Here is a 252,539-nt window from a genome sequence, read left to right as displayed (position 1 = left end):
TGATATTCCCAGAAATTAGATCATTTGAAATGGGTTTTACCTTTAGAATTGGACTCATTTCCATTCACATTTAACTTTAGTTTTTAGCGGTAAACATTCCATAGATTTATTGTACCTTCTAGAATGATATTCCCAGAAATTAAATCAAGTAAAATGGGTTTCAGCCTTAGAAGAAGTCTCATTTCCATCCACATTTAACTTTAGTTTTCAGCGGGAGACATTACATAGATTTATTTTACCTTCTAGAATGATATTTCCAAAAATTAAATCAAGGAAAATGGGTTTTACCTTTATAAGTAGTCTCATTTCCATGTACATTTAACGTATGTTTTCAGCGATATATATTCCATAAGTTTATTTTTTCCTTCTAGAATCCCATTCCCAAGAATTTAATCAAGTGAAATGGGCTTTACCTTTAGAAAAAGTCTAATTTTCATCCACATTTAACCTACTTTTCAGCGATATATATTCCAAAGATTTATTTTACCTTCTAGAATTATATTCCCAAAAATTAAATCAAGGAAAATGGGTTTTACCTTTAGAAGTAGTCTCATTTCCATACACATTTAACTTTAGTTTTTAGCGGTAAACATTCCATAGATTTATTGTACCTTCTAGAATCATATTCCCAGAAATTAAATCAAGTAAAATGGATTTCAGCCTTAGAAGAAGTCTCATTTCCATCCACATTTAACTTTAGTTTTCAGCGGTAGACATTCCATAGATTTATTTTACCTTCTAGAATGATATTCCCAAAAATTAAATCAAGGAAAATGGGTTTTACCTTTATAAGTAGTCTCATTTCCATCTACATTTAACGTATGTTTTCAGCGATATATATTCCATAAGTTTATTTTTTCCTTCTAGAATCATATTCCCAAAAATTAAATCAAGTGAAATGGGCTTTACCTTTAGAAAAAGTCTAATTTTCATCCACATTTAACCTACTTTTCAGCGATTTATATTCCATGGATTTATTTTACCTTCTAGAATTATATTCCCAGAAATTAATTCAAGTAAAATGGATTTACCTTTAGAAGTATTCTCTCCAAATCTAAAAAAATTACTTTTTCAAATCCTACCACAATAAACAAAAATGAGGCAATTAATTAATATGCGTGTTTTTCAAAAATTAGCACCTAAACAACAATGTTTTCTCGTCTTTATGGTAAATGTGAGATATGTGCAGTCTTAAAATCGACTTTCAGTCTGAATGCGAGAAAAAGGCCTTACATATCGCCTCTTAACTCAAATTGTGTGTTTACTCATTCAGATGGAAATGGCCAATTTATCACAATCCACATTTACTGCTACAATTAGACAAACAAAGTTCAATGTTTGTTTGCTAAGAACTCTTATATTAAAACCCACCCAAAAAAATGTGTAAAAAAACAGAGCAAAAGACTAGCATTTTTTAGTAAATGTAAAGCTAAAGGTATGATTTTATAACTCTTTGGTCAATTTGACCAATACAATATTCAAATGAAATAGCGAAATTACTATAAAAATAGTTATGTAACTATAAAAAAGAATACAATGGTCACAACCTATCGATTGTGGTTGATTAACTATTTTTTAATTACCTGACCCATAAAGAATTCTTAATATATTATTTTATCATAGTAATTTATAATTAATTATTAATTAAATTCTAGTAACTATAATTATAATTATAGTTAAGTGAGTTTTGTCTAATACATTTTAAAAGTCTGGGTTGCACTTGAATGCCAGCTAGTTCAAAATATTTTTAAATACTTTTTCCAGAAAATGTTAAATTAAAGTTTTAACTTTAAAGAGTGTAACTTGGTGCTCTTGGTGCACGGATCGATATATCCAGTTGGGAATTATAGATAGAACATCGGAGAGAATTGGTACAGTTATATACTTTTATATGCAAGATTTTACGTAAGGGTAACTATTATTGATAGTTAAATACCCATCTACTTTTGCAAAGAAAACTATGTTAATAGTAGCTCAAGTGGTAAATAGTAAACAAGGCAAAATCAAATGTATGCACAAGTGATTTAGTATTTTAAGCTGTAACTAAGCTTTTAGTTAAACATGCGAAGGACTAAGCCGCACTTAATGTTTAAAGAACATTTTTGACAATTATTGTGTATATTTTCGCTCTGTGTACGAGCAGCGGTTGTTGGGGAAAAAACTTTATCACCAGAGCGGCAGATACGCGAAATCGCAGAGTCGGGGGAAGTGCGTACGAGCGTTTTCCCTGCCAGCGGCAGGCGCACCTCAAGAACGAGTCCTTCTCCTACCAAAACCCCCTCCCCCCACACACTGCCGCTTTTTGGGATCCCTACTCTATGACGCGACTGGGTAACAATCCAGCAATCCAGCAAACGAACAAACAAACAAATACATGGCATAACACGATAATAATAAAAATACAAACATTTGCCATTGCGTGTCCCTCAATGACGTAACCCCCCTGAAAACACACAGAAAGACAAAGACAAGGAGAGAGTTGGGCGGTGGGTGGTGGGTGGTGGGTGGTGGTCGCTGGGAGGCGGGCCAAAGGGGGCGGGGCAGGGAGGGGCACTGAAACCACATCGAAGTGGGTGGGCACCGGCGGTACTGAAAGAGCAAGTTCAGTTCGAGTTGCGTTGCCGGCTGGAAATTTACATTTTTCTATGTGCGTATAGTGCGGTGCGGTTGTGTAGCACGGGCATCATGTAAGGCGAAAACACGGCGAAGAAACACCACAGTCACTAAGAAATGAGAAATGACTCAAAAAAGAACATCACGTTGAGTTCGATTACAGCCCTGTATATGCTCATTTAGTTTATTTATTTTTTAAAAATAATAGAAGAAGGTGAGTGGTCCTTTCACATTTGATAGGGAATATAAAGAAACCCGATTTGTACTAGCCCAAGAAGCCTAGGGAGCGAAATCTACAAGAGCCACCCGTGATCACCAGCGCACAGTGGGAAAATTCATATTTTTTATAAACTCTAGATATAAAGATACACTTTAAAGCATTGACTACATACTATTAGGAGCATAATAGAATTTTAGCTCGTCCACCTCCATATCCACACAAAAAATTGTACTTGAAAATTGACAAATACGAATAGTTACATATCTGTAGGAATCACCCTTTTATCTCCAGCGCACAATAGGAAAACTAGTCTTTTTATAAGCCCTAGATATAAAGATACACTTAAAAACATTGATTACATACTACTAGGAGCATAATAGAATTTTAGTTCGTCTATCTCCATAGCCACACAAAAAATTCTATGGCTAAATTTGACAAGTACGGATAGTTTCGTAACTGTAAAAAAAGGTTGCTATGGTTACTATTTAATAGTAAAGCTACCATAACATATATTTGTCAATTTTATTTCAAAATATATTGTTGGTTTGGTTACCATTTAATAGTTAGGTTACTATTTAATAGTAAAGCTACCACAAAATATATTTGTCAATTTTATTTCAAAATACATTGTTGCTTGGGTAACTATTTAATAGTAAAGCTACCATAAAATATATGGCTCAATTTTATTTCAAAATATAGTTCAAAAATATTTTCTTACGATTATTGCAAAGCTTTGTTTTCCATTTCTCATTGAAATTAAAATCCCAATAGTACATATATTTATTGTAAGTCATCATTATAAATTCGAAATTAAAAACAGAGAATTACCATTTTAGCTTTCTCTCTTTAAAAACGATGGGGAGCGACTATATCGTTCTCAATTTTTCGTTATGTAATGTAAGATTCACGGATAATACCTCGTGGAAATGTTTTGTTTATAAATTATTATTCCTATAATTGTTAATTTTCGTAGCCTTAACAAAATATAAATTTTAAAAAAGATTTTTAGATTCGGGTATTTAAATTAAGATTCTATAATATTGGTGATAGCTAAGATAATACCTAGACCTAACTTATTTTGGCCCATACCTTGATAAGGCTTTACAAAATAAAGTATTCCGGCTTGGTAAACAGGTGTCAGACTTCCTGTTAAATGAAGTCCCTTGCCCGTGCCCGTCTTACACTAACGACACGCACTGTTTCCACACACACATCTCGATGGCAGCGTTGTGGTGCCAGTTGTTGCCATGCCCGTTAATTGCCCAGCCAGTGGCCGCTTCGGTTTTTATGGCCCTCCAGAGGACCGAGAGGTGTTAATTTCGGGAGCGAGACATCTGCGGATTCTCGCCGATCCTGAAGGCAGTTCATTAAAGACAACTCTTCGGATCGCCCGTGAATAGACATTGTGTGTTTATCCATTCAGATGGAAATGGCCAATTTATCAAAATCCAAGCAAGTCCAAATAATTTCCCGCTGCAATTAGACGAACTAAACTTTTATGAGTCAGACGGTTCTGTGTTTGTTTTTACTTCTGTTTGTTTGTTATGAAATTTCCCAACCCCACACACAATCGAATCCACGGCTCCCCACCGTCAAGTGGAAATGAAAATTGAAATGGAAATGGGAATATTTCTGCTCAGTTTATATGTCCAAGTTGAGTGCAGTGAAAGAAAACAAGCGGCAAACAAAACTCTTTGCCATCAATCAAATTTAGCTTCTATTTCTTGTTTTTTGTTGAGCACAGTTTTCCATTTCCATTTCCGTTTTTCCAGTCGACTCGATTGCGTCAGAGACAGTCGAGGGAACTTAATTTTAAAGTTCCTAGAAGTTGCTAATCCTCTAACTCACCCCTCACTACTGCCCCAAGATTCGGAGATATAAAAGAGAAGCGAACCGAAAAAAAGAAAGTGGAAGGACAAGAAGAAGACATTGCCGAGTTGTCGTAAGCGCTGACTAATCAGCGTCATTATCAAAAAAGCCACAAAAGCAGCACAAAATCCGTGATGAGGGGACTGCGGGGAAAGCGGGGAAAGCGGCAAGCAACATTTTGTGATTATCATTGCGAGGCGAAAGTGCTTTTTAATGTCGCCGAGCATTTTAAATAATTAGCTGATGCCGTGGCCGTGCTCCTTGCCAACCCCGCCTATCCCCTTAAAAACTCCATTTGTAATTAGCTCCTCTGCCTTGGCTCTCCTCCGGCAAACAAAAAAAAAAGGAGTAATCCTCCAGGAACAGCCCATCAAGGAGCACTAGGTGACAACCCCAAATGGGCAGACATCCAGCGGATACAGATACAGATGCAGATACAGATACAGATAGCCTGACTCGCTGATAGCCCACATGGCGTATGCGGAATGTGGCTCCTTTACGACGTTATTCCCTTGTTTTCCACATCCTGCGGTGGCCAAATTAATTTACGGGGTCTCTGGATCGGGGCAAAGCTAAGCATGAAATAAAAAGAGAGGTGCCCCAAAAAAAAAAACAGAAAAAAACATGAAATAATAATAAATACATTCATTAACATAAAACACGAAAAACCACTGGAGGGCAGGGGTGGAGCCTGGCAAAATCGAGGAGGGGTGTCGAGCAGGAATGCGTGACGGCAGACGGAAGCCAGGACTGGCTCGTTACCTGCCTGGAGATTATCATCAGCGGATTGTTATTGTTTCGGGGACTTCCATTGTGCTTCCTTTTCGGTTCCTTTTTTTTCCCTGGCTAGCATCGTTAGCGGGTCCACCCCACACCCATTGGAGCCCATTAATTTGCATAATTTTTCATGCCACGAGGGGTGTCGAGTGACGGTTTTCCCCACTCGAGAGTCTCATCGATGGCGGCAATGTTATCAAATTTTTTTTTTACTCGGACCTCAGGCCTAACTAGTGGGTGTTTGGGGTCCCCTCATCTGGCATAAGTGTGTGTGCGAAGGGTTAAAACACTTTTATGCCTCATCAACGCAGTTTTACGCTCAATGCACGCCGTCAACTTTTATTAATTGAGTTTTGTATGAAGTGACAAGAGGAAAAAAGCTTTAATGGGCTAAAAAAAACAAGGGTGGACACGGGGGTATTTGTGCGATCAACACAAAGGAGTCACACCAAACGGTGTACCCCCAAAATGATAAGGCAAATATAGGGGCTCTAGAGAAAAGTCAGTGGAATACAGACAAGCTTCTGTAAGAACAACCAATGAAACAGACTTTCAGTAGGTTTTTAAATCACAATATATATAACAAACAAGTATTGGCTTTCGCCACTTAACAATGCTTGACTGTGGCCAAACTTTGAGGAGCCTGGAAACCCCTTTGGGGAAACCAAGTCATTGAGTTGATTGAGTTGAGTGGGCTGCGGTGGCCATAAATCAATCGGAGCCACTAAATCATTAGCCATAAATGGCCGCAGCCCCACATCATCGAGAAGTTTCAATTGGGCGAGAATTTTGGAATATTTCTGAGAGTGATTTCATGTGGGCAGAGCATAAAACCCTAACACTTTCGCTGATTGGACCAGGCAATATACCAGTCCAGCCGCAGGGTCATGCTTCAAACATACACTCAAAAAAAAGTACTTCGAGCTTGAATCAAGCATTTTTACTTTCAAAACTTCGAAGATCCCGATCTCGAGAACAAAATACAGCTTTCATATAGGAATTTTCATGACAGAAAATAATCACTTTTAGTAAAGTTTTAGAACATTTCGATTTTTAATCAAGAACAAATTACTCTTAAAACTAGTTATATTTGTACCTTAAACAAGTATGAACGTTATTTGATTACAACATTAATTGATTACAGAAAATAATAACTTTATGTAAAGTTTTAGAACATTTCGATCTTTAATCAAGAATAAATTACTCTTCAAACTAGTTATATTTGTACCTTAAACAAGTGCGATTTATTGTTTCAAAAAGAATGAACGTTATTTAATTACAATTCGTGCTCAATTTAATAGCTTGGCAGTCCGAACGTTCTAAAAATATTAAGCATGAAATCGTTCCTGAATCAAGATAATAAAAACTTGATTTTAGCTTGTTGTTTTTTTTCAGAGTGTGTTCATATGTATGCGTGTACACTGTACATATAGAGTCCACTTCCTCCCACTCCTTGGGCGGAAGTGGACAGCCGTAAAATATGTGGCAGTAGCAGCCGCTGCTGCTGCAACAACAGCCGCAGAAACTTTAACCATAACAAACTCCCCGGCGAGGACGACGACTGCTTATCAATTGCCCATGAAAGTATGCTACGAAATTCGTGAGTGTGCGTGGGTGCGCTTGTGTGTGTGCGGAGATTCGCGATAGCGAGCTGAATTCATAAACAATATTCTACATGAATTGTTGCGCCCTTCGGCCCGCCCCCACCACTTTTCCTCCTGCCTGCCCGAATCGCCCTCTGAACAGCCTTTGCCTTTGTTTTGGACTTCCCAACTGGAGCTCGGGTAGCTTCTATGGCATGATTAACTTAAAAGCGAAACGAATCCCGGGGAACCGCCAGGGAAAGTCATTGAAATCGAACTGGCTTCCGCTTCTCGTGATATTCATATCTAGGAAACATTCCACTATAGGCTGGCTGACCACTTTTTTTGGCCAAAAATCCATTTTTCGAAAGTCGTTAATATTAAAATCTAATGAAGACAAAGTGTTGGGAAATCTTCGAACTTCAATGTTACGTAACAGAAATTTTAACAGAGTCACGATCTGTTAAAATATCGGCTGTTAAAACAGATGTTCGGTGTCACGGGCGCACGAAAGCTACTTTGTGAAAAAAAGAGTCGGTTTAAAATTATAAAAATAAGGCACCAAACTAAGTTTTTACCAAACAAGTTATGATGGCATCGAAAGATAGCGGTTTGTACTTTATGTTTGTGGTCGTCACAAGTTGGATTTGTTTGTGTTGTCCCTGTAATTGAGTGTTTTTTATAGTCGCTTTACGTGAACAAATTTACAATAAAAACTAACTTTAAATAGAGATATAAAGTGAGTTTCACCTAGTTTCACCTTAATATTTACACTGTGTTGTCGGTAGTTCAGTTCTTGTTCATATGAATGCTATCCGAAAGTGCACTTTTGCGCACTTTCGTCGCAATTTACCTTTTTAGGTCACAACCTCAGGTTAGACAACTCAGAATTGTTTTCGATTTAACATGTGAAAAATGGGCGGCGCCACACCTTTTTCCTATATATATGTTCATTACATCGATATAAATCCAAATCAAAAATATACACCTCTAAATTATGTTTTGTTTTTAGGGTAAGTATTTTCTTATATATTTTTATATTATTTTTTATGATACAACTAGAATTTCTCCTAAATGGGGCGTTGACACGCCTTTTTCTGTTAGTTTTCTAATTATAAGCCCAAATATAAGAACCGAAGTCAAATATTTGGTTTTGCTTGAAGCTATTAATTTTGGCCACAAAGAGTGTTCAGCCAGCCTATAGTGCATTCATTGGATTGCAAAACTAGCTGTTTCTTATGATCCATGTATTATAAACCATGAAATCTTACGCATTGAGTTATTAGTGGGTATTTAAAATGATTTTAATTCTAATGCGGTGCTAGAAAAATCTTAGAAAGTAAATAAACTTATTATTTATATACTTACATTTTATAAATTTTGTATATCAACTGGGAACTTTTACCACTGGATCCTAGAAATATATTATCATACATTGTTTATATAGGTACACATTTCAAATTTTCTTTTCTGTTCTGGTACAGTTTCAAAAGCAACTGATAAAATTTTTTGTTTTAAAACCATTAACCTATTAAATTGATATAGTTACATTTTTCAAATGGTGTTGGAACAGGTATAAAATGAAGAGATAAAATGTTTTATTTTGAAAACTTACATTAATCGATATTAAATCGATATATTTACATTTTTCAAATTCCAATTTGAAATGAATTCTTCATGTGTCTAACAGCCATGGAAGTGATCGGTGGTATATCCTTTTTATGGGTTTATGTAAAGATAGCCATCTTCCAAAATAAATACTCTCGACCTTGAGATCCCAAAATAATTTATCGTTTTATACCTAAGTAGTCTTACCTAGAGGGTATCGATCTGTTGCCCAGGAGGGAATTTCTATGCACTCACTAAGCTTCTTAACATATTAATTCCCTTTGAGGCACTCCTAGAAGGAATTTCAAATCAACTGACATTTTTGCGGCACCCCTATATGTTTGAGTTTTCTCTTAACGGAGATTTACTTTTTTGAGCTAGGCATCACCATGGCGACTTTTACAGACCGCAGCTTTTTTGGATCCGCATTTTTTTAGAGTCTTCCATGCTGGGGGCAACCTGGTCGCGGGCAACTTCCGCACAGACACCTCTCTGGTTCCCGGCTTCTCAGTTTCAGTTTCTCGGGGAGCAGCTCTTCCGCTTTCCCTGCTTTCCATTTCCCAGCCCCATCCCACTTTATGTAGCAGCACTAATGGCGCTTTATTATTGGCAAAGTTGCCTGGCCCCAGTTCCCAGGATGTGGATATAAATGGGGAAGGGGTCTAGAGAGGGACATAGAGGAATACCGGGCGGTTCCGGGGGATAGAGAGGGAAGGTAGTGCCGAGCAATGGATGCTTTTGGTTGAGCGGCAGCCAATTTATATGGAAATAGATGCGCGGCACATTTTCAATGCGGATTTTCCTATCCCTCGTTCCCTATTTTTCCCCCACTCTCCCCGGCCGAGCCTCAAAAACTCTCTAGGGAATGTGGGGGGGGGGCAAGGGAAGTGGAGACAAAAATCGATGCCCCTGGGAATGAGTATAAAAATGAGAATCTCAATCGTTGCGCCCGACACTGAGACTAAAGATTACTTTTGTCCCCCCTTCCCCAAATCGGAAATTTTACGGGGTTTCCTTTCTTTTCAATAGCGCCTATGACCCGCCCAGCGCCTTCGGTCCACGCCCACATCCATTGTTTGGACCGCATCATATTCGAGCAAATTACGTGGCAAAAGGTCGAACTGCCACGGGTCAAGCTCTTAAGCGATGAAACGGTCAAATGTTCCAAGCCTATTCAATGGCGCAAATTTCTAAAAATAGAAATAGAAATAGAAATAGAAAAGCGTCGAAAAGTGGCCAAAAACAAATGAAGTCTTTGGAAATGAAAAAAAAACGTTGTGAGATTGAGTCGAAGAAAGAAATGCTCTATCTGGTCTCAAAGCTAAACACAATTTATAAATTGTTATTATCCCAGCAATACAAAATGTAATAAGAAAATGATTTTAATTTTATAAATATATTGAAAGTTGAAATACATTTATGTTAGAATTATAAATTAAGGCGCTACGTTATAGTCGGTATATCTTTTGGATGCCTGTTTATATGGTAAGACTTCCCAAATTCTTTAAGATCCGTTTCCGAAAGCAAGGAAAAACAAATTACAGAGCGTACGTGCGTAGATTCCCCCTCCTTAGAGGCCATCCCTGCACCTAGTTGCCATCGGTAAACCCGCCAAATTGGTTTTTCTTCGACCAGCAAATCGCTAAGGCAGCACATTCTACACTTTCACTCACCTACTCCCATGGCCCGTTCTCCGCGCCCTTGGCTTTCTATTGATCAAATCAATTACACAATCATATGCCAAGCCAGCGGCACGCCTTGCCAACCGATATCGTATCCCATCGTCAACCCATCGGGGACTCCCGTTCCCCATTCCCCCCCTCGAGCGGCACTTGCCTCCTTTCCATTCTGACACTTGCCACACGACTTTCAATCAAATCAACCGCGCCAACAATTACCCACATACGGCCACGCCCACACCTATCGGTGGCGAAAATTCCGCCCCCAATGAACGCATTTAGCCAAAGCAAATGAAGGTTAAACCGGAAGAACCAGGGCTGCAGGATATGGAAACCAATAGTGGCTTAGGTCGGGTTCTAAACAGCATTTTTAAAGCTACTAAGGAGTAATACACGGATACTTCCGTAAACTGGTACAAGACTTAACACTTTAATATATTCGAAAATCATCTTTGTATTATAGTAGTATAAACTGGTATATTTATTAAGACACTTTGTTGAAACTTGACCGTTCTTATTCACTTCTTATTCGCAATTGCCCGGTTTAATATAGCGTCGGTTTTACATTCGATTACTTCAAGTTGGTTGCGATCAATATCGATACTTGATATCTTAGCAGAGTTGCCAGGTTGGCCACTTTACTACAGGAGATACTTTTAGATGCAAACGACTATTAAACAGCTAGCCGTTACTTTCAAATACTAGTTGCTATACATTTTGCACCAAAGAGTTATACTTACATATATTCATAGCAGAGTTACACTTAATTATACTTATAGCAAGTCACTTATCCTACTACAGTATATCTCCAAGTTCCACATGCATCATATATTTATTTTTATTTTGGACTTCAGAGTAAATATTATTCCACGGTAAAAATTTCTATATCAAGCAGGCCCTGAAAGAATTCACAAAAATAAATGCTATGTGCCTAAGACACAAGATATAAAACATCATACTCACCAAAATTAAAATAAAATTTGGGCAAGCCAGGGACTATTCCATCCCTGGACTCAACCCACAGCGAAGAATTTCGTTCACTCAATTTTTGTCAAATTTTGGCGTTGTTTTTGTGTTTTTAGTGGGGATGGAGATAAAAGTGTGGGTGGGTGGGGTGTTGTTGTGAAGTGCCGGGGGTACAGGGAATTCTGGCGTGGGTGCGAACATTTTAAATGAATTTTACGCTTGATTTTGGTTTCAATTTCGATTCCGTGAGCTGTCCCCGCTCGACTCAGGTGCATTTTCATTTTCATTTTCATTTTGGGGTGATGGTATGGGTGATATAGAGGAATGGAAAGCGGAGGACGAATTCAATGGGCCAACGAAAAGTTGCAGCAAATAAAAGTTGCAAGTGTTTGCCAGCAGGAACAGGAAGGAACAGAAAGTGTCCATGGAAGCTGGATGGCAAAGTCAGGTAGTCGGGAACTAAATCTGTGACAGGAGCAGTGGGGAGGGGGGAGTTGGAGAGTCGAAGGGACTCTCTCGGTTGGAGGCAAGTTTAAATTGAGTGACATTTTGCCGCAATTGACTGTGCCGAAAGTTTAGTGACTCCCCCGCGCTTTCCCATTTCTGCTCGATTGTTGGCCAAACTGGACTGGGACCATCCATCATGGCCGCAATTTGTAAGGAGGATTGGATGGCGCAGATAAGGTCGGCGGAGATGGAAGACGGAGGGCCCTGTTGCACGCCGAGGCTGCCACACGACCGAATGTTGCACATTATGTCGGATGGGAGAGCGATGTTTTGGCGGAGTGGGGGTGTTGCCCCGAAACCAGATATCAATTACAAGATCTCCTGCGCAAATTCGGAACCCATCTACCCCCCACTTGGCGTGTTTGCCGCACTCACCAAACTTCTATTGAAACAAGCAGAAAACCCCATTTGGATTCAGAAGTTGGTCAGGTAACTTTGGGCATCGCGATTAAAGTAAAATAATACAAAATGTGTTGCAACAAAATTAAACTTTTGATAAACTTCTCAGGGAATCGAGGGTTTTCTCTTCAAGTAGTATCAATCCAAAAGGTTCTTGGTAGTCACTTCGGTGTAGCACTGATGCCACATAATGGTGTTTGATATACTTCTTTTTGTACTTTGTACTACAGTTCGTTAACACTTCCTACTTTTTTGAGTCATGCCCTTTTTAAGTGTAAAGAAATTGATTTCCTGAATCTCATTCGGTTGGAACTGGATTAGAAGATATCCCCGAATCGGAAACTAAAAAAATTATTGCTAAGATTCCAAAAGTTCTTTAACCGAAAGACCAAGGATGTTATTATTCGTGTATTTAAGTATGTTTCCGTATACATTCAGCAAAATATTTTTAGGAACAAGCCAAGAAGTTTTTTTTTTTGGAATCCCCTAAAAAAATGTTAACAATAGCTTGCGTTATTTAAGCGGCTATGGTGTTCTGATTAGGAAATCCTAGTAGGCCTTCACTTTTACGGCGATGTATAGATATTTTCACGAAAAAGTAACAAGTAAAAGAAGCTTCCAAACCTACATACATTGTAAGGTATATACATATATGAACTCTAAGATCTTAGAAACTACAAGAAGTAGAGGTCTGAGATTTTGTAATTAACTTCCTTAGCTTCTGATTGGGGGCAAGTTTGTTATCTGAATGTGCCACGCCCACTCTAACGCCCACAAGCCGCCCAAAACTGTGGCGCCCAAAATTAGTTGAGTAACGGGTAACTGATAATCGAGTCACTCGACTATAGCGTTCTCTTTTGTATTACTATATGGTTAGGAAAGTCACTGTCTTTTGAAGCGACTTGTAGAAATATTATACATCCGTTGTATACAACCTGCTGCTGTAAACATTTCCATTGTATTAGCTGCCTAGTCTTTTGGTCAGGTCGTATGTGAGTATGAGTATGAAGGTCCGTCAGATATTTTCTAGAACTTACGATAGGCTACGGCATGTTCTTGGGGGACTTCCCAATTTTCCAGCCAGACCATACGCACTCTTGGCCTGCTCCACCGTCCCCCATCCGGATGCGTGTTTCCCACTCAGTTTGCGTCCATATGTCCGTATTTTGGTGTCCGTACTCGCGTTTTTGTCCGTAGCACGGCTTGCACTTTTGCTGCTCCATTTCCTTTGGTTTTTGGGTTTTTTCTCCCAGTCACCAGCAATTATTGATTGCTTTTTGTGGGGTTTTCTTGGGTCCAGTTCGGTTCGGTTCGGTTTGGTTCAGTACTGTTTGGTTTGGTTTAGTTGGGTTCGCATTGGTTTCGATTCGGTTTCCTTGGCTGTCCTTGACTTTTGCCTGGCTCGCACTTTGCGAACACTTTTTGGCAGCCTCATTGCCATCGACCCCCCGCTTTTCCGACTTCCCCGCCTTGTTATTGTTGGCTGACCAAGTTGTGTGAGAATTTGGAAATAGTTTGCTTTCTTTAGCTTTCTTTTTTATTATTTCTTTTTTTTTTGCACGTTTTGGCCGAGTGACTTCTCTTTGTGTATTTGTCCTGGGGACAAGGTGGAAGGTGGGGAATAGTCAGCTTTAAGGCAGTTTTTCGGCATTGTTTCGCCTGCAGTAAACATTTCATGTTGTTGTTGATTGTTTGAGGGTCGAATCCGACTTTAAACGGTGGGACGGGACGGCGGGACGGTTGCGGGGGCGTGTGCCTTTGTCTATTTTGGAAACTCTTGCAGAACTGTAAAAGAAATTCCCAGCCGAGTTCAACCAAACTACGAGTAAAACGCCAATCGCACAGTCTGTTGCCAAAGTCAGTGCTCCATGGGAGGCAAAACTAAGCATAAACAAGTACATCTTCTGGCTATAATTGCCCTCACAATAAACACCAGTTCTCAGCCCTTGCCCTTTTATGGCGAGACAAACTACTTTGATCATTTTCTTTATTACTCAAAGAGCTTTTTTATTATGTTTCTTTTTACGTTTCGCAAAATATAAATAGGGCATAGGCATAGGGTCCAATAAAAAACCTATCGAGTTTGTATACAAGTGAATAATAAAAAATCCATTAACCAAAAGTCTTTAGGTATCCAAAAAACAAATTGTATTAAAGTTTAGTTTTTACCTCAAGAACATTTTCAATAAGATTGAATCATACGAAGTTCTTGGAGTTTGTTTAAAAGTGAATAACAAAACAAGAAGGAATGCTATAGTCGAATGCCTCAACTATCATATACCCATTACTCAGCTAACCAACTTTAAAATAAATATAACTTCGATTAGAGGTTAAGAAACATTGATGCTTACCCTTTTAACTACTTTATATTTTTACAACTTACACTTTTGCTTTTTGCTAGAAAAAGGCAAAGGGTCATAACTTCTTAAATTATGGTCCGATTTTAACAACGGGGTATCGGTAGGTATTGCCAATAAAATAACAATTATTTTAAGGAAAAAGCTTCGAAAAAATGGGTTCTACAAACTTGTGTGATATGTGGGCTTTACAGCGGGCGTGGCACACTGCTGAAATAAACTTGTACTTAGCAAGAATCTCAAGAATCAGCATGGCTAATAACAACTTTCTAGATATTTTAAATTTCAAAAATCTCTATGACATAAAGGAAATAAAATGTATAATCAAATTGTATTAAAGTTGAGTTCTTACTTCAAGACAAATCTCTAGAATCAGCATGGGTAACCCCAGCCTTTCAGCTTTTTTTAATTTCCGAGATCTTTCTCTATGACAAACAGGTAATAAAAAGAAAGAAAAAAATTGTACAAGAGTGTAATTTTTACTGTAAGATAAATTTTAATTTGATTGAACAATAAGTTAAAGGTGAATATGGATAAGTTGTTGCGAAAATTAGAGAGGATATGGTATTTACCACGTGAAGATACTTCTCCCCAGCACTGTACATTTCAAACTTTGTGCGCTCTGACTTGCAACTTTTTCGTGTTTTGTGGCTCTCCTTTTTGGCTGTTTTGGTGTTTTTTATTCTCAAAGACATATGCCGCTGCTGCAGGACTCGTAGATAAATTTTTTCTTTGGTTTCGGTTTGCGCTCTTTTAGTTTTTTTTACTTTTGCTGCGCAAAGAAAGGTTCAGCTGTGTATGAGTGAGGCAACTTTATGAATACATATATTTATATATACCGACGTTCATTTATGTACGGTTCTGCCCTTTCGCATTTTGTATTAAAAATTTAGAAAAAAAGGAACTAGAAACGAAAAGTTTTTGCTAAAGTTGCCCCGGGTCACACGTGTGCTGTCGCTATTGCCCCTAAACCCCCCTCCCTGCCGCTGCCTTTATTATTATTTATTTCATTATATATTTGCCCATTTCGTGTGCGAGATTTAGCTTTCTCTTTTTTTCCTTGCTAATTATTAAGCTCATTTTGCAGGCTCTCTGTATGCACACGTGTGAGTGTGTGTGCGTGTGTATGTGCACTCAGAAAAAAAATCCAGTATTTTGTGCTAGAAGCAAGCATTTTCGGTGTAAAACTTCGCCAAGCATGGAAAATACAGAACCCGAGAACAAAATACTACTTTCGAGCACGAATTTTCAAGACCGAAAATACTAGATTTAAGAACCTTTCGGTCTTCTATAAAGTATGAATAATTCTTAAATCAAGTCATATTTGGGCTAAAAACAATAACGATTTAATAATTAAGTAAGAAAGTTAAGTACGAATAATTCTTAAATCAATATATAAATATTATGAAATTAAAATGTGTTTTTATTTTGTGCTAGTAAGAGAAATAAGTATTGGAAACTGAAACGAAATATATATAAATTGTATTAATATTTTAAGTTTACTTACGACTTGCCGCTCACGGGCATTAACACTGTCTAATTTATGCGCCTTATATGCCGAGTACTTTCAGAATAAACAGTTGGGAATTATTAGAGTTGGCAGACATTAAAATTACAGAAAGTGCTCAATATGTACGAATGTTCTTAAATGGTAAGCACGCAATTTTTCTTAATTCAAGGCTGCTTGTACTTGTATTTAGCACGGTGTTTTTCCCTGAGTGTGGGTGTGTGAGTGTGGGTGAGGGCCCCTAAAAGTATGCAGTGTAACCGGGAGACGGCTGTCCCATAAATCTGCCTGCGCATGTGTACAAATGTCCAAACAATTCGCACAAAACAAATTCATTTGGCGCCCAAATGGGCGGTGAGGCGATAGCGGGGGCGTGGCCATCCCACAGGCATCATTTGTATTGCATAATTACCCATTTGCACACACAGAGCAGGAATAATTAATATAATCGAGGGGAGCTCTTTCAACCCAAAGAAAACTCTTTAACTGCGAGTAAATGATTTTTAGGAAAAATCTGAAATTCTGAAGTTCTTTTATTGCAGCCCTGAATATGATGTCAATGCCGATGTTCTACACAGGTAAAAAACTGTCCTTCCTTAAGGATAAAGTTCTGTTTATAATGATCTTATTTTATATTATTTTCTCAAACATAAATACTACCTTGGGTATTTAAAAAGAAATGAAGCTACTTCGTCAAACATAAGTTTATATACCCCTTCTAGTCGTTTTTATGGATGCAATGTATATTCAGAGTCTTCCGATTTTTAGGAACCTAAAAAGAATTACAGATATATTAATATAATGTTCCATTTCAATTTACTTGCGTATAAGTTTTGCTAAGAACAAGAAAAAAGAAAGAAATTTTGCATTTTCGATCATTCTTATGGCAGCTATATGATATACAAATCCGATTTTTATCAAAAAGAATTCGTAGTTCTGAAACATTCTAAAAAATCGATGTACCAGAGCAGAATAGAATATATTCTAGATTAACGAAGCAATAATAATCATATTCCCCTGAGGTTAACTAATCCCGGTGTTCATAGGTAGAAAGCAATCCATCAAAAGTCTTGTTTTTACTACATGGGCAGAGAAGGCTCTTCCGCTGGATCTACCCTACTTTACCCCATTTGAAAACACAACTCGATAAACCTTTAAAGAAAAATATATTATCATTATTTTTCCATGTAAGTACATCAAATGGCTGCAGATGACGGGCAACAAGATCCGGACCTCGGAGCTGGTGGAGGAGCATCTGAAGAAGCGGCGGCGGCCGGATCGCAGCGATGACGACCGTAACTCTTACATTTAACGGCGTACCCTGCCAACTCGGTTCAAGTTTATGACGCGGTGGCGTCTTTGATTACAAACTGCCAAGACCATACCCGCAAGTAAGGTTAGGAACAGGATTATGATGCTCCAGTTACTCCAAGAGAAGCTTCCAACCGACTGGAGTGGTAGCCGGTGGACAATCGCCTCCGCTATGACGTTGTCCACATCCCATATATAAATCGCTCCGGAAACGAGGAACATAAGGAGGGAGACAATAACGTGGCGCTTATTGGCCCAAAAGAATCGAAAGATGTCGTTGTTCATGGTTAAATAGCTGTGGAAAAACACCTTGAGCAAGAGGAAAAGATTTTAACACGAGCGTTACCTTTCTTTGTAAGCTGATGAGGCAAAATTTTCTTCCAGATATGAACTGATTCAGTGGACTCCTAGAAACCAAGAGAATAATTTCTATATGGCACCAAAGCACATTGACGTTTAGTGCTGCGTTGCTGAGCACTGTTCTCTTCTATCGATAGATCGCATTTTCCAAAACTTTTAAGTCAAGAGAACTAGTTCATCTACAATTTGGAACTGTATTTTTAAAATACCAAAATACATGAAAAAAAAATAAATAGTTTTAATACGAATTAAATCTTGATGTTGCTAATTACGTAGATATTTCGTAATTGATCCGATTTTTGTCAAATTGAATTCGTAATTCTGAAATAAAAAAAATGATATATACCGGTGGCAAATAAAATAGTCTTAGGACGAACTTAATTGTGATGCTGCTATTCATTTGACCAATGCATAAAACAACAAATTACATGGCTATTTCGAAATTAGTTTGATTTGTATACCCTTGCAGAGGGTATAAAGATTTTTTTATGTATTTTGGTATTTTAAAAACACAGATCCAAATTGTAGGTGAACTAGTTATCTTGACTTAAAAGGTTTGGAAAATTCGATCTATCGATAGAAAAGAACAGTGCTCAACAACGCAGCACTAAATGTCAATGTGCTTTGGTGGCATATAGAAATTATTCACTTGGTTTCTAGGAGTTCACCGAATCGGTTTTTATCTGGAAGAAATTTTTTACTCTACTTTCCGAAGAACGAAGAAAGGTAACGCTCGTGTTAAAATCTTTTCCTCCTGCTCAAGGTGTTTTTCCACAGCTATTTAACCATGAACAACGACATCTTTCGATTCGTTTGGGCCAACAAGCGCCACATTATTGTCTCCCTCCTTATGTTCCTCGTTTCCGGAGCGATTTATATATGGGATGTGGACAACTTGATAGCGGAGGCGCTTGTCCACCGGCTACCACTCCAGTCGGTTGGAAGCTTCTCTTGGAGTAACTGGAGCATCATAATCCTGTTCCTAACCTTACTGGCGGCTATGGTGCTTGCCGTTTTCAATCAAAGACGCCACCGCGTCATAAACTTGAACCGCGTTGGCAGGGTACGCCGTTAAATGTAAGAGTTACGGTCGTCGTCGCTGCGATCCGCCCGCCGCCGCTTCTTCAGATGCTCCTCCACCAGCTCCGAGGTCCGGATCTTGTTGCTCGTCATCTGCAGCCATTTGATGTACTTACATGGAAAAATAATGATAATATATTTTTCTTTAAAGGTTTATCCAGTTGTGTTTTCAAATGGGGTAAAGTAGGGTAGATCCAGCGGAAGAGCCTTCTCTGCCCATGTAGCAAATATAAGACTTGATGGATTGCCCTCTACCTATGAACGCTAGGATCAGATAACCTCAGGGGAATATGATTATTATTGCTTCGTTAATCTAGATCATATTCTATTCTGCTCTGGTATGTACATCGATTTTTTAGAATGTTTCAGAATTACGAATTATTTTTGATAAAAATCGGACTACCATATCATATAGCTGCCATAGGAAGAATCTCAAGATTAATGTCAAAATAATAAAAAATCGTTATATTTCGTGATCAGCAAAACGTTTACGCTAGTAAATTGAAATATACCATCCTAATATTTTTGTGATTATTTTTTTAATTTTCTAAAAGTCGGTTAGCTCGGTTTCTATACCCTTGCAGGTCGTTTCCATAGGAGCATTGTATATACCATAAAAAGCTTTTCGATTTTTACTACCGTATATGTTTACCGAAAACGAAATATAACGGTCAGTGTATTTTTTTGACATTCATTTTTCGATCCTTCCCATGGCTGCTTTTTAATATAGTACCTACACTAAATTATTATTTAAAAATGTTATACACCGGAATTGGAGAGAATATGATCAAAACTAAGTTGTAATTATTTTTCCATTATTTATACGATCGTTCCTATGGCAGCTAAAGTACATATGTAGTTGTCCGATTCGGCTCGTTCCGACTTATATACTACCTGCAATAGAAATAGGACTTTTGGGAAGGTCTTATCGCGATAGCTTTAAGACTGAGAGACTAGTTCTTGTAGAAACGGGCAGACGGAGGCACAGACGGACATGGCTAGATCGACTGGTCTAGTGATGCTGATCAAGGTTAAATACTTTATGGGGTCCTTTACTGCATTTCAAACTTCTGACTGAAATCATTATACGCTCTGCAATAGGTCAAATCGATATTCTTGAAAAATATCAAAATGAAATGTTCGTACTATCAATAAGACAGTAATCATATCGGCTTTTTATTGATATAAAATTAGCAACAACTGACCCCCATTTTTTTCTGTGTATGATTCTTCTTTAACGAACGTAAATCGTAATAATTAAAATGTTTTCGAAATGTCCCTAAGTGTGCCGGATATATTGTATCATTCTTTTAAACACCGTTACAAAAGATTACAAAGTTTTAGGGGAAGTTTCTTTCTGAAACAGAATTGGGTTTTTGATTGCTGGGCAACAGTTACTCGAAAAGAGCGAGGTCGATGGCTGGAGAGAGTGGGTGGTTACAGGACTAGGGGTTGGTGGTTGGGTTTTGGGGATTGGGGGTTATTGGGCTAGGGGTTAGAGCAAGACGACAGCCTCAAGTTAATTGCTTAATAGTCGAGACATCAATAAATCAAAGAAAAATGCGCGTAAGCATAAAGCAAAAAGCGGCGTCGACAACAAAGAGAAATGGTTGTTGGGGGCGGTTGGGGCGAGGTGTTGCGGCTGCCTGCGCAAATGTAAACAGACTGATTGATGGCGGCAAGTGATTTATTTATGTTAATGCGAAGGATTCGAAGGGAGAGCGCCAGCGACAGGGCATCAAAGTAAACGAGTGCTGACAGGACTCCCGCAGGAGCATAAAAAGCCAGAAGAATCATCTCTATTTTACAGCACTTTTGGTTCTTTGTTTTATTTACTTCAGAAGGGGTTTAAATATAATAAAAAATGCATTAAAAAGATTAGAAAAATATATTAGAAAATAGTCATTACATTCACCTTAAATTGTATATAAGAGGTATGTACATGCCCGTCTGTGACACTAGATTTTATTTTCATTTCATCAGACATTTAGTGCACCTTACTTTATTTTATAATATAGAAAAATAAAAATGACTGAATTTTTTAAATTTTACCATAGATTAGCTTAATGTGTTTTACAAAATACAGTATAAAAACTAAACAGTTGGGATTAAGCATGTAGATTCTAGAGATTCCTGCGCAGAGGAAGTTTGTTTTAGCAAAGTGCCACGCCCACTCTAATGCCCATAACGTCTAGTCTGTATGGCACCCAGATTTTTAAAGATTTTCTTTCAGTGCAAACTGAAATTGATTTTATTGATTATTTATCAAAACCTATATAGATCCTGAAAATCATACAAATAGCATTTTTATTTTAAAAGGCATAGCAAATTAAGTTAAGCTGACTTCCCAAGGGATAATCAAAATGCCCTGGAATTGTATTTTATTTAAAACTGAGTAACGGGTATACGATTGTCGAGCACTCGACTATAGCGTTCTGAGTTGTTTTATTATTCTATTGCTAGGAGGTACACTAGTCACGCATGATCTATTTATACTTAATGAGTTAATAGAAAAGGATTTGGTGGAACACACTTATTACTTAAAGGCTTAACATGTTTTGCTCTTCAGCAGAATTTTGATAGAATATTATTAAGGTTTTGGCGGGAAAAAGGACAAGCTGGTAGCTCAGAGATGGGAGTGGGACCAGAGTGAAGCTTATCGTTCGTAGGGCACCCACCCAAATCCAAGATCCAGGCCCATTCCGTTCCCATTTCGCGGGCACTTTGGTATTTTCACCTGCGACATTTGTCGCTGTACGTGATTTCGAGCGACGATTAATCAACTGCGTGGGCGCCGGCGGGAAAAAGAGATGAACTCTGCCACTCCGGCGATTACAAAGGCACACGCACGATTCCTATGACGATGTTTCGCTAACTCAAAAAAAGTGGAAACGCCATGGTCGTGTGCCTCGACTATTAGATACCCGTTGCAATTAATTTCAAATTACTTACGCCTCCAGAAGTACATACTATATATATATGGTGCCAGGAGCAATCCCATTGAGGTGGGAAACCTTGGAAATGACGTCACTGACCATGTCAGACCGAACCTAAAAAACCTTTGGTATTTGGTATATTATAATGAATAAAATATATGCAGTAGAGCAGGAGAGAACCTATAGTCGAGTGCCTCGACTATCAACTTACATATTTAACGTATTTACTAATTCAGAATATAAATTTCGCTTTTGTTCTACGAGTAACGAGTATAAAAATTCCAAATTCTGCAATTTTAAAATAAATCTCTACCCCCGAAAAGAAGAATAATATGTTCAAAGACAACGAAGCTATAATTTTATTAATATTATTTTCTTATTCATTTTCCCATCGTTGTTATGGCAGCTGTATGTAGTCCTCCGATTAAAATAAAATTGTATTGAAAGTTCTGAAAACTTTTAAAAGAGCTTTACTGCAGAGTAGAAGAGATTAGGATCGAAAACAACGAGGCTAGAATTTTGTTTCTAATATTTGTCAGATAATTCCTATGGTATCCTTAAGATGTCCGATCCGGCTCGATCTATAACCTGTCTGCAATAGAAAGAAGTCTTTTGGGAAAGTCTCATCCCGACAGCTTTCAAATTGAGAGAGAACAGAGTACATTCAAAATATCAGTCTATATTCGCTTCACATGTACTACATTTTGCTGTTAAAACCATAACCGCTGTAGTTAAATAATAAACTGAATAGTTAACTAAATAACATTTTTAAAATCGGGCCATTCCACAGAAAACCTCTTTCGGACGACTTGCATATGAGGGCACACAATTAATGCAAATGAATACTTGAAATTGTTAATTTGGGAAGCTTGATCGAATGGCTAAGATATACGATGCCAAAATTCTGAGGGACAGCCAGGCGACAAGAAAGACATCAAATGAATTTTAATACGCGCCAGGGGAGCCGTCAATAATTAATTGGGCGAATGGCCAGAGGCGAGGCCGAAGTTTTCGGGTCTCTCGTCTTGTTATTTTATTGTCGGAGCTTCAATAATTGATTATTGCGAAATGGACTGCGGAAATGGGGCAAGTTCATTCAATAATAATACCGATTCGCCAGCGACAACTTTGTCGTGTTGGTGGCGCCTCTTCGACTGCCCCGAAAATCGGAGCAAAAAATGTAGGAAGAGGACCCATGGAATGGGCATGAATAAACATCAATAGGAATTTTATTGTGAAAATATTTGTCGCTGCCGGTGTGGTAGGTCAGCAACAACAAAAAAGGCTACACAAATTCTACACTGGAAAAAATAAAGTGCTCAGTATAAATATTAAGGTCTTTACAATTTTGTTATATAGTTTTTCGATTAACATTTTTGCTCGGTGCATAAAAATAAGTTATTCAAAAATTTTGATTCTTGATTGCTATATGAAAGAATATTTTCTATAAAAAAATGTTATTTCTGTAGATAGTGTTAGAGCTATCTACATTTTTAGAATATATATATATGTTTATTTTTCCCCCTGCTGCCAAAGGGATTAATGTTTTTGTGTTACACAATCAATTTAAAAAGCTGCTATCAGGTTCAAAACATCAATTAATCTCATCTGATAAATCATAATATTATAATTATATTATATTTCTAGGGTCGGTTTTTTTCAGTGTACGAATTCTAGCCTGGCAATGACCGCAAACAGACAGAAAAAGAGCGAAAAGGAAAGGAAATTATGGAGTAAACGAAAGTCATGGGAATTTATTGCTGTGCTGTGTGCAAACAAACGGAGAGAAATATCGTTCAAACGGTCCACTTTAATAGCTTACACAAGTAAATAATTCCCAAGGCATACATAGTTCAGCCTATGTACAATGTACATATGTGTGAATATTTACATAGACACAGTTTGTCAAGAAATTCATCGCAAAAGTGTTACTGTCATAGAAATTTAAGATTAAGTTGAAAGCTTGAGGTTAATAAATATGGATTTCTTAAAATTTATCTTGTTGAATTTTGTATATCTAAGTATTATAGTGACCATATGATGGATTACGTATGTACATATTTGATATAGTCGTCCAATTTTTTGATATTATGTATGAAATTCTGAAATCTTAGAAAAATGCTTACCTCCAAAAGTAGAAGAGAGTAAGATCATTTTTTGTAAATTATTTTCTCATTAAAACTACATATATGATACATTCGTCTGATTAAAAAACAACTTGTCTCAAAATTCTGAAATCTTAAACAAATGCTGTACCCCAGATTAGAACGAAGCTACAATTTTTTTCCAATTATTTTTTTCGATGCTTTCTTTTGGAGCTATAGGATATAATGGTACGATCCGGTCCGTTTCGACTTATATATGTATGTACATATGTATACTACCTGCAATAGAAAGATGCAAAGTTTTGGTGAACTTTTATCACGAAAGCTGTACAACTAAGAGACTAGTTTGCGTAGAGACTGAGAGATGGACAGAATAGCAAGAATATATGTACATATGTATAGTACAATCTTTTTATGGTCGGATATTTATATTTCATTGCATTGCAAACTTCTGATTGAAATTATAATACCCTCTGCAAGGGTATGATGTATCTAGGATTTATCGAAATTAAAGACAAACACATTTTTGGAAATTTTTCAAATCTAATAAATGCTATTGATTTGCTAAGCAATCCTTATCGACAGTATCTCAATCTCTTTGGATGAAATTCGGGTGGCATTCGTACGCACATATACAAATATATGTACATATTACAGCCGAAGAGATTTCTGTGTCACCCCGTAAATAGAAATCTTATTTTTTCAATCCAATTTTTTTTGGATTTGCCTTTTGCTTGACCTTTTTTGCGGCGACGCGTGAACGATGACGTCGACGTTCCACCGGCGGCAATAAAATTGATGTCACGTTTTTATGACGCCGTTGATGAGTCGTTATCTTTGATTTCAGCACGCAGGCTCGGTCGCCATTTCCGTTTCCTTTCCACACTCCGCCATTATCCTTCTCCACTTGCTTTGCGTCCGAGACCCAAGTTTACAAAGCCGCATCCCTCACACCCACACCCACACTAACACCCCACCCACGCACACACTCAAGCCCGAACAACAGGACACGAAAGACATCGACAATTGCGTCAGGTGGTCGCGGTCCTGTGGTCATCACTCTTCTGTTTCTCTGCTGGGTTTTGCTTTTTTATGCTTTTAATTTACGCTCAGTTCAATTTGGGCTTTTTGTTTTATCTCCCGCTCATAATTTATTGTTACTGTTCTTTCTCTTCGTTTCGTTTCGATTCGCTGGCATTTGCCAATTGAACGCAGGAAGCACTCATGTCGATTGCTTCGACTTAGCGAAATACCCTTTACCCACAGAAATGTATCGTTATACTCTACGAGTAAGCGAAATACCCTTTACCCACAGAAATGTCTCGTTATACTCTACGAGTAACGAGTATACTAGATCCGTCGGAAAGTATGTAACAGGTAGAAGGAAACGTTTATAACGCCATAGATCTCAGAAACTGTAAGAGCTAGAATGTATGAACTTAACATGCAGATTCTTGGGCTTCCTGCGCAGCGCAAGTTTGTTTCAGCAGGGTGCCACGATCACTCTAACGCCCACAAACGACTATAACTCTAAAACCGTCTAGTTCCAACATTTTTTAATATTTAAAAATTTAAATGACATATTTTCTTAATTAAATACTCATCTACATGCCTAAAATTATTAAAGTAGGACAAGTCATTAAAAAGTTATAACCAGATAATAATAAAAATTTTGCAATTAAATTAAAATTGCACTCCATATGCAAATCAGCTGTTTCACTAACACCAAGCCGCAAGGGGCGCTATAGACTAGGTGGCGCTAGATGTCGCTATAGGCTAGGGGTGTTAGTGAAAAAAACAGAGTTGCTGTAAGCAAATCTTTATCCCTCTCGCACTCCCTTAAGCTGAGTAACGGGTATCTAATAGTCGAGGCCATCGACTGTAGGATTTTCTCTTGTTTGTGCTTGAAATCCACTTGAAATTTTCAATCAGACAGTCAAAACTCTCAAAGAAAGCAAATTTTTAAGAAATATGTCCCCGTATCCTGGTTCCTGTGGTTCTTTGTTTCCGTTTTATTTTACACCTGTTCTTTTTAACGGCATCACTGCAATGGAATGGAGACTTGTGAAAGTTTTATCCTGATAGCTAGAAAACTAAGACTAGTTTGAATAAAAACGGACAGATGGACTCATCTGGTGATGCTGATCAAGAATATATTTACTAAATAGGATCGGAAACGCTTCCTTCTACCTGTTACATACTTTCCGACGAATCTTTTACTCTACGACAAACGGGTATAACAATTAGCTAATTCAATAAAAATTGCACACCACATGAAGCAAATCGGCTGTTTTCACTATCACGCCACCAAGCCTATAGACGCTAGGGGGCGCTATGGGCTAGATGGTATGATAGTGAAAACACCCGTTTTGCTGCAAGCTGAATAAAGGGTATCTAATAGTCGAAGCCATTAACTACAGCGGTTTCTCTTATTGGTACCAAGACCTTTAATATGTCGATTGGTTCAGGAGAAATTACAATCTCGCTTTGATGCTTGTATATCTCCATCTCCCTTCTGCTACAGATTAGATTAGATTTTTAGCCCAAGCTGAATATAAAATACGTTTCCGTCAGGATAGCAAAGAAATAGTTCGAATCTACAGATGAGTATACTAATAAATCAATGTAAAATTACTTGTGTACTCGCTTGTTCATATCCTGACTTGTTTATTTCATTTTTTTAAAATTATTTTTGGTTTTTGTACATTTTTTTTAATTGCTTGAAGCCCGTAAGGAAATTAAAATTGTGTTTTATTTTCTTCTTTAAGTTTTGTATGGCAATCTAATAAATAAATTGATCCAAAAAAATAAGTTGACAAACAACTTTAAAATATAAGTAGGGTGACTATTAAAACATTTTTTGCCTTATTTGCTAATATTTTTTACGCAACTGTATGTGTTTTTTCATCGATTTTATTAGTTTAAATGTAGATAGATTAACAACTTAGCAACGCAATTTGTGTATAATTTTATTAATTGTAATATCGAAGCCTACCAATATACCCAAAGAGTAGTTTTTGGTATTTTTTAGGTATTTCTTATACCTCTGTTCTGTTGTTATTTTATAAATAGTAACGTTAATATGTGACAAATGGTTGTGCTCAATGCCACATTTACATGTTAAGCTGTTAAATTAGAAAAAAAAATGTCTGGTGCGACGTGTCCCGACCGAAAAAGGTTAAAACCAAATTAAAAAGAACTGTAGGCAATTTCAGAGTCAATCCAAATCTATTTCGCAGTGACAATATCAGAGAACATTCTAAAAAACATCGCATTAAAATATTTCATCAGAATTCGCTGAAATCAAGGGTTGAATGAACTTCCGCATAAGTGTTGCGGCAAAACCCCCTTCTATTTTTCTCCCGAACGAAAACGACAGTATTTTCAATATATCTTTAAAATTTTAAATGCGACAAAATTAAGACTAATACACAATATACAGCTTCGGAACAATAAAAAATAAAGCATTTATTTCAATTTTAAAAGTGTACAAACGTCCCGAGCAACTTCCTGGAAGTGCCCATATTCACTAAATAAAGATTTTTCTCTCCTTGAAAATACCAAGAATCCAGGGCTGCCGTCAACCAATCTGCAACCCTGCAATGATTACAGCTAATCAAGTTGGCTTTTGCAAGTTGTCATGGCATTCGAAGGCACTTGGAAAATATTCCCATTAACGATGGACGAGAAAACGAATTACAGGCTGAGCAAAACCGACTTCTATATCCGTTCTGATCTGGAGTTCGTGGACAGTCTGCTTAAGGACTTTCGATTGGAGGCACTGGTTTACAGTGAGTTGAAAGCTGGAAGTAAAGGCAAATATTTTGTGAGTGATTTGCTTCAGATTTAATCAGGGGCAAGCTGGTGGAGAACCTTTCCAGCGAGAGTGTCGAGGATCTGGAGAAGACGCATTTAGAGCGGATCGACGAGATGAGGAGGAGGCCCCGCCAGCAGGCGCTGATGATCCTGGTTCCCTTGCTCCCTGGCTCCCAGCCAGAAGTCTGAGCCGGGGATTACTGCTGCTTACCTTGCGGTATGAAGGAGAGGGGCACTGAACAGTGCCTTCCAATCCGGCGGCACCTGCAGCTGCCGTTCGGGGTCTTCACAAGTTCAGCTTCAGATCGATGTCAACTATGGCATTTTCGCCTCGTATCCCTAACGCTTTTCGTTTCGTAGCTCGTCCAGAGACTCTACCACCCGAGCGGTGAGGGCCCCAATCCCTCGACCCAACCTTAAACCCCAGGGTTAAATTCTTAAACTCGTGGGACTGCCTGATGAAGACCTTCGATTATAGGTTATAGGTTATATCTTATTGTCAAAGGTCTTCCCCTGGCAGCTCCAGGAGTCAATGAATTCACTCCTAAATGTTTAACGGTGGGTCGAGGGATTGATTCCCTCAGCGCTCGGATGGTCTTAAGTCTCGGGATGAGCAACAAAACGGGAAGCGTTAGAGATATGAGGCAAAGATGCCATTGTTTGCATCGTTCTGAAGCTGAACTTGTGAAGACTCGGAACGACAGCAGCAGGTGCCGCCGGATTGGAAGGCACTCCAATCCTCGGCTTTGGTTGAGCCTGTTCAGTGCCCTTCTCCTTCACATCGGCCATCATGCACCCATCAAGATCCCATGGGTGACATCGAACTGGAGCTGGAGTTGTTAGGACCCGGAACGGCGGCGACTTTGTCAGCGGTCAGTTGAAGTAGAGCGTTGTAATGTTGGACACGATGCGGGATGTGATTGCGCAGGCGGAGTGTCAGCCCGAACGGGGATTCCCCGCCGACGCCCACAAGCGCATGCGCACCTCTTTAGATCTGGAAATGGAACACTGATACCTATACATCGTATCACACATCGAATATACATATACCGGAGTCCCGGAGAGTACGAAGACGGATCCCTTACCAGTCCGGCATCAGCCACAATACGGGTTTTCTCGTTGACTATATCTAGTATTACTCCAAAGCGAATTATTTATAAATAAAATTAAGAAATATTACTTTTCATTTGCGTCAATCTGTTGAGTTCCTAATGCGTTCGGAGATATATAATGTCTTTTAGGGAATGGGGATCGTTGGCATGTGTAGCAAGTTGGTCAAAACAGTCGGTAATCGTTATACTCTACGAGTAACGGGTATACTAGATTCGTCGGAAAGTATGTAACAGGTAATGTCTCGTTATACTCTACGTGTAACGGGTATACTAGATTCGTCGGAAAGTATGTAACAGTAGAAGGAAACGTTTCCGACCCAATAAATCTCAGAAACTATAAGAGCTAGAATGTTGGAACTTAACATGCTGATTCTTGGTCTTCCTCCGCAGCGCAAGTTTGTTTCAGCAGGGTGCCACGATCACTCTAACGCCCACAAACGACTATAACTCTAAAACCGTCTAGTTCCAACATTTTTTAATATTTAAAAATTTAAATGACATATTTTCTTAATTAAATACTCATCTACATGCCTAAAATTATTAAAGTAGGACAAGTCATTAAAAAGTTATAACCAGATAATAATAAAAATTTTGCAATTAAATTAAAATTGCACTCCATATGCAAATCAGCTGTTTCACTAACACCAAGCCGCAAGGGGCGCTATAGACTAGGTGGCGCTAGATGTCGCTATAGGCTAGGGGTGTTAGTGAAAAAAACAGAGTTGCTGTAAGCAAATCTTTATCCCTCTCGCACTCCCTTAAGCTGAGTAACGGGTATCTAATAGTCGAGGCCATCGACTGTAGGATTTTCTCTTGTTTGTGCTTGAAATCCACTTGAAATTTTCAATCAGACAGTCAAAACTCTCAAAGAAAGCAAATTTTTAAGAAATATGTCCCCGTATCCTGGTTCCTGTGGTTCTTTGTTTCCGTTTTATTTTACACCTGTTCTTTTTAACGGCATCACTGCAATGGAATGGAGACTTGTGAAAGTTTTATCCTGATAGCTAGAAAACTAAGACTAGTTTGAATAAAAACGGACAGATGGACTCATCTGGTGATGCTGATCAAGAATATATTTACTAAATAGGATCGGAAACGCTTCCTTCTACCTGTTACATACTTTCCGACGAATCTTTTACTCTACGACAAACGGGTATAACAATTAGCTAATTCAATAAAAATTGCACACCACATGAAGCAAATCGGCTGTTTTCACTATCACGCCACCAAGCCTATAGACGCTAGGGGGCGCTATGGGCTAGATGGTATGATAGTGAAAACACCCGTTTTGCTGCAAGCTGAATAAAGGGTATCTAATAGTCGAAGCCATTAACTACAGCGGTTTCTCTTATTGGTACCAAGACCTTTAATATGTCGATTGGTTCAGGAGAAATTACAATCTCGCTTTGATGCTTGTATATCTCCATCTCCCTTCTGCTACAGATTAGATTAGATTTTTAGCCCAAGCTGAATATAAAATACGTTTCCGTCAGGATAGCAAAGAAATAGTTCGAATCTACAGATGAGTATACTAATAAATCAATGTAAAATTACTTGTGTACTCGCTTGTTCATATCCTGACTTGTTTATTTCATTTTTTTAAAATTATTTTTGGTTTTTGTACATTTTTTTTAATTGCTTGAAGCCCGTAAGGAAATTAAAATTGTGTTTTATTTTCTTCTTTAAGTTTTGTATGGCAATCTAATAAATAGATTGACCAAAAAAAATAAGTTGACAAACAACTTTAAAATATAAGTAGGGTGACTATTAAAAACATTTTTTGCCTTATTTGCTAATATTTTTTACGCAATTTATTAGTTTAAATGTAGATAGATTAACAACTTAGCAACGCAATTTGTGTATAATTTTATTAATTGTAATATCGAAGCCTACCAATATACCCAAAGAGTAGTTTTTGGTATTTTTTAGGTATTTCATAGACCTCTGTTCTGTTGTTATTTTATAAATAGTAACGTTAATATGTGACAAATTGTTGTGCTCAATGCCACATTTACATGTTAAACTGTTAAATTATAAGAAAGAAAAATGTCCTGAACGACGTGTCCAGAATGAAAAAGGTTTAAAACAAAATTTAAAAAAATAACTGTTGGAAATTTCTGAGTCAATCCAAATTTAATTGTTCATTATTCTAATATTCAACAACATAAAAAATCGTATTAAAATATTCCGTCAGAATTCGATGAAATCAAGGGTTGAATGGACTTCCGCAAAACCCACTTCTATTTTTCTCCCGTGCAAAAACGACAGTCTTTTCAGGATATCTTAAAAATTAAAAATGCTTAGGAACAGTAAATGGCAAAGGGGATTTTTAAATTTTAATAGATTACGAACGTCTCAAGCGACTCCCTGGAATGGCCCATATTCACTATATAAAGATTTTTACGCATGTCTCCAGAAAATACCAAGAATCCAGGGTTGCCTTCAACCAATCTGCAACCCTGAAATGATTACAGCTAATCAAGTTGGCTTTTGCAAGTTGTCATGGCATTCGAAGGCACTTGGAAAATATTCCCATTAACGATGGACGAGAAAACGAGCTACAAGCTGTGCGAAGGCGACTTCTATATCCGTTCTGATCTGGAGTTCGTGGACAGTCTGCTTAAGGACCATCGATTGGAGGCCGAACCGCAGGCACGTGAAATTATCCTAGACCTGGTTTGCAGTGAGTTGAAAGCCGAAAGTAAAGGCCAATATTTTGTAAGTGATTTGCTTCAGATTTATCAAGGTGCAAGCTGGTGGAGATCCATTCCAGCGTGAGTGTCGAGGATTTGGAGATGGCGCATTTAGAGTGGACCGACGAGATGAGGAGAAGGCCCCGCCAGCAGGCGCTGAAGCTCCTGGTTCCCTTGCTCCCTGGCTCCCAGCCAGAAGTCTGAGCCGGGGATTACTGCTGCTTACCTTACGATATGAAGGAGAAGGACTGGAGTGCCTTCCAATCCGGCGGCACCTGCAGCTGCCGTTCGGGGTCTTCACAAGTTCAGCTTCAGATCGATGTCAACTATGGCATTTTCGCCTCGTATCCCTAACGCTTTTCGTTTCGTAGCTCGTCCAGAGACTCTACCACCCGAGCGGTGAGGGCCCCAATCCCTCGACCCAACCTTAAACCCCAGGGTTAAATTCTTAAACTCGTGGGACTGCCTGATGAAGACCTTCGATTATAGGTTATAGGTTATATCTTATTGTCAAAGGTCTTCCCCTGGCAGCTCCAGGAGTCAATGAATTCACTCCTAAATGTTTAACGGTGGGTCGAGGGATTGATTCCCTCAGCGCTCGGATGGTCTTAAGTCTCTGGATGAGCAACAAAACGGGAAGCGTTAGAGATATGAGGCAAAGATGCCATTGTTTGCATCGTTCTGAAGCTGAACTTGTGAAGACTCGGAACGACAGCAGCAGGTGCCGCCGGATTGGAAGGCACTCCAATCCTCGGCTTTGGTTGAGCCTGTTCAGTGCCCGTCTCCTTCACATCGGCCATCATGCACCCATCAAGATCCCATGGGTGACATCGAACTGGAGCTGGAGTTGTTAGGACCTGGAACGGCGGCAACTTTGTCAGCGGTCAGTTGAAGTAGAGCGTTGTAATGTTGGACACGATGCGGGATGTGATTGCGCAGGCGGAGTGTCAGCCCGAACGGGGATTCCCCGCCGACGCCCACAAACGCATGCGCACCTCTTTAGACCTGGAAATGGAACACTGATACCTATACATCGTATCACACATCGAATATACATATACAGGAGTCCCGGAGAGTACGTACCAGTCCTTACCAGTCCAGCATCAGACGCAATACTGTTTTTCTTGTTGACTATATCTACTATTATTCCAAAGCGAATTATTAAATTTGTAAACCAAATTAATAAATATTAAGAAAAACACGGAGTTTTCATTTGCGTCTTTTTAGAAAAGAACTCGGACATTATTACAACATACAAAACATTCACTGAGACCTCTTAGATCTTTTCGGAGGGTAGGCTGAAAAATCGGAGTGTCTGTTCCTAATGAGTTCGGAGATAAGTATATGCAATATTAATTTTCTTTTAAGGAATGGGGATCGTTGGCATGTGTAGCAAGTTGCTCAAAACAGTCGGTATAAAAATATCCGCAAACAAAAAATACCCGTTACTCGTAGAGTAAAACCGTATTCTAGATTCGTCGGAAAATAAGTAACAGGTATAAGGAGGCGTTTTCTAGAGATTCCTGCGCAGCTTGTTTTGTCAGGGTGCCACGGCCACAAGCCGCCCAAAAAAATGCGACCGAAATGTATAGCTCTTGTAAATACCATCAATTGACACTATGTGACGCTCACAGTTTTGATGCTAGAATAATAAATTAAACAGAAATGTATTGGTTTCATTAAAACCTATCGATTTTCCTAAAAAAAAAAGTTGCCCACGACCAACTTCCAATTTGAAAGCGGTCATCTAAACGTTATTAACTTTGATCAATTTTCAATTTAAAAGCTGAGTAACGGGTATCTGATAGTCGAAACACTCGACTATAGTGTTCTCGCTGGTTTGTTATTGAATTAGTAAATAGTTAATTAATCTTCTAGTGCAATGTGCAATGATAACTTTACAACTTTGTACCATGTTTATAATTCCCATCTGAGTCCAGAGTATTATGAATGTTTACGAGTACAAGCGATGGGTATGTCCCATTCTACCTCTTTTTATGGTTACATGCTTTTTTCATAGTACCCCTTAAAGTGACGTAACACAAGGGCAACTATCTAATGGGTCAAATTGCCAATTCGATGGGTTAAGCCCATTTTACTATTATATTGACCAATTTTACCAAAGAGTTTTTTGTCTGTATATAAATTGCTTGCCTGAATGAAACTCCCAGCCTTGACCAATTCGCCAACAGCTATGATTGCTGATGTGGTAAATATTCCACTTGCCAGTTTACAAATTGCCTACGGTTTTGAGAGAGGTAAATTTAATTGCTTGTTTATTTCTTATTCGGTTTCGGTTTCCTATGGCTGATCAGCTGATTCTGCAACAGCGACATTCTATATGAACAGCTACATTTGTGTGCAGACGCTATGAACGTGACGCATCGATATAACGATAACGCAACTAATAGCTAACTAACAGAGAAGACACGATAATTTATACTAAATTATATATACTTTTCAGTATACTTTTTATCATAACGCAAGAAATATAATATGTTCGATATTGTGAAAAACAGATAACAGGAATAGATATGAGGGATGATTAACTATTTTTTTTAGCAATTGCCTTCGCTTCAGTCTTCTTTTAATTGTTGGGTTGGCCAAGGAAGCCGCTGTGAGCAGATAGGCGTTTGTTGTACCGACTCCAATGCCGGTTAGTCTTTATTCTAATACAGGGAATGTGGAGGTCATTAGCTAGGGCGTCCTTCCTGATGTACCAAGGCGCATCTGCAATCATAAGCAGCGCTTGGTTTTGGACTTTTATGACGATCGAGTCTGAAGCCATGCCCCATAATTGGACGCAATACGTCTTTAAGGACACCACAATTGATTTGAAAAGCAAAACTTTGTTGCCAAGGCTGAGCTTGCTCGTTGGCTTAAGCAGCCAGTTGAGCTTACTAAGCTTAGCATGACATGTGAAAACATGTGACTTAAAAAGTGCGCCAAAAAGCTAATGGAATGTTAGGAGGGTGTCTCGGCTTTCGCTGCCAACATTTTGGTGGGACTGTACTGTCGGTATATTTCGGTATATATCAGGAAAAATACCAGATATGCCGACGGTATTTCGTATACGATCACACGCAAATGTTAGGAGGATGTCTCGGCTATCGCTGCCAACATTTTGGTGGGACCGTACCGTCACACTGTCGATAGGTTCGATATCAAATAGCGTCTCCTGATATCGAAAAGCGAAAATCAAAATTGCCCAAAATCGGAGTTTTCAAACAAAAACAACAACGGCACGTCAAACCACAGCCAAGCCAAGCAAGAAAAATTTGGAATAAAAACAAAATAAGGTCTTATGGACAAACTGAGCGCAGTGCGCATTGCCGTCCGCGAGGCGCCTTACCGCCAGTTTTTGGGGCGTCGGGAGCCGAGCGTCGTTGAATTTCCGCCATGGGGCGATGGAAAGGTACAATTATAAATTTTGGGACCCAAGCAACTAACTGTAACTGACCATGTATCTGCAATTTTCAGTCGCTAGTGGTGGAGCAGAATGAATTCCACTTCGACCACGCCTTCCCGTCGACCGTCGGCCAGGATGAGATGTACCTGGCTCTGATCCTGCCGCTGGTGGAGAAGGCGCTCCAGGGATTCCAGTGCACGGCACTGGCCTACGGGCAGACGGGAACGGGGAAAAGCTACTCCATGGGAATGGCGCCTCCGGACAAGGTGGGTTCCAGTTCCTTGCTCATAGCAGCCCTTGATTTTCCCAACAGATCAAATTTTTTTTGGGAGAATATTATAGTTATTGTATCCCAATAGCTATCCATCATTAGTTAAATGATCACTTAGTTTTAAGAGGATTTTAAAGCTAGAATATCCCGTGTCTAAGTAGAATAACTCAACCACTTCATAATACCATATGCTTTTAGTGTCAAAATATTTATATTAAAATAGGGTTTTTTTTTCAAATGGCATATATTTTGGCCTAATGATCATAATGGAATCCAACTTTCAATACATATATTCCCTTCAATCCTCGGCAGATCCAAAAGCCCGAGCATCTTGGTGTTCTGCCCCGCTGTCTGGCCGACATCTTAGAGCGTGTGAATGCCAAGCAGGAGAACGAAAAGGAGCCAATCCAGGTGTTCGCTTCCTTTATCGAGATTTACAACGAAAAAGCCTATGATCTCCTGGGCTCCTCACCACATACGCCCATGGTGACTGCGCGTTGCCACAGATGCACCTGCCTTCCCTTGAGCAGCCAAGAGGATCTGCAGGACCTGCTGCAACAGGGCACGGGGAATCGTCGCGTGCGCTCTACCAAGATGAATTCCAGCAGTTCCAGATCACACGCCATAGTAACCATACATGTGAAAAGTAAAACCAGCCATGCGAGACTAAATATAGTTGATCTGGCCGGATCGGAGGGTGTAAGGCGCACCGGGCACGAGGGCGTGGCCAAGCAGGAGGGAGTCAACATCAACCTGGGACTGCTCAGCATCAACAAGGTGGTGATGTCCATGGCGGCTGGCCGCACTGTGATTCCCTACCGCGACAGTGTCCTCACCACAGTTCTACAAGGTGAGTGGAAACGTTCATAGAGTGTTACGCTTCTGCATATTCATATTTCTTAATTTGGTCGTTTTTATACCACCGCAAAACTGTGGCGCCCACAGAACAATAATTTACGAAACCAATACATTGTAGTTACAATTTGTATTCTAGCAATTTTCACATAAATAAATGACAAAAGGTCATTGTATTCCGTGCCGACCGCTGATTTAAAGCATCTGTTTTGTTAAAACCTTTATTGATAGTATAATTATCCTGATTATAATTCCAATATAAGAATTATGTACTTAATCTCCTTATCCTTTCCAGATTCGCTCACCGCGCAATCGTATCTAACTTTCCTGGCCTGCATCAGTCCCCATCGATGCGATCTTAGCGAGACGTTGGCCACTTTGCGCTTTGGCACCAGCGCCAAGAAGCTCCGCCTGAATCCGATGCAAGTGGCTCGCCAAAAGGTGAGCTTCCATACCCATTGCTTCCTAGATATAGTTAAAGTCCACGCAGTCGAGGATCACCTCTCGCATACGCTGTTTAAAAGTCGCCTCGTTGCCCACGCCCAGGAATCCGGCGCCCTGCAGATCCGTGGTGGCTCCGGCCTCGATTCGCTCGCTGATCGCTTGGAGGTCGGGCACATCCTGGCCCTGCATTGTCACGATGGGCAGAACCATCATGGCGAGGAGCAGGCCCACAGGAGCTTTGGTGGCCACCTGATTATCGAAGGCAGGACGGGGAAGAAGTTGCTCAAACTGCTCGCCTAATCTGTTGCAAAAGTGTACAAGTTCGTAACACTACGGTCAAATATGTCAGATTTGGTTTCTCTTACCTGTTTAGGTGCAACCCCAACTCTTCGTAGTATTCCTCCAGCATATTTTTGAGGTACCGTTGTCGGAAGTCTCGCGAGGTGCATGTGAAGAGGAAATAGGCTAGATCGGTGACCGGGGAGGCATATCGCATCAGTTGCCAATCGATCAGGCGAACATCCTCTAGATCTCCCCCCTCTGCTCTTTTGTAAAGGATGTTATTGTTCCAGCAATCGCCATGGCAGATAACAGCGAAGGGTTCGCAATTGGATCCGCTGACCAAAGGGAGCAGCAGCTCAAAGTACGACCCTCTGGCAAAGTACGCCTCCAGGCGAATCCTGTAGGGATCATCCCCCGGTGAGACTAGTGAAGAAAGGGCACTTCCTTTGAGATTCTCAAAGTAGACACCCAACGCATGATCCTCACGTCGCTGCTGAAAGATGTCCACCAGCTGCTGGAGTTTATGCATTCTCTCAGGAAACTGACGCTTCCCGGCCAGAGAAATCGCATGTAATTTGGCATAGGTGCAGATAACCTGACGCACATGCTCGATGGGTAGGTCCAGGAAGCGATTGTGGAGATGGAACCCAGAACAAGATAGGTCCTCTAGCACGATGCATTCGTTCGGCTCATCCTGACGAGTTCCGAAACAAAGGGCGTGCTGCCGGAAACGATCCTCTGCGGGGATCTTCCACTTCTCCTGAATCATGTCAGCCAGTGGCAGGAACACCTCATATGCTGCCGTTTCTCGCAGGAAACATGGTCGTGCGAAGAATTGCTTGCGGCGCACGCGATTCTGGGGAGGAAGCTTCACCACCAGGCTGCGCTTCGAGTCGGAAGCCACCTGTAGCCGCCAAACCACGCCCAAATAGTTGTCACCCTTGGCACTTGCTCTGTTTAAACGTAGTTCTGGATTGGCTCCTAGCTCCGGCCATAGTTGGTTGACCAGTTGGCGGAGGAACTGGGTTACATGCTCGTTGGGGAGATCCTCTTCTGGCTTCGATGCTTCTCCCCCTTGTTCTTCACCATTCTCTTGTTCTTCCTCAATCCTGTCTATGCACTCCTTATTCTGGGTGTCCACACCTGGGTCCGGCAGTTTGACCTCGGAGCATTCCTGGTGATCGCCTGCTGAATCTGCACCAGCAGTTTGCTCCTTGTGATTATCCTGCTTCTCCAGATTTTCAAGATTATCTGTGAGCTGCTCCGGGTTCTCTGAGATTTGTGGATGCTGTTCTTCGCTTTTTAAAGACTCGTCACTCTCCAGAATTGCCTGGTCTTTCAGATTTATTGGCAAATGTTCCTCGGTCTGCGTAGTTTCTTCCAGTTCATCTTGTAATTGTCCTTCGGGCTCATATTCTTTTTCTAAAAGCTGATCCTTAAGCTCGGGAATATCTTCTTCGAGCTCTTCTATTTCTGTAAGATCTTCTTTTTCTAAAACTTGTTCATCCACAGTGTTCTCTTCCAGCTTTTCTTTTACTAAGTGCTCCGCTAGAATACATTCCGGTTGACATGCACCTCTCCTCAATTCATGTTCCGGATCCTCCTCCGAATCCTGATCTTTCTCATTCTTCGGACTATCCTTTATTTCTTCTACTTGCTCCTTTGCGATATCCTTATCGAGTCGGTCTTCATCCTCTTGCCGTTCAAGATCACAATCCAGAATATTTTCAATATATTCTTGCAGGTCCTTCTCTTGATCGGCTTCCTCTTCTATAAGTTGCTCCCGCTCTTGGTCTTCCGCGTCCTCCAGCTGCTTCTCGCTGGGCTGCTCCATTGCACACTACGACACCGCCCCGAGTGTGACCCGTTTATATAGACAACTCAATCCAACCGCAACGACCGCAAGTCGAATGATGCACTTACTCAAGTTTCAATCTTCTGTCTTACTCTGATTGCAGCAATCGCTGGCCACACGGACGCCTCACGTCTTCCGCAAAGTGCTGAGCAGCTCGACGGCCATCAAACGCCAAGCCGCCGATCAGAACAGCCTGTGTGTTCCCAACCCAAAATCCGAAATGGCCAAGCCGCTGGCCAACGTTCTCCAGCGAACTCGTTCCGAATTGGGCCTGACCCCCAAAGCCAAGAAAAGGTGAGTAACAGAAAAACAACCCTAGAATTCCCGAAAAATTTTGTTGATGCTATTCCTCGTAGGGCTCGCGAGCTATTGCAGCTGGAGGATACAACGCTGGAACCCTCATCTATTCACATCTCGGACAGCAGTCTCAGCCTGGTGGGTTTCCAGGCTGAAATCGAAAAGGACAGGCAACTGATGCCCCCACCTGGAGTGGGAAATGGACAACCCAGCAGCCTGCACTCCACCGCAGTGAGCATTGCCGAGGTTGATGAGCAGGAGGAGCCAGCTGAGATGCCGTCGATCTCTGCCTCAGTTCGCACCCAGCTCTTCAGGACAAATGTCAGTCCCATAAGTCTGCGGTCATCCAGCATACTAAAGGAACTCAGCGGGATCCAGCCAATGGAGGAGACTTTGATTACTGTTCCCAAGCAACCGTCTATTCTCCGACGCTCCATGCGTCTAGCCAACCAAAGACCGCAGAGCTACGGGGTCATTCCCAAAGTTATTAATTTGCGCAACGCGCAACAGTCAGCAAGCCAAGAACATTCCTCTTCCGTCTCGGTAAAAAAGGAGAAATTTAGCCAGCTCAAGGATCTCATTACACGGGTTGAAGCTCCCCCAAAAAGAAGTCGTTCGAGAAACAACACTTCTCCAGCCGATGAATGGATGGCCCATAATAAAAGTTTATTCCTTGACCTGCTCAACAGGGGCAGCGTGAAGGAGCTGCAGAAAATTCCCGGTATCGGCCCAAAGACAGCCTTTACTTTGGTTATGCATAGGTTAGTTGATATTGTATCTAATTGAATTTAGTCTTATCTGACTGTTGTTTCCTCAATTATTTAGATCTCGCCTGGGATGCTTCCTGAATCTAGATCAAGTAAAAGACCTGCCAATTTGGCCCGGAAAGAGCTGGAATAGGTTTAGCCAAGCCAACTGCTTGGAGATTTGATTAATACGTATATAAGATCAGTTTTACGTTCAATTATCTATAGGGTTTTTTCTTATGATTTACAAAATCCTTATTTATAAGTAGAACACATACCTTGACACTAACAATAAGGTTTTTGTGTGTAATATGTGTAATATTTCTTAATGTTTTTTGTTTGTTTTTGACTTTTTATCGATTCATGTAAGCTAGATTACTTCTCTAATAAGCTGTATGTAAACCAATGTCTTAAATTAGGTACATTATGTGAAAACTGTTTTATACGGTCATCATAAATAGCAAAACAAGTACGCTTTCCCTATTTGTGAGTATTGCACAGTCAACATATTATTTTATGGAAAAACTTGTTTCCAACTATGTTCGATTAACATTTGTCCTTATTAAAAAAAAATTTTATAGCAGTCGGTGGTTCTGAAGATAATCCAATTTTTAGGCCCATATTTGTAAAATTACCTGTGTACCTAAATAGCATACATTGGATTTAAACTAAGAAACGTGGCGTCGAAATTTTTTTTTTAAAAACGTTTAGATTCTTGAAAATGTTTATATTTATGAAAAGTCTGGGCAAATGTGACTTGCCACAAAGTTTCAAGCCAAGTCTCTGGGTAGTTCAAAGTCACCATCCAAGTTCAAATCAGTTTTAAAGCTTTAAAGGTAGACTAACACATATTTTGGGCTTATGATCCTTCAAAATGTCTTTGAAAATAGTGGTGTTGATAAATATAGTCTTATTAGGAAAAATCCAGTCGTTACCGCCGTTAAATATTGAAGAAAAGACAGAAAATATAAAATCCAAACTAAAGTCACATGAGACTTTAGGTGTTAAAAAATAATACAAAATATAGATTTTCATGTTTTTCGTCTTTGTACAACTGTAGATAAAAGACCAAGAAAATGAGGTGAGTTTCATAAAGGTCGGCCAATAACCTACCAGGATACGCATAGCGACATTTTAATGTTTATATTAAAGTAGTCTGTCAGTATAAATTTGTATGCAACGCATGCTTTTTGCCAAACCAATTCTGATTTTATTTTCATCACTATGCGTGTCCTGGTAAGTGGATCTTCATGAAACACACCTCATTTTGTTTGTCATTTTATCTACTGTCGGACAAAGAAGAAAAACACTAAATTTATTTTTTGTTTATTTTTTAACACCTAAAGTCTCAAGTGACATTAGTTCGTTTTTTTATGTATTCCGTCTTTTTTTCATTTTTTACGGCGGTAGCGACTTGATTTCTCCTAAATTGACTATATTTATCAACACCAGTATTTTCAAAGACGTTTTGAAGGATCTTAAGTGCTAAATATGTGTTGCTGTACCTTTAAAGCCCTAAAACTGCTTTTAGCTTGCATTATGACTTTGAACTACCCAGATACATGGCTTGGAACTTTCTGGCAAGTCACATTTGCCCTGACTTTTCATAAATATGAATCTTATCAAGAATCTAAACGCCTTTTTTAAAAAAAACTTTCGGCGCCATGTTTCCTAGTTTAAATTCAATGTGTCTTAGGCCTAGTATTCAACCTAACAAAAAGTCGTCCAAAACCAAAAACTTTATATAAAAAAACAACGTTTTTTGTATATAAAGTTTTTGGTTTTGGACGCATTTTTGTTAGGTTGAATACTAGGCCTTATTTAGGTACACAGTTCTTTTTACAAATATGGACCAAAAAGTTGGATTTTTTTCAGCACCGACTGCTATAAAATGATATTTTAATTAAGTTTAAATGTTAATCGACTGTGCAATACTCACAAATAGAGAAAGCGCACTTTTTGTGATATTTATATGATCATGGTTTCATAGAACACAATAAAATTAATTATTTACTTCCAACACTGTTCGAATCGTGTATGTATAAATTTTTGTTGGTATCTCCTAGGATACTTCGAAAGGTACCTAATCCTCGATAGTATAGTGGTTAGTATCCCCGCCTGTCACGCGGGAGACCGGGGTTCAATTCCCCGTCGGGGAGAATGCGAACATTTTTTTTCCTGCCCATTTTAGTTTTATTAAGACTTCTGTTCGCTTCAAACAAAATTTAACACAATGAGAGTAAAGAGCTTTAAAAGAAGAGAAAAATAAAGAAGATAGAATTATATAGATAGAATTATTTGTATACCCTTGCCGTTATAATTATTAAATTTAAAAATACAAAAAATGATATGATATGATAGAAATGATAATTATTAAATTTAAAAATACAAAAAATGATTTTCCCAATAGTATAATAGGATAATATGTCAAAAAAAACACCGATGCTATAATTTGTTTCATATTTTTTTCCCACCAATTTTCCGATCGTTCCTATGGCAGCTATATGATATAGTCGTCCGATTTTGATAAAATTAAATTCGAAATTCAGAACTTATTACCAGTCCAGTCCTTACCAGTCCAGCATCAGACGCAATACTGTTTTTCTTGTTGACTATATCTACTATTATTCCAAAGCGAATTATTAAATTTGTAAACCAAATTAATAAATATTAAGAAAAACACGGAGTTTTCATTTGCGTCTTTTTAGAAAAGAACTCGGACATTATTACAACATACAAAACATTCACTGAGACCTCTTAGATCTTTTCGGAGGGTAGGCTGAAAAATCGGAGTGTCTGTTCCTAATGAGTTCGGAGATAAGTATATGCAATATTAATTTTCTTTTAAGGAATGGGGATCGTTGGCATGTGTAGCAAGTTGCTCAAAACAGTCGGTATAAAAATATCCGCAAACAAAAAATACCCGTTACTCGTAGAGTAAAACCGTATTCTAGATTCGTCGGAAAATAAGTAACAGGTATAAGGAGGCGTTTTCTAGAGATTCCTGCGCAGCTTGTTTTGTCAGGGTGCCACGGCCACAAGCCGCCCAAAAAAATGCGACCGAAATGTATAGCTCTTGTAAATACCATCAATTGACACTATGTGACGCTCACAGTTTTGATGCTAGAATAATAAATTAAACAGAAATGTATTGGTTTCATTAAAACCTATCGATTTTCCTAAAAAAAAGTTGCCCACGACCAACTTCCAATTTGAAAGCGGTCAACTAAACGTTATTAACTTTGATCAATTTTCAATTTAAAAGCTGAGTAACGGGTATCTGATAGTCGAAACACTCGACTATAGTGTTCTCGCTGGTTTGTTATTGAATTAGTAAATAGTTAATTAATCTTCTAGTGCAATGTGCAATGATAACTTTACAACTTTGTACCATGTTTATAATTCCCATCTGAGTCCAGAGTATTATGAATGTTTACGAGTACAAGCGATGGGTATGTCCCATTCTACCTCTTTTTATGGTTACATGCCTTTTTCATAGTACCCCTTAAAGTGACGTAACACAAGGGCAACTATCTAATGGGTCAAATTGCCAATTCGATGGGTTAAGCCCATTTTACTATTATATTGACCAATTTTACCAAAGAGTTTTTTGTCTGTATATAAATTGCTTGCCTGAATGAAACTCCCAGCCTTGACCAATTCGCCAACAGCTTTGATTGCTGATGTGGTAAATATTCCACTTGCCAGTTTACAAATTGCCTACGGTTTTGAGAGAGGTAAATTTAATTGCTTGTTTATTTCTTATTCGGTTTCGGTTTCCTATGGCTGATCAGCTGATTCTGCAACAGCGACATTCTATATGAACAGCTACATTTGTGTGCAGACGCTATGAACGTGACGCATCGATATAACGATAACGCAACTAATAGCTAACTAACAGAGAAGACACGATAATTTATACTAAATTATATATACTTTTCAGTATACTTTTTATCATAACGCAAGAAATATAATATGTTCGATATTGTGAAAAACAGATAACAGGAATAGATATGAGGGATGATTAACTATTTTTTTTAGCAATTGCCTTCGCTTCAGTCTTCTTTTAATTGTTGGGTTGGCCAAGGAAGCCGCTATGTGTGTTGCTGTGAGCAGTGAGGCGTTGTTGTAATACAGGGAATGTGGAGGTCATTAGCTAGGGCGTCCTTCCTGATGTACCAAGGCGCATCTGCAATCATAAGCAGCGCCCGGTTTTGGACTTTTATGACGATCGAGTCTGACGCCATGCCCCATAATTGGACGCAATACGTCTTTAAGGACACCACAATTGATTTGAAAAGCAAAACTTTGTTGCCAAGGCTGAGCTTGCTCGTTGGCTTAAGCAGCCAGTTGAGCTTACTAGGCTTAGCATGACATGTGAAAACATGTGATTTAAAAAGTGCGCCAAAAAGCTAATGGAATGTTAGGAGGGTGACTCGGCTTTCGCTGCCAACATTTTGGTGGGACTGTACTGTCGGTATATTTCGGTATATATCAGGAAAAATACCAGATATGCCGACGGTATTTCGTATACGATCACACGCAAATGTTAGGAGGGTGTCTCGGCTATCGCTGCCAACATTTTGGTGGGACCGTACCGTCACACTGTCGATAGGTTCGATATCAAATAGCGTCTCCTGATATCGAAAAGCGAAAATCAAAATTGCCCAAAATCGGAGTTTTCAAACAAAAACAACAACGGCACGTCAAACCACAGCCAAGCCAAGCAAGAAAAATTTGGAATAAAAACAAAATAAGGTCTTATGGACAAACTGAGCGCAGTGCGCATTGCCGTCCGCGAGGCGCCTTACCGCCAGTTTTTGGGGCGTCGGGAGCCGAGCGTCGTTGAATTTCCGCCATGGGGCGATGGAAAGGTACAATTATAAATTTTGGGACCCAAGCAACTAACTGTAACTGACCATGTATCTGCAATTTTCAGTCGCTAGTGGTGGAGCAGAATGAATTCCACTTCGACCACGCCTTCCCGTCGACCGTCGGCCAGGATGAGATGTACCTGGCTCTGATCCTGCCGCTGGTGGAGAAGGCGCTCCAGGGATTCCAGTGCACGGCACTGGCCTACGGGCAGACGGGAACGGGGAAAAGCTACTCCATGGGAATGGCGCCTCCGGACAAGGTGGGTTCCAGTTCATTGCTCATAGCAGCCCTTGATTTTCCCAACAGATCAATTTTTTTTGGGGAGATTATTATAGTTAGTGTATCCCAATAGCTATCCATCATTAGTTGAATGATCACTTTAAACTTTTAGTTTCAAAACGATTTTAAAGCTAGAATATCCCGTGTCTAAGTAGAATAACTCAACCACTTCATTATACCATATGCTCAAAACATAGAACTATGCTTTTAGTGTCAAAATATTTATATTAAAATAGGGTTTTTCTTTCAAATGGCATATATTTTGGCCTAATGATCATAATGGAATCCAACTTTCAATACATATGTATATTCCCTCCAATCCTCTGCAGATCCAAAAGCCCGAGCATCTTGGTGTTTTGCCCCGCTGTCTGGCCGACATCTTAGAGCGTGTGAATGCCAAGCAGGAGAACGAAAAGGAGCCCATCCAGGTGTTCGCTTCCTTTATCGAAATTTACAACGAAAAAGCCTATGATCTCCTGGGCTCCTCACCACATACGCCTATGGTGACTGCGCGTTGCCACAGATGCACCTGCCTTCCCTTGAGCAGCCAAGAGGATCTGCAGGACCTGCTGCAACAGGGCACGGGGAATCGTCGCGTGCGCTCTACCAAGATGAATTCCAGCAGTTCCAGATCACACGCCATAGTAACCATACATGTGAAAAGTAAAACCAGCCATGCGAGACTAAATATAGTTGATCTGGCCGGATCGGAGGGTGTAAGGCGCACCGGGCACGAGGGCGTGGCCAAGCAGGAGGGAGTCAACATCAACCTGGGACTGCTCAGCATCAACAAGGTGGTGACACCTACCGCGACAGTGTCCTCACCACAGTTTTACAAGGTGAGTGGAAACGTTCATAGAGTGTTACGCTTCTGCATATTCATATTTCTTAATTTGGTCGTTTTTATACCACCGCAAAACTGTGGCGCCCACAGAACAATAATTTACGAAACCAATACATTGTAGTTACAATTTGTATTCTAGCAATTTTCACATAAATAAATGACAAAAGGTCATTGTATTCCGTGCCGACCGCTGATTTAAAGCATCTGTTTTGTTAAAACCTTTATTGATAGTATAATTATGTACTTAATCTCCTTATCCTTTCCAGATTCGCTCACCGCGCAATCGTATCTAACCTTCCTGGCCTGCATCAGTCCCCATCGATGCGATCTTAGCGAGACGTTGGCCACTTTGCGCTTTGGCACCAGCGCCAAGAAGCTCCGCCTGAATCCGATGCAAGTGGCTCGCCAAAAGGTGAGCTTCCATACCCATTGCTTCCTAGATATAGTTAAAGTCCACGCAGTCGAGGATCACCTCTCGCATACGCTGTTTAAAAGTCGCCTCGTTGCCCACGCCCAGGAATCTGGCGCCCTGCAGATCCGTGGTGGCTCCGGCCTCGATTCGCTCGCTGATCGCTTGGAGGTCGGGCACATCCTGGCCCTGCATTGTCACGATGGGCAGAACCATCATGGCGAGGAGCAAGCCCACAGGAGCTTTGGTGGCCACTTGGTCATCGAAGGCAGGACGGGGAAGAAGTTGCTCCAACTGCTCGCCTAATCTGTTGCAAAAGTGTAAAAGTTCGAAACACTACCATCAAATCTCTCAGATTTGGTTTCTCTTACCTGTTTAGGTGCAGCCCCAACTCCTCGTAGTAGTCCTCCACCATATTTTTGAGGTACCGTTGGCGAAAGTCTCGCGAGGTGCATGTGAAGAGGAAATAGGCTAGATCGGTGACCGGGGAGGCATATCGCATCAGTTGCCAATCGATCAGGCGAACATCCTCAAGATCTCCCCCCTCTGCTCTTTTGTAAAGGATGTTATTGTTCCAGCAATCGCCATGGCAGATAACAGCGAAGGGTTCGCAATTGGATCCGCTGATCAAAGGGAGCAGCAACTCAAAGTACGACCCTCTGGCAAAGTACGCCTCCAGGCGAATCCTGTAGGGATCATCCCCCGGTGAGACTAGTGAAGAAAGGGCACTTCCTTTGAGATTCTCAAAGTAGACACCCAACGCATGATCCTCACGTCGCTGCTCAAAGATGTCCACCAGCTGCTGGAGTTTATGCATTCTCTCAGGAAACTGACGCTTCCCGGCCAGAGAAATCGCATGTAATTTGGCATAGGTGCAGATAACCTGACGCACATGCTCGATGGGTAGGTCCAGGAAGCGATTGTGGAGATGGAACCCAGAACAAGATAGGTCCTCCAGCACGATGCATTCGTTCGGCTCATCCTGACGAGTTCCGAAGCAAAGGGCGTGCTGCCGGAAACGATCCTCTGCGGGGCCGAAATCGAAAAGGACAGGCAACTGATGCCCCCACCTGGTGTGGGAAATGGACAGCCCAGCAGCCTGCACTCCACCGCAGTGAGCATTGCCGAGGTTGATGAGCAGGAGGAGCCATCGATCTCTGATGCCGTCGATCTCTGAGATGCCGTCGATCTCTGCCACAGTTCGCACCCAGCTCTTCAGGACAAATGTCAGTCCCATAAGTCTGCGGTCATCCAGCATACTAAAGGAACTCAGCGGGATCCAGCCAATGGAGGAGACTTTGATTACTGTTCCCAAGCAACCGTCTATTCTCCGACGCTCCATGCGTCTAGCCAACCAAAGACCGCAGAGCTACGGGGTCATTCCCAAAGTTATTAATTTGCGCAACGCGCAACAGTCAGCAAGCCAAGAACATTCCTCTTCCGTCTCGGTAAAAAAGGAGAAATTTAGCCAGCTCAAGGATCTCATTACACGGGTTGAAGCTCCCCCAAAAAGAAGTCGTTCGAGAAACAACACTTCTCCAGCCGATGAATGGATGGCCCATAATAAAAGTTTATTCCTTGACCTGCTCAACAGGGGCAGCGTGAAGGAGCTGCAGAAAATTCCCGGTATCGGCCCAAAGACAGCCTTTACTTTGGTTATGCATAGGTTAGTTGATATTGTATCTAATTGAATTTAGTCTTATCTGACTGTTGTTTCCTCAATTATTTAGATCTCGCCTGGGATGCTTCCTGAATCTAGATCAAGTAAAAGACCTGCCAATTTGGCCCGGAAAGAGCTGGAATAGGTTTAGCCAAGCCAACTGCTTGGAGATTTGATTAATACGTATATAAGATCAGTTTTACGTTCAATTATCTATAGGGTTTTTTCTTATGATTTACAAAATCCTTATTTATAAGTAGAACACATACCTTGACACTAACAATAAGGTTTTTGTGTGTAATATGTGTAATATTTCTTAATGTTTTTTGTTTGTTTTTGACTTTTTATCGATTCATGTAAGCTAGATTACTTCTCTAATAAGCTGTATGTAAACCAATGTCTTAAATTAGGTACATTATGTGAAAACTGTTTTATACGGTCATCATAAATAGCAAAACAAGTACGCTTTCCCTATTTGTGAGTATTGCACAGTCAACATATTATTTTATGGAAAAACTTGTTTCCAACTATGTTCGATTAACATTTGTCCTTATTAAAAAAAAATTTTATAGCAGTCGGTGGTTCTGAAGATAATCCAATTTTTAGGCCCATATTTGTAAAATTACCTGTGTACCTAAATAGCATACATTGGATTTAAACTAAGAAACGTGGCGTCGAAAATTTTTTTTTAAAAACGTTTAGATTCTTGAAAATGTTTATATTTATGAAAAGTCTGGGCAAATGTGACTTGCCACAAAGTTTCAAGCCAAGTCTCTGGGTAGTTCAAAGTCACCATCCAAGTTCAAATCAGTTTTAAAGCTTTAAAGGTAGACTAACACATATTTTGGGCTTATGATCCTTCAAAATGTCTTTGAAAATAGTGGTGTTGATAAATATAGTCTTATTAGGAAAAATCCAGTCGTTACCGCCGTTAAATATTGAAGAAAAGACAGAAAATATAAAAACCAAACTAAAGTCACATGAGACTTTAGGTGTTAAAAAATAATACAAAATATAGATTTGTTAAAAATATAGATTTTGTTTTCGTCTTTGTACAACTGTAGATAAAAGACCAAGAAAATGAGGTGAGTTTCATAAAGGTCGGCCAATAACCTACCAGGATACGCATAGCGACATTTTAATGTTTATATTAAAGTAGTCTGTCAGTATAAATTTGTATGCAACGCATGCTTTTTGCCAAACCAATTCTGATTTTATTTTCATCACTATGCGTGTCCTGGTAAGTGGATCTTCATGAAACACACCTCATTTTGTTTGTCATTTTATCTACTGTCGGACAAAGAAGAAAAACACTAAATTTATTTTTTGTTTATTTTTTAACACCTAAAGTCTCAAGTGACATTAGTTCGTTTTTTTATGTATTCCGTCTTTTTTTCATTTTTTACGGCGGTAGCGACTTGATTTCTCCTAAATTGACTATATTTATCAACACCAGTATTTTCAAAGACGTTTTGAAGGATCTTAAGTGCTAAATATGTGTTGCTGTACCTTTAAAGCCCTAAAACTGCTTTTAGCTTGCATTATGACTTTGAACTACCCAGATACATGGCTTGGAACTTTCTGGCAAGTCACATTTGCCCTGACTTTTCATAAATATGAATCTTATCAAGAATCTAAACGCCTTTTTTAAAAAAAACTTTCGGCGCCATGTTTCCTAGTTTAAATTCAATGTGTCTTAGGCCTAGTATTCAACCTAACAAAAAGTCGTCCAAAACCAAAAACTTTATATAAAAAAACAACGTTTTTTGTATATAAAGTTTTTGGTTTTGGACGCATTTTTGTTAGGTTGAATACTAGGCCTTATTTAGGTACACAGTTCTTTTTACAAATATGGACCAAAAAGTTGGATTTTTTTCAGCACCGACTGCTATAAAATGATATTTTAATTAAGTTTAAATGTTAATCGACTGTGCAATACTCACAAATAGAGAAAGCGCACTTTTTGTGATATTTATATGATCATGGTTTCATAGAACACAATAAAATTAATTATTTACTTCCAACACTGTTCGAATCGTGTATGTATAAATTTTTGTTGGTATCTCCTAGGATACTTCGAAAGGTACCTAATCCTCGATAGTATAGTGGTTAGTATCCCCGCCTGTCACGCGGGAGACCGGGGTTCAATTCCCCGTCGGGGAGAATGCGAACATTTTTTTTCCTGCCCATTTTAGTTTTATTAAGACTTCTGTTCGCTTCAAACAAAATTTAACACAATGAGAGTAAAGAGCTTTAAAAGAAGAGAAAAATAAAGAAGATAGAATTATATAGATAGAATTATTTGTATACCCTTGCCGTTATAATTATTAAATTTAAAAATACAAAAAATGATATGATATGATAGAAATGATAATTATTAAATTTAAAAATACAAAAAATGATTTTCCCAATAGTATAATAGGATAATATGTCAAAAAAAACACCGATGCTATAATTTGTTTCATATTTTTTTCCCACCAATTTTCCGATCGTTCCTATGGCAGCTATATGATATAGTCGTCCGATTTTGATAAAATTAAATTCGAAATTCAGAACTTATTACCAGTCCAGTCCTTACCAGTCCAGCATCAGACGCAATACTGTTTTTCTTGTTGACTATATCTACTATTATTCCAAAGCGAATTATTAAATTTGTAAACCAAATTAATAAATATTAAGAAAAACACGGAGTTTTCATTTGCGTCTTTTTAGAAAAGAACTCGGACATTATTACAACATACAAAACATTCACTGAGACCTCTTAGATCTTTTCGGAGGGTAGGCTGAAAAATCGGAGTGTCTGTTCCTAATGAGTTCGGAGATAAGTATATGCAATATTAATTTTCTTTTAAGGAATGGGGATCGTTGGCATGTGTAGCAAGTTGCTCAAAACAGTCGGTATAAAAATATCCGCAAACAAAAAATACCCGTTACTCGTAGAGTAAAACCGTATTCTAGATTCGTCGGAAAATAAGTAACAGGTATAAGGAGGCGTTTTCTAGAGATTCCTGCGCAGCTTGTTTTGTCAGGGTGCCACGGCCACAAGCCGCCCAAAAAAATGCGACCGAAATGTATAGCTCTTGTAAATACCATCAATTGACACTATGTGACGCTCACAGTTTTGATGCTAGAATAATAAATTAAACAGAAATGTATTGGTTTCATTAAAACCTATCGATTTTCCTAAAAAAAAAGTTGCCCACGACCAACTTCCAATTTGAAAGCGGTCATCTAAACGTTATTAACTTTGATCAATTTTCAATTTAAAAGCTGAGTAACGGGTATCTGATAGTCGAAACACTCGACTATAGTGTTCTCGCTGGTTTGTTATTGAATTAGTAAATAGTTAATTAATCTTCTAGTGCAATGTGCAATGATAACTTTACAACTTTGTACCATGTTTATAATTCCCATCTGAGTCCAGAGTATTATGAATGTTTACGAGTACAAGCGATGGGTATGTCCCATTCTACCTCTTTTTATGGTTACATGCTTTTTTCATAGTACCCCTTAAAGTGACGTAACACAAGGGCAACTATCTAATGGGTCAAATTGCCAATTCGATGGGTTAAGCCCATTTTACTATTATATTGACCAATTTTACCAAAGAGTTTTTTGTCTGTATATAAATTGCTTGCCTGAATGAAACTCCCAGCCTTGACCAATTCGCCAACAGCTATGATTGCTGATGTGGTAAATATTCCACTTGCCAGTTTACAAATTGCCTACGGTTTTGAGAGAGGTAAATTTAATTGCTTGTTTATTTCTTATTCGGTTTCGGTTTCCTATGGCTGATCAGCTGATTCTGCAACAGCGACATTCTATATGAACAGCTACATTTGTGTGCAGACGCTATGAACGTGACGCATCGATATAACGATAACGCAACTAATAGCTAACTAACAGAGAAGACACGATAATTTATACTAAATTAATGTCCGTCAAATTAGCGTCGGCCTGTTAGCAACGAAAGTGGAACGGTGGAATTTGGAACATGGAGGCTCTTTTTATTTTTAAATTTTCACGCTTTTTGGGGACCAAATCGAAAAATCTAAAATGCTAGATTGTTAAGAAAGAAAAGATCTATCGATCTAGGTAGGTTTGGGACACATCCGAGGTCTATTAATGTTTCAAAAATGCATTTGAAAAATCGTGTCTCCACAATTTTGTTAACTGCTCCCCTCACATAGGTTGTGCCAATATGCACGATATGCCAAGCTATTGGGGCTTAATTCAAGCTCCTTTTCTGAAAGTTTCATTAAAATCAAACCCACAGTTTTCGAGAAAATAGCCTAACAGTGACGCAACCTCGGATTTTCCCCATACAAAAAAGGGGGGCAAAAATGAAATTACCTACGGCTCCACTCCTAGAGGTTGTGCCAACATGCACGGTATATGGGTAGATAGGGGATAATCTAAGGAGTGTTCTGTGAAAATTTTATCAAAATCAAACCCACAGATTTTGAGAAAATTGCTTTACAGTTGGGGGTGTTAAAAAGGTTAATAAAAGGCAGTTTAATCCAGAAACTGAACCATTGGATACTAAGACATGAACCACAATGTAACAGCTTAGCCATGACAATCATTCGACGCTAACTTTCTATAACTTTATACAACTCTCACAGAGGTTGTGCCAACTTGCACGGTATCGCATTCGGAGGGGCATCATTATAGCTAATTTCTGAGTTAATTACAGGCAATTCAAACCCACAGTTTTCGAGAAATTCAAGTATTTTCAATTATGGCTTTTGCCACGCGGTCACACTGTCCAGGCCAGCGAGAAATCGTATGCACACGTGACATCAACCATCAAAATATATATGCAAACTTTAATTAATTCATACAACTCTCACAGAGGTTGTGCCAACTTGCACGGTATCGCATTCGAAGGGGCATCATTTGAGCTAATTTCAGAATAAATTACAGGCAATTCAAACCCACAGTTTTCGAGAAATTCAAGTATTTTCACACTGTCCAGACCAGCGAGAAAGCAAATTCAGCCAAGACATTTACCACGAAAAGGTATTTATCGATATATCGCCAAGTGCCAAGCTACGACCTACAACACTTAATTGAGCCAATCGAATACTTTTGGCCGCCAAGTATTGAAAAATATATATTTTATGATTCAAATTTTCATTGTGATATGTATGCACCCCCTAATTGGTATTTATTTCCCTATTATTTTAATGTATAATTCATCGTTTGGTGGTCGACGGACATACTATTTTGAACCTGTTTCACCAAAAACACCAGCTAAGACTCATCTGTCCAAAGGATATATCGACCTTTTGAAAGTGGCTAGTTCAAGTGGCTTTTGGCAAACTTCAACCTGTCTTTGGGGTGTCTTTTACCAAGTAATGGCTCCTTTGGTGGACTTCTAGCATTCCAATTTTCATCGAAGAGACTTCTCAGAATTGTGCCATCCCTGATTCCCAAGCTCAGATTCGCTTTTATAGTCCTACAGGATGCAAAAGGATAAGTTTTGCTGAAGCGGACATTGCGTACGTCCTATATACTTGTTGTTTTCCGTGTCGCATAACGTTTTTGTGCCGGTGCAAAAATATGAAAGAAACGCAAAAACAGACCAAATCTAATGGGGTTCTTGCTTGTTTTGTATCTCTATGATGGGTTCTACAAAAAAAAGGTACTAGCGATCAACTAACGAAAAGGACTATGCTAAACAACCGTTATATAGTTTCGCTTCTGTCGCACTGCTATTTTAATGAACACAGCTGTACAAGTAATTGTTTTTATTTGTTATTTGTTATTATTTAGAAACAATATCTCCATCGGCGGCTTCCTTCGGTTGCTGACCGGCTTCCTCCTGCCGCGTTGCTCCGCCATTAGCACGGTGGTCGCCGCTGGAGTCGCCCTCGGCGCCGACGTCGTCCTGGTGACCAGGAGCGGATTGGCGATTGCGTCGTCGGCGCCGGCGTTGTGACTCCTCGCCATCGCCATTCCGATCCTCGTCACCAGGACGACGTCGGCGCCGACTGGCCGGCTCCCCTGCATCGGCGGAGCGCTCCTTCTCGGAATCCCCCAGATACAAATTGGTGATTGTCTGAAAAATAAATTTTTATTGTTAATATAATTAATAAGTAAAATCAAAAATAAACTTACGCATTTTATCATACAAATATGGCGTGCCATCTTTTCCGTTTCTTCCCGTTTTTCTTTCACCTTACGTCTCTGCACGAGCTTCTCATTCAAAGTAACGGGGATTTTATTCGGCAGTATGGCAACTCCACAATAGCTACTAGGGAATTTTTATATTTTTCTAAAATCAGTAAAATGTTAAATTCTACCAAACCACTGGCTCGATTTCAATGAATTATATATTAAAATAATCAGGAAATAAATACCAATTAGGGGGTGCATACATATAACAATGAAGATTTGATATTAAAAATATATATTTTTGAATACTTGGCGGCCAAAAGTATTCGATTGGCTCAATTAAGTGTTGTAGGTCGTAGCCTGGCACTTGGCGATATATCGATAAGTACCTTTTTGTGGTAAATGTCTTGGCTGAATTCGCTTCCTCGCTGGTCTTTGAATTGCCTGTAATTTATTTAGAAATTAGCTTTAATGATGCCCCTTCGAATGCGATACCGTGCAAGTTGGCACAACCTCTGTGAGAGCTGTATGAATTAATTAAAGTTTGCATATAAATTTTGATGGTTGATGTCACGGGTCATACGATTTATCGCAGGCCTTGACAGTGTGACCGCGTGGCAAAAGCCATAATTGAAAAGACTTGAATTTCTCGAAAACTGTGGGTTTGAATTGCCTGAAATTTATTTAGAAATTAGCTTTAATGATGCCCCTTCGAATGCGATACCGTGCAAGTTGGCACAACCTCTGTGAGAGCTGTATGAATTAATTAAAGTTTGCATATAAATTTTGATGGTTGATGTCACGGGTCATACGATTTATCGCAGGCCTTGACAGTGTGACCGCGTGGCAAAAGCCATAATTGAAAAGACTTGAATTTCTCGAAAACTGTGGGTTTGAATTGCCTGTAATTTATTCAGAAATTAGCTTTAATGATGCCCCTTCGAATGCGATACCGTGCAAGTTGGCACAACCTCTGTGAGAGCTGTATGAATTAATTAAAGTTTGCATATAAATTTTGATGGTTGATGTCACGGGTCATACGATTTATCGCAGGCCTTGACAGTGTGACCGCGTGGCAAAAGCCATAATTGAAAAGACTTGAATTTCTCGAAAACTGTGGGTTTGAATTGCCTGAAATTTATTTAGAAATTAGCTTTAATGATGCCCCTTCGAATGCGATACCGTGCAAGTTGGCACAACCTCTAAGAGAGCTGTATGAATTAATTAAAGTTTGCATATATATTTTGATGGTTGATGTCACGGGTCATACGATTTATCGCAGGCCTTGACAGTGTGACCGCGTGGCAAAAGCCATAATTGAAAAGACTTGAATTTCTCGAAAACTGTGGGTTTGAATTGCCTGTAATTTATTCAGAAACTAGCTATAATGATGCCCCTTCGAATGCGATACCGTGCAAGTTGGCACAACCTCTGTGAGAGCTGTATGAATTAATTAAAGTTTGCATATAAATTTTGATGGTTGATGTCACGGGTCATACGATTTATCGCAGGCCTTGACAGTGTGACCGCGTGGCAAAAGCCATAATTGAAAAGACTTGAATTTCTCGAAAACTGTGGGTTTGAATTGCCTGAAATTTATTTAGAAATTAGCTTTAATGATGCCCCTTTGAATGCGATACCGTGCAAGTTGGCACAACCTCTGTGAGAGCTGTATGAATTAATTAAAGTTTGCATATATATATTGATGGTTGATGTCACGGGTCATACGATTTATCGCAGGCCTTGACAGTGTGACCGCGTGGCAAAAGCCATAATTGAAAAGACTTGAATTTCTCGAAAACTGTGGGTTTGAATTGCCTGAAATTTATTTAGAAATTAGCTTTAATGATGCCCCTTCGAATGCGATACCGTGCAAGTTGGCACAACCTCTGTGAGAGCTGTATGAATTAATTAAAGTTTGCATATAAATTTTGATGGTTGATGTCACGGGTCATACGATTTATCGCAGGCCTTGACAGTGTGACCGCGTGGCAAAAGCCATAATTGAAAAGACTTGAATTTCTCGAAAACTGTGGTTTGAATTGCCTGTAATTTATTCAGAAATTAGCTTTAATGATGCCCCTTCGAATGCGATACCGTGCAAGTTGGCACAACCTCTGTGAGAGCTGTATGAATTAATTAAAGTTTGCATATAAATTTTGATGGTTGATGTCACGGGTCATACGATTTATCGCAGGCCTTGACAGTGTGACCGCGTGGCAAAAGCCATAATTGAAAAGACTTGAATTTCTCGAAAACTGTGGGTTTGAACTGCCTGAAATTTATTTAGAAATTAGCTTTAATGATGCCCCTTCGAATGCGATACCGTGCAAGTTGGCACAACCTCTAAGAGAGCTGTATGAATTAATTAAAGTTTGCATATATATTTTGATGGTTGATGTCACGGGTCATACGATTTATCGCAGGCCTTGACAGTGTGACCGCGTGGCAAAAGCCATAATTGAAAAGACTTGAATTTCTCGAAAACTGTGGGTTTGAATTGCCTGTAATTTATTCAGAAATTAGCTATAATGATGCCCCTTCGAATGCGATACCGTGCAAGTTGGCACAACCTCTGTGAGAGCTGTATAAAGTTATAGAAAGTTAGCGTCGAATGATTGTCATGGCTAAGCTGTTTACATTGTGGTTTATGTCTTAGTATCCAATGGTTCCGTTTCTGGATTAAACGGCCTTTTAATAACCTTTTTAACACCCCCAACTGTTAAGCAATTTTTTCAAAATCTGTGGGTTTGTTTTTGATAAAACTTTCACAGAACAGTCCCTAGATTATCCCCTATCTACCCATATACCGTGCATGTTGGCACAACCTCTAGGAGTGGAGCAGTAGGTAATTTCATTTTTGCCCCCCTTTTTTGTATGGGGAAAATCCGAGGTTGCGGTACTGTTAGGCTATTTTCTCGAAAACTGTGGGTTTGATTTTGATGAAACTTTCAGACAAGGAGCTTGAATTAACCCTTAATAGCTTGGTTTATCGTGCATATTGGCACAACCTCTGTGAGGGGAGCAGTTAACAAAATTGTGGGGACACGATTTTTCAAATGCATTTTTGAAATACTAATAGGCCTCGTATGTGTCCCAAACCTACCTAGCTCGATAGATCTTTTCTTTCTTAACAATCTAGCATTTTAAATTTTTCGATTTGGTCCCCAAATAGCGAGAAAATTTAAAAATAAAAAGGGCCCCATGTTCCATATTCCACCGTTCCCGTTTTCGTTGCTAACAGGCCGACGCTAATTTGACGCACATTTGAATTTCTCGAAAACTGTGGGTTTGAATTGCCTGTAATTTATTCTGAAATTAGCTCAAATGATGCCCCTTCGAATGCGATACCGTGCAAGTTGGCACAACCTCTGTGAGAGTTGTATGAATTAATTAAAGTTTGCATATATATTTTGATGGTTGATGTCAGGTGTGCATACGATTTCTCGCTGGCCTGGACAGTGTGACCGCGTGGCAAAAGCCATAATTGAAAATACTTGAATTTCTCGAAAACTGTGGGTTTGAATTGCCTGTAATTAACTCAGAAATTAGCTATAATGATGCCCCTCCGAATGCCATACCGTGCAAGTTGGCACAACCTCTGTGAGAGTTGTATAAAGTTATAGAAAGTTAGCGTCGAATGATTGTCATGGCTAAGCTGTTACATTGTGGTTCATGTCTTAGTATCCAATGGTTCAGTTTCTGGATTAAACTGCCTTTTATTAACCTTTTTAACACCCCCAACTGTAAAGCAATTTTCTCAAAATCTGTGGGTTTGATTTTGATAAAATTTTGGCACAACCTCTAGGAGTGGAGCCGTAGGTAATTTCATTTTTGCCCCCCTTTTTTGTATGGGGAAAATCCGAGGTTGCGTCACTGTTAGGCTATTTTCTCGAAAACTGTGGGTTTGATTTTAATGAAACTTTCAGAAAAGGAGCTTGAATTAAGCCCCAATAGCTTGGCTTATCGTGCATATTGGCACAACCTCTGTGAGGGGAGCAGTTAACAAAATTGTGGAGACACGATTTTTCAAATGCATTTTTGAAACATTAATAGACCTCGGATGTGTCCCAAACCTACCTAGATCGATAGATCTTTTCTTTCTTAACAATCTAGCATTTTAGATTTTTCGATTTGGTCCCCAAAAAGCGAGAAAATTTAAAAATAAAAAGAGCCTCCATGTTCCAAATTCCACCGTTCCACTTTCGTTGCTAACAGGCCGACGCTAATTTGACGGACATACTAAATTATATATACTTTTCAGTATACTTTTTATCATAACGCAAGAAATATAATATGTTCGATATTATGTCCGTCAAATTAGCGTCGGTGACTTAGCGGCGCTGGCGGAACGGTGGAATCTGGAACATGGGGCCCATTTTAATTTTTTGTTTTTCTCGGCTTTTTGGGGCCGAATCGAAAAATATTAAGTGCAAAATTGCTTAGAATAAAAATATCTATCGATCTAGATAGTTTGCAAACATATCCGACTTCTAGAAATTTATTAAAAATCTATTTAAAAAATCAGGTCCTCACAATTTTGTTTATTGCTCCCCTCACAGAGGTTGTACCAATATGCACGGTAAACCTGGTTATTGGGCGTTAATTCAAGTTTCTTGTTAAAAAGTATCATTGAGCTAAAGCCGTCAGTTTTCGAGAAAATAGCTTAACAGTGAAGGCACCTCGGATTTTCCCCATACAAAAAAGGGGGGCAAATAGTAAATTGCACAGGGCTCCACTCTCAGACGTTGTACCAACATGCACGGTATATTGGCAGATTGGGGATCGCCTAAAGCAAATTCAGTGCAAAAATTATAACGATAAAGCCGTCAGTTTTTGAGAAAATCGCTTTACAGTGGGGGAAGATAAATAATTAAAAGAAGTGGCGCCAGGTTAAAATTTGAACCAGTAAGTTCCAAGACATGAACCACTATGTAAGAAATGTATTCAGGACACTAACCATATGGCAAAAAATTATGTTTCGACGCTATCTCTATTTGTAATAATTTTGACTTTCACAGACGTTGTACCAACATGCACGGTACCTCGTTGGAAAGGAAATTCATTTTACTAATTAACAAATGCGGTTCGGCGAACGAAAAGAAGTCAGTTTTTGAGAAAAAAGCATAGTGCGTTGTGGGCATCTCATTTGTAACAAAATTGTTCACCCTGTTCTAAGCTTCCAAGACACTAACCATATGGGAAAAAAATAATGTTTCGACGCTATCTCTATTTTTAATTAATTTGACTTTCACAGACGTTGTACCAACATGCACGGTACCTCGTTGGAAAGGAAATTCATTTTGCTAACCAACAAATGCGGTTCGGCGAACGAAAAGCCGTCAGTTTTTGAGAAAAAAGCATAGTGCGTTGTGGGCATCTCATTTGTAACAAAATTGTTCACCCTGTTCTAAGCTTCCAAGACACTAACCATATGGGAAAAAAATAATGTTTCGACGCTATCTCTATTTTTAATTAATTTGACTTTCACAGACGTTGTACCAACATGCACGGTACCTCGTTGGAAAGGAAATTCATTTTACTAATTAACAAATGCGGTTCAGCGAACGAAAAGCCGTCAGTTTTTGAGAAAAAAGCATAGTGCGTTGTGGGCATCTCATTTGTTCCAAAATTGTAACTAAGAACACATGAACCTTATATCGATACCCTATATCGATACTTCGATAAAAACGAATGCACGAGGGCTGGAGAAGAAATAATTAATATATTTTACTGAAACTCTTAAAATGTGAATTTCTAATAAACTACGGACCCGATTTTAATAAATAATACATCAAATTGATCAGGTGAGCGAGTATAATCGAAGGAATGTCTTTATTTCGTTGAAAATATTATTAAACATAATTTCGTTTTTATGTATTATGGCGCCAAGATGTTGCCAGAGCGCAAGGGCAGCTCCTACAAATGCACGAGGGCTGGAGAAGAAATAATAAATATATTTTACTGAAACTCTTAAAATGTGAATTTCTAGTAAACAAGTAAAATACTATTTCAATAAATAATATATCAAATTGATCAGGCATGTCTTTAATTCGTTAAAAATATTCTTGAACACAAGACCGTTTTTATCGGACTTTTTTTTTATTTTATTAGTGTACTTTATAAAAAAAATAATTGTAATGAAAATCGGTGGGAAACAGGTAAGAAACTCAGAATTTGTACAAAATACACGAATTTGTCATACCCTACAAAGTATAATATTAAAAAAACTCGATATTTCCCTTAGTGTATTTAAAAAAAAAATAATTGTTATGAAAATCGGTGGGAAAATCAGGAGGCGGCCGTCGATAAGGCTGATGGCCAATAAATAAATATCAAGAAATAAAAACATCAAAAGTAAATGCGTCGAATTTTTATTTTTATACCCGTTACTCGTAGAGTAAAAGGGTATACTAGATTCGTCGAAAAGTATGTAACAGGCAGAAGGAAGCGTTTTCGGCCCCATAAATTATATATAATCTTGATCAGGATCACTAGCCAAGTCGATCTAGCCATGTCCGTCCGGATGAACGCTGAAATCTTGGAAACTATAAGAGCTAGGCTATTAGGATTTGGCATGCAGATTCCTGAGCTTCTTACGCAGCGCAAGATTGTTTCAGCAGCGTTTATTAAAATTAAGGAAAATATCGAGTTTTTTTAATTTTTTTTTTGTAGGGTATGACAAGTTCGTGTATTTTGTACAAATTCTGAGTTCCTTACACAATGCTGTTTCCCACCGATTTTCATTACAATTGTTGTTTTATAAAATACACTAAGGAAAATATCGAGTTTTTTTAATATTATATTTTGTAGGGTATGACAAATTCGTGTATTTTGTACAAATTCTGAGTTCCTTACCTGTTTCCCACCGATTTTCATTACAATTATTTTTTTTATAAAGTACACTAATAAAATAAAAAAAAAATCCGATAAAAACGGACTTGTGTTCAAGAATATTTTTAACGAATTAAAGACATGCCTGATCAATTTGATATATTATTTATTGAAATAGTAGTTTACTTGTTTACTAGAAATTCACATTTTAAGAGTTTCAGTAAAATATATTTATTATTTCTTCTCCAGCCCTCGTGCATTTGTAGGAGCTGCCCTTGCGCTCTGGCAACATCTTGGCGCCATAATACATAAAAACGAAATTATGTTTAATAATATTTTCAACGAAATAAAGACATTCCTTCGATTATACTCGCTCACCTGATCAATTTGATGTATTATTTATTAAAATCGGGTCCGTAGTTTATTAGAAATTCACATTTTAAGAGTTTCAGTAAAATATATTAATTATTTCTTCTCCAGCCCTCGTGCATTCGTTTTTATCGAAGTATCGATATAGGGTATCGATATAAGGTTCATGTGTTCTTAGTTACAATTTTGGAACAAATGAGATGCCCACAACGCACTATGCTTTTTTCTCAAAAACTGACGGCTTTTCGTTCGCCGAACCGCATTTGTTAGTTAGCAAAATGAATTTCCTTTCCAACGAGGTACCGTGCATGTTGGTACAACGTCTGTGAAAGTCAAAATTATTACAAATAGAGATAGCGTCGAAACATAATTTTTTGCCATATGGTTAGTGTCCTGAATACATTTCTTACATAGTGGTTCATGTCTTGGAACTTACTGGTTCAAATTTTAACCTGGCGCCACTTCTTTTAATTATTTATCTTCCCCCACTGTAAAGCGATTTTCTCAAAAACTGACGGCTTTATCGTTATGATTTTTGCACTGAATTTGCTTTAGGCGATCCCCAATCTGCCAATATACCGTGCATGTTGGTACAACGTCTGAGAGTGGAGCCCTGTGCAATTTACTATTTGCCCCCCTTTTTTGTATGGGGAAAATCCGAGGTGCCTTCACTGTTAAGCTATTTTCTCAAAAACTGACGGCTTTAGCTCAATGATACTTTTTGACAAGAAACTTGAATTAACGCCCAATAACCAGGTTTACCGTGCATATTGGTACAACCTCTGTGAGGGGAGCAATAAACAAAATTGTGAGGACCTGATTTTTTAAATAGATTTTTAATAAATTTCTAGAAGTCGGATATGTTTGCAAACTATCTAGATCGATAGATATTTTTATTCTAAACAACTTTGCATTTAATATTTTTCGATTCGGCCCCAAAAAGCCGAGAACAACAAAAAATAAAAATTGGCCCCATGTTCCAGATTCCACCGTTCCGCCAGCGCCGCTAAGTCACCGACGCTAATTTGACGGACATTTCGATATTGTGAAAAACAGATAACAGGAATAGATATGAGGGATGATTAACTATTTTTTTTTAGCAATTGCCTTCGCTTCAGTCTTCTTTTAATTGTTGGGTTGGCCAAGGAAGCCGCTATGTGTGTTGCTGTGAGCAGTGAGGCGTTTGTTGTACCGACTCCAATGCCGGTTAGTCTTTATTCTAATACAGGGAATGTGGAGGTCATTAGCTAGGGCGTCCTTCCTGATGTACCAAGGCGCATCTGCAATCATAAGCAGCGCCCGGTTTTGGACTTTTATGACGATCGATTCTGACGCCATGCCCCATAATTGGACGCAATACGTCTTTAAGAACACCACAATTGATTTGAACAGCAAAACTTTGTTGCCAAGGCTGAGCTTGCTCGTTGGCTTAAGCAGCCAGTTGAGCTTACTAGGCTTAGCATGACATGTGAAAACATGTGATTTAAAAAGTGCGCCAAAAAGCTAATGGAATGTTAGGAGGGTGACTCGGCTTTCGCTGCCAACATTTTGGTGGGACTGTACTGTCGGTATATTTCGGTATATATCAGGAAAAATACCAGATATGCCGACGGTATTTCGTATACGATCACACGCAAATGTTAGGAGGGTGTCTCGGCTATCGCTGCCAACATTTTGGTGGGACCGTACCGTCACACTGTCGATAGGTTCGATATCAAATAGCGTCTCCTGATATCGAAAAGCGAAAATCAAAATTGCCCAAAATCGGAGTTTTCAAACAAAAACAACAACGGCACGTCAAACCACAGCCAAGCCAAGCAAGAAAAATTTGGAATAAAAACAAAATAAGGTCTTATGGACAAACTGAGCGCAGTGCGCATTGCCGTCCGCGAGGCGCCTTACCGCCAGTTTTTGGGGCGTCGGGAGCCGAGCGTCGTTGAATTTCCGCCATGGGGCGATGGAAAGGTACAATTATAAATTTTGGGACCCAAGCAACTAACTGTAACTGACCATGTATCTGCAATTTTCAGTCGCTAGTGGTGGAGCAGAATGAATTCCACTTCGACCACGCCTTCCCGTCGACCGTCGGCCAGGATGAGATGTACCTGGCTCTGATCCTGCCGCTGGTGGAGAAGGCGCTCCAGGGATTCCAGTGCACGGCACTGGCCTACGGGCAGACGGGAACGGGGAAAAGCTACTCCATGGGAATGGCGCCTCCGGACAAGGTGGGTTCCAGTTCCTTGCTCATAGCAGCCCTTGATTTTCCCAACAGATCAATTTTTTTTGGGGAGATTATTATAGTTAGTGTATCCCAATAGCTATCCATCATTAGTTGAATGATCACTTTAAACTTTTAGTTTCAAAACGATTTTAAAGCTAGAATATCCCGTGTCTAAGTAGAATAACTCAACCACTTCATTATACCATATGCTCAAAACATAGAACTATGCTTTTAGTGTCAAAATATTTATATTAAAATAGGGTTTTTCTTTCAAATGGCATATATTTTGGCCTAATGATCATAATGGAATCCAACTTTCAATACATATGTATATTCCCTCCAATCTGGCTGTCTGGCCGACATCTTAGAGCGTGTGAATGCCAAGCAGGAGAACGAAAAAAAGCCCATCCAGGTGTTCGCTTCCTTTATCGAAATTTACAACGAAAAAGCCTATGATCTCCTGGGCTCCTCACCACATACGCCTATGGTGACTGCGCGTTGCCACAGATGCACCTGCCTTCCCTTGAGCAGCCAAGAGGATCTGCAGGACCTGCTGCAACAGGGCACGGGGAATCGCTCTACCAAGATGAATTCCAGCAGTTCCAGATCACTCGCCATAGTAACCATACATGTGAAAAGTAAAACCAGCCATGCGAGACTAAATATAGTTGATCTGGCCGGATCGGAGGGTGTAAGGCGCACCGGGCACGAGGGCGTGGCCAAGCAGGAGGGAGTCAACATCAACCTGGGACTGCTCAGCATCAACAAGGTGGTGATGTCCATGGCGGCTGGCCGCACTGTGATTCCCTACCGCGACAGTGTCCTCACCACAGTTCTACAAGGTGAGTGGAAACGTTCATAGAGTGTTACGCTTCTGCATATTCATATTTCTTAATTTGGTCGTTTTTATACCACCGCAAAACTGTGGCGCCCACAGAACAATAATTTACGAAACCAATACATTGTAGTTACAATTTGTATTCTAGCAATTTTCACATAAATAAATGACAAAAGGTCATTGTATTCCGTGCCGACCGCTGATTTAAAGCATCTGTTTTGTTAAAACCTTTATTGATAGTATAATTATCCTGATTATAATTCCAATATAAGAATTATGTACTTAATCTCCTTATCCTTTCCAGATTCGCTCACCGCGCAATCGTATCTAACTTTCCTGGCCTGCATCAGTCCCCATCGATGCGATCTTAGCGAGACGTTGGCCACTTTGCGCTTTGGCACCAGCGCCAAGAAGCTCCGCCTGAATCCGATGCAAGTGGCTCGCCAAAAGGTGAGCTTCCATACCCATTGCTTCCTAGATATAGTTAAAGTCCACGCAGTCGAGGATCACCTCTCGCATACGCTGTTTAAAAGTCGCCTCGTTGCCCACGCCCAGGAATCCGGCGCCCTGCAGATCCGTGGTGGCTCCGGCCTCGATTCGCTCGCTGATCGCTTGGAGGTCGGGCACATCCTGGCCCTGCATTGTCACGATGGGCAGAACCATCATGGCGAGGAGCAAGCCCACAGGAGCTTTGGTGGCCACTTGGTCATCGAAGGCAGGACGGGGAAGAAGTTGCTCCAACTGCTCGCCTAATCTGTTGCAAAAGTGTAAAAGTTCGAAACACTACCATCAAATCTCTCAGATTTGGTTTCTCTTACCTGTTTAGGTGCAGCCCCAACTCCTCGTAGTAGTCCTCCACCATATTTTTGAGGTACCGTTGGCGAAAGTCTCGCGAGGTGCATGTGAAGAGGAAATAGGCTAGATCGTTGACCGGGGAGGCATATCGCATCAGTTGCCAATCGATCAGGCGAACATCCTCAAGATCTCCCCCCTCTGCTCTTTTGTAAAGGATGTTATTGTTCCAGCAATCGCCATGGCAGATAACAGCGAAGGGTTCGCAATTGGATCCGCTGATCAAAGGGAGCAGCAACTCAAAGTACGACCCTCTGGCAAAGTACGCCTCCAGGCGAATCCTGTAGGGATCATCCCCCGGTGAGACTAGTGAAGAAAGGGCACTTCCTTTGAGATTCTCAAAGTAGACACCCAACGCATGATCCTCACGTCGCTGCTCAAAGATGTCCACCAGCTGCTGGAGTTTATGCATTCTCTCAGGAAACTGACGCTTCCCGGCCAGAGAAATCGCATGTAATTTGGCATAGGTGCAGATAACCTGACGCACATGCTCGATGGGTAGGTCCAGGAAGCGATTGTGGAGATGGAACCCAGAACAAGATAGGTCCTCCAGCACGATGCATTCGTTCGGCTCATCCTGACGAGTTCCGAAGCAAAGGGCGTGCTGCCGGAAACGATCCTCTGCGGGGCCGAAATCGAAAAGGACAGGCAACTGATGCCCCCACCTGGTGTGGGAAATGGACAGCCCAGCAGCCTGCACTCCACCGCAGTGAGCATTGCCGAGGTTGATGAGCAGGAGGAGCCAGCTGAGATGCCGTCGATCTCTGCCACAGTTCGCACCCAGCTCTTCAGGACAAATGTCAGTCCCATAAGTCTGCGGTCATCCAGCATACTAAAGGAACTCAGCGGGATCCAGCCAATGGAGGAGACTTTGATTACTGTTCCCAAGCAACCGTCTATTCTCCGACGCTCCATGCGTCTAGCCAACCAAAGACCGCAGAGCTACGGGGTCATTCCCAAAGTTATTAATTTGCGCAACGCGCAACAGTCAGCAAGCCAAGAACATTCCTCTTCCGTCTCGGTAAAAAAGGAGAAATTTAGCCAGCTCAAGGATCTCATTACACGGGTTGAAGCTCCCCCAAAAAGAAGTCGTTCGAGAAACAACACTTCTCCAGCCGATGAATGGATGGCCCATAATAAAAGTTTATTCCTTGACCTGCTCAACAGGGGCAGCGTGAAGGAGCTGCAGAAAATTCCCGGTATCGGCCCAAAGACAGCCTTTACTTTGGTTATGCATAGGTTAGTTGATATTTTATCTAATTGAATTTAGTCTTATCTGACTGTTGTTTCCTCAATTATTTAGATCTCGCCTGGGATGCTTCCTGAATCTAGATCAAGTAAAAGACCTGCCAATTTGGCCCGGAAAGAGCTGGAATAGGTTTAGCCAAGCCAACTGCTTGGGGATTTGATTAATACGTATATAAGATCAGTTTTACGTTCAATTATCTATAGGGTTTTTTCTTATGATTTACAAAATCCTTATTTATAAGTAGAACACATACCTTGACACTAACAATAAGGTTTTTGTGTGTAATATGTGTAATATTTCTTAATGTTTTTTGTTTGTTTTTGACTTTTTATCGATTCATGTAAGCTAGATTACTTCTCTAATAAGCTGTATGTAAACCAATGTCTTAAATTAGGTACATTATGTGAAAACTGTTTTATACGGTCATCATAAATAGCAAAACAAGTACGCTTTCCCTATTTGTGAGTATTGCACAGTCAACATATTATTTTATGGAAAAACTTGTTTCCAACTATGTTCGATTAACATTTGTCCTTATTAAAAAAAAATGTTATAGCAGTCGGTGGTTCTGAAGATAATCCAATTTTTAGGCCCATATTTGTAAAATTACCTGTGTACCTAAATAGCATACATTGGATTTAAACTAAGAAACGTGGCGTCGAAAATTTTTTTTTAAAAACGTTTAGATTCTTGAAAATGTTTATATTTATGAAAAGTCTGGGCAAATGTGACTTGCCACAAAGTTTCAAGCCAAGTCTCTGGGTAGTTCAAAGTCACCATCCAAGTTCAAATCAGTTTTAAAGCTTTAAAGGTAGACTAACACATATTTTGGGCTTATGATCCTTCAAAATGTCTTTGAAAATAGTGGTGTTGATAAATATAGTCTTATTAGGAAAAATCCAGTCGTTACCGCCGTTAAATATTGAAGAAAAGACAGAAAATATAAAAACCAAACTAAAGTCACATGAGACTTTAGGTGTTAAAAAATAATACAAAATATAGATTTGTTAAAAATATAGATTTTGTTTTCGTCTTTGTACAACTGTAGATAAAAGACCAAGAAAATGAGGTGAGTTTCATAAAGGTCGGCCAATAACCTACCAGGATACGCATAGCGACATTTTAATGTTTATATTAAAGTAGTCTGTCAGTATAAATTTGTATGCAACGCATGCTTTTTGCCAAACCAATTCTGATTTTATTTTCATCACTATGCGTGTCCTGGTAAGTGGATCTTCATGAAACACACCTCATTTTGTTTGTCATTTTATCTACTGTCGGACAAAGAAGAAAAACACTAAATTTATTTTTTGTTTATTTTTTAACACCTAAAGTCTCAAGTGACATTAGTTCGTTTTTTTATGTATTCCGTCTTTTTTTCATTTTTTACGGCGGTAGCGACTTGATTTCTCCTAAATTGACTATATTTATCAACACCAGTATTTTCAAAGACGTTTTGAAGGATCTTAAGTGCTAAATATGTGTTGCTGTACCTTTAAAGCCCTAAAACTGCTTTTAGCTTGCATTATGACTTTGAACTACCCAGATACATGGCTTGGAACTTTCTGGCAAGTCACATTTGCCCTGACTTTTCATAAATATGAATCTTATCAAGAATCTAAACGCCTTTTTTAAAAAAAACTTTCGGCGCCATGTTTCCTAGTTTAAATTCAATGTGTCTTAGGCCTAGTATTCAACCTAACAAAAAGTCGTCCAAAACCAAAAACTTTATATAAAAAAACAACGTTTTTTGTATATAAAGTTTTTGGTTTTGGACGCATTTTTGTTAGGTTGAATACTAGGCCTTATTTAGGTACACAGTTCTTTTTACAAATATGGACCAAAAAGTTGGATTTTTTTCAGCACCGACTGCTATAAAATGATATTTTAATTAAGTTTAAATGTTAATCGACTGTGCAATACTCACAAATAGAGAAAGCGCACTTTTTGTGATATTTATATGATCTTGGTTTCATAGAACACAATAAAATTAATTGTTTACTTCCAACACTGTTTGAATCGTGTATGTATAAATTTTTGTTGGTATCTCCTAGGATACTTCGAAAAATACCTAATCCTCGATAGTATAGTGGTTAGTATCCCCGCCTGTCACGCGGGAGACTGGGGTTCAATTCCCCGTCGGGGAGAATGCGAACATTTTTTTTTCTGCCCATTTTAGTTTTATTAAGACTTCTGTTCGCTTCAAACAAAATTTAACACAATGAGAGTAAAGAGCTTTAAAAGAAGAGAAAAATAAAGAAGATAGAATTAAAAGCAGAATCAGAATTAAATTAGTAATAGTGTATATAGTAGTAGTATAGTAATAGTAATAGTAATAGTAAATAATAACAATGAAGATCGGCAAACCGATGCTTGTATACCCTTGCAGTTATAATTATTAAATTTAAAAATACAAATAATGATATTCCCAATAGTATAAGATAATATGTCAAAAAAACACCGATGCTATAATTTGTTTCATATTATTTTCCCACAAATTTTCCGATCGTTCCTATGGCAGCTATATGATATAGTCGTCCGATTTTGATAAAATTAAATACGAAATTCAGAACTAATAAAAAAATGTTATTTCCAAGCGCAGGAGGTTATGTGTTAAAAAACACCGAAGCTATAATTTTGTTTCATATTATTTTCCCACCAATTTTCCAATTGTTCCTATGTCAGCTATATGATAAAGTCGTCTGATTTTGATAAAATTAAATTCGAAATTCAGAACTAATAAAAAAATGTTAGTTCCAAGGGTAGGAGGGTTTATGTTAAAAACACCAAAGATATAATTTGACTTTTGGGAAAGTTTCAGCCCAATAGCTTTGAAACTGAGAGACTAGTTTGCGTAGAAACGGACGGACAGACGGACATGGCTAGATCGACTCGTCTAGTGCTGCTATTCAAGAATAAATATACTTTATGGGGTCGGAAACGTCTCCTTCACTGCGTTGCAAACTTCTGACTGCAATCATAATACCCTCTGCAAGGGTATAAAGATTTCAAGTTTTTCAAAAAAACTGCGGAAGAGTTGACTGAAGTTTCCGGGATACTGAAGTGTCGCTGTCTTTTAAACAATTTAAACGCCCTTCAGGAATTTAGGAACAAAGTTATTTCTAATGATGGACGAGCTATTTATATCCATTACTCGTAGATTATAATAGATTCGTCAGAAAGTATGTAACAGGTTGAATGAAGCGTTTCTGACCCTACAATTATATATTTTCTATTACGTCCGTCTGTATAAACCCTGAGATCTCGGATACAATAAGACGCTAGGTGACCCTGTTGCGGGGTGTGCATTATTGTGAATAGTCGTTTGCTGCTTGCATATCTCCATCTCCCTCCCACTCCCCTTAGCTGAGTAAGGAGAACTTAAAAAACACATTTTTATTTTTTGTCACAATAAATAATGGAGGTAAAAAATAACGTACGGATTTTTAGATCGAATAATAGAATACTTGTTGTAGCTGTTCACCATAAGGTGTATAGGTCGAAGCTTTTTAGCTGGGAACTTCGCAAACTGGGAACGAAAAGGCCGTTATCTTCTCCCGACAATTAAGTGTGCTCTCGGGTTTATCACGATCTTGTCATCATTATCGAGTCATCCTGCTCTCATAATTGCCACCGAAGTCAAACGAGAACACGTTTATTCTTTTTTTTGGTTAGCTTTTATTTGGGTGCAGTACAAACTATGACAAAAATTGCCTAATAAATGGAGCTTACTTTTTGGGCCGCTCCAAGAGCCTAGACTATGAGTTGCGGATCAACTGGATTGTTTTGGTTAAGGACATGGGACAGGACACAACTCTGGACAGAATCCGACTCGGTGATCGGATATCGTATACAATTTTGGTACAGCTGCTCGGAAATCGGATTCGAATTCGCGATAAGTATGTGCATTGAATTAAGTGGTATTGCTTAAATAAATAACTCTGCTGCCTTGCAAACAAAAGGAATTCTCATTTTGGATCACAATAAATCAAAAATATACATACATATATAATTTGTATATATAGATTAAGGTAAGAGCGCAAAAACAACTAGCGATGCGAATGATTTGGGGCGGGCACTGGGGAGGACTAGATAACAAGAGCAGCACGGCCTGCAAACTACAACTAAGCGCAACTAACAGGGTACACACAGTCTGCCGGGATTAACAGTTTGACCACAGGAGTATTTCAAGTACAAAATATCATCATCTGCTGCAGGGCTCAGCGCGATTCCTTCGTGTCCAGCTCCACCAAAGGTGGCACTGGCTCAGGCTCCGTACTCTCGCTTCTGCTCCTACTTTGGCTTGGACTTTGATTGCTGCTTGGACTGGGACTGGGACTGGTGTTGGAACTTGCGTTTGGACTCTTCCTCGGCTCGTTACGCTCCTGCTTAAGGGGCGACGAGACGGCTGGAGTCAGGGGAGCCGGCAGCGTCGGCGTGGTGGACGGGGAGTTGGTTAGCATGGCGGGCATAACGGCCATTGCCCTTTCCTTGGTCTGCTCCGGTTTGGGAGACTGTGTCTGCGGGGGCCAGTGGGTGGACTTTAAGACGCTTTGGCTGCCGGAAGAGGAGGGACTTTCGGCGAGGACCACCAACGAGGATCCCGAGGTAGAGGCAATATTGTCATCTACAGCCTTGACAGCCTTATCCTTCTCCCGCTCCTTTTCTTTCTTTTCCTTCTCCTTTTCCATGTCGGCAATCTTCTTTAGGTAACCCTTGTCCTGGGTGGGACACTCAAGGTGGACGCAATGAAAGATCTAAAAGAAAAAGCAATAAGTACAAAAATCTCAAAGGCTACGGCCCACTGCTAACCTCATTTGCTGTATTCCTAGTGCCCACAATGCGGATAAAGACAACGGGTCGCGGAGCGAAGTGGAAGTTCTGCCAGGAGCGTGCCTTGTCATTGCGTCGATCCACCACCATCTGCCAGTCTTTGCGGTTCGTCGAGGTTTCGATGTAGAAGCTGTAGGTGCGGTCATCGCAGTCCCACAGCAACAGGCGCATGGAGCCAACGTGATAGGGCTGGCCAAGACGAACGACGATCTCACCGCTGCCCAATTGGTGGCACGTGTAACCCGAGTCCCAGTCATACCGCACATAGTCTCCATTGATCAGAGCATTCCGAGTGCGACTTACACCGTCCGTCACAATGGCGCTCATCTCGATGGTGGCCACGTTCGCCTTGGGCGCCACAAAATGGTCGATGAGTCGCGGTACCTTGGCCGTGTGCATAGCTTCCAGTCCCACCACATGGAATACCTATTCGTAGGAGATTAAATTCAAGATTAAGACGTTGTAATGTACGACGCATAACCCCAAGGAGGTGCTAACTTACCCGGTTGACTGTGTTCTGGGTTCCCACCAGGCGAATAAATCTCACGGGACGCGCTGCGAAGTACAGGTACTGCCAAGAGCGACAGTGGTAGTCGCTGTAGTCGACCACGCGCTCCCAATGCTGCTGGTCACCGGACACCTCGACGAAGTACGAGTACGCCCGACTGTCGCTGTCCCAGAGAAGCATGCGGATATGATTGATCATGCAGAGCGTGCCCAGTTCGACCACAATGCCCGCATCGTTGCTGTCCGTGATGCAGTGGCGCGTATAGCCGTGCTCCATGTCGTAGGTGGTCACATCGCCGTCCAGCAGGGCGGTGCGGCACTCGCCCTGAATGCAGCGCGACAGAAACTTGGCCGTGGCCACGTTCTCCTCCGGCCAGAGGGCTGCCCTGTAGGGCAGCGTCTTTGAGGTGCTCCGCTCGTCGATGGCGTCGAGGATCTTGTCGGGATCCAGGATGCCCGAGGGACGCACCACCTGCAGCAGATGCTCGAGGTTCATCAGCGGCAGGCGGACAAAGCTGACAACCGATCGGATGTCCACATTGGGATTGTAGCGGCTCCATTTCCACACTGCCAGAAAAATCTGCACCTCGGGGGCAAAGAAGCAGTCGCGTCGCAGCACCTCCTCCAGCGATTCCTGCATGGATAAGCATTAGTATTATATACAATCAATCAATACGACTTAAACCCACCTTGGACAGGGTCTTGAAGGAGTCGTGCTGCAGCAGCTCGGCGGCATTGCGGTCCATGAACATGAGGCACACCTGGGTGAGCTCCTCCAGGTTGTAGAGTCGCGCGGCGTCCAGGATCATGCAGACATTGCTGAGGGCCAAGTACTGGCGCAGATAGTTCGAGATGGCCATCTCCAGGTCCTGGAAGCCGTACTGATTGGCCATGCCTAGGACATCGATGACGGAGTCCTCGTCGAGGGTCGAGAGGACCAGGGTGCCCGAGTAGATGTAGCGCAGGAGGACCTTGAACGGATCGAGCGGCACCTCCAGCGGTATTTGGCGCTGTGTGGTCTCGGCCATTCCGCCGTAGAGCAGCGCCCGGAAGTACTCGCTGCGGGCGGCAAGGACGACACGGTGGGCTGGCAGGCGCTGCTCCTCGACGATGAACTCCACGTCCGCGTAGCGCTCGTTCATGCAGAGGCGGGCCATGTCCGCCGAGAAGCGGTCGCCCAGGTCGATTTCGTCGGTGAACTCCTGATCCTGGGCGCCACCGTTGTTCTTGCCGGAGGCGCTGGATGCCGCATTCTGCAGGCCGCCGGACAGACCGCCCCCGCACCCCTGCATCTTATGGTGTCCCTGGCTGCTCATCCTGGTGGTGATTGGCTGCTCTGCTTCCGTTTGTGATTGGATGGTGTGTTTCTTCTTTTTTGCCCGAGAACAGTTAACAATATACGTCTCGGCTGCTGCGTCAAACCATCGATGACACGGGCTATCGGTAATATCGATAGCGTCGATAAGACATCGAATTGTTATCGCAGACCTGCTCCGCCTGGCCAGCAGTAATCACACTAATCTAGAGATCGGTGTTTTCAAAAAAACATCGCTGTTAAACATTTTTTTGTTGCTCTTAAATAAATAAAAATAGTTAAATATTTAAAGAAAGACTTTTATGGGTCATGTTAAAACAAAAGCATTGTTCTGCAAAACAAATTAAAGTTCAAGAAATCATCATCTTCTGAGAGTTCAACTTAGGAGACTATCTTATCCAAGAAAAAATGTTCGGTTTTTGTTATCCACCACATCTGGCTTCAGCTTTGTATCCTTAACACTTTCCACACATCAGATCTTTCGCTCTTCCTCTTTAAAAGTGGAGATCCGCAGTTCTCGTTCGTTGTTCTTGAAATTAGCAAAAGGTATAAGTGGAAAAAATACCAATGGAGAACTTCCATGTTAAAAATTCACAGTGTCCTTAAAAAGCAGTTGACTATCAAAAAATATGTAGATACAGTTATTAACTTTAATCATAATCGCTTTGTTAATTTATGTTCTTTATGTAAGACTTTTTTTATAGTCTCTCCACACAGCCGCGTAAAATCGTTGTTGCAATTTTAAGCGGATTCTTCTTGTTCACTTAGAGAATCGCTGAAGCCAACAGCTGATCGGCATAAGCAAACCGTATCCGAGTTGCTCAGAAAAAAACAAAACTAATTACAAAATAAACGCGAGCATGTGGAATGTTTTCAGCGTTAAATGACTATTTCATTACTATATACTACAAATCAAGGATGACAATTCCATTCAGGCAAGTCAGTAAAAATGAAATAGGTACTATTAGAATATTATAACCTTTTTAAAGAAACAATTTGGTCCAATTAATGGAGGTGGAAGCTGCTTTAAATGGCTTATTCTGTAGATAAATAGTATATATTTTGGTGCAACAGTAGCCAGGTCTTGCCAGGGACATAAGCTGGAGGTTGATCATTTCCTTAAAAAAGGCATAACAATATTTCATTTCACGATGAGACCATTTGCTTGGTCCTGCATCAAGAATTGCGAAAAGCCGAGTACAAAAATCAGATAGACCTTGAAAAAGTACTGAGTAAAAACACTAAAATAGTTATTTGATTTCTGTGTGCCGAGTGACTTTTCCCGTCTCTTTCTAGCACGTATATTGCTTATGTCGCTGAAGCGGAATTTGGTTGCTGAAGTGGAAACCCCCTCTGTGTGAATGGGATTAGTGATGTGCCAAATACATCGATAGTCGCCAAGAAACATCGATGTTTTTAAAAATGTTTATAACATCGCTGCATCGATGTTTCCATCGATGATTATCCACCGCTACTCTAGACTTGAATTTCAGCCCGTTAGGTCGAACGAAACACAGAGCAAAAAAAAACACAAGAAGACACACACACACATCGCATCGATATTTTTCCGCTGAAAAGAAAAGCGAAAGGAAACAAGTGAAAAGCCAACCGAAAGCTGCGTTTCTTAGCCAATTACCTGTTAGCCACAATCATGAAGTTCCAATACAAGGAGGAGCACGCCTTCGAGAAGCGTCGCGCCGAGGGCGACAAGATCCGTCGCAAATATCCAGACCGTGTGCCCGTAAGTACTCGACCATATATATGTATATATATTAGCTATATGTATATGCGTGCATGTATGTGCGTGTATCTGTGTATGCGTTTGTTTTGCGTCGTTTTTTCTTCTTTTTTTTTTGTTTGTACCGAAGAAAATCAATACTGCGCATATTGGTTATTTCAATGATTGTTAGTATTATGGCAGGTGGGTGGGGAAAATTCGTGCGAAGGGGGGTTGCATAAAATGCATTTGCAGCTGGGAAAACATTTGCGAAAAACTCAAAGGAAATTCAAATGAAAATTGTCCCCCACACACACGCACATACACATGCAGAACACACAGATGTACAGAAGAAAAAACAAAAAGAGAACAAAGCAGCTATTTCACTTGCTCAGCTGTTGAGGTGTTGTTGTTTTTCAGTGCTCTCCTCTCTCTTCCTGTTTCTCCCTCTCCCCACCACCCTCACATTTACACAGAAAGAAAAAGTGTGTATAACTTGTTATTTAATAAGTTGTCAAAAAATCTGATAAATCCAGAATCCAGTTTGGTTTCTTGTGACTTTCATTAATCAATCGGCCACCCTTTTCTCTCTGTGCACAAACCAGTTGTTTTTGATTTTAATTTCGTTTGTTTGCTTGCAAAAACGAGCGAGTACTGCGCATAAAAAAAATAAAACCACTAATACTAGCGCTGCTCGTTTTGTTTTCGCAAACACACAAACTGCGACTGGAATTAGTCATAGATGCGCTGAGAAAAACAAAAAATAAAAACAAAACCGAGGGGAGTCTCTTCTTCTTTGTTGTTTTTCTGCTATTTCACCACCTTATCAGCAAACTCCTTTCACAAAAACAAAAAAATCAGCTGAAAACAAAAACCCTGAAGGTGCCCCAATCGCAACGAGAAGTGCATTATATTCGCGCTCTTGTTTTCGATTTTGATTTGAACTACATATGTATATACAAAGCTACATATAGGCGATATATGCATCCCAAATATTGCCCGTATCCGAGTGTTATTTTCGTTTGTTTTTGGCAAGTGCGCGGATGCCAAAACACAAATCACATAACAGCTGAGCAGGGGCAAGGCCAGCTGGTCCGGACCATATATATCCGAATTCTATATAGTGTACGTTCTATGTCAAACCAACACCTTGATTTCGGCCAATGACGCCAACGAATTTGGTGGGGGACTTAGATAGGTATTGCAGTAGATGTTTCAGAGGGGTGGATGAGCAGTTTGCTAATTTCGTATTCATTATGTTGAGCCCCGCTTCCTGTTCCAAAGTTTGCCAAACCAGTTTATCGATAATTTGGCCAAAGGCTAACGTATAACCCCCTTGGCTAGAACGGATCGTCTAGGCCAAAGCACTGGTGATCATTCTAATATAAGTGTATGGTATAGCTAACCTTTTTTAACTGGCTAGTATGTTTAATACAAAGTAGTTTGCCTTATTTTACCAACCAAAAACGAGTTAAGACCTAGAGACCTTGATTACAATACAAAACAGTACATCAAAACGAATGAAATCGAAGTCATATCATCTGACATTTCGTTCAATTCACTTATATTTGTAATACAAAGGATATTGCCCTTATTTTACCAGTCAAAAACTAGTTAAGTTCTAGAGACACAGATTAAAATACAAAACAAATGAAGTCTATAATCTGACAACTGGTTCAATTCACTAATATGTTTAATACAATGGATAATACAATATTTTATCAATCAAAAACTAGTTACGACCTAGGGACCTTGATCAGAATACAAAACAATTCATCAAAACTCACGAACACGAAGTCATATCTTTTCAAAATTCTTTCCAAAATTCCCAATTAATAATCCTAAATTAAATTGAATTTTAAATAATAAAAAAAGCTCTTACTAGAATTCCAATTGAGCACGAAATACACGTGTGTGTAATGGCATTTTCAAACTTACGAAATTACTAAATGCAGCACGAAATTACTCACTGCTTTTACGCAATTACTCATTCTATTGTATTGTTAATATTAATATAGGCAATTTTTTTTATTAATTATGATAGCTTTACAAAAAAGGTATACAACAAAATTCATTGGATATTTAACACATTTTCTAGTAATGCTCTCTGTTTCTTACATTAATTTGGTTCATGATAGATTATGAAATGTCTATAGTACACTTATTTCAAGTAGACAATCCAAATTACGTGGTTTCTGTATAATATTAACCACGATATAGTTTAAATTGAGCCTGCTTAAACTGGTTGTAACCATTATTGATTTCCAAGGTAGCACGTATTCGAGCACACATGACACTTTAGAAATGCAAAAGCTACGTTTTTTTGCGAATTATGTGAACATTTTTCGGCACGTAATCGGGTCTTTGAAGTGCGAACATAATTAAGTGGCTCACCTTTTTTTCCAAACTTATTTTACCACCAGGTGATTGTCGAGAAGGCTCCCAAGGCGCGCATCGGTGATTTGGACAAGAAGAAGTACCTGGTGCCTTCCGACCTGACCGTCGGTCAGTTCTACTTCCTCATTCGCAAGCGCATCCACCTGCGTCCCGAGGATGCCCTCTTCTTCTTCGTGAACAACGTCATTCCACCAACATCGGCAACCATGGGCTCCCTGTACCAGGTAGCTACTCTCCCTTACTATCGTATCCCCATGCCTTAATCTAATCCCATTCCCCCTTTTAAAGGAACACCACGAGGAGGACTACTTCCTGTACATTGCCTACTCCGATGAGAACGTCTACGGCATGGCCAGGGTCAACTAACTCTGCTACGGATTGCGGCGGAAAACTACCCCCTATACAGAAATCTATATATAAATAAAATATATTTTGTGTTTAGCATGCAAGCTTAAAATATGGACGCGAGTTAGCTAAACGAATTGAGGAAAACCGCAGGAAATGCCACACGAAAAAGAAAGAACTTGAAAATGATCTGAACCAGGGCAACAAAAAAAATCCACAAAAAACAGAAAGAAAACTACAAAAACAATTGTTATGTGAACATTATTTTATATATATACATTTTCTAAACGCGTTAGTATTTGAATTAAAATCTGCTTTGTCCTACCATTAACCCCCCCGAAAACAGATCTATTCACACCCTCTACGGCCCATCTAATTTCCATTGCTGTACTTGATCCGTGCGATTGCACTTGTACTTTATTTGTTCGCTTATTTCAATGATTTCACCCTTTTTTTTACAATGCAACAGAATGTTGTGCATATTTAGTGTGTATGGTTACGAATAGGACTCTCTCGGTTAAGTGTACGGTAATTAATCTATTATTAAATAAACAAAAACACAAAAATATACAAGTTTAGTGTTTATGGGGGTGGCTTTACTTTGAAATTGGATAGGAATAACTTTCAGTTAGCCATATTGTATATTATCATTAACATTAAACTGATTGCGAGGCATGAGACAGGAACAAGTGATTTCTCACTGTTTCTACTTTTGTTGAAAGAACAATGCATTCTTATCTCTATTAAAAAGGAAATGAGTTCATACCATGGGTTGATGGTTTTTCTTGTATTTTGTTTAAGTAGGGGACAATAGGAATGATACTTTTTGTTGTGTTATTAAAATTAATCTGCTAGACAAAGAACTAGTTATTTGGTAACAATGGCTTTTGTTAAAACATTTGTATATTACAGGTAATTAGATAAATCATTTGGTTAAACGCTATTTTAGGGTTTTATCGTAAATAAACTATATTTTATGAGTTTATGCAAAACCATATTTACGTAGATTGTTAATCAATTTGTAATTGAGGCACATTCATTTTTGTTCAATGTTTAATTAGTGACAGATAGCATTGTTTTATAAAACTTACGTGGTACTAGCAAGACATAAACAATAAACGGTTAGTGGGTGACGTATTTGCTTTGTTTCGCTAATTAATTGCTTATCTTATCGCAACAAAGGGAACTCGCTTAGCATTTAAAATTGGCGCCCAGTATCTTTTTGATGGGCAGCACTGGCACCAACGGAAGCCTGGTCACACTAACGATAGCTAACTATTTTAAAACCGCGATACAGTCCATCTCGCTCTTCCCGCCAAGAAGGGCACGTGCAGAAAAGAGAGGGAAGAAGTGGCAAAAATACTGAATACTTGGCGATTTCTGCGCATGGCGTTTTCGGCATTTCTTCGGGAGCCACAGAAGACCCCAATGTAATTTTCAATGAATTAAATGTGAAACATCGTGCCAAAGTGCAGACAGTCAAAGAAGCAGGTAAATCAAATACACCTGGTCGGCTGCTAGAAGGCCAAAAGCACAAAAAGCCGGATAAAAGCGGACTAGTTACAAAACAGCCCAAAGAGGTGCAAAAAGGAAAAAGAAACTACCAACTATTGCGAATTGTTTGTTATTGCTGTGCTAGTGTTGTTGTTGTTGTTGTGACTCGTGACGATGGAAATTAGTGAACTAGTAACGAAGTTTAAAAAAAAAAACAAAAACAGTGGCAGCTCGGCAAATGATATATGTGGGCTCAATTGATTTTTGTGCCCTGTCTGGTTTGTTGTTGTTAGGGGGTGGTTTTAAAAACCCCTCGCAAAGCCACCACCCCCCCGACCCCGGGTTTTTGAACTCTGGGCGGAAAAACAGCTGCAACGATTGCCACACGAAAAGCAAAAAAAAAAAACAAAGTCGGGGAGAAAACTAAACTTAACACTTATTGAATTATGGCGAAACTCGCTGACTAAAACAAAAACAAAAGAATGAGAATAAGTGAAGAAACAACAACAACAGTCTTGTTTTTGTCCACTCAGCTTGTTTTTGTTGTCTTTCTCGCCGTCCGCTTTGTGCTCTTCTTCGCTTCTGTTTTGTGCTCCTGCTTCTGGTGGTCTGCTTCTTCTTGCTCTCTCCTCCCGTTTTTTTACGCGCATGTGGATTCATTTTATTGGTGCTCAAGTATCGCATGATAATCTCACGCTACGTCCCTCGTAATTGTTGTTGTAATCGCTGTTGGTTCTGCTCGTGGAGCTTTGTTGTTGTGCTTTTCCGCCTCTCCCACACACACACTCAGTCAGTCAGTCACACACATTGGCACCGCCAGCTTGCCGAAAACTGAAGCCATTTTCCCAGCAAATCAAATTCAATTTAGAAAACTATCAACTAACCCGCAGAATGTGAGAAAAAAATTTAAGTCTAGGCAAGCCAAAGATTCAGTACCCTAACTTTTTGAAAACCCTCAAGAACTGTTCAAAGATCTTTCCTAAACAAAAACATCAAGGTATAGTTTCGATACTACCATAAGTCAAAAAATGGTGTACCCTTACTTTTAAAAAAAACCCTCGAGTGCTTTTCAAAGATCTTTCCTAAATACAAGACAACAACAAGATATAGTTTCGATATTACCAAAACTCAAAGATGTTCTTTCCTTACTTTGAAAAACCCTAAGAACTTTTCAAAGATCTTTCCTAATAAAATGTCAAGGTATAGTTTTGATATTACCATAAGTCAAAAAATGGTGTACCCTTACTTTAAAAAAAACCCTCGAGTGCTTTTCAAAGGTCTTTTCTAAATACAAGACTACAACAAGATATAAACTCAAAGATATTCTTCCCTTACTTTGAAAAACCCTAAGATCTTTTCAAAGATCTTTCCTAAAAAAATATCAAGGTATAGTTTCGATAATACCATAAGTCAAAAAATGGTGTACCCTTACTTTTAAATAAACCCTCGAGTGCTTTTCAAAGATCTTTCGTAAATATAAAACAACAACAAGATATTCTTTTGATATAACCAAAACTCAAAGATTTTCTTCCCTTACTTTGAAAAACCCTAAGAACTTTTCGAAGATCTTTTCTAAACAAGAACACCAACGAAATATAGTTTCTATATTACCAAAAGTCAAAAAATGGTGTACCCTTACTTTTCAAAAAACCCTCGAGTGCTTTTCAAAGATCTCTCCTAAATATAAAACAACAAGATATAGTTTCGATATTACCAAAACTCAAAGACTTTCTTCCCTTACTTTGAAAAACCCTAAGAACTTTTCGAAGATCTTTTCTAAACAAGAACACCAACGAAAAATAGTTTCTATATTACCAAAAGTCAAAAAATGTTGTATACAAAATTGGAAAAACCCTCAAGAATTTGTTTAAAGATCTTTTCTATCTATCTTTATTTATTATTTTAAATTTATTTATTTCACTATTTAACTACTGTTATTTTTATTTATTAAAGTTGAATACATTTTTGGTTCTTCTAGCTATATAATGTTTTGCTATCAATTCCGATTGATACCATTGTTAGAGTTTAAAAATCTTATTTTTTAATATCCCTTAAAGGATTTGAAGACAAAAATGGCTTAGCTCATACTCACTGTCATAATTTTTATCACTTATACGAATCGTGGCAATTCTGACACATGTGAATTTAAATGTGAGTCATGGAAAAAACCTACGTGTTATTATTTTTTTAAATTATAATAAAACATATTGTATACCTTTTAATTTTATTTCATTCAACTCAAATAAAAATAGATTGTCAACTGAGATTGCCCTGATAAGAGGATAAACTAGTGGAACCCAAAGATTAACCACTCTCAAAATTATCTTTAACCGTTGAGCTCGGGTTATAACCTAGTTTATTATCACATAGGCATGTATCCCCTTATCAGTGCCCAAGTACTTTTGAGACTCCCAGCTGTCGTCCAAATGATAGTACCCTTTGCCAGGGCATGACACAAACATACGAAATCAGGGCAAGCTCGTTGGAACAATTCGAAATTATAGTAGCATTCAGTAGAGTACACTTTGCACCCTCGCCAGTCGAAAGCTTATCAGTTTATCAGTGCCACTGGCGGGCATTTTTCGTTTCTCGGTCCTGACACTTTTCACGAACACTCTTTTTGCAGTGCGTGCTGCCGGGAAACGGTCTAAATTTAAAATTCCTTAAATTTACGGTCACCGATTCGAAACGAGATTCGACTAACCAATTGGACTTACTGTCTTTTTTTCCCATTTTTATTTATGCAAAAAAAAAAACGAAACACAGCCGCTTGCCAACCGCTTAAATGTCACAACACTCGAAAAAGGAGAGCAGCAGTGGCCATGCGATCCAGAGCAATCGACAACACAGCAGCGGCAACAGCAACAGCAACAACAAGAGCCACAAGCGGCAGGCGGCCAATGGCAATCTGAAGGCCCAGTCGAACTCCCACCACCCCCACAGCCAAACCTCCTCGAAATCGCTAAGTAGCAGCAGCGGCAGCGGCAGCTCCAGCAGCAGCAGCAGTAGAAGCCTCAGCGGGAGCAGCATGCAGGACACCAGCACATCCTTGCTGCCGGCGGCGGCGGCTGGCAAGGCACAGAAGAAGAACCAAAAAGACAAACAGCGGGAGCGGGAGCGCGCGGAACGCAGCCAGCTGGTCCTCTGGCGACATCCCCTGCAGACCACCAAGTACTGCGGCCTCGAGCTGGCCGCTCTCCTGCGGACGTGGAGCATCAGGTGAGCACCATCTGGTCAGGCTGCATCTCTGGAAACTAATAACCCATCTTCTTCTTATAGACTACTGCAGCAGCGACTCTTGCTGGCCGCCCTGATAGTATTAGGCATCGTATTTAGCGTAATTTACAAAATAGACGGCCCCCATCAGTTGGCCATCGAGTTTGTGCGCAGGAACACCTGGTTCTTCGTCTACTGGCTGGGCCTGGGCGTCCTGTCCTCGGTGGGATTGGGCACTGGACTGCACACGTTCCTGCTCTACCTGGGGCCGCACATAGCCAGCGTCACGCTGGCCGCCTACGAGTGCAACTCGCTACGATTCCCACAGCCCCCGTATCCCGATGAGTGAGTATCTCTAAACTGCAGACACTCAAGGAAAACTTTCATCAATTGGTGTGGTTTCCCCTAAAAGCCTTGGCTCCGTGGAATAGAGCGGAATGAAATAACACTGCGGCTGAAAATGAAATTGGACCCCGAGGTCTTAATTCATTTTTAAAAGTGAAGTAAAGCCGCGACTCAAAAATGAAATAAGGCAGCGCGGCCTTATCTGATATATGCCTCATTTATTTTTGAGTTACGGCTCTATTTCGCTTTTCAAAGCGAATAAAGACCACGGGGTCTTACCCATTAGGTCTAATATTCCTCTCCTAAGAGCTTTTAAAGATTTAGAGTCAATGATATGGTGGTGTTAGGTTCGATTCCATTTTATTCTTGTATTAACATTTTTAAAAAACAAATGAAAACTAAACCAGTTGATGTATCTAAATTTGTTTCATATCTGCTCATTATTAACCCATTTTTTTTATTGAACCCACAGTATTATCTGTCCCGAGGAGCCGTACGACAAGCGGGTGCCAAACATCTGGTCCATCATGTCAAAGGTGCGAATGGAGGCCTTCCTCTGGGGAGCGGGAACGGCGCTGGGCGAGCTGCCGCCGTACTTCATGGCCAAGGCGGCGAGGCTCTCCGGCTACGATCCAGAGGATGCCGAGGAGCTTGCCGAGTTCGAGGCCCTCAACGCGAAGCGCCACCAAAAGAACCTCAGTCTGATGGACAAGGGCAAGCTGTTCATGGAGCGCGTGGTGGAGCGCGTCGGATTCTTTGGCATCCTGGCCTGTGCAAGCGTGAGTGGTGAAAATCGCTACCCAGCGTGCTCCTCAGATAATCAGTCGTTAAAACAAATTGCACAGTTGATTGGAAAATCACATTTGATATTCTATAATAACTTACAAGAATGATTGAAATGAAAGGATATAATCTCATCTCAATTATTGAAACTTAACTGAATGTAGTCCTTAATATCCTTAAAAACTTGTATTTCTATTTTTTTATGATCGAATACATATACCTTCAAGTCTTGATATTTTTGCAGACTATTAACCCTAAAACCAATCCTAATTTTGATTGTAATATCACTTTTGATACGCTGTAACAAATAACGTTGAAGGAAGATTTTAACAAAACTAAATATAGACCTTTAAATAACACTTTTACGTTCTTAATAATAGAATACAGATAACTTTTATAACCATTTAAAATCCTGATATTTTCGAACTAAGTTCTACATTGCCATCGATTCTTCTAATAAGAAATGTGTTTTGTCCCTTGCAGATTCCCAATCCCCTGTTCGATCTGGCAGGAATCACATGCGGCCACTTCCTGGTGCCATTCTGGACGTTCTTCGGAGCCACGCTGATTGGCAAGGCGGTGATCAAGATGCACATCCAGAAGATCTTCGTGATCATCGCCTTCAATGAGACGCTGATCGAGCGGGCCGTCGATCTCCTGGCCTCGCTGCCGCTGCTCGGTCACAAGCTGCAGGAGCCGTTCAAGTCCTTCCTGAAGAACCAGAAGCAGCGACTGCATCGCCAGCAGCGAGGAGCGGCGGGCGCGGGAGCCGGAGCTGGAGATTCGGGCAACCTGCTGTCCAGGATCTTCGAGACATTCGTCATCGGCATGGTGTGCTACTTCGTGGTGTCCATCGTCAACTCGCTGGCCCAGAGCTACCACAAGAGGCTGCACAAAAAACCGCCGACCGGAGCTGGAGCTGGAGCAGCGACCACGCCCACTCGACTGGCGGCGGCGGCTGCGGCGGGGCCGAGCAAGAAGTCGGGAAAGCAGAAAGCTTTACGGGACTAGAGATGAATCGCTAGAAATGTTTTTCGTTGTTTTAACCCAAACCCCGAAATCATCATACCCAGCCCTCCTTTCGATTAAATTATTTTGTTTACTGCGGCTTTCGCTCTTAGTCAAATTATGTATTGTATGTGAGTGTGACCGCGAGAGAAAGAGACGGCCACCAAGCCAGAGGAATTTACCTTGTAGACTAGATTAGGTAAAAAAGTTAAAGTAAAAGTAATGCGTGTAGTAGCCCACAACAATAGCCAGAGCAGAATATATTTTAGTAATGTACAAGCAAAAAGAAAACACCTTAGCAATTTTCTGTGTGAGTCTCGATTTGATGTAACGAAAGTGAGAGAGACGCAGCTAGTCGCGCCTAATGAAAAGCAAATTGTGCAAAAGTTGTGCAAAAGACAAACAAGCCAGAGCAAACAGAGAACCCAAAATAAGTTGTAGCCGAGAGCGATGAAAAGGTATGAAAAAGATTTAAAAGTGCTGAAAAATAAATGAAATATGGATATACAAATTAAAGCAAATTTAAATGGGTTTTCAGTGGGTCAAGTTTATGGGCCGCCTTGAGCAAAAGTAATTAATCCAAACACAAAAGCCTGGCTTGATTAAAAACTAAATGCTGTAAAATAAACGATATACGGATACAGAATTAAAGGCCTACAAATGTACGTATCAGTTTACAAGGAACTGAATCGGTTTAACTGGAAAGTCAGTTGATTATCATGCGGATAAGCAAGCTGTTCTTAAGATTCCCGGTTAAACCCCTTAAACAGAGAACATTTAACTGAATATAGTGTGGGAGGAAAAAATTAAATAACTAAGTGCAAATTAATAAATAAATTATGAATATACAAATCTTCGGCGTTTTCTAATTGAAGGCAATAATAAAAAGTAAGTTGTTGCTTTATGGAATACCTAATGCAAATACTGAAAAACATAAAAAAAGACAAATTAACAATAAATCGTTAGAAAATTAATTCCGTTTATTGATTATTAACAATATGATTTATGGTTTATTAAAAAAGAATTCAATATAATTCTATGATAAAATTTTATTAAAAAATAAGGAATTAAGTTTGAGTTTGTAATCGTAAAACGATTATTTTTCTCTTCACAGGCATTGCATATAAAGAGTATCCCCCTTAAAGACGACAAAACAGATGTGCTGAGTAAGAAAATACAAAAAGCATAGATAATACCAGTTGACAGCAGTGGGAATTGAGGCTAAAAATTAAAGATAATACTTGTTAAAGGGGGTCAGCGGTTGGTAAAATAGCAAAATCCGCTGATTGCCCGGGGATACCCAGAAAATCCGTTATCAACAGTTGGCTAACAGCTCGAAATCAAGCTGGCACTCATTAAGCCAAATAGATGCTGGCCCATGGCTACGGCTCAATTGTTCCCCTTCCTCTCACTCGATTTCCCTCTCTTTCTCACTCTCTTAGAATCTGGCTCGAAGGACAATTGCCGCTGCTGGCATGTAAGAGTACTGCACAGAAGAAAAAAATGTGTAGGCAACAATTTTACTATTTTGCTGGTAAATGTACACATAACTTTTAGCATTATTATTTATTTACCATTATTTTCCCAAATATATTAAAAATTGCTACTAGCTCTCTCCCTTATTGATTATAGTCTGAAATCTTTGAGTGAGATCGAGATTTTCTTTATTTTACCATTTATATAGGATTTAAAAAAAATGATATCAAAAATTAGTATAATGTTCTATACATAAACCTTGTTGAACTCTAAACATTTTTTTCGTGGGACCTCCATGAGTTTCCCCAGAATTAATTAAAACAGTTTATAATAAGTTAGTTTAATACAAATTATGTTGCCACAAACTGTTTTCGACCGTTCTAGGCGCTACTTAAACGACGCGACTAGCTAAGAGATATTGTATATTCGTCCCACCAAATTTATTTTGCTTAACCCAAGAAAATGCAAGATATCCGATTGGCAGTAAAAAATCAAAGACAGCGACTAAAATTGTACCATAGAATAATGTAAAATAGATATTGGAAATTATACTAATCCCTCTCTCACACTTCTTTTTAAATAATGTTAAATCGAAAAAAAATAAGAAGAAAAGAGGGCGACTAAAACTTTACCTTAGAATAATGTAATGTAGATATTGAAAATTGCAATTTTCTTTTTTAAAATAATTTAAAATCGATAAAGAGTAAAAATGCAAGACAGCGACTCAAAATTTACCATAGAATATTGTAAAATAGTTATGGGAAATTGCAATTTTCTCCTACTCTCTCTATTTTTTTTTTAAATAATGTTTAATCAATAAATGGAGATAAAGCATGCCATCAACTATAACTTTACCACTGAATAATGTTAAACTAATATTGCACACAAAATTTGGTTGGTAAAATTGACCAATGCAGATAGTTTAGTAAATATAAAAATTGTACTCTATTTTTTTAAAATGGTTGTATATGTATTTGTTTTTGCTTTGTTTACTATTTAATATTTAAGCCACTATTAACATAGTTACGTTCACGTGATGTGTGCATTTTGTTATTGCAATAGTAAATAGTTGATTAACTGTCAAAAATAGTTATTCTAACATCTATCTTCCAAACAAAACTATGCAACAATAACTTTTCATTTTTCTCCAATGTGTTGTTTTTAATTCCCAATTGGGTAATGCGTCTCCTACACCTAGACTCCCAAGTCAGGTTTGAAAATTTAAGACTACTCAAAACTAATATTCACTAAAGTCTTCAACATACTTCTACACTACCTGTAAGTCACTTTTAAAAGTGCAACTTGAAAATAACTTTTTTATTTTGCTTACAACTAACCATGCTACAGTGGCGTATCTATAAGTTTAATGAACAATTTTATACATTTTTTAGGTATATATTTACTATAAAAATTAACTAACTATATTTAGTGGGTTGAATAACTATAAAAATAGTGATTTAACTAAAATCAATTTATTGGGCCCATTCTAACCTTTCTTTATAGTTACTTTTTGACATATTACGCAAGAGTAACTAGTTGATGGGTAAAATTGACAATGTGATGGTAGGGACCGTTTTACTAATATTATATATTGCTCAATTTTACCAATCGATTTTTTTGTGTGTGGATATTGTAATTTTCTTTTTCTAAATCTTTTAAAAAATACGCTAAAACTTCTTTATTTGAAAAATGACACTATGCCATTTTTTTAATCTTTTGAACATATAAAAGTGATACGCTCCGTGTCAAGTTAAACACAGAATTTCATAAGAAATAGTACATATTTTATCAGTGTGGTTGATGGCAGAGGCGAGGAGAGGGAAAGGGAGGAAGGGACAGAGGAGCCATGATGCGGACGCGCTTTGAATGCCTAATCCTGTCAACATTTACAGCTAACAAAAACAACAACAACTGGCAGGAAGGCAAACAGCGATGACAACTGCCAGCGGCCAAGCGGTGAAAGCCGTCACACAGTGTCAACACTACACTACACAGCACAACACAACACACTCCTGCTTGGATGGGATGGACAGTGGGACAGTGGGACAGATGGACAGGACGAAAAGGACGAGACGTGCGAATTGTCGGCCGAGCAGAACTTTGCACGTACGTTAAATATTTTCATTTAGCTGTCAGCATTTATTTAAAATGGACACTCTGTAAGAGAAAAAGGGGTGATATATGTATGCTCGTACAGTGAACACCAAGGAGCGGGTACACAGTACTCCTTACTGCATACATTCCACTTGGCTGCGTAGGTGGGTGTGGCACCTCACAGATAGACAGACAGGCAGATATGGGAGTCGCAGGCTATGTACGTGAGTGGTATGGCAATCGGCCGAGTCCTGTCGCCTTTGACATTGGTTGATGGTGATGCATACACCTCACAGAAGCGGTGTAGGAGCATAGCCTCCGTTTTGGGTCGTAAAACTTTCACCTTTCTCCCGTTTTTACGCCACTTCAAAATCAACATCCTTCACGGCTTGGCATTTCAGCCGGACCTTGGACCTTGGCCTCTGGGTAAACAGAATTTTGCAGAATTCAGACAGATAGAGATACTAGCTGGGATGACATTCTGTAAGCCAGAAGTCAGATTCTGAATCCTTCGTCGCATGGAATTCTGCACTCTTTTTGATTCTTGAAAAACGTGCCCTTTTTCTTTTTCAACAAAAGCCCCACCGGAAAGTATGCAATACAATTATGTTGCGAGGAAGCGGGACAGGCAAAGCAAAGCCTGAGAGAGCGAGTGAGACAGATACAGACCGAGCCTTTATTCAGTGCGAACCACATGGCTATTTTCACGCCAAAAATTGAACTTCATTAGCTAATAAACTAATTACCACAACAAGGGAAATTCATAAAAATGAAGGTATTGGTATTTGAATAAAAAACTTAGATTGCTAAGTAAGTTATATAATACTAAATGATATTATATATTAATAACTATAATTTTAAATTATATTTTAAATAATATATGTAGAACAGAATCAGAAAATCTTTGAAAATTTAGGAACAGCAATAAGGCCCAGAGAAAAAATATAGATAATTACATATTGTTCTCATATTTCGAAATAAATTCGGGGCTTTTGAATTGAAAACATATAGTAGCATACTTCCAAGCACCTTTCAATAATTCAAAAAAAACAATAATATGTGGGTTTCAGAATAAAACAACAGGAAGAGATATCCTAAATTTCAGCTACCAGAGAGTGGAAAAAATTGACAGCACAGATGGTGCGTTTTAGAAGGCTTGGGTCCGCGAGCTTTGCTTTCGGCCTGTGCGCGTGCAAATATGACAAAGCTCCAGCAGAACCCATCCCCTGCCCACCACCTCCACCTCCGCCACGGTGCCCGGCACTTTGGTATCTTCCTGCGCGTGGCCATATGGTCGTTAGCCGACTCCACTGTGCAACAGGCGGGGCGAGGGTGGCTGCGGAGGCAGGCGAGGCGATAGTTTCTAGGGATGACCCCTTGGATCTATGAACCTATCGATCAACTAGTCTAATATGGTGGCTCACGGCCATATTACTATTTATTACTAAGTAAACTAGTGGTATGTTTAAGTTTGTTGGTAAACCTTTTGAAACCAGAAATTCTACCAATTTAATTCATTCTCTGTCTAACCTATCGGTTTTTTTTTTTAATATAATATAATAGGTTTATCTAAGAACAAAATATATTCTGTTATCCTGATTTCTCTTTCTAATTCTTAAAAATTCGTTCAAAATTCTTACATCCGACCAGAAGTTTGCAATGACAGGTGGTTTATTATCCCTTAGAAATTGAGGACCAACGTTTCAGCAGCAGCCGATATGTAGGCAATGAAAATACATTTTTGGGTATCCTTTGAAATACAATGTTTCGTTTTTTTCTTTTAAATAAAAAGATATCACATACCACATGACCTATTAAAAAAGAATATTTTATATCATCAGATCACTTATCCTAACCTCCATTTCCATGTACCCCATAGACTTCTGTCACACATCCCTCTTCGATACTCCCCGACTTCGAAAGTGCCACCCCTGGCGGCTGCGATAACGGTTAAAGGCCGACTCCATTTGGCCATTCGCCTTTGCCGTTCGCCTTTCCTTCGACCGCGTTGCGTTGCGTCAGTCGCACACCAGCTGCCCGCGCACTCGGACGTGTTTTCGCATCCGTTTTGGGCCCAATCTCGTACCGCCCAATAAGCCAAAGAATAACAAATACGAAAGGGGCCAGCGGACCGGAGCTTAATATACGAATATAATGTGACTGGACACGATGGACTTCCAGAATCGCAACAACACGGCCAACAAGTTCGTCTGCCCGAGCGACAGGCAACTGGCCCTGCGTGCCAAGTAAGTACGGTGTATTTGCAATTGCATTTCGCATTTTGCATGCATAAAGTGAGCAAAGCGTATAAAGGTACATAGTGCATACAGTGTAGACGGCACATTATCCTCGAAATGGCATTGAAATGCAACAATTGGCTTTCCTATTGAGTGCGTCACAGCAGCTGCAATGATAAGAGTGCTTTCTCAGTTTTTTCTATTTTTTTGCGGTGTTTTTCTGTGTGAGTCCTTATAACAAAAAACAACCAGCGACAATGTGACAAAAGCTTTGGCCATAATTTAATTAACTTTGACTCTGTGTGCGTGTGGTTGCGGCTGATTAGCCGAAAGCCTAATCAAATCAAATACATGTGCGCACTCACACAGGGAAGGCACATACATATGGGGATATATCATATGAAGTGCGGTATAGAGTGTCCCTGAGCTGTCAAGTATAGAGCTTGGGAGTGTGGGTACTCAAGGAAAACCGCGTGTGACCATGTGTTTTGTGCGCCAACTCTCTAATCATAATTGTTGCATGCTGACAGATTAATTAAATTTTAATAACGCACCATTTTTTACGACACTTTCGCCAGCCAGCCAGAGGTTTTTATGGCCCCTCGCAGAGGCTTTCATTTATTTACTGCAATTGACGGAGAGCTTAAGTAAAAGAAATAAAAAAAAGGAAAAAAAAGGCGCGGGGGCCATTTACATGATTTGCAAAGCAACCGAATCCTTCAATCCACAAAACGAAATGGAACCATTTGCCCGGTTCCCAGCGAGTAGTACACGTATTACCCCCCATTTATCCCCAACATATGCTCTGCATAGCATACTGTTTGGGGCCAACCAACTCAATTCGACTCAAATCAATCCCAGCTGACTGTAAATGCGACTTGGGCGCATTAAAAATACAAAAAACGCCGCACACAGACACGCACAGCGGGGAGTTTTTGGGGTGGTTCTGGGTGGGTGAAGGTTGGCAGGTTTCAAGTGTGCAATTTACACTTCCGTTCGCCCGCTACATTGTAAGCACTCACGCCAAGTTAGGGTGAACCTGGTTTAACCACTATTTCATCAGCATTAACCTACCAGAAAAGCAATACATTTTATTGCACATAAGAAAAAATAAAATGATCTAAAAATGGACTCTACAAAGATAGTATTGTTAGTTTTTCAACTGTTTGAATAATACGCTTATAACGGAGTTTGAATAATTGCATTTGAAGTCACCTGATGATTCTGATACAACTATATTTTCCATTATATTACAAAAATCACAAACAATGTTTTTTTACATATACCTGCTCCTTTTTTTTATGTCAGCTAGTTTTGGAGAGTCACTTTAATTATTTTAAATTTAACTTTTCACGAAACGTTAAACCAAGTGACCTGTACTAACCTGCGTATGAGTGATATTCTACAATATAATGTGTGATTAAAATGAATTATTAAAATGTTAGAAATAACTGTTAAAATGTTCCTCAGTGATATAATTAGTAAATATAATATTTTATTTATTTAAATAAAGGTATTTGCATTTGCTATAACGAAACAAATAGTGTGCGTATAAGTAATATTGCACAAACTTTTTCGTGGTACTATTCTGAGTTCGTTAAACTGAATCAATTATCTGGCATTAAACCAAGGCCCACTTTAACACACAGCAGCATAGAAACAAAGAGCTTTTTGTGCGTTTGCTAGCGAGTGAGGGGTTACAGGGAGGTCAGGGTGGACCTGTAGTACCAGTGCCAAAGGTTTGGGGTGGCTGAGCAGTGAACACTAAGCACTGAGCTCGTGGCATTGGCTCCGTACTTGAAATTCAAATTACAGCTCAAGGGAGTCGGAGTCCCACTTCCACAACCACGTCCACGTCCACGTTCACATCCACATCCACTTTCACATCCACATCCACTTCCACATCCACTTCCACTTCTACATCCGCAGAAACTCAGGGAAGTGAAAGAAGCTAAAAGGCAAGTGGAGAATTAACTGGAAACTCAAATCGCGGCCACATACCAGACGCTCCTCCAGTGCGTTTGGTTTAGGATGCTTAACTATGCAAATGAGACGATCTTTGCCAAGCCACCAAATCTGAGACACGCATTTTGACTTTTATTAAATTCAGCTCAAGCCGCAAAGTAACATAAGCGACATTTATTTTGAAATCATCTTTAAGAAGGGACATGCGGCTGTTAAAAAAAGGTCATAACACTCACATATATCGAAACACATAACGGCAGGGACAATTCCAAGAAAAAGTGTATCCCAATAAAGCTACAGAGTACTGCATTTAAATCGGAAGCGAACTCAGGTCCGAACACAAAGCTTGCTTTTCCCCTTTCAAAAGGAAATTGAGCTTCACGTTATATTTCTTATTTTTTGCTTTGCTCTTTTTTCTTTAGTTCACTTTTGAACTGAAGGAGCCCAGGAGGAATTGTGAATTGAGGTAAATTGAGGCTTCTTATTGTTAGGACCAGACTTTTATATTTGCTCTTGTAAGAGAACTTTTCAATTAGCCACATTGACCAAAGTTTTGAGACCTAGTAAAGTTTGGGTACTTGATAAAGTTGGTTAAAATATTCAATATTCTTTCTGTAGAAATTTACCCAATTGGCGAATATATGAAGTAAAATAATACGATTTCTTCCCCGACTATATATTTGCCATGAGTGCTCTAGTGCTTTATACTTAAGTTAAATTGTTAGTTGTTTGTTCAGCGCTAGGAAAATAAATAAATAATAATAATAATGTTAAAGTAGAACAACAAATAATACAAAAAAGTATCTCCCATTTGCTGTAAATATTTATATTTTGGTCAATATTCCAATAAAATGTCATGCTTATTTATATCCCAAAAAAGTCATTTCACGGTGAATTTCTTCTTTAATAGCGAGTTCACTGCTTATCCTTTGATAGATTACATTTCAAGATAATCAAGTTAAGGCCAAAAATTGACTTCGTCATGCAGTCAAATGTAATTAAAGTTATTTTCGCATATTCTCTTTCTTGCGGGAAGGATACTGCCTGAATTCGCAGTTAAGTTCATGGTCATGATTGCCCAAGCTCAGTATGAAACAATCAGATTTTTGGCAACGATAAACTTCGGCCTAACCATCAATTGGGGGGCTGGCGCTCAACTCAAGCCGCAGGACAGGACTTTATCCCTGTTCCTGTCCCCAGGACATGGGTTAAATGTCACTCAAGTGCCTCGATCGGGGCGAAACTTTGAGTGCCTGGTGTGCGGCTCCCTATTTATTTGCTTATTCGGGAAAAAACCTCGTTGCCACAGAGGCAAATGTTGATAGAGCACTAACCGAATTTGTAATTTAATTATTATGTTAAGGAACCTGCAAGGGCATTTAGGCCAACGCCCACCCTCCCAAAAACACGCTCTCGCACACACAGACCGTGGAACCAACTCACATGGCCTCACAATCAGATATATGTATATGAATACAAGGGAAGTCAATAAACCCGACGTGAAGGCAACACGCACCCACTTGTTTTCAAAAAACGAAGCTTAGGCATAACATGGCGAAACGGAACAATCAGGAGCAATGCAAATGAGCCAGTTCCTTCAAAAACTCGGTTTTTTATAGAAATTCAGAAGCCACAAAATTGACTACGGGCTTGAAATCACTTTTGAAGGTGACTAAAAGTATGCAACAGTATATTTTTAGCCCGGAAGTCTTATGAATTCATACCGTAAGACGACGTTCTTTATTTACTGCATATTTTTAGACACCTCAAGAAGTAAATAGTGGTCAGACATGTGGTAAAGTTGTTGGAATTTATTTGTAAACATCGAGGTTTAAAATTTCCATAGTTAATTTAAAATCTTATTTTAATACTTGTGTGAGAATGGAAAGCATGTATTTGACTCTTTGAAAACGAACTTGGTTTCCCAAAAGTACGCAACAGTATAATTTTAGCCAGGAAGCCATGAATTGATACCGTAAGACGACGTTCTTTATTACTGCATACTTTTTGACACCTTTAGAAGTAATAAGTGGCCAGAAATGTGGTGTAGCTGTTCAAATTTATTTGTAAACATCGGGATTTAAAATGCAATATCCATATTTAATTTAAAATTTAAAAAAATTATCTTAATACTTGTGTGAGAATGGAAAGCGTGCTTTTGACTCTTTGAAAACGAACTCGGTCTCCTTCGTTTTATGAGTAATGGGTGAAATGAACCGAGCACTTGGGACCCAACAGCATGAACGAGTTAATTAACTTTGAACCCGACATTTTTGGCCAAGTGGCTGGGCAACATGGAAACCGCATTAGGCGACCCACAACTAACGATGCTCATTAGGCAGCCACTCATCCCTGCCCACCCACTTTTACACCTTTTACACATTTGCGTAGAAGCCGCCGCATTTATAATTTTCCGCCTTGCCGGGTTAACCACAAACAACAAGCTAAGATCGATTTCTAATGATAATCTAAATCAATTTTAAATAGCAAAAGATTGTTGATTTTCATCCATTAGTACAATTGTGAATCGTGCAACATAAAATGTTAGACAAATCCCCGATTTTTGTATGGCATTTAAAAATGATGTCTTAAAATATGCTTAGAAATTGTAAATTATTGTTATTCCTAGAGACCGACTGATTTGAAAAGTTTGCTACTACGCCTATTATAACAATTATGCCAACTGAAACACTAATTTTTAGGGCGGAAAAAGATATTATTATTATTATTATATTTTTTCGGAAAAATTGGAATCTGATTTTAGTCCAAAATACCCCTTATCTTAGAGGTTTTTTGATGGTGGTTTAGCCAAATCAAGGCATTCGGCATCTGTTTTGAACAGCTTGCTACTTTTGCTAACGATCCCGTCACTTTAACGAACATTTATTTTATTACCAATTTTCGCATTTCTCTCACTTGCATTACATCGTTTTTTTTACGGAAATTGGTAAAAATAAATAATGTCCATGTTTGAATGTCAGTGAATTGAAAATTAAATTACGAGTCTAACTTTAGTTGATATGACATACACAGAGAAAAATAGTCAAGTACATTGTTCTTGAATTGAGAACATTCGTTCTTAAAAACCGTGTGAGTACATTTTGGTATCAATGTTCTCGAAACTAGAAGGAAAAGGTGAGAAAAGAAAAGTTAAATTGAGTTTATTTAACAACTTTTTAATAAGTATACACTACTGACTGGACTTATAGTTTATTTGTTGAGATATACAATGTAAATACCGCCAATTCAACTTGTCGTTCTCTTTTAAGAACATTTTTAACTTAGATAAGAAGGTCAGAATTTTCTCTGTGTACCTACAGGTATGACAATCCTCAATCTGACCCTTATTTGCATTACGCCAACTCTAAATGCTCTAAATTTTGGTCAAAAATGCTCTTTTTTTTTAGCGGTATTCCAATGCCTCTGAGAATTTTCGTACTCTAAATATATTGTAGCATACTTCTAGAAGCCTTCTCAAATATTTCAAATTTCCAGAAATCACTTGGACCATGTTTAAAGTTCCCTTTACTTTTCTGTGCAGATTAAAGGCCGGCTGGAGCAGCTCGAAGACCAGTGAACCGCTGCGTCCGGAGGAGCAGGAGGCCATCATCTCGGTGATCCGGCGCAACGAGGAGATCGAGGTGGCCGAGCGGCAGCGGGTGGGACGGCTGGTGGAGCGGGTCGAGAAGATCAAGCAGCATGCGGTGGAGCGGGGGCCCAACTGCTGTCGCCTCTGCGGCGACACCTTCGGCATCCTGCGGCCGCACCGCATCCTGTGCGAGGACTGCCGCCAGTCGGTGTGCGCCAAGTGCAGCGTGGACATCAACATCCGGTACCACACCAGCGAGCGCTCCCGCGAGATCTGGCTGTGCCGCATCTGCTCCGAGACCCGCGAGATGTGGAAGAAGTCGGGCGCCTGGTTCTTCAAGGGCCTGCCCAAGTACGATATGCCGCGCAGTGCCAGTGCCACGCCCATTCCCACCCCAGGACCCGGATCCATGGCAGGTGGGTGGCATTTTTTTCGGGGGGTTTTCAAGAGCGTTCTGAATGGGAGCGATAGATAGCAGGCTAGGACGTGCCAGGAATTCAAACCCTTTGCCCTCATTCCTTAAAACTAAAGCGGAATCCAAGGGAAACCTTCAGTTATGCAAGACAATGACATTAGTTTGCCAAATGAGAACGTTTTATTTATCTTTATTCTAAAGCATACATTTTCTTTTAAGATTAGTTCATGTAGTACCTCTTAAATATTATATAAAGAAGATTTTTCAGTTAACTTGGTTGAACTCTGACAGCATCGTTTTTTTTAGTAATTTTAAGTTTATTGGTGTCTAAAAGTATGCACTAAGTTAAAGATAGCTGTCTCTCTAAATGAATTTATTGTACTTCTGAGCTTAAAATATACTGTTGCATACTTTTGCCACATAAAATGACATTTTAAAGTGATTTAAAAACCCTTGTGTGTATGGTCCCGTATGTTTATTTTACTTACTTTTTTCGATGTCCAGTGGTCAAGGTCGCATATTTTATTGGATACATAAAAACAGGAGCTTTAAAGGCCGTAATTCTTTTTAATCTCTCGAAAAGCATCAGAGACAAAATCGAATTTAATTAAGCACAACCTCTTTGAAGGCAACACAGAGAACGAAACTCGAATTTAAGCAGCAACAAGTATACTACACTGTTAAATATACTTTTTTTTATACAAACACATTAAAACGACAACTTATTGTGTATAAACTTTAGTACAGGGTTGTCTTTTTTACCTTACCAGTAGTTAGAAAGTAATAAAGCTCCTGAATTTAACACATTTTTAGTAAATTAGTTAAACAATTTCATTTTTTTGGCGAAATACCGAATGTTAAAAGCCCACGGAACACACAAATGTTTTTTTTAAAACAGCTAAACAATTGTTTTCGAATTTCGTTTCAGGAACATCATGAAATGTTTCCCTCTCAATAGTTCAATTCCAAATAAATCGTTATAGACGCTTCTTTATGGTAGCCATAATCAGAGCTTCAACTGGATGGGTTAAATTAAAAAGTCAATAAGTGTAGTTCGTTCAGAGTCATATAACAATTCCAACTTTAAAATCGGTTCGACAAATATGACAATGAAATTAATCAAGACACAAGAATTCTTCTCGAATTCTTCTGATGTTTCTCCCATTCCAGCTCAAAACTCATCAGTCGTCGATAAATCTATAATCTTTCATTCAGAGCAACACCACTAAAATACCTCCGACTTATCAACGACTATCGCTATTATCATCGTCCGCCCATCGCTATAATCGGGGTTCTATCTAGTTTATCGCTTATCGAAAAGATCGCAGTCTGTGAATCGGAATCTGATAGCCCAGAGTCTGGTCAGTAAGGCGGTTTTCCTAACTTCAAAGTATGATGGTCAGTTTTAGGTGCATTTCGATTGCTATCGATACCGATACAGCGCAGTCTTAATCGGAAATCGTGACCGTACGACTATCGCTATTATCGCACGAAACAGAGAATCGGAATTGCACCTGTTGTAAAGGTATTGCTTCTTTCCAAATTCGATTGAGAGCACTTGTTATCGGAAAAATCGACAACCTTTCGATGCTTGAGGTCTATCGCTAATCGATGTATTTGTCTCTGTCATCGCAGGAGACACGCGGGCCGTTCAAAGCTGTCATGCGACTCCGACGCGTCCGGCGCGGGTGAAGAAGCTCACGATCCGGGTGAACGACAGCAGCTCCAGCAGTAGCGGCCACTCGGAGCCGGAGGACGAGGTGGACGCCGGCGTGGTGGGCCTAGTGGGCGGTGGAGGCGTGGCCAAGGGCTTTTCCTCCTCCGGCCGATTGCAGCGGGAGGATAGCTTCCGGCTGAGGGCCTATGGATCCATACGCAGCTTCATCGATGGCGGCGAACGGAAGTTGTCCAACTCCTTCTTCTTTGGCCGCCAGCAGAGTCAACGGCCGTCGGAGTGTCCGGAATACGACAGCGTCAGCATGTCCAAGCTGAGAAGAGAGAGCAGTTTCCTGCGTCGCGGCTCCGTCAGCTCCTCCTGGTCGATCAGCGATAGCTCCGGCTCCGGATCCAACAACTCGGGCAACTCCCAGTCGCAATCGCAATCGCAATCGCAGTTCCAGCAGCACCATCAGCAACAGCAGCTGCACTGCCGGGATCCGCTGCTCGGTTGGCTGGAGATCGCCATCAGCTACCGGGAGGCCTTCCACAGCCTCGACTGCACCATGGTGCGGGCGAGGGATCTGCCGGCCATGGATGCCGCCGGACTGACGGATCCGTACTGCAAGCTCAACATCATCACGCCGGAGGCGCACACCAAGTACACGCGATGGCAGCGCACCAAGACGGTGCACAAGACCCGCAATCCGGAGTTTAACGAGACGCTGCAGTTCGTCGGCGTGGAGCCCGAGGAGCTGGGCAACTCGCTGCTCTACGTTGCCCTCTTCGACGACGACAAGTATGGCCACGACTTCCTCGGCGCCGCCAAGGTCTGCCTTTCCACGGTGAGTTTGGGGTGGTACACCAGAAAAAATTAGCTTTGCCTTTACAATTTTAAAATCACATTTGAAGGTGTCATAAAGTATGCTATAAAAATGTAAGCTACATCTTTCCCACTTTATGCTCCCTACTTTTTCAGCATACTTTTGAACACCTCGTTAACCGATTTCAGAACCATACCAACATTTTCTTGCTTCTTCTAAAGGTGTCTAAAAGTATGCTTTGAAAAATTAAACTCCTTCCCGACTTTATGTAGCAAATTGAATACTTTTAGACACCTTGTTAGACTGATTGCAAAACCATACCAAATTTCCTTGCTGTGCAGAACTTCGCAACCGTTGGGAAGCGTAATTGCTTCTAAGGCCCTCCGGCATATCCTGCTTCCAACTGAATTTATGCACAAACGTTGTGGCACAAAGGGATTCGGTTAATGTTGTAAAGCTACGTCCTTTTTGCAGTCGGGTACTTTCCGCTGACTTTCAGCTTATTTGGTTTCAACAACCAAGTAGTAATTGGATTTTAAAGTATTTAAACTAGCAACGGAAGGCGAAAGTCTGCTATGAACAAATTGAGCTATAAAAGGTTTCTTAACCGTTTAAAGTTCACATTAAAACATTTTTTATTTTTCTTATCCTATTGGGAAAGGGGTGTTCGTAAAATAATGACACTATGGTTTTGAAAACACCTTTGAAGATGTCTAAAACTATGCAGTGAACGAATGATCCTCAACTTTTAGATTGAATCCATTATTTTGCCGATTCCAAAAATATTGTTGCATACTTTTAGACATATTTCTAAGTGATGTTTATTGAAGTGAGTCAATTCAATAAGAACACATGCCAAAGTGAGCAAAAGATCATCGACTTTCAAAATATACACACTGTGTTACTCTTTAAAATAATTGTTACATACTGTTAGACACCTATGAAGTAAATTCAGTGATTTACTTAAATATCAAATTAAACTTAAATAAAATATTATCCAATTGATTCTTTTTCAGGTGCATAGCACTTCGCAGTACCGGATTTCGGTGCCCCTGGGCGTGGAGGACCAGTACAGCAACGCGGCGGAGATGGCCCAGAATTGGCCCAACGGCAAGATGCTGCTCTCACTGTGCTACAACACCAAGCGAAGGGCGCTGGTGGTGAACGTGAAGCAGTGCATCAACCTGATGGCCATGGACAACAACGGCAGCTCCGATCCCTTCGTCAAGATGTGAGTATCAGGATGCACCACTTAACCTTCTCTGAATTACCGCGAATATCCCTATGGATAGCCAACTCAAGCCGGATGCGCACAAGAACAAGAAGCACAAGACCAGCGTCAAGTGGCGCACGCTCAATCCGATCTTCAACGAGGAGTTCTACTTCGAGGCCAGTCCCCACGACCTCAACAAGGAGATGCTCATCCTGACCGTCTGGGACAAGGATCTCGGCAAGAGCAACGACTTCCTCGGCAGCCTGCAACTGGGCGCCCAGAGCAAGGGCGACCGCCTGCAGCAGTGGCTCGACTGCATCCGATTGCCAGACCACTTTCACGAAAAGTGGCATTGCCTCGCCCCCGATAATCCCGCCCACTGAGAGTACCCACCCATCCAATTCCCAACTCGATCCACCACAATTCAGTCGATTCGATCTTATCTGAACCGATATGGATGTTTTCCTGTAAGACACATTTTTACGAACTGATTTCTCAGCCAAGTTTCGAATCGTTTAAAAAATATATTTCGAATTTGGAATACATTTTTTTCAGTTTATTTTAATTAAAATATATCTTGAAAACCATCTCTAAGATTTTAGGTGAACAACCTTTCGTTATTTTATATTTTGTACTTTGAACATTTAATACTTTAAGCATTTTGAAAATTCCAGTGCTAGTAGTGTAGTTTTTCTGTATAATAATGCTGTATCAGATAACATCGATCGTATTTTGAATTTCTCAGAAAAAGGACATAACTAAGCCGAGAAATCAGATCGCGAAAATAAGGCTTTAGCTCCAAATATACACAAATATATATTAACATATACATACATATATATTATATACATATATTTTTGATAAGCCTGAATGGGTGTGAGTAAGCGAGCACAAGCTACAGAGCGAGAGAGCGCTAGGATGTTGTGTGTTTGAGTGACTGCTTTCCAAAATCTCGTACTTAACCCCCATTTTTTCTATGTCTATACTTTGGCTCCTAACGACATTTTTGTACACTGTATATAGCTTATTTAAGTGTCCTTACCAAGGGTTAACCAACATCAAAATCTTTTCGATTCATTGCTAAATTTAATCTATAATCAAACGTATACTTATGTACTTCAATATATCGAAATATATAAATCTATATTCTCAAAAAATAACAAATGCTTTTTTATTGTAAAGGGGTTATGTAGTGTTGTAAAGTATCCCAATTCCGAAAAGCACCTGCGATTAATATCTAAAAAGTGTCGACTATAAAATCCAAAACCTGTCTGGTTTTGCACTTTAAAATTTCCAAAAAAGCCTTTATATCGCTCCCAAAAAGCTATTCACCCACCTGCTGTCGTAAAAACTAACTTTGGCAATAAACAGAAATCCGATGTTTACGCTTCATAACCGAAAACACATTACATTTTTAGCGTACTAATAAGTATAGTGATAAGACCCAAGTCCCTTCCAAAAGGTGCTGATAAGGTTTAACCCCCACAAAGCCGGGACCATAATTAAAAATTGCTTCTCAATACTTTTTCCATTTAGTTTCAGTTCACATTTAATAAGTTTGGCAGAGTTTTTAAACTTGAAGCGAGCTTCATCATAATAGTAAACATCCAACACTATACAAATAGAGATTAACATCTATGTACATATAGCGTGCCAAATAAGTAAGCGGCCAACAAACGCGTTGCACTCGATTTAGATAAAGATATATATAGCAAGTATATGAAGATTACGTAGTCTCTATACAGATCAAGTAACCTGTAAACACTTAATAGTAGGATTTTCTGCCAACCAGACAGATGGATAGGGTATACACATGTATGCGGGCGATTCGAGGTAACCTCCAGCGCCACCAAAAAGGGAATCTATATTGGAATCGTAATCGGAACGTCGGCGATTCCAACGAGACTTAACCTAACACTGGTAAAACTCCAGGGGGGGAAAAGGGTACGCTATCCGAGCGCTTGTTTCTGTCCAATCCTCTCACTTGCGATCGAATAGGCGGGTGTAGTCGAGCAGATTGGCTGCTCCAGATCGGTGGCGATGCTGTTGCTGCTGCTGCTGATGATGGACTGAGGCAGCCACTCCTCCAGTGCCCATTTCCGCCGCAGCCGTGGTCGTATGTTAGAAGAGACGCTTCTCGTAACTGAAGAGGCCGTGGACATTGCCCTCCAGCTGAGCGGAATGGGTGCGCTTCATGAAGCGCAGTTGGCCGTTATAGATCATATCCCTGGTGGAAGATGAAATACAGGTCAGAAAAAGTGTTGAAAAGGGTGGGAAAGGGGAGTCCTATCAATGTACCTCAACTTATTCACAGAATTGGCACCGATGTCCTGACAACTGTGCTGCAGTCCGCACTCCAGATAGGGCAAATAGCGCAGCACACTGCCCTTGTCCACGATGCTGCCGCTGACGCCCTGGGCCACCTTCATCTTGTCCATCTCGTTGTGGTAGTAGCGTGACATGGCTGCGCCCTTGGCATCGCCACGCTCCATGGCCTCCAGGGAGCCCATGCCGCGGTACTTCTTGAGGCGCACTCCATCGGAGAAGAAGTACTCGCCGGGTGCCTCAGATGTGCCGGCGAGCAGGGAGCCCATCATCACAGCGCTGGCTCCCAGGGCGATTGCCTTCACAATGTGTCCAATCGACTGGATGCCTCCGTCCGCGATCACGGGCACTCCGAACTGGCGGGCGTACGTGGACACCTGGTAGACAGCCGTGGCCTGGGGACATCCGCAGGCCATCACCTCCTGGGTGATGCAGATGGAGCCGGAACCCATGCCTACACGGAGTCCATCGACTCCGGCCTCGATGAGATTTTTGGCCTGCGCACGGGTAACCACTGTTAAACAAAAGAATTTCAATTAGTTTTTGAGTCTTCAATTTTATAAATAAATGTTTTTATAAAATGCATTTAAGGCAATCAAATTTTGGAGCATATTTATCATTAAATACGCCCAATAGCCATCTCGTAATATTAAAGATAACAATATGGTTGAACCCAATTTATTATTGGTACCTGATCGCGACGTAATAAGTCATATCGGTAGATAATGGACAAATAATTGCTCTCAAAAGCCAATTAAACCACTTTATCAAAAAGCTTTGCATGCTTTTTATTTGCTGATTCTGAAAATGTGGAATATCTATTTTTTATCCTATATTCTTTTTATGCGCCATTAAAATTTTATTTAAATGAAAAACTAAAAAAAATACATTATTGTAATGTTGCATTAAAGAAAAGTGAAACATTCTGATCGTGATTTTAAGTACCCGACTTAGGGATAGCATCATAATTATGTTTAAAAAGTTCTTTCTTTTTTTTAAGCTGTGGTATTCTTTTTATAATGTGTACTAATAAAAAGTCAAAAGTGTTGAATTTTATTTTCTATAAGCTTTTTAGGCTGTTGACCCCCAAATAATTTTTTTTGGGAAATTATTTATTTCAGTTTAAACGTAACTAAAATGATCAAATTATGTGATCTTTTTCTCGTTACAGAAATGAGGAATATAAAGCTGAATTTGTCAGAAAGTATGCTACATTTTTTTAAATACATATTTCTTATGAGAAAGTTTAGTTGCTTTTGTGACAGAAACAATGTATGATTATTTCAGACTTAAAAAGTATTTGAAGAAAATATATTTTATTTCTTTTAATATTTGTAAATGAATGTACTTTTTGAAAAGACTAAGCTTGCTCATAAAACAACCATTACATTATTATTATAATATAAGAAAGAAGTGGAAAGAATAGTGGACTCACCATTGCCGCCGATGACTTGGAGCTCCGGATAGGTCTCCTTCATGTACTTGATCATCTCCACCTGGTAGACGGAGTTGCCCTGCGAGGAGTCGAGCACGATGACGTCCACGCCGTTGGCCACCAGCAGGGCCAGTCGCGCCTTGTCCTCCGACCTCGTGCCGATGGCGGCGCCGACGAGGAGCTGCTTATTGGAATCCTTGGAGGCGTTCGGATAGGAGCGAGCCTTCTTCAAATCCGTCCGGGCAATCATGGCCACCAGTTCGCCGGCCTGATTGATAATCGGAAGCTTGCCCTTCTTGCTCTTCTCAAGGATGGCATTCGCCGTGGGCAGATTGATGCCATTGGGGGCGGTCACCAGTTCGGTGGTCATGATGTCGGCCAACAGGACCTCCGGCTGATTCTCGCGGAAGTCGATGTCCCGCGACGTGACCATGCCCAGCAGCTTGCCGCCCAGTTTGCCGTTCTCGGTGACCGGGTAGCCGGTGAATCCGTTCTTCCGCCTCGCCTCCAACACATCCCCCACCGTATTCGTGGGCGACATCACCGAGGGGTCGCGCATGAAGCCGTGCTTGTACTTCTTAACCTTGTGCACCTCCAACGCCTGGTATTCCGGCGTGCAGTTGTGATGGATGATCCCAATGCCACCACACAGCTGCGCGCGGGATTCGAATGCGTGATAGTGAGTAATGCAATTTTTGGATAGAGACATTGGCGGTTAGAGAGGCGCATAAGAGTGTTGAGTTACAACCACAGGCTAGCACAGCTCAGGCGAACCCGCCAGCGGTTCTGGGCCATAATTGGGTATATACATCTATATACAGATCTTAACAATCCGATACTTACCGCCATGGCGATGGCCATCTCCGATTCGGTTACCGTGTCCATGGGCGAACTAACCAGAGGAGCCCTCAGTGTCAACGACTTGGTCAGAGGCGAACTGAGATCCACCTCCTCGGCGGTGAAGTCTATGTAGCCGGGTAATATGAGAAAGTCGCTGTGGGGTTCGGGAGGGGGTTTACGGAAGGGTTAATGGGTTACTGGTACTGGTAATGCCATGAGTTTGGGATACCACTCACTTGTAGGTGAGACCATCACCGTTCTCGAACAGTTCCCGACAGCTCAGGCCATCCTGCAGCTGCTCGTCCACCGAGGAGTCCTTCCTGCCAGCCGACGAGGCCGATGATTCCACAAAGCCATTCACCTTTGTCTTGCCCTCCATTCTCCGCGTGCGTTCAACCCAAAGCAGTCAAAAACAAGCCAGATAGAGATAAAGGACGCCGGTCTTGGATGCTCGATGGCTCTTCGATCTCCTGTTGCAGTTCTTTGCGGGATTCTAAGCCTTCGCTTCAAAGATTCGATTCCTCGAGAGCTTTTGAGACGCAATAACGGGGAACCAACACACACACACACACACAGGCAGAAAGATAGAACGAGAGAGGCGGAGAGCAGGGCGGAGGAAGACAATTGAAATTGGGGGGAAAAAAGGTTAATTGCTGCGTTTGGAACTCGATGGGAATGCCGAGTGGCAGCGAGCACATGGTGCCACCTCTTACCAGTCCACTGGAGTCCAAGAGCCGCGTGCTCGCGAATCGAGTGAGGTACGTCAAGTGGTATGACCGCGGGCGGACCCCTTAAATATACCCCGCCGCCGCGAAAACCAGCTAAAAATGCCCAAAGTTCTGCCATCCGCCGTAATTTTTTTTCTCAAGAGCAGCCACACTAAGGCGCGCAGGCTGTCGGTTACGAATTTACAAGAATCCTAAAATATAAAATAGTTTAGAAAAATAAAAAAACCTATCTATTCGATTAGGAAATTAAATGATTAAAAAAAAAATAATAATTTTGAAAAATACCAAGGATTCAACAGTACAGAAGAGTTTAAAAAAGTAACTAACCTATCTATTCGATTACGAAATCAAAGGATCCAACACTATAGAAGAATATAGAAAAATAACCATCATATCTTTTCGATTACGTAATTAAAGGACCGTAAAACATAGAATGGTTAAGAAAAATAACGTACCTATCTATTTGGTAACGAAATTAAATGATTTAAAAAATATAGAATAGTTTTGGAAAATAGCAAACCCATCTATTCGATTACGAAATCAAAGGATCCAACACTATACAAGAGTTTAGAAAATAACCAACCTATCTATTCGATTATGAAATTAAGGTACCGAAACACATAGAATAGTTTTGGAAAATAGCAAACCCTTCTATTCGATTACGAAGTCAAAGGATCCAACACTGTAGAAGAATTTAAAAATTAATCAAGCTATCTATTCGATTACCAAATTAAAGCACCCAAATTAAAGGACCAATAATAATCCAGTCCTTTTGTACTCCATTTTTCCGTATTTGAGAATAAAAACAATATGTTTGTAAATTTAAAAAAAACGTGTTTTTTTTAGAGGTTTCCAATCGTATAAGACGTACAGCTAAAATAAACATTTATTTTCTGAGAAATTTTTGCATTTCTTTATTTTTCCATTTAGTTGGGAACTAAACTACGAGCTCAACGAGGTTATGATGTATTATTTTAGCTTTTCCGAACAAATAGAAAAGTGTTGCCAAAAAATCAAGAAAACCAGTGAACTTTAACATGGCTTAATTATGCAAGCCACTTTGCTTTTATTTTAAGTTTTTCATCTAAGTCATTTTATTTTTCCATTTTTTTTACGAAACCTTAAATACATCTTTAAAATAGCCCAAACGTAATATGCATTCTTTTGTCTATATCTTTAAAAACTACCTGGCCAAGCCAAAAACAACAATCAAGAATTATAATTACAGTGTCAGTTTATAAATAAAACTTAACTATTATGGTCCCTGTTTCAAAGCAATTTGATATTCTCACAATTTCTTATACTACTTAATTTGTTGTATATTTCATTCTTGTTAACATAATGATTTTTATTCTATATTCTGGTTTTTCTTTGGTAATTTACAGAAAATGATAGAATCAGGTTGAATTTTAAGTATTTTCAGTTTCCGGAACCGGAATGCTCCTTGGAAAAATGGAGCAAATCCTGCAGGCATGGTCTCGGCAGATCTTGTAGTGCGTCAGGATCTGACGCGAGGAGGAACAATGCTTCGTGGGGCAGTCCTTGCCCCGAACACAAGCGATGGCATGGACCAGCACTGCCTTCATGTCCCTGCAGAAGTTGACGAGGCACTCCGGTTGGCGGCACCTGTGGGCATGGAGGAGCAGCGCCAGTTGCCGCTGGATCTGCCGCTTCTTGACGTCGTCCACAAAGCGGCGGGCGCCACCGGCTGGTCCGCCAGGCAGCGCGGCCATCTCGCCAGCGGTACCCTCGCTGATTGCGACTTCCTCCTGGGGACCGGTGCCAGCACCACCCTGACCTTGATCCACCCCGGAAGACGCACCTGCGAGCGGAAGAAACGATGCCTTTTAGGGAAACCCCATCATCACTGGCAAGCAGAACTCACCATCCTCTGAGCCACCGGCTCCTCCATCGACTTCCGCAACGAATCTCATTGTAGAGTGTGTTGATATGAGATCTTTATTGAAAAAAATGAGATTCGTCTTGGGCCAAACAAAATTGAGATTTTATTCCAACATCCACATTAAATCAAATGATTCACTTTCTTCAGTAAGACCGTGTTCGGTACTGAGAAATCGACGTATCTAGTGGTGGGCTGCGTTCGATATCTGTGGCGCCATCAATCGGAGAACTCGCTCAGGACTAGTGCGTAATTTGAAAAAGCTTTCAAAAATATAAAAAAAATTGTAGGTTGAATGCCATCGGATTGGAAATTAATCTACGAGATCAAAGATGTATGATGTGCCTGTCAAATCACTGATATTTTAGGGCGAAAAAAAAGAGATTCAATTTTAGTCAAAATCCTTTTATTTTAATCGTTTTTTAAGTCGTAGTTTAGCCAAATCAAGGCGTACAGCTGAAACACTTACTGTTTTAAGCAGCTAACTTCCTATGCTAACGGTCCCTATCACTTTAAAGACAATTTATTTATCGACTAAGTTTAGAATTTTTTTTTAAATGCGTAGGAATGTAAAATGTCCAGGTTTTAATGCCAATGGATGGAAAATTTAACAACGAGCTCAACGAGGTACGACTTATATTTGCATTTTGCCATTCAAAGCACGGGTTTTCAATCGTAGTTTAGCCAAATCAAGGCGTACAGCTAAAAGACCAATTGTTTTGGCCAGCTGCTACTTAAGCCTACTATTCCCATCACTCTGAACAAAATTATGTTTTACCAATTTCCCATTTTTAATTTTTTTTCTTTTGCAAAAATTGAACATTTTCAGGTTTATATGCCAAGGGATTGAATATTAAACTACGAGCTCAACGAGGTATGGCATTCTCTATTCTGACTTTTTTTTCGACTAAATCGGTCAAAACAGAGATTTAAAAAAACGGTTTTTCGTAATGCTCAAAAATGAACGATCGGGGTTTCGGAACGTCATTGCGTCGTAGTATATTTTTTTATCGGATGAAATTGAATGTGTCGTGCCAGCTTAATGATGATTACGTCAGACTAATAAAATCATCCAAATCAGGAAAATCAGTGCTCTCCAAAGAGATTTTATATTCTCACAATGTCTCAAACTATTTGTTCCGTATTTTTAATATTGGTTCCCAGTCGATAAAAATAATGATTTCAATTGTATTCTCTGGTTTATTTCTTAGTTAGTTTACAAATGATTTTGATTGGTTCTATTTTGAATAGTTTTTGCGATACCTTTCCGATGGGACCATCACATCAGATTTTCATTTCTTCGTGTATATACACATATATAGTACCTGCCTTCGTACTCTCTCCTGGCGCACTTCGGCACTACGTGCACTGTCGTCCACAGTCTACAGTGATATTTTCAATTTTGCCGTCGAAAAATGGAGCAAATAATACAGCCACGGTTTGTGCAGGTCTTGTAATGCAACAGGATCGCCCGGGAAGAATTACAATGGGTCACAGGGCAGTCCCTGGCCAGAGGACAAGTGGTCATGTGGACCAGCACTGTTTTCATCACCCTGCAATAGATGACACGGCACTCCCCTTGGCGGTTGCACTTGTGGGCATGGAGGAGCAACATCAGATTTTGCTGGATTTGTCGTTTCCGGTCTTCGTATACATGGCCAGCGACGCCTCTGGCTTCTCCGCCAGGCACTGCCGGCACATCAGCTGTGGCGCCTCCATCGAGGGTTTCTCCCTCCTGGGGACTGTTGGCACCACTCTGATCCTGATCCACTCCAGAGGGCGGACCTGCAAGAGGGAGAATCACGCTTCCATATAGGGGAACCCATCGCCATAAGTCGGGGGAACTCACCATCCGCTTCCATGATGAGTCTCATTGTGAAATGTATTAATATTTGATCACTGAAAAAAATTAGTTCGTCTTTGTATAAAGTTAATTTAAAACATTTCAAGATTAAATGAAATGAAATGATCTTTTGTAAGACAGTATTCGGTACTGATAAGCCGACGAATCTAGTGGTGGGCCGCTTTCGATATTTTTGGCGCCATAAATTTTGACCAAGTTTTGATGTTCGTCAAATAAGCGTCGGTGACTTAGCGGCGAAGGCGGAACGGTGGAATACGGAACATGGGCCAACTTTTATTTGTTGATTTTCTCGGCTTATTGGGGCCGAATCGAAAAATATTTAAGTATCGATATAGGGTATCGATATAAGGTTAATGTGTTCTTAGCTAAAATTTTGGTACAAATGAGATGCCCACAACGCACTATGCGTTTTTCTCAAAAACTGACGGCTTTTCGTTTGCCGTACCGCATTTGTTAATTAGTAAAATGAATTTCCTTTCCAGCGAGGTACCGTGCATGTTGGTACATGCATACATATATTGACGGACATTCCAACGTTTGCTTTTAAGGCAATAGCTTCGTAAAAATAACTATAACCAACTTTTAGCGCTTTAAATTTTTAAGTTGAGCCTTAAAATGGAAAACTGAACATTTTAAGGTTAAGAGCCCCAAACCCATAAAAATGCCAAAGAGTCTTGTATATATGTATATATTTCATATGTATCATACAAAATTTCCATTTTAAGAGTTAGCAACTAAATTGGGTTGAGTTTTTTGTTTCGTTTTGAAGTGCACAAATTAAAAAAAAGATTACTAATTAATTAATTAAGAAATCGACGCAAATAAATAACAAAAAACTAATTCAATATATGCATATGTTAGATATAGTGGAGTTGATTCCATTGCAAAATCGCCGTACGGAGAGATTTGATGTTTAATTTTTGACTTCGTTTTTTTTATTACAGATTAATTTTTTAAGGTTTGCTTAGTGACTAAATTTTGTTTTGCGTATTAAAATTGCTTGCTTGGGTGTGTGGGTATGTGTGTGAGTGTGTGGGGGTGTGGGTCGTGTGTATGTGTGTGTCCTTGTGTTATCGTTTATATCAATATGTATATAAATATATAAATAAATTTATAGGAATATGTGTTGATTTATTTTTTATTTTTTTTCATTTATTTATGTTTTTCTTGCTCTTATTTCCCTTATCTTTTTCCGGTTTTTTTTCCGCTAAGCTTTACGAATCGAATATGTATATTTAGGTGTATATATGATGTGCTTGTATAACCATTATGTCTTTCTTCATTTTTGCTGGCCTAGTTGCTGATATATTTGATAAAACGGAAGGACTCGCGACAGAAGTTTCGTTTTTTGTTGTCTACGCTAAAAAATTTGTTGTTCTTGTTTTGTAGATATTCTCATCGTATAAAACGTATAAAAAGCTAAATAGGTTGTTTAAAAAAAATCTCTCTTTCTATGTATACGTAGATCTTTATATATAAATATATAAGTTTTTTTGTTGTTTTCATTTTTCAATTACTCGCATCTCCTTGGGTCTATCAACGTGTTTTCCTTCTTTTTTTTTTCGTTAATGTTGCAATTGCTGGTTAGGATCTCAAATTCTTGTGCGACTTTTACTCAGCGCTTCAGTTGCGCGGATCGATAATTAGGGAATCCCCGCTTGGATGGGAAGTGTGTGATTGTGATACTGATGACGCGTACAGCAGCCCTTTGTGGGAGGGGGCGTGGTCCCGCCCTAGAACTCCCACTGGGTGGCCGAATCGGTGCCATCGTCCAGCAGCTTGAACGCCCCGTTCTTTGTGGCGCCCAGATACTTGCCCTGCTGCGATCTGTAAAACATAATATATCAGGATTAATAACTTATAGTAAATCAAAACAAATATACACAGCAATCGGAATAGGGGCACATGGTTTTTAAATGGTTAGTGTATTTTCCTATGCCCTTATTCCGACTACATCCACAGTTGTGCTCCAACCTTATGCAGATCCTGGTCGGCTCACGAAGCTCCAGGAAGAATCCATCGCTGGGCGCATCGGCATCCACCGAGATGCTCTCGCCCTCGATGCGCCAGTACTTGCCGCTGTGCGCCTTCAGATGCACCAGTCCCTTTTGGGCGCGCTCCACCAGAATGGTCTCATAGGTGGCTTTGTTGCACTCCAGCTTCAGGTTGCCGGGTGTGCGATAGCCCACGAATCCCTGCTCGCACTTCAGCACAAGAATTGGTCTGTACATTGAAAACAATACAATTAGTTAAGGAAATATTTGAGTGATTCAATCCCTCACCTATTGATCAAATAGAAGTAGAACTTGGCTATCTCCTCGATGGACTCCGAGGTGGCGAACAGATGCCCCGAACGCTTGGTGGCCAAGAATTTGCCATTGTTGGCCCGGAACGAGAGCGATCCGTCGCCGTGCCAGATAAGCTCGAAGAGGGCATCGGCGCAGCGCCGATTGCCGGTGGCCTGGATGCCGCCGCCAGCCGACAGGCACCAGTAGCGATCCTGGGTGGTGCGCAGGGCCCAGCGGTGTGCCGACCAGTCGTACTCCAGCTGGAACGTCTCGTTTTCGCCCACCTCATCCTGGTTGGCCGTCACATCGACGCCCTGCTTAACGCTCACATATCGCAAATTGAGGCCCGCAATGAAGGAGGCCTGGGGCAGCGAATCCTCCAGTGAGAAGAGCTCATCCCGTGTCACCGACGACGAGCGGGACTTTAGGACCGCCTTGGAGCCAATGGGCGACAAGTATTGACCCTGACGATCGCGCAGCGCCAGATGACCGCCATGATATTCGGCGCTAAACAGACAGTCCTCGTTGCAAACCACCTGCAGTTTGCCATTGGCGTTCAGATATCTGTGTGGGGAGAACAAAGAAATATTTTAGATCAATTATACACTCAAAGAATAAACTGTAAACGATGCAGCGGCAGTTTCAGACATTTTCTCTTAATGATTATGGCCAGATACACCTACAAAACCATATGGATGCAACTGCTATATCGTTTACCCAGAGCAAACAAAACCAAATGGCTGCTACTGCTGCATCGTTTACACCCATTAAGCAAAACCATATGGTTGCAACTGCTGCATCGTTTACAATCATATTTTCCAAATCCAATAACTCACTTGTTGTTGCACGTGTGCAGGGCATAACGACCGCCCTCCTCGGCACGGAACTCCAGCGTAAAGAGCGTATCCTCGCCCCACGGAATGTTGGCATCCACATGGATCTCATCCTGCGACTCCGAGAGATGAGCGAACCGCTTGCGTCCAATGGAACGCAGATTCACCTGCGGCCGGGCAGCCAAATGGACCGTCCAGAACTCACTGGCGCCGGGCGTTTTGGCCGTGCAGACCAGTTTGTCCGGAGTGCCGCCGAGGAAATAGCCGCGCGACTCGTTCTTCAGCGCCCAGCGACCGCTGCCATCCTCACTGATGCTGATCTGGAAGCGGCTGCCCGCGTCCCGCTCCTCGCTCTCGCACAGCACGTTGCCAAACTGATCGACCGAAAGGTACTTGTTCAGATGAGATCGTAAGTAGATAATACCTGGAATAGAGAAAGGGGTGAAATTAGTAGGGTTTCTTATTTATTAAATTGGAAATTAATACTTATAAAGGTTATATTTACGATATTTTAACGAATTTTACTAGAAGTACCCCCTAAAACATTAGAAAAATTTATAAGATCATAAGATCATAAGTAAAGGGGCATCAAAAGTTTAATTTAAATCGACACTAATAACTCCTCTACGATATGTTCAAGATACTTCATTAAATGCGACGAGAAATACCCCCAAAGAGGTTTGAAAAATTTAATAAAATCATATGAGATCGTAAGTAGATAATACCCGGGTGACAAAACGGATTAGTCAGGCTATTACAAATTATTATGCTTATAGAAATACCCCCTGCTGGGTTAGAAAAATTTGAAAATCGGCTATGGCTATCATCGATACCTTGTCGTACCGACTTGGCTCGCTTTCCAAACATTTTGAATGCTATCATATATTAAGCCATTTGGCTCAATAATCCATATCCACCAAGACCAACCAGTGGACATTAAGTTGGGAACTCCATTCCACCAGGAGCTAGCTAGCTAGCTAGCTGGCTGGCTGGCTGGCAAGGCCAAGCAAGAAATTTTCAATTTGGATGAGCTATTTTAATGGCCACTGCGAATGCCGGCTGACTTATGGCTTTGGTATTATAGAAAATGTTTATTAATTGCCAGTGGCAACGACCAGAGTGGCGTCGGTGAATAAAAAACCAGTTGCTGGCCGGCTTTAATTGTAGTTGCTGGCCACGGACAAAACACAACGGACTGCAAGACTTCGAGACTGCAATTCCAAGTGCAAGTCCGACTCCAAAGCCAACTCCAAATCCAATTCGCAATTGCAATGCAGTCGCCCCTCTTGATAAATGATGCCAAATTCGTGAGGCGCTTTGTTTTCTACTCTGCAGCACGTCAAATTAGTGCAACTGGAATTATATCGGCCTCTGCTGCTGGAGAGACCCCAAAATGATTTATGTTGTAAGTAAAGGAAAAAAAAGAAAAGAAAAAATAAAAAGACTGCACTAACTGGCCAAGATGATAGTGATTACGCTTGGCAAATGGTTTCGACTCTGCCACTTAAGCCCAAGGATGGGGGTAACTGGTTCGAAATAATACCGCTCCCCAACTAAATCCGAAATAAAACAAAAAATCACTTGCAGCCGTTGGATTAACATGCTTATCGCCGACCGCAGATAACGGGCACATGGATATTGTTTGCCATTTAAATGTTAAGGTGTGCCATCGATTAGCCAGAAATTGAATTGCCAATCGCGTGTGGAAAGCCACAGCTGGGATTGAAAACAAAGCACCGAGTGAAAATCAAGAAGAATTTTCTCTTTTATTTTTCATACAAACATCCAAAAAAAAGACCCTGTTAAAATATGACATTTTGAAAAATGCGAAAATTTGTCAAAAAATAAATGTTCCTTAAATTGATGGGGATCGGTAGCATTTGTAGCAAGCTGCTCAAAACAGTCGGCCTTTTAGCTGTACGCCTTGATTTGGCTAAACTAAGACTGAAAAACCACTAAAAAATGAAATTTTTGAACAAAATCTGAATCAAAAAAAAAAACTGAGGTACCCCCTTACAAAAAATGAAAAAAATTGTCAAAAAATAAATCTTCCTTAAAGTGATAGGGATCGATAGCAATTGAAGAAATCGATAGCAATTTAAGCAAGCTGCTCAAAACTGTCGGTCCTTTGGGTGTACGCCTTAATTTGGCTAAACTACGACTAAAAAAACACTAACAATGGTGAATTTTTGACCAAAATCTGAATCCCAAAAAAAACCGAGCTTACCCCCTTACAAAAAATGAAAAAATTTGTCAAAAAATAAATTTTCCACAAAGTGATGGGGATCGATAGCAATTAAAGCAAGCTGCTCAAAACGGTCGCTCTTTTGGGTGTACGCCTTGATTTGGCTAAACTACGACTAAAAAACCACCAAGAAATGAGTATTTTTGACCAAAATCTGAATCGCAAAAAAACCATGCTACCCCCTTACAAAAAATGGAAAAATTTGTCAAAATATAAATCTTTCTTAAAGTGATAGGAATCGATAGCAATTGAAGCAAGCTGCTCAAAACTGTCGGTCTTTTAGCTGTACGCCTTTATTTGGCTAAACTACGACTGAAAACCCATTAAAAAATGAGCATTTTTGACCAAAATTTGAATCCCAAAAAAAACCGAGCTACCCCCTTACAAAAAATGAAAAAATTTGTCAAAAAATAAATTTTCTTTAAAGTTATAGGGATCGATAGCAATTGAAGCAAGGTGCTCAAAACTGTCGGTCCTTTAGCTGTACGCCTTGATTTGGCTAAACTACGACTGAAAAATCACTAAAAAATTAGTATTTTTGACCAAAATCTGCATCCCCAGAAAATTCCTTACAAAAAAATGGAAAAATTTCTCAAAATATAAATCTTCCTTCAAGTGACAGGGATCGATAGCAATTGAAGCAAGCTGCTCAAAACGGTCGCTCTTTTGGGTGTACGCCTTGAGTTGGCTAAACTACGACTAAAAAACCACTAAAAATAGCATATTTCAGACCAAAATCTAAATACCAAATAAACTTGTTAAACTTATAAAAAATGAAAAAATTTGTCAAAAAATACAGTGTAGTAGTACTCACTTTCACCGGTGTTCGAAGGTTCCAGCGTCCACAGCTGCTTCTTCTTCAGACTGGCGCCATTGGCGTTGAGCTTGAACCCAAAGGTCTCCGCGGTCATGTACTTGTGCTGGCCGTTGATCAGGCCGATGGTCCACCATCCCTTCTGTTGGTTCTGTGAGATGATGTCCCCGTTGCTGTGGCCCAGCTCGCAGCCCTGGCCGTTCATGGTGCTGATGGGAGCAATCTTGGGGCTGTCTCCGGATTCCGGCTTCTTTTGAGAGGAAGAACGAACTTTATGGCTGCAATGGAAAGAGCGGGGAAAGGCGATGAGTACAGGGGCGTAGGTAACCCTAATAGAGTCGTAAAAAATGAAATCGGAAATGAGAGATGCAGTAATCCGATCTTACGGCATTCGGTGATATTTCAGATTAAGAGGTCTTGAGACATTCATTTTACTGATTAATCATAATGATTGTTCATAATATAGAACATAGTTCATCGAAAATAAACTGAGAACATTTAATACTGCAACTTAGATACTTTTGCATATCATAAGAAGGATATAAACTCTTGATGATTTAAGCAATCTTTGAATTTGTCCTCTTTTGTTTGCTTTTCATAACGATTTTGCTATTCGTGTCCCCCTTTCGTGACGCCCCTGGGTGAAAACATTGATTATTCGTTTAATTATGTAAAACTATCCGCTTGATTGATGAACACTTTGTCGCGGGGCGTGGGGAGAGGGGGTCTGCGTGCAAGATTTATGGGTCGTCTGCTTGGCTCTCGACTACCACTGGCTGTCAAACAGGGTCTCCACTGTCCTCAGTGTCTTCACTGTCTGCCATGTGTGCTGCATGCATGTTGAATGGCAGTGGGTTCTGGAAGGGGGTTTCCAAGGGGGGTTTTTGGGGGGAAAGGAGTTGTCGGGACAGGGATTTCGATTCAACTGCCTGGCGCATTGCCATTCATCCCAACAGGAAATGCAGATAACATTTGCATTACATGGCGACACATGTCGCTGATCCACAACTTCAACTTCATTCTTTCTTTCTTTTTTTATTTCCTTTAATTCTTTTTTTTTATTTCCCACATCCAAGTCGGCTCCAATAAATTCGAACTCAACAGGCAGCAGTCAGCTGTCAAAGCTTCGATGACACTTCTATCGTGTCATCGATAAAACTGCCTTAGGTGCAATCCCATACGATTCGATTCGTAGCAGGTGTTTGGCACTCGAAAACGGGTATCAACACCTACTGGGAGTACACACTGATCCAATTAATAAATCCATAGAGGAGAGACTAATCCTCGGCAATCAATTACCGGTTGAAATAAATCAGCTTTTAATGAACAAAACACCAGCTGAAAGATTGAGTAGACTAGTAACACCCAGCTTTCGGATTAAAAACGTCTGTTTCTGACACCTGCTGTTGTTGTCAGCTGTTTTAGTGAAGTCTCTAGAGATTAAAAAGAAATTAAATTCTGCAATTAGTATTGTTTGCTTTCCAATCAACTTATACAAATGCTTGCGAAAACCGTTCCTGCAACCGTTAGCCACTGATATACCAAGTATTTACCAGCTGCAACATTAAGGCCATTAGCAATTGCTGCAACAACAAAAAAAAAAAAAGGAAAAAAAAACCGTGGATGAGATAAATAAGCAGAATCATAAACATAAACAGAATCAAGAACAAGAACAACTCATTAGCGTGACGCGTGCCTGCTAATCAGAGCTTATGAATCGCCCGGCCCGGATGAGTCAACAACTCCCGGCCGACAATAAAAAGCCGCAGCCAGTAACGCTAAACATAAATTAAGAACATCAAGAAAAAACTATAAGAAAAAAAAAAGAAATAAAAATAAAAAAAATATGCCAGGGCAGAGACACTAAAAAAAAAGAGGAGAAAAAACAGTCACGGGGGCACAATAATCATAATAAATAAGCTGGGGAAACAGAAAAAGAACCATTTGACGGCACAAAAGGTGTGTGTGGAAAAGGAAAAGGGGGCGGTTGGATTTTGCATTCTAATTTCTCAAAAAGGCAAACACAGAGGGGCGTTAAAGGAGTTGAAGACAAAAGCGTGACAGCGACTCCTACATTTCCCTGCTTTTTTTAATTTTCTTTTTTTTTATTTCTAGGCGTTGGCTCCTGAACGGCGAAAAAAAAGAAAACTTTGCCTGAGGACGATGGCCTGGGCGTTGGCTAAAAGCAAATCGCAGATGGCAGATTATCATCAAATGAAATGCAAACGAAAATGAAAATACAAATAACAACGACAAACGAAACGAAAACTGCACATTAAATATAAGATCATCTTAAATCTGATATATACAAGTCATTAAAAATGTTAAACAAATGGAAAGATAACCAAAGTTTAATTACAATTAGTATCTCTATGGTGAACAGCTTTCAAACAATAGATAATTGAAATATTTCAGTATGATATATAGTAGAAGATACTGAATTAAAGATTATAGATTGGATTATAAACTCTGTTTTGTAGTTTTAATTGGTTTGGCCTTAATATTTTTATATTTCCTAACAACTGTTTGGTTTTGAAATGGGTATAATAGTTTTTTGCATGTGCAAATCGCCCGTTTCGGTTATCCGTTGGGTTATTTCGGAGTCAACGCTCGCTATATGATGCCTCGTCAGCTGAAAGCTCTTCAACTGCACCTCTCACCTTTCGCCGCTTTTTGGCCAACTCCCTCTTAACGTCTTTCGACATTTATTTTCAGGTTAAATGCAATTCGATAGGCGAAAATGTTTGTACAATTTCGCTGGAAATATAATTATTGCCGTTTACAAGACGATTTCCACACACTTGAGCAGTGCAAATCATGATTAATTATGCAAACGAGTCGGGTTTTTTTTTCTCGTTTTTTGTCAGTTTTATACGGAGGTCAGACAGCAGATCGCCGGGCAAAGATACACAGAGACGTCCTCAAGCAATTAGACAAAGCCATGTTGGCCTGTTGGCCAAACACAACGGTTAGGCACCGTTGCAGCAGCAGCAGCAGCAGCATCAGCAGCAGCAGCAACAAAAGAAGCAGCATCATCAGCTGCAACACCATCCTCATCATCATTACCATTATCATCATTATCGAGGGGCCTTGGAGGCACAAGCAGCGCCAATTACTGCAAATGGAGTGCCGGGCATCGCCAAGCGGAACAAATGCAGCCACACTGCCTCCACATCCACATCCACATCCATGCCATATTATCCATCCGAACATCCACATCCATGTTCGTGTCCATCTCGATGGCAAAAGGCCCAGAAGCTGTTGCCAAGTGGCACTGATTCGCTCTTTGTCTGCTTTTACTACCCTGCCCTTGAAAATGGGGTTATTAACTTGGCTTTTAGGCAGGGAAAGTATATTTTCAGTCTATTTAAAGAGTAAATTATAAAAACAAGCTAATAAATCTTAATAACAATAGTAAGATAACAATACTTGATCGCTATATCAGAAATATATATTGAGGATAACATAAGAATATCAGATTATTTTGACTGTAAGATCTGTATGCTTTCTAGGGAAAATTACTATTAAACTTGTAGAGATAATGGAACCAATTTGTGTTTGAAAATATGTTGAGCCATAATACATAGATCTGCTAAATTTCACAATAATCGAAGGAGGTTCTGATATTTACTATTAAACTTATAGAGATAATGAAACCAATTTGTGTATGATAAAGTGTTGAGCCATAATACATAGATCTGCTAAATTTCACAATAATCGTACGAGATATTGATGTTAAGTCCAAAGAAAATGAGGTTTTCCCAGGGTATTTGGAAGCCCCATCTTCATAGCGCCGCATCTTCTTGTCTGCTCATTATTATTCTCTTGTTGCTTCGAGTTTTTCTTCTTGTTGCTCTGCTCTGCTGGCAAATCAATTAAATTACACTATCAATATCGGCGATTGAATGTCGTATGTATGTTGTATGTTCCCATGTGCGAATTTCTGCTGCAAATGTACGATAGGCATGATGGTGTATCTGTATCTGTATCTGTATCTTTTATCTTTCCCTTGATGAGTATTTGTGTGTGGAGTGTGTGCTTGTGTGTGGCATTATTAAAACGCAATCTAATTAAATGAAATTGCACACGCACACAATGGACTGTTTGTGTGCTCTTTTCGTGTGTGTGTGTGTGTGTGTGTGTGGTGTGTGCTTTTAGCAAATTACGAAAATGTAAAATATGATGGAAGCTTTATCGCATCCAGCGCACCTTTCACCAATTGACGTGTTGCTCTGCCTGGCTCTCCACCTCCTCTTTCTTTCGTTCTTTCTTTCTATCTATCTCCCCGCCTCCTTCCCCTTCTCCTTCCCCTTCTCCTTCCCCATCTCCCTCCCCCTTTTTGGTACGCCCAACCTGCTTTTATTTTGCGTGTGTTTCGCTCTCATGCGTGCTCTGCTGGCGTCGCTGCCGACGTCGCTGCCTCTGTACCGCGGCTGGTTAATGATAACGGTAAAGCTAGCTAGCTAGCTAGCTGATAAACGCATTCGCATTCGAACAATGCGAACAGATCTAAAATGCGAGATCCAACATCTAACCATGGCCAGGTTTTCAATGCCAGTGCAGCTGTTTCGCCGTTCAGCTGTTGCCACTTCATCTTCATCATTGTCGCTGGATCTTCATCTCTCGCATGCGAGCACAGTGAGCACTTGCTACAAGGAACTCGTAGTGAACAAGGATAGTCCTTAGTTCTGCAAGGAACTCGTAGAGAACAAGGATAGTCCTTAGTTCTACAAGGAACTCGTAGAGAACAAGGATAATCCATAGTTCTAAAACATAATCCCAAAAACAGTTGCTCTATTACTTAAGACTCTTAAAATATTTAGTAAAATCTATTATTATTTAAAAATATATTTTAAACAAAATATTGTACATAGAGAACGAAGATATTCCTTAGTTCTAAAACAAAATCCCAAAAACAGTTGCTCTATTACTTAAGACTCTTAAAAAATTTACAAAAAAACACTAATAAAGCTAAATAAATCATATGGTTTACAACTTTTAGGTATAATATTTGCAAATACATGTTTAAAAAAATATTAATACCAAATATTTAAGCTCTTGATTATCTTTTCTAAATAATAAGCAGAGGGATGCAAAGTAATCGAAAGGTTTTCACTTTATAAGGATGGTTAACTTGTAGATCTCATGAGATGAAATCCCTTGAATAATGATATTTTTACCATACAACACCCATTTAAGATGTTATATAAACTTAGTTTTCCCATATCATCCTAAAGTATTCAAGTTTAATAAGATTGACCCTTATTTCTCCCTGCTCTATTAGCCATCACAAAGGTGTTACATAAAAGCTAATGATCTTTCCATTACCGATCTTTCACTGTGGTTGGCCAATTTTCCATGCTTTATATATTATTTTTTTTGCCGAATTAAAAAGCTGACTTGGTTTCGGCAATTTTTCTCATAAGCGCAATAAATCAGCGACAAAAGAGCCAGACATCGATTGTACGATTGTGGATTTTTTTCTTTCTTTCGCTGCCCCGGGGGCTGGCTCTTTTATAACATTTTATAAGCAGCCTTAAATGAGGCGGAGAAAAGGGGAGGAGAAGGTCGCGGGGTGGTGGGAGAAATATGCTGCAGCATACGGTATATTTTACTGTAATGCAGCACAGCAAATGGAGCAGCATTGGCGTTCTAAAAATACGAACACAAGCAAAGATCATCTACGCCTAACAAGACATTACCAGGGGGCCTTGGAGCTTCGAGTTCTCGGCTTCTCGGCTCCAAAGACTCTCTTCTTCTGGCCAAAGAAATGGAAACATTGAAGACTGTAGACTGTAGACTGCTACAGTTAACGAGTCTGCCCAACTCACTCCACCTGTCTCTGTTGCACTTTCTTCCATATACCCATCTACCCATCAAGCAGCAAGTAGCTAGTGGCAAGTAGCGCCCTCCCTTTCCCACTCGCCTCTGACGCACGCGCGCACGCGCTCTCAAGCGTTGCAGCATTGCATTGTGATCGTGTTCGTGTTGCGACTTTTATGGCTGTCAAGAATGCGGCGCAACAGACTCAAGGAGCCGGCAAGAAATGGGGGTTCCAAAAAACTGAATACCCTTCAATCTGTACGGAAATATAGTTTAAATTGTAGTTTTAAAAACCAGTAATCCCAAGTAAACCTCCCCGAAAGTTAATAGGAGTCATCAGATCTCTGAGTATACAAATGTGTAGTAAGTTTGTATCATTAAAAATGTAAGATATTTTTTATTAAATATATTGAAATTTATCAATTCATAATATAAAACTAATCATAAATAAGTCAAGATAATGAGATTGGTGTTTTTTTTTAAACAATGGGTTCTGATCTTAAAAACATTTCCAAATACCGTTTTCACTTCTGGAAATCTCCAATAAAACTCAAATACAATTAAAAGATCCCGTAAATGTTAATGTTTTTATAATAAATATTTGTTAGTATTTAATTATAAACAAAACATCTTGGAATCAGTACTAACTAACTAGAACTTGAAAAATGATATTTCACATTTACCAGATCTGTGAAAATATTACAATACCCTAGTGGTTCAGGGTGCCATGGACATGGATGGCATCTCCCGAGCGGAGATACTCGAAATGTGAGTAGTGAATAGTGAGATGCAAAAGCGTTTACACCGCGCACACACTCTTGAGCTTGATGAGTTGCCTTGGGCCTGTTATTTATAAAACATTTTGCGGTTGTTTATTGTTTTTCCCCAGCGCAGTCGATGAAAACAAAAGAAGACAACTTTCTTCGTGTTGTTTTTTTTTTCTGTTCAGGCTTTTGGCGGAGAATTTACATGCAGACGAAATTTCGCCAAGAGAAGAGACAGCATTTTTGCAGGCTAAAAAATCGAATTGAATCGAATATGGCGATGATATAGAAGCCATTATATGGCCATGATCAGTTACGATAATTGCGGACATGTCGTGGATGGCACACATTTGTGTGCCCGCTGCTGTGCCGGCCAGCAAATTGTTGCATATCCCCATAATGAAGCCTTACAAGAGCCACACAGCCAACACAACACAACACAACACAACACAACAACTCGACCACAATTCAATTAACAACGAATTCAATAGCCGATCTGGTCTATAACCGGCGATCGTTTGTCACGGCAACCACTCAACTAAAATCAACTCAACTCGTCCACTCAGCAGGTCACCTTTCCAATTGTTTTATAATTACCCACCGCAAAGCTTTTCTTTTTTTCTTCTTCTTTACTCTACTTTACACTATCTTTTTTTTCGCATTTCGTATTTTTTATTTTTGCAGCCTTTGCATTTTAGAAAGCGCCAAAACAAGTGCAGCAATCAATTATTACGAGGCAAAAGATCGACGGCTTTAAAAGTAAAAGTCACCGCCAATGACACAAAAGATTACCAATTTGTGTATTTCGGTTTTCGGCAGTTTGCCAAAAACCGTTAGAACAGCGCTGGCGTTCGCAATCGAAGTTGGCTTTATAGTTTAAACTTTAAGGCCATTGTTATGCAAATTTGGGGCCCAAGATGATGATAGTGGCAAACGGCATCCCCAACGGCGCTACCTAAAAATAACAAACCCAGCGAGGTTTTAACGATGTGCACAGCAAAAAATAAAGAGACGATATTTATGGTCAAAGAATCTCTTTTTTTACGATCCATTTATCCGTTTACCATATCAATTAAATCGGTTTTGATCTTGATTGATGGATTAATTTTATTACGGTATACGATATACAATTTGGATCAAATAATATTTACCGAAAAGATTCCCTTAAATATAAAATTCTTATAGATAAAGTATTACTTCTAAAGAGAAGAAATAAATATTCTTATTTGACAATTTTGGTTTAAAGTATACTTTAAACAATCCATGGTATACTGGTAGTTATAGACAATATAAAACAGTATCGTATTTCTTTCTTACTTTAAATAATCTTTGGTATACTGGTTGTTATAGACAATATAAATCACTATCATATTTCTCTCTGTGTATTCCATCAAAACAGATCCGATCCAGTGCAATTTACAGTTGAAACGAGACGATCGGATGGACGGCAATCAAAAAATCAAAATCAATAATGAAATGGAGTGATTTCAAATAGAGAAATCAATGAAAGCCACCAAAAAAGCCAGACCAAACTGAACGAAACAAGACAAAACGGTTTTGGGGTTCGGGTTTTCGCTCTCTCTCTATCTGTCTCTCTCTAACTCCTTTCTTTTGGAGATTAGAGCGAATAGAGGGGGGAAATATGAAGGAGGGATAAAATAGACGGGGGATGGTCTGGAATTAAGTCGAGGTTTGGTTTATTGAACGCATCTGTGTTGGATACGAAAACATCTGTGGCATGAGATACAAATGTATCTGAGGCATAACAGTTAACGGTCTTCTTCGTTTCGTTCGCTTCGCTCGTCCGTTGTTGTGGCAACACTGAAATTACCGCTGTGCTCTCGGCGAAGCAGGTAAAATGATTTATGCGCCAATTATATATATGAACGCCGACAGCAGAGAGCGCGGGAAAGTCGGTTGGAAAATCTCCGAAGCGTTCGACCCACCGTCTACCACATTTAAGCCTCCAACAGTTAAAAAAAAAAACCCCCCCTCCCGACCCCTCCGCACATTAATAATTTGTTCGCATTTTCAATACATAATAACAATGCGCATAAATATCACGGAGTCGAGCAAATTGCATAGAGCAGATGCCTCTGGCGGGCATGAAAAAATGCATTTTACCCTGGATCAATATTTTCCATCTTTCCATCTTTCATCCAAAGAATTCCGGCCAATGGAGGCAATCGAATTAAAAGGGGCTGGCTGCTGTGGTGGCCATTCAATTCTAATTTATGATTACTGATATGAATTATTCGCAAAGCTTATGGAAAATAAATGTCAGATAGGAAGACACCTTTTTTAGAATGTGCTCTATAAAGATTTTATAAATATTATTCCATATTTTCCTAAGAGATACGTTGATCTCGATGGGAATTTTTTCAATTATTACTTATTTACTTCTTGAGCTACATATTTTAAGCATTAAACAAGAAATTTAATATATTTAAGAGTACAATATGATTTGCAAAATCTAAAATTTATTTATTGTAAATTTATAATTATTGCTATGAATTTTGTCGCAAAGCTCATAATTTTTTTAGAATGTATGGGTGTTTTTTTAAATATTGTTCCATATTTAAAAAATCTATGATGGTACCAATGGGTAGTTATAAAAAGAATAATTAATGTATTATACTTTAGATTACAATATGATATCCTAATAAAATACTGAAAAGTATTTAAAAATACCGTGCTTAATTAAATAAAATCAAACATTTTGTTAGTTTGATTGCCTTGCAAATGGTTATCCCATCAATCCATCTTTTCGTTTTGGTTAACCTCAAACTGAACCTGAAGATGAAGTTGAAGTCTGGGGCCAAAGCCGCGGCATTTATGTCTTACTTGACAACCCGCTGGACCAGTTGCATTGGGACTCGCATTCGGATTCGGATACGGATTGTGAGTTGCAATGGTCTCCAGTCACCGCTGCACTTCACCCAAAAGCATCTTTGGCATCTGGTTGTGGTTTTTTTCATATTTCAGCGCAACAAGTTTATCAGCAGCAAATACCAAACAGCAAACCACTGCAAACTGCAACTTGCACTTGTGTGGCATGCGCCACTTGCCACGCCCCCCAGTCTGCCAGTCTGCCAGCCTCCCGGTTTCCCGCCCCGCAGCTAAATACAAAAAAAAATATAGATTGGACAAAATGAATTTGTGGCGACACCTCTGGGTAAAAACCCCAACGCCATTTACCACCCGTCGGTGAACAAATTAGCATAAATCGCTCAGAGTGGCAAACAAATTTAAGCTATTCAAAACATAACTATTTTGTTTTATTGGAGTGAGGAACTAAAATAAAAATGTATAAAAAATGGTTACACCAAGTGCCTCATAAAGAAATGAAGGTGTTTTCAAATATATTTTTCTGACTAATGAAGGTGAATTTGTTAAGATTTATTTTCGACCATTTTAAAATATACTTATTATTATTATTATTATTTTGAAATATATTTTTCTGAATAATTAAGGTAAATTGGTTGATATTTATTTTCTGACAATTTTAAAATTTACTAATAAGTATAAATAATATTATTTTAAACATATTTTTCTGACTAATAGAAGACTTTTTTTAAATAAATTGTTTCCTTCAATTTTAAAATGGATTATAAAGTATAACCAGTCAAGCGAATGCATTTTGTATATAATTTTCCATACTCAAAACAATAACTTTAGGATTTATATTGGTTAAATGGTATTAACACCACATTTGTAATTATCGGGTTCTGCTTCTTAGGATGCAGTTTATTTTGTTGATAACACCGCATTGTATCCATGCATTTCGCTTTATCGAACGGAAGCGCTGATATGTTTGGGCCTGCGATGCTGAAAGGCCAATGAACTCGAGAAATATCAACGGCTGAAAAATCAGAAAAGGCTGACGGCAAAGACCCGAGAGCATATCAATTATTTGTACTGCAAGAAGTACGGGGAGTTGGGATGGGGGAAGACCAAGTGCATCGACGACGACGACGACGACAGGCGGGCGCCTTCGTAACCCCCGTCCAAGATTTCAAAATACCATGCCCATTTGCATTGATAATGCCCACAAGTCGGGGAGTCAGCGCGGGCCATTGATATATGGGCCTTAAGTGAGTTTTTTAAGTTGGCAGGAAAGGCAAAACACAAGAGGCAGCCTGAATCACAAGTAGTCGGCAAGTCGGGAAGTTGGGAACTCGGGAACCTGGGTACTCGAGAGGGTAAGGTAAGGGCGTGCCGTTGAAAGCGAAACCAGTCAACAAGAAAAAAGCCGAAAAATATATTAAAAAAAAAGGAGTAACGAACAAGAATGACAATATAAGGGGGGATATGACTCAGCAGCAGCAACAGATATACGGGACAATACTGACAATAAAACCCAGAGAACTTGGGGGAGTTGCTGCGTTACCCAAGAAACTAACAAAGAATCCAAGGGAATCGGTATCGGAGGGAACTGAAACCCTTTTGTGCCCCGCAGGGATTACGATTATTGCCAGAAAACGCACAAAGAAGTGCCAACTAAATGGGAAATGAGTAAATGAAAGGCGATAATGAAAGGGAAATGTACTTGCAGGCGATATACATAAATATCCGGGCTGATTTCAGCATTATAAGTCACACAAAGAAGTTCGAGCTACAAGAAACTGATTAAAAACATATTTAGGAGAGAGAACTTATAAATCTTAAATTTAAAAATAATATTAGTCATAATTAAAACTTTTTAAAATATTATTGGAACAAAAATGACTATATTAAAACCAACAAGGAAGAACGCTATAGTCGAGTACCTCGACTATCAGATACCCGTTACTCAGCTAAATAGAGATATGCAAGTAGCAAAGCGAGATTAAAATGCGCCACCTACCGGCGGTATACAGATTTAAGAGTTATGGGCGTTAGAGTGGGCGTGGCAAATTTTTTTAGGACCAATCGATAGGTATTCTCGAGTCCAATACATTTCAGTTAAAATTTTTTATCTAGCATAAAAATTGTGGGCGTCACAGGTTTTTGCGGTTTGTGGGCGTGGCAAACTTTTTTTAGGTCAATTGATAGGTATTGATGAGAACATTACATTTCAGTCAAAATTTTTATTTTAGCATCAAAACTGTAGGAGCCACAGTTTTGGGCGGTTTGTGGGCGTTAGAGTGGGCGTGGCACTCTACTGAAACAAACTTGCGCTGCGTAAGAAGCTCGGGAATCTGCACGCCAAATCTCAATAGCCTAGCTCCCATAGTTTCCGAGATCTCAGCGTTCATCCGGACAGACAGACGGACAGACGGACATGGCTAGATCGACTCGGCTAGTGATCCTGATCAAGAATATATATACTTTATGGGTTCGGAAACGCTTCCTTCTGCCTGTTACATACTTTCCGACGAATCTAGTATACCCTTTTACTCTACGAGTAACGGGTATAAAAATTTGGCATATCCTAGAAATAAATGCAAAATCGAACAAAGAAATGCGAGTTAAATGGTAGAAGTGCTCCTCTGAGAGTATTTCTACAGGGGATATAAATAGCTTATCCAGTGGCTGGCATTCCGTTCAACCCTAGACACACCCATTACCATCTCACCCCCTCACCCCCCTCAACAGACCATAAGACCCCCACCGCCCCTGACAATGAGTGCGTAAAGTGCGTTCAAGGACGGGCGACAGCTGCAATTGATGACAGATACGAAGGGGGTTGGGGTGCAGCAGGGGGTGGGGAGGCGACACAAGACGGGGGTGTAATGCGAGCATATGCAGCCGAAATCCAAAAACAAGTACATAGGCACACTTCCACAAATAAGAGCATACATACAGTGGCGGCCACAATGATAGGAGTTATTTTTAAAAGTTTAAGCAATAAGTCAAACTCAATAAGCCAACATACTTAAAATAATGGTAGCAACAAATTTAATCAATAAATTATAAGTGGTAAGTCTATTTTTTGGTAAAGTCCAATTAAAAGTATTTAATTTAAAAAAAAATTTTAACTTTCGGGTAGTATTCGCAATTAATTTGCAGCTTAATACCTTTTTATAATTTTTTAATCTTTTATAATTGTTAATATAATAGCAGTATCTTAAACTACTACGCTTTTTCTTACTTTTTTTAGTTTACAGCTGATACAATCATATTTTAAGCCCAAAATTTTAAGGTTCTCTTTATGAGATTGAAAAAACTACCTTTAAGATCTCTTTAAATTATGGTTTTTCATAGGCATGTTATTTTATTGTTTTTGACACATCGATTTTAATGCAACTTTACTTAACAAAACAAAAAAAATATGAAAATGTTTAAATATAATTTATTTATCGGAAACTACTAGTGTTTCGACCTGAGCTGTTTTTCATGTGCCAACTCTTCGGCAGACTGTTGCGACAAAGGCTTCTGCGGGCGAAAACTTCAAGAAACAAAAAAAGTCAAGAAGTAGCTCGATGGGTGGGCAATCAAGGGTGTTGGGGACCCGTCTTCAACGAACGGTGGAGTGGGTTAGCATGGGTGGGAGGGGGTTTTGTCATTGTCGGTGTACCTGATTTCCGGCGAGCAGCGGAAGCATTCGATTGCCATTCCACATAAGCAGTCGAAAAAGCAGAGGGGAATGCGGGTGGGTAAAGGCTATATATTATACAAAGGTATATATATATATATAAGATATGGGAGACGTTGCCATTAGCACAGGCAAAATCACACAAACAAAACGTGACTCAGTGAGGGGGGGGGTTTATGTGCTACAAGTCTACCTACGTACCATCCATTTTCAGGGGAATTTCGCTCCTGGCATACTAATTGATCCCGAGAACCCAAGCGAAAAGCCGGCTAAAATGCAAAATCCTCATTGAAAATTATTGATTTGCCATTTTACTGGGGTAGGGCAGGATACAAAAGGGGGGAGTGCCCGTGTGCCAGGGGTTCCTCGGGGTTCCACGGGGTTCCAGGGGGTGATTGTGCAAAATGAGGCAGAAACGCACTGCGAAAACAAAAGAAATATCCATGACGTGTCGTCGACCGTCGCCCACCATGGGTCCAAAAAAATGTTTGTCAAAGCCAAATTGCAATTTTCCAATTGAATGCAATTTCTCGACAAGGATAATACCCTACTCTGTCACAGTGGTGGCTTACAATTTTGAATAAGAATAATTATAAGGTTTTTGGATTTGTAAACGATGATAATTAGGTTTTAATGGTTTAAAGGGCAAAAATAATTGAATTTAGGAACTTAGTTGTTACAATTTTTTTAATACTATTATAAAAATGATTTAAAAAACTGATTTTTTTCATTTATTAAAAAACATTCCTTCTGTTTTTCTTTTGTCATAATGTTGCCTATAAAGCACACGCCCTGCATGCAACCCCATCAATTTTAAAAGGATGGATGTACTGCAAGAAAAACTAATGTGAAATAATGATTATCCTTAATTTGTTATTTTAAAAATCATTTTAATTAATTTCAATATTAGAAAATATTAAACAAAATTCATATTTTTAATGCAAATCATTCAAACATAAATTATAAATCATCTTAGAGGTCCTGATTTTTTTCAGTGCAGACAGACGGCAGGACAAACGGAACTTACGGACGGACAGCAGCGGAAGAGCAGACACGGATACATACACACCGACACCCGGCACCAATACGACTGCAAATCGGATTGGATGCGTTTTGGAGCGTGGAAACAAAGGAACAAAAAGGAAACTCCGTGCAGCCGAACCAAAGGAAAGCAAGGAGCAGGAGAAAACGTAAACAAGGCAAAACTAAACTAAGCCCCCCAAAGAGAGCCAGAGAAACAACAGTTATGTGGAAAGGGGGCGGGGCCACAAAATAAAAGGGGGGCGGTGGCACCTTGACTGCGTGTTTATGTCTGTTTATAGTTGAACTTGAATGATTGAAACAGAGGAGTGCAAAAATGAAGAAGAGAGAGAGGAGGAATGCCAATGTCAAGGCAATTAGCCAGCCGAAAGCCGGTTGGAAAAATCAGCGGCAGCGGCTGGAATTGAAACTGAAAAACAATGCCACAAGGTGGAGCGGCCGAAGGAGAGCTCAAAATGAAATGCTAAAGTGAAAAATGCTAAAGCAAAAAAGGCGGAGAGGTGGAGAGGTTTTCGAGGGGCGGTGGAAAAGGCAGAAAAAAAAAGAAAAACAGAAAAAACAACAGAAAATACAGAAAACAGGCAGCGAAGCGAACTGACAACTGCCATAGATTTTATGACTTGCAAGAGGCCCAGAGTAAAACCGTGGCCATTGGCTTTACACCTGGAAATGGAGCAGCAGCCGGCTCTGTCTAATTTGCACAAGACGTCTGGAAGAAGGGATGGTCGCGTGACACGAAAAGCGGGTCTCACTTACATTTTTCGAAATTCAAAACGTTTGGTTTTTCAACTTAAGGATCAACTGGAGTTTTGGAAGCCTGAAAAGTTTCAGTTGAGAGATAACTTAGAAATCATAGCACTCACAAATTAATTTTTGTAAAAATATATTCACATTTTGATATTAAATATAGTTTTGAAGTTATCCTAAACATGTACTATTTTGTTTAACTTTTTGTTTCTCATAAACCATAGTTTCGGCTGTTTCAGACCAAGGAAAGTCTGGAATTTATTCAAAGGACTCCCGTAAGAAAACCTTCTGAATATTTTTAATCTTCGCCAATTGAAAGTGGGCATATATTGCTCGTTTTAGGCAACAAATCTAACAAAATATTTTATTATTTTTTGACATTTCTGAAAAAAAAAAATCTACATTTTCGTGACACGACTGTGGGTCATCCCTAGCCTGGATGAGAGAGCCAGGGAGAGCCATCTTTGGGCAAGGAATTCCACTTACTTTCTTTGCTTTTGCTGCTCCTTCTTTTTGGCTCTTTGCTCTTCGCTGCTCTCGTTGTTGTTGTTGCCGCTGCTGGTGATGTTGTTGTCGGCGCTGTTATTGCTGTTGTTGTTGTTGCTGCTGCTACTACTTCTCGGCGAGATCGAGATGTCACTTAGTCGCTTGTTTTATAGTATTAGTTTGTTGCTTATTATCCTGTTTTTGCGTTTTCTATTTAGCACTCGCTCTCTCGTCTCCTTTTCGTCTGCCTTTTAGCCGGTGTTTTTTCAGTGCGTTCGTGTGCGTGTGCCTGTGTGTGTGTGTGTGCGTCTGTCGTCACACCCTTCACTTCGCCAATTCGAATTTCGAATATATCTAGGAATATCTGGAATATTTTGGCCAGCAATTTAACTTCTTCTTCGATTCACACTCACACAATGCAAAAAAAAAGTGAAGAAAAAAACGTAAACAAATCACGGTTGATTTTTGGGGGGCGGTGTAATTAACTTTTGTATTTTCCTTTATGTTTTACCCTGCTCGAAATAAGCAGAAGGCAATCGAACGCTTTGCTTTGTCCGGCTCTATTTTTGGTATGGCAGAAAAGGATTTTCACGATTCGAGATTTCTGATTGCAGGTTTTTCTGAGACGAGACGCATGCGCGCACAAAGTTTGCTTCTTGCGAGAGAGAGAGAGAGGAGAGAACGACCGCTCACGAATTGCACTCGAGTGGGAATGAAACCCGTTGCGAGTGAGGCCGCGCTATTTGTATCGCCCGCCAGAGATGCCGCTGTTGCGGTCGCGGCGGTTTCCCGCCAGATCGGCGCTCTGGTCGCACTGCAATCTGGCTAGCTTTCCAGCCGATGCAGCCCTTTTTGAAGGTTTGATTAAATAATAATCCCGACTTGAATAAATGTTTTTGGGAAATTTTCTTATATTAATATTTTATAATATAGAAAGAAGAAAGCTAAAATCGTTAGGAAAATATCGAAATTCTAGAGAATTGTAATTGAACATAACCTTTTTCAAAGAAATGTTTAACCAATTAGCATTAGCATTAGATTTTGAAAGTCTTATGGTTGTTTAACTTATTAGCTGCATGTGAAATTTGGTTTGTTCTCAAAAAAACAAATACAATATTATAATAAATTTATTACATTTTCACTTTTTTTACAACTGTCTTTATATTACGAAATTATTTGAATTTACATACTAATTAAAATGAGTACCGATACAGAGTTAGCGGGTAATGGGCCAAAATCTCAGCACTGGCGAAAAACGAGCCAGGTAGAGGTCGCTGTTGGCTAACAGCAACAGAGGCCGACGTCTGCTAGCCAACAGCGCTGTTAACTTTCGCGCGGAATTTAAAATCCGAAATCGTAACGGTGCCTGGGCAAAGGAAATGTGCATAACTTAAGTACATTGCATATTTAATTGCAGCTGCAGCCGAAACTGCATCCGAAACTGCAGCTGGCCACCCGAAAGACGCGTCTCGGCCGTTTTGCTTGGCTGGCGACCGAGACTTTAGTCGAGATTCGGATTCAGATTGAGACTGAGCCCGCGGTGCTTTATGCTCTAATAATCCGCGCTGCACTTGCTTTTATTGGATGTTGCACGTTAGTTTCGGACCTCCGCTCCGATTCGGGTCCGGATTTCACCAAAATCCTTTAAATCAACACACATGAATATTTATGCCGATTTTAGATTTTACAGTTGTTAATTACTGAATATTACCGGCGGCCGTCTCCGCATTTCACGGCTCCTTGCCTGCCAGCAATCTTAAGCGAAGTTAATTATGGCCGCAAATTAATGTTTGACTGCATGCCAAGTCATTTTCGACTCACCTGTGTTTTTTATAATTTAAACTTTAACAGCGCGCGCTCTCTGCGAAGTTTTTCGCCCCCACAGCACTGATTTCAACAGCTTTCAACGAGTCGTTCAGATACAAATTGAACAAACTTATGATTTTCTAAACACTGCCTTGTTCACACTTTAATTCTCTGCCTTTGGTTCTCTCAAAATGATTTTGTTTTTAACCCCTTCCAATTTGCTTTCTATTTTCCAACTAGACTCAACGAAATCGGATTTTTCATGGGCGTGCCTCTAACTTTCTGTGGCTTAATTGTTTTGATGTCAAATATTTTCGAAATCAATTTTTGTTTTTCGAAAGGTAATCACCATCCATTGTTTATGACCAATCCGAAACCCTTTAAGTTTCCTATGTTTGGCTCACATGAAGCTTTCATGCTAGCTTTCATGAAACTTGCTTTTTTCTATCATTTTGCCTAGATTTCTGATAAAATTTCTTTTGCAATGAACAGAAACTTTTGAATAACCGTTCTACTTTTCTAGTCACCTGGGCACACTGATTGCCAGCTGTGATATAATCGATGATTATCGATGTTTGTCAACTGGAAACAAGAGCAATCGATACTACGATCGGCTATTTCCCATCTCTAGTTATTAGAACCAATAACAAAAATTCTAGAGTGCATTTGAGTTTATTAGTTTGTAGTTATATAGCAAAATGCTCGTCTATTTCGGCTCACTAAATTAAGGAAGTTGTTGTAGCACGTTGCCACGCCCCCACCCAAAACAGTCGACCACCCCCCGCCTCCGCCCACAACGTGTGAGAGAGATAGAGGGATTAAAAGCAACAACAACACATAAAGAAAACGAAAGATTTCCGCAAGGAACCACCAACAAAAACAACAATTACTTTGGTGATTCTCGTAACGGCAAAAACAACAAGAGAATAAATTTAAATCAAAAAGAACTGTGCTCTCTGCTGTTGTGCATGTGTGTATGTGTGTTTAAGCGGTGTGGTGCGTGCATTACAATAATTGCACAAAATTCAAGACAAACGTGGGGCGGGGGTGTCTGTAAGTGTGAGTGCGACAGAACGCGACCTATACAGAGGGAGAAAGAGAGACGGCAACAACAAAGGGCTGTGATTTTTTTGACCCCTCCCCCGCCCCCTCACACAAACTTGCGTATTTACCAAATAAACGGGACACACCAACACAACACAAGCCTCAAAAGCTAGAACAACAAATCGAATAGTTTTGCTGGTGATTTGAGAGGGGTGGAGAGGAGAGTGTGAGTGAGTGGGAGATTGGAAGAGTCGCTGGAAAAGTAAAACTGGCAGAGAGAGTGCAATGGATGTCCTGGAACTGCTGCGCGCCAGCGCCACCGGCGGCTTCAACACTCTCTTCTCGGACGCATGGTGTCAGTACGTTTCGCAGCAGATCACAGCAACGGTAAGTGCACTTCAACCTTTCTTTGTCTTTTTGTTTGCTTTGGTTTGCTTAGGCAACGATAGTGAGTCAGTTAAGTTTGAGTTTAAAAAAGCGGCTGTGAAAGAGCCAGCAAAGGATAATAAAGGCAGCTGGAAAGCTTGCTAAACGATGAGAGGGGGAGGGGAGAGCCAGCCAGGAATACAGCTGTTAGGGGTTTGGATCCACACTCAAAGAGAGCGGGAAGAGAGAGAGCAAAGCTGTTTGGAAAGTGGATCTTAAAAGGACAACAGCTGAGCTGAATATAGGAATTCATTTTAAACTTGCAAATTCACTCTTATAACTCATAATTTTCTATATAATTTTAAATGTTCATAATGAAAACGGCTTTATTTTTGTGATAACATCTATGAAGATTAGGGTGCCTGATAAAAAATCACTGAACGAGCAAGCAAAGCAAGTCTTAACGGCTAAAGCAAGGAAAACAAACTTTCTTAGAAAAACCACTTGAGTATTGAACACCTGTTGGAATATTAAATGGTATTCTGTCTGGCACTTTTTCCAAGTGTGTGTGCCATAATCTTTATGGAAATTTTCAAAAAAAAAATGTACTAAAATATTTTTGGCTAGACGACATCTTTAATCATCTGTAGGTAATAAACTATATAATTACAAACCACCTGTTGAAGATGAAACCATCAATCAGATTTTGAGTACTTCAACATATTAGTGATAAAATCCAACAAGTTGTGGAATTTTTAGCCTTTTCAGATTAATTTTCCATTATTTTATAAAACCTTATCAGCTGTTTGGAATTAGAAAGAGAAACAGGATTCCAATCAGCCACAAAGGGTTCGTGTCCCAGCTAAATGATAAGAAGGCGAAAGGCAGGAAAAGAAAATGCAAATGGGCAACTTCCGTGTTTTGATTTGCTGCCTTCAAATCGAAATTGTTTTGTGGCCTTACATAAAACGAAAGAAAAACAAAAATACAAAAACCCACTGACTACAGTAGCCACATGATAACACCACACACGGCCACCCAATAATATTGATAAAGTCGGCCTGACGACCCCGAGAAAAAATAGACGAAAAAAAAACTAAACCACAAGAGCTGATAGCTATAACCGATTGCTAATCACAAGCACGTGCAATTGTGGGCGGGGGGGTGCGTACGAAATCAGTTTTCAATAATTCAATTAACCCCTTGGGGCCAAATCAATTTAGACGCCTTGTGATTGTGACTATGCGAATTTTATCTTTGTTGCCGTTGCCATGCGTGTGTGTGTGTGTCGGTCCGATTAGATCCAAGCAAATCCAATTGGATATCTGCGTAACTTCGGCTTCCAATTAGACCGACTGAGTCAATTGAAATTTATGGCATTTCTCTTGTACATTTTGCAAACCTGTTGTAAAAATAAACTGTAAACAAACAATAATGGCAAGGGGTAATATAAAGGTAGCAGTGGGTACACAGAGAGAAAGATTGGCATGTGACTGTAAAATTAAAGGCAATTTCATAAAATATTTAAACTTGATATCTTTTTTTATCATTTAAAAAAAAAAATATAAAATATAAAAAATATTTCTACAGTTACTAGCACATAAATTTGATATTTTTGATGGTCAATTCCGAAAATAAATCCTAAGAAGCAAAATAAATATATAAAATCATTGCTAATTTAACCTGTTAAAGTGATAATGAAAAACGTAACTATCAAGCTGAAGCTCTTTTAACTGTGTAGTATCAAATGCGAGAGTACAATGCGGAAACTGCAGATAATAACAAATGGGGGGCAACAACAAACCATCAGAGAAACTACTGCCTCAACAACAACAACAACAACAAAACAAGTGCAACGACGTCGCGTCGTCGTTTCAATGTCAAAATGCTGAATGCAATAACAATTGCAATAGCAGCAACAAAAACATAAGGAAAACAACAACAAAGCACAGCTGATGGATTGGCTTGATTATACGGGCGTGACACTAGCTGGAAATCAGCTTTTGGGAAATTACAAGTGTCTTTGTGCTGAATAATTCATCAAGTGTCTCTGTGTCATTTTAAAAGTCCACTCAGTGAGAAAAAGCCTATGAAAATGGTGACAGACACGAAATAAAATTCTTTTGATATTTTATTACTTTAGATTAGATTCCTGATCTTGGAAATTGGAACTCTTCAACCTTTGGTTTTTATAAAAAAAATATTACACCAAAAATTTTACTCATGATATCATCATAAATATTAATAAAAACACATCTTCCTAAAGAATTCGCGAAATTTTTCCTTCTTTTCCAGTTGCAATTTAAGAGCTACCTAATTTATTTCGAAAGTTTGCCCGTAAATTTTAATTTTTCTGATCAATTACAGAATTATATGAGCGAAGAGTAGCTGGAAATTAGCTTTTGGGAAAATACAAGTGGTTTGTGCTGCATCATTGATGTAGTGAAAAAAGCAGGCGTATACCATATGGAATGAATTGGTTCTTCTACTGAGTTTGACTTCACTTTTATTTCGCATTTGGCGGGATTTGCGTAAAAACATCTCATCTCTTAAAGCACTGGATGTTTTATTAAACAGCTTACGGTTATCATGCTTATCTGTTCTTTAATAACGCCAAAGAGAAGTTTTAAAACTTTGAAAACATGCTTCTTGACGCCTCCCTTGCAACTCTGTGAAATATACCAGATTTCGTCCTAATATTAATAGTTCTTAATCGGAACCAGTTCGATATTAAAATAAGTTTTAAATTCGGCCGCATGGAAAGTCAAAAAGTCAACCGCTTGACAGTCAGATATTTATTCTATTCTGTGCAGTGAATTGTGTTAGATCGAATTGCGATGAAAGCTTTTAAAATCAAAGTAAGAAATCAACTGAATAAGCTACTAATATTGTGCCTTTCTTTACCAAATCTCCTGCAGATGTACATGTATTGCGCCATAGCAGTGCTGGGCTTTCTGTTCCTGGCCTGGTTCATGTACTTTAAACGCATGGCCCGTTTGCGCCTGCGCGACGAGCTTGCCTTCATCCGTTCCCTGAGCGCCGTAACCTCATCCGGCGGAGATCTGCGCGGCCTGCGTTTCCGCAAGCGCGACAAGATGCTCTTCTACGGACGTCGAATGCTGCGCAAGATGAAGAACGTTAGTGGTCAGATGTATAGCAGCGGCAAGGGCTACAAGCGACGGGCTGTGATGCGATTCGCCAGGCGAATCCTTCAGCTGAGGCGCGACAATATGCCGCTGGAGATGCGCACCGTGGAGCCGCCAGCGGAGTATCTGGAAGAGACCATCGAGGGCAGCGATCGGGTACCACCCGATGCCGTTTACATGCTGCATGGGATCCGCATCTTTGGTCACTTCGAGAAGCCTGTCTTCCTACGGCTCTGCAAGCACACCCAGTTGCTGGAACTGATGGCCGGCGATTATCTGTTCAAGATTACCGATCCGGATGATAGCGTCTATATCGTCCAGTCGGGCATGATAAATGTGTATATCTCAAATGCGGATGGCAGCACTCTGTCGCTGAAGACGGTGCGCAAGGGCGAGTCGGTGACCTCGCTGCTGAGCTTTATAGATGTCCTGTCGGGAAATCCCAGTTACTACAAAACAGTCACCGCTAAGGCCATTGAGAAATCGGTGGTCATTCGGCTGCCCATGCAGGTGGGTTTCACTTCTTTAGGCATTACCATTATGTATTATCAATGACCTTTTGACATTTGGATTGATTTGAAAAAGTCTTGGCAATCCTGAGAAAAAAGGGTTGACAGGTTAACAAAATATAAATGTATACGCTTTATAAACATGTTTGGAATGAACTTTGAACTAAAATGCATTTGTTACTTTCTCTCCACTTTCAGGCCTTCGAAGAGGTGTTCCAGGACAATCCGGACGTGATGATCCGGGTCATCCAGGCGATAATGATAAGACTACAACGAGTTCTCTTCACCGCACTGCGCAACTACCTTGGTCTAAATGCCGAACTGGTGCAGAACCACATGCGCTACAAGAGTGTCTCCACCATGAGTGGACCGATCAACTCGCAGTCCTCGCAATCCTCACGCCAGGCGGCCAATGGTCCGCCCACGGTGATCACTCAACTGAATCTAATGCAGTCTGCTGCCTTGGGTTCGGTATCGGGATCGGGTGTGGCAGTGACCTTGACCCGAGCACCGCCTTCGCCATCGCGTCATTCGCGCGAAGAGCACACGCTATCCGATACGAATCCCAATACGGATGGCAGTATTCAGGGCACTAGCAATCTATTCACCGAGGTGCACGGCGATGCGCCAAATGCAGATCTATTCCATCAGCAGCAGCATTCGGTGGGCAATCTGTCCACGCGTCGCGGTTCCATCACCCAGATGACGCCCGAGGGCTCGCAGGCCAGTCCTCAAGCACCGGGAGTATCGCCCTCGATAGACATGCGCCTGGTGCAATCCTCAGCGGTGGACAGTCTGCGTAAGGAGCTGGGTCTGCCCGAGGAGGATGCCCACATCATTGAACCCTTTGTGGAGATACGCGAACTGGAGCCGAATGTCACTTTAATCACCGAAGGTAATGCGGACGATGTTTGCGTGTGGTTCGTTATGACGGGCACATTGGCTGTCTACCAGAGCAATCAGGATGCCACGCGTGCCAAGCCGGACAAGAGCGACCAGCTCATTCATTTTGTGCATCCCGGGGAAATCGTTGGCGGACTGGCCATGCTGACGGGAGAAGCCAGTGCCTATACCATTCGATCGAGGAACAACAGCAGGATTGCCTTCATCCGACGTGCGGCGATTTACCAGTGAGTTTGGAAAATAGCTATACTAAACCCAAGTACTATATCTTTGATTTCCTTGACAGGATCATGCGACAGCGACCCCGCATTGTTTTGGATCTGGGCAATGGGGTAGTACGCCGCCTATCGCCGCTGGTGAGGCAGTGCGACTACGCCCTGGATTGGATCTTCCTTGAGTCGGGCAGAGCTGTCTATCGGCAGGACGAGAGCAGCGACAGCACATACATTGTCCTAAGCGGACGCATGCGTTCGGTTATCACGCATCCCGGTGGCAAAAAGGAGATCGTCGGCGAATACGGCAAGGGGGATCTCGTGGGCATCGTCGAAATGATCACGGAAACGTCGCGCACCACGACGGTGATGGCTGTGCGCGACTCGGAGCTGGCCAAGCTGCCCGAGGGCCTGTTCAATGCCATTAAGCTGCGCTACCCCATCGTGGTCACCAAGCTGATTAGCTTCCTTAGCCACCGCTTCCTCGGCTCGATGCAGACGCGCTCGGGCAGCGGGGCGCCGGGCGCGCCCGTCGAGGCCAATCCCGTCACGCACAAGTACTCCACGGTGGCCCTGGTGCCCATCACCGACGAGGTGCCGCTGACGCCCTTCACCTACGAGCTCTACCACTCGCTCTGTGCCATAGGTTCGTATGAAACCAGTGAACTCTACAGTTCGTATGCCAATAATTATTGATAATAGTTTGATTGATTGATTCTTAAAGCAGCAGGTTGTTAGGTGTAGCTAGTAACAAGGAGGAAAATCCTATAATCCTATGATTTTTTGACATGCACAGACGTTTTAAAACCATTTGGTTTATGCATTTCCACTAATTTGACAAATACACATTTTTTATAAATATTTTTTAGGATAGAAAAAGCATGTTCTATAACATTCTTAGAGTCAATAAACTTATTGAGTAAGTTGTTAAGCATAGGAAAAGGTAATAAGAATTTAGAGTTCCAAAACACAGTCAGATTTCAGCTTATAGAATATTTTATACTTTTTCCGCTATGATTTATTCAGAACACGATGGATAAGTCCGGTAACGTTTCACATTGCTGCACTGTAGTTCCGAAATGCCAGGTGATTTTAATGTTCTTCTTCTGTTTCTTGACTAGGACCCGTCCTCCGTTTGACCTCCGATGTGGTGCGCAAACAGCTCGGTCCAAACATCTTCGAGGCGGCGAACGAGTACCGGCTGACCTCGTGGCTGGCCCAGCAGGAGGACCGGAACATCATCACCCTGTATCAGTGCGATAGTTCGCTGAGTGCCTGGACACATCGCTGCATGCGCCAGGCGGACGTCATCCTGATTGTGGGCCTCGGCGATCGCTCCTACCTGGTTGGGAAGTTCGAACGTGAGATCGACCGGCTGGCGATGCGCACGCAGAAGGAGCTGGTCCTGCTATATCCGGAGACGACCAATGCCAGGCCGGCCAACACGCTCAGCTGGCTAAATGCCCGACCCTGGGTGACCAAGCACCACCACGTGCTCTGCGTCAAGCGCATCTTCACGCGCAAAAGTCAATACCGCATTGTAAGTTAATTTATCTTTGAAGTCTTTAATCGTGGGCTACTTTCTATAATTTTTTAAGCCATCTCTAGCACCAGGAATTGGTCAGTTAATCAGATTAAGATGTCTTTCTGGAAAAACACCATTGTTTAGATTATAGTACCAAAACATATCGCTCTGGTAGTTTATCGCTTAACGATGGCTCCTTTATGCAATTAAACTTCCGTGGCGCCACTTTAATAAAGATAACACAACCTGATTTCAAGGACAACTAACCCAATATCAAATGTTTCACCAGAAATCATTAAAACGTGACATGTCACGTCATACATAATATTACTACATATCTAAGACAATTAACATTGAACTAATAAGCGATTTGACATAAAGATTAGCATGATAACCCCAGAGATTAGGTCTTTATTGCCACCCTTCAAATAATATTGATGTCTGACGTAATTTTCGAGATAGGGTAATGATTAATGCAAATCTGTTTGAATAGATACATGTTATATATAGATCAGTGTTACAAGAAAAATTAAGAATATTTATTGGTAAACTGACTCACAGATCTCTTGTCTTACAGAATGATCTCTACAGTCGCGTCTTGCTGTCCGAGCCGAACATGCATTCCGACTTCTCGCGTTTGGCCCGCTGGCTTACGGGCAACTCGATTGGCCTTGTCCTGGGCGGCGGAGGTGCGCGCGGTGCCGCCCACATTGGGATGCTGAAGGCCATCCAGGAGGCGGGGATACCCATCGACATGGTCGGTGGCGTCAGCATTGGCGCCCTTATGGGAGCCCTCTGGTGCTCGGAGCGTAATATCACCACGGTAACGCAAAAGGCGCGCGAGTGGTCAAAGGTTGGTTCTTAAAATACCATTTATGTATATTAGGCCTAGTTCGGGTTTTACTTAATTTTGTATTATTTAAACTTTGAGTTTAGTGGACTTTCAATAGTTTGAATAAGTAAATTCCAGAACGGGCAATTCAATTCCTATTATATTTTACCATAACTAAATTACTTAATTATTTAATATTTAGAAAATGACGAAATGGTTCCTACAACTGCTGGACCTCACCTACCCGATCACATCGATGTTCTCCGGACGGGAGTTCAACAAGACGATCCACGACACTTTCGGGGATGTGAGCATCGAGGATCTGTGGATACCCTACTTCACCCTCACCACCGACATTACCGCCAGTTGCCATCGCATTCACACCAATGGTGAGTCAGACCGGCTCCGCATTTGTCTTCTCGCTCTCTCTCTCGCTTTGTATGTGTCTGTCTCTGTCATTATCTGTCTCTTTCTATTCTGTTTTTAGCGCAGTGGGTATCGGTTAATAGGGTTTATTAGTTATTGGAATTCTTTTTGGAAAATCAAAGATTTTAATTTAAATTTCATTTGGTTTTGGTAATCATTAAGATTTGTTTTGTATTACATTTTACACAGTAATCACCGCAAATTGATCATTGTTATTTAAATGGTAAAGATATTAGCTTAAATTACATTTGGTAACAGTTTTTAATCGTAAAAAGTCATTTCAAATTATTGCAATATAACATTTTTGCGTATAATTTAAAAATTTGATCTTGACTTAGACATTTAAATTGACATTAAATAGATTTAAAATAATTTTTTTTATAATACTTCCTCTGCTTTACATTTTGATTTGCTTTTATTAATAAGAACATTTGGTTTTTGTTTAAACGAGCTTATCGAAAATAATTCCTGGGACTTCCTTAACTAATAATCCCTTGGTTCCTTCTTCCAATTTGCTTTTGTTATGTTCTGTGATCCCTGATCCTCCTTTGATCCTTTGGTAGCCTTAGAACTGAGTGTACCCAAAAATGAAAAAAAAATCCAGACAATGAGACACACACACGAGCACGCACCCACCCACCCACAATCACACACAGCCTCATTCCATGGCCCGCAGTTTTTAGAGGCAATTTCACATTTCTAACTGTTCTTTTCTGCCGTGGAATCAATCGACTTGTTATCGGCGTTGCGCTGCCAATCGAATGTGCTGTTATGTTTGAATTTGAAATTTAGCAAATTAAATCAAATCTCATTGTTGTTGCTGTTGTTGATGTTGTTGTTTGGAAAGCTTGTGCCAAAAATGGCAAATCAAAAATCGGCTTTTGTGCTTTTTGCTAGAGGCTAAACTTGTTGCTCCCCCATAATAACCTCCCAACCGCTGCCCCCATTAAAACCCATTCCATTGGTGCTCCCCATCCCAAAAATCTTCATTTAATTTCCCATATCCTCGCCCAAAAAAATGAAAAAAAAAAGATCGCTCAAAGCAATTTTCTCTCAATCTCTCTTATTTTTCTCTTCTCCTCCCCCTAAAAACACAACAAAAATCACACCTAAACAAAAACACACACCTACCGACTTATCATTGCTGGCATGTGTCTGTCGTTGATATATAATACCAGGATCTCTGTGGCGTTACGTACGCTCCTCCATGTCGCTCAGTGGTTATATGCCGCCGTTGTGCGATCCTAAAGATGGGCACCTCTTGCTGGATGGCGGCTATGTGAATAATCTGCCAGGTAATTAGCACTTAGCACTTAGCAACTAGCAAATACGATTTAACAAAAAAAAAAACAAAAAAAAAACTTAACCCCGAGCGTTAATCCAAGTTCTCACTTTCAATTTCCAATCTAGAGCTGAGTTTTTCGGCACACAGAGCGCGCAGAGTGTTGGAAATTCCACTTGTTCGATCATGCTTGCCTGCGTTCCGAGTTCCACGTTCCTCACGTTCCATTCCATTCCGTTTTGCTCCGTTTCTTGATCCCCTGTATCCTCAAAAATCCTTGAGATGCTGTTATATTTGTTGTTCTTGTTCTTATAGATGTATAAAAGTTTGAGAGTTTTTTTGTGGGCTGGCAATGCTGTTGCTGCCTATCGATAGCTTCGCGTCGCCTGCATTTCTAACGGTAAAATCGCATATGTTTACACCCTCTGTCTCATTCCCACCCACATAAACACACCAGACAAAGCACATTTACAAACTTACACCTACACCTACGACTGAGTGCACAAAGTTTCTTTGGCTTTTCTTCTATCTTTTTTAGTTTTTGATGGTATTTTGAGTTGCATTTTAGTTTGATTTCCCATTTCGTTGTTTTTGGCCGTTTTGTTGTATGCGTATAAGTAAAACCGATTTCATTTGTAGTTGTAGCACTGAGATAAACCGTTATTTCGTGGATAAAAGTGTGTCTTTCTCTCTCTCTCTCTCTTTATTCTTAAAACACATGACCTCTCTCTCACACAAACACACCACAACAATTGAATAAAACAAAAAAAAACACCAAAACTCACGTGTCCGTGTCATCGAATACAATCCACAATGTTGTACTGTTGTCGTTTTGTCCCACCTGTGGTTTGCCAACGGTGCAAAAAAAAAAATCAGGTCACCTGTGGCGGTACTGCCGCGCCAGCATGTCGATTGCCGGCGTTTTCCCGCCATTTTGTGATTACCGCGACGGCCACCTGCTACTCGATGGCTGCTACACGAACAACGTGCCAGGTAAAACGATAAAACGGCATCCACCTCGGCGTTCCACGATCCACGCTCCAACGTCCACAACGATTGCAATTCCCATTCCAACGCTCTGCGCCGCCCCTGCGTTCGCTCGTTTTGGAAATCGAATTCCAAGAAAGACCCCCCCAGCATCTCGGTTCTGTTCCAAAACCTCTGTTCCATTCCGATTAAATTTATACCACATAACCTTAACCTGAAGAATTCGCGAAATATATTATTTTAATCGATAGAGATAAAATCGGATAGTACTTGGAAATAGTTCTGATATGCTGGGGGGTAAGAATAAAATTAATCCAAAAGCGTTTATAACTGCGTTATACATTTTCGTATATCTACATATGTATTATTATTAGTTTAAAGAACTATTTAACTGTTTTTAAAATAACTTTTAAATTTATAAAGTGAAAAAATATAATACTTCTAAAATCGCAGCTGTAAACGCATTTTTTAACTGGTAATACCAACAAGAAAATGAAAACTAACCAACATCTGCATTGCATCCACATCGACCACCCAAAACACGACACGCATGCTCGCCACCCCATTTCCTTGGTCACCGATTTAGCCGATGTGATGCACAATCTGGGGGCTGCTCACATAATCGCCATCGATGTGGGATCACAGGACGACACCGATCTTACCAACTATGGCGACGACCTGAGCGGGTGGTGGCTGCTCTACAAGAAGTGGTTTCCCTTCACGACGCCTGTGAAGGTGCCCGACTTGCCGGACATCCAATCCCGACTTGCCTATGTGTCCTGCGTGCGCCAGCTGGAGGTGAGTTTTCGTCCCTTGGATCTGAAGATTTCGCGGTTTCCTTTTACAAACAGCTTAGAGCTCAAGAATTCGCGAAATATAATACGAAAATCTTATAATCTAGCCATATTTATCAAGACTAATCCGATATCTATATTTCTTTCTTAGGAGGTCAAGAACTCGGACTACTGCGAGTACATTCGACCCCCGATCGACAAGTACAAGACCCTTGCCTTTGGTAGCTTCGACGAGATCCGTGATGTGGGCTATGTGTTCGGGAAGAACTACTTCGAGAGCATGGCCAAGGCGGGCCGGCTGGGCCGCTTCAACCAGTGGTTCAACAAGGAGCCACCCAAGCGGGGCAACCACGCCTCGCTCAACGAGTACACGTTCATCGATCTGGCGCAGATCGTGTGTCGACTGCCGGAGACGTACGCGGTGAACACGGCGGAGCTCTTCAGCGAGGACGAAGACTGTGATGGCTACATCTCGGAGCCGACGACTCTCAACACGGTAGGTTGATTGAAAAATCATTGGAATATCAATGGCAGTTACTATCAATCCACTTCTTCACAGGACCGACGACGCATTCAAGTGCCGCGTGCTGGCAACTCGTTGTCCTTCTCCGAGACTGAAATGGATTCAGATCTAGAGATTGACCTGAAGCTGGAGCGCAAGACGGACAAGTCCACACAGTCCACACCGCCGGCGACCAGCAGGACCAGTTTGCGCGGCAAGGAAGAGGCTAGAGGCTATGTGGAGGAGCATCGTGATCGCGACTGGCACTGGGGTGCAAAGCACAAGGATGCGACTGACGGTGGGGCCACCACAGCCGCACACACTCTGACTGAGCAGGAGCAACTGCAGCAGCAGCAGCAGCAACAGGAGGATCAGGACGCCAGGGCGGAGCAGCTGGTGGACAAGGACGAGGACAAGGAGAACAGGAGCAGCGCGAATAACGAAACCAAAAACTAGCTATATAGACAAGCCAACCGAGGCGGGATATCTACTCAACAAAATGCAGAAACAGCAACAGCAAAAGCAACAAGCCGAGGACGACGAGGTGCCTTCCGCTTGCCCGACGCCCAACGGCAAACACTTCACCAGCAAACCAACCACAACCACAAACTACTCAATCATCCAATCTCCAAAACGAAACAAACTAAATAGCAATGACAAGGAAATTTGTTAACCTCTAGGTTTTATAGCAACCAAGACTTAGGCTTAGCTTAGCATATGGAATACCCACACCCCACATCCCGAATCCTCATTCACAACACAATCACACACACATTGTAATGGAGGCACAAGAAGTCCACAAACTTTGTATATACATATAGTTATATATTTTTACTGAAGCAACCGATATTGTAGCCACGAAACTGAGACTCCTTTGCAATGAACCCCCTAACAAAATCCCGCCCCCCAATTTTGCCGCACACTTGTGTAGTCTCTCTTTTATTTTAGGTAAGCAAATTCTTTGTTTAATGGTCGGATTTTTTTTGTAAGTGCAAGCAAATAAATTTAAACAATTGAAAGTACAAAAACAAGGAAAGTGGTTTATTGTATTTAAAAAAAAAAACAACTGGTTCTAACGAAACATTTATTTTGATTTGGAACGAGGTACAAGTCAAATGGGTTTGCCAGCGTCCAAGAGTAGTTCGTCTAGCAGCTCGGCCATAAAACGAGGATCCACCACGAGGTAGGGTTCCTCCACCTGACCAGGAGGACTCCCGTGCTCCAACTCACAACAGTTGACGGGATAGAAATAGACATACTCCTCCATTTGCTGGCGGGGCTGGGACGATCCTGTGGCATCCTGGAGCTGCACATGCCGTCGACCTGGTGGCTGATGCATTTGCAGCCGATGACCCACGACAAGCAGATTGTCCTTGGATGATGAGAACTTAAAGGATTTGTGCGGTTGATTCCTTCTTTTCTGTGTCGTCGCCTGTTTTTGGTTCATCGGCATGGCCACCTGCTGACCGCCGCTCATCCGCATCCACATCCGCTGGCCGGGATCGGCGGCGTAGGGCGGCTGCAGGAGCGGATCGTGGAGGAGCAGGTCGCTGGACCGCTTGCCCGTCAGCCGCTTGAGGCGTCTCCCAATCCTGTCCCACTCCTTCCGTTGGCGCTGATGGGCCTGCTGCAGTCGCCAAAATGTTTTCTCCTCCATAATGGGCCCGTATTTTTTTTTGGTTATTTTTTAAATTTCAAAAAGGTTGTCCTAAAGTTCCCTCCGTATTTTTACAATCGAAAAATGGTCAGACGCTTGGAATTTAGCTAGCCTGAAAGCCAAAGTCCAAGTAGGCCTATTCCTTACTGTCCCATGTCACATTTTAACGTCGTTCGTCTACGGAACCAAAATCTCAGTCTTGTGGGAAATTTTCACGTGAAAAGACCTCGTTTTCCTTTCTTACTGCCGAATCGACTTCTAAATTATTATTTTTTAACTGAAATTTTTACCGTGAAGCCGGTTTTGTATATTTTTTCTCGTTTCGGGCTACCGCTTTTTAGTTTTTGCTCGAGATATATCAAAATGAAAAGACGCGGAAATAATAAAGGTAAAAAAAGAGATAATATCAGAATTTTGTGTTTCTTGATCATATTCGCGATTGAAACAAGGCAATAAACAATTGTTTTTAGAAAATTTTTCACGTTTAAACCCATTTTTTTTCATTTTTCTTTTTTTGACAAGTTAAATTTTTTGTATAGTCACTTTTGACGTGTGAGCTGCCATACAAAGTAATAAAATTATTTTATTGACAATCAATTTATAAAACGCTTTCTAATGCTGAATTATAAATATATAATACACATTTTTAATGATTTTTAAAAATTTTAAACCGTGAGTTTTATATATAACTGAAAAATAAGTACATTTCCAAGAGGTTTAGCTAGAGATAATAAACATAATGCAAAACATCCTGATTAAATGGGTCCACTTCCTTAATTTCAGGAAAGTCTGGAGCCGGCGTGCTGGAACTGCACCAAGTGAAGCGCTTGGACATGTCGGACCAGGTGGCCATCGTGAAGAGACCTAAGTACATGCCCAATCTGCACAACCTGGTCATGCCGCAGATATGCTATGAGCACTCCAACCGCGTGGTGGCCGCCCGCCTGTCCATCGAGATCCATAAGCACGACCAGGATGCGGCCGATTTCTTTGAGGGAGCGGAGGCGCCCTGCTTGAATGTGCCGCGCACCCTGTTTCCGAATCGCGCTCCTGTGGACAAGATCATCTTTATGCCCAGACTGCTGCTGCCAGTGGGCTTTGATGCCGGTGGGGTTTTTGCACCAGGTGCCATCCCAAAGCGTTTCTATCCCACGGGTCTGATGCCACCCAGTCACAAGGGTCCAACGCCGCCCCTGTTCGTGGGTCTGCGCACCAAGGACTTTCAGTTGTCGGTTGAGGTGCAGAAATTGCTGGAGATGGTGCCTCCAGCAATTACCACGGTGCTGCCCACCACGCCACCGAAGATGGAGACCAAGATCGACATTGGTTATACCCCGAATTACAGGCCACCGCCCCTGCCCAACGCCACCGCCAAGGATCGTGCCGCCGAGGGGCCCAGCCTGGAGATGCGTATGATTCGCCATGATGTCACCCTGTCGTTGGTTTATACCACACCGACTGCACCGAAGCCACTCTCATCCTATCCATTCCGTCATCTCCCGGTGCAATACAACATCTATACACCGGATCTATCCAATGTTCTGATGGTCATGTCACGCGTATCCAACCTAACAATGGCCATTCTCTCCACCATCGTGCATCCACATGCGCCGGCAGTGGCCATGGCCACCATGGGCGATGAGGAATGCCCGGATTTCGAGCTGCCCTCGGAGGTTTTCCCCACCTGTGACGGCCTCAAGCGTCCCATATTTCTGCCCGAGCGCTTCCAGCCCAAGGGATTCAAGGCTGGCTGTGTCTTCAAGCCGGGCAGCCTGCCGGAGTCCTTCTTCAGGGGAAATTTTTGGAAGGCCGGAACACCACAGCCACAACATAGCAATGGCATAACACCACCGCTGTTCGTGGGCCAGTTCACTTGCGCAAGCGCGGCCAGTGCCTTTTTAAAGACGATCCAAGAGGAGGGCAACCAGAAAATGGCCGATGCATCCGGATCCTCAGCAGAGGCATGTGGATCTGGGTCTGTTCAGACCGTGGAGTTCAACCCAACGAAGGTACGCTGCATGACCAAGGGCTTCTTGTTGCTAGAGACCGAGGATCCGGCCACACCACCGGGTGCACATAGCTTGAAGAACTACCTGCATGCCTACAATGCTGGATGCTTTGTGAAGGTTACACGCGAGGAGGTAACCGAGGACCTCGAGGAGCCTGAGGAACCCATAGTACCCACCGCTTTCTCGAGAATCGGACTGCAGTGCTGTGCCGTATGCCGTATGGATCCAGCTAGATGTATCATGAACCGCACGCGAAGCCCAGATAGTACGGATACGGAAGAGTTCTTTCCGGAGGAACACAAAAAGGAAGCAGAGGAAAAGAAGCCTAACGAAGCTGGATCTATCAATAACCAGTCGAAAACCCCAGATCCGGAAGGTTTGTCAGAAATACAACTAGATGATACATACATTGTAACCGATCCAGAAGAATGCTTCGAGGACAACGGAAAGGAATTAAACTCTACCGAACACGCAGCTGGATCCATTATTAACCGACCGGGAACCCCGTTTCCCTGTGCTTTGCCGGATATAATGCTACATGATAAAACATACGCTAAAACAGATCCAAAAGAATCCCTTGAGGGGGAAAATGGAAAGGAACCGAAGGTAACGAAGACTATCGAATCCACTAGTATGAACCGACCGGGAACCCCAGTTCCCCGTAAAATACTACTAGATGATAAAACAATCGCTAGTACACATCCAGAAGAATCCCTTGGGGGGGAAAACGAAAAGGGACCAAAGGAAATGAAGACTATCGAACCCATTGCTGGGTTTATTATAAGCCGACCGGGAACCCCATATCCCGGTGTTTTGCCAGAAATACTACTAGGTGATAAAACATATCCTAGTGCAGATCCAGAGGGATCCATTGAGGGAGAAAACGGAAAGGAACTAAAGGTAACGAAGACTATCGAATCCACTATTATGAACCGGCCGGGAACCCCATTTCCCCATGAAATACTACTAGATGATAAAACAATCGCTAGTACACATCCAGAAGAATCTATTGAGGGGGAAAACGGAAAGGAACTAAATGAAGCGAAGACTATCGAACCCATTGTTGGTTTTATTATAAACCGACCGGGAACCCCATATCCCCATGGCTTGCCAAAAATACTACGAGATGATAAATCATACGCTGTTGGAGATCCAAAAGAATCCTTTGAGGGGGAAAATGGAAAGGAACCAAAGGAAACGAAGACTATCGAATCCACTATTATGAACCGGCCGGGAACCCCATTTCCCCATAAAATACTACTAGATGATAAAACAATCGCTAGTACACATCCAGAAGAATCCCTTGGGGGGGAAAACGGAAAGGAACCAAAGGAAATGAAGACTATCGAACCCATTGCTGGGTTTATTATAAACCGACCGGGAACCCCATATCCCGGTGTGTTGCCAGAAATACTACTAGATGATAAAATATACGCTGTTGGAGATCCAAAAAAGTCCCTTGAGGGGGAAAACGTGAAGGCACTAAAGGAAACGAAGCCTACCGAATCCACTGCTAAATCTATTACAAGCCGCTCGAAAATCCCACATCCTTATGATTTTCCAGATCCAGAACCCTTTGAGGGGCCTAACCGTAGGGAAGCCAGGAAACGCACAAAACCCATCGATCTAAACGAAACACGATCCTCAGCTGGCACCGAATCCACTGATTATAACGCAGAGTTCCTGATGAATGCCACTTTTAGCACAGATATAGAAACGGAATCCGATATGTTTCCCGACGCCGAACTGGACACATCCCTGGGCTCACTGGGTTCACTGGGCTCACTGGGCTCCCTGGGAGACGAGAAGTTCCTGAAGTATTTCAAAATTGATAGCGACATTGATCTGATTGCCGATGGTGTGGCCGATTTGGGCCAGGCCGAGATGAAGCTAATATTCTGCGAGGAGACGATGACCGACGACAATGTCGGCAAGGCCCTGAGTCAGTTGCGTCAGGTTCTCGAGGAGCGCGACGAGATTCGCGACCACACCGACCAGCTCTACCTGGACCATGCCCAACGGATGGAGGACGACTGTCGCAGGGCCCTGCGAAAGTCCACGCGCTGCCGAGATTGCGGCAAGATCCACTAAGATGTATTCGAAATATCCATAGAGATTACATAATCACGTTCTGTTTAAATGGTTTTTCAATTTTATTCAGGGTTTTCGGTTTGTCACTCAGAATGCACGTTTACAATATATCATTTTTTTTCGGTGTACTAGAGTACTAGTGGGGTTGTGGGTGTGTTTTGTGTGGGTGTTTTGGGTGTGTATTGCTGTGCTGTGCCATTTAATCTCTTAAATCATGTGTATTCTTGTATTTGCAGAGTAGTATTTAGTTAGTCTAGGAGGCCAACCGAAACATCTAGATTTGTATAACTAGCAAAAAAAAAAAAAAGAAGTCAAATATGTTATATTAATATATAATTATACAAGATGCAGCTGCGCTTTCAGTGTATTTACAATTCGTAGCAGATTTTCGCTTGTCATTTTGGGTAACTCACTTGCAATTGCTCTATAACTCGATGGAAATTGATATACCAATTATTAGACAACCAGGTTTCGTGGAGATAATCACTTCAAATTTTGTTTTTTTCTTTTAATTTCTTGAAAAACCTTATACATTTATATTTCTAGTTCTTCAAATATTAGCTAATCTTTGCAGTGGGTCAATTTGATCGTTCAAAATAAACATTTGGATGTGCTCATGTTTTTGGCTAAAGCAATGCCGAACTTCCATCGCCTACATAACACACAATTTGTAAAACTAATAACAAATTCACTTCCGATCCTAGCGTTTCGAATTCAGATTGCCCTCTCTTTGAATCATGTTTTTCATCCTTATGCATCCACTCTTAATTACAAAATATTTATGATTAATGGGGTATTTGCAAACTAATTTCTACGCATTTCACAATTCGCTTTTCGTTTATTGTTTTTTTGTTTTAAATTTTTTTTTCGTTTTTATAGCATTAAATTTAGTGTATATTGTATTGTATATATATATATAATAACTATATAATCTTTTTTTCATTTTTTACATGCACAAACTCATGAGGCCAATGTAGACAATTGTTATATTGTATCGTATTATTCGTTTTTGTTTTTTTTTTGTTATCAGCTTTCTTGCCTTTGTTTCCCTAAAAAAAAAACCTATAAGTTAAGGACTTAAGACTTAGTTTAGGTAGAACGCAACTAGAGAGACCCGCGCGGTGCTTAAATTTCGGTTTATTTTCGGGTTTATTTCTTCGTCTTCGCCCAGCAATTGTGTGGGTTAGTAGATATTTATTATAATTTATAATTGGTTGTTAAATATTCATGATCCTCGCGAGATTAGGCGGATTTCTAGATAGAGTTATTATTATGCGTTTCTCAGTTGAACAGTTGACAACAAACAATCATATATAGCTGTAGTTTTTTTTCGTTTTGTTTTTTGCATCCATATTTTATAAGTATTGTTATATATAAAAATGTGTAATATCAATTAATTGCAAATTGCCGACGTTGCTTCTAGGTGCGTTGGGGGATGTGAGGGAGGGCGGGTGTGTGTGTGTGGAGGGGGGAGATAACCGTAAACGAATACGGATGCAGATACGGATATGGTGTCCTTCTCCTCCTCCGCGTCTGAAGCTTCGAAACAACAGCGAAACTCGCTTAAACGTAGGGGGACATGTGTGTGGGGTGTTTGTTGTTGTTGGGTTAAGTTGTGTTTAGTTGTGGCGTTTGTGGGGTTTTGGAGATGTTGGTTCTCGGGGGCGGGTTGTTGACTGGTTCGACTAGGCGAGGAGCTGCCGGGCAGCTGGCTGGCTTCACATCCAATCCCATCTCAGATCTGGCCAACCAACTCCTGAATGCTGCGCAGTAGATCTTCCATATTTCACAAGAGATCCCGATGGAACACCCAGGTGTGTTTTGTGTGAGCAAACTTATGGGACAGCCACTGTGACTCCAGTAGATTGAAGCGATCTTGACTCAAATACAAAGGTTTGCCGCGCCTGCAAATGGTAGAAAAGGTTTTTAAAATCGTCTCTTAAAGCTTTAGATGGCTAACACTCACTTGAGATCGCGATCCTCCTCATCGAAGTCGTCCAGATACAGGGAGCCCCAAAGGCAGGCGCGTCGGCCGCGTATAACGATGATGTAGGTAGAGGTAACCACCAAAAAGATGCCAATACCGCCGCCACAGGATAGCGTATGCTGTTTAGATGAAACACAAGCAGGGATTAGATCATATACAAATTTAATTAAAGCACCATCTAGTGATGACTCACCCGAACCGCCTCGCAGCAGTCGTTCTCCGCACAGCAGTTCTGCTTGAGGCACACGATCGTCCCGCACAGCAGGCAGATGGAGCTCTCCTTGGGCACCTTGTAGCAATTCAGACACGGCCGCTCGTGGTAGTACTGTCAGTAGAAAAACAACTTCAGTTATGGCACATACACAATCAATCTGGTATAGGAAAACCCACCGTAAACAGACGTTCATACTCGCGCGGCAGTTCGAGAAGTCGGGGCTGCTGCCACAGCGAGTGCTGATTGATGAGCACCAGTTCCCTGACCGTATCCGCCGGCGGACGCACTTCCATTAGCTGCTGGCACCAGAACTGCGGCAGCGTTTGCTCGGTGCCGGGTATAAAGCACAAGCCCTTGCTGGCATTGAAGCAATCCCAGTCCATCGAATCGGTGACCAGCTCCAAGTAGTAGACCAGACGCACAAACTCCAGTCCCGGTGCCGAGATCTCCGGCATCTCGTGGCGATACAGATGCTGGCGCAGCAGGGCAGCCACTCGCAGGAATGGCAAACACAGCGACTGCAGCTGTAGCTCCATGGACTTAAGGTTGACCTCGTGCGGCGAGGATGAGGAGGTAGCTGTTGCTGCGCCCGATCCAGAGGCTGTTGTGGAGGAGGAGGAGCCAGCCGCCGCGGCTGCCGCCGCCGAGCTGCTGGTGCTAGGTATACAGTCACGTCGCAAGTGAGCTAGCTCATTCGTCTGGCTCAGCACCAGGGCCATGGCCTTGCCCAACTCCGAGGAGCTCTGCTGCTGGTTGCCAGCACGGCGACGATTGTACGAGCTGCTCGTGGCTCCGGCGGGGGATTCCGGTTGTGACTCAGCGCCGGAAGTGCCACTGGCAGCGCTATTGCTGCTGCCGTAAACTTTGAGAATGTGTTCGCACTCGAAATCCGTGAGGGTGACGCACAGCTGGACCACAATCTGGTAGTACAGCAGGTTGTACATCACCTTCACCATGCAGGTGAAGTAATCTGTAGGGCAAAAGAAAGCCATTACAATCAGTTAATGTAAAATATATAACAGGCAAGACTACTCACCCTGGTCCAAGTGCAGTGGCGCCAGCAGGATGAACTTGAGCAGCAATGCAATCGGATCCGCTAAGAGACTGGGAATCAGCTCGAGGCAGTGAGCCGGCAGTGGCTCTGTCTCGCTGACCGGAAGGCCGGCCAACGAGGCCCAGCTGCTCCACAGCGGCCACTCGACCAGGACTCGCACATGTACCGACAGCACGTGCAGGAGCGGCACTATGCAGTCCCGCTTTGGCTTGTACCGCGTGGCATTCGCCGAGCAGAGGGATCCGCCACGCTGGATGATCTCCGCCTCAAGGTTGGTACGCGCAATCGAGGTGACAAAGATGAACAGCTTGCGGAACGTGATGGAGGCGCACTTGACCTTGCGCTGGGCAATGTTTGTCATCACCTCCATGGCATGACCCATGGCCTCCGTTAGTTTTGTGGGCTGCTGGAAGTAAAAAGGTAAGTGTTAGGCAAATCCTCTTAAGACATCCCATCAAATAGTCAATATTCCTACCGGTATCGTCTCGTTCTCCTTGATCAGATCGGTGAGGTCGGCGACGAGACGCTCGAAGGGTTGATTACCCGAGCGGACGAGATGTGTGGGTCTGTCCAGCTGCGGACTCAGCGGCAGCACCGAGTTGGAGAGCTGCCGGCACACGGGACAATAGAACTCGCCGCGATCCTGCACCGGCTGGCGTTGGGTGGTGTACAGCGTCTTGAGGTACGCCTCCAGGCAACTGAGATGAACGTGATGGCCACACGACTGCACATGCACACCATTGTCATAGGCCATGTTGTTGGACAGATACCAGGACTCATCGCCGAATTTGAGACTAAGCAATTCGGTCCGCCTGCTAAATTCAGCGGCCAGTCGTGTGCTGTGCTTCAGTCGATCCTCATCCTCCACATTTAGTGGCAGCGGCAGTCGCTCGGCGATCCGCCGCCGGTGGCCGACAATGCCACTAGACTCGACCAGGACCACCAGACCAATGGGATTTGATTCCGTGCTGGGGGTTGTGCAATTGCAGATAATGCAATCGTACTCCTTTTCGCGCGGCTGCTCCTCGTACAGCTCCTCGTCGTCCTCGTCCTCTGGCCCGTAGTCCATGTGACTAGCTGCCGCCGCAGCAGATTGCATGAACTGCTTCTGCTTGTTGGCAAAGTCTTGCATCATCTTCTGCTGGCGCTCACGTGCCTTCTTGCGGCGCTCCTCCTTCTCCTTGGTCTCGCGTGCCTTTGCTTCCGCCTGCCTTTCGCGCTGATTGGGCCAGAGTCTGGCCCGGATGTCATCAATGCTGACGGCACACTGCTCATCCTGCTTGGCAATCTTGCGCAGCAGATTACCAATGAAGAATGGACCATCGCCAATGCGGGAGGAGGATACATGGATGTTCTTGTAGTTGCGCCTGCTGCGACCCCTTTCGGCCAGGGCGGTGCTCTCGGCTGCTGCCATTGAGGTGCTGGCCTCGTTGCAGTCCACATCCATGGCGGAATCCTCGCCAGATACCTGCTCTTCGCCGTCGCTTAACGAGAAGCTATCCAGCGTGCCCGAGAGCTGTGAATGGAGCTTGAGCATCAGCGATAAGATGCTCTCGTCTAAGTGCAGTTCATCCTTGTTGCTCCCACCGATGGCGATGTCCACGGATCGTTTCCGAGCTCCACCCGACTCGTAGTTCATCCTACGCCCGGTGCCGCCACCACTCACGCCGGACGTAAAGCTTCCGCCGGCGCCCAGGGCATTCGATGGGACAATATCCATGTTGACGCTGCTGGGAACGGCCACGGGCTGAACCCTCTGGAAGGGCAAGAGCATGCCACTGCCCGTGGGCGTGGTGGGTGAGAACATCTCGTTGGAGGCCACGGCAGGTGGTGTGGCAGATGGATTGGCGCCACCACCAACGCCTCCAATGGCGCCCATATTATTGGTCTCGGCGAGCAAGAGATCCCGCCGGATGGCCACCTCCATGCCACTCTCCGGCAACGTGATCTGCTGCAGCGGGAAATGGAAATCGAGGGCGGCCGCTGGACTCATGTCCATGGCATGATCGCCCTCCCTCAGTAGCTCATCGTCGTTGCTGCCCTGCCGGATGACGACACCCGTTTCGGCGACCACCGAAAGATCGGGTGGCAGGGCAACCTCCATGCCAGGCATTCTCATCGGCACCAGCGCCTGCGAGACATTCCTCCGGCTGAGTGCTCCCGGACCCAGGCCAACTGATGCCAGACCAGCGCCGCCCGTTGCCTCATCTCCTTCGGGGTCCCCATGACCAATCATTCGCATCGATTGCTCCGGATCCGCATCAACATCAAAGTCCAGATCCGAGTAAAACGGATTAGAGCGATAGCTAGAAGTGATCACCTGTGGATCGCGTGACTTTAGCGACACCTTCTTGACCACATGACGTAGATTGCAGCTGAGATTGTCCGTGGGATAGCACTGGAACAGCTTGGGCGGCTCCTGTCGCCCCGAACCGTAGCCATGATAGCCCGGTCCGCCCGAGGACTCCACCATGGCAGCCAGCGCTGGGGGAGCACGATCTCCCTGACCACTGCCAACATCATCACTGGTTTCCACAGCGATCTCCAGAAGGAACACAGCCAGGGCCAGCAGATGCTCGGAGACATCACGTGTGTGCACTGCCCGGAAAAATATCGACAGAATGGTGGAGTGAAAGACGCGAGAGTTTAGAATCTTGCAGGGATCACTGAAGGAGCTGGTGGCGGGCAGAGCCTGCGGCAGTCGGAATGGCGGCCAGAGGTTCCCACTCGCCGGCATCTTCTCCTTGCTCTTCACATAGTTCGTAAAGCGATCCAGCGAGGATTGGAAATCCCGGCGATGGACTGCTCGCAAAAGGACGTGCAGCGGATCGTAGTGCTTCTCCCACACCTCGTCGATGGGCGTGAAGAGACCCTGCTCCAGATTCTCGCTTCCACTCGATGGTGCCTTGTAAACGGAAAGCTTCTTTAGGAAGGTCTCAAAGTTCTTGGTGTGCACATTCCCCGATCTCTCTGGCATCAGTTCGAGGAGTTGCGAATGCGTCTTGTTCTCGGTGGCCAAGAGGGCACTGATCTCGATGATGCACTGGGTGGCCTCGTCGTTGCCCAGATTCGTGCGACTCGTCACCAGGGTGGCCAAAAAGGTGAGGAATCCCTCTAGCATCGAGGATTGCTCCGCCTTTTGGGGCTGTTTCAAGGGAGCCGTCTCTAGCCACTGACCCACGTCGAACAGCTCGATGGTGTTCTGCAGGAAGAAGTACTGCGGCAAGTTGGTGGCACAGATCTGCAGGAAGAACAGATCCATGTCGGCCATCGAGTTGCAGAAGTTCGCCTGGATGTAGGTCATCGCCTGACCCTTGATCTGCAGCCCGTTGCGCACCCATTTTCCGGCCAAGATCTCGTAGAAGAAACTCTGAAAAGAGCAGGGGAATACATTTTTATTTTAACATATATCACAATAAGTTGAACTAAATTCACTTCTTAAGCCAAATTGTAAAACATATTTATGTATAGTTTAGTGAATACTAAATAAAAACTGTTGTAAAATGTATGGATAATATAACAATTAAAAAACATTTTTATTCACCTTAAAAGTAGAAACGTTGATCAATTATAAATTGTTAAATAAATTATTAAGAGGTTGATTCATACATATCTAAATCAAAAATATTTTTTTAAATAACACGAAAAAACATATATTAAAATAATTGGCATTTAAATTTAAATTTTCATAAAAAAAAATAAAACAAATTATAATAACTTACTTTAATCTTATTGGCTTAAAATTTAAAATAATAAATAACGGCACATCACGAGGGCGATAACTATGACACATCGATGACACGCACGCAGAGTTATCGAAACTCGTTTCAAAAAGTCAACTCTGAGCATGCCAGCTCGCTCCCACTTATGCTGCGACCTATGCTGTCGCTCTGCCCTCCCCCTTCCACCGAAAAAGAACCGTACAAAACAAAGAAACCGAGCTCTTCTCTCTTCTGTGCCTGTGTGTGTGCGAGACGGGGTGTCTGCAGGCGGCAAAAAAGAAAAAGAAAAAAAAAAGAAGCCAAGTAAAACCCACATCTGTACGTTTGTTAATCAATCTCGGAGCAGCGAGAGCAGCGCAGCCGATTAAATCCAATCCCAGCCAAAACTCGACGCTCGAGACTAAACTCAACTCTCTGTTTTTGCGGCTATGGCATTTGCGTTTTGATTTTCAGCGGGCGCAGTTGCGTGCCAGCCAGTGTGTGTGTGTGTGTGCGTAAACATTTAATAATAATATTTAAAAAGGCACCCCTATAATCCAAACATCCCCAACGATCATTGGATTCCACAAAAAAAAACTAAAATAAATATACAAAAACGAAAGTAACACCACACACGCACAGCCCGGCTGCAGAATGGATTTTATGAAATGGGGACTTCCCCTGCTGCTGGCCATTCTGGTGGCCCTTCAACAGCCCACACAAACGGAGGGACTGATCGAGGATGTCCTGGACATCATCCATGTGGTCAAGGAGGTCACCTCCGGTGTCCTCAAGGCCTGGGACATTGTACAGTCCTCTCCACTGGCGGCCAACATTGATTTCCCCCTGATGAGGGAAAAGCAAAAGAAGGTCTTGCAGCGCCTGAAAGAAGTCAGCAAGCAAATAGATCACACCGAAGATCAGGTGAGTCAGCGTGTTTAACCCGCTCTTTAACTTGTTTCGTATACCCTTGCAGTGGTCATTACCACTTTGGTAATGTGCTTGCACTGGCAGCACTATTATATGATTTATTCGGAGATAACTAAATTGATTTTAAGATCTCACGATGTCGTAGTTTACCATCTCGTTATTTAGCTGCAAGGGTATAGAAACTTCGCCATCTCCTATAGCACGATTAACCTCCCAAAAAACCCACTTCAGCACGCTCAATATGTTGCCTTGGCCATCGAATCGGTGACGAGTTTCATGCACAATAATGCTCCAATTATGGCCAAAATGAACGATATCTCGGATACGATCAATAGGATCTCATCGCGCTATCAGCAGATGCAAAAGTACGAGGCCTACAAGGATAAGTTGGAAATGTCTACGCTTATAACGTTTGCCGAATGGACTGTTTCGCCGAATGCCCACTCGGTGCACCATCTGATGGATAGACTGCATATCATACTTCTGGGCAACGAGGATAGATCGACCAATGCAACGTCCACCAATCTGCTACAGCAACTGACCACTGCCTATGAGGTAATACAGTCTAAATTTAATGTGATCTACTTTTCTTACAGGTCGAATTTGCGGGGGGATTTAAACTGGAAAACCATCAGGTTCTCTGTTTTTGGGGAGGTTTGCCAAGTAGAAAGTCTGACAAAACTATTTTATTTGATTATTTTGTAGGGTGGTTCGAGCTCGGGCACGTTCCACTGTAATAATACGGATCGTGAATGGGGTGTCAATTTGCGAACTGCTTCCTCATGCCTGCTAGCCGTATGATTCACTAATGATGGTCGCCGGGGATTTGATATAGGTCTACACCAGTGGTCGGCACACACATACCGTTACAAGTTTGCCTTGCATTAGTGTGAGTGTAACAAACACGAAGTTTGCGCGCGGCGTGCTGAAGCGAGACGTTTCTCTGCTTTGCACTAAAATCCTCTGCCGCAGCAACAAAAAAGCGCGCCGAAGTTGAGAAAAAATGACCCGAAGACCCATGCCGAAGTCACACGAACATGTACGTTATACGTGAGCGAGCAGAGGATGGGCAGAACACTTCCCTATGCTCACAAGATAGGCCGCTGCCGACCACTGGTCTACACTCTAGACACAGGGTTTTGAGCGTTGTAAACTCGACTTTCCGGTTGACGCGTCACTTAAGTCTTTCTTCTGGTTTATTTTTTTCGGCAAAAGAAAGTCTCGCAGTGTATTAGTCACCGTTTCTTTTGTCGCCAAATAACGGTTAAAGCCTCCACACGCACTCACACGCTCCCAAAAAGAGGCATAAATTCTCCCTTGTTTGCAATTGTGTATGTTTGTGTATTTGCGTGAGGTCAAAGGTCTTGTGTCAACAAAAGACTGCGAAACAAGTTAAACAAAACATAAAGTACACAAACAAACGTCAGAGGGCAATGCAGCAAAACAGCGCTGCCCCCCACGCTGCGAAAAGAGAGCGCTTCTCTTTGTTGCTGCAATTGCGTCAAGGAGAGAGAGAGAGAGAGAGAGAGCTCTCCTCACTCACACGCACTTACACATCAGCTGTTTGCCAAACCAATTGGACGGTACAACTTTCTAGTTATAGATTGCTCGGTTTGCAAGTGCCAAAACGATCGCCATCGATTGTATAATTAAGCTCAAAGTGTAGGGTATTATTTCAGTGAGTGTGCACAGTGTAATCGAAACCGAAGAATCAAATAAAATTCGCTCAATTCGTGATTGCTGCTCACAACCAAACACGCGAGTGTGTTTGTGAGTGTGTGTTTACGCTACTCACATCGCCTGGTTGTCTGGAAAGAACAACAACAATGCACGAAAAAAGAGCTTCAGTCAGCGATTTTGTTTTTGTTTTTTGTATTGTATTTCCAACGAGCACAGCACACACCAATACAAACACACTGGCTGAGCGCGGAGCGCTTTAAAACAGAAACTGAAAAATTACAGTAGCCGAACAGCACTCAGAACAACAACACCCAGCTGAAATTATATGGCAAGAGGCGAAGGCGAGCGCGAATTAAAGTAAATCGCAAATAATAAAAAATCGTGGAATCTGTTTAATCGGGACGACGCAAACCTAAAACGTGATTCGGATTCTTTGTTTCCAGTTGGAAGGAAGTTGTGGAAAGTCTGGCTCTTTCCACTGGAATAGTAACTAAAAACTAGTAGAACCCCGTGAAGAAGAAGCAGAGAACTCAAGGCTAAACAATTTGGAAATATATCCCACGAAAATTCAAGGAAATCCCCGTTTTATATTCGCTGGGCGGATATAACTTATCGGGCGAGTTAATATGGCGGCGCCTATCGCAAAGTTATACGCTCTTGCTGTTGTTGTTGTCACTCTAGTGATTTGTGGACATACGAAATCGGCAAGGGCCGAGGGATGGATGCATCCGAGCATCCCCCAAATGGAAGTGGACGCCCTGCGCACCGAGTACATTGCCCTGGAACGTGCCTTATGGGATTATCTGGCCAAAACGGCCAATAGCCAGAACAATAAGGAAACGCAGATAAGGAAAGTGTACGATTCGCATCGGGACTTCGATTCGAAACCGCTAATGGGTCGCCCCTTCGAAGAGCATCGCTACGAGATCCTTAATCACTACGAATGGTCATTGCTGGAAAGAGATCTCATCTATATCAGCAAGCTATACGAGGCCTACAAGGTATTCTGCCTCATACAAAGGGCACATACTGTCTTTGGCCAGATCATAATAACTTAATGTTCCTCATCTCCCATATATACAGGACACCTTTGTCAAGCAAACCAGCGACCAACTGGATGAACTGGCCGTTTTGAATCTTGCCGGCGCAATCCTGCAAAACGATAAAACCGCCTCGATGCCACGCATCCTACAGGAAATCGAACGAGTGATGGTCTCCCAGACCCTCTACTACCGGGCCATGATAGTTAGTAGCTACCCCACCAAATACCATAATAGATCAGTCATATTAACAGCTGCAAAGATCATTCATATCCTTATAGCTAGGGTCTTTTTAAAACAAAAGATTAACAGATGCCTTGTTCTTTGTGAAAAAAAGCTAAAAACCCAGAACTGATTCATATTCATTAGTAATTAGCTTTTACAATTATTTTTAGATTATCAAATTTCTATGATAGCGAACAAAAAACAATGTTAGCCCTATATATAGGCAAAGGGTAATCTTACAGCCCCACGCGATCTGTAATTACCGTGTTATAAAATACTAAGGGTATGCCAACAATTTTTACAGCCAGATGTGACGGCTAATTAGAGCTAAAAACAAGAGTTACATTTCATGTGTACCTGGTAAAGAATGCCAGTGGGGTATTGCACACTTAAAACAGCTGGGTATTAACAATATTAATGACTTTCCCAATAATTCTTGCTTGCAGGTGTCCACCAATCAGATTTGCAATACAATGCAATCGGCTCAACAGTTTATTTACTCCCTATATGCGGACATAGCCCTGACCGAACTGAAGGCCTACACCATGATGGAGTTCTCGTGGATGATGCTGCGTGTCTACGGCAAGGGCAACTACACCCAGGAGGCTGAACTTATGCGATCGGACTACGAGAAGAGGACGGAGCGCACACTGAAAGTGCTCAAGGATGTGATGCTGCGAGCGGATCGTATAGTATATCGCTGCGATCCGGCGAAACATGTACCGGGTGTGACCTACGACGAGGTCACTCGTCTCCTGCAGGGCTACATCGAGAACGAGGTGGATTTGAATAACGAGGAAACCTGCCGAGAAACCTGCGGCTTTTATCAGTCCACCCGCAGCGAGGGCTGCTTCAAGGATCTCTACTGTTCCCGCCAGCCGAAATGCACGGGTCGCCTGTACAACTGCCAGTTCGTCGACTCCGACATGTGGGTGTGTCCGTCACCACAGAACAGCACCAGGCGCTACGAGTTCATCGAGTACGAGAACGGACGCGTCCTCGGCCAGCGGGGTAGATGCACCAGGGGCACCACAAAGGTGGACAGCTGGTGGCGTTACCTCCTCTGGCACTGCAGCTACTGCTTCTGTCTGTGCGATGAGCAGGGTCTTAAGTCGGATCGGTTCTTCAACCTGCGGGACACTATTGCCGATGTGAAGCGCAACAGGTGAGTTACCATTTAAGCACTTGACTAGCGAGATAAAAAAAATAATATCCCTTCCTACAGAATCGTGACTGGCTTGCGTTTTGTGAAGAAAAACCGAATTTTCCACCTGCAAATCCAGGAGGGCGAACTCCTGCCACGTGGTGCCGTTAATCAAAGCACTCTGGAGTGGAAGCCAGTTGAGAACTACAACTTCTTCGATCGTGATGTGAAAAAGGGTGTTGACTATCACATGTTGAGCTACGAGAGTCGCTCCATTGATCTGGATGATGTGGACACGGATGACAATAGCTTTGTTATCACCGGCGTGAGATTCCGTGTGATAGGCACCCATCTGAACTTGGAAGCCTACTACAGCGAGTTTGACTTTAAGACGGGTCAGCTCATTCAGCCGGAGAGCAACAGCTATTGGAAGTCCAACGACAATACCGATGTCAGCGGGGCACGCAGGTGAGCATCTATATAAGGGTGTTCTTTTCTGGAAACCAGCAAAGCTAACCTTAACTGAACTTTCTATTTCAGGGAGAAATTGCGCCTGGATAACGCTGACGTGTCCACGCGGACAATCACCCACTCAATACCTCTGTCACGCCACAATCAGTGCATCGACTTCACCAACACGGGACTGGACAAGGATGCCGCCCAGAGCACTGTGCCCTTCGTTGACATTCAGGACGTGATCTCGAATCCGCCAGTACCACTGGCCGGCATTGGCATCTACTACAAGGGCCGCAACGGCTACGGCGGCTTCCTGGGCCCCAAGATCATCACCTACGACTTTACGCCCCACGTTCAGGTGCCAAAGAAGAAGTTCTAGGCCGAAGAGAAAGAGTCGAAGAGGCGGTGCTGTTCCATCCCGCACATATGTCATAGCTTTCTTAGTTTTACACTACCTATCAATACACACTTGCAATTACTGTCGCGTAGTCTAAGTAAGATCGGAGGAGAACGAAGCGCAAGAGACGCAGAATCGGGCAAGACAAGATATAACTAAAATTATACTGAAATTTAGCCATAAAAAAAAACAAATAAAGAGAATCTGAATCTGAGAACCCAGAGAACCGAATAACTTATTGTATTTTTGTACTGATATGATGGAGGCAGACTCACCTGGACACGGAGCGGATGGATCATCAGGAGGGGCAGGAGATAGGGGCGCGAGGGCAGCACGTCGTTCAGACTGATTCCCATTTTGGTGACCGCCTGGCATACAAAGGCGGCCAGATAACGATGCAGTGGAAAGTGGAACGAAGCCTGCATCATCTCCTCCTGCAAAAATAAATCAAATAGGGATAAGGATTAGTTTTGAAAAAATATTTAAATAACCGGTATCTGTTTGACATAGTATTTAAATAAATACCAAATTTTCAATTAAATGAGTTAACTTAACTGTAGGATTTATATAGATTTTTAGTTATCAAAGTTAAGAGTTAAAGAATTCCGAAAGGTATTTATGTCTGTTAAGTGTACCCTGTTGTGTTTTAAGAGGAAGAAAACACTCACCATAGATAGACGCGCTTCCATGAAGTAAATGGAGTCCAGCCACTCGTGCAGCGTCGTCACACAGTAGTTGATGATCTTTTTGGCCAGGTGGGCGTGTGTGCCATCCTGCAGATGCGAGATAATCGACCACATGGGATAAGCACTGGCCTCCAGTTCGCAGGAGAACGCCGCATAGTAGCTGTTTGGCTCGAACTCCACATGAGAAGCGGTCTCTCGCACGTTGACATTCATGCCCTGAAGCATCTGGAGAAACTGGAACCACATGTCGATTAGGTTGTCGTCCCTCAGAAAGACTAGGGCCACCGATTCGTGTGACAGGACGTTGTTAAAGTCGGAGACTAGCGGCCAGTAGCAGTGGTCCTTCATCACCTGACGCGTGCAGTCGATGACAAAGTGGAAATTCTTGCTGGGATCTTAAGAAAGAATAATATTTTAGATGTCAAAAAGGCTGCGCATTAGGGATGCTAAACTAAATCTTACCATGCAGCGTATTCTGTATGAGTATCTTGGACATCATCAACTTCAGACTGATGATCATCACGTGCAGCAGCGACAGCTCGTTGACCATCTTGAGAGCCAGACTTTCGTTGGAGAAGAGCTGGACGCTCATGTGGACCACCCGGTTGCTAAGCGTGTCCGGATCGCGGGACATTTCCAGCACGGACGGTATGCGACTGTAGTGCATCACAAATGTGCGGGTGAGGTGTTCCTTCATGGGACAAACGAATAATTATTATTATAAGTATCTTAAGCTCCAATTATTCCAAGAGGACTCACCTTGTAATCCTGATCGGGCAGCATGTTGAGCAGGAAACAGACTAACGTCTGTGGGAACTCAAATTTGAATGTCCAGAAGATGAACTCCTCGAGCAGCGTGGTATGTACCAGCTTGTCGCCCAGTGCCGGCAGATCCCTGTACTCATCGGGTGGCTCTGGATTAGGGAATCTGTTGACAGCATCCTCGTACTTCTCACGGTTCGCTTTCAAGAAGCGTCCGTTTCGTGTGTCCAGACATGGTGCCTCCATGAAATACGCATAAACCTCCGGATTGATCAGCGTACGCGTCATCACTTTGCGCATTATCTCGCCCATGTTATTCAGATCGATCAGCATGTTGGCGAACTCCTCGCACGAATACGAGGTCATCGCATGCACCTGCAGTGAGGTGTCGCTGTGCTCGCGGAAATGCTGCAGCAGGCGGAACAGCAGCTTGGGCATAATGGCCTCGGCCACCGCCAACAGATTATTGGGCACCGGATCTCGGTTGACCCGGTTATTGATGCCATGATCGCTGCAGAAGCCCTCCGCCTTCATTACCGAGGTATCGCCACAATCGCAGGCACCACCCGCCTGCGACAGGAACATATTGAAGTCGTGGTTCGTGTGGTTGCCCTTCTTGAAGCAATCCCGGCATATGGACATGCAGGGCGAGATGCCGCAGGTGCGGCACCTGTAGGCCACAACATGGGGCACCCAGACCAGTCCGCACTTGGCGTGGTTGTCATAGCTGCGCACTGCAAAATACAATTCAAACATTAAAATAAAATTCAGCCATTCTCTAAGGATATAAAAACCAAACAAACAGATGTAAAATATTTACATACACGCCCCCCATTTTTAAATAGGGAGCAAGGACATCAAATACATCGACTTCAGAGCTCACAAATTACCACGTTTAACCAACTGGTACATTCACAAGCCCATAAAAAGTTAAAACTTTACTATGTATTTATCTTTCAAAAGAAGACCCTGGGCCAACTATTGATTTTCTTAAATTTGACGTGTCATTGGGATACTGAATACGGAAAATTGGCACAAAGTAAATCAAAAATTCAGTGCAATTTATATAAACGATTTCCAGTAGTTATAATAGCTTTGTAATTCGAAGAAATATCATTATCTTTAATTAAACCTTATTATCATTGACATCCATATTTTGCAACTTTTAAAATTACTCATCTTTCTTTGTAAGGTTGCGCCCTTAAAATTTCCAATCTAAGTGTAAAAATAGTTGTTCAAACATAAAAAGATTAACTTATTATGATTAAATGTATAACATTCTTCAAGAAGTAAATGTTTAGCTTTTCAAAAGATAATCGTGTAAGGTACATTTATTAAGTATACCTGGAAACATTTGTAATGCAAAGATGTTTGCTTTTTTAATATTTTTCTATGTATTCAGGGAGTGCAGATTTTATGTGATCAAGAGATTTTTTACTAACTAAATATTAGAGGCTTTAACCAACATTATTTACTAAGCCTACTCCTTGACTTCCCATGCAATGATATCGAAATAATCGATCGATTAAAAATCTTTTTTCCACCTCTGAACAAAAATCGATAGATTATCGATGCCGAAATTGCGTGATGAGGTGAAATCGAGAAACCTGTCGAGGCCAGCTGTTTTGGTTTTACCTTGCTATTCCTATTGATTTGATTGAGTTCCAAAAATAAAATGATGCACTCATGGCTTAGTTAATTTCGCTTGTTGCGTGACTCTTAGCTTTTTTGTCTTCGGGCTGCGTTCTGGGGCATATGTTCATTCATACATATACAAAAGTATTTCGCATTTTGTATTTCGTTTGGACCTTGTTGGCTAAAAAGGTCAGCGTTGTCGGCCGCCGCATGCGGAAGGAAATCAATTGGCCAATAACAACGGCAGTGCAGCGGAAAGTTGATTGACAATATTGTAAATTTGTAAATGGCGATCGATCGACAGACAAGTTGGCAACTCTCTCGCTCTCTACCCCCGCCCCATCCATCCGTCTCTCTCTAACTGAGAACTTTTTGGACAAGGTCCACCTGAGGGAGCGAGGGAGAGGGGCTGAGGTGCGGAGACACCCACACACGCACAGCTCCACAACATAACGGTCTTTCGCTCAATTGCCGATGACAGCTTACAGTGGGCTACATCACACACTTAACCGACCCCCGCACCCACTGTGCGTGTTTTTGTCAAATCAACAACAATGACGGTCAATCAACTTTTGCCGCCCCAGTGCAATTTTGCAATTGTTCTGCTCTGTTCTGTGCTGTGCTGCACTTTGTTGCAACAGTTACAAAAAAAAAAGAAATAAGAGGAGCACTTAGCGGTAACAAAAGGTGCCAGCATATAAACAAGCCCCAACGGCATTGGTGTGCGTATGTTTTTGGGACGGATGCTGCGGAAACATTTATTACGCAAGGCGAACCGAACCGAACAGCTGACAAACAAGGTGCAAGTTGCATTCCACTGTGCGTGTGCGTCTGTCTCGCTCGTGTGTGTGTGTGTGTGTTTGTGTGAGAGAGCTGACAAGTGGGAAGTGGGACAGGCAACCATAAACGATAAAAGCAACTTTGGCGACATACGCAGCCTGGCACAAAAAATAAGTAATCATAAAAAATTATGCACAAATACAGCATTGCAAGTAGATGAGCAGTTGAGATTAAATTGGGCTAAAGTTGACTCCCCTAATCAGTGCAAATGTGTATGTGTGCGAGTGAGTGCGCTTGATTGCTGTTGCCATGGTGGTGCACTCGCACTCTTCACGCTGCCTTGCACCTTGCTGTTATGCTCTCCCTCTTTACCCTTCGCCTTGCGTGCCCTACAACAATTACAAACACACACAGACTCAGGTATCTGACAGGTAACTCACACACACACACACACACACATACACACTGGCAGAGTTTCAGGGGCAACGGACTTGCGATCAGCTGTTTGGCGATAGGAAATGCAATGCAAACACATTTATCGATAGGCATACACATTGCACATTTGGAATTTAGACGTACCAATTTTAACAAACTCCTGCGGCGTCCTTCCTCCGGCAATGAGCCATCGAATCCACTCGATGTTGTCCAAATTGTCGATGGGCGTGCCCGGATTGAACAGGGTGTCCATTATGGAGTCGAGATCGGGCGTGGGGCTGCCACGGCAGCACTCCGTGTTGATCAGGGCGGCTACCTCCTTGCGGCTGCGCAGGCTGAAGGAGGAGGCGCCGAAGAAGAAGCTCGGCTTGGCGCCGGAATCGCCGGAGGAGGCAGTGCCCGCTCCACCTCCTCCTCCTGCTGCAGATGATGCTCCAGATCCTGAACTGGAGCCCGAGCCCGCTGCAGTTGCTCCCCTGGGCGGTGGCGGCGGAGGAGCGGCTGCCGCCACACTGGAATCCCAGTCGTGGAATGGGGAATGCGAGTTATCGGCGGTGGCTGCAGCTGCGGTGGTTCCGCCTGCTCCTCCTGCCACTGATGATGAGCCTGCGCCGAGGCGAATTGATGGCATTGCCGTGATTATGGGTGGCAGGACATAGACCGAGGAGAGATCCACATCGGAGGACTCGTCCTCGTCCACATCATCCTGATCCTGCTGCATGGCCGCATCGTTGGCGCGCTGCTCCACCACCACCGCCGCCTCCTCGTCATCGATGCTGATGTCGGCATTGGACAGGTTGTCATCCTCGTCCATGGTGAAATGGTGGCGTATCTTTTGGTGACGTCGCCGGTGCTCCGATCCGGTGCTCCGTCCCTAGCACGCTGAAATTCTTGAGCTCCAAACTCAGCCGCTGCCGCTGTTGCTGCTGGTCTTTTTCTTTCGGTTCGGCCTTTTTCAAACAAGTTTTCTTTTCGTCTTTTTTTCGGCTGCTGCTGCTTCTTCTTCACTGCGTGATTTTTTTCTTTTTTTTTATTGTTTGGCTAGTGGCCGAATTTTATTTTTCTTATATTTTTGTTGTTTATGGCGGAGTTGCGTTCAATTGAAAATTTTGGACAGATTGATTGAGGAGGGATTACGATTGGAGGACTGGGAGGGGGTTTTGGTTTGGTTTTCGGATTTACGCTTAGAGAGATGGAGACGGAAAATTTCACAACACCAAACACTTGACTCAGTGGAGCCGCTTCGACATCTCAGCAGAGCTCCGTTCCTGCTTTTGATTTGTGATTTCTAAAATCGGATTTCTGATTTCTGACTTCTGACGTTCTACACTTCTGCTCTTTGACGTGCCCAACCGACCTGCTGTGGTGCGGTGGCTATGGGGCTATATCCCCATGGTCCTTATCCGTATCCGGATCGAGAGGAGTTCTTTGGCCGCCCTTTCCGTTTCGGTGCCCGTTCCTTTTCCCCGTTTTCCCGATTTCGCTCACTTTTCACGCTGTTTCATCCGCGAGACTTGCAAATATACGAATATACGCACACATACTCGTCGCGGCCGCACACGCACACACACACGGACTCGACACCACACACACACGGGCACGCACACTGACAAGTGTGGCCAAATATATTAGTCGAGCATTGAACTTGCCAATTACGCTGATTTTTGCATATTATTTGCTGTTTGGAGGACCTCTTGGCCAGCTAGTTAGTTCCTTTGGTGCATGGGCAGCCCTTTAACCGCTGCCTTTGCACTCGCGAATGCTTTTAATCCTGCCAATTTCGATTTGCTCCACGAATATCCACACACGGTCCGTTCGCGTGTATGTGTATATGAATTAGCGCTGGGCCAACCACTTGCGATAGTATCGATATATCGAACAGTTGGGCCTTTCGATAGCGCTTTACGCAAATCCGTAGGAATTTTTGAACATTTATTCTCTGTAAATCACTCTATATAAATTGTGTTCTATAAATATGTACCACGTATACTATAGTTTTGAACAGAGGCAATAATTTCCACTTAAAAATACATTATTTCCTTTTAATTTGAGAATTTGTAACCAGGGAATATTAAATGCGACTTCTATCGATATTTAACCAGCTTTGCGAATACCCATCGATAGCAGCGCGAATGTTGTGTTGCCACTGGTCAAAAACAAACACCTGCGAAGCGGGGCAACCCAAAACAAGCCGTTTCCACTGCATTTTCATTTTTTATTTCTACATTTATGCTGTATTTCATAGTATAAAAAAATAACGCAGCGTCAGAACCGGGTGGCGCACATTTTTACAGACGACGACCACGGCGACCGCCCTTCCTGCGGGTGGAGTCCGATGGGATGGGGGTCACATCCTCGATGCGGCCGATCTTCATAGACGAACGGGCCAGAGCACGCAGAGCGGACTGGGCACCGGGTCCGGGGGTCTTGGTCTTGTTGCCGCCGGTGGCGCGCAGCTTGATGTTCAGAGCGGTGATTCCCAGCAGCTTGCACTTCTCAGCCACGTCCTGGAGGGGATTAAGCAGGGTTATCAAGGGGGTTTTCAAGGCATAAACCAAGGATCTCACCTGGGCGGCCAACATAGCGGCGTAGGGCGAAGCCTCATCACGATCGGCCTTCACCTTCATGCCTCCGGTGACACGGGCGATGGTCTCACGGCCGGACAGATCCGTAACGTGGACGAAGGTGTCGTTGAAGCTGGCGTAGATGTGGGCCACTCCGAAGACGATCTCTCCGTCGCGAACCTGGGGTCCCAGCTGGACCTGGACCTCCTCCTTCTGAACTTTAGCCTTCCTGGGTGCCATTCTGCAAGGTCTGCTCGTCGATCAGCAACTAAAAAGGGCACGAAAAACACCATTATCAATTGCCGGCTCAAGTCACTCACAAAAACAACAACAAAAAACAGCGAAACACAATGTAATTGAGTTGCATCCACACCGTGCCAGCTTATTTTCTCAATTTAAATTTATTAATTTCATAAAGATTTTTTTCCACTAGCCGAGGCATCTTGGCGTTTTTGCCGCTCAATTCGCAAATTGCAATAAAATCACAAAAAAAGGGGGGAGAAAATAGCAAACGAACCAATTGCGTGAACCGGATACGAAAAAAGAAAGCAAAAACAACACAGCTGGTGAGGCGATAGTTATCGGTGGCAGGGCTGCTTTCGCGGTGCTATCGGGCTGCCACTGGGCGAGTCGGCGCGGAAGGGTGGCAACTCTGCCACCTTAAACCGACAATTTTTGTAAACATTTCGCCAAAAACCTTGATAAATCTATTGCGAAAACAATTACAGACCCCGAAAACCAAACAATAAGCACGCACAACTGTCTTGTAATCATTTACATCATATTTTCCTGGTTTATTACAGTGCACCTATGCACACAAACAGAATAACTTTCTTATCGCATACACAAATGCAGTATTTCGACCAAAACAGGTATTCCTGCTCTCCAGATTTCGCCATTTACAGACGACGACCACGGCGACCGCCCTTCCTGCGAGTGGAGTCCGATGGGATTGGGGTCACATCCTCGATGCGGCCGATCTTCATGGACGAACGGGCCAGAGCACGCAGAGCGGACTGAGCGCCGGGTCCGGGGGTCTTGGTCTTGTTGCCACCGGTGGCACGCAGCTTGATGTGCAGGGCGGTGATGCCCAGGGTCTTGCACTTCTCGGCCACATCCTGGTGGGGATTCAAACCGTTAGAGGGGCTCCAACTGGACTGGACAAGCAGAAGCGCAAGCCGCAACTCACCTGGGCAGCCAACATAGCGGCGTAGGGTGAAGCCTCATCACGATCGGCCTTGACCTTCATGCCTCCGGTGACACGGGCGATGGTCTCACGACCGGACAGATCCGTAACGTGGACGAAGGTGTCGTTGAAGCTGGCGTAGATGTGGGCCACTCCGAAGACGATCTCGCCGTCGCGAACCTGGGGTCCCAGCTGGACCTGCACTTCCTCCTTCTGAACTTTAGCCTTCCTGGGTGCCATTCTGGGTTTGTTTGTCGATCAGCAACTGCGGGAATAGCAAGGGAATGGAATGCACATTTTTAGCCACTCTGCCGTTTCACAAACAAAAACAAATGCATGCGCACAAACAAAACAAAAAACGTAAAAAAAAATAAGCTGCCGGGCAGCTTTTCAATGGTTTTCAGCCGGCCCTTTGAACACTCTTGAGGGGAACACATTTTTAGGGTCTCAAAAGGGCTCAAAGTCGGGTTTTTTAACAAAAAATTGAGGGGCAAAATTTTAGGACGAACCACTTGCGTGAACCGGATATCAAAAAAGAAGGCTGTCGTAGCTGTCAAAATGACAGGGTTGCTGAGTTCGTGAAAATGTGGCGATAGTTGATCGATATTTAATCGAGCGGGGTTTCAAACCTTCTTAGATTTTGAAATGGGTTGCAGTTTTTTATTGGTTTAGCACAATTTTAATACCATTTATATTATAAACTTAGTTTATTGCATTCTATTAGGCCACGTCAGCATGATAGACTACATATAAAGTGGCTTTATGCCGTGTTTAGGCATACTTATTTTAAAGGTTCGAGCTCTCGCTAAAAAGGTATCGATAGTTGGAGTCTATGTCACCCTGAGGTAGGAGTCTTTGGTTTACTTATCGAATGGTTTGTATCCATGCTTTACATAAATCGAATGGTTTCTTTCTGGATTTACATACTTAGTGGAAACGGTCACACTGGCTTAATAGAGATGTGCTACCACCGATAATACCCGTTTCGATAGGCGAGCGCTCGGCGGTGTGACAGCTCTAATCACAAGACACCCAAAAAATAAATAAATATATCCAATATTATATCCACCGAAGCGAGGCAATCGCGGAAAACTCAAGGGCCATGTCGTGGGTCTCCGACTATAAGTACACCTGGGCGGAGCAGCTTGCGATGCGGACGCTGCGCGCCTGTGGTCATATTCCGAACCACGTAGCTTTTGTGATGGACGGCAATCGGCGGTTCGCCCGCTCGCAGCAGATTGATAAGATAGAGGGCCATTCGCGGGGATTCGAGAAGCTGGCGGACTGCCTGCGCTGGTGCCTCGACGCGGGTGTCCGCGAGGTGACCACCTTCGCCTTCAGCATCGAGAACTTTAAGCGCTCCAACGAAGAGGTTGAGGGTCTTTTCAATCTGGCCAGAGAGAAGTTCGCCCGCCTGCTGGAGGAGACTACCCGACTAAACGAGCATGGCATTCGCATCCGTGTGATTGGGAACATCGAACTGTTGCCTCTCGATCTGCAGAAGCTGGTGGCCTCGGCTATGCTGAGCACAGAGCGCAATGACAAGCTCTTCCTGAACGTGGCCTTTGCCTACACATCGCGTGACGAGATCACGCAGGCCGTGGAGACGGTTCTGCGGCACGGAAGCCAGGATCTGGCCGCCGAGGACATCAGCGAACGGCTGCTGGAGGAGTGCCTTTACACGCGACACTCGCCGCCACCGGATCTGGTGTTCCGCACCTCCGGCGAGACCAGGCTGAGCGACTTCATGATGTGGCAGGTGCGTGGAAGTTGGGGAACCCTTTAGGCACCTCAAAGCCTTAGTTACCTATAGTATTTGTTTCTATGAGCAGTATCATTCATTAGCAATTCTTCTTTGAACTCTGATTGCACTCTTTTGTTTTGTTCCTAATGAAATGCGTAGTGCACAAGCTTTGAGCTTTGATCATCATTGAAAAATGCCTTTATAAGTACTTCGAACCTATTAAGGCTTACTAAGCCTTAATAGTAAAGAAAATAATGATTTCATATAGGTATTGACTGGTAAAATAGCGCCTCCATAGTTAAGCAAATAGGGCCTTATGTTATAGAACTCTAAAATACTAAACAGCCGTTTTATACCTTTCAGCTAAGCACCTCCGTGCTGTACTTCAGCAACGTCCTGTGGCCGCAGATCACCTTCTGGCACTTCCTGGCCAGTCTTCTGGCCTACCAACGCGACCGCTGGCAGCTTGAGGACTTCCGGCGGACGGAGAGGATGCACAGCTATCAACTGGCCAAGACGAGCGACTTCTACAGCGAGCGGGTGCAGAAGTTCCTCGCCACCATTGACGAGGACCGGCGGAAACTGCTGGTCCGACTGGCCGCCAACTAACGTCCGTAACTCCCTCCGATTTCAGCATGTCGATATTTGTGATATGGCTGGGAAATAAATCCGTGTAAATAACACTCATATATGTACGTACAGCTGCAAATGACTTGCAGCCTCCTTAAAAACCCTACGGGTTTCACATGTCCATATGTGTTCCGTTGGAGATTTCTTCACTTAAATGCACTTGTTCAAGACATTCAACTGATTTGTAGCCGAAATGTGCGCTTACCTAGATTATTTGCAATATTCAGTTTTAAAATAAGTACCATAAAGTGTTTGCCTTTCGTTTGGTTAGTAAATTATGAAAAAGATAAACAAATTGTTCGAATTTACTGGGGAAATATGGGAATTTCTATAAAATTTTTAATATTTTTTGAATGGTGGACATTTATTATGACGCTTGTATAAATTCAACAAAATGTTTAATTCAATTCAAAAACAAATAATTACAATATTTTCTGTAAAAGCACCAAAATTGTTTAATTTTAAGTAAGTTATTATGTACATCTTTTGGCCCAAATGTTTAGAAATGCTAAACTTATTTGTTATCAATTTTTGACAATATTTAACAATAGATAGCGAAAAAGCAGAAACATTTTTTAATGATTAAACATTTTAGCTAAAAAAGTAAATATTTTGAATTTGTATTGGACTCTATTCAGATTTTGGTCAAAAATACTCATTTTGTAGTGGTTTTTCAGTCGTAGTTTAGCCTAATCAAGGCGTACAGCTAAAAGACCGACTGTTTTGAGCAGCTTGCTTCAATTGCTATAGATCCCCATCACGTTAAGAAAGATTTATTTTTTGACAAATTTTTTCATTTTTTGTAAGGGTGTAGCTCGAGGGGGGTAAGGGGTAGCAGATTTTGTTCAAAAATACTAATTTTTTAGTGGGTTTTCAGTCGCACCGACTGTTTTGATGGTTTGTTACAAATGCTAATGACCCCTATCACTTTATTTTTTGACCAATTTTTTCATTTTTTATAAGGGGGTTTTTATAAATTGACAAATTTTCGACTTTTTAAATATTGGGGTACCAAGCTTGCTACATATGCCAACGAATAGGGATCGTCTTCATCTTAAAATTTAATTAATTTTAACCTCAATGAAATATTACCAACCAATTACCAATAATAAAAATAGACAATTTACCTTAATTTGAAAATTATTTCGAACATTTTCATTTATATATAAAAAAGAAAGTAAATAAAAGAAAAGAAAAGCATTCAATAATATCAACATTTTTAAACTAGGGCGGGCAACTACGTTACAATATGGTCACCCAAAATTCATTGCGTGCGGAGTGGCAACGCCCTGCTGTTTTCTGGTATTTTTTCGGATTTGTGCAGGACTGTCTTACCAAAACCGATAACGATAGGCGCTGAGTGGGACCTTTTCCCACTGGCTCTTTTGTTGTTGTATTGTTGTTGGTATTTTTATACCAATTATTGGTGCGAAAAGCAGACGGATAAAGAAGAAAACAGAACAGAACGGCAATTGGAAACGAAACGAAATGTGAACGCGGCCTCTCACAACAACAAAAGAATAGTTGCAGCAACGACGCGCGTGTGTGTGTTGCTACATGTGAAGAGCAAAGAGGAGATCTAACCTAACACAAGATTAATTCAATAATTAAGAAATTAACGGTTAGTTTCTCGCGGCGAAGGCGGCGGCAGTAGCGAATTAATTGCAAATAATTACCTCTCAGCGAAAAGGTGAGCAGAGCCAGAGCCGAGCAAAAAGAGAAGAGAAGGCGTGTGAGCGTGACGAAGAGCAGAGAGCGAGAGAGCGAAAGGGAACGGATCGAAAGAAAAGGAAAGGCAGGGAAAAATCGAAGAATCTTGGACAGCCGAAAACCCAACTGGCTGGGGAGCAAATGTCAAATTGCGGCGCATAAATACATTAATTTGAAGCCCCCCGCACAAGTCAGGCTCCTCCAAATTTACACACTCACACACACACACACACACACACACACTCACTAGGCAGCAGTTGTCGCAACAGGAAAAAAAAGGTGAGTTTTGTGTGCAAGTCGAGGCGTGAAAATGCAGTGCATTTTTTTTTTAAGTTTCCCATGTGTGTGCGTGCTCTCCCTCCATCTCGCTCTCTCTCTCCGCGTCTCGTGTGCATTGGCGATGCTGTATTGATTTTTTCGGTGGTGGCTAGTGGGTGGGTGGTGGAACCGGAGCCGCCCCTCTCTTTGCCCATCAAACCCATACCCTCCGCCCCCCTCCTAAGCAACCCCCTGCCCCATGAGCACAAGTCAGAAGCGTTTCTCTATTTATATTTACACTCCCGAGCGGCGGAATAGTGTGAGAGCGAGAGCGAGAGAGCGCTAAACAGTTACAAAAGTGCAAAGTCTGTGTGTGTGCATGAGTGTGTGTGGTTGCGAGGTGTATCCATTCGACTTTGCTGATCTTTTGTTCATTTCTTGACAGGATTCAGCACACGATGTATGCCGGAGCATATGCACCCAACGCCGGCGGCGTTCAACAGCACACGGGCGGCGGTTACTATGGCAACGGTGCCGCCGCAAGCGCTGGCAGCGGCGGCAATGGTGCCCCACGCCACGAGCGACCCTACTATCCGCGCAGTAATTTCGCCGGAGCAGCCGGCGGAGCGACCATTAACGGGGCAGCCGGTGCCGCGGGGAGCATGCACTTTGGCCAGCCCTACGGCGTGATGACCTATGGTATCCAGAATGGCCTGGGCATGGGCGCCGCTGGAGCCGGTGGCGGTAATCCGTATCGCCAACAAAATGGTGTGGCCTTCGCCGGAAACGGCCTTGGAGGCGGTGGTGCCGGTAATGGTTCCGGCGGAGCTGGCGGCTATGGCGGACCGCGTGGCAAGAATCCCAACTACGCACAACGCTACCAGAAGCCGCACAATGGTGGCGGAGGAGGTGGTGGCTACCAGAGCAATAACTACAATGCTGCCGCCCTGGGCATGCTCTCCAAGGAGGAGCGTGCCGAGATCCAACGTGAGAAGGCCAAGAATCCCGGTCGCAATCTTGTCAAACCCGTGTGGGAGAATCTGGAGCCCTTCCACAAGGACTTCTACAATATACATCCCAATACGCTAGCCAAGACGGAGCAGCAGGTGGCCGATATACGCCGTGAACTGGAGATAACCGTTTCGGGCAGCGAACTGCCCCATCCGGTGGTCAGTTTCGAGGAGAGCTCGCTGCCCAATCACGTCATCGAGGAGATGAAGCGCCAGGGATTCACCAAGCCCACGGCCATCCAGTCGCAGGGCTGGCCCATCGCCCTGAGTGGCCGCGATCTGGTGGGCATTGCCCAGACCGGTTCCGGCAAGACCCTGGCCTACATGCTGCCGGCCATTGTGCACATTGGTAACCAGCCGCCCATATTGCGCGGCGAGGGACCCATTGCCCTGGTGCTAGCCCCCACCCGGGAGCTGGCCCAGCAAATCCAGTCGGTCGTGCGCGACTATGGACATCTGTGCAAGCCCGAGATCCGTCACACTTGCATCTTTGGCGGCTCATCGAAGGTGCCGCAGGCACGCGATCTCGATCGCGGTGTCGAGGTGATCATCGCCACACCAGGACGACTGATCGACTTCCTCGAGAATCGCAACACCAACTTGCAGCGCTGCACCTATCTGGTGCTGGACGAGGCCGATCGCATGCTGGACATGGGCTTCGAGCCTCAGATCCGCAAGATCATTGAGCAGATTCGTCCCGACCGTCAGGTCGTCATGTGGTCCGCCACCTGGCCCAAGGAGGTGCAGGCCCTGGCCGGCGATTTCCTCAACGATTATATTCAAATCAACATTGGCTCGATGAACCTGTCGGCCAACCACAACATCCGCCAGATCGTCGAGATCTGCACCGAGATGGAGAAGCCGCAGCGCATGGTGCGTCTGCTCAAGGAGATCGCGCCGACCAACAATTCGGCAAACAGTGGCAACAAGATCATCATCTTTGTGGAGACCAAGATTAAGGTGAGTTTTTCAAAGAATTATAGGTTATCTAATCTCAAATGTCGCTGTGTCCCCTCTCCATTTACTGCAAACTAATGCCACAAGCTATACCAAGTATTCTTGAATTTCTTGATTATACATAACTATTATGTGCGGAATTTCCCTTGTAAACATCTAGTATTCCGCCATTTGTTTAAAGTATTCAAATAGTATTAAATGGCAACTGGCGAAGGGAATATGTTTATGTGAAACAAGAACGCATGCCTTAAATTGCAAGCTTCTAAGGTCCCCCTACTAATTCCTCTTGTTTCCCTTGCCCTTATCAGGTGGAGGACATCCTCCAGATCATCCGTACCGAGGGCTACACTGCCACCTCAATTCACGGCGACAAGACGCAGAATGAGCGTGATTCTGTGCTGAAGGACTTCCGTAACGGCAAGTCCAACATTCTGATCGCCACCGATGTGGCCTCGCGCGGTCTCGACGTCGAGGATCTGCAGTACGTGATCAACTATGATTATCCCAACTCCTCGGAGAACTATGTGCACCGCATCGGTCGCACTGGACGCTGCCAGCAGCTGGGCACTGCCTACACTTTCTTTACGCCCGATAATGCCAAGCAGGCGCGCGAGCTGATCTCTGTGCTCGAAGAGGCAGGCCAGACGCCATCGCAGGCCCTCCTGGATCTGGCCCGCTCGATGCCCAGCTCGGGCGGCTATCGCGGCAACAAGCGCTGGAACAACAATGGCGGCGGCGATCGCAATTCGGGCGGTCACAATGGCGTCTATCAGCAGCGCAACAGCAACCCGCTGAATTACCAGGCGGGCAATAGCTACAACAACAATCGCGGTGGCCTGCCCACTGGCAGTGGCGGCTATCAGCAGTATGCCGCTGGCGGCAATAGCTATCAGCAGAATGGAGGTGGCGGCGGCGGTAGCGGCAACTGGAACCGCATGAACCAAATGGGACAGGATGGCCAGCAGCAACGCAATGGCAACACCTATCGCCCGAGGGCTCCGTTCAACAATGGCGGGCCACGTGCCATAATGGGTCACCAGGGTGGTGGCGGAGGAGCAGGTGGTGTGGGCGGTGCTGTCGGCGTAGGCGGTGGCCCCCAGCCGCATATGGCACCCCAGCAAGGTGGCCAGTACATGCCGCAGGCCTATCGCAGTCGTGGCCAGTTTGTGCCACAGGGAGCGGGTGCCGGTGGCATGCCGCCGAGATTCCAGCAGTATCCCAAGCGGGAGTACCAGCAGCAGGGCGTGGCCCATTACGGCCAGCAGGCTGTGCAGCATCAGCAGCAACAGCAGCAGCAGGTACAGCAGACTGGCCAACAGCCCAAGCCGCCCAAGGATGATGGCAGCAAGTATGCCCAAGCGCCGCCACCGGCAGCTGTGACCACATCGCTGGTCCATTACACGCCGGCCAATTCGCCACCTATTGCCGCCGTAATTGCGGGCACCAATCCGTATGCCAATCAGTTCAGCATGCCGGCCACCTACTATGCCGCCCAGCATCACCAGTTTGCCCCGGCCGTTGCAGGACCTGGACCAGGACCTGGCCAGGCCATCGAGCAGGCAGGACACCAATAAGAGGGCGTGGAAAAACGGATTGTGGATCGTGGAGAGCTACAACAGCAACAACAACAACAACAGCTTTAGCAACAACAACAACAACATCAGAAACAACAACACCAACGACATGGACAAACAAACACCATCAGACCAAAACCATACAGTCATGAAATCGAAATGCATATGAGAAATGAATGAAAGAAAGGATATAAGTTGCCAGCATATAAGAGCGCAGTTATTCTTATGAATTCTAAGCGAAAAAGTTGCCTTTTTCACTTTCGTTTTTTATTTCTCCCCACTCACTACCATTATTAGCATTTTTTTTTTTGTATTCTCTTTGGCTCATTCAAGCATTCGCAGTTTGTGTTTGCGACACAATTTGACCTCCAATTTCCCCCTCGACCTTTCATTCGTTACTGTTCTTTGGGCAAACAGCCGCAAACATCAATAACCAGGGGTGAGTTGAGCTCGAATTATTTGAATAACAACTAGTTTTTAATGGACTTTTCTCTTCCACACAGCCATCGCAAGGATCATCGCCCTCGAAATATAACCCCCCCATTTATGTTTTCCACAACAAGGTAAAACGAAACAAAAAACAAGAACACCTCGAACGTGAAAAATTATCGTAGTTTTTAAGCTTTTTCAACACACAAACACAAACACTGACAGTTGCATGTTCTTCGAATGTTTAAAAAGAATTATTAAGTAGGGTTATTATTATTTCTTTTCCGCCAAGCAAAATCAAGCGAAATTAAAACTAGAGACACACACACACACAGACACTGTTAATTAAGCGATATATACAAATATTCATGTGTATTAATTTTTACACGATGCTAGGAACACAAAACAAAAAGAAAAAAAAACAAGCACGCAACCAAAAAAAACAAAAATTTTGAATTCGAAAATTGTCAAAATAAGGGATTGCAAGAAACCCTTTTTCACTAACTTGGTTGGTATGAAATGAACGGTTTGCTTATAATAACACACATTTAAATACATGTTTAATTATTTTATACACATATATCCGAGCGAAATTTGCAACAAACAATTACAACAAAGGGAAAACTGACTAAATTCTACACAAATTCCATTTAAGAAAACGCAGCTAACGGTTGAGATATATGTATATGTACATCTGTATTTTGGCCAAATCCAAAATAGGAAAAAAAAGGAAAAGGGCAGCGCTGCTTTGGTAGGAAGTATGTAAAAGAAAAGCTAACAAAAAAAAAACAACAATCGATAATAATAAAACAATTGAAGCAATGGGAGAACACTCACACAGCCACATAGAACCCACACAAGCACACGCACACACACACCCACACCGAGACACACACACACAAACACACACACCACGAACACCACAAGGACAAGCAAATTTAAAGTTATCATTTAATTTCCCATTTTGATACATATGTATATGTGTGTATTCTATATATATATATATGTATATATAGCTTGATTTTTAATGGAGATTAAAACAAAAACTCATTTTGTTTAAGACACTTGATAGAATTCGATAATAATCCCCCTAACACAACATTCGCATAAATTAACGAGGTTTTTTCAAAAGTTCTATGCAAATACTTGAAAAAAAAAATTATACAATTACATTTTTCAATTATTCCAAGACCAAAGAACAGAAGCAGTTGAAAAAAGAAGAAAGTAAGAAAGCGAAGAAAAAAGAAAAGACGCCACATTCATCCATAAAAACAAGTAAAGCGAACACGAAACAAGAGGATTAGAAGGAGGAACACAAAACATGGGTAGAAGATCGAGATCGAATAATGCCAAGCAATGCCACACGAAAATAATGATAATAATAATACAGCAAACATAATGCATACTTCTGACTATTCCAAAAAAAAATCTCTCTTCCGTTTCCCCATATGTTTATTTTTTTTTTTGTTCTACTATCATTTCTCCAAATTGCCCTATGACTTTCTCCTCTTCCCTTCGAATGCCAGAGTTCAGTACGAGTAAATAGGTAGTAGTAACGAAACACTAATTGGCAGCTCCAGTTACATATAGTTAGCAGTAATATATCCAAAAATCGTCTGTCCAAGCCGTTGTCCAAGTTGTTGCAAGCAGTGCAAGTTGTCCTCCGCCATGGGAACAAGCAGTACAAAAAGACTAAGAATTTTGGAAGACGTAACGGACACAAGGGAATATTCTACAGAGGAAAAATGTGTGAGAATCACTCAGCAAATAGATGAAAATCATGTAGATTATATTTATAAATATATATTTGTTAGCCGATCGGGGGGAGTGAAAGGAACACTTCTAATCAATTTTTTTTATTAGTTTTCTACGTGTACGGTTTCCTTTTTAGCAAATAAAAGTCTGGGAAAACAAGAGGGAATATTTATATATGGTATATCGTCAACACAAGGATCTCTTTTTAAAGCAAAAGGGCATGACTCGACTTTTTTTATATAGACCTATAATTCATAGAAAAGTTCATTTCATTTTTGGGTATCTCGGGGTTTTTCATTTCTTTCATACATTTTTAAAAAAATCATTGGAGACGGGAACGAGGGAACTACAACTAAATAATGTTATTTTTTGTATGTACTCTAGGCGTATACGCAATGTTACCAAGTGAATTAACGTTCTTATTTTTATAATTTCCTACTTCTTAATTATGATTTCGATGCAACCGAATTGTGATGATGTGATAGACTTATATAAACAAACGAAAATACAAAAATACTAATTAATAACCAATTTAAATGAAGTAAACGCAGCGCCCCCAAAAAGGCCAGGCCAAAATAACTGAAACTGAAGCAGAGGCAGCTGAAACTGAAGCTGAATCTGAGTCGAAATCAGTATCTGAATCAGAAGAGGACTATGATATATGTTATGTATTTGTATTATTGTCGTTGTCGTTGTCGCTTATAGACAATGTCTGATGGCTACAATATAATGTATTATGGATGACTTGAGGCATACATTCTTTTTTTGAAGAAATAAAACTATAGAGCGCGATATTTGTATTGTATTTATCTATAAGTTGTTGTGTACACACTGCGAAAAACAAACAAACCAAACAAACTAAAAAAAAAGCAAAAAAACACGGAAACACACACAAAATCAAAACAAAACGAAAAAAACGAGAAAAAAAGAGCAAAAGAAGTTGAAACTGATAAAATTTAAGAGTAACTGAAACCGAAAGCCCCGAAAAACTGAAGGGGAAGTCGGAGAATTCGTTGTCCCCTTCGCACTTTTGAGGCAAGTCCTTCGTTTAAGTCCTGATCGATCGCTCTATCTCTGTCTCTCTCTCCTATCCCTATCTCTCAGACCCCCCCGCCCCACCCCCTATACGATATATTTCTCGCTCGCAGTCTCTTCTTAAAACGATAGATTTAAAAACGATAGAAATTCGCATATACATATATTTTTGAAAGTATAGAATTGCAACTTTTGAAAAAATGCAACCAAAAATAAAGACGAAAGACTAAAGCCAAAAACAAAATGAATTCAATTGTTTGAAGCAAGAACAAGAGAATAACGGTGAATGCGCAACGAAGTGCCGTTATTTCGATAGTTTGTATAGCCGTTTCTTTTCCGTTTCGTTTACTTAGAGAACTAAAAATCGTTTACACACACACCAACACACCCACACACATACGCGTTTTTGGTTTAGTTATTGTTTTTGCGTTTGTTTTAATTTTTGATTTGTTTCGTTTTAAGCTTTTCGTTGGTAAACCAAAAGATATATGTATGTGTATGTATGGGCATACATGTATCGATGTCGATAAAGTCGATAAAGTGAATGCATTTACCGTTACAGTGCGACGCGCACAAGTGCCAAAAATGCAGCAAAAAATACCCGCACACACCCACGCACTCTCACACCACACACAACAAACACAGACACACAGAGACACATCGAAGACACCCACACACAAATTTCTTATAGATGATACAACAAACACAAACGAACATATAACATATATACAGTGGACAAAAGGAGTTATGAGCTGACTTTTTGGCGTTCGCACATCCTGCGTTGCCCACTGTACATACAAGACCTACAAAACAAGCATACTTTTAAGCGCCAAAGTTAGGAGCGGCTTTTGAGGGTTCTAAAATAAAAACGAAATAAGAAACCATTAAACACCAGACTTGTTGGGCAAAAAACATTTAGCAGCAGCAGCAGAGCCAGTTCGTATGTTATAAGCTAAATTTGCCTTCGGCAGACGGAACTAACTTAAAAATAATAAAATGTTTAAACCAAAACCCATTGTGATAACAGCTGCGTAAACGAAACACGTTAGAACCTTACTTGTATTTCGATTGCAATTCGATAAAACGATAAAACGGGGATCCCCCACTAAGTCCTAAATAATACAAATTCAATCAAAAGCAAGCAAGCCAACAATTTATCCAAACTAGTTTTTAAACGAATACAAAACTCACCCAGCCGCACATACACACGTATTTTACTGATTTGAAAAGGAGGAGATCTATTCTTGATTTTCATTTGTTGTGTTGATCAATGCAAATTTTTAGCGAAAAAAAGAAAAAAATACAAAACCAAGAAATACACAGGAAACACGAATGCAAATTCTTAGCCATTTCGAAGGAGCGTGCATTTAGAACATTACATCAAATAATATTTACACTTGCATATATTCAAAGCAAACCATTTGAATGAATTCTAAATATTACTATAGATCACTAACACAAAATGCAACTGAGGAGTCAGTCGATAAACATATGCATACAAGTTAATGCAATTAATGAACGAGGAGCCAAGCAAACGCGTTTGAATGTATGTTTGCAGCTTAAGCTAAGTTAGCACACACAATATTATATTAATTATAACAAAACGATATAGGTATGCAGTATAATGCATATATTTATAATGCACCGCCTCCCCTTAATTCCGTCGCAAAACAAAAGAAAATCGGGACGGAAGAGGGGCTAAAACTAACGGAGAAATCTAAATTGTAATCAATTTACCTATCTTATATTAGGTTATACGTACCCATAAACATAACCCCGTCCTCATCTTGAAATTGGACAACCAACCTTCCCTTCCCAAAATGTTAAACACGAAAACGTAAAAAAAAAATGCATAAATATGAAATATGTAACGGAAATCTTTACAAAAAGCGAAATAGATATCTTCTATATAATAAATAAACGCCAACAAAAATCACTTTTAAATTGAAGTATTTTTCTCTCATGTTTTGGGTGCTTCGAATTATAAGTTTCTATTATTTTAGGTAAATCCTTCACCCTCAAGACCTACCGGACCGGATTTTGACCTAGCAACATCACCACCCTCAATATTAATATCAAATAACTAAAAATAACGAAATTATTTCTTGCCTTAAGGAACCCTTAGACTAAGTATTGTATCTATTTTTGAAAAAACAGATTAGATTAAGCTGCCAGTCGGGTAGCAGTGTGCTAATCCTAAGAATAAAATTTCCACATTAATAAAAGTAAAAAAAAGGTAAATCCTAAAGCCAAATGGAGTGGTAGGTATGTACACTTGCCAATCTGGAACTCGGAGTTCAGCAGGCAAAGGAGGTTTCTATCAAAAACGTAGAGAATGTCATCGCAATAAAACGTGAATTCTTCAGCAGAGAAAACGTTAGAAATGTGCTAATTTATTAACACGATTTGTACATAGAAACTAAATGGGAATTTGGATTTCACAAAATAAACAATATCAAAATGACTAAAATGTTCCCATTGTTAACGTAAGGATATAAAAACCGCGAATTCTTCAGACGAGGAAACGTTAAAGATGTCCTAATCTATTAACACGAGTACAAAGAAACCACTATATCTTAGGATTTCACAAAATTAAAATCACTTAATCACATAAACAACATTAAAGCGAATAAATTCTCCAATTATTCTCTGAATACAGTGAACAGGAAGTAAAAACACGCTCGCTTCGAATCACATTTCCCATAATACTTCTTTATTGAAACGCCCACACATTCCGATCGCCAGTTGTCTAGATCGAAAGTGCGACTGCTTGTGTATAAGTATAGGAGCAGCTTCCCCGACTGTCTATGTAGATCCGCCGGAAAGGCGATAACAAACCCCACAACATCAATAGGTAGCGAAGAGTCAATCTCGGACCTTCGGAACAGATAAAAGAACATCATGGTAAACATAGAACACAGTACAGCAGTAGCCACATGGGTTAAGATCGTAATTTGTATTGGTAATAATAACATCCAGATATCCAAAGCGTAGACATATACAGACAGGACCCAAAGATCCGCAGACGAGTAAACATTGGGTTAGCGGGCTTACATAACTGGCAACTGGCCTTCCTATTCATACAGTATAGTATATAGTATATAAAATTAACTAATTCATTTATAAAAAGCAATCATCAAACTCCAAGCCGCGCCGCTCCCAAGCAGTTTGTTTGGTTGTAGTTTGTTTGTTGGTGTTATCGTGTTATCCTTTGTGTTTCTTTGTTTGTCTTTGATTTTCATCATCTGGTGTTTTCTGTGGTTCCTTGAGAGGATTGGAGCGTGGTGGTGTGGTGGGGGAATGAGATGTGGTTGGCCGCGCCTAGGTGAAGCTGCAGCAGGAGTTTGTCTTTTTCGCCGTCTTGTAGAAGGCTTTGCTCTGCAGCGATAACTTCTCCGACTTGCTGACCATGTCGTCCAACTTCTCGCCCCGCTCCAGCACCGCCTCGATGGTATTCTTCAGGATGATCTTCGTCTCGTCCAGATCGTTTTGCATCTTCGTCAGCGGATCGGCTTCGACGGGATTCTGATAGCGTGCCAGGAACGCTGGCAGCAAGTCGAACGAGATGGTGGCCTCCGTGCCATTGGGCCACTGATCCGCCGACACCTTGGCCGTGAAATCGTCGAGGATCTTTGTGATGAGTGTGTGGGCCACGCGATGCGGATACTCATGATCGGCAATGAGGACACCGGCCAGATTGTCTGCCCGCACATAGACATGACACATGTAGGCGTCCTGTTTGACCGACTGCCTCAGAGCCGGCTGTGTGCGCTCCACGATGGTCTTGGATGCGAAGCTGCAAGGCAGGGAGGGGAGGCAGTGAGGGAGGGGATGTAGTGACTGATTTGATGACGCTTTGAGCCTGCGCCGTCCACATGAATACTCACGTCATGAACTCATTGACGGTGCCACGTTGGAAAAAGGAGAAGGACTGCAGGTCGGCGGCTGTCTTCAGGAGACGCGCCTCGCTGGCGCCCTTGTGGAAGATGCTCAACGCGAACAGCTTGACCATTTTTAATGGGGGGGCTGCCTAGGGTGAATCTGCGGGTTGCGAAAGTGGGCTGCTGTTGCGTTGCTGCTCCTCCTGGGGCTCGAGCTGGATCCTGACTGATCCTGCGTTGCTGCGGCGGGTGGGGTGGCTTTCGTTTCAGTTTCACCGCGCTGGCATTCGTGGAAAAGTGCGACAAGTGAGTTTTGTTCAGCGCAGTAAATTCGTGCTGTTGCCCCGTCTTGAATTGTATATATAGGTGTGTGTGTATGTGAGGGTACAGCGTTGCCAGATGATGACGAAATGGGCTTTTCCCTGAGTGTGCCTGACCAACCCTGATTTCCCTCCAAACAATATTCAACCCAATTTTTAATGCTTCAATTTCTTAGGTAGAGTTTTAAATTAAAATGTTACTTAATTAAAAACAAAAGGCTGGGTAATACCTAATTTAACTTTCTTAACAGCCATTTGTACTTTCCCATCGCTAGAAAAATCGATAGCAACTAATCGGCGGTTTCCAATGTAACGGTTTTCTTGGACCAGTTGCAAAATTGATTTGCGAATTTTCGTTAATAATTTTAATGGCAAAGCGCGTGAAATTCCAGCGCCTGGCGGAGATGCAGCCCACAATGACGCACTTCTCCACGGTGGCGCTGATTGTGTCCAAATCCTCGCCGAACATCTTCTACGACAAAATGAGTGGCACCGAACGAGGAGTCATCACCCTGACAATTCGAGATTCCCCCAATCACCTGACCAATTGCAAATGCTGGGGCCAGCGGGCCTGCGTGGATGAGTACGCGGCCATGTTGCAGATCGGCCATGTGGTGGACATTGTGGGCGCCAAAGTGATGTCCATACCGGATGCTGCGCCCGGCGAGCAGCGTTACCAGCCGCAAGGGACGCTCTCCTGCGCCCTGGTGGTCAACGAAGGAGCCGGCTATGTGGTGCGACACGACAGCGAAGACTCAGCCAACATAATGATCCTTCAGCAGCTGCTCCAACGTCCCATCAGACCCCTCGGCGCGGTCCTTAAGCTATCGGATGTGCGGGCCGGCCTTGGATCACCCGATAAGATGATCTCCTCCTATGTGAATCTGCTGGTGGCCGTGGCAGCAGTGCGTCCAGTGCGTCAGATCAAGCGAAAGCTGTCTGCGGTCCACAGCAAGGTTCAGGAACTATTGCACTGCCTAGAGGTCATTGTGATCGATGCCAGCTATCCGGAGGGCATGCTGCTCTCCGTTTGGCAAGCCGACTGGATACGACGTGCCCAGCAATGGCAGCCACGTCGCACGGTCCTCCATTTGGTCGACGTACGGGTGTCCTTCTCGGACTTCCACCGATGTCCCGTGCTCTCCCATTCGAATTGCACGCTAATTTGCGAATATCCCCAGGCGGCTGGCGAGGATAGCCGCCTGTTGCTGGCCTTCGCCGCCACTGTGCCGCTCAAGAGCTTCGATGGCTGCGCCCAGGCGGAGCTGGACAACCTGCCTGCAGGTAAGAGATCAGTAAGTCATCAGAGATCCTATACTCTCTGGTTAACTTGTAGCCGCCAGCATTCAAGCCCAGATGACGGTCAGACAGATATATACCCGTGCCGAGGGCGACCTGCAGGATGCCTCTAGCAATCAATTTACAGCTGTGCTTTATGGCATGATCACCAAGTTCGACTTGGACGGACTGTCCTCCCACATCAATAGGAAGTGGCAAGTGCTTTGGCTAACAATTTTCTTAAGTTTTTAGTAATAATTTTAAGCTTAGAGTCATTTTATTTAGTCATGATTTGCAAAATTATGATTAAACCCCTTACAAAAAATGCAAAAATTGGTCAAAAAATGAATTTCCCCAAAAATGATGCAGATCGTTAGGACAGGAAGCAAGCATTACAAAACAGTCGGTCTTTTAGCTGTACTCCGTTATTTGGCTGAGCTACGATTGAAAAACCGCAAAAAATTATTTTTTTTTCACTAAAATCTGTAATTAAAAAGAACTTGATGATAAAAAATGAATATTTTTGACCAACATCTGAATCCCAAAAATGACCGAGCTACCCCCTTACAAAAATGAAAAACTTTGTCAAAAAATAAATCTTCCTTAAAGTGATGGGGATCGATAGCAATTGAAGCAAGGTGTCCAAAACAGTCGGTCAGTTAGCTGTACGCCTTGATTTGTTTAAACTAGGATGAGAAAACCGCTAAAAATAAGATTATTTTTTCCTGAAATCTGAATCACGTTGAGCTCGTGGTTTAGTTTCCAATCCATTGGCATTTCACATTTTTAACGCAAGAAAAAACAATAAAACAGCTTCTTTCCATTTTAGCACCGCCTGCCAGCGACTCATACCACGAAACCTGGAGGATTGCGCCTGGGACTCCTGTCAGATGGAGTTTTTGCTGGGCAGCGATGTTCCCAGATATACCAGCTACTTCAACATCAACATTCAGTTTTCCGACCAGACGGGCACCCTGGTCGAGACCCGGTTAGCTGGCAAACCGGCGGAACGGATCCTGGGCCTCCAGGCGGAGGAGTTTGAGCGACTGACAGAACGTGACAAAAGCGAGCTGAAGTGGCGATTCCTGCTGAAATACTTTGAGGCAAGATTGCTGGTAAAAAAGCCCACGGAAATGCGCAAAAATCTCGTTGTTGTGGTGGTCGATATGCAGGCCATTCCTCTCCAGAAGCTGGCCGAGAAGGTGACCGTTTTCTAGATGTAAGCCCATTAAAAGACTGGCTAAAAATGTACATAAATAGCGAACTTTATTTCGCATTTTCACATAAAAGTGTACAACTGCAATACATAAATAGATTGAAAGCGCCTAGAAACTTTGCCAGGATGTGGGTGTTAAGTGGGATACGTTTGGCTCACTGGGATGAATCGTCTAAGTGCCATTTTGCCTAGTGCTAAAGTGGGTTTTGGGTTTTTTTTGGGGGTGGTGGGTGTCTACAGGGCGTTTCAGGTCCATAAAACAGTTTTCGGCCATAGTTTATTCTACTAATTTGGATTTTTTAATCTCATTTTGGTATCAAAATGCAGTTGGATCACTCCAAGTGCTTTGGGATTAATGCTTCTTTAAAGTCCTGACTTACGACTGTTTTATTGTTATCAAACGTACTGTTTAAAGACAGCTTTAGGCAACTATAAGTCATTAAAATACAATTTTTGGTCAGTTGGGGAAAATTTGGAATACAATTTTTAATTAAAGAATAAAAGGTTTGAACAAATAAATAACTAAATTACAAATTCGAAAAGGAATACAACTTTCGCTCTACAGGGAAAAGTATAAACTGAATTATGTGTAAAGGAGCCATAATAAAACTTAAATAATTAAAAACCATACAATCAATATCCTGCCATTCAGCCATAGTTTAACGAATCTGCAAAAGCAACAAGATTGTGACCCCTAGACCTGCCTTATAGCCATGGAACGCACTGTTTAATACTCTTACAATTTTGCCTCCAACTAATCTCACCTGCCTTGTGATCTATAATCTTTTTGTGATGGGGGAGACGGATCTGCAGCTGGAGCGGATTGGGGATCACAAGCACCGACTCACCGCCAGCTGCAGACACAACTTTGGGCTCAATATCTGCTACTATAAACTATAATTAATAATCAATCAAAGCTGAGTGTCACATTTCACTATACGAGTATATAAACAACAATTTGGTACAACGCTTAATACTGACCTATGTACAGACATATACACATAACAAACAAATCTGGCCTACGGGAGGTGATGGACAAACGAATCAACAACAAGGACCGAAATCATATGGATTTTAAGTCTGCATTTTGTACAGGGAATGATACTGGTGTAACTACTGAGTTGTGTTGCCTCCTACTTAACTATTCTTTGTAATCCCTTTCTCCGGCTAAATCAACAATATCCACCGTTCTCAGAAAGAGCGAGACAGAGAGCATTAAACATCAAACATAAAATCAAACGAAAAACATAAATAAAAAAAATAAATGTAAGTTTAAGTTTAAGTTAAAGTTAAGGTAAGGTAAAACGAAGTGGGGCGTCGTCCCTACTTGGAGCTGCCCGCCTGCGAGTGGTGGTGGTGGTGGGATGTAGCGTGGTGGTAGTGCGACTGGTGGTGCGACGCTGCCCCACCACCGCCGGAGCCACTGCCTCCCGCAGCGGATCCGCTCGCCGTCGAGGATCCCTGATGGTTCTGGTGGCCTCCCGCGGACGCACTGTGCCCTCCGCCACTGTGATTCAGCGAGGGCAGCGAAGCGGATGCCGTGGCAGCCACCAATGCCGCTGCAGCAGAGGCAGCTGCCGCTCCAGCGGTGGCCGTATTCAACTTGGTTCCATTGGCATTGTTGACCCGCAGCTGGCGGATCTCGGGAAAGAACTCAATCATGAGTATCTCCAGCAACTCCTGAAGATCATACATTTATAAATATATTTGCTACGAATATGGCATTAGCAACTCACATAGAATAGCTGCTTGTTGTAGGCGGGATTCTGCAGGGCCTCGAACACCTTGAGGACACCTCGCTTGGCCGCCTGGGCCCCAACCAGGTTGCACAGCACCTCCGGTATATGATCGGTGAGCAGCGCCTTGGCCGCCGTGGTGGTCATCTCCCGCATATCCTCCGATCGCGTCGGATAGGCAGAGGCCAGGACGCCGCCCGGCCAAAAGGACTTAAGGATGGCCGAGAAGTAGTTGTGCAGCATTGACTCCTCGAACAGATAGGCCACCGATTCGCGGATCTGCCGATTGATCGTCCGGCCGTATGTGATCTGGACAAAGGAGATGAGACTCTTGCGCAGCCACTTGAACACCCCGCCCATGTCGAAGATCTCGCCCATCAAAGCGTACATCGGTTCCGCTATCGAGTCCTTGCTGTCCAGATCCGCAGCTAGCATTTTGGCCTCACCGCCGGACTCGCCATCCAGATAGTTGGATATGTCTTCGTCGTCGCGCTGCAGCCCCCAAAAGGGATCGGTGGCCTTGCTGGCCTCGTGGGCCTTTCCAGCATCGCTGCGGAAAAGCGTGGCCAGCGAGAACTTGGACTTCTTTGGCGAGGGCAGCGATTGCTTGAGGTGATCCGAGCTGGGGCTAAGAAACGTGTAGATGGCCTCGCTGCCATTCAGATGGTCGTCCTCCAAAATGAACTGATTAAGCGGAAAGCAAATCAATGGAAATTCCTTATTTTAATTTAAATACTCCAGCTTACATTCAAAAACTTCTGAATCTGTGCCTTAGCCTTCTCCTGGCCATGCCTGTCTGCCTTCAGGAAAAAGAACTTGAAATTCGTGGGCAGGTCGATGGCCTTCAGGTTGGAGCTCACGTGCCTCAGTTTCCGCTGTAGCTCCTTTAGAAATAGAGCTAAAAGTTAGTACTGCTCAGAGCAGAGTACCGAAGGAATACCCACATGCACTTGGTTGAGGGAGCGCATTACCACCCAGCCGCTGGAGATGCCCGAGGGTCGCCTGCGCATATGGGCATGGCCGCTGTCGCCGTTCTTGGATGAGGTCGGTTGCTGTGGCGCATTTATGTCTTCGTCCACATGCACCAGGATCATAAACTGCAGCGATTCCTTCTCATCGGAGACCTGCATTATGAAGAAAAAATAAAAGTGTAAGAGTTAAGGGGTTTTTTTGTTTGCTAACACCCCAGTCCGGAGGAGCACTCACCTCCACGCTTTGTATGGTCGCCTTCCACTTGCCCAAATGCTCCGTCCAGGCGTCTGTGCGACGCAAATGCGCCTCCGTCTGGCGCTTCTCGCTCTTCAGCCATTCCATCTCCTTCTCGAGTATGGACAGTACCTTGGACTCCGGCTTCACGGAGTACTTGAGGGCGTCCAGCGCCTGGTTCTTTTTGTCAATGCGTTCCTGTATTTGTTCCAGTTTTCGTCGTGCATACGACGTGTGGGCGGCCACATCGATGGCCCCACCGGCCCCGCCGTTAAGTCCATCCGATACGCCCGGCTGCTCATCCGCCAGCGGCTCCGGAGCATCGCCAATGGTGTGGCACATAAGCAGCGTAGGATCTGCAATCTCATTAGAGTCCAACGCCTCCTTCAGCTGGCGGTATTGATCGCTCAGCACAAATGGCGGATAGTATTTCTCCTCCAGCGTGCGCAATATATTGCGCTGGATGTCATAGAATATATCCGGATCGGCATCGCCCAGCAGGAACGTTTCGATCAGCTTGCGCTCGTGCTTGTCGATGTGAATCTCTGACTTGGGCACCCGGATGTATGTATAGAAGATCTCCGTGCCCAGCTGATGGCTGGCCGACTTGTGCGCGTGCTTGATCTCCTCCACGGCCAAATAGAAACCAATCAGGGCGCTGGCCTTCAGCGGCTCCAGGAACAGGGTGAAGTAGCGACGGCCCACCGCAGTGTTCAGGATCTCAACTAGCGTTAGGTCCTGTAAGAAAATATAGGATAGTCAGTATTATAGGGATGTAGAGTACCGAAGATCACTTACAATATCGCTTGAGTAGTTGCCATTCCAGCCGAACTTGGCCAGGTTCTTCTCGCACTCGCCCTTGGCCATCGTGAGCTGGCGCACATAGCGCTTCAGCCGGACGGCAGCCGTGAGCTCTGACTTGGAGAGCGAATGGTCCTCGTGATCTGGATCGAGGCCTTTGGCACGCTGCAGATTCTGCATGGTGGTGGCATGCATCAGGTCGTTGACGATGCTCTTGCGGATGAGCGAGAGCTCCTCAAGGTTGCCTGAGTTGTTGATGATCTTGAGAAAGTCCTCGAAGCTGGCTGCGTACTCGTAGCTCCGCTTGCTCATCGCCGCCGCCGCCAAACGAGTCTCGATGTTCTGCACCACCTTTTGGTTAATGTAATCCGGTGCTGTGAGCATTTTGATCATGGGAAAGAATACTACGGGTGGGATGGTTGATAAATGGCTGGATATTATGGTAATCTTGGGTACTATTTACTCTTGTAGGAGAGAATCTCGCTGAGCAGGACTTTCAGTGGGGGCAGGGAGTAGCCGCGGGGCAGCAGCAGGATCACCATAATCTCACACAGCTTGCGCAGGAACTCCATCTCCTTCTCTTCATCGGCGAGGTACGGGTTGGTACTGAAAACCGGAGGCGAGTTTGTTTCAGCTCTGGAAAAGTCAATATAATTATAATTAATAAAAATACCCTATACATTATAACCCTATTATTAAATACCCTTATTTTTAGTTTTATCCAAAGTGCTACAATCGTTAAACAACAGAACTCAACAGTAATCACAGGTATTGCCTTTCAGCTTATTAATTACCAACTTAATGATTTGCGATTGATGACTACTCGCTGACGCATATAAATTACATTTAATTCTGAACACTGCATTCTTCCATGATTTGGAAAAACACAGACAAAAATATAAAACAAAAAAACTAATTGCAAATGATATCTTATTATATCTTATCAATAATACTTTGAATTGGATTTCTTTGTTTTAAGCATGATTAAAAAAAAGAGTTATTACTAATCTCACCATATCATGAGATATTTTTATATAAATAATTTCGACATATAGTTAGGGTAGGACAGTTTATTTTTAACCATTCCTATTTTATATACTCAAACTAATAAATGATTATTAAGGGTAGCACTCACGCTCTGGCCTCTGCAATGCGAATCTTCTCCAGATGCACCGTCACTCGGTTGACCATGTCCACGGCTATGATTTTAGCAGCGTCCATTCGCGTGGCCCGCTCATGGATCTTCTGTATGGCGTTCCACAGATCCTCGCGCACCACATCGTTGATCAGCTTGGGCTTGGTAACCACATAACTAAGACATAAGGGAACCATTAGCGAAGGTTTTACTGGGTCAACTAATGAACTCACCCCAACCATGGCAACATAAAGTCCCGTAGAACATATTCAATGATCTGCTGAAGCTGCAGGTCCACTGTTTTGCCGAAAATCAAGGGCAGATTCGAGGGATTCTTAATGGGTTTGGGCAGATCGAAGATGTTGCTTCTGAGGGTGAAAAGAGATAGGTATGGAGATGGAGATAAAGATATAGGGGGTACATATCATATAGAGCAAAGTCCGGAACTCACTTGGTGGCATTGTAGAGCAGTCGCGAGGGCACGCGACTTGGTGGCGTCGGCTCGTTGGTGGTGAATATATAATGAATATAGACGGTGCCGGCCACAGCTGTCGGCGAGTGATAAGGGCCATTAGATATTTGGCAATTTTAATTAGCCCCTTCGCTCGGGCAACTGATTGCCCGATAAGGTGACTCATTCCCCCCAAAATCATTCCATTCCAATGCTACGCCCTGGAATCGAGGCGGAAGACTTACCCGCAAAGACCAAGACCAGAGAATAGACCACGAAGGCGAAGAACAGAAAGAAGGTGGGATAATACCAGATGACGGCCAGCAGTGTCAGTGTGATGCCCGAGACGATAATCCTCCAGTTAAGTTGCAAAGCACGTAGCAGTCTGTAAGGGATATTTGGTTATATCAATTGGGTTATCAAAGGGATCTATGGATGGGATAGATGGTTACTGTACCTGGTGGCCAGGAGCGTCAGGCGCTGCGTGGCCGTTACGGATGGCTCCGGTTCGATGGGAAACAGCGGCAGGCGGCGATTCTCCATGGTGTCCACTGCGCACTCCTCCGATTCCATCGGCCAATTGACTCCGGACTTCCGAATCACTGCCTCAGCTTATTGGCTGCTTGTCTTCTGAATATTTGATGAGTTTCGTACATTTTCGACCCGCTGCTGACCATTAAAAATAGTTCTCAGCAATTGCGTCAATTCCGCTTTGCTCTGGTGTCCACCTCCTCCTCCTCCTCCGCCTTATCCACGGCCGCCTTCTCCTCCTCCTCCGCTTCTCTTCGCCACCTCCGCCTCCGCGAATGAAAAACGAACACAAATATGGTATCGTATGGTGTATCGGTTTTTGGAGAAGCGTCGTATCGTATATAGAATATATGATATGGGGGGCAGAGGCAGAGGCTGAAATTCACGGGCACGGGAACGGGAACGGGCTAAAGTGGAGACAGCTGGCTGGGAATCGGAACCCGAATCACAACTGTCTGCTATATGTGCTAAATCAATACTGGGCGACGCAGCGGATCCGCAACAAGTTGATTGGATTGGCCAGCTTTATCCGGAGCGGAGTTTCATTTTTCATTTCAATTCGATTCGTTTCGTTTCATTTCCGAGGAAGGAAATCAAAACAACTCGACTCTGATTACTGATTACACACTCTCCTCCGATTTTGGTTGTTGTTGCTGCTGGCGCTGCTGCTGCGCAGTTGGGATCGGTTCTTGGGCTTGGGCTTATCGCGGCGGCCCTGATAACACGTCACAAGTCCGCTTTCACGCCCGGCTATCCACTATCTTTACTGTTATGTTTATGATTTTCGCCAATATATATACACCTCCCTCCCATATCGTCGATAGACCGAAGGGCCCGCCTATCGGTGGCCCAGCGATAGTTCCTGCCGTCATCGAGAGTGCCGCTATCGATTTGCATTCGAATTCGAATTCAAATTGGAATTCAAATAATCAAATGAGGAAGGAAAAATTGATAGAAAATTTAATCATTTAAAAGTGAAAAATAAAAATAACACAATTATAATTAAAATAAAACATTTATTTATGATGGAAATTAAATAACGAATGATTTTAGAAAAAAATCTATGTTCAAGTACTAAACTAGGATAATTTAAAAAACACTGCGGAAGAAAAAGAAGACCGATATTCTAAGATACAAAATTAAAACCAACTTTAAGTCAATAACTAAAATATGAAAATAGAAAAAAAAAAGTCGCCATTATCAAGTGTGTTCTAAAATTTAAATAAAATACACGTTTCTAATCCCAAAAGAATATCAATACAAAAAATGTCCCTGAATATATGAACACTGTTAAAAAAAAAATCAAAATATTCAAATTAAAAAATAGAATAGAAAAATCTTAAAAATTGACCTTTGTAGGGCTGTTAATAAAAAGCATTGTTTGTCATTAGAAACTAGATATATTTATCTAGTCACTTTGTGTTTGCACACATGGTTTTATTGTTTACATGACATGGCTGTTTGCGAATCTCCAATGTTATTCAATGACAAAAACTAACTAGTCTTAGTTTATTCGGGAAACATTTTTGGTATTTCAAGCTTTCTGTTTGTTGATTCATATGACGCGCGGTGATTTCGTAAGCTACATGACTAGCCGGATTTTCCCCACAACCCAACTGGCGCTCCACCCCAACCGACTCCCAATAAATGCCTCATCCGCCTCATCCTTCTCAGCTCCACCTCTCCTACTGCTCCTTGGCCAGACGGCGCAGGGCCCGCTTCCGGGTGCCCAGGATGTTCTTGAGGACCACGCTGCGGGCGAACTGCTCGCCAAACACGGCCTCCGTGAAGTGAATGACCAGCTGGAGCAGGGCATGTGGCAGATAGCCCGCCGTCTGGGTGGCAATTCCCAGGGTCGACAGAGCCGAGCGCACATAGGTCTCCGGCGAGGGAGCGAACACGCTGGCCTTGCGGATCTTCGACATGTTGGTGGCCACGAAGCCCGGCTGGACGCTCTGGATGAGGATTCCGTGCTCCTTGTACTCCGTCTGCAGGTCGTCGCTGAATTTGTTGACAAAGGCCTGCAGAAATCAAGGGGAATAAATAAAAATTTCAATGTAAAAAGGGCTTTCACCTCACCTTAGTGGCACTGTACACGCTCAGCAGAGGATTGGGAATGACTCCGGCGGTGGACGACAGGTTGATAATCACTCCGCGACGCTGGGTAATCATGCCAGGCAGGAAGAGGGCGGTCATGTGGGTCACCGAGTGAATATTGGCGGCCACAATGTTGCGAAGGAACTTGGGATCGGCCTTGTAGCAGTCCAGAAAGTACTCCGGATGGCTGTAGCTGATGCCCACATTGTTGACCAGCACACCGATATTCAGGCCAGTGGTTTTTTCGCGGATCTTGTCGTAGATCTCGGCGCCACCGGTGAAGTCCACATCGATCACGCGCACCTCCACGCCGTACTTATCCCCTGAAAGTATGCAGGTTTTAAACTAGTTAGAGTCGATCGTTGACTGTCTTTGTTGAGTGGACTTACCTATCTCCTTGGCCACCACATTCAGTTTTTCCAGGGATCTGCTGATCAGCACCAGTTTCAGTCCCCTGCGAGCCAGCTAAAATAGGTTTTATAAATATTACTAAAATATTTAGAACAGTTTTTTATTATACATTGAATTTTTAGTGGTAAAGTTTAATATAAAAGGGTATAGGTTTTGGATTTTGGATTCGTTTCAACAGATATTACTATTTGAATAAGTACAAAGAGCTTCCTTCCAAAATTGAAGAATTGGATATAAATATTAGTCAAAAAATGCCTGATTATATTTACCGACTTTTGAAAACCTTATTCTTTTATCAGAACTAAGATAAACAAGCCCCGAACTTTGCTTGTTCGACATAAATACAAATGTTATTAAAACAAATAATGTTCCTAATGAAGAATGGGGGCTTTAAATTCTGATAACCCGGTAAAGCGAAGAACAGGAAATAATGTCAGTGTGAAGTAAAAGAAATACGTGAATAAATAGGTATTTGGAGTGGACATTGAACCATTTTCTGTGCGTTCGACGCACATCGAATGCTAATTTGGCAGAAGCTTCGGGCGGGGCCCTGTACTCCACCCTATATGGGTATATATAGGTATAGTAAATAGCCACTCGGGCAACACGTGTTCTCTATGGGTTCTAGCTTTGAATGTCCCAAGTGGGTATTACAAAATGAAACCGGGAACCGCCCGTCTTCCAAAAAAAAAAACAATGCGACTGCACTTTGTAAAAATAAATAACAAAAGGTACAGGTGTGAAGGCTGCACACGTAGTAATTTTCAGCCAAGCAAACACTATTAGGGAATGTTTGCGACTAAACTGGAGACTGGAGATCGATTTCAAAGTGCAGATTCACTTGGCTAATGCATCGGCGACCGCAAAACCAATGTCCAAGTCATTGTGGGCGACACTCAATTCGGTAATTAGTAATTTCTAATTGCTCATTTTTAGATTTTTGCATTTGACCCGCTTCCCGTTGGCAATAGTCATTAGTGGGACTTGGAAGAACTTGGCTTGCTGGTCAAAATTGGGTCAACGCGAAATCATTTACATACCTCCTTGGCGTAGGCCTTGCCAATTCCATCGGTCGAGCCGGTGACAACTGCAAATTATACAAGTTAGCCAAAAGTTCTACGGGTTATCGGTGGACTTAATGGGGCGTGGGGAACGTTCTTATCGCTCACAGTGAAAAAATCTGACCAAACCAGGTATTCCATAGGAAATTAAGAAATATTTCTAATAAATCAAATATTATACATACATATTCTGGAATTTATAAAAATTTGAAGCAGGTTTTAGGCTTCTAAAATATTATTTTAGGAAAATTTGTTTTATTCGGAATAAAAAAATATTCAAGAAATATCTCAAAACCACCAATCAAATTATTGGAAATTTAATTAAAATGCTTAAGTTTTTAAAGATCTCCTTTTTAAAGGTTTATATTTGTGTATAAGGTTTGTAACCCTTGTTTTCAGAAAACGTAAAGGGTTACGACCTTTATGCACATTTGTATGTATGTATATGAAACTATTTATATTTTATTATGGATACCAAATAAACTTTTGATAGCTGTACCTTTTTTTTCACTGTGCACTCGAACTGCCCTCGTTTACCATTCCTTTCCGGCAATTTTTTTTCGTAGCAACCGACTTACCTGCCCATTCGCCCATTTTGGAAAGATCCACCGAGGAGCCAAAGACCTTGGGACCTACGACATTGGCGTAAATCCAGGGCAGGACCTTTCGGAAGACCTGGAAGCCCACGATTCCGATGGCCAGACCGCCCAGCAGGCTCAGCACTCGGGAATTGTTCTCCTCCATGTCAATGGGTATTATTTCCTGGTATTATACTCCGCGATTTGGGATCGGACGACTGCTATAGCCTCTGCCGGCTGATTAGTTTCTGATTCTCCGATTTTTGAGCTGCAATGCCGAAATGGAAATGCTGACGCCGCTGCTTTTTCGCCGCTGCCGACTGCGCTGCCCTATGTCGCCGTATCGTATCGTAGTAATTCCACACCACAACCACACACACCCTTCGAAATCGGCAGTGATTTTCGATTTCTCGGTTTTCGTATTCGCCTGATTTAATATTCAAAGTGCGTTTTCTTCGAAAGGTGAAAAAGAAGGCAGAAGGAGAAAATGAAAACAAATGGAAAAAGCGATTGAGAATGTCAATTGTCAGCGGCAAGAATGCGAATGAACGGTTCTTTTCCGCATCCATGTGCCCCCATCAGGGGTGTGTGTGTGCACACTTATGTCATTTCATATCGCGAGGCACTCACACCACCAAAAACCAAAGATAAGGGCGGCTGTAAACACTGCTCGTCAAAATTAATCACACCAAGAACCGTTATGTTCAACACTGATTTAGAAATGGGGATGAAAACTAAATCGTCCACTATTAAAAGAAATTTTTATGCTTGCGTGTTCTATAACCCTACACATTATACTTACATATTTTGAAAATATTGCTTAAAGATAAAAGCTCCACTGTGTTAAAAAAGTTAAAAAAAAACTATTTAAAGCCCATTTAAAAAACTATATTTATAAATTCTAATTAAATCGGAAGGCACAATGTTTATATAAATATTCTTTCCTTTTTTTTAACAAACTTAAAAATTATATAAATATGTTTTGAAGTGTTCTAATTTAAAATTTAAAATAGTCAAGTAAAACCTCAATAAGTTATTTTTCGAAAGCTTTAATACCTAAGAATTCGCGCAATAAATAAAAGATATGCACTTATTATACGCCGCCAGTGTAAGTTCTATGTTCTCACCCATACACATAAAGCTGTGGCAACCACCGAATTAGTTGTACGGTTTTACTGCACATGCGCAGGAAGCATAAATAAGTGCCATAAACAATTTAATTTGAACTACATACATATGCACATATGTATGGATTTAGTGGCTGGACAATTAGTCATTTAAATTCCTGATAAAGTGAGTAACGACTGTTATGTTAACGGTAAATTAATGACAAAGCGAGATGGCAATAGAGACTGTGTTGTGCGAGGATAATCCTTTGCCTATCGATAACTATCGAGTTTCTATCGGTTTTTGAATTTTGAGCTTATTCTAAATAATAAAAAAGATAACTTGGCTGAATTTTTAGACTGGACGCGTAATACATTTTTATATCAATTTTATTTATACTCTTAGATCTTGTTTACATACATTTTAAGGACTAGCAGATTTGTGGAACCCTGTTTAATGGTTGGAAATCTCTAGATTCCGAAGTTGTCGAGAGAGATGCTGGACTTTCGGAGCGAACTCAGTGCCGCAGCAATTGTGGGTGAGGGAACAACAACTTCTACGGCCCGGCAAATACGTATTTATATATTGAAGATATTACAAATCTCTATCTGAACCATCCGCCGAACTCAAAAGAGCTTTTTTTGGGTCAATGCAAGCGAAACTCCTCGGCCAAAAGCATAAAATCCGTATTTTTAGGGAATATAGTACTACTTTGTAATTGTTTCAGCCTAAAGTGGTGAGTCTCGTCTTCTATTTATTTCGGGGTTCGGGAAGGGGACTTCGTTTCGGTTTCGTCTCCTAGGGATGTGGATGCTGGCCATGCGCAGAGCATGCCCTGACCTACATTCCCGCTTATTGGCCATCCAAGCAGCAGTTGCAAAAGGATAAATACACACGCAACACGAGCTGGTTAATAAACGCTTTTCCGATTTTCCAATTTTCCGACATTCCTCAGCCCACCCCCCAGTCACCCGCGCGCCGTGAAGTGTCAAACAAAAATATTCGAGCAAGGACTCTTTGCGAATCCAAATCCTTAAGTGCAATATGTCCAATATATGGGCTCAGGGTAGTCCATGAGCGAAGTGAAATCCGCTGGCAATGCAGTGGGACGCTGATGCAGTTGGCTTTGGATCGATATAGAACAGATTACAGGCGCATATCCTGCGGTGAGTGGCGCCAGTTGATGCATCATCCCGTACCCATATCCGTGTCCTGCGTCTGTGCCCCGCATCGTATCGTATCGGCATATGAAGATACTCTGTTGCAGTGATGAGATCGAGGCTGTTTTGGATACTGGCGATTATATACTCCTCACTCCATCACATCGGCTCGGGCTCCACGTCGACCACATGTGAGTGTTCTCATACTTTAGCCTCCCCCTCTTCTTCTTCTTCTTCTTTTGCTATCCCTAATCACATCACAAAACTTTTACCCAACTCAAACTTTGGCAAATTTCACCCGGAGTCTAACTATTTGCGTTGACTCTTTCGATTAGTCAAAGGAAAAATATTTATTTATGCTAATTTGATCTAAAAATATGATGGGTATAATATTTAATGATATAAAGTGTATCAAATGGAATTATATAGTGTACCTAATACATATATTAACATTAAATCTGAATATTAAGATAATACCTGCTTAATATTTAAGATGCGCATCTTTGTAAAATTTGTATATGTATTATACAAAATATATCAGTTTTTATTTTTAGATCTTAAGATTATTATAATCAAAAATAATAAAATGCTGTACTTTATGCAACTTAAAACCTTAATATTCTAAATAAATTTGGTGTTTTTAACATTTCTTAAAGTTTATTTTAATAAATTACAATGGATCATCTATCTAAAAACCTGATTTCATATGTTTAAATCCATTTTTCGAAAAGTAAAACGACCGCGAGCTGGCGATCCCTTCGACACGTTCCCCAAGAACTTCTGGCAGGAGTTCTCGTCGCCGTTCACCGACACGCCCGAGGATGAGGAGCTGGAGGTCACCGAGACGACCACCCACGAGCCGTTCCCCTTCTTCGCCGACCCGTTCACGACCTTGAACATCAGCACCCAGCTCTCGTCGAGCGTCTATCTGCACTGCAGGGTGAACGATCTGCAGGGCAAGACGGTGTCCTGGATGCGGCGACGTGGCGACGATCTCACCCTGATCACCTTTGGCCAGCACACGTATAGCGGGGACTCGCGGTACTCGCTGGAGTTCGAGGAGCCCAACGACTGGAAGCTGCTCATCCAGTTTGCCAACGAGCGGGACGAGGGTCCCTACGAGTGCCAGGTGTCCTCGCATCCGCCGCTCGTCCTGCTCGTCTACCTAACGATAATTGGTATGATAATGGTTCAATGTAACTCCTCCAGGCTGACTCCTTTTCTTTTTCCGCCAGTTCCTCACGTGGAGATCCTCGACGAGCGGGGCTCAGCCACGCCGGAGAAGTACTACAAGGCTGGCAGCACCATCGAGCTGCAGTGCGTCATTTCCAAGATTCCGCATCCCTCCTCCTACATCACCTGGCGGCACGGACTGCGGCTGCTCAACTACGACACCAGTCGCGGTGGAATTAGGTGGGATATATTAAGTATATAAGGATTTAAGGTCCCCACAAATATATAATGCTCATATAAGAAATATGGTAGGATTCGAATTGGGTACTTGACATGATATTAAGTTCATAAGGCTTGAAGTTCTATAAAAATGTTTAGAGTTTTTACCAGGACTTTGACTCTACGTAGGGGTATGATTTCTGTACAAGACATTTATCAATTATTAAATTAAGTAATAAGTTAAATAAGTATTGTTATAAAACATTTTTTAAATATGCATAAATTATTTAAATCGAGTGGAGAATGTTTTGTTTTTAGATGTATTTTCTCTGGGTGTAATTTTCTACTAAATTAAGATAAGGCTTTCGATATGATATTATATACTACATACGGACTAACTTATAAACGACTAGCTTTTAGGTTTAATGATTCCATGATTGGTTCCGTAACAGCATAAATAAGATAAGGCCTACGATATGATATAAAATACCAAAATCGACTGGTTTTTGGATTTAGTTCATTGGTCATCATTATAAGTATACAAAATCTTTATAAAAATGTAACGTACCAAATAAGAAATTTGTAATGGTGTGGTGGTGTAGCTCAGTTCATTGATCATCATAATAGCTATAAAAATCCTTATAAATATTTATCCCTACTTTGTTTGTAGTGTCAAGACGGACATGCTGCCAGGACGAGCTCTGAGTCGCCTGTACATCGCCAATGCCAATCGTCAGGATACCGGCAACTACACCTGTATGCTGGGCAACGAGATTACGGAGACGGTAATGGTCCATGTGCTGAACGGTAAGTGGGGATCTTGTAGGGGAACACGCCTCATAAATGGTATGATAATGCTTTCAGGTGAGGAGCCCGCCGCCATGCAGCATGCGGATGGAAGCCGCCTCAAAGCCAACGCCTCCACAATGGTTGTGTTATTTCTAGTGTACGTGTGCGTCTCCGGATCCATTTCTGTTTCCGGAATCAGACGGGAATTGGGCTTGGGATGGGGCTGGGGCTGGGGACTGGGGCGATGACGGCGCGGAGGAGTCTGGGGATCGTAGATCCCAGATTGTGGCGCGGGGAAATGCATACACCAAAAAGAATCTTGTCCAGGATTGCATTTTCGACTTTTACTCTAATCATGGGTTGTTTAACATACGATACATAGCATAAACCGAATACTAAGCTTAAGTCAAGTGTATTTAAAAATCGGAAATCGAAAGATCCCGAAACATAAGAAACCGAAAAGCAAGTGAGGAAGAAAATCTCGTATTAGTAAGGGCGTACGCGAAATATAGATGAGAAATTGATTTTTAGCGCTAGAACATGACATTATTATCATAATCGAATCGAATTGTACTACCAAAACGGCCGTGTTTATGTTGGCTAACATATTGATCTTATATACATACCCATTATTGCATCTAACGTATCCATTTAGCTCTTTGTTACCTCCACGTCATTATGGAAATACATAGATTTGTAAGGTCCAACAGTCCAGGCATAATTGTTTCTCGCTCGAATCGCCTTCCAAAGGTCGTCTCCTAAAAAGCCCCATAACGCTCGTGTGTATCTGTATCCCTTATACATATAGTATACACCTCCGATCCAAGGCCTTGTTAAAGAAAAAATGGTTGTAGCTTCTTGAAATCAAACAGCATATCAGTTGGGATCATTCTAATCGTAAAATAATCAATACCGATCAAAATCGTAGCTTCATCCTTTATTCGATTCTTTATCCTTGTCTCAGATTTTTGAGTATTTCAATCCATCGATAACTGGAGAGTTTAGGAAGCCAAGAAAGAACAAAATAAATCAAAGAGGTTGTTAAATTATAAAATAATTCCAAACATTATTAATGCGTGAGCTTGATCAGATGTTAGTTTTATCCTGAGTTAATCCATGAGTTATTGAAACCCAAAAATGTAGAAATGTAGAGGAGAAACCACTTAGGAAATGTTTAACGTTAACAAAACTGTGCCATTCAAAATGGATACATATCGTTTAATTGTTGTTAATTCGGTTGCGGAACCAATGACCATTTGAGGCAGACGAAATTAGTTGTATATTTGTATCTTTTTGGAATCGAAAACACAACACAACTCGGACCAATGGGTAAATACTTGATTGTTTGATTGAAAACGGTCCCAAAACCAAAATCAAAATCGAAACGAAAAACACTAAAAAGTAATTCACTGAAATCAAATAAATAACGATCAAGAACAAAAAGCAAATGAATAATTTCCACTTTCATTTTATCGATTTGGGCGCCAGGTGAGAAGCCTTCATTCGGTGTTCATTTTAGCCAGTGCCCACTGTACCCCCTCTACATGCGAGTATATCAATTTATGTCTTTGGCTTTAGCTTTGAACGATCACCGCCTATATAAGCCCCAATAACTTTCGATATCCCTACTCACTGACGGCTTTCCAAATTCATATTGCTTTCAAGATCGGTTAATATACAACACTCTCTTTACAAATTGTATTTTGAAATCAAAGCTCAGCTTGGAATAAGAAACATAAGAAACAAAAATATTGATAGGGCTCGAGGCCTAAGTACTTGGGTAAACTAATTTCAAATGGTCCAGTGTAGTTATTGTACATTATTCAAATTGATCCCGACCCAAAACGGTCCTTGGTCTGAATCCTTGGAATCCTTGGCCCTTAAATAACACAAATGAAAAACAAAACAAAACAAATGTTGGAGTGAGATAACGAAACAATACTTAGAGACTAATGAAAGTGACGAAACGAAACTTTTAGAAAGATTTTGGTTACAGAATTATATTTAATAATTACTACATTTAAAATTGAGATTATAAAACTACATACATACATAATGTATAATGCGGGCCATCTGGTCAATAGCCGATGCGACTGCGACGGCCCCAAAGATACCGTCATTGTCAAACAAAAAAATAAAACAAAAGAAGTAACTAAAAACTAATGCAAAATTGTATAAAAACACACACACATTTGTTTTTTCTATTAAAACATTCAAAAGATTAAAACTGCTTTTCATTTCCCCATGGGCGAACAACTAAATTCTATTTTCACTGCATATGTAGGTATATATTTACATATATAAAGACTATCCGAACTGCTGTTCGTGGTATTAAATAGTAAAACAATATCATCTTAAATTTAACCTAAGCTATTACTGCCTCAGCCTTCGTACTCCACATCGGCATCTGTGTACATCTTGGCTGGCTGCCCAGCCAGGCCATTATCCGTCTCCATCATCTCCACATCGCGGCAACTGGCCGCCTGCAGCTCCCTCCTCACATCGGGCGTAATCTTGAAATGGCTCTTCTTCCTGTAATTTTAAACAATAAGTTTTAACCTTCGGTTTTCAATAGGTTTGTCTAAACTTACTTTAGGAGCTGGAGCAGGGCATCCCTCTGTTCGGAGGATATGTCGTTCTTGTAGCGCTGCGCAAAGGTGAGCAGGCTCTGGTGCCATAGCACTGGCAGCTCCCGCTTGTCGTTCTCGAATCTAATGAAGAAAGCTATTGTTAAATCAAGTCTTTACAAAATAAATAGATAAACCCACCTCAGAAAGTGAAAGACGGCGGCATCCACCACGCGATAAGGCAGAGCATACCGCTTGTCCAGGAAGTAGCGAATGAAGATGGAGTTGGCGCCCGAGTAGGCCATCTCGCAGATCTTCAACAGACAGGCGGAGGAGTGCAGGACGGGAATGGAGCTGCGGGCCACCACGCTGCCAAAGATGATGGCCTCGCGCAGCGTACAATCGCCGCCCTCCAGCAGCGGCAGGATGATGCCCTTCATAAAGGCAGCCGGCTTGAAAAGAGCCCTCTTCAGGGCATTGTACAGATGCATATTCAGCTTCTTGTACTCGCAGAGATCGTCGCGAACACGTGGTAGCAGCACCAGGTTGTAGAATCTTTGGGCCATCGCTTGCGACAGCACCGAACAGAAGATGCGGGTGCCCTGGAACATGGCAGCTGCGCTCCAATTATGTGGCTCCGTGATGAACAGGATCTGCTCCCAGTTGCGCAACTTGGGTATGATCTTAAAGGCCTTTGGTATCTTGCCACTGCGATAGCGTTTGAGCACATCGCGTACACCCTCGTACATCTCCTTCACCTTGGGGTCAATCTCCTCGATCTTCAGCGAGCCCTCGTCGGAGATCTTGGTGTGTATGTCTGCCTCCTTCTCCTGGATCTTCTGCATTATCATCTTGGAGAGGTGCAGCGTGCGCTTGCCCTCCTGCGCCGGCTGCTGGAAGCGCTCGAAGGCGGCCACATCGTCGTCGTCCATGTCCAGGTCGGCCATGAAGTCGTTCTCGTTGACTTCCTCATCCTCCTTGGCATTGCCGTCGTCTGAGGAAAGGAAATCAGTGATGTAGAGTTAGTTAAAATTAGTATAAGAATGACATTTTAGCAAAATCAGAGGACTTTATCCTTTATCTACCTTGGAAAAATAATATTTGGTGCACTTACTCAAATTGAAGTTGACTTTCTTGACGGTCACCAAACTCGGGAAGTTCTCCTCGTCCAGTTCCAGCTGCTGCAGCTTGGCAGCGGCCAGGATCTTCTGGCTGCTCCTGGCATCGATGTTCTGTGAAAAAATGGTGGAAGATCAAGTTATACATATTTCTAAGTGCGTTTTAAACTTTATCTCTTACCGCCGATTCCTCGGCCCGCAGTTTGACCTTATCCTTGGTCTTATTCTTGGCCACCTTGCCCTCGGTGATCTGCTTCTCCAGGTTCACATTCTTGATCGTCGCCACATTGGCCTTCTTTGGCTTGCCCATTTTGCCAAAATATCCTTAAATGTCAGTCGTTGTAACAAAATCAAGAAATTCTAATCACTACACGTGTTGCAACAAAGCAGTGGGCGTTGCCAGCTAGTCTAGAACTCGAAAAACAAAACACATTTTTTGACCGTCCGGCAACGTTACAGCAGGGCTGCCATTTCGATAGGCTTATTTACCCAGGGATGGTGCACGTGCGATACTGAAACTGGTAAGTGACTTTATAAAAATAAATATTTCTTTAAGAAAAGTAATAATTATTTATGTTATTTTCAGGGACCGTAACGATTTTAATTTAAAAAAAACGTGTTAAATCATTATTATTTGTTAGCTTTTATCTAAAAAAGTGATAACTATATCAAAATTAAAAATTGAAAAAATTATTTTGTTTTCAGTTAATTTAATAAGAATCGAAATAAAACTATCACCCTCGATCTTTTGAAACATATATGATTATAAAAATTGAATAATAACATTTTCTGCATTTTTTTCGGGTTTTTCATAACCCTTTTTATTTCAGAAGTATGCAGTCTATACCTATACCAAAACGTCACCAAAATATAACCAAACCAAGCCTGTTAAATTTTAAATTGATATATATATTTTTTTCAACTAGGTTAATATCTAAAACCATGTTACCAAGATTTCTTTTAAGGCGGTAAACGAATTTCTTATTATTAAGAAAACTTATATAAAATATTTGTTTTTGAGAGACCAAAACTATACAAATTTATTGACGGTAAAAATTAAAATGTTATAGACAATAAAATATCTCATGTTAATATGTCTATAATACAATTTTAGATGAAAATGTAATATTACTTTTACTAGTTAAATTTATTTAATGGAATGGTTAGGAAAGTCCGTACAAAGAGTAAACAAATATCGCCGTGATCGCGAAATATCGATATGAGACGGAGCAACCAGTCCACCTCCCATCTCCACTTCCTCCTATCGGTCTTTTCCAACCCTGCGCTGGCAGCCAACAGACCTCGGCCGATTCTTTTTTTTTCTGCGTTGCGTGCAAACAGACCGACAATATGAAGGTGTGCTGAAAATTTGTGAATTTAACTGTGTTAGCCCGGTGGCCAATGGGAAATATGTCGAAAATGACTAAACGCAAGCACTGGCGCGGTGTTCAGATCGATTGCGAGCGAAAATAACCAGTGATTGCGTTTAAACGAGTAGATGATATTTTATCCGACTCGAACTCGAACTTTGTATATTTTTTGTGTACGACAACTACATTATGTGTGCCTTGTTTTTTTGTTTGTGTGTTGCAGCTCAACGTTTCCTATCCCGCGACGGGATGCCAAAAGCTGTTCGAGGTGGTCGACGAGCACAAGCTGCGTGTCTTCTACGAGAAGCGTATGGGCCAGGTCGTCGAGGCCGACATCCTCGGAGATGAGTGGAAGGGCTACCAGCTGCGCATCGCCGGCGGCAACGACAAGCAGGGATTCCCCATGAAGCAGGGTGTCCTGACCCACGGTGAGTTTGCCATCGGCATTTTGGGATTCGCAGTGATTGGAGGGATATGGGTTTTGTATGGGTTACCGGCATAACTTGCTGGTAACCCTTGTAGCGCCAGGTCTATAACATACTATCAGTTTCCATTAAAGGATTAGTATTTATGAAACCTTACTGGGAAGTAATTGGAAATCCAAAATTGTTTATTAACATAACCTATCTATGGGTCAATGGTAAATATCATATCCCAGCATAAGACCCTGAGATATAGATCTGTCTGATCGATAAGAAGGGTTCCCTAACATAACCTAAAACAAGATCTTGAGGTTTATCATTATCTCGTTATAAAAAGGGTTTCCTAAAATAACCTGGGTTGGCGTCTTTCAAGATTGTGTATATTTCGTTAATGGTATGATTGATTCATCCTCGGAATTTAGCTTATAAATTCTTTATAGATAGTAGTTTAGTAACTTTATATCAGAAGGTTGTACTTAAAAAGTGGGAAATGTATCAATTAGATATTCAACTAGAATTTTTTAATCTATTGTAACAATTAAAACACATTTTTAAACATAACCTAGGTAGGGTATAGGGGTATAAAGAAAGTCAAGGAAACTTATTTTGATACAATAGTTGGGGTTTTTGTGATCCAAGTAATTTAGCCTTCTTTGATATCCCACCTAGTTGACTTCCAATCACTGGCCATATCCACAAAACCTCCTGAAGAAGACCCTACTAATTTACACATTCACCAACCCACAGGTCGTGTGCGTCTGCTCCTGAAGAAGGGACACTCGTGCTACCGCCCACGCCGCACTGGCGAGCGCAAGCGCAAGTCCGTGCGCGGATGCATCGTGGACGCCAACATGTCCGTGCTGGCTCTGGTTGTGCTGAAGAAGGGCGAGCAGGACATCGCCGGCCTCACCGACACCTCCGTCCCACGTCGCCTGGGACCCAAGCGTGCCAGCAAGATCCGCAAGCTGTTCAACCTGAGGAAGGAGGATGATGTGCGTCGCTTTGTGGTGCGTCGCCCTCTGCCCGCCAAGGACAACAAGAAGGCCACCTCCAAGGCCCCCAAGATCCAGCGCCTGATCACCCCCGTTGTGCTGCAGCGCAAGCACCGTCGCATTGCGCTGAAGAAGAAGCGCCAGACTGCCTCCAAGGAGGCTGCCGCCGACTACGCCAAGCTGTTGGTGCAGCGCAAGAAGGAGTCCAAGGCCAAGCGCGAGGAGGCCAAGCGCCGCCGCTCCGCCTCCATCCGCGAGTCCAAGAGCTCCATCTCGAGCGACAAGAAGTAAATGCCGCCGACACGGAACCCACATTCTTCGTTTAAGCAGAAACTGAACGTAGATCGGATCAAAATGATCTACGAGAGGATAAAAGAAACTTTGTAACCATTTACGTTAAATAAATGTGAAAAAATGGTATACAATGCGGTGTGTTTGTGTTGAATTTGTAGTCTTTTGAGGGCCATACTAGATGAGCAGACTATCCAATCAGTCGTGTCCCCCCAATGGAAAAACAAATAAGATAGTCTGGGAACTTCAATATATTGATTTAAATTTATTTATTCAATTTTTCCGTCAGGTAAATGCAACAGTTCTGACAATAGTTTATTTGAAACATGGTTTGGCATTCTTAGCTGATGATTATACGTATATATATTTTTATTTTCTACAAAAGGAACATCCAAATTAGAATAGATTGCGAAAAGCTGGGTCCAAAAAGTTTTAAAGGAGTATTCTTAAAGTAAACAATAATATACTATTATTTTTAAATACAAGCATTATTGCCAAATAACCCCTACAATAAATTTGTCTAAAAAGGGTATTATTTGGCCATCAAAAAATAAGACAAGTTAACCCATTGACTAAGCAAACAAAAAGTTAAGGACAGATTGGAAAGAGATGGAAGCAAAAAACGTGCGCGGATGTGTAGCTATCTCTTGCGATTTCCTGCAGTTCCCGCCAAAACAATCTTGCATTGGTTTTAAATTCCGATCTAAACATATATTCTGTACGTAAGTAAAATATATATAAATAAAAACAAGTAGAATGTGTGTATATAAGAAGGTAAGGGGTTTTTTGGGCAGTCGAGCAGTATCCTGTTGTAATACGTGGTCAGCAAGTTATCCGGAAAAGGATCCTTATCTGCTGGCGGTGCCACTTGGGATGGGACTCTCCTCCTCGGCTGCCGGCCCGCTGGGAGCTTCATTAGAAGCTGCTTCCTCGTATCGCGTCAGTTTGGCCTCCTGGTCGGCCAGCAGTTCGAGCAGATCCTCCTGATCCTTTTGCGTGGCCGCAAGGGATTCCTGCGCCGCATCCGCCCGCTGTTTTTCGGCAGAGAACTGTTGACGCAGCGTCTCCAGCTCCTTGGTCAGCCGGATATTCTCGGCGAAGTACATGTTGGCTTGGTAGCGAGCAGCATTCAGCTCCTCCTCGTTGGCCGTTGTGGCTTCCGATCCCGGGGTGGACTGCACCTGACCCGCCGAGGCTCCCAGCTGCGCCTTAAGCAGTGTGTTCTGGTCCAAAAGCTGCGCCTTGAGCGACTGCTCCTCACCGAGTTTTTCCTTCAGCTCAGCATTCTCCTGCTCCAGTTCCTTGGAGGATTGCTGCAGGGCTTGAATCTGGGCATCCATGCCGCGAATAATTCCCTTATACTGGGAGACCAGAGCAGAAGCTTCCGAACTCAGGGTGAGTTCCGTCAGTTCAATGCCATCCACATCGAATCCGCTGACCAGCTTGGCAATCAGAGCCTCCAAGCCCTTGTACAGCTTGCAGTACTCGTAGTCGAGCAGTAGTTCTCCGGCGGATTTGGCCCGGATCTGCGCTTGCTTGCAGGCCCTGCTGTAGGCCTCGTGGCGCGAGACCTCGCCCAGTTTGCTGCAGAAGCTCTCTTGACCAATTCGCTTGATGATCAGCTGACTGATGTCCTCGCGCTTCTGGCCGGGCAGCGAGTTGTCATTGAACTGGATGCACAGGCCCATGAGGAAGGCGCACATGCCCTGGACCAGGAACTCGCGTTCGTCGTGCTCGTTGGAGCAGAGTTGGGCCGTCAGATAGGCCATGGTGCCCTGCGTCTCCAGCAGAGCCTTCACCGCTCCCGGGCAGTGGGCTAGCCACAGGCTGAGAAGCATTAGCAGGCCTACCTTGCTTTGCAAACGGTAGCGCTCCTGCTGCATGAGATTGGTGCACTGCTCGAGCAGCGTGATGGGCCTTTGGCCACCGGGTGTTGCCAGCAGAACGCGCAGAAGTTCCTCTTTGAGAGCCACATTCTCCACGAGGGAGTGCATCAGGGCCACGGCGGAGAACCAGTTGGCCAGAGCGTCTGTAGAGAAGAGTCCGGTGCAAAGTAGTTGGCCCGTCGAAAGGGCACTCACATCGGAGGTACTGGAGGGCAGCAGGGTCTGCACCACCGCCCGTTGGCCATCGGCATTGCGGTAAAGGAAGCACTCAAAGCAGTAGAGAACGGCGCAACGCAGAGCGAGCAACTGTTTCTCATTAATCATAGACATTAGCAGGACCACAATGGCCGGTCTGGGTGGACTGCTCGGGGCCATAACCCTTCCCAGTTCGTCTTGGTTATCGCGATCGCCGCGCACCACTTCGGCCACGGCATTGATCGTCTCCGTGAGTATATCCGCTGGCACACCGCTACTCATCAGAATCTCGCAGAGAGCATGGAGCAGCCGGGACTTTTGCATGACACGCTGGCAGGCGGCCACCACCTGCTGTTGATTACTGGGTGTGACCAGTGCCCGGACCACTTGCAACAGGCAGTGAAAGTTCGAGACCTTCTGCGGCGACCAGCCCGTCTCCTCCGTATCCTGGGAAAGCTCGAACATCGGCGCCAAACGCTGAATGTAGCTGCCCTCCTTGAAGAACTGCTGGTTACTGGAGTTGTTCTTAAGGAGATTCAGTAGCAGTATCAGGCAGTCCTCCACCACTATGCCGCCATCGGAGCAGCCCTCCTCCCGGACAATCTCGAACAGGCGATCGAAAGCGTTCTCAAAGGCCACAATCTTCTGGATATTCGAGTTGCCCTTGGTCAGTTCGATCAGCAGCAGCAGGACATCGTTGCGGATCACCTCGCGACTGTCCGTCAGCAGATCCATCAGCTTGGACACGCCCATGGGGCTGACCAGGACCAGATCCTGCAGTTCCCGCGTCTTGTTCGAGATGAGGGACGTTATCAGTTGTATGGCAGCGCGACGCACCCGGAAATCGTACTCGTCCAGGTAGCCCATCACCAGGGTGACATGCTCCGGCGTCTTGATAAACATCTCCGTGAACTGCTCGCCCACATTTACCGAAACCGTGGGATTGTCGGCCTCCTCGTCGAATTCCTCGCTGGTTACCACGTTGCACAGGGTGTCCAGCGCATAGCTGATGATCTCCGCATCCTGTCCGTCGTTCTGGAGCACCTGCACCAGCGGCGGCATGCCCTGGGCGCCCACCTCGATGCGGTATTTGCGGGACAGGGCCTTCAGCGCCCGGCAAGCATCCCTCCGATCCTCCAGGAGCGTCGAGGAGTAGACGCGGTCCACCAGCTTTTCCACCGTCTCAGCGGCACTCGGCTGCTGGCCCGGCTCCGTGCCGCCCAGCACCGTCTTTATGCCACTCTTCAGGAACTCCATGCGAGTGTGTTTACGGTTTATTCTGGGTTTTTTCGCATTTGACACGACACGTCAATTTATGAAAACAATTGACGGGCGGCCGATGGTCGATAAGTGCAAGCCCACTTATCGATAGACGCCTTGGATTTAAATGTTTTAGCGGGCTTACATTTGTCATGTATACCTCAAGCTATTATTTTTGTAAGTTATTTGTAAAATCTATTGCATTAGAAATTTTAACTATTATATATTATTTTTAATTTCAAATTTATACAATTTCTCAAAATAGAAGCTAGCTTTTTTTTTAGCTGATTCTATGACTTTTCGCTAGGTGGCATCCCCGTTACTGATAATCGATAGGCAATCGCTGTCAATTTCATTCAACTAAAAACGAGTCGACAGCCCTGGTGCTATCGATGCTATAAGTAAGTTGAAAACAAAACTAATTTAGCAAATTGGAGACCAAAATCAAGGGAAACTAACCCCGAAACATAACTGAAGACTCGGCGCACACACGGTGTAAGAAGGGTTCGACGAAACGCACTTAATTAACACGCCGCTTGGGAGATATCACTCATTTTCATTACGTAATCCGGCAAAATTCTCACCATAACATAACAAAAACCCCAACGCACATTACACCTGTGTCTCACAAATCCCCATCTCGTGTGCTTGTCTTGCAGACCTATGGGCAGTGGGATTGTGGTGCAATTGGCTCGAAAGTACGGCGCAGTGATATTCTTTCCCACTGTTGCAGTCGGCTCGATTTACGCAGATTGGTCGCACACCCGCGAGTGGAAACGCCAGCAGCTTCAGTTGGCACAAAGCGCCCAGCTAAGGAATCAGCGATAGAGGCTCCAACCCCCATATATAGAGCGGAGACACCATGGTCCTAGGACTGGACAAGCGAGCACTGTGGGGCGCACTGCCCCTGCTGGGATTCGCCATCGGGCACTTCCTGGACAAAAAGGAGACGGACCGCTTGACCATGTTCCGGGATAAGAGCGCCCTGTACGGCCGCTCTGACGGCAGCGCGGATAAGGCACCATCCTGGTAGTCCTGGCAGTAATCCCGCCAGCATCGCTATACGCTATCCATTATATTATTTTTTCCCCACTCACTGTTAACCAATAAACCGGAGAAATGTGAAAATCGCCTGTCGTCGTCTGTTTACCTGCATTTGCGGAGGAGGAGGCGATCTGCGGTTAGGAACGTGATTTATTTGTGAAGGATTGCGTAGCATTGTTTGTTTTACCCAGGAAAACCATAAAAACATCAACACACGTCTAACGATAAGCCGAAAACCATGAAAATCCAAGGAGATAACTCGTTTCACGAGGGATTCTACCTGGGCATCACGGCGGGAGCGAGCAAGAGGGCAATATGTGAGTTTTGCAAAGTTCGGATCAGGGGCGTAGGTAGGATATTTTGGGAGGGCATTTGTAGACCTCCAAACTACCATTATTGTAGATATTCTCAGATATGTCACATAAATCAAATCAATAGTGGTTACCCAAAAATGTTCCTTTCTGTTTCGTTTAACTACGTAGTAATGAAGTTCAACTGATCAAAAATGTTTGAATATAGTGTTAATGATTTTTTTTAAATTTTAAAATGTATAAGGAATCCGTTAATTTTATTAAATTAAATTATTACGTCGCCTCTTCGTCTAGGCTTACAAAATATAACTATTTAGTAATTTTCATAAAGTTTAGCAGTAATCATATATTTATTACCTGGAAACTTATTTTTTGTAATTTCAATAATGAAGAACAGAGGACATATGAGATATTTAATAACAAACGTCTATTACATATTTGTTTCCAGAAATTTTGCGGTAAAATCACTGGACAAGTGATGGCCCCAAAAATTCTCCTTCGCACGCCCCTGCTTGAGTTCCCAAGTGCTTCCAGTCGAAACCGTTAGACAGAATCCCCTTCAGATATGGATTATGAAATACGATGAGGACATTTCCACTTTTCCAAACAAGGCAGCAAATTGAAATGCCAGTGCAACAAAACTAATTTATTTTTATGGGCCCGTCCAGGGTTAGGGGTTTCGTATTCGGGATCAGAATTGAGCGTGATGAATCGCTGGAATTGGGTTCCTGGGCGTGCTGGCTCTTTCTAGCCCATTGTCTCGATGGTCAGCAGTGTGTACACAGGCGCAGTGGATTTTCCAGATTTTCGCCTCACAAGTTCACTCTCTCACAGCGGGGGAGAGAGTGAGCGGGACAGGGAGATGCAGGAGATTTGCAAGTGTCTGCATCGGCTTGGTGGTGTGAGCGAGAGGGCAGCAGAATGATCTTCATTCCTGGAAGGTAACGAGAGAAGCGGGACGTGCTGGAATAACAGGACAGTGCTGGCTGCTCTTGGCGAGAAAATAGCTATATTGTGCATTAACATGTAGGTGCGAAATGATTTTATAAAAATGACAGGGTAATTTCGTACGAAGGTCAGTGTTATTGGTCTTGTAATGACTCTGCTAAAATGTAATCAAAATTAGCCTTGCAGATTTCAGGCATTGCTAAAGGCTTCTATATTTTGCCGAAACATTTTATAGTTTCTAACAATAATTTAATGAAATTGAAGATCCTAATTAAATCTAATATTTTAAGACCTGTAATTAAAATGCTTATGTTAGTACCTACAATTATTTGTATTGTATAACTTAGCTGTGATTATAAGTCGATTACAAGGTAATCCTCCAAATAGTGTACCTCATAATTTTTTTTTTAATATTTATTCATGTATTATCTAGACGGAAAACAATATTTTTCAATACTTCTATATTCTCAAGCCAGACTTAGCGGGCCAAGCCAATGACAAGTGCTCAGCACTCGTCCCTCTCCCTCGTCCACTTGTTGTTGTTCTCTCCGGTTTTTGCAGGTAGCCGAAAATGGGAATTCCAGAAAGAGTCGAGTTCCAAAATCCTGCATCCCAAAAACCAGTCTCAGTAGTTCGAGTTTAGATTTTATAGCGAGCGGAACGAAAATAGGCGGCGGAATAATAACAAGTTAACAATTCTACCAAAAATGAGCGGTGAGGAATCTGCCGGCATGGACTTTTCGCAGAAGACCCTGCAGGATTACGAGGTTTTGGCCGTGATGGGCAATGGATCCTTCGGCACCTGCTACAAGGTGCGGGACAAGAGCACCGGTGAGCTGTTTGCCTGGAAGGGCATGAACTACGATGAGCTGGACGAGGCGAAGTGTGAGGCCTTGGTATCCGAGATCAGTGTTCTGCGGCAGCTCCAGCACCCGAATATTGTGCAGTACTACCATCATCTGGTGAATCGGGAGGCCAAATCGGTATATATAGTGATGGAGTGCTGTGCCGGCGGCGATCTTGCCCAGATTGTCCAGCGAGCCAGATCCCAGAGGCAGCGCTTCGAGGAGCCCTACATCTGGCGGGTGCTCTTCCAGCTTTGCCGTGCCTTGCAGGTGTGCCACAACAAAATACCCAACGGCACCATCTTGCATCGCGATATCAAGCCGGCCAACATCTTCCTGGATGCGGCTGGGAATGCCAAGCTGGGGGATTTCGGTCTGGCCAGGATGCTGCGACGGGATCAGAGCTTTGCCGCCTCTTTTGTGGGTACGCCGCACTACATGAGCCCGGAGTTGGTGAGGGGCAGGAAGTACGACCGAAAGAGCGATGTCTGGGCCGTGGGATGTCTGGTCTACGAGATGTGCGCCCTGCGACCGCCGTTCCGTGGACGAGCCTTTGACCAGCTGTCCGAGAACATCGCCCAGGGCGAGTTCAGCCGGATTCCCGCGGTTTACAGTGCCGATCTGCAGGAGATCATCGCCTTCATGCTGGCCGTGGATCATGAACAACGTCCTGGCATCGAGGTAATCATTCGGCATCCCTTGGTGGTGCGTAATATCAGCGAGCTGGATGGCAAGTTCCCGAGTCTAATTGAGGCAGGCGAGGATTTCTACACGTTGCCCACGGGCGGAAGACTCTTTGAGGACGAGGAAGAGGAGGAGGAGGTGCCTCCAGAACTATCCAGCACTTTGTTTACGGAACAGTATAGCTTCAATGAGGGCTACGGTCAAAGGAGGCTCAGTGTCACTGGTGTTTTTACCCCAGATTTGAGGAGTGAGCTTTTCTATTCCGCCAAGCGAAAGATCTTTCCCTCTAAGAAGCTACAGCTATCAGATCCCGCCTTATACGAAAGTATAAGGAGAGAGGAGCGAGCGGAGGAGAGGCAGGTGGAGCTGGAGGAGGAAAGGCGACGGAAAAGGGAGAAGGAGCAGGAGCAGCAGAAGAAGGACCAGGAAAACCTGAGGAAGGAGCAGCTTAGGGAGACTACTAACAGCCCGCGTGCCCTCACCCAAAACATCTTCGATGAGGTGCTGAAGACCCGTCTCCATGCCATTCGTGCCCAGGAATCCCTGCTGCAGCAAAAACTGGAGGAGCTACAGGCCCGGGAGCAGGAGCTGCAGCTGGCCGAGCAGCGTGTCCAAGGTCTGGAGCGGCAGTTGCACGAGAAAATCCTCCAGCAGGAGAAGCCCACCTGCAGTTGCAGACAACCCATTGCTCCGCCCATTCCGCCTAGGAAGCCTTTGAAGTCTCATCACGATGACACCTATTGTACCATCGAACTCAATGAAACATCGCCGACGGTGGCCAAACTCAATTTGGCTACTCTGCCGGCTCCCAAATCCCTGAACACTCTGCGCAAGGTCACCTTCCAGTCGCCCCAGAAGTTTGTCACCTACGGGATTGAGAACATGCCTCCTCCGGCGGTGGTTAATCAGGTCTTAAATCCGCCCCAGCCCGCAGCCGTTCCCATGCAGATGAGCGTATCCAGCAATGATTCCGGTGACAGCCAGGCCTCCACCACCCGCCGGAAGTCCATACTCTCCCTTTTCGGCCTGAGTCGCGGTTCCAAGGCGGCTTCTAAATCCCTGCCAGCGGTGAATCAGGCTGTCATACAGGCTGCTCCAACTCGCGTGCAGCGACCTCCGTTGGCCCTCAAGCCACCAATCACCCAGGAACAACCGGCAGCAGCTCCTCCGGTTGCCAATCTCTGGACCAAGGAGCAAAAGAAACAGGCCTTCGAACTGCTGGCTGCCATGAATGCGGCGGAAAGGGAGGCGGGCGGAGGAGCTGGAGTAGCAGGCGGATGCGGACCCGGAGGAGCACGTCGCCAGCATCTGAGGCAATCGGTGAGGGAGCGGAACTCCACGCTCCAGCGGAATCGCATGCGGCGATCCTTGGTGGTGGCCAGTGGCCATCAGAAGCTATCAACGCGTGACCAGATGGTGATCTGATCAGGACAGATGGATCTAAGGAGTTGTGGAGTCCAGGAGCCATGGCAACCATGGAAACTACGAGCGTTGTGATGTGGAATAAGTTCCGTAATATACATATATATTCCTTTTTTTTATACACCAACTTTTTTTTGCCATATTTTGCAATCGTATTATTAGCAGTAAGATCTGAACTTTTTTCGATGCCATTCATTGTGCAATTTCAATTAGTTACATAAACAAATCTATTTATGCAGGATTTTTGCATTAAATAAAAAACAATTATAACTATGATGATAGTTTTTTGGATTTTAATTTGAAGGTGGTTTGATTATAGCAGAAAAAATTAAACAAATAAATATTATAATGCTGTGGAGATAACTATTTTCATGAGGCATTTGGAAATTTTTAATTTAAAAAGGTAAATTCCAATCTCAAAATTTCAAATTTCTTGCTTGTAACAACTTCCGTTAAATTCAATTAACGCATTTTTAGTGCTGCATAATGTAAAAACTAAGCTTAGACTTGGCTTTTTCAGGTCTAATCTAGCTTTTAAGCAGCTGGTTGATAAAAAAAGGTATATCTTTTTTTGACTAAGTTAGAGCTAAAACATAAAAATATAAAAGTATATTTTGTATAAATGGTTTCTTAAAACTTTGTTATAATTTTACTTGACAAAACTAAATTAAAATAAAAATCAAGTACCTTCTAGCTATTTTCCGACTATAGCTAGCTTTGTTATCCAACAAGTTGTCAGCACTGTTTCCGCGCCAGCTGTTGCCTATCGATATGCCGATTACCGGTTTGTTACGCAAGCAACAGGTTCTGGTGTGATTTCTGCTTGGATTCTGATTAGATTCTTGTTATTTCCAAGTGTGCTCGCTTGCGCTAGTTAATAAACTTAATTAAATTCCAAGATGTCCGCCCGACTGTTGCAGGCCACGCGTCGCTGGAGCGCCCAGCGTGCCTACAGCTCCAAAATCGCCGAGGTTGTGGTGGTCTCCGCCGCCCGCACACCAATTGGCAGCTTCCAGAGCCAATTGGCCCCACTGACGGCCACCCAACTGGGAGCCCGGGCGATCGAGGCGGCTATCGAAAAGGCGGGAATTTCAAAGTCCGATGTCCAGGAGGTGATAATGGGCAATGTGGTGTCGGCGGGTCTGGGACAAGCTCCAGCCCGGCAGGCGGCCATTTTCGCCGGTCTGCCCACTAATGTGTGCTGCACCACGGTGAACAAGGTCTGCTCCTCGGGCATGAAGTCGGTGATGCTGGGCGCCCAATCCCTGATGCTTGGCTACGCGGATGTGGTCGTTGCCGGCGGCATGGAGTCCATGTCGAATGTACCCTTCTACCTGAAGCGTGGCTCCACGCCCTATGGCGGTGTCAATCTCACCGATGGCATCGTTTTCGATGGCCTCTGGGATGTCTACAACAAGTTCCACATGGGCAACTGTGCCGAGAATACGGCCAAGAAACTGGAGATCACGCGCCAGCAGCAGGATGACTTCGCCATCGAATCGTACAAGAAATCAGCGGCAGCTTGGGCCAACAAGGTGTTCCAGGACGAAATTGCCCCGGTGAAGATCCAGCTGAAGAGAAAACCAGAGGTGGTCATCGCCGAGGATGAGGAGTACAAGCGGGTGAACTTTGACAAGTTCGGTCAGTTGGCCACCGTTTTCCAGCGGGAGAATGGCACTGTGACGGCCGGAAATGCCTCCACTTTGAATGATGGCGGTGCCGCTGTGGTCCTCATGAGCGCCGAGGCAGCCCAGAAGGCGGGTATCAAGCCGCTGGCCAGGATTGTGGCCTTCCAGGATGCCGAAACCGATCCCATTGACTTCCCCATTGCCCCGGCTCTGGCCATTCCCAAGTTGCTGAAGCGAGCCGGCGTTCGCAAGGAGGATGTGGCCATGTGGGAGGTCAACGAGGCCTTCTCTCTGGTGGTCCTGGCCAACATTAAGAAACTGGACGTGGATCCCGCCAAGGTGAATGTTCACGGCGGAGCCGTTTCCATTGGCCATCCCATTGGCATGTCTGGAGCTCGTCTGGTGGCCCATCTTTCGCACAGCCTGAAGAAGGGCGAACTTGGCTGCGCCTCCATCTGCAATGGCGGCGGTGGAGCCTCCTCCATTCTCCTCGAGAAGCTGTAAGCTCACCTGGAGGCCCTGCTCTCAACCAGAAATGCATTTACTACGTGGAAAGCTGTATGTTTTTTTTTAAATTGTTAAGTGTCTTTGCGCTTGGCCGCATTTATCGAAATCTTGTGATTTGCATAATAAAATTATGAAACAGTGAATAATTAAAAAGAAGTCGATTTTTTGCATAACCTTTTGTGGGTCGAATATAATAATGGTTTCATAATATTTAAAAAAATATAATTTACACCGATTTTTTTGTTGCCATCTAAGAACAACTCCGTTCTTACTAAGAATGGATTATAAAACCAATTACCCAGTGATAATAAAATAATAAAACAGTGAAAAATTACTGTTTATGGATTTAATATCTTGTGTTCAAGAAATTGTTAATAAATATCATAATTATTTTGTGTTGTCTTTTGGGGACAACTTTCAATGAAGCAAACCCGATTTTTTGGTTCTGTACCTATACACATTTTTTATAAAACCAATTCACTGGGTAAATAAACTATAATGAAACATTAAATAATAATGGATTTTAAATCGTAATGGCTTCAAAAAACTTCTATTAAATATTATTTGTAACTAAATGTTGTTTCCTAGGAATCCAACAATATTTTCTTTGGTTCCGTTTCCCTTAAAAATTGCTTATAAAGTCAACTACCCAATGATAATTCCCGCTTTTCTATGGTATTTTACCGGAACTTATTAGCAAGCTATTTTAAATAGCTATATTTATAGGAAAGATGATATATTTTGGTCACCCCGCAGCATTTGCAGCTCGTCGGGCGGCCAGGAGTTCGCCGATAAAGACGATCAGCGATAGGAAATAGAGTGCCACGGCTAGGATGTAGACCGCCCAGAGATCCGGCTGTTGGATTCGCTTCTCCCGGTAGAGAAACCGGCTGCGGAAGTAACGCTCGCTGTCCACCTGACCCGCCCAGTGGTGCAGCAGACCCACAGATCGAATGGACATGACCAGCTGGTCCAGGTGACCCACCAGATGCGAGTGCTTCTGCAGGTAAATGGCCAGTTGTTGTTCCAGAACATGCTGGAGTATAATGTGATATGAACCCGCCCGATGACCCCGCTGGGTGAGATGAAGCAGTGTATCCTGGGAGAGCACGCCAAAGTACAGGGGATGTGAGCCGGCTCCTTCGCGTAGCGAGCACCGATCCAACTGGCGCAGCACCTCCTCCTCCCGCTCCGAAGACAGAATCAGGGATCTGAGACCCAGCAGCTCCTGCAGACTGGGCACCTCCCTCATATCCTGCCACGTGGAGCGGCTCATCACCGCCGCATAGCCGCCATTGGTCAGATCCTGCAGACTTTCCGGCAATCGTTGATGCAGATGATATCGCAGGATAAAGAAGAGCAGGGCCGAGTACATAGACCTCACGACCAGGCCAAAATACAGCCAGCTGGCGAAGAGTAACTGCAGCGAAGGACGCTCTGGGGGATCGATGGGCAGGCCGAGGGCAGCGCCATATACCGCCAGGAGGAGAGCCACCCGATCCCCCGCCCCGCGTCACTGGAGCAGCACCAGGCAGTAGATGCTCAACAAGCTGGACAGCAGGCAGATCCAGGTGAGTGCCTGGAAGGGAAACGACCAGATCTCCAGGCTGGTCAGGTTGTGGGCGTTGAGCAGCAGACATCCCACCAGGCGGTTCGAGTAGTGGGGGAAAACGGGAGTCAGGTTCGACGAATACTGGATGCGCTTCCTCACATATCCAATTGCCAGGTGGGCTATACGTCCCTGGACCTGAAAAGTGGGATTATAAGTCGATACGAAAATAAGTTTTCGATTTTATTACTTAAGAAACTTAAATATACCATATATTTATAGTATGTTTTATTAAAAAATGTAAACACCTTTAAATGGAAAACAAAAATAATATTTAAAACTAAAATTTATCTACACTCCAAAAAATAGTCGCCGAGAATTTTACAAATTAGGAGTCAACGGCGATGTTTCCTATAAAAATTTTTGTTTTTTTATTTGAAAAAAGTTTCTTTGGGAAATTTTTTTTAAGTTACAAAAAGGTTGCGTTGATTTAGAACCCCAAAAATACTGGTCTAATATTTTTTTTGAGTACATGATAATTTGAAATTGTTTTTTAACAACTCACCAACTTCTGTAGCAGTTCTTTCTCCGTCCAAGTGGTTCGATTCCTCTGCTGATCCTGCAGCCCCGCGAACTGAATGCTAAAGTTCATCCGGCGCGATAATTCCTGGAGCAGTCGTCCCTCCAATCCGAGGAGCTCCCGTTGCCCCTCATCCAGTTCGAAGAAGGGCGACATTCTCCTGGCCAAAACCACCAAGGGACACCCGTTGAGATTGTGCAACTTGGAGGGAAAGTAATCGCGATGCTGCCACGATTCGCCCAGGAACTGATTGATCTTGGTGGGCTGGGAGACGTTGCACTGGCCAGGTGCTGCGTAGGGGAAGTACGTGTGGAGTAGCACCTGACCACCGGAACTCTGCGTCATCACGTTGCAGTTGATCAGCTGGTGGCGCCAGCAGTAGGCGAAAACACCCTGCATGTCCTGCGGAATCAGTGCGTCCCTCTGCTGCAGGAAGATGAAGTAGTACTCACTGGCGTCCGATTGCGCCGTATATGTGTGGATCTCAATGTCCCTAGAAAGAGAATTTGCCATTAAAATGTCATATTTAGAAAAGGTGACTCCAAAATTTCCATTCTGTTGCATATAAATTAAGTAGTTAAATCCATCTTAAACAAATTCCGTTAAATAGTCGTTTTTAATTCTCTAAAAACTAATATCTTTTAATAATTTTTAATTCCTGATGACTTAATCAAAAAGGTGACATAAAACTTTTTTAAAAAATGTATTTACACATTTTTTTAAGAACCTATATTTATGTACTTCTATTAAAATATTTTAATTTCCGAGGACTGTAAGAAAAAGGTGACCCGAAATTGAAAACTGTGACAAAATATTTTATGGAATTTAATCCGATTTAAAAAAATACAACTAAATATATATTTTAAAATTTTATAAAAATCCTGAAGATGTTATATTATTTTGCTAATATTTTACTTTTCGATAGCTTGGCAAAATGGTGACCCCAAACTTTCTTTTCACTAGCAAACAAATTTTATTATTTTATATGAAACACCTCTTAATATTTGTTTTTATTCTCTTCAAATTCAAATTGAAATTATTTCCCTTATTTCCCGCTATATTATTAAAATTTTCGCTTTCTCTCAAAAAAGGTGACACAAAACCGCACTTCCAAAGCCCATAACTTTGCCAATTTAAATCAGATTTGAAAATGGCATACCACTCAAAGTTTGTACTTTAATTCTCTATCATTATATTTATAAATTTCTTACAGCAGCGCATCCAGCGAGTCCACCAGCAGCAGATTGTGCGTCCTGGGTCCCTCGATCCGCCGCGGATTACCCAGTTCGACCAGGACCAGCTGGATGATCATGGTGTCCACGCTCTCGTAGAGCAGCTGCATGATGGTGCGGTAGAAGTTCATGGGACTGGGTCGCCGGCAGGAGAGGACCACTATAAAGGCGGGGGCGATCCGCTGGTAGAAGTCCTCGATGAAGAACCGAAGGGCCTGGGCCACGTGCTGATTTATGGCCGCCGCCTGCGTCTGGGCGCCGATGTACTTCATCGACTCGAACTGCAGCAGGCTAGTCACGTTCATGTCCGTCTGTCGGGAGCCGGGAAGAATACTGCCGGTACTATCCAATCCTCGTGGCGAATTTCGGTCCCATTTCAGGCCTCTGTTTGCATCTCATTAGGCCCTAAGTCAAACAAAACTATTGTGGGTCACGCACCGAAGTGAACAATTAGCCAGGGATTTCGGCCATCAGCTGGTCATTCGTTAATATCGGGGTTTCTATGGTCTATGAGGTGGTGGTTATGTCGATAATCGTATATTCATAGGTGCTCCCAGGTCTGATTTTTTAAGGTGGTGGGTATTGCTTCTTTGACTTATGTTTTCCGGTATTTTCTTATTCTTTACATATTCCTACGCTCTTCCTCTACAATTTGTGTATCTTTACACTTAACTCAGAGTTTTTATTAAGACAACCGATTAAAATTTTAAATAAAAAAAATATTTATTATCTATTTGTGTTAAATGAAATCAATATGTATTATATGAGATTACAAAAAAATCAAGCAATATTTTAAAATAAATCGATATGTTAACACAATACATATAAAATATATGTTTTTGATTTTTTTAGATAATATTCTATATGTAATGCGAAATTCAAAAGATTTTTTTTAGGAAAGAATATTAAATATATTTTTTTTGCTTTTTCATTTCTTTTCTCAAACATTTACTTTTAATTAGTGCAATCTCTGTTAAGATCTGACCATGAAGGACCGGAAAGCCACTCACCCAGTCCAAGTCGGTGTCCCTACCTTGCAGTCGAACCTTCAACTTTGCACCATGAACTTCAGCTACAATCCGAATCCCAGTCCCAGCTTGAGTTCCGAATCCGGGCAATCGATCTACAACACCTACCTGGAGCACTCGAGGATCGACTTGCAGGGGGAGGACGCCAATGCCCATGTGGCCAGGGCACTCCGCCTGGTCATCCAGAATGTGCTGGCCCAGCTGAGCACCACCCTGGTGGTGACCATCTCAGCCCGTCACCTGGGCACCTCCTACTGGTTCGAGTACATGATGCACAACCTGATGGACTCGTGGCGAATGGTGGCTGTCCAGCTGCTTCGCTTCCGTCCGGATTTGGTGGACAATCCGGTGCCCGGAAGGAAGCGAGTTAACTTGGTTATGGTGGACTCCTATGCCGGATTAATGTGCGCTTCTTACTTTTATTATACAACTCTATTTATATTGATTCCTTTCAGGGATTCGAACATCGCGGAAAGCAATGCGGACTTCGATGACCCGGACTACTACTTCATCTTCCTGCAGACGCGGGATAGCCATATTCCCCGGGAGCTTCAGCTGATCCTCGACCATTGCTTGGCCCACTTTTGGCTGCACTGCAACGTGATGATCCAGACCGCCCAGGTGGAGGTGCTGGTCTACACCTACTATCCTTATACAGCGGACAGTTGCCAGGAGGCTCATCCCGTGGTGGTGAATGCCTTTGATGGCCAGCGTTGGATGCAGAATTCCAAGATGTTCCCGGATAAACTCAATCAGATGCATGGTTGTCCACTCACCGTGCTCACCTGGCATCAGCCGCCCTTCGTGGAGATCGTTGAGAGTCCATCAGGACATGGCCGTTGGGCACGTGGCTTCGAGTTTCAGCTGGTGGAGCACTTGGCCCGCCAGTTGAACTTCACCCTGCAGCTGGTCGATATTCCGCTGTTGCGACCGAATGCCTATCGACTGGCGGAGGGCGCCAAGGAAGGACCCGTAGATACGGTGAGTTCACAGGATTAGGGATCTATAATATGGTTTTTGTATAAAAAATAAAAAAGCTGTAGGTATAATAAGTCCTTCAATCGAAAAGTTTTTAAATACATAATGGTATAGGAGAAATAAATATTTAAAATTTTATGTTCAAAGCGATAAATGTTTAAATGTAATATTAAATATTTGAATTTACTAATTTTCTTTTATCAGTGGAGAACATATTTTGGAAATTTCGTACAACGTTCAATTTCTTTATATCCAACCAAATATTTTCTCTGCATTTTTGACAGTCGTAATTTATTTGAAGTTAAGGTCAGCTTTTTTTAAATTTACAAAGAACGTTAGAAAATTTGTATAAACATGAAGATATTTTTCAATAATGTAAATTTAATAAATTCCAGGAATTGGATCTAAAATGTAGAATAATTTGTATCAAACTCAGGGCGAATATTTTTTTGGGTGTAATCTTTTAATGTTAAAGCAAACTAAACATATACCCTTTATAAAACCCACTTTATAGCTCCTGCAGCGCAAAGCCAACCTGAGCATGGGCTATTTCCGAAGGACGGCTCGCCGGAATCAACTGCTGACCTCACCCATGTCGTACTACTCCGCCAACCTGGTGGCCGTCCTCCAGTTGGATCGCTATCGCCTCAGCTCCCTCGCCCTCTTGGCGTTTCCCTTCCAGCTGTCCGTCTGGTTGCTCCTGCTCTTGGCTCTGCTCATCCACCTGGGTCTCCATCTGCCGGGGAGGAGATCAAATCACGATGGTGGCGGGGGACTGCAGGTGGTGGGCCTGCTTTTGGGGGCCGCCTTGGCCCGCCTGCCACGCCCCTGGAGGCATCGCTTCATCGCCGCCCACTGGCTGTGGGCCAGCATACCCCTGAGGATATGCTACCAATCCCTGCTCTTTCACCTGATCCGCATGCAGTTGTATAACACACCATTCTTTTCCCTGGAGCAACTGCTGGCGGAGGGTTTCGAGGGTATTTGCACGGCCAATACCGAGCGAGTGCTCCTCGAAATGCCACTGCTGTCCCGGAATCCGAATAGCTTTCATTCCGTGGACACCTTCTCCGATTGGGAGGTCTTGAATGCCCTCCAGAGGGATAGAAATGGGAAAATGTTCGCCGTGACCAATCAGGATGTTACCCAAGCTTTTCTGCACTCCTTTAGTCAAACCGATGCCTATCACGTGCTCAAACAGCACGTGAATGTGGAGTATGTCGGAATATATATGCCCAAGCACTCGTATCTCTACGAGAAGGTGGACGACTGCATCCGGCGGCTGGACACCAGTGGATTCATCCACGCCTGGCGACGGGCAGCCTTTGTCGACGACCATTGGAAGGAACAGGTGCCGCTGGCCAGCCGGAGGTACATCAACCACTCCAAGCTCTGTGGGATTTACGTCGTCATGGGAGTAATGTACCTCATTGCCGGTCTCGTGTTCGCCGGGGAACTCATCCTCCGGCGGAGGAGCTGGAGAGCTTTTAAATTCTAATAAATAATTGGAATAAGAGTCATATCAGATTTATATATAATTTATTAATAGAAAAAGGAAACTTATTAATGTAGTAACTCCAAAATCAATAATATATAATTGTTCTCAAAATAAGAAATAGATAATATCTATGGTTTGTTTCTGGAAATATTTTTAAAGAATTTTTTAATAGGCTTAAGAATTTTGTATCGAGGAGTTTGCATTGTTATTGAGGTTAACCCACATAAGTAGTGGCAAAGTACGATGTTGACCTAATTTTCCGGGTAAAGTTAGAAATCCTATTTGGTTGCACCACAACCATTAATCATGGAAAACTTTTCCGGGTAATTAGCTTGAAAGTAACACAAAAGAACCAAGAACCTGGTAGGGATATGGATATGGATAGCACTCATTGAGCGACTTCCAGTCCCGGCGGGATGAACATCAGCGCACTGCTCAACTCATACTACGATTTGTCCGGGGAGCAGATGAACCACATCAACGAGTTCGTGGCCCGGGCCCTGCTCCACGTGGTCCACCACTACATCCTCAGTGTGACCCCGTCGCTGGTCCTAACCCTCTGCTGCCGGAGCAATCACACGTGCAATTTCTACAACGAGATGATGAGCACATTGTTCCGGCAATGGGGATTGGCCCCGGTGCAAATCGTGAATGTGAAGAGTGGTGTACCGTGGCATCCGGTTCCGGGTCGTCGGCATTTCAACGTCATCTTTACGGACTCCTTTGCCGCTTTCGAGGAGATCCGGATGGAGTACTATGCCCGGGAGTACAACTACAATGAGCACTACTTCATCTTCCTCCAGGCCAGGGATCGTCTGCTGCAGAGTGAGATGCGGCTGATCTTCGACTATTGCTGGCGCTATCAGTTGATCCACTGCAGTATCCAGGTGCAAAAGTCCAATGGGGACGTCCTGTTCTACAGTTACTATCCCTTTGGGGAGCGGGGTTGTCGAGATATGGAACCGCAGCTGATCAATCGCTATAATGGCAGTATGCTGGTGGAACCGGAACTATTCCCCCGGAAGTTGAGAAACTTCTTTGGTTGCCCTTTGAGATGTGCCCTGTGGAATGTGCCACCTTTTCTAAAACTGAACAAGGCCCAGTTGGTAAACGGAGGCTACGAGGGTCGTCTGCTTCTGGCTCTCGCTGAGAAGATGAACTTCACCATCGCCGTGCGCAAGGTGAATGCAAATGTGAGGGAAGAGGCCCTCGAAATGGTGAGTTCCAAGTAAATTTACAACATCCAATTGATCCTTAAGTATTTTTCTTTCTGTGTAGAAAATATTTTTAATAATTTCTCTTCCTTTTTTCCCAGCTGCAACGTGGCGAGGCGGACCTAACTCTGGGCGGGATCAGGCAAACGGTGGGTCGAAGCACGGTGGCCACCTCGACGAACAATTACCACCAGACCCGCGAGGTTTTCGGAGTCCTGGCCTCCAGCTATGAGCTCAGCTCCTTCGACATTCTCTTCTATCCCTACCGCCTACAAATCTGGATGGGAATCCTCGGCGTGGTGGCCCTGTCCGCCCTCCTCCAGCTGGCCGTGGACAGAATGTTGAGGGAGCGCCTGCGATCGCGGGCCTGGATGAATCTAGAGTTGATCTTCGTGGGCATGCCGCTACTGGAAACCCCAAGATCGCACACCGCTCGTCTCTATTGCCTAATGCTTATGCTGTACACCCTGATCATCCGGACTATCTACCAGGGATTGCTGTACCATCTGATACGAACTCACCAGCTGAATCGTTGGCCACAGACCATTGAATCACTGGTGCAAAAGAACTACACGGTGGTGCTGACGCCCATTGTCCAGGAGGCGCTCGACGAGATTCCCAGTGTGCAGCACATGAGATTCCGGCTGCTGGAATCCAACTCCGAGTTGGATCCCCTGTACTTCCTGGAGGCCAATCACCAGCTGAGGAAACATGTGACCGCCTCCGCCCTGGACATTTTCATCCACTTCAATCGCCTGAGTGCGGAGAGGATCCATCAGAAAGGCCAACAGGGAACGGGAGCCCACTTCGAGATCGTTCCCGAGGACATCATCAATATGCAGTTGACCATGTACCTGGCCAAGCACTCCTTTCTCATCGACCAGATGAACGAGGAGATCATGTGGATGAGGTCCGTGGGTCTGCTGTCCTTTTGGGCCAGGTGGGAACTGGTCGAGAGCTATCTGCGCAACGACCACACCTACCAGATTCTGGGAATCATGGAGCTGTATGCCATATTCTTGATGGTAATGGTGGGTCTGATCGTGGGCCTAATCGTCTTCATCCTGGAACTTGCCTCCCTGCGATCGGTGTATTTGAGAAAACTGTTCTTGTAGTAGAGAACTTTGGGAAACATTTAGCTATATATAATATAATATTTATAAGACCCTAAGTTTTGTACTAATCGTAGACTTTAGAAAATACTTTTATAAAAATATTACAAAATTTAAAAATGCCTAAAAATGAACGAACCTTTAATGCGCTATTCTGTTTAATTTGAGTATCAATTGATAAATAAGTAAATAAACTATAAAAATAATATTAAGTTCCTTTATAGTAATATATCCTGAAACGTATATTGCTTTAAATGTTTTTATAAAAATCTTATGACATATAAATATGTCGTACCCTAAAGGTAAAGGTTTAAATATTTGAATGAGAGTTAATAAATTTTCTAATTAATTATGAGAACAATACCCACCCAATCATATATAAATAGTATTCTTTCCTAAAACCAAAATTAAGAGGTATTTTAGATTTCCGAATTAAAGATAGATTTTTTGTTCCAAGTGTGGGTGACTTCCAGGGACCGTGTGGTTGCGATGGAGGCCAGGACATTATCCAGCTATTTGTAAACCTCTTACGGTCGACATGGCGTTTGCATGAACCTGACACTGACGGGGTTTTTCACCTCCCCCCCTCGGAAAACCACCCACCCGCCAACCGACGACCTCCTGAAACCCCACTCCACACCACCCACAGGTGTGTGTGTCTGTGCCGCTGATGGTGTTAATTTATGGTTATGCGTCTCATGCATAATACTGACACGGAACCTGTCACGCACATGCCTCCGGAGCGGGTCACGTGGGTGGCGGGTTGACTAGGTGGTTGGATGGTTGAATGGTTGGGTGGTGGCCAAGGGGTACTCGCCTGTATGCAGCAATTAGTTTAAGTGATGAACACAGATTTGTTAATGCATTACCTTTACAGGCTCGGTCCTAGAATTAATTTCAATCGCTCGGGATTACGTTTTTGTGAAAGTCAAATAACTGATTTGTAAAATCTCGTGGCTGAAAAGGGCGTTTTATAGCTATAAGCCAAGCTAAGCTTATTTGTATTGTCCTCTTTATTTACTATAAAAAAATTCATCATAGATATATTTAAAAGTCTCGAACTTAAAAAGTACTAATAGTCAAACATTGTAACGATTTTTCTGGAATGTCATAAACCTATGCGACGCACCGTACACATTGCAGATCTTAAAAAATTGATATTGAACCCCCAAAGTCCCTTGCCAAAACAGTTCTACCCCTGAAATGCCAAAAACCAAATCAAATAAATTCTCAAAAAATGTGGCCAAATGCTTCATTTTCATCATGGAACTCCGTTGTGTTGTGACAGTGCTCCTAGGTCTTTTTGGAGCCCAGGCTTTTTTGTGGCCCTACCATCATCCTCTGGAGGACCACCTGGCCACCAAGATCTCCAGCACTCTTCAAAAGATCTTCAACAACGCATTTGCGGTTTATAATCTTAGTGTGTTTATTAGCACCGCTTACGAACAAATGGACAGGGATCAGGTGTTTCTGGTGCATCGAGTTTTGTACCAAAGTCTGTATGCTCCGGGTTCTCCAGTGCCCGTTGTCCTGGCCTCCCAATTGAGCCGGAAGATGGCCACCCAAGTGATCACCCAGTTGCTCTTCGTCCAGAATGCCAAACAGGCCATGTAAGTTGTAATTTTCTAGGATAATTATTTATTTAATATTAAATATCATTTGGTAATATTTGGTATTGGACCCGCATTTTTGTACTGCCCATCAATTTATTTTATAGACCCATATAATTAACACAATATTTTGTTAAAGAGCCATTGGTTATTATAGATAGGATGGCAGATCGAAATCATGTAGCCTACTAATTTATCTACTTCTTGTTTAATGATGTCCAATTTAGAGCCATTGCCGATAACGTTGAGAGCAACAACCTGTGCGTTATCGTATTGCTGAGTTGCAAGCCGTATTCGGAGCAACGTTCCATTATGACCAAGATTTTTGGGTATTTCCTGCTGCAGCGCTATAACATCAACGTGATAATCCTGGTGCCCAGTTTGCAGGGAGTTCGCGCCTTTAATGTCTTGCCGTACACCCCCACAAGTTGCGGAAGCATAGAGCCAGTGGAACTCGACCTAAAGAATTCCGAATTGTGGGACGTATATCCAACTCGATTAAAGAATCTGCATGGCTGTCCGTTGAGCGTAATCGTGTGGGATATTCCGCCCTATATGAAGGTTCACTGGGAGAGGAATGATTCGACGCAGATGTTGGATGGATTGGATGGAAAGCTAATGAGTATTTTGGCCGACAAGATGAACTTCACCCTGAAACTGATTCCAAACGAACCACCAGGGCTTTTGGGTGGAGCCAGCTTTTTTAATGGCACTTTCACGGGGGCCTACAAAATGCTCCGCGAGAGGAAGGCCAATATGACCATAGGATGTGCTGCTTGCACACCGGAAAGGTCCACCTACTTGGCCGCCACGAGTCCCTACAGTCAGATGGGCTATATAATAGTGATGCAGGTGAGGAGTGGCTATAGCATCTATGAAGTGATGCTGTTCCCTTTTAAAAGATACACCTGGTTGTTGCTTGTCTTGATCCTTGCCCTCCACAAGATCCTGGGTAGATGGTGGCGGATGCCGTCTCCCGTTTTGGCCGGATGGATGCTCTGGATCTTTGTCATTCGGGCCAGTTACGAGGCATCCGTTTTCAACTTTATACACAGCGCCCCATTGAAGCCCGCCCCGCAAACTTTGGAGCAAGCTATGAGCAGTGGTTTTAGATTCATCACCGATCACGCCACCTATCGGATGACCTGGAAACTTCCGGCTTTTCGGGGGAAAACTACAATCTCCGCGGGACAACCGGTGGGTATTTTCGATGCTCTGCTGAATGCTTCCTCGAAAACGGGTGCCTTTACCAGTCTCACCTTTCTGGCCGATCACCTGGTCAAACATAGAAGTCATCGCAATAAGCTTCTGATTTTGGCCGAAAAGATCGTCGACAATATGCTTTGCATATACTTTCCATACGGTTCCTATTTCGCCTGGGAGATCAACAATCTGCTCTTTAACTTACGCAGTTTTGGCATTTTCCAGCACCACTCGCAGATCCTCGCCTGGAACAGCATGCCTACCACCTCGGATGCCTCGGGTAAACTGATTCATTCCACCCATGAGAGTGTCGCCACGGGATTTGCCGAGTCCATGGGTTTCGTCCTGGCAGCCTTGAATTGCCTGATGGGAGCCCTCTGCGTTTCCATTGGCGTCTTTGGCCTGGAGCTGCTCAGTCAAAGGCTACGCTGGCCGGGATTAGCTTGGCTAATGGAGAGAGTTTAAGTAAAAGCTCTGTAAAAGTATTGTTAATAATAACCGTGGCTGAGCTACCGTTGAAACTCCCCAAGTAAATAAGAGTATTTTAACTGGAATCTGAATCCCATATTTATATTTTATTTTATTAATATTATTAAATTATTTATTATAGTTAAATATGTGTTATTGTTGTAGTAAATAGCTTATGCCGTGTATCGATTGATTGCATTCAAAGCCCTTCCTAATAGCGGGTGCTTCCTGGCCAAAAGTTCCAGAATAAAGACGAGGATGGCCAGGAATTGAAGTCCTGAACAGCACAGGAATACTCCACCCAGTCGCCAGATGGTCAGAGGCATGGGTTCCATATTGCGCCGCTTGGCCAGCCGTTCGATGCGGTCCAGATACATCCTGCGGTATCGATACACGATGCCCGATGACATCATGGCCAAGAGGAGGCGATCCACGCGTCGTTTGAAGAAGGAGTGCGGTCGCATATAGAGGGTCAGGGGGGCGGTCATCAGGGGATCCGGCAGGACGGTCAGATGCCTTACATTTGGCCCGGATCGATAGTCAAACTCGTAGACAGTGGGTTGCAGCAGCGGCACCGCAATTCCCGGATTATCTTCGTCCCGAAGGCGAGCCAATGAGGTCTCCATCGAGAACACCGTTTTGATATTGCTTCTGGGCACCGAGCCCTGGAAGATCGGAAGCAGGGCGGGCAGCATATGGAACTCATAGTTCTGAGCCATCACCTCTCCTAGGGTTTTTAGCGGCGATCTCACCTCCACATCCTGCAGCAGGAGATACAACTGACCCGTGTAGGCGGCTCGTAGGACCAGGGTTTGCAGGAGCCATAAGATCAGCAGATATCTGGCGAAGTTCCTGCGTGGATTGTACAACGACAGGCCGCCCAGCAGACTGCTAACCATGCCCAGATACGGATGAGTGTTGTGCCTGCCCAGCACTAGGTTCCTCAATACCGGCACTGCGGCAATTCTCAGTAGGGCCATGAGCAGAAAAGCTAGGATCAGGCTAACCAGGATGCAGGACCATATGATGTAGCGGAAGGGGCGGGTCAATCGCTGCATGGGCGTCATGGATCCCCCACTCGGAATCAGCAGAACAATCGGAAAACTCGTATAGGAAATACTGGGCAGCATCAGATCCGAACGGGCCTTATTGTACAAGAAGCACACGAACGTCATATTCGCCTCGCCATCGACCATCTGCAAAGGATTACGTATACTTGATATAATATAAGTGCATTACGTATATGAACAGCTGGCGGAATAAATATTCTGGGCCACAATCAATTTATAAATTTGTCGTTAATTTTTTTTGGTATTTAAAACCCCTTCTTATTATTTGTTCTCTTTTTTTTAACAAAACTCGAATTCTTGAAGTTTACGTATACAATTTAAACTAAAATTGTATTACGTATAGGACCAGTTTTCGGGATAATTATATGCCTTGATATGTGGTATTCAGACTTGACCAAAATTAGTTTATACATTATTTTAATGCTTAAAACCTTTGTTAAATATATTTAAAAGCTGGAGTGTGTAAAGCTGAAGAATTCGCGTATACACACATAATTTTAAATACGAGGGAGAAAATATTAGATTCGATGCTAATCATTTTTACTTAAGCCATTTTCTTATTCAATGAAAAAAATGTATATAAAGATAATTGTTTAATTTTGTATTATCAAACCTAAAATAAATAAAACAACTTACCATTTTGAGAATGCCCGTATAATTTCCATCGGGCAGGATTTCGCCGCGGTCCTTGTCCTTTCGCTCCACCATTTTAATGGTGAAGTTCATTCGCTCGGCCAGGGATCGGAAGATCATGCCCTCGATGCCGCGCATGATCCGTCCACCCGGATTCTTGGGATCATCCTCGATGATCACATATGGCTGGTGCTCAAAGGTGACGGCCACCAGTTCGCAGCCGTACAGGTTGACCAGTTTGCTAGGGAAGAGCGGCTTGGTGAGGCCATATCCCGTGGCCGGTGCCGGCAGATCCTGGAAGGCGGTATAGTAAACGGGCAGCGAGGATTGACACCGATGTGGACCATAAGGATAGTAGGTGTACAACTGGACAGTTCCGTCTCGCTGTAGAAATACATTCACATTCAGCACATACATATTTAACAAACGCCGAAACATGATCTTCACGGACTCCATGGGCTGCTCCTCCAGCCCAGTATAGACCACCACAAAGTAGCCATTCCGCTTGTACGAACTTCCCGGCTGATTGAGATACATCTCTAGACGGAAATAGGAACGCAGACTGTCCAGGAACCAAATGGCCATGGGTCTGCCGGTCAGTCCACTCGGTGGCGGCAGTTCTGCATTCGTCTCCGTCAACTCTAAGCGATCATCCTCCAGCAGGAACTGGATTCTACCCGTTTTCGAGGATCTGACCAGGGCGGCGTCTATCAGATCGTTGTGGATGTCCCGACTCTCGCGACTGGTGGCGAACTGCACCACCGCCAGCGGAGTGCTGGTGGCCCTTCCATAGAAGTTATCGATGGCCCAGACCAGGGCGTAGACCAGGCTCACATTGTGCACCGCACTGGGCAACATCGTGATCCACCAATGGCTCCTCGCCAACTGACGTCCTGCACTTTGCCAACCATCCTGTGCATGATGGGTTGCCACACTGGAAAAAAAGGTGATTATACTTTAACAAAAAAAATTCCTTTGTTTTAAATATTAGAGAAAACTAACTAAAATGTAATGATTAATTAGGGTATATAGTAATTTATAGTATTTTTACACAGGACAAGCAACAAGAAATCGTGAAGACATTCATTATCATAAATATCCAAGAAATGAGAATATTATTATTATTATTTTATTATTATTATAACTACATTTATACAATGTAATCTAAGATCTAAAATTCATTAATACAATATTTTCTAATTAAAAAAATATTTTAAAATTTATTTATTTGTTTTTTAGTTTACTTTTTTATAGCAGTCTTATACACAATTTTTCCTGTGCACTAGCTCATTACCATTATCTAAACAGGAATCACTTAACTGACGGGTCAAATTGCGTGCTGAAAGCTCTATCGGCGGCATCTGAAAATGCAAATGCACAATAAATTAACTTCAAATATATAATATTTAAATATATGTAAACATCAGCGGACTATTGCTTTCACAGTTTTGTGTAAATAAAGCAAAGGGCAAGGTAAGGCAAGCCAATTGTAAGTTAAGTTTTGAATGTAGGTTAAAGAAAATATTTTCGATTAAATTTGATTACTACGCCAATTTCTCATTAACAACTAAACATATTTTAAAGGTGTTTAGTTTGCATTGCAATTTTTCGGCAAGTCAGAAATGACTTTTAAAAAGTAAGCATAAGAGCGAATTATATACAAATAAACTTAAGACTGTAATAAAAATAATTGTTTAAAGAAAAAATTATATTTGTTTATAGGAATGAAATAAATGTAAGTAGCAATTGATCTTTAAAATAAATTTCCCTATATTTCTTACAATATTTTTTAAAAATCAATTTTATACTGGATTGCTTACGCATTTTACCGACAACAATCGTGATTAAATGTAGATAACTTTGGGCCGTGAGTAATTTAATAATGATCAGAGGCTGGTTAATCTGAACCTGAGCCAACCAAAGGTCGCTGTACCGAGTTGAAGAAATGCACTGGCTCTTTCTTTCGCACTTTTCGCTGACCTTTGCAAAACCACCCGCTGGGGTGACAGAAACTTTTGTTTCTTGTGTCGCTACAACCTCCACCACCGCTGACCTCAGCAAACCTCGGTGGTTGTATGGGTGGTGGTGCTGTCTGCAATTGTGGAGGTTGTGGTGACACGATAAGACGATCGCCGAAGAAGAATTCCATGGATCGACGCTTGAAGGGCAGCCCCACCACGGCCCCCAACAAAATCCAGGGGCGGATTCAGGTGAATAAAGGTATACATTAAAAATAATTACGACTGACAATTAGAGCATTAAATTATTTGATAATTTATTTTATTAAGAAAATATATTTCTATTAGGGATAGTAGTAATCATATTTACTACATTTTATTTTGTTCCCTTCTATTAAACAAATTTTATTTAGCTATGTTTTATAAAATAAAAAAAATTTCGTTTTTTTTTACATTGTAAAATAATTTTAAATTTTCACTTATGCATTCTCTAAATATTATTATAAAAGTTATAAGTTATTAAAAAAATTTTAAAATAGTTGCAGATTACTTATAAAAAAGATGATTTACACTGATAAAACATAACTGGAGCAATTTGTTTTTTAAAAAAGAAAGAAAGTGGACTAAAGATACCAGAATATTTTATTTTTTTAGCCCCTTCCGCGTGATTCCACCCCTGCTCTTTTTGGTCATACTGTTTATCGTGCATCATTTGCGCTGATTTCGTAGAAAAAGCTGGACAGCGGAATAGTTGGGCAAGGTTTTTGCAGCACTTGCAGCTGCGGCGGCTGCTGCGCTCCGGTTTTCCATTGGGGGCACACACACGGAAACCCAGCCCGCTTCCCCGGTGCCCAGTGCGTGTGGTGGACCCGGGTCCGGGTCACGATCGAATCGCCGACGTCTGCATTTTGCTGCCGCCGACGCGGTGTCAAAAAAACTATTTGGACCACCGACCGCCAGCAGTCGGCAGTCAGTCGGCGAAAGAGCTCCGGCGCACACAGATCGATCTTCCGCGTTCTGCGTTCCCCCGAGATTAGTCCACCACCAGGATGAGATTGCACAGCCTGCTGCCGCTCCTGGCACTCCTTGTCGCCCAGGCGGCCGGTCAAGATCCCCCGGCGGATGCCGGAAAAACGACCAACTCCTCCACGGACACCAGACCAAGGATTCCCACCAGGGATGAGGTGAGTTCAATCTGGGGTCGTCTAGTACCCAAGTGAATGGTAAAAACTTTCCAGAATTTAAAAACCTGAGTTTTAAAATTTTGAATATATATATAAAAGTGAAAAAAACCTACAAAATATTAAAATAAATATTTGATGCAGGTCTTAGTGAGTAGATATATTCATATAATATGTTGTATCAAATTCTAGTATTCCTGCCAATGAATGAGCAGTGTTTCAAGAAATTAAATTAATTATTTTAGATAGCTTATTAAAACTCTCTACAACATTCTCGAATTTTAAAATGATAATTAAAGTAACATGGTTAATTGTGTTTTAAAGAAAGAAACAATTGATCAACCTTTTGTTTTTAGGTTGATCATTTGATTCTTTCTTTGATGAAGTTTTTTAGTATTCCTTTTTAAACCCATATTTTTTACTGCTTTTCAGATTCTTGGCCAGATGCCGCCCATCACTCCCATTCGCACTGGCAATCCCCAGATGGACGCCTTCTACATGATGTTCCCAGCGTTGGGCAGCCTCCTCCGCTGGGGCAGCCTGTTCCCGGCCTACTCGTTCCTGGGTGCCATTCCTGATGACCTCCAGCCCTCTGCAGCTGCCTCCAAGGTGGTGCTCGTCCTGGCCGAGGATGCCACGGCCAAGACGCGAGTTGCTCGTCAGAATACCGCGCCCAATCCTCTGGGTCAGCTGATGAACTGGCCACAGGACTTCCAAATGCCTGCAATGCCCGACTTTGGCCCGCAGGTTGGATCGTTTTTTGCCCAACTGCCGACTTTGCCGGCCATGCCTAGCCTTTTGGGTGCCGCAGCTCCAGTTCCTGCTGCCGCTCCAGCTGCTGATCCTGCTCCTCCGGCACCGGCTCCAGCTGCCGATCCTCCAGCATCCGCTGCAGCCGACACGGTTGCCCAACAACCTATCCTAAGCCAGGCAGCTCTGCAGAACGCCTTCTCCTTCCTGAATCCGGCGAACTTTGATGCCAGCAGTATACTGGGCCAGGGTATTCCCCAGGGTATTTCCCAGCTTCCTCAGCTTCCCCAGCTGTCCCAGAGTATTCCCCAGCTTCCCCCTCCCAATATGGACTTCGTGGCCCAAATGCAGAAGCAGTTCTTCCCACAACAAGCAGCTGGAACAGATGCCCAGGCCTCCGACATATCCGAGGTGAGGGTGCGTCCCGAGGTTTCCTACTCGCCAGAGGCACAGATGGCCCAGCAGAAGATCAATGCGGCAATGGAGAAGGAGCAGGAGAAGGAACAGGATCAGGAGCGAGTGCCCCTCCTCTGGTTCCGAATGCCCAGCACTCAGGGCCAGGATGCGTCGGAGGAGAAGACCCTGGACGATCTGCGAGTGGAGGCCAAGCTGAGGGCCTTCGAGCATCAGGTGATAGCCGAATTGAAAATGCTGCAGAAGATCGAGCTGCTGGCCAAGCAGATGAGGTCCAATGCGGCCGCACAGTCTGGAGATTCTCCCAACCGGGTTAGCTACCCCCTGAGTCGCACACCCGTCCACAAGATCACACGGGCCGATATCGAGCAGGCTCTGCGGGATGATTATGTCCGGCGATTGGTCAACAAGGAGGCCCAACGCAAGGCCAGGAACCAACCAGGCCATACCAACCAGAAGGCAAACGGCTTGAAGCGTCAGGCTATGCCCCAACAGACTCTGTCCAAGGAGGACATCGTCCAGGTCATGGCCTATGCCTATCGCATGGCCAACGAGCAGATGGAAGCCGAGAAGGGCAAGCAGGACAAGATGTACGCGGCCTACAGAAATTCCGAGGGTCAGACGGCCAACCAACAGGCCCAGGATCAGAGGCAGATGGATCAGCAGAGACAAGTGGGTCAGAATTCTCAGATGCAGCGACAGTGGTCAGAGGATCAGGCCAAGATTCAACAGAATGAACAACAGAGACAAGTGGGTCAGAATTCTCAGATGCAGCGACAGTGGTCAGAGGATCAGGCCAAGATTCAACAGAATGAACAACAGAGACAAGTGGGTCAGAATTCTCAGATGCAGCGACATTGGTCAGAGGATCAGGCCAAGATCCAACAGAATGAACAGCAGAGACAAGTGGGTCAGAATTCTCAGATGCAGCGACAATGGTCAGAGGATCAGGCCAAGATTCAACTGAATGAACAGCAAAGACAAGTGTCGCAGACCTCTCAGATTATTCAATCTATGCAGCAACAGCGACAGTGGGCCGAGGAGCAGGCCAAACTCCTACAGAATGAACAACAGAGACAAGTGTCGCAGGATTCTCAGATGATTCAAACGATGCAGCAGCAGCGACAGTGGTTAGAGGATCTGGCCAAGATTCAACAGAATGAACAGCAGAGACAAGTGTCGCAGGATTCTCAGATAATTCAAACGATGCAGCAGCAGCGACAGATGGCCGAGGATCAGGCCAAGGCTCAAGGAATGACCCAACAGAATCCCACGATGATGCAACAAAGGCAGTGGGTGGAGGATCCTCAAGTGGTTCAACAGATGCAGCAGAGGCAGTGGGCCGAGGATGAGGCCAGAATGCAGCAGAGGCAGATGATGGAACAGCAAAGACAATTGTCCGAGGAGCAGGCTCAGCAGAATGCCATGATGATGCAGCAAATGCAGCAGAGGCAGATGATGCAAGAGAATCCCGCGATGATGAAGCAGCGCCAGTGGGCCCAGGAGAACCCCCAATCGGACCAGCAGCCCTCGATGATGATGATGCAGCAACCACGAATGGAGCAGACTCCCATGATGATGGAACAGGTCGGCCGAAATGATGATCCTATGGACGCCATAGTTGGTGAGGCGGGTCCCCAGATGAAGGAGAACGAAGGAACCGCCCGGCACAAAGGTAATCTCTTCGGGGTTTTTCGCAGTCCTGACTCAGTGCCTCCTGTCTCTCCCACAGTGGATTTCTTGGGAATTGGCGGCAACAAGCGCAAGAAGTTCAAGTCCAATTCGCCACCGCCCACGGTGATCAACTATTACTACTCGGCACCGGTTCAGCGTCCCGTTGCCCAGGGTTACGGAAGTAGTTATGGAACCAGCTACGGAGGCGGGGGCTACGGATCGAATGCCTATGGTGTGCCCTCCCCATCGAACGCCTACCGGGCAGCCGTGGGCAACGATGAGGTGGACTCAATGCTGCGCCAGCATCAAACGATGGCCAGGGTAAGTTGGCACCTATGTAGAACCACTAGAACCACCACAAACCACTAAAACACCACATTGATCACCACACCACAGCACACGCCACACTTTCACACTGGAACACGTAGACCGTAGTCCTTCATTTGATCCATTTCATACGATTCATTTCGCCTTTTTCTCATGGCATTAAACAGGCGACGCATTTCAGACAATAAACCCCATCCAACAACCAAGCCAAGTCGGTGGATCGGAGAGGCAGGAGAGCAGCTCTAATCCTCCATTGGCGACGACACCAGCTCCCCAAGAGCAACCACAGTCACAACCGCAAGAGCATCGAGTCCAAAAAAGGTTAGCCATTTTCCACAGGTTTGGGCGAGGGGTATATAATACCACATCCAAGGGTTGCGGATGCGGCAGGTTGGATTGTCTATGTGGCAGGAGTTGTCAGTGCGGAAGATCGGGAGCAGGAGCAGTCAGTTTCAGGGGATCCTGCCAGTGCAAGGCCAATCGCCGAAGCAAACGGAACGTGGAGTATGGAACCCTGGAGACCATCGATGAGGGTTCCCTCAACGAATTGCGTAGGGAATACAAGCTGGGACTTAAAGAGATCACACTGAATCCCGATGAAGATCCCGCAGAGGCCCTGATGCGCTACAATGCGGCCTCTATTCGTGAGGCTTTGGAGAGAGCCAGTATGGAACCGCTGGAAATCGGTGGAGATCAGTACGAAGAGGGAACGCCAGAGGAGGCCGTGGTGGAGGAGCCAATGCAGCATGATCCCAATGCAGGGTACCAGTATAATCACCAGGACTTTGTGCGCCTAACCACTTCCACAGCGGCACCAACGAAAAGCACCACAGAAGCCACCACTCCAGGACCCAGTGAAACCACCTCAGAAGCCACTGCCACAACCACTGAAAGTGCCAAGAATGAGGAAATTGAAATGCAGCAAGATTCGGTGGCTGAGAGCTCCCATGTAACCAAGTCGATATCCAAGCAGGAGCAGGAGATCCATCAGCTACACAGCATAGTGGATGAGCTGAAGAAGGAGATCCTCAAGCTGAACCTCAGATGCAGCAAGATAGTATCCAACAATGTGGTCAAAGAAAAGCCAGTTACGAAAAAGGAACCAGCCAAAGTGGAGGAAGAGTCTTCCAAGCAGGCGGAGAAGCCCAAGGTGGAGGAGAAAAAGAATGAAGGAGAGCCAGCTACAGTGGAGCAGGAGGAGGAGCAGGAAGAGGAGGAGGATGCCGAGGGTTCAAGTAGCTCCACCACCACCACCAGTAGCCCCACAACCACAGAGACTCCACCAACGAATTCTTCAAAAGCTGAGACCAAATGCCAGGTTCCCCAGGCCAAGGCCAAAGTGGATGAGCCAACTGGTATCTCCAATAAACTGGACTACGAAGATGATACCAATTGGCAAAGCATTCTGGCCAATCGGGGCTATGATACGGAATACCTGACCAAGAACCATGAGGCACAGTTCACCCAAGGCCAGAACCTGGAGTTGCCAAAGACATGTAACTACGATAACAATGGCAGCCAGGAGTACGCCCCCTATCCGGAGTTCCAGGCGGATGAGCCCCATTCCGATACGGGGACTGAGGGCAAGACCAAGAGGGCCTTGAGTGTGAAACAGCAGGCGCAGCTCCTCAATGCGGCCCTAAATGATGGTGGTAGCGATGCGAGTGATTCACCCACCACACCCACACCGTATGCCATGAGGGGAAAGTTTGTGCGGCGTAGGAGGACTCCCAGTCCGAGGATCACAAAAGAAAGCCATGATGGTTGGGTGCGTTCCACCCGTCAAGTGAGAACGCCCCAGCGACCCAAAAAGTCCGTGCCACAGGTCAAAAAGGTCAACTCGCAGGTCACCACGCAGGCCACCGTGAGCAGCACCAAGCTAGACAGTTTGGTGGATGTGCTCAAGGATCTGTTGCGTCTGCAAATCCAGAAGGAGAAAAAGTCCAGTCTCCTCAGGGCCCAGAGCAATATCGTCTCGAAAACCCCCAAAACCATTAAGCCCATCAAAGTCATCAAGCGAAAGAGGTTGCGTAGAAGGCAACACAAACCCATTGCCACCACCATCAGAACTTCCATCCAACCTAAAGCATAAGCATAACTAACCCACAAATCCTAACTAAACCTAACCATAATCTAGATAGAGTATATCAGCATATTCACTAATCATTCACCAACCATTCATGTCCATCTTTCATTTGCATATCCTCGGTCCATTACGTCAGTTCATCATCAGCACCATCCGAAACCGAAATCGAAAACGCAAACGCACCATCATCATCCGACCCCCAAGTGGGTTCCATTTACACCTACGGCGAGGGACTGCTGCATCCGTTCATGGGTCTGCTGCCGGTGGACAGACCCGATGATCCCTGGAACCAGAAGCCCTACGATCCGCACCATCCTCTCTACTCGGGCGGCGGGAGCTATGCGGCCTATCTGAAGGATGGTCGTCATCGCAGGGATACCCACATCATGGGTCAGGGATCGGAGAATGGCATCCTAACGCCCGGCATGTTGGAGAGACTGCTCCGAATCAAAGTGGACTTCCAGCGTAGGTTTCCCCATCTCTACCAGGGCATGCTGAATCACCATACGAATCTTACCCGCGTTGAGGTACAGCCTCCGGTTCTGGGCAACGTCACCAAGCCCAAAGTGAAGGCCCGGGAAGAGGATGAGACGGATGAGCCCGTCTTCGAGTTGGGAGCCGCCGAGCGTAGCCTGTTCGAGGACGAGGCCAACGATCCTCTGGAGAATGAACCCGAACCGGAACCAGACGAGGAGGACGACCGGGATGTGGAGGAGCCTAAGGAGAGCGGTGAACCCAGGGACTTTAGCAGCAGCAGAAAATACCGGGATGACAACGATATCGACTACTTCAATTTCGACGACGATGATGTTGATGATTCGACTTTTTTTTATAAAGCCAATAAAAATAAATATTAAATATTATTAATGTGAAAACAAAACCATCAGTTGTGTTGCTTACTTAAAATAGCTTTAATTAAGGAACCCCCAATGGAAAGTTAAGAAATACATTTTAAACTATCACACAAACTTACATTAATCTCTAAAAACTTACTGGGCTTATTTGAAATAGTCATGGCCCCAGCTAGAAACTTTTTAAGTTAATGTATTGATTTTGTAATATAAGTACCGCCAGTTAGTCAAAACGTAGGTGTCATAATGCCTTAATTAGCAGCCTTAAGACTAAAAGCATATACAAAGTAAACCTACTTATAAGTAGATAAATCTCCCTTATTAATAGGTAACCAAGTGGGTTCCCAAGAGGAATCGCCTTTAATGTGATATGATTAACGCGATTGAACAGGGCCATTCTCGAAATTTCCCCTGGGATCTAGAAAGTCTAGTCCAAAGTGTTTACACTTATACAACATTCATCTGGCAACTCTTTCGCCATGAAGTTCTGCCTGTATATTATTTTTTCTTGTTGCTTTGTGGTGACCAAAACAATGGGATCCGGATCGGATGAGGACTTGGCAAGGGCTCTAGCCCAAGTGGTGGTCAATTCGGAGATGGGCAGCTTGAAGACCTTGTACATCTACACCCATAGAAGCTCCCAGACGACTGGTGGCCATTTGGAGGAGCTGCTCGACCAGGTGCTGATGGCTTTGCCATCCACTTCGCAGGCACGCAAGCTGTACATTCAGCAATCTATGGAGTACAAACCATATGTACATGCTGTCCTGGCTTTGGTAGACGACCTTCCGGCTCTTACGGCAATTTACGGACGCATTCGAGCCACCCAGGATTTGTCGTACACCCTGATATACATGTCCCTGCCCACGGAGGCGTATGGCGGGGAGATTCAGTTGGTCCTGCGCCTGTTGTGGCGCCTCAGTGTGCTGAATGTGGGCGTAGTACTGCGTCCACCTGGTGGTCAGCTCATCATGGTCAGCTATTTTCCTTTCAGTGCATCCCATGGCTGTCAGGAGATTTTGCCCAATGTGGTGAATCGCTACCAAGTGGAAATCGGACAATGGGCTAGCCAGGATTATTTTCCCCCTAAGCTGGGCAACTTCTATGGCTGTCTATTGACCTGCGCCACCTGGGAGGATATGCCCTATTTGGTTTGGCGCCGCGATGGAAGTGAATCTTTTGTGGGCATCGAGGGTGCTCTGTTGCAGTTCATGGCCGACAATCTGAACTTCAGCGTGGGTATCTACTGGATGAATAAGGAGGAGGTGCTGGCCACTTTCGATGAGTCGGGCAGGATTTTCGATGAGGTATAAGTATAGGAAAAAAAAGGATCAATTTGATATATTAATATACCATTAAATAATGTTAATGTGATACTGAGAAGTGGTATTTTGTAGACATAATTGTTCCATAGGTTTATAAAATAATCATCATATCTGAACCATTTTTTTTCTGTGTATTATCTTAACAATTTTTATAAGATCTATGATATTTCTGGTTCTTTCAGATTTTTGGCCACCATGCGGACTTCTCCCTGGGCGGTTTCCATTTCAAGCCCAGTGCCGGCAGCGAGATTCCCTATTCCCAGTCCACCTACTACTTCATGAGCCACATCATGTTGGTGACCAATCTGCTGAGTGCCTACTCCACCTACGAGAGGCTGGCCTTTCCCTTCAGCCCACTCCTGTGGAGGGTTATTGCCTTGGTCCTGATCCTGGCCTGCCTGCTCCTCTTGATGGTGCATCGTTTGTGGCCTGGTCATGAGTTGCCCAGGAATCCGTACTATGAGCTCTTTGTTCTGACAATGGGTGGAAATTTGGAGGAACGCTGTCTTCCACTTGGATTTTCCGGTCGATTGGTACTGCTCACCTGGATGTTTGGCACCTTGGTCCTGAGGATTGGCTACCAGTCGGGAATGTACCAGCTGCTGCGCCAGGATACGCAGAGGAATCCGCCACAAACCATATCCGAAGTGCTGGCCCAGCGTTTCACCATTCAGTTGGCGGAGGGCAATGAGGCCAATATTATGGCCAGTTTGCCGGAGCTGCGACCCGAGCAATTGGTTCACCTGGAGGGCAGTGAGTTGCAATCCTTTCCAGCTCTGGCCCAGCAAAGTGGCTGCTCCGCCCGGTTGGCCATCCTTACGCCCTACGAGTATTTCGGGTACTTCCGGAAGGTGCATCCGGTAAGCAGGAGATTGCATTTGGTGCGGGAACGCATCTACACCCAGCAGTTGGCCTTCTATGTGAGGCGTCACTCGCATCTGGTGGGTGTGTTGAACAAGCAGATCCAACATGCCCATGCCCATGGTTTCCTGGAGCACTGGACGCGCCAGTATGTGAGTGCCGTAGATGAGGCGGATGAGAGTGTTTCCAGGATTGCCTCCACTTCGTACCAAACGCTGGACGGGATTGAAGGCGATCCACGGCTGTCGGAGGCCGAGGAGCAGCAGGTGGCTCCCGTCCGCCAGAACGTGCTCTCCATGAGGGAACTGGAAGCCCTATTTTGGCTTGTCCTCTGGGCGAATCTGGGAGCAGTGGTGGTCTTCCTCATAGAATTGCTGCTGCCCAGGTTAAAATTTGGGAAAAGGATTACCAGAATACCAATTAGGGTACCAAGGAAAACAGATGGGAAATAAAATATATTTTAAATAAAGAATTAAATAAATATTTTGATTGTTTTATAAGTTACAAAAGTATTATTATCAATTACAAAACAGTTGGTAATAAATAAACTTAATAAACATAATAAGATAAATATACATTTTAAAATGAGTAAAGATACTAAAGGTACTAACTAATTATTTTGATTAAAAATATTGGTATAAACTAGTTTGCAATAATTTAATGAAATTTAAAATAGATTATTAAACAACAAAATGATGAAATTTTAGACATACCTAAATGGTAGACATATACCAAAATAGTATTATATTAAATTTATAAGGAAATACAATATGAAAAATATATTTATATCAGTTAGAAAATAGTTGGAAAAAAATAAAATCATGCTAAAAATGAATAGAGGCCAACGATATGGCAAAGTTTTAATAAAAAAACCATGAAATCGCAGTGTTTAAAAAATCTTCTTCTGTTGCTCAAAAGGACTTTAATAAATGCTGACAAATTCTTGGTTTCATCAAGCACTTTCTTTCCGAGAGAATAATACTGATTACCCGGTACGGAGATGTCACGTTTCTCCTGCCAGGCGGCATAAATAATGCCGGATTTATTTGCGGGCCAGGCGTTTTAATTAAATTACTTCATAATCCACAGAGTCGGCGGGAGGCACTTTCACACCCCACACTCGCCACGCCCCTTCCACAACAAAGGACACCACATCCCCTCCAGCTGCTGGGAATGGCTTCCAGGATAGTTGGCCAAAGTGTTCGCTGCTCGTATCGTAAAAACGCAAAACGTTTTATCTAAAAGCGATAAATTTTGAAAACCAAAACTTGCGCTGGCGAATCAACCCCCACCGATCTGCCCCACCCCCACCTCCTTCAAATAGTTGTCCTTCGGCCACCCACAAAACACCCATCCCCCCCCCTGGAAACCAATCCACCCACCACACACATAGACATCAATTTTGTGTGTGCTTCTTGCCGGCAATCCTTGCAACATTTGCGGCTGCCGTTGTCGCCATCGACTGGTTACATGTAAGTGCTGCCATTGCCCCCTGAACCACTACCCGACCCCTTACCCGACCCCTTACCGGACCCCCTTCCCCAGCCCCTGCCAACCCCCTTCCTTGCCAATCTCTTGCTGCTTTGCTTATCGCCTCGCACATTTGAGCTTTTTGAAATTTCTCGCCACAAAAACTGTCTGTAATGGGCACAACGTTGCCCGGCTTCGGCTTTTTACACTGCCAAAAAAATATACTGAAAATATTTGGAAAAATTCCAACATTGCACCATGAAATGGTAGATTATAGATTACATTTGGACATGAAAAAAATGCTTAAAGGTACATACATAAGTGAATACAACAATAATTTATCATTTAAATACTAAAAGTGTTTAAGATGTTATCATATCTTATGCGATAAGAACATTATTAACAACAACATTATTAAAGACAATCATTAGCCCTGGCAACAAGAACTTTAAATAAATAGTCTGAGGTTTCATTTTTTAAGCATTTCTTATTTAGGTAAACAGATATCAAGTATTTTTAGTACTTACAACATAGTTTGCAAGGTACAGATTCAATATTTCTATTTTATTTCAATTTATAAAAAAATAGGCTAAACACATAAAAAGTTTTTCTCCGTGTTGCTCTTCAGCTTCCTAGCTTTCCCACAGCCCCCAATTTTCCTACTCATCCTTGGGAGCCAACTAGTCGACGACATCGTCTTCGTCCTTGTCGTTCGCTGGAAATTCAAGTAAATGTATTGAACTTAAGCTCATTGCCTGCGATGTCGTTCTCGAGGCAGTCGCAGTCAGCTTCCGAGGCGATACATCCCATCGACCATCCACCAACTACCACTCCCATCTCCCATCTCCATTTTCCATTTCCCCCAACCATTTTCCCCAACCCACCGAACCTCTTTAATACGCTGCGCTGTTTAGGAAAAAAGCAAGCAAAAGGGAAGAAAACTTTATGCAGTTCCTCTTATAAAATGTTTTCTATTTTTGGTTCTTATACATCATTCACAAATGGGAAAGGGGATCTTAAAGTTATACAAAGAGAGTTTTAAATTAGTGGGTATGTAAAAATATGTATACAATATCAGGAAAATAAAATAAAATTGCTCTATTGTATTACGATTATACAGATTATACACTCATTTAAATACCATATACCATAATAATACCATTGTTTGGCAATCTTGACATTAACCAACATCACTCATACGCCATGCGAGCCCAAATAAATGATATTTTTCAGGGTATTCCGCCCAATGCCGCGACTTGAGGTTGAGCTCAACTTCCAGATCCGTTACCCAGCTTTTTGCAGCTCAGTCTGGACTACTCTCCGCAATTGCCATTGCCACATCCACTGCCACATCCCCATTTTCCCATCCTCATCCACTGCGGCAACACTTTGGCTCGTTTGGCAATGAATTTTTATGGCGCGACTTTTACGTCAGCAACATCCAAGGACCAGGGGCGTGGCTCTAAGGGGGAGGGGGGGTCGGTCTTTCCTAGTCTGAAAGTCTGAATCTGATGGAGCGGAACCCTTCAAGGCGAGACATGGCTGCGCGCTAAACAAACATATTCATGACGAGATTATGCTCGCCCCCCATCCAAACTGCACTTAAAAATTTGCATGGCAGGGGGTGGAAATGCATAAAAGGGGGTCTAGGAATTGTCCTCCTAATGGCTGCCCGACTGCAGCAACTGCCAATTTCCGGCCGCGAAATTACATCTAATTAGCTAATCAACACAATTATGGTGCAACCTGCGGCCTCACCCACACATAAGCGTCGAGGATAAAAGGACATCGGCACATGTACACACACACTCGCAGGATTGTTGCTGCACCGGAAGTTGGCCAGACACAGCAGCAACATCGACATCGACATCGACATCACCATCGACATCGACAACATTCGATGAGGACGCGGCTTAGGAGCGAGTTCGTTCCACAGCCGCCACATCCGGCCACGCCCCCCTCTGCAACGCAACGCCCACGGGCGGCGGGCACAGGAACAACCGCCGCACAATGTGGCAAATGTTGGCCACTCATTACGGAGGGCCGAGGTGCCAACTGGAATCTCTGGCCAAGTCTTAAACACAGTAGATCACGAGCACTTGGAGAAATGCAATTTTAATATTTAAATACTATTGCAGAGGAATTTTATTTTATAACTTTAAATATATTGTTAATAAATCATCAAATAACCTACTAGATAAATAAAAAAAACAAATTAATTTGGGATTATTCAATTTTAATTTTTAAATATCATTGCATTATAATTTTATATCAAATTTTAATGATTCGGTTCTGAAATCGTCTACAAAATATAGAAAACCACTAACATTTTATTTATGAACTTTTAGTACTTTAAAAAAATACTAAACTAATTGAAATATTTTTGGCAGGAGATTGGTAAATGTTTTATGTATTAAAAATTATTTTATGCGGGGCTTAAAATTAGTGTTAGGAAAATCTCAAACAACTATTACGTATATATGTGTGTGTATATAATATCTTCATAATACCAGAAAAAGACTAAAAGCTTAATTTAATATTTAAAAAAGGTGAAATATAAATAATATTTATTAAATATTCCAATACTATTTTCGGGTTCGAAATTAGTCCCAAAACTTTCTTCTTTTTATTCAGGAAAGTGACTTATAAATATTTCAGTACGATATCTCATTTTTGGGTTCAAAATAGGTTTTATAAATTTCTTATCATACCAGAAATATACTAAATTTTTAATCAAATATTTAAGAAAGGTGAATTATAAATATTCCAATATTATATCCCATTATTGGGTTCAAAGGAAGTCCCATATCTTTCTTATTATACCAGAAAAGATTGCAATTTGTAATCAATTATTCAAAGGTGAAGTATAAATATTCCATACCATAACCCATTTTTGGGTTCGAAATAAGTCCCGTAACTCTCCTTTAATACCAAAAAATACTACTTTTTTCATAAAATGTTCAAGAAAGGTGACTTATATATTTGCCAATTCCGTATTCCATTTTTGGTTTCGAAATAAGTCCCATAATTTGTAGGTATGGTAATGGAAGCCCCCGGGAGTTCATTGATCCCGGCCAGGTCGCCCGGCCAGCTGCACATGTGGTCTCCACTCAATTATCCCCCGTACGTTCGTTAGCTCATTAAGGCTCCTTGCGCGGCGGGAGCGTGTCCTCCGCCGGATCCTGCTCCGTCTCCTGTTGCTGGCCATCGTCCATGGTTAATATCCTGTGTCAACTGTTGTCCATTCAATTTGCATTTTTGCAATTATTTCAATTAAATCGACAAAAGGAAAGCGTCTGCTCTCCGCAAGGCAAGGCGAGTCCTTCAAATGAGTCGATGATTGTGGGGGGGGGGGGAGGATTGGAAAAGGGGGCGGGGCAGGATCGGCTGCCCGGTGAGGAATATAATTTCCTCGCACCGGATGTGACAATGAATACGCATTAATAAGTGCATACAAACGGACAGACGCAGTCGTTTTATAAAGCTACAGTGAAAAGGGCAGGGTAGGATTATAATATAATAATATGCTTCAATAAAGGAAAGCATTTTTACAGACAAATATATAAATAAAAGAGATTGTTGTTTTAATACGAATTTAAAAATAGTAGCCAGGTTTTTTATTTAATTTTTTATTTAAGCAATTGATTTACCCATTATTTTGTCTAATTTCTGAAGAGCCAGCAATTTGCGTGCCCTTCTGTGTAATTTATTCATGGGATATCCCACCGTGGGATATGTTTACAATTGTTGAACTCCCGCTGAGACGGTGCGAATCAAACCGAATCGGGTCGCATTCTTTTGTTGCCACCGATGTTGCTGCTGCGTGCCTTCCGGTGGGTAAATTGATATGGCCTCCGTTCCCAAACGGTGTCGAACCACCCAACCACCCAGAAATCCAACCATCCAACCACCATTCAACAGCCAACTACCATCCACACACACAAGATGTGGCATGAACGGAATGCGACATGAATGGCGGGCTAATTTTGTGGAGCGCAACGGGCGGCTCGCTTTTAACAATATTAATATGCAAAATAATATAAATGCAGGCAAATGAGGGATAAGCCGGAGACAAAGCTTCGGGAAGAAATGGCATAATAAAGGAATGAAGCTGGCAATTTTCATTTGTCGCAGCGGGAAATTGGATTTGGCCCACTCCAGAAAATTGTGCCCCATACGCAAATGTAGTTTTGTATGCGTGGTCCTGCGGTCGTATACGTAATGTGATTATTACATGCTGCCAGGGTTGCCAACGCCACCGCATTCGGTGCGTGTCATAGAGATGAAATTATATGATTTGAATAATAATTGAATTAGGAAATCACAGAGACACATATCGTACATGCCCGGCATTTTTATGCCGCCTTAAAGCCGCAATATGCACCGCAATGAATATGCACTTTCTGGTCTTATCCTTCTATTTAAATTATCCTAAAATTATCAACTCTGGTAGGCAATCGATTAGTTGTGAC

At 42.5% G+C, this 252,539-nt stretch overlaps 43 protein-coding genes, 2 long non-coding RNA genes, 3 other non-coding genes and 2 pseudogenes across 59 annotated transcripts; 29 read left to right on the top strand and 21 right to left on the bottom strand.

Annotated features, from left to right (window-relative positions):
• Positions 1 to 17,232: 17,232 nt before the first annotated feature.
• On the bottom strand, positions 17,233 to 17,878 carry LOC139353480 (uncharacterized). The gene is made up of 2 exons (XR_011604774.1): positions 17,743 to 17,878; positions 17,233 to 17,691 (listed from the first exon to the last, which is right to left on the bottom strand). It is a non-coding gene; the product is annotated as an uncharacterized lncRNA (long non-coding RNA).
• A 473-nt stretch (positions 17,879 to 18,351) lies between these two features.
• On the top strand, positions 18,352 to 18,992 carry LOC136117338 (uncharacterized). Its single transcript, XR_010654869.2, has 2 exons — positions 18,352 to 18,482; positions 18,534 to 18,992. It is a non-coding gene; the product is annotated as an uncharacterized lncRNA (long non-coding RNA).
• An 8,497-nt stretch (positions 18,993 to 27,489) lies between these two features.
• Positions 27,490 to 28,879, top strand: LOC118878217 (uncharacterized). The gene is made up of 2 exons (XM_036820047.3): positions 27,490 to 27,668; positions 27,722 to 28,879. The coding sequence occupies exons 1-2, from the start codon at positions 27,518 to 27,520 to the stop codon at positions 27,880 to 27,882; spliced, it is 312 nt and encodes a 103-aa protein (XP_036675942.2). The 5' UTR covers positions 27,490 to 27,517; the 3' UTR covers positions 27,883 to 28,879.
• A 2,385-nt stretch (positions 28,880 to 31,264) lies between these two features.
• LOC136117309 (uncharacterized) lies at positions 31,265 to 32,697 on the top strand. Its single transcript, XM_070997720.1, has 2 exons — positions 31,265 to 31,488; positions 31,542 to 32,697. Exons 1-2 carry the CDS (start codon positions 31,308 to 31,310, stop codon positions 31,700 to 31,702), a joined length of 342 nt encoding a protein of 113 aa, XP_070853821.1. The 5' UTR covers positions 31,265 to 31,307; the 3' UTR covers positions 31,703 to 32,697.
• Positions 32,698 to 34,652: 1,955 nt separating this feature from the next.
• On the top strand, positions 34,653 to 41,677 carry nod (no distributive disjunction). Its single transcript, XM_017075321.4, has 7 exons — positions 34,653 to 34,913; positions 34,979 to 35,173; positions 35,491 to 36,028; positions 36,329 to 36,474; positions 38,718 to 38,908; positions 38,971 to 39,672; positions 39,737 to 41,677. Exons 1-7 carry the CDS (start codon positions 34,803 to 34,805, stop codon positions 39,840 to 39,842), a joined length of 1,989 nt encoding a protein of 662 aa, XP_016930810.3. The 5' UTR covers positions 34,653 to 34,802; the 3' UTR covers positions 39,843 to 41,677.
• pkm (Pinkman) lies at positions 36,145 to 38,611 on the bottom strand. The gene is made up of 2 exons (XM_017075320.4): positions 36,843 to 38,611; positions 36,145 to 36,778 (listed from the first exon to the last, which is right to left on the bottom strand). Exons 1-2 carry the CDS (start codon positions 38,591 to 38,593, stop codon positions 36,499 to 36,501), a joined length of 2,031 nt encoding a protein of 676 aa, XP_016930809.3. The 5' UTR covers positions 38,594 to 38,611; the 3' UTR covers positions 36,145 to 36,498.
• A 67-nt stretch (positions 41,678 to 41,744) lies between the features above and the next one.
• On the top strand, positions 41,745 to 41,816 carry TRNAD-GUC (transfer RNA aspartic acid (anticodon GUC)). Its single transcript has one exon. It is a non-coding gene; the product is annotated as a tRNA-Asp (tRNA).
• A 2,450-nt stretch (positions 41,817 to 44,266) lies between these two features.
• Positions 44,267 to 48,198, top strand: LOC118878260 (kinesin-like protein Nod; annotated as a pseudogene).
• Positions 46,393 to 47,092, bottom strand: LOC139353489 (uncharacterized). Its single transcript, XM_070997795.1, has one exon. The coding sequence runs from the start codon at positions 46,879 to 46,881 to the stop codon at positions 46,432 to 46,434; it is 450 nt and encodes a 149-aa protein (XP_070853896.1). The 5' UTR covers positions 46,882 to 47,092; the 3' UTR covers positions 46,393 to 46,431.
• Positions 48,199 to 49,815: 1,617 nt separating the features above from the next.
• Positions 49,816 to 49,887, top strand: TRNAD-GUC (transfer RNA aspartic acid (anticodon GUC)). The gene has a single exon. It is a non-coding gene; the product is annotated as a tRNA-Asp (tRNA).
• Positions 49,888 to 53,494: 3,607 nt separating this feature from the next.
• Positions 53,495 to 53,893, bottom strand: LOC139353363 (uncharacterized). Its single transcript, XM_070997309.1, has 2 exons — positions 53,848 to 53,893; positions 53,495 to 53,788 (listed from the first exon to the last, which is right to left on the bottom strand). Exons 1-2 carry the CDS (start codon positions 53,875 to 53,877, stop codon positions 53,495 to 53,497), a joined length of 324 nt encoding a protein of 107 aa, XP_070853410.1. The 5' UTR covers positions 53,878 to 53,893.
• Positions 53,894 to 62,746: 8,853 nt separating this feature from the next.
• On the top strand, positions 62,747 to 66,665 carry LOC118878370 (kinesin-like protein Nod; annotated as a pseudogene).
• Positions 64,906 to 65,577, bottom strand: LOC139353346 (uncharacterized). The gene has a single exon (XM_070997272.1). The coding sequence runs from the start codon at positions 65,368 to 65,370 to the stop codon at positions 64,921 to 64,923; it is 450 nt and encodes a 149-aa protein (XP_070853373.1). The 5' UTR covers positions 65,371 to 65,577; the 3' UTR covers positions 64,906 to 64,920.
• Positions 66,666 to 68,282: 1,617 nt separating the features above from the next.
• TRNAD-GUC (transfer RNA aspartic acid (anticodon GUC)) lies at positions 68,283 to 68,354 on the top strand. The gene has a single exon. It is a non-coding gene; the product is annotated as a tRNA-Asp (tRNA).
• Positions 68,355 to 69,861: 1,507 nt separating this feature from the next.
• On the bottom strand, positions 69,862 to 72,979 carry BTBD9 (BTB (POZ) domain containing 9). The gene is made up of 4 exons (XM_017067786.4): positions 72,237 to 72,979; positions 71,543 to 72,181; positions 71,020 to 71,466; positions 69,862 to 70,964 (listed from the first exon to the last, which is right to left on the bottom strand). Exons 1-4 carry the CDS (start codon positions 72,861 to 72,863, stop codon positions 70,428 to 70,430), a joined length of 2,250 nt encoding a protein of 749 aa, XP_016923275.2. The 5' UTR covers positions 72,864 to 72,979; the 3' UTR covers positions 69,862 to 70,427.
• A 1,342-nt stretch (positions 72,980 to 74,321) lies between these two features.
• Atg8a (Autophagy-related 8a) lies at positions 74,322 to 77,894 on the top strand. Of its 2 annotated transcripts, none has more exons than XM_017067794.4 (3): positions 74,322 to 74,603; positions 77,003 to 77,200; positions 77,265 to 77,894. In XM_017067794.4, exons 1-3 carry the CDS (start codon positions 74,514 to 74,516, stop codon positions 77,340 to 77,342), a joined length of 366 nt encoding a protein of 121 aa, XP_016923283.1. In that variant the 5' UTR covers positions 74,322 to 74,513; the 3' UTR covers positions 77,343 to 77,894. The 2 variants fall into 2 exon arrangements, with proteins under 2 accessions (XP_016923283.1, XP_065724173.2); XM_065868101.2 differs by lacking the exon at positions 74,322 to 74,603 and adding an exon at positions 75,546 to 75,704.
• A 762-nt stretch (positions 77,895 to 78,656) lies between these two features.
• On the top strand, positions 78,657 to 85,019 carry Tango5 (Transport and Golgi organization 5). The gene is made up of 5 exons (XM_017067776.4): positions 78,657 to 78,812; positions 81,582 to 82,034; positions 82,095 to 82,376; positions 82,849 to 83,155; positions 83,643 to 85,019. Exons 2-5 carry the CDS (start codon positions 81,601 to 81,603, stop codon positions 84,168 to 84,170), a joined length of 1,551 nt encoding a protein of 516 aa, XP_016923265.2. The 5' UTR covers positions 78,657 to 78,812; positions 81,582 to 81,600; the 3' UTR covers positions 84,171 to 85,019.
• Positions 85,020 to 89,736: 4,717 nt separating this feature from the next.
• On the top strand, positions 89,737 to 100,775 carry Rph (Rabphilin). 2 transcript variants are annotated; one of them, XM_017067814.4, is made up of 5 exons: positions 89,737 to 89,983; positions 95,481 to 95,944; positions 97,579 to 98,444; positions 99,440 to 99,654; positions 99,716 to 100,775. In XM_017067814.4, the coding sequence occupies exons 1-5, from the start codon at positions 89,907 to 89,909 to the stop codon at positions 100,017 to 100,019; spliced, it is 1,926 nt and encodes a 641-aa protein (XP_016923303.2). In that variant the 5' UTR covers positions 89,737 to 89,906; the 3' UTR covers positions 100,020 to 100,775. The 2 variants fall into 2 exon arrangements, with proteins under 2 accessions (XP_016923303.2, XP_065724082.2); XM_065868010.2 differs by lacking the exons at positions 89,737 to 89,983; positions 95,481 to 95,944 and adding an exon at positions 96,897 to 97,468 and having other exon boundaries at positions 99,716 to 100,774.
• Positions 100,776 to 101,156: 381 nt separating this feature from the next.
• ras (Inosine-5'-monophosphate dehydrogenase ras) lies at positions 101,157 to 105,080 on the bottom strand. Its single transcript, XM_017067787.4, has 6 exons — positions 104,950 to 105,080; positions 104,473 to 104,765; positions 104,240 to 104,390; positions 103,397 to 104,048; positions 101,935 to 102,475; positions 101,157 to 101,863 (listed from the first exon to the last, which is right to left on the bottom strand). Exons 2-6 carry the CDS (start codon positions 104,613 to 104,615, stop codon positions 101,758 to 101,760), a joined length of 1,593 nt encoding a protein of 530 aa, XP_016923276.1. The 5' UTR covers positions 104,616 to 104,765; positions 104,950 to 105,080; the 3' UTR covers positions 101,157 to 101,757.
• Positions 105,081 to 106,286: 1,206 nt separating this feature from the next.
• Positions 106,287 to 107,050, bottom strand: LOC108004601 (histone acetyltransferase p300). Its single transcript, XM_017067541.4, has 2 exons — positions 106,850 to 107,050; positions 106,287 to 106,786 (listed from the first exon to the last, which is right to left on the bottom strand). The coding sequence occupies exons 1-2, from the start codon at positions 106,896 to 106,898 to the stop codon at positions 106,374 to 106,376; spliced, it is 462 nt and encodes a 153-aa protein (XP_016923030.1). The 5' UTR covers positions 106,899 to 107,050; the 3' UTR covers positions 106,287 to 106,373.
• Positions 107,051 to 108,044: 994 nt separating this feature from the next.
• Positions 108,045 to 108,868, bottom strand: LOC108004615 (histone acetyltransferase p300). The gene is made up of 2 exons (XM_017067554.4): positions 108,714 to 108,868; positions 108,045 to 108,649 (listed from the first exon to the last, which is right to left on the bottom strand). The coding sequence occupies exons 1-2, from the start codon at positions 108,736 to 108,738 to the stop codon at positions 108,261 to 108,263; spliced, it is 414 nt and encodes a 137-aa protein (XP_016923043.2). The 5' UTR covers positions 108,739 to 108,868; the 3' UTR covers positions 108,045 to 108,260.
• A 532-nt stretch (positions 108,869 to 109,400) lies between these two features.
• sn (fascin domain-containing protein singed) lies at positions 109,401 to 131,009 on the bottom strand. Its single transcript, XM_017067778.4, has 6 exons — positions 130,287 to 131,009; positions 114,909 to 115,186; positions 111,853 to 112,273; positions 111,011 to 111,580; positions 110,703 to 110,951; positions 109,401 to 110,555 (listed from the first exon to the last, which is right to left on the bottom strand). The coding sequence occupies exons 2-6, from the start codon at positions 115,111 to 115,113 to the stop codon at positions 110,462 to 110,464; spliced, it is 1,539 nt and encodes a 512-aa protein (XP_016923267.1). The 5' UTR covers positions 115,114 to 115,186; positions 130,287 to 131,009; the 3' UTR covers positions 109,401 to 110,461.
• A 1,723-nt stretch (positions 131,010 to 132,732) lies between these two features.
• sws (patatin like phospholipase domain containing sws) lies at positions 132,733 to 145,295 on the top strand. 3 transcript variants are annotated; one of them, XM_017067665.4, is made up of 11 exons: positions 132,733 to 133,523; positions 136,421 to 137,158; positions 137,356 to 138,287; positions 138,347 to 138,918; positions 139,394 to 139,812; positions 140,375 to 140,650; positions 140,832 to 141,018; positions 143,214 to 143,330; positions 143,911 to 144,122; positions 144,270 to 144,614; positions 144,678 to 145,295. In XM_017067665.4, the coding sequence occupies exons 1-11, from the start codon at positions 133,422 to 133,424 to the stop codon at positions 145,074 to 145,076; spliced, it is 4,299 nt and encodes a 1,432-aa protein (XP_016923154.2). In that variant the 5' UTR covers positions 132,733 to 133,421; the 3' UTR covers positions 145,077 to 145,295. The 3 variants fall into 3 exon arrangements, with proteins under 3 accessions (XP_016923154.2, XP_016923153.2, XP_036677195.2); XM_017067664.4 differs by lacking the exon at positions 143,214 to 143,330 and adding an exon at positions 142,234 to 142,350 and having other exon boundaries at positions 132,734 to 133,523; XM_036821300.3 differs by lacking the exons at positions 132,733 to 133,523; positions 143,214 to 143,330 and adding exons at positions 136,325 to 136,360; positions 142,234 to 142,350.
• A 406-nt stretch (positions 145,296 to 145,701) lies between these two features.
• On the bottom strand, positions 145,702 to 146,400 carry LOC108004632 (uncharacterized). Its single transcript, XM_017067572.4, has one exon. It carries the CDS (start codon positions 146,275 to 146,277, stop codon positions 145,732 to 145,734), a length of 546 nt encoding a protein of 181 aa, XP_016923061.2. The 5' UTR covers positions 146,278 to 146,400; the 3' UTR covers positions 145,702 to 145,731.
• A 129-nt stretch (positions 146,401 to 146,529) lies between these two features.
• LOC108004654 (uncharacterized) lies at positions 146,530 to 150,938 on the top strand. The gene is made up of 2 exons (XM_017067609.4): positions 146,530 to 146,665; positions 147,061 to 150,938. Exons 1-2 carry the CDS (start codon positions 146,641 to 146,643, stop codon positions 150,375 to 150,377), a joined length of 3,342 nt encoding a protein of 1,113 aa, XP_016923098.3. The 5' UTR covers positions 146,530 to 146,640; the 3' UTR covers positions 150,378 to 150,938.
• Positions 150,939 to 151,383: 445 nt separating this feature from the next.
• Ubr3 (Ubr3 ubiquitin ligase) lies at positions 151,384 to 169,340 on the bottom strand. 2 transcript variants are annotated; one of them, XM_017067605.4, is made up of 11 exons: positions 167,648 to 169,340; positions 164,651 to 165,387; positions 164,354 to 164,582; positions 163,874 to 164,286; positions 163,481 to 163,639; positions 154,108 to 157,002; positions 153,615 to 154,038; positions 152,755 to 153,548; positions 152,558 to 152,689; positions 152,344 to 152,483; positions 151,384 to 152,281 (listed from the first exon to the last, which is right to left on the bottom strand). In XM_017067605.4, the coding sequence occupies exons 1-11, from the start codon at positions 168,315 to 168,317 to the stop codon at positions 152,164 to 152,166; spliced, it is 6,711 nt and encodes a 2,236-aa protein (XP_016923094.2). In that variant the 5' UTR covers positions 168,318 to 169,340; the 3' UTR covers positions 151,384 to 152,163. The 2 variants fall into 2 exon arrangements, with proteins under 2 accessions (XP_016923094.2, XP_016923095.2); XM_017067606.4 differs by having other exon boundaries at positions 153,615 to 154,035.
• On the top strand, positions 157,656 to 163,439 carry orion (chemokine-like protein orion). 2 transcript variants are annotated; one of them, XM_017067607.4, is made up of 5 exons: positions 157,656 to 158,257; positions 158,495 to 158,818; positions 161,655 to 162,373; positions 162,434 to 162,820; positions 162,893 to 163,439. In XM_017067607.4, the coding sequence occupies exons 1-5, from the start codon at positions 157,988 to 157,990 to the stop codon at positions 163,185 to 163,187; spliced, it is 1,995 nt and encodes a 664-aa protein (XP_016923096.2). In that variant the 5' UTR covers positions 157,656 to 157,987; the 3' UTR covers positions 163,188 to 163,439. The 2 variants fall into 2 exon arrangements, with proteins under 2 accessions (XP_016923096.2, XP_065724081.1); XM_065868009.2 differs by lacking the exons at positions 157,656 to 158,257; positions 158,495 to 158,818 and adding exons at positions 160,037 to 160,944; positions 161,027 to 161,188.
• Positions 169,341 to 169,697: 357 nt separating the features above from the next.
• On the bottom strand, positions 169,698 to 170,712 carry LOC108004563 (small ribosomal subunit protein uS11A). Its single transcript, XM_036821186.3, has 3 exons — positions 170,585 to 170,712; positions 170,071 to 170,335; positions 169,698 to 170,010 (listed from the first exon to the last, which is right to left on the bottom strand). The coding sequence occupies exons 2-3, from the start codon at positions 170,305 to 170,307 to the stop codon at positions 169,792 to 169,794; spliced, it is 456 nt and encodes a 151-aa protein (XP_036677081.1). The 5' UTR covers positions 170,308 to 170,335; positions 170,585 to 170,712; the 3' UTR covers positions 169,698 to 169,791.
• A 117-nt stretch (positions 170,713 to 170,829) lies between these two features.
• LOC108018733 (small ribosomal subunit protein uS11A) lies at positions 170,830 to 171,871 on the bottom strand. The gene is made up of 3 exons (XM_036821185.3): positions 171,763 to 171,871; positions 171,257 to 171,518; positions 170,830 to 171,185 (listed from the first exon to the last, which is right to left on the bottom strand). The coding sequence occupies exons 2-3, from the start codon at positions 171,491 to 171,493 to the stop codon at positions 170,967 to 170,969; spliced, it is 456 nt and encodes a 151-aa protein (XP_036677080.1). The 5' UTR covers positions 171,494 to 171,518; positions 171,763 to 171,871; the 3' UTR covers positions 170,830 to 170,966.
• Positions 171,872 to 172,224: 353 nt separating this feature from the next.
• On the top strand, positions 172,225 to 173,922 carry Dhdds (Dehydrodolichyl diphosphate synthase subunit). Its single transcript, XM_017090643.4, has 2 exons — positions 172,225 to 173,012; positions 173,361 to 173,922. Exons 1-2 carry the CDS (start codon positions 172,356 to 172,358, stop codon positions 173,604 to 173,606), a joined length of 903 nt encoding a protein of 300 aa, XP_016946132.1. The 5' UTR covers positions 172,225 to 172,355; the 3' UTR covers positions 173,607 to 173,922.
• A 1,083-nt stretch (positions 173,923 to 175,005) lies between these two features.
• mahe (maheshvara) lies at positions 175,006 to 184,299 on the top strand. 2 transcript variants are annotated; one of them, XM_017067637.4, is made up of 5 exons: positions 175,006 to 175,248; positions 175,311 to 175,616; positions 176,041 to 177,565; positions 177,871 to 179,575; positions 179,640 to 184,299. In XM_017067637.4, the coding sequence occupies exons 3-4, from the start codon at positions 176,054 to 176,056 to the stop codon at positions 179,134 to 179,136; spliced, it is 2,778 nt and encodes a 925-aa protein (XP_016923126.1). In that variant the 5' UTR covers positions 175,006 to 175,248; positions 175,311 to 175,616; positions 176,041 to 176,053; the 3' UTR covers positions 179,137 to 179,575; positions 179,640 to 184,299. The 2 variants fall into 2 exon arrangements, with proteins under 2 accessions (XP_016923126.1, XP_016923127.1); XM_017067638.4 differs by having other exon boundaries at positions 175,006 to 175,317.
• Positions 184,300 to 185,292: 993 nt separating this feature from the next.
• Positions 185,293 to 186,611, bottom strand: Ykt6 (YKT6 v-SNARE). The gene is made up of 2 exons (XM_017090631.4): positions 186,243 to 186,611; positions 185,293 to 186,151 (listed from the first exon to the last, which is right to left on the bottom strand). The coding sequence occupies exons 1-2, from the start codon at positions 186,365 to 186,367 to the stop codon at positions 185,677 to 185,679; spliced, it is 600 nt and encodes a 199-aa protein (XP_016946120.1). The 5' UTR covers positions 186,368 to 186,611; the 3' UTR covers positions 185,293 to 185,676.
• A 239-nt stretch (positions 186,612 to 186,850) lies between these two features.
• On the top strand, positions 186,851 to 189,166 carry hdm (meiosis specific with OB domains hold'em). The gene is made up of 3 exons (XM_017067703.4): positions 186,851 to 187,840; positions 187,893 to 188,049; positions 188,664 to 189,166. Exons 1-3 carry the CDS (start codon positions 186,925 to 186,927, stop codon positions 189,049 to 189,051), a joined length of 1,461 nt encoding a protein of 486 aa, XP_016923192.2. The 5' UTR covers positions 186,851 to 186,924; the 3' UTR covers positions 189,052 to 189,166.
• Positions 189,084 to 195,721, bottom strand: snz (sorting nexin snazarus). Its single transcript, XM_017067702.4, has 12 exons — positions 194,837 to 195,721; positions 194,625 to 194,764; positions 194,380 to 194,476; positions 194,162 to 194,296; positions 193,929 to 194,105; positions 193,257 to 193,429; positions 192,791 to 193,197; positions 191,993 to 192,730; positions 191,731 to 191,910; positions 191,533 to 191,670; positions 190,787 to 191,470; positions 189,084 to 190,730 (listed from the first exon to the last, which is right to left on the bottom strand). The coding sequence occupies exons 1-12, from the start codon at positions 194,950 to 194,952 to the stop codon at positions 190,374 to 190,376; spliced, it is 3,342 nt and encodes a 1,113-aa protein (XP_016923191.1). The 5' UTR covers positions 194,953 to 195,721; the 3' UTR covers positions 189,084 to 190,373.
• A 566-nt stretch (positions 195,722 to 196,287) lies between these two features.
• spidey (hydroxysteroid 17-beta dehydrogenase 12 spidey) lies at positions 196,288 to 199,577 on the bottom strand. The gene is made up of 5 exons (XM_017090615.4): positions 199,058 to 199,577; positions 198,459 to 198,505; positions 197,397 to 197,472; positions 196,990 to 197,330; positions 196,288 to 196,931 (listed from the first exon to the last, which is right to left on the bottom strand). Exons 1-5 carry the CDS (start codon positions 199,221 to 199,223, stop codon positions 196,596 to 196,598), a joined length of 966 nt encoding a protein of 321 aa, XP_016946104.2. The 5' UTR covers positions 199,224 to 199,577; the 3' UTR covers positions 196,288 to 196,595.
• Positions 199,578 to 200,009: 432 nt separating this feature from the next.
• On the top strand, positions 200,010 to 204,662 carry dpr14 (defective proboscis extension response 14). 2 transcript variants are annotated; one of them, XM_065868011.2, is made up of 6 exons: positions 200,010 to 200,702; positions 201,120 to 201,515; positions 202,056 to 202,502; positions 202,560 to 202,737; positions 203,387 to 203,523; positions 203,581 to 204,662. In XM_065868011.2, the coding sequence occupies exons 2-6, from the start codon at positions 201,434 to 201,436 to the stop codon at positions 203,751 to 203,753; spliced, it is 1,017 nt and encodes a 338-aa protein (XP_065724083.1). In that variant the 5' UTR covers positions 200,010 to 200,702; positions 201,120 to 201,433; the 3' UTR covers positions 203,754 to 204,662. The 2 variants fall into 2 exon arrangements, with proteins under 2 accessions (XP_065724083.1, XP_016923255.1); XM_017067766.4 differs by having other exon boundaries at positions 200,664 to 200,900.
• Positions 204,663 to 205,766: 1,104 nt separating this feature from the next.
• bys (Bystin) lies at positions 205,767 to 207,608 on the bottom strand. The gene is made up of 5 exons (XM_017067765.4): positions 207,372 to 207,608; positions 207,187 to 207,304; positions 206,274 to 207,066; positions 206,097 to 206,216; positions 205,767 to 206,037 (listed from the first exon to the last, which is right to left on the bottom strand). The coding sequence occupies exons 1-5, from the start codon at positions 207,498 to 207,500 to the stop codon at positions 205,887 to 205,889; spliced, it is 1,311 nt and encodes a 436-aa protein (XP_016923254.2). The 5' UTR covers positions 207,501 to 207,608; the 3' UTR covers positions 205,767 to 205,886.
• An 895-nt stretch (positions 207,609 to 208,503) lies between these two features.
• On the top strand, positions 208,504 to 210,399 carry RpS6 (ribosomal protein S6). Its single transcript, XM_017067719.4, has 3 exons — positions 208,504 to 208,546; positions 208,784 to 208,988; positions 209,730 to 210,399. Exons 1-3 carry the CDS (start codon positions 208,541 to 208,543, stop codon positions 210,263 to 210,265), a joined length of 747 nt encoding a protein of 248 aa, XP_016923208.1. The 5' UTR covers positions 208,504 to 208,540; the 3' UTR covers positions 210,266 to 210,399.
• Positions 210,400 to 210,950: 551 nt separating this feature from the next.
• Positions 210,951 to 213,694, bottom strand: p115 (General vesicular transport factor p115). Its single transcript, XM_017067718.4, has one exon. It carries the CDS (start codon positions 213,601 to 213,603, stop codon positions 211,114 to 211,116), a length of 2,490 nt encoding a protein of 829 aa, XP_016923207.1. The 5' UTR covers positions 213,604 to 213,694; the 3' UTR covers positions 210,951 to 211,113.
• A 575-nt stretch (positions 213,695 to 214,269) lies between these two features.
• Positions 214,270 to 214,734, top strand: LOC108004567 (uncharacterized). The gene has a single exon (XM_065867576.2). It carries the CDS (start codon positions 214,270 to 214,272, stop codon positions 214,432 to 214,434), a length of 165 nt encoding a protein of 54 aa, XP_065723648.1. The 3' UTR covers positions 214,435 to 214,734.
• Positions 214,469 to 214,734, top strand: ND-MNLL (NADH dehydrogenase (ubiquinone) MNLL subunit). Its single transcript, XM_017067502.4, has one exon. It carries the CDS (start codon positions 214,469 to 214,471, stop codon positions 214,637 to 214,639), a length of 171 nt encoding a protein of 56 aa, XP_016922991.2. The 3' UTR covers positions 214,640 to 214,734.
• Positions 214,735 to 216,461: 1,727 nt separating this feature from the next.
• On the top strand, positions 216,462 to 219,133 carry Nek2. Its single transcript, XM_017090624.4, has one exon. The coding sequence runs from the start codon at positions 216,617 to 216,619 to the stop codon at positions 218,861 to 218,863; it is 2,247 nt and encodes a 748-aa protein (XP_016946113.2). The 5' UTR covers positions 216,462 to 216,616; the 3' UTR covers positions 218,864 to 219,133.
• Positions 219,134 to 219,640: 507 nt separating this feature from the next.
• Positions 219,641 to 221,151, top strand: Acat1 (Acetyl-CoA acetyltransferase 1). The gene has a single exon (XM_017090621.4). The coding sequence runs from the start codon at positions 219,760 to 219,762 to the stop codon at positions 220,990 to 220,992; it is 1,233 nt and encodes a 410-aa protein (XP_016946110.2). The 5' UTR covers positions 219,641 to 219,759; the 3' UTR covers positions 220,993 to 221,151.
• Positions 221,152 to 221,740: 589 nt separating this feature from the next.
• On the bottom strand, positions 221,741 to 224,661 carry Ir7g (Ionotropic receptor 7g). The gene is given in 3 exon segments (XM_065867520.2): positions 221,741 to 222,742; positions 223,110 to 223,617; positions 224,336 to 224,661. Coding segments are annotated over 3 exon segments (1,836 nt in total).
• Positions 223,244 to 227,887, top strand: Ir7f (Ionotropic receptor 7f). The gene is made up of 2 exons (XM_070997578.1): positions 223,244 to 226,365; positions 226,877 to 227,887. Exons 1-2 carry the CDS (start codon positions 225,343 to 225,345, stop codon positions 227,858 to 227,860), a joined length of 2,007 nt encoding a protein of 668 aa, XP_070853679.1. The 5' UTR covers positions 223,244 to 225,342; the 3' UTR covers positions 227,861 to 227,887.
• A 201-nt stretch (positions 227,888 to 228,088) lies between these two features.
• Positions 228,089 to 230,264, top strand: Ir7e (Ionotropic receptor 7e). Its single transcript, XM_017090610.3, has 2 exons — positions 228,089 to 229,077; positions 229,176 to 230,264. Exons 1-2 carry the CDS (start codon positions 228,277 to 228,279, stop codon positions 230,187 to 230,189), a joined length of 1,815 nt encoding a protein of 604 aa, XP_016946099.2. The 5' UTR covers positions 228,089 to 228,276; the 3' UTR covers positions 230,190 to 230,264.
• Positions 230,265 to 231,414: 1,150 nt separating this feature from the next.
• Positions 231,415 to 233,546, top strand: Ir7d (Ionotropic receptor 7d). Its single transcript, XM_017067593.3, has 2 exons — positions 231,415 to 231,796; positions 232,024 to 233,546. Exons 1-2 carry the CDS (start codon positions 231,450 to 231,452, stop codon positions 233,462 to 233,464), a joined length of 1,788 nt encoding a protein of 595 aa, XP_016923082.2. The 5' UTR covers positions 231,415 to 231,449; the 3' UTR covers positions 233,465 to 233,546.
• Positions 233,547 to 233,567: 21 nt separating this feature from the next.
• On the bottom strand, positions 233,568 to 237,074 carry Ir7c (Ionotropic receptor 7c). Of its 2 annotated transcripts, XM_070997655.1 has the most exons (4): positions 236,991 to 237,074; positions 236,465 to 236,531; positions 235,174 to 236,104; positions 233,568 to 234,663 (listed from the first exon to the last, which is right to left on the bottom strand). In XM_070997655.1, the coding sequence occupies exons 3-4, from the start codon at positions 236,026 to 236,028 to the stop codon at positions 233,641 to 233,643; spliced, it is 1,878 nt and encodes a 625-aa protein (XP_070853756.1). In that variant the 5' UTR covers positions 236,029 to 236,104; positions 236,465 to 236,531; positions 236,991 to 237,074; the 3' UTR covers positions 233,568 to 233,640. The 2 variants fall into 2 exon arrangements, with proteins under 2 accessions (XP_070853756.1, XP_016946098.2); XM_017090609.4 differs by lacking the exon at positions 236,991 to 237,074 and having other exon boundaries at positions 236,465 to 236,617.
• A 1,004-nt stretch (positions 237,075 to 238,078) lies between these two features.
• On the top strand, positions 238,079 to 244,440 carry dec (defective chorion). Of its 3 annotated transcripts, XM_017067768.4 has the most exons (5): positions 238,082 to 238,312; positions 238,742 to 241,148; positions 241,206 to 241,468; positions 241,656 to 241,795; positions 243,697 to 244,440. In XM_017067768.4, exons 1-5 carry the CDS (start codon positions 238,178 to 238,180, stop codon positions 244,415 to 244,417), a joined length of 3,666 nt encoding a protein of 1,221 aa, XP_016923257.3. In that variant the 5' UTR covers positions 238,082 to 238,177; the 3' UTR covers positions 244,418 to 244,440. The 3 variants fall into 3 exon arrangements, with proteins under 3 accessions (XP_016923256.3, XP_016923257.3, XP_016923258.3); XM_017067767.4 differs by lacking the exon at positions 243,697 to 244,440 and having other exon boundaries at positions 238,079 to 238,312; positions 241,656 to 243,677; XM_017067769.4 differs by lacking the exon at positions 243,697 to 244,440 and having other exon boundaries at positions 241,642 to 241,795.
• A 450-nt stretch (positions 244,441 to 244,890) lies between these two features.
• Positions 244,891 to 247,049, top strand: Ir7b (Ionotropic receptor 7b). Its single transcript, XM_017090608.3, has 2 exons — positions 244,891 to 245,718; positions 245,919 to 247,049. The coding sequence occupies exons 1-2, from the start codon at positions 244,891 to 244,893 to the stop codon at positions 247,047 to 247,049; spliced, it is 1,959 nt and encodes a 652-aa protein (XP_016946097.2).
• Positions 247,050 to 252,539: the final 5,490 nt, after the last annotated feature.

This window comes from Drosophila suzukii, chromosome X, assembly GCF_043229965.1.
Source record: "Drosophila suzukii chromosome X, CBGP_Dsuzu_IsoJpt1.0, whole genome shotgun sequence".
In the NCBI taxonomy this organism is placed as follows: Eukaryota; Metazoa; Arthropoda; class Insecta; order Diptera; family Drosophilidae; genus Drosophila; species Drosophila suzukii.
The sequence above is the reverse complement of the archived record's forward strand: the minus strand, read 5'-3'. Positions and strand labels throughout refer to the sequence as shown.

Coding starts and splice junctions, on each gene's coding strand:
- LOC108004563 (XM_036821186.3), bottom strand. CDS start 170,307: ATGGCACCCAGGAAGGCTAAAGTTCAGAAGGAGGAGGTCCAGGTCCAG. Junction 170,011..170,070: donor CCGCTATGTTGGCCGCCCAG/GTGAGATCCTTG, acceptor AATCCCCTCCAG/GACGTGGCTGAGAAGTGCAA.
- Nek2 (XM_017090624.4), top strand. CDS start 216,617: ATGAGCGGTGAGGAATCTGCCGGCATGGACTTTTCGCAGAAGACCCTG.
- Ir7e (XM_017090610.3), top strand. CDS start 228,277: ATGAACATCAGCGCACTGCTCAACTCATACTACGATTTGTCCGGGGAG. Junction 229,078..229,175: donor GGGAAGAGGCCCTCGAAATG/GTGAGTTCCAAG, acceptor CTTTTTTCCCAG/CTGCAACGTGGCGAGGCGGA.
- LOC139353346 (XM_070997272.1), bottom strand. CDS start 65,370: ATGCATAAACTCCAGCAGCTGGTGGACATCTTTGAGCAGCGACGTGAG.
- Atg8a (XM_065868101.2), top strand. CDS start 75,561: ATGCATCCCAAATATTGCCCGTATCCGAGTGTTATTTTCGTTTGTTTT. Junction 75,705..77,002: donor ATATCCGAATTCTATATAGT/GTACGTTCTATG, acceptor TTTTACCACCAG/GTGATTGTCGAGAAGGCTCC. Junction 77,201..77,264: donor CCATGGGCTCCCTGTACCAG/GTAGCTACTCTC, acceptor CCCCTTTTAAAG/GAACACCACGAGGAGGACTA.
- Rph (XM_017067814.4), top strand. CDS start 89,907: ATGGACTTCCAGAATCGCAACAACACGGCCAACAAGTTCGTCTGCCCG. Junction 89,984..95,480: donor CAACTGGCCCTGCGTGCCAA/GTAAGTACGGTG, acceptor TTTTCTGTGCAG/ATTAAAGGCCGGCTGGAGCA. Junction 99,655..99,715: donor TCCGATCCCTTCGTCAAGAT/GTGAGTATCAGG, acceptor CCCTATGGATAG/CCAACTCAAGCCGGATGCGC.
- Ir7c (XM_070997655.1), bottom strand. CDS start 236,028: ATGTTGCCCAGTGCGGTGCACAATGTGAGCCTGGTCTACGCCCTGGTC. Junction 234,664..235,173: donor ATACGGGCATTCTCAAAATG/GTAAGTTGTTTT, acceptor AATCCTTTGCAG/ATGGTCGATGGCGAGGCGAA.
- LOC108004567 (XM_065867576.2), top strand. CDS start 214,270: ATGGGCAGTGGGATTGTGGTGCAATTGGCTCGAAAGTACGGCGCAGTG.
- LOC139353489 (XM_070997795.1), bottom strand. CDS start 46,881: ATGCATAAACTCCAGCAGCTGGTGGACATCTTTGAGCAGCGACGTGAG.
- hdm (XM_017067703.4), top strand. CDS start 186,925: ATGGCAAAGCGCGTGAAATTCCAGCGCCTGGCGGAGATGCAGCCCACA. Junction 187,841..187,892: donor GCTGGACAACCTGCCTGCAG/GTAAGAGATCAG, acceptor GTTAACTTGTAG/CCGCCAGCATTCAAGCCCAG. Junction 188,050..188,663: donor TCCCACATCAATAGGAAGTG/GCAAGTGCTTTG, acceptor TTTCCATTTTAG/CACCGCCTGCCAGCGACTCA.
- Ykt6 (XM_017090631.4), bottom strand. CDS start 186,367: ATGGTCAAGCTGTTCGCGTTGAGCATCTTCCACAAGGGCGCCAGCGAG. Junction 186,152..186,242: donor ACCGTCAATGAGTTCATGAC/GTGAGTATTCAT, acceptor CCTGCCTTGCAG/CTTCGCATCCAAGACCATCG.
- orion (XM_017067607.4), top strand. CDS start 157,988: ATGGATTTTATGAAATGGGGACTTCCCCTGCTGCTGGCCATTCTGGTG. Junction 158,819..161,654: donor AACTGACCACTGCCTATGAG/GTAATACAGTCT, acceptor TCTTGCTTGCAG/GTGTCCACCAATCAGATTTG. Junction 162,374..162,433: donor GCCGATGTGAAGCGCAACAG/GTGAGTTACCAT, acceptor CCCTTCCTACAG/AATCGTGACTGGCTTGCGTT.
- Dhdds (XM_017090643.4), top strand. CDS start 172,356: ATGTCGTGGGTCTCCGACTATAAGTACACCTGGGCGGAGCAGCTTGCG. Junction 173,013..173,360: donor GCGACTTCATGATGTGGCAG/GTGCGTGGAAGT, acceptor TATACCTTTCAG/CTAAGCACCTCCGTGCTGTA.
- Ir7b (XM_017090608.3), top strand. CDS start 244,891: ATGAAGTTCTGCCTGTATATTATTTTTTCTTGTTGCTTTGTGGTGACC. Junction 245,719..245,918: donor CGGGCAGGATTTTCGATGAG/GTATAAGTATAG, acceptor TGGTTCTTTCAG/ATTTTTGGCCACCATGCGGA.
- Ubr3 (XM_017067605.4), bottom strand. CDS start 168,317: ATGGACGAGGATGACAACCTGTCCAATGCCGACATCAGCATCGATGAC. Junction 157,003..163,480: donor TCCATCCGCTCCGTGTCCAG/GTGAGTCTGCCT, acceptor TGCTCTTTTCAG/AGTTTCTTCTACGAGATCTT. Junction 152,282..152,343: donor GAGGAGGATCGCGATCTCAA/GTGAGTGTTAGC, acceptor TACCATTTGCAG/GCGCGGCAAACCTTTGTATT.
- dpr14 (XM_065868011.2), top strand. CDS start 201,434: ATGAGATCGAGGCTGTTTTGGATACTGGCGATTATATACTCCTCACTC. Junction 202,738..203,386: donor ACCAGTCGCGGTGGAATTAG/GTGGGATATATT, acceptor CTTTGTTTGTAG/TGTCAAGACGGACATGCTGC. Junction 203,524..203,580: donor AATGGTCCATGTGCTGAACG/GTAAGTGGGGAT, acceptor TAATGCTTTCAG/GTGAGGAGCCCGCCGCCATG.
- ND-MNLL (XM_017067502.4), top strand. CDS start 214,469: ATGGTCCTAGGACTGGACAAGCGAGCACTGTGGGGCGCACTGCCCCTG.
- Ir7d (XM_017067593.3), top strand. CDS start 231,450: ATGGAACTCCGTTGTGTTGTGACAGTGCTCCTAGGTCTTTTTGGAGCC. Junction 231,797..232,023: donor CAGAATGCCAAACAGGCCAT/GTAAGTTGTAAT, acceptor TGTCCAATTTAG/AGCCATTGCCGATAACGTTG.
- LOC108004654 (XM_017067609.4), top strand. CDS start 146,641: ATGAAAAGACGCGGAAATAATAAAG. Junction 146,666..147,060: donor AAGACGCGGAAATAATAAAG/GTAAAAAAAGAG, acceptor CCTTAATTTCAG/GAAAGTCTGGAGCCGGCGTG.
- sn (XM_017067778.4), bottom strand. CDS start 115,113: ATGAACGGCCAGGGCTGCGAGCTGGGCCACAGCAACGGGGACATCATC. Junction 112,274..114,908: donor ACCTTCGAACACCGGTGAAA/GTGAGTACTACT, acceptor TCTCTATTCCAG/GTATTATCTACTTACGATCT. Junction 111,581..111,852: donor CTGCACACGTGCAACAACAA/GTGAGTTATTGG, acceptor CTCCCCACACAG/ATATCTGAACGCCAATGGCA.
- LOC118878217 (XM_036820047.3), top strand. CDS start 27,518: ATGGCATTCGAAGGCACTTGGAAAATATTCCCATTAACGATGGACGAG. Junction 27,669..27,721: donor ATTGGAGGCACTGGTTTACA/GTGAGTTGAAAG, acceptor GATTTGCTTCAG/ATTTAATCAGGGGCAAGCTG.
- RpS6 (XM_017067719.4), top strand. Junction 208,989..209,729: donor GCAGGGTGTCCTGACCCACG/GTGAGTTTGCCA, acceptor ACCAACCCACAG/GTCGTGTGCGTCTGCTCCTG.
- p115 (XM_017067718.4), bottom strand. CDS start 213,603: ATGGAGTTCCTGAAGAGTGGCATAAAGACGGTGCTGGGCGGCACGGAG.
- LOC139353363 (XM_070997309.1), bottom strand. CDS start 53,877: ATGGCACGCCATATTTGTATGATAAAATGC. Junction 53,789..53,847: donor ATATTTGTATGATAAAATGC/GTAAGTTTATTT, acceptor TTTATTTTTCAG/ACAATCACCAATTTGTATCT.
- snz (XM_017067702.4), bottom strand. CDS start 194,952: ATGGAATCGGAGGAGTGCGCAGTGGACACCATGGAGAATCGCCGCCTG. Junction 194,765..194,836: donor CTGACGCTCCTGGCCACCAG/GTACAGTAACCA, acceptor TATCCCTTACAG/ACTGCTACGTGCTTTGCAAC. Junction 193,198..193,256: donor CGAGATTCTCTCCTACAAGA/GTAAATAGTACC, acceptor TCCCACCCGTAG/TATTCTTTCCCATGATCAAA.
- Ir7f (XM_070997578.1), top strand. CDS start 225,343: ATGAAGGACCGGAAAGCCACTCACCCAGTCCAAGTCGGTGTCCCTACC. Junction 226,366..226,876: donor AGGAAGGACCCGTAGATACG/GTGAGTTCACAG, acceptor CCCACTTTATAG/CTCCTGCAGCGCAAAGCCAA.
- nod (XM_017075321.4), top strand. CDS start 34,803: ATGGACAAACTGAGCGCAGTGCGCATTGCCGTCCGCGAGGCGCCTTAC. Junction 35,174..35,490: donor GAATGGCGCCTCCGGACAAG/GTGGGTTCCAGT, acceptor AATCCTCGGCAG/ATCCAAAAGCCCGAGCATCT. Junction 38,909..38,970: donor ACCCCCAAAGCCAAGAAAAG/GTGAGTAACAGA, acceptor TATTCCTCGTAG/GGCTCGCGAGCTATTGCAGC.
- LOC108004601 (XM_017067541.4), bottom strand. CDS start 106,898: ATGAGATTCGTTGCGGAAGTCGATGGAGGAGCCGGTGGCTCAGAGGAT. Junction 106,787..106,849: donor AGCCGGTGGCTCAGAGGATG/GTGAGTTCTGCT, acceptor TTCCGCTCGCAG/GTGCGTCTTCCGGGGTGGAT.
- ras (XM_017067787.4), bottom strand. CDS start 104,615: ATGGAGGGCAAGACAAAGGTGAATGGCTTTGTGGAATCATCGGCCTCG. Junction 102,476..103,396: donor CCAAGTCATCGGCGGCAATG/GTGAGTCCACTA, acceptor TTTGTTTAACAG/TGGTTACCCGTGCGCAGGCC. Junction 101,864..101,934: donor AATTCTGTGAATAAGTTGAG/GTACATTGATAG, acceptor ATCTTCCACCAG/GGATATGATCTATAACGGCC.
- BTBD9 (XM_017067786.4), bottom strand. CDS start 72,863: ATGAGCAGCCAGGGACACCATAAGATGCAGGGGTGCGGGGGCGGTCTG. Junction 72,182..72,236: donor CCTTCAAGACCCTGTCCAAG/GTGGGTTTAAGT, acceptor TTATCCATGCAG/GAATCGCTGGAGGAGGTGCT. Junction 70,965..71,019: donor CTAGGAATACAGCAAATGAG/GTTAGCAGTGGG, acceptor TTTTTCTTTTAG/ATCTTTCATTGCGTCCACCT.
- LOC136117309 (XM_070997720.1), top strand. CDS start 31,308: ATGGCATTCGAAGGCACTTGGAAAATATTCCCATTAACGATGGACGAG. Junction 31,489..31,541: donor TATCCTAGACCTGGTTTGCA/GTGAGTTGAAAG, acceptor GATTTGCTTCAG/ATTTATCAAGGTGCAAGCTG.
- dec (XM_017067767.4), top strand. CDS start 238,178: ATGAGATTGCACAGCCTGCTGCCGCTCCTGGCACTCCTTGTCGCCCAG. Junction 238,313..238,741: donor GGATTCCCACCAGGGATGAG/GTGAGTTCAATC, acceptor ACTGCTTTTCAG/ATTCTTGGCCAGATGCCGCC. Junction 241,469..241,655: donor AGCATCAAACGATGGCCAGG/GTAAGTTGGCAC, acceptor GACGCATTTCAG/ACAATAAACCCCATCCAACA.
- spidey (XM_017090615.4), bottom strand. CDS start 199,223: ATGGAGGAGAACAATTCCCGAGTGCTGAGCCTGCTGGGCGGTCTGGCC. Junction 197,473..198,458: donor GCAAGGCCTACGCCAAGGAG/GTATGTAAATGA, acceptor AACCTATTTTAG/CTGGCTCGCAGGGGACTGAA. Junction 197,331..197,396: donor TGTGGTGGCCAAGGAGATAG/GTAAGTCCACTC, acceptor GCATACTTTCAG/GGGATAAGTACGGCGTGGAG.
- pkm (XM_017075320.4), bottom strand. CDS start 38,593: ATGGAGCAGCCCAGCGAGAAGCAGCTGGAGGACGCGGAAGACCAAGAG. Junction 36,779..36,842: donor TTGGGGTTGCACCTAAACAG/GTAAGAGAAACC, acceptor CTTTTGCAACAG/ATTAGGCGAGCAGTTTGAGC.
- Acat1 (XM_017090621.4), top strand. CDS start 219,760: ATGTCCGCCCGACTGTTGCAGGCCACGCGTCGCTGGAGCGCCCAGCGT.
- LOC108018733 (XM_036821185.3), bottom strand. CDS start 171,493: ATGGCACCCAGGAAGGCTAAAGTTCAGAAGGAGGAAGTGCAGGTCCAG. Junction 171,186..171,256: donor CCGCTATGTTGGCTGCCCAG/GTGAGTTGCGGC, acceptor AATCCCCACCAG/GATGTGGCCGAGAAGTGCAA.
- bys (XM_017067765.4), bottom strand. CDS start 207,500: ATGGGCAAGCCAAAGAAGGCCAATGTGGCGACGATCAAGAATGTGAAC. Junction 207,305..207,371: donor TGCGGGCCGAGGAATCGGCG/GTAAGAGATAAA, acceptor ATTTTTTCACAG/AACATCGATGCCAGGAGCAG. Junction 207,067..207,186: donor GAAAGTCAACTTCAATTTGA/GTAAGTGCACCA, acceptor TCCTTTCCTCAG/ACGACGGCAATGCCAAGGAG.
- LOC108004615 (XM_017067554.4), bottom strand. CDS start 108,738: ATGAGACTCATCATGGAAGCGGATG. Junction 108,650..108,713: donor ACTCATCATGGAAGCGGATG/GTGAGTTCCCCC, acceptor TCCCTCTTGCAG/GTCCGCCCTCTGGAGTGGAT.
- sws (XM_017067665.4), top strand. CDS start 133,422: ATGGATGTCCTGGAACTGCTGCGCGCCAGCGCCACCGGCGGCTTCAAC. Junction 138,919..139,393: donor CCACTCGCTCTGTGCCATAG/GTTCGTATGAAA, acceptor TTTCTTGACTAG/GACCCGTCCTCCGTTTGACC. Junction 143,331..143,910: donor CTACACGAACAACGTGCCAG/GTAAAACGATAA, acceptor TCACCGATTTAG/CCGATGTGATGCACAATCTG.
- Tango5 (XM_017067776.4), top strand. CDS start 81,601: ATGTCACAACACTCGAAAAAGGAGAGCAGCAGTGGCCATGCGATCCAG. Junction 82,035..82,094: donor CTGCGGACGTGGAGCATCAG/GTGAGCACCATC, acceptor TTCTTCTTATAG/ACTACTGCAGCAGCGACTCT. Junction 82,377..82,848: donor CAGCCCCCGTATCCCGATGA/GTGAGTATCTCT, acceptor TTGAACCCACAG/TATTATCTGTCCCGAGGAGC.
- LOC108004632 (XM_017067572.4), bottom strand. CDS start 146,277: ATGGAGGAGAAAACATTTTGGCGACTGCAGCAGGCCCATCAGCGCCAA.
- mahe (XM_017067637.4), top strand. CDS start 176,054: ATGTATGCCGGAGCATATGCACCCAACGCCGGCGGCGTTCAACAGCAC. Junction 177,566..177,870: donor TTGTGGAGACCAAGATTAAG/GTGAGTTTTTCA, acceptor TGCCCTTATCAG/GTGGAGGACATCCTCCAGAT.